We start from the raw sequence: 288,358 nt of genomic DNA, 5'->3' as shown, positions 1-288,358 counted from the left end.
CCTCTGTTTGACTACTGTGTCCTCCTCTGCATGGACACAGTATAGGGAGTCCCCGACATTGGGCGGGTTGGAGGTTGGTATTGACAGGGATTCAAAAGTCAGGAACGCCCTGCATTTGGACTATAAGACACAGTGACTTTTCCCTTCAACTTTTTTTTTGTGGGGGGGAAGGGAGTCTTATAGTCCACAAAATACAGTATGTGAATGTTAAATACAAAAGATGGGGGGGCTGCTTTTGCATATGGATATGGAGCAACAAGAACAGCAGAAAAAGTATAAATCTGATCTTAAAGCCAGGGACAATGATTTGTGCTCTGTGCTTGCACTGCCTTATGCCTTAACATCACTAAAATCAATTGAAGGGATGTTGTGTCTGTACCTGCCTGAACCACAAAAAAACAAAAAAAACAAAACAGAATGCTGAGGGGGCGTGGCCAGACAAAGCTATAAACCTTTGGAATTTTTGCACATGTGTGTCATTTATGGAGACATGATGACCTCAAAATGAGGCGTGGTTAATGAGCAGTAGTGGTGCTACACTGGGGGCACTGGCCTCCCCTAGTAGGGATGACCAATAATATGCAAATGCTTCTGAGTTGATGCAAATTTTATGCAAATATATGCAGCTTCAAAATGGACCAATCAATTTACACCTGGGTTTAAATTAATTGGTCCATTTTCAAACTGTATATACAGTATTTGCATAAAAATTTAGCATCAACTTGGAAATATTTGCATCTCATTGATCATCTCTATCCCCTAGGAATCACTGTGCCCCCCTGCTCAGTAACATACAGTTAACTGTTTTCAGGATCCAGCAGCATACACTGAACAGGATGGGGTCTGTAAAAAAACTCTCCATGTAAGCCTGAGTCTATGCAGGCGTAAACCAAGGGTCTTATCTATTTGCCATAAATCCCTCACAATCCTTGCAAGATCCTTTGTAATGTACTGTATCTGGATGACATTTATATCTGCAAAACCATCGCTCTACCACCTCCTTCTGAATGTATATTCGAACATTGTCAGTCCACCGGAATAGAGACTGAAGAAGGCTTACTAGCTGAAAGCTTACTGTTTTTCTATTAAACTAGCCAAAACGTGGTATTATCCTGATTCAAATATGCCTGTCTGTAAAATACAAGCTCTAGTCTGCAGCAATGCTTAGCTACTAAGATAAGGAATACACAGACAGTGTTTATCTTGCTCCTGTCCCTTCCCCCTTCCCTTGCTTGTATAGTGGTCAGACACAGGCTGGGGGCTGGAATTATTTGTCTGTGATCTGTCCACACAGGAGCAACTTGCTAACAAGTAAGGATTAAAGCATGCCAGCCAACTAGCCAAGTAAATCTGTAGGTAACTTTTTGGACAATCTGCTCTGCTCAAAAGTCGTGTTTGGGATGTTTATATTTGATTCCTGTTGTTGCTGAACTACTTAGCCTTAATTTTATCACCTGAGTAGGTTCACACTTGTTTTAAAAACGTATCCGTAGCTCAGTTTTTTGGTCCGGATCAAAAACGGAGCCACGGATACCAATGTTAAAAATAGCGTCCGTCTTCACATAATTTAAAAACAGATCCATGTGCGTTTCGGAGATTCCTGCTAAAAAACTGAATGGACAGTCTGGATTTGCAGGATTTTCACCGGTCCACCCTTCCCTGCTCCCCCTCCAGCTAGTTGTACCGCTTGCCGCGTCACTTCCTGCAATGTCACCCAATGAAGCACAGAGGGCGGCATAGGAGGAAGTGACGCGGCGAGCGGTGGAACGCAAGGAAGTAAGTTCCCAACTTGCTGCTAAATTGAAACTAGCTGGAGGGAGAGTGGGGAAGGGGAGACCCAGATGAGGGGGTCCCCCTCCCCACCGATGTGCACCCTGCTCCCCCTTCCTGGCTGCTACCCCCTTCAGCATGGCGGCCCCCTCCCCACCCACAGACAGGGCTGGGGATACATTTCCATGGACAGGAAATGTATGCTGTCAAACGGACAAACGTGGAATGGAAAACAAAATGTTAGAAAAACAGATCCGATCTGCAAGTGTGGACCTAGCGTACAAACATCGATTTTGATCACACAACTGGGGCCCACCAGTCAGCCATCGTGCCCCTTTGTGCCCGACCCCCAAAATTTGAAGCTGTCAATGAGATGCTTCTTATTCTGAGCTGAAGCAAATTTTATGCTACTATATGCAGTTTGGAAATAATTCCAACAATTGCAGAAGCTGCCTAAATTTACATAAAATCAGCATAACACTTGTTTTAGATTAGGATTATTAGTATCTGACCATCCAGGGCCGGGCTGAGGCCAAGGCGAGAGAGGCTCCAGCCTCAGGGGGTAGTGTAAGAGAGGGCGCACAACTCACTCAGCTATCACACCCCTATTGCATACATGTCAAAATTCAGGGTTGCTTGTAAACTACGCCAGTGCGAATCTACGCGTTGTAGTCCGCAACTACGCATAGTCCATAGACGAAGTTTAAAAACATTGCGTATGTATTTCCGCGTAGTCGTAGTACCGTTTTTCGAAGCTTCGCCCACTACGCGTAGTTGACATATGTATTGCGAAGTCAACTACATGTGCGGTAACTGCGTCTATACGGATCATTGCCCATACACAGAAATATTATTGCCCTTCTATACGTATACAATTCTGCATTGGAAGGTGGAATGTATGCATATATTAGTTCACCAATGCGCATATTTAGCGGATTATTGCGGAAATGTTTCCGCATAAGGGCATAAGCGTCCGCATACACTACGCTTCGCACTACGCGAAGCTTCCATATTTTAACGCGTAGTCTACAAAATGAAAACGTAGCGAAGCTTCTGATTTTGAAACCGTAGTTTGCGAAGAGTAATTGCATCGAAGTACGTGTAGTTCCAGCATAGCGAAGTCGGCTGACTACGACCATCCCTAGTCAAAATCCGTCCCATGGGCCAAATCTGGCCCTCAGAGTCATTCAATTTGGCCCCCAAAGGGTTTCCCCACTTTGCATTATGTTTGGCCCACTCTAGACTACCAGGGAAGCTATATTGGAGGTGAAGCCCTAGATCAACAGGGGAGCCATATGGGGGAGTTGGGGGAAAGCACTAAACACCTTTGATCTGTATTGGGGAGGGAGGAGGCCACTAAACACCAGGGAGCTGTGTAGGGGAAGGAGAACCACTTAACACCAGGGAAATGTATAAGCGAGGGAGATGGCTAGTAAACTTTGAGGTTAGACTGCGCCTTGGTCCCAGAATTCAATTTCGACTCACTTTCTATTTGAGTTTAACACCCCTGCGCTATTGTGTTTGAAGCAGAGAGAAATAAGAAAAAAAGGATACATGGCAGTGACCGCAAGCCAGATAACTAGAGATTAAGGTGTTGGGGGCCCTGGGGGGGGGGGGGGGGCCTCTTAGTCTAATAGCAATCAGTGTGTGACTGCTGGGGTGGGAGGGATGGAGGGGCGCACTTTGGTGTGTCAGCCTTGGGTGCTGGAGGACCTTGTACCGGCTCTGTGACCATCCCTGCTCATGATGAATTAGAAGCCAATTCACTAAGTAATTCCCATTCGTAAAGACATGAATTGTGGGAAAAAACCAATCTTTCCCTGCATAACCGCATGCTTGCGAGAAAAACAGATTATTTCCCTTACAGGTAAAAAATTAATCCGGTATCACATTACTCACATGGAGTTAATTTCCTCCTAATCAGGAACGAAATGGCATCTTGTTCAGAATTAGTTTTGCAACAAAAACGGCTGTTTCTCTTATTTAGCAGTCTTGACATTTAAAAATATAAATAAATAACAGGAAACTGGCAGAAAAAGCGGAAAATTGTGGAGCGTGAGAGCAAGATAGAGAGAAGGAGAAGGCACAAGATGACTGGAAAAAGATAGTGTGCGAATAAGGTGCTGGGGAGAGAGAGTGATAGAGAGAGAGAGACCACAAACTGGCAGGAAAAGAAAGAGACATTCACAATTCTCCAAAAAGGGTCGGCACCTCCAGCAGGGGCGTAACAATAGACCCTGCAAGGGATGCCTTCGCAGGGGGGCCCAGAAGCCACAGGGGGCCCGTGGGAGGAAAAGTTTGAGAGACTGACGGCTAAGGGCATGGAGAGAAAAAACTTATTCTGCTCTCGCTCCATTGTTATATTGACTGCATGTGTCCACCACACAGATAAGGACTCATACACACTTTGGAATTTGTACACCGTCCCTGCTCCCCAGGGTTCCTAAAAAACATCTGTCTCTCACTGCTGCAATGTTCTGATGACTTCATGTACTACCTTACAAACGAAGGAGTCACATTTTGAAAAAAAGTTGTAGACTTTCCCTTTTCAGCATTCACTCTGAAAGGATTCCTAGATTCTTATCACACACAGGCGAATTACCTTATGGCTCTGATTACTTTTACAACACAGTGGAGTGGAGATTGATGTCTTACTGTTGCTGCTTCATTGAGAGCTTTTTGTCTCATACTGAGTCCAAGTTCTTGTAATAACAGTATCAATCAGTGACATTCTGAATGTTTTGCCAGTAAATATTATATCTTATGTTCAGCATGTCATTGTTGTTCCTCCATATAGCATGTGCTCTCATGTAGTAAAATAATAAGGCTGTGTGTGTATGTATGTACTGGGAGCAGAGCTGCAACGAGAAACTTGTCGGCTGCAAAGGGCTGGAGGAAGCCCCGGGTAAGTAGATCTAGGGGTAGCATAGATTCCCTTTAAAGGGAACCTAAACTGAGAGGGATAAGGATTTTTTTACTTTTAAACAATACCAGTTGCTTGGCAGCCCTGCTGATCTCTTTAGCTGCAGTAGTGGATGAATCACACACCTGAAACAAGCATGCAGCTAATCCAGTCTGACCTCAGTCAGAGCACCTGATCTGCATGCTTGTTTAGGGGCTGTGGCTGAAAGTATTAAAGACACAGGATCAGCAGGAGAGTCAGGCAACCAGTATTATTTTAAAAGGAAACATTCATATCCTTCTCAGTTTAGCAGAATAACCAAACAGCTCAGGGTGACCCAAACTACTAGGAATGTATAGGGGGATAAAAGGGACCAAAAAGCCCTCCTACTAAAAAAAGCAAAGCTTGGTGTAATTTGCCTTCTTAAAATAGAAGAAAATTTAGGTTCCCTTTAAGTCTAAGGGCTTGATTCACAAAGCGGTGCTAACCCAGTTAGAGACTTTAGGCGTGATAACCATTGCACCACGCTAGTGAAAAGCCAGTTTAGGCGTGATAAGTTTAGGTGTGATAAGTTTAGGTGTGAAAAGTTTAGGCATGCTAAGTTTAGATAAGTGTAGATAGCGTGCAAAGTCCCGCACGCAAAGCAGCGCCATTAAACTCTATGCGATGTGCACCAGACTTTGCTAGCGCAAAACTTTTGATCAGCTGTGCACTGCGGTGCTAACCCAGTTGGCGCTTAAACTTATCATGCCTAAACTTACCACACCTAAACTTATCACACCTAAACTTATCACACCGAAACTTATCATGCCTAAACTTATCACACCTAAACTTATCATGCCTAAACTGAGTTTAGGCAAGATAAAGGGCTTTTCACCAGCGTGCTAACTGTTAGCACCGCTTTGTGAATCAGGCCCTAAGTATTTTTATCTGCATGGGGAAAACACATTGGTCCTCAGTTTTCCTGTTCAGAAAGCGAGGGGGGCGGGGGGGGGGGGAGCCATCAAAAGTTTCGTGGGGGGGGGGGGGGGCATCCAAAGTTTCGCACAGGGGCCCAGTGATGTCTAGTTACGCCCCTGACCTCCAGTATTCATAGCTCTTTAAAACAGCTCTTTATTGAAAAATGGTTAAAACAAAGTATAAAAAGTCCTAGCTGGGATGCAGCCACACACTTTTTATACTTTATTTTAACCATTTTTGAATGAAGAGCTATGTTTTAAAGAGCTATTAATACTGGAGGAGCCGACCCTTTTTAGAGAATTATTGGCTGTCATCTGAGAGTCACGGAAGGACGATTGGTCTGGGCAGTCCTTTTTGTTTGGTTCATGGGTGCTGATCACACTTGGACAATTTAGAGAAATTTACAAGACAGAGGTGAGAAGGAAATTACAAAGTGGTGAGGAGGGGAAGAGAGACCAGAAAATGGTGGAGAAAGACAGTGTCTAGGCCTTGACCCCACTTATTGTATTTTTTGGACTATAAGACTCACTTTTTCTCCCCAGAAGTGGAGAAAAAAGTCACTGCGTGTTATAGTCCAAATGCAGGGAGTTCCTGACTTGTGATCACATGCCAATACGAACCTTCAACCCGCAGCAATGTCGGGGACTCCCTGTACTGTGCTCATGCAGAGGAGGACAAATGGGGACAAATGGAGGACACAAAGGGGCATAGAGGAGGATACAAGGGAACACAAAGGGGCATAGAGGAGGACACAAGGGGGACACAAAGGGGCACAGAGGAAGACACAAGGAGGACAGAGGCGGACACAAGGAGGACACAGGGAGGACACAAGGAGGACAGAGGAGGACACAGGGAGACACAAGAGGTACAAAGGGGGCATAATCCACAAGATGCCCCTTCACCATGTAAGCACCAGGTTTAGTATATATTTTTCCCCTGTTTTTTGTCCTCTAAACCTATGTGCCTCTTATGGTCAGGAGCGTCTTATAGTCCGAAAAATACATACGCAGGTTCCCATCATTCCTTTAGATTGTAAGCTCACAAGGGCAGGGCCCTCTCCCCCTTTTGTGTCTTGGAATTTGTTATGCATTTTATTCATCATGTTACTTTAATCACTGTCATTACCAATTCTGTATTTTGTATTCTGTATTTTGTTTTTGTACTTTGTCACCAATGTATTTTGTATCTTGGTATACACCATTGTCTGTATTATTATGCATGTTCGTTTCTTACTTTGTACAACGCCACGGAATATGTTGGCGCTTTATGAATCAATAATAATAATCACAATGCATAACACTTGCATTGCAATTCTACACTATGCAATTGCCACCCCATTGATAATAATGTATTATTACTTAGGATTTATATAGTGCCGACATTTACCGCAGTGCTGTACAGAGTATATTGTCACTTAACTGTTCCTCAGAGGGGCTCACAATCTAAACCCTATCATAGTCCTATGTCTATGTATGTATCGTGTAGTGTATCGTAGTCTGGGCCAATTTAGGGGGAAACCAATTAACTTATCTGTATGTTTTTAGGATGTGGGAGGAAACCGGAGTGCCTGGAGGGAACCCACACAGAGATGGGGAGAACATGCAAACTCCGTGCAAAAAGTGCTCTGGCTGGGATTTGAACCTGGGACCCAGCACAGCAAGGTGAGGGTGCTAACTACTATGCCACTGTGTTGCCCACCACCCCTGTATGTAAAACATGCATGCAACCTTGCATTGCTATTCCGTTGTGAATTGCAATGCATGTATGGAAACATCAGACGGTGCAATCTATGCACTTCTGATCTCCTTGCGGAACGCATTAGTGTGCATGGCTGAAAACACCCTCAGCAACGCACAGATGGGAACGAGGCATAATAATTAGAGGATGAACAATGATCTCCTAGGAGAAAACTTTGGAGAAAAATTGAATTGAATAAGGGTCTATGATGTGAAAGGTAACCCATCATAAGTGAAGCAGATAAAAATGCTGCAGGATGAGCGCCGATAGAAATGGCGCCCCCATGGTGCTGCAATTAGCGGCAAGGAAGTTAAATCATGGCGCCCGATAAATAGCAGGCACCATAATTTATCTTCCTTGCAGCTAATCAAGGCTTTTGCTATTGCCACCTTTGGAGACGGGGTAACTAAGATAAGGCAGGGGGTTTAGGGTTAGGCAGGGGATAGTTAACTGTTTGACATTCCTGGACGTGAGTTGGACGTGAAACTCACGTCCAGGAAGCCATGTGCGCTCCTGCGCGTTCCCGCGGCCGATCGCGTTTGTTTGCCAGCGAATCAGTGAATCGGGCAACGGTGCCCGATCACTGATTCCTTTCCCCCGCAGAAAAAGCGACAGCTTCTCTCGGAAGCTGCGCTTTTTCTGCTTCTTATGTTCCCCTACGTCGCTCTAAGCGTACGTGTTGCGCTTAGAGTGACGTCACTGTAAACAAAATCATGGCTGCCAAAAAGTAAACTACATCTAAATGTTAAAAATAAAAATACACATATTTTCAAAAAAAAATACAATTTCAATCCCACCCTCCCAAAAATACCCACATAAAATGTTTAATTAAAAACAAAACAAAACATTACAATAAAAAAAAAACACAAATATTTACCTAAGGGTTTTTATTATAAGCTTGTAAATAGTGATGAATGCAAAATGGAAAAAAATTCACTTTTATTTCCAAATAAAATATTGTCGCCATACATTATGATAGGGACATAATTAAACGGTGTAATAACCGGGACAAATGGGCATATACAATACGTGGGTTTTAATTATGGAGGCATGTATTATTTTAAAACTATAATTGCCGAAAAGTCAGAAATGATTTTTTTCTGTTTTTTTCTTTTTCTTCCTTTTAAAATGCATTTACAGTAAAGTGGCTCTTAGTAAAATGTACCACCCAAAGAAAGCCTAATTGGTGGTGGAAAAAACAAGATATAGATCAGTTCATTGTGATAAGTAGTAATAAAGTTATAGGCTAATGAATGGGAGGTGAACATAGCTCGGATGCATAAAGTGAAAAACGACTGAATGCGAACTGGTTAAGGTTAGGCATTGGGAGTGGAGTGATTAGGATTAGGTATCGGGGGTGGAGTGATTAGGGTTAGGCTTCTGGGGTCGAGTGGTTAGGCACAGGTTTCCTAGGGTTAGGCATAAGTAGGGGGAGGGTTCAGTGTAAGAGTAGGCAGAGGTGTTGGTATACATTACCTGGACCTGGTGATCACATCTCCTCCACTTCCTAGTTAGTTTGCAGCTAACCTGCAGCCAGCCAATCACCATGCCGCTTCAGTCGCGGCATGGTGATTGGCTGGCTGCAGGACTCATGCAAACTAACCAGGAAGTGGAGGAGACGTGATCACCGGGAGCAGGTAATGTATGCAGATGCCGGTAATAACATCTTGTTACCAATGCTATTTAACGTTTTAGAAATGTCCTATAATATTAAATAATGTTACTAACAAGATGTCATTACCGATATCACCTTGTGCCATTTTTTTACAGCACTATTTTTGTATGTATGCATGTATTAAAAAAATAGAGTAGGAGAGGCACTAATTGTTGCAAAAAGAAGGTACCTTTAATCCACGGTGGTGAGACACATCAGGGTACACAGTGGGTGTGAGGGAGGCTTGACAGCTGTTTCGCTTTAGACAAAGCTTCCTCAGAGGCCAATAGAAAGTATGTATGTATGCATCCCCAGAGGGTGCCGATGAAGCCCATTACTTTTGCGTGGGTTTTATTTGACCAGAGCTGAGTTGGGGAAAGAAAAAAACTACAAAAAATTTCCATCTATTGTAATTATATCAGTTTGATTGAAATTTAGTCTGAGAAGATCATAACTGAAACATTAATTTTTCATTTGGTTCAATAATTAGTGACAGAGACCTCCCCCCTAGTTTAGGTGGTGACAGGTGCCCCCCAGTTTAGGTAGTGACAGGTGCCCCCCAGTTTAGGTAGTGACAGGTGCCCCGCAGTTTAGGTAGTGACAGGTGCCCCCCAGTTTAAGTAGTGACAGGTGCCCCCCAGTGTATGTAGTGACATGTGCCCCCTAGTTTAGGTAGTGACAGGTGCTCCCTATTGTATGTAGTGACAGGTGCCCCCTACTTTAGTTAGTGACAGGTGCCCCCCTGTGTATGTAGTAAGAGGGATCCCCACTCACTGTCGTCCCAGCAGCCAGCCCAGCATCAGACCTCAGAATCAGCCGGTGACCAGTGAGAGTGGGCGCACAGTACCACCGTGGACACCGTGCTGCATATGCGGAAGTGATGTCACTTCCGCATATCAGTGCAGTGTCTGCGAGGTCCTAGCCACCACACTCACTGGTCGCCAGCTGATCGGAGGTCTGACGCTGAGCAGGCTGCTGGGACTTAGGCAGCAGGGCCGGCCAGGGCAGGGAGGCAGCTGACGGCCGGGGGGTGGCATTCGCCCCATTTTGCACAACATGCGGACGCCCATGGTCCTGTAAGAGATTAGATTATGTGCCGTCCTAGGCTCTCTTCTTCTATATACACTAATAACTGCCTGCATTGGCAGGAAAATAATGTGCAGTGAATTCAATCCATCTCATCTCCCCAGTGGATATAGAACTTCCCAATATAGGTCAGGAGTTCCCTGAACAGAAGTGCGTTATCTAATTATTTCATTTTGACTTCCATACCCAAGCATAGACTTTCTGCCTAATTAACTCTGAGAGCGCTATTAGAATCAATAAAAGCGAAAAAGTCTTGAGATTTAAATAGGTTTCAGCAGATGCTCGCTCCTGCGAAACGCCACAAAACTGGTGCGCCAAAGTCCAAATATTGTGAAATGTTTTTCATGTGTTAGAATTGCTGCCAGGAATGTTATATGTACAATATGCTTCAGTGTGAGAAGAAATCGCAGCAGATTTCAGATCTAAAGTACAAACTGTGAATTAGATTGTAGACTGAGGCTCTGCCGAGAATATAGATGATATTGGCAATGCTCCCAACTCATATCTTTGCGCAATAGATGACCCTTCCTCGACCTCCTTCCAGGGGAACTTTCCACCTGGCTGCTGTGGTTCACCAATCCACACAAGAACAATGAATTCAAACAAACAGATGAGGGAAGCACTCTTGCTTGGCAATATACCTTATATTGTACACAACAGTACACAAATGTTTTTCGAGCTACTTGCTCTTCCTCAGGTGCACACCTGAGGAAGAGCGAGTAGCTCAAAAACATTTTTGTACAATATAAGGTATATTGCCAAGCAACAGTGCTTCCCTCGTTTGTTTGTTTGATCTCCCAACTCATATCGCCCAACTTTTTGGGCTAAGAAAGAGGCATACTTTAAAGGCTCGTACACATGGACCAACCAACTGCCTGTATTTCGTCTGGCTTTAGTCTGTTGGACAATTATCAGGCATGTATACGATCACAAATGACTATACGAGCTGGTGATAACAGGCAGTTTGCCCAATTCAACCGATTCAACTGTCGGATCTACTCACATGACTGTTGGGTTACATGTGTACAAGTCTATTACAAGTCTATGAATGACTTGTATTAGTTTTGAAGTCCGTCATTTTGCTTGCGTGCGTAGTGTGTAAATGAGTTAGTCGTTTGGTTGTGTGAACAAACAGGTCATGCGGTTGGTCAGGTTGTGCGGTTGGCCGTGCGCTTGTTGGACATGTGTACGCAGCTCAAGACACACCCCTGCCTCACCCCCACCACACCCCTAGTCAATGATACCAGGAAGAAATCAGAAGCAAAAGACAAAGTTTTAAAATCCAGACCACACTGGTCCTTTTTCTCATCATTTGTTTTCCTTCATTTTATTTAAAAACAAGAAATAGATTATTTTAAAGTGACACTAAAGTGAAAAAAATTATGATATAATGACTTGTATGTGTATTACAGATCATTTCTAGAACATTAGTAGCAAAGAAAATATTGTCATATTTTCTAACATTTAGAGTATATTAACCTCCTTGGCGGTATGAAAAATACCGCCAGGAGGGAGCGCAGCAGTTTTTTTAAAAAAAAAATTTTTTTAAATCATGTAGCGAGCCGAGGGCTCGCTACATGATAGCCGCTGCTGAGCGGCATCCCCCCGCCCGCTTCGATCGCCTTCGGCGATCTCCGATCAGGAAATCCCGTTCATAGAGCCATGGCGACGGGGCGGGATGACGTCACCGACGTCACTGACGTCGGGACGTCATTGGGAGTCCCGGGCCACCCCTCGGCGCTGCCTGGCACTGATTGGCCAGGCAGCGCTGGGGTCTGGGGGGGGGGGGCCGTGCCGCAGCAGATAGCGGCGATCGGGCAGGGGCCGGCGGCGATCAGAGTGCTGGCGCAGCTAGCAAAGTGCTAGCTGCGTCCAGCAAAAAAAAAATTATGAAAATCGGCCCAGCAGGGCCTGAGCGGCACCCTCCGGCGGCTTACCCCGTGTCACACACGGGGTTACCGCCAAGGAGGTTAAACACATTCTTCAGTAGAAGAAAAAAACATATATTTACATAGATCTGTACATGAGTCCTGAAAGAGGGAAAAATGAGGAAGAAAGAGGGACAGGGGATTTGGTTCTCAAAGAGGCACTGTCCCTCTGAAAAAGGGCCAGTTGGGAGCTATGTTCTATATATGCCTAATCCATGCTGCCTCTGGTCTCCTTTTCCTCCAGGCAGCTGCAGGCTGTATGCTGCCACCCTGAGGCTCCTGATGACATGACAAGCATAGGGAGCTAGAGCATCTCAGCATACAGCTCATAAAGCCGGCAGGAGGAGGAGACCAGAAGCAGAGTGGACTAGGCAAGTACAGTATACCAGTGCTTGCTGTGCTTGTTCTGCACAAGGGGGGAGGAGAGTGGAACAGCTGACTGATATGGTGGTCTCTACCTGGTCATGACATAGGGGGGGGGGCAATTATTTTGGAGCCCGTTCTGTGCCAGTTTTTGGCGCCCCATACTTTAATGCTCACTGTGTAATTTGGGTGCTGGCAAAAGTCATAGAACAAATTACAAAAATGTGGTTCTGGCAATAGCGGAATAACACGGCCAAGAGACAAATTAGGTGATAAGTAGCGGAATATATAGAGCAGAGGTGCCCACACTCTTTTGGCTTTTGAGCTACTTTAACCACTTTACCACTGCAGTAGCGTGTATCTATGCTCCCTTTAACATCCTTTCCCCACCAGGAGCGTAGATACACACACACCCCGCTGCTACCGACGCTGTCCGCGCTCCCGCTCGCTCGTGTGCACGCTCCCACGCTCATGCACGCCGCTGCCCGCTCACCCGGAGGTCAATGAAAGGGAAAAAGCGTTACCGTTCATTGATCTAAGCCCCCCGCAATGATCGGAAGCAGCGCGATCATTGTGAAAAAAAAGTTGCCCAGCCTCATTGCACTTCCTGTAAGCGTACTACCTACGCTTACAGGACGCATGCACAAAAAATTACTGTGTCCATCTTGTGGCCAAATAGTGAAACTACACCCAAAAACATTTTTCATATATAAATATATAGTTTTACATTATAAATTAACTCATTACCTCCCACACTCCCCCATTTATTTATTTTTGTAATAAAAAGAAAAAAAATGACAATTAAAAAAAAATACATAAATAGTTACCTTAGGGACTGAACTCTTTAAATATTTATGTCAAGAGGGTATACGCATCAACAGACAGCCCTGGCTGACTGAACCCATCAAACAACTGAAAAGACAGTCCAGGGCAGCAGAACGGCAGTGGAGGAAAAGCTCCAACGCAGATGACTTTGCCCACTATAAAAACACGCTGCTGCAGCTCAGGGACGCTCTCTCACTTGCAAAGCAGTCATACTTCTCTATACTTATTTCTTCACAATCCCATAACCCTAAACAACTCTTTAACACCTTCAACTCTCTTCTCCACCCCCCGCCTCCCCCTACAACCACAAGCTTGTCCGCAGAGGACTTTGCAGCATATTTTGTGAGCAAAATTGAAACGCTACAGAACAGCTTTCAAAAGCAACCCTCTTCACCGGTCCAATCACCTCTTCCTTTTTCCTCTCCTCCCGGCAGCTCTCCCACTATTAACTATCCTTCTCCACATAACCACTCACCCACTCAAACCCCCTCCCTGCTAACCATCTTCTCTGCCTTAACTGAACAGCGTCTTTCTTCACTAATCTCTAAAGCTCATCTTACTACATGCGCCTCAGACCCTATTCCCTCTCATCTTATCCCCCAGCTCTCCTCCCCCCTCATTCCTGCTTTAACAACACTGTTTAACCTTTCCATCTCAACTGGCATTTTCCCTTCTTCATTTAAACAAGCTATCATAACACCACTAATCAAAAAACCCTCCTTAGACTCTACTGCCCTTTCTAATTACCGCCCAGTCTCTCTCCTTCCCTTTGCCTCCAAACTGCTGGAACGCCACATTTACTCAGAGTTGTCTAACTTTCTCTCTGCTAATTCCCTGTTGGACCCCTTCCAGTCTGGCTTCCGCCCTCAACACTCTACGGAAACCGTTCTCACTAAGGTTGCCAATGACCTCCTAGTTGCTAAAGCCAAAGGCAGATTTTCGGTACTAATACTCCTAGATCTGTCCTCTGCCTTCGACACTGTTGATCATACCCTGCTTCTCCAGACCCTCTCAACACTGGGAATCAAGGGCCTAGCACACTCCTGGCTCAACTCTTACCTGTCTGGACGTTCTTTCATGGTCTCCTATGCCAATACCAACTCCTCTCCACGCCCACTGTCTGTGGGAGTACCACAAGGGTCCGTCCTTGGACCCCTCCTCTTTTCCATTTACACCCATGGCCTGGGACAGATAATAAGCTCTTTTGGGTTTCAATACCACCTCTATGCTGATGACACCCAAATTTATTGTTCTGCCCCAGACCTCTCCACACTACTATCTAAAGTCCACAAATGTCTATCCGCTGTATCTACATTTATGTCATCCCGCTTCCTTAAACTCAATATGAGCAAAACGGAGATTGTGATATTTCCACCTTCGCTCTCTGTTCCACCTCCCATTGTCTCAATCAATGTAGAGAACACCCCAATAGCATCAACCCCCAAAGCTCGTTGCCTAGGGGTAACTCTGGACTCTGAGCTCTCCTTTAAACCACATATTAACACTTTAACTACCTCCTGCTACTTCCATCTCAAAAACATCTCCAGAATCCGTCCCTTCCTTTCACAAGAAGCAACTAAAATGCTTGTGCATGCCCTAATCATCTCCCGTCTTGACTACTGCAACACCCTACTCTGTGGTCTACCAAAAAGCAGACTGGCTTTTCCCCTCCAATCCCTACTAAACTATGCGGCCCGTCTCATCCACCTCTCTTCTAGATCCTCTGAGGCAGCCCCTCTCTGCCAATCCCTCCATTGGTTACCAGTTGCCCAAAGGATCCAGTTTAAACTTCTCACACTTGCATACAAAGCTCTACACAAGCTGTCGCCTCTATACATTTCCTCTTTAATCTCCAGATACCTCCCCGCTCGGACCCTCCGTTCCTCACAGGAGACCCTTTTGTCCTCCAGCCTAGTCACCTCCTCTCACTCTCGCATCCAAGACTTCTCACGGGCGGTCCCTCTCCTTTGGAACTCTCTCCCTCAGCCGGTTCGTCATGCCACGAGTCTGGAAACCTTCAAACGTACTCTGAAAACACACCTGTTCAGACAAGCCTATAATTTGCTATAGGCAGCACTGAAGGCACACTGGCTCACCCACTAATCCTGGTGTTTCCTTCCCCTTTGTTTCCTCCCCACTACCCTCTAGATTGTAAGCTCGCAAGGGCAGGGACCTCCTCCTAGTGTTTCTCATACTGCTGTAATTTTAACATATGTATATGTACCAACTACATATCAACTATGTATGTATCTGTATTTATTCTATTCAATGTCATGACTGTACAGTGTCTTGTATTTCTTATGTATATTTGTTCCCCATTATTTGTTTGTACTATGTACAGCGCTACGGAAGATGTTGGCGCTATATAAATAAAAAATAATAATAATAATAATACAACTGTTACTTCATAAACTATGGGCTTGCAATTAGGGATGAAAGCAAAACTGAAAAAAATGCACCTTTATTTCCAAATAAAATATTGGTGCCAAACATTGTGATAGAGACATAATTTAAACAGTGTAATAACCGGGACAAATGGGCAAATACATTTCATGGATTTTAATTACTGTAGCATGCATTATTTAAAAACTATAATGGCCGAAAACTGAAAAATAATGATTTTTTTCCCACATTTTTTCCTATTTTCCCATTAAAACACATTTAGAATAAAATAATTCCTGGCATAATGTCCCACCTAAAGAAAGCCTAATTGGTGGTGAAAAAAACAAGATATAGTCCATTTTATTGCGATAAGTAATGATAAAGTTATAGACGAATGAATGGAATGAGTGCTGAAAGATGAAAATTGCTCTGGTGCTCCAGGGGTAAAACCCCTCAGTTGTGAAGTGGTTAAAAAATTAGTGAGTCAAAATGATCTACCTAGGTACAATTTTAGGAGCACAATTCTATATACAGAATGGAAAATGTAGTGGGGTCGGGATCTACCATGAAGTCCTTCGCGAACTACCAGTAGATCGCGATCTACCTAATGGGTGTAAGGGACGAGGCAGCTGCGGCGAACAGCACCGCCGCCGCAGCTGCTTCCACGTGGCCATCCGTCCGTGCGGTGTCTGGGACGCCGATGACATAACGTTCTCGGGTGCAGGGGGTCGCCGAAGTGCGCAGGCGCGCGCACAGACGGGACCTTTATGCGGGGAGGAGCCCGTCAGCTGACCTGCTGGTCGGCTGACGTCAGAGGAGTCCTACGGCACCCAGGATTGGCTGATTCTGGAGGGGCGTGCCTGTGAGGTCTCCTCTGCTTCTTAAAGAGAACCTGTACTGAGTAAAAATATTTAAAATAAACACATGAGGTAACTTCAAATGAACATTACATAGTTACCTTGCCATCAGTTCCTTTCAGAAGCTCACCATTTTCTTCTGACAATAATCCCTTCCAGTTCTGACAATATTTTGTCAGATCTGAAATATATCAGTTGCTGTCAGTTATAGCTGAGAGGAAAACTGATGTACCAGGTAAAGTCCATGTTTCCCTATGGCTCAAGTGGGCGATGTTACAGTTTAACTGTGTGCTGACCAGAAAGCTGTTATGGGTAATGACCATTTTCAAAATGGAGGACGGAAAATTCCCTTGACCACAGTGGACAAACAGGACGCGGGACAGGAGAAAGACACTGAGGAGTAAACTACATGGAAGGTAAGTATGACTTGTGTATGCTTATTTTGACTTTTAATTTTCAGTTCAGGTTTTCTTTAAGCCTGCGGGCTTCTTTCACTCACTGTCTGTTGTCGTGAATACATGCGTGTTAGCGCTCAGACCTTAGGCTAGATCCCTGGCGTTCATGCTAAGGATTTCACACCTAGTCTAGGATATTGTTATCTTGCTATTGTTATTTGTAGACTAGATCCCGGGTGTTGATGCCAAGGACTTCACACCTAGACTAGGATATTGCTTACTGTATTGATCTCCTGTGTATGACTCTTAGCTATTTATCTGACTCTGATCCTGCACTTTCACCTATCTGCCTACCTGTTGCTGAACCTCTGCCTGATTACCGATTACTCTCTTGTCTCACGATTCTGTACCGATACGTACCTTCCTGTTGCTGAACCTCTGCCTGATTACCGATTACTCTCTTGTCTCACGATCCTGTACCAATACTTATCTCTCTGTTGCCGAACCTTGCCTGCCTGACCATTCTACTCACTAGTGGGCCCTCACCACTGGTGAAGTGTTAACTACGCCAGCTCTGCTGGTGAAACAGTTCTGCTAGGCTGTAGTACAGCCTTAATTACCTGCTCATTATGTAATCTGTCATTGTAGTATTATTGTGTCTCTTAGGCTGCAGTACAGTCTGACTCACCCGCCCCTCGGGTGTTCATTTGCCTGCAGTACATTCTGAATCACCCGCTCCTCGGGAGATTCAGCCTCTTCAGTATTGTTTCTCCAGCTTGCTGGAGATTGTACTTCAGTGCACGGTCCGTGTACTGTTTATACCTCACCAGCCCCACTGGTGAGGTCTCATTAAACTATAAGTTACGGTTGCACCAAATCACTACACACACTCTGCTCCTTGTCTGCTATACTAGTATTATTGGTGATTCTGCAGATCACCCATAATCAGGTATTGCGTCTGTATTATTGGTGATTCTGCAGATCACCATATAATCAGACATCTGAGCTACTACACAAGACCTTTACAATGGGCACCCCTGATACAGGTAGTCCTCAGTTAACGAACAAGATAGGGACTGTCCGCTCGTTCTTAACCTGAATCTGTCCTTAAGTCGGGTCAGCCACCTTTGCCCCCGTTTTAAGTGCAGAGTAAGTGCAGCGGAAGGTAAATAGAGGACATCTCATCTGATCCTCGGCGGTAGAAGGTCCCATCGTGGTGCCTGGAAGCTGCGCAGCCCGTCCTCTCGCTCCATCCACTGTTCCCCGGCGGCTTCACATGCGTCGCATAATGATGCATTAGCAGGCGCCGCCACTAGGGGGCTTCTCCTGATTGCGTCATTATGCAACGCATAAGAAGCCGCCGGGGAACAGTGGACGGAGCGAGAGGACGGGCTGCGCAGCTTTCAGGCACCACGATGGGACCTTCTACCGCCGAGGATCAGATGAGATGTCCTCTATTTACCTTCCGCTGCGCCTACTCTGCATTTAAAACGGCGCAGAAGAGGTAGTCCCCGGCAGCGTGACTTCATTGCGACAGGGCGGAGCTATGGTCGCGGCGTTCGTATTGGTGGGTCGTTCGTAACTGTAAGTCGGGCATTCGTAAACCGGGGACTACCTGTATAGAGTATATACCCCTAGATGACTTAGCACATCTTTCAGCCATCTTTCAGCTTCTCCCTGCGCCCAAATTACACGTGGCCAAACCATACGTATGCAGAGGGCGGGCCTGCTATGATACTTTTGCTGGGGGGGAACCACTGAAGTTATGTCCCTGGTAGCAGTATCCCCCCCCCTCCCATTCCATGCAGGGGCGGCGCCAGGGGGGTGCTTGGGGGTGCTCGAGCACCCCCTAGAATTGTCCAAGCACCCCCAAAGCACCCCCTGGAGTAAACTGACTTCAGGCGTCTAAAAGACGCCAAGTCAGTTCACACAGCGGCAGCACGGAGCAGCAGGCAGGGCTACGGTAAGATGGCCGCCCGGAGCCCTGCTCTGCAGACTTCGAGTCTGCAGTGCATGGCTGCGGGCGGCCATTTTCCCGTAGCCCTGCTCTCTGCATGCAGGCAGGAAGTCTCGTCGTGACGTCGGGAAGGAAGAGGATCGTGGGCGCGCCGGCGCTGCGCGCCACAAGGAGGTCGTGACAGGAGGTCGGGAAAGAAGGTCTTCGGCTGTAGGTGAGTAAATGGGTTTTTCTTTTCTTTTTCAGGTGGTGCTTATTGGGGTCATATCTGCTACGGATTGTGCATATTGGGGTCATATCTGCTACGGATTGTGCATATTGGGGTCATATCTGCTACGGATTGTGCATATTGGGGTCATATCTGCTACGGATTGTGCATATTGGGGTCATATCTGCTACGGATTGTGCATATTGGGGTCATATCTGCTACGGATTGTGCATATTGGGGTCATATCTGCTACGGATTGTGCATATTGGGGTCATATCTGCTACGGATTGTGCATATTGGGGTCATATCTGCTACGGATTGTGCATATTGGGGTCATTTCTGCTAGCGATTGTGCATATTGGGGTCATTTCTGCTACCGATTGTGCATATTGGGGTCATATCTGCTACGGATTGTGCATATTGGGGTCATATCTGCTACGGATTGTGCATATTGGGGTCATATCTGCTACGGATTGTGCATATTGGGGTCATATCTGCTACGGATTGTGCATATTGGGGTCATATCTGCTACGGATTGTGCATATTGGGGTCATATCTGCTACGGATTGTGCATATTGGGGTCATTTCTGCTACCGATTGTGCATATCGGGGTCATTTCTGCTACCGATTGTGCATATTGGGGTCATATCTGCTACGGATTGTGCATATTGGGGTCATATCTGCTACGGATTGTGCATATTGGGGTCATATCTGCTACGGATTGTGCATATTGGGGTCATATCTGCTACGGATTGTGCATATTGGGGTCATATCTGCTACGGATTGTGCATATTGGGGTCATATCTGCTACGGATTGTGCATATTGGGGTCATTTCTGCTACCGATTGTGCATATTGGGGTCATTTCTGCTACCGATTGTGCATATTGGGGTCATATCTGCTACGGATTGTGCATATTGGGGTCATATCTGCTACCGATTGTGCATATTGGGGTCATATCTGCTACCGATTGTTCATATTGGGGTCATATCTGCTACCGATTGTGCATATTGGGGTAATATCTGCTACCGATTGTGCATATTGGGGCCATATCTGCTACCGATTGTGCATATTGGGGCCATATCTGATAACGATTGTGCATATTGGGGCCATATCTGATAACGATTGTGCATATTGGGGTCATTGGACGTGTTTTTTGTTAAAATCTGCTCACATTACGTGTATTTTCTTGAGAAAACCTGCACAATTATGTGAATTTTCTGGGGAAAGGGTCACCAAAACTTGGGCCCTCTGTCTTTGCGTTGCACTTTTAAAGGGAACCCGAGGTGAGAATAATATTGAGGCTGCCATATTTATCTCCTTTTAAGTAATACCAGCTGCCTGGGTGCCGTGTTGGTCCTCTGCCTCTAATTCTTTCAACCATAGACCCTGAACAAGCATGCAGCAGGTCAGGGGTTTCTGACAATATTGTCAGAACTGACAAGATTAGCTGCATGCTTGTTTCTGGTGTAATTCAGTTCACTACTACAGCCAAATAGATCAGCAGGGCTGCCAGGCAACTAGAATTGTTTAAAAGGAAATAAATATGGCAACCACCATATCACTCTCACCCTGGGTCCACTTTAAATTACAGTTAGCCCCGCCCTCATCCGGTCATGACCACGCCCATTTTTCGCCGCGGCGCGCGCCGCAGATTGTAGCCACACCCATTTTTTTGCCGCGGCGCGCGAAGCGTGCCGCAGGTCGTCAGCTCCCCCGGAAATTGGTCCAGCGCCTGCATAGCACCCCCTAAAAAAAAATCCTGGAGCCGCCACTGATTCCATGTGCAGCCTCCTTTTGTAAAATATTCCAAACGATCCGCACCATCCAAAATGAATATTTTATTAGCTCAATCATCATGACAAGTTAAAATCAGAAGTGGGTCTGTGCATTGCACAGACCCACTTCTGATTTTAACTTGTCATGATGATTTTTGACAAGATCCTTGTGGCTCCAGAGGTGATCACAGCACATCCTGATTTCCCATTGGTGCGGTGGGCTCTTACGATTCTACAGCCTCCTTTTGTATACAGAAACCATCTTCCTTGTGTAACACCCTTGCACAGACAGCAATCCATCTCTTTCATGTACAGCTTCCTTAATTTGAGGACCGCAGTGTTAAACCCCCCTAAACCCCCCTAAAGACCAGGCCTTTTTTTTTGTTATATAGGCCACTGCAGCTTTAAGGCCAAGCTGCAGGGCTGCACAGCTCAGCACACAAGTGATTCCCCCCTCCTTTTCTCCCCACCAACAGAGCTCTCGGTTGGTGGGGTCTGATCACTTCCCCACGTTTCTTATTTTTTATATAAATATAATTTTTTATAAAAATCCCTATTTCTTTAAATATTTTCCCTCCCTTCCTCCCTCCCACCCGCAGTCAGCCAATCACTGTGATCGGCTTCAGCGTATCACCGCCGATCGCTTCTGTGTCCCTAGTACAGCGCTACCTTAGATCGCAGTGCTGTACTATCCTAATAGACTGCGGTTTTGAGTGGCGATCACCGCTGGGAGACTGAAGGCGGAGCTCCGCCTTCCAAGCAGGAGATGCGCGCGCAGCCTGCGCTCGATCTCCTGCTAACCCCATATAAGGCCATTCACGCCAATCGGCGTGGAGCTGTCTATGGGGCTGCCGCACTGCTCACGCCAATTGGCGTGGAGCAGTCGGCGAATAGTTAAGCAGCATTTGCAGGATCACTATTTCATTTGCAGCCCCTTTTCCAAGTGCTTGCACCCCCTTTGGCAACGGCTGCCCTAGGCAATGGCTTCTGTGGCCTTTGCAGAAATCTGTTATAGCTATTTCTTCTTCTAAAATGAGGCATTTAACTACCTGAAATTAAAAATAGTGTTTCCTATCACACAATGCTCTACATAAGCTACCCCCTCCATACATTTCTACAATAATCTCCAGTCTCCACATACCATCCCTCTCTTTGTCCACCCATGAGACCCTCTTGTCGTCTAGCTTTGTTCTCCATAGCTCCCAACTGTCCCTCTTTGGGAGCCCTGTCCCTCTTTCCTCCTCATTTGTCTCTCTTTCAGGACTCTGCCCCTCTTTCTATGTAAATATATATATTTCTCTACTAAAAATGTGTTTGACTCTAAACGTTATTCCCACCCTTTAAATTGATATGTTACTAATTTTAAAATGTTAATATAAAGGAAAATGAACCAGGATAGAGGGGACCAGTGTGGTTTGAATTATAACACAACATATTTTTCTTATTACATTTTTATGGTATGCATGACTAGGAATGTGACGGAGGCGTGATCAGGGGTGTGGCAGGGGCATGGATTAAGTGTCCCTCTTTCTCATCTCAAAATATTGGGAGGTATGCCCTTCTCTCACTCCTGCATCCAGGACTTCTCAAAAGCATCACCTCTCCTGTCGAACACTCTCCCACAGCCTGTCCATTATGCTCCAAGCCTGCAAATCATCAAGCGTACTCTTAAAACACACCTTTGTAAGGGTAGCATTGGAGGCTCACTGCCTTATCCGCTAACCCCCTTGGCTTTGTTCTCTCAGTATGGGTAGCCAGGTGACCCCCCCCCCTCTTCCTTTCAGTATAGGTCGCCAGATGTCCCCCTACCCACCTTACAGTATGAACTCTCCTCTCCTTCAGTATAGGTAGTCAGATAACCCCCCCACCCCCCCACCCCAACCCTTCCACTATACAGCCAGATGATTCCCTCCTACAATACAGGTAGCCAGATGATCCACTCCACCTTTTTTGTATCTTTTAAAAACAAAATAAACCTGCAGGATTCCAAGAAAATCCTATTGAACAGAACTGTAGATACAATCTCATCAGTTTATTTTTAGTTCAGATGTGCTGTAAGGTGCGCTTGAAAGGATCGGGGTTCGATCCCTTAGCCAACAATTCAGGCCTGAATGCTGTACACATTGTTAGCCTACAGACTAGCGATGGATCCTGTTGTTATGGAGGGGGATAGAAAGGACAATGGCACGGTGCAGGATGGAGCGATTTCCAGTGGGAGGAGTAAAGAGGAGAACAATAAGCATGACATAGATTCTCAGCAGAGACAGCCTGACCAAGAACCCAGACAGGGATGTTGAACGCCAGTTCTCGAGGGCCGAGGTCCTCACATTTTCGGCACAGCTCAAATGAATTGATAGGACTGAATAAGAAAGGGTGTGGTTCATGGAGTGGAACACATCTCTCTATGGCCACAATTCACTAAGCTCTCCTGTCTTTAATAACAATTCTGTGCTGTTTTTACTGCTACCGCCATGGTGATAGAGCAGTGTTTCTCAACATTTTATTGGTATGTACCCCTTTTAAAACCCTGTACTCACCAAGTACCCCCTAGCATAGTAAACATTATCACAAGTACCCCTGGACAACTATATATTTAATCGTAGTACATGATAATTGGTTCTAAGCAATGTACAATCATTTACTATTGCTTTTAAATTAGCTAAAATACTAATTTAGGGTTTAATTAAGATTTATCATTTTCTAAAACTCTCAATTTGTTATTCTTGGTTAATTATATCAAGCCTAAGTACCCCCTGGGACCATCAAAAGTACCCCCCTGGGGTATGCGTACCACACGTTGAGAACCTAGGTGATAGAGTATGTAGTATTCACTAAGCAATTTACCTCAGAGAAACCTTAAAATAAAGTTTCTGTCTTTAGGTAAAGGAGTGATTTCTAAAGTTAAGGTTTCAATCCTTAAGACAGGATGTAAATTCACAGAAAGGAATGCAAGTGTAAAGTGTGTGAAGAGTTATCACCTGGCCTGAGCTGTCATTATGTGGAGTGTTACTACAGACTGCAATGCAAAGTGAAGCATTCTGAGTTGTGTTTTTTTTTTACTAGTTTATGCATAATGGGACTCTGTATAGAGAGAAATATACAGAGCAGGCACACATGGGAAGGGAGAGAGAGACTCCAAGCATATATCTACACAGCCAAACATACATACACACACACACACACAGCCACAGCCTCTCTCTCTCCTTCCCTTGCTATTGCGGGCCGCAACACATACAAAAATACGCGTTGCCGCATTACGCGCGCATAGATATGCGGCAACGCGTATTTTTGTACGCTTTGCGGCTAGTGTTGGGCAAACACCTGGATGTTCGGGTTCGGGAACGTTCGCCGAACATGGCCGCGATGTTCGGCATGTTCGGGCCGAACCCCGAACATCCCGCTTTTGGGGGCCCTATGGGGTCGGAAATCCACCCCCCCCCCTCCGCTAGCGCTCCCCCTTCTGCCCGCTTCCCCATACAAAAGTTTGACGAAAGTAAAATAGTACCGGTGGTGGTGGCTGGCTGCTGCAGTGGCTGGCTGGCACTATGAAGTGACTGAGGAGGAGGAGTCGGAGTAGGACGCGTTGAGGGAGGCCGGGCAGCGGGCGGTTCAGCGGTAGTACCCTTGTGGTACTTCCGCCCTTTCTCTGACCTCACGTCCTCTGCATATGGGGGTACGCGTCACGCGTACCCTCGTATGCGTCATCACGCAGAGGACGTGAGGTCAGAGAAAGGGCGGAAGTACCACAAGGGTACTACCGCTGAACCGCCCGCTGCCCGGCCTCCCTCAACGCGTCCTACTCCGACTCCTCCTCCTCAGTCACTTCATAGTGCCAGCCAGCCACTGCAGCAGCCAGCCACCACCACCGGTACTATTTTACTTTCGTCAAACTTTTGTATGGGGAAGCGGGCAGAGGGGGGAGCGCTAGCGGAGGGGGTGGGAGGAATTTCCGCCCCCCCCCCCCCCCGCGATCGGGGCATGCTCCCCCCGTATGCCTGCGACCCCATAGGGGGGCCGTATTCGGCCGAACAGGGGCCCTGTTCGGCCGGGCATTCAGCAGTTCGGGCGAACAGTTTGGCCGAACACCACCAGGTGTTCGGCCGAACTCGAACATCACCCGAACAGGGTGATGTTCTGCAGAACCCGAACAGTGGCGAACACTGTTCGCCCAACACTAGTTGCGGCCCGCAATAGCGCTAATTACGGTCGGGAATGCGGAAAAAGCTACGCGTGGCCAGTCCTGATGGGCCTGTCGGCAAAAACGAAACTAGCTGGCAGCGGGGGACCAGAGGATTAGTGAGTGACTGCGAGGGCACAGGACTGCTGCAGGGGGCTGGTAGAAGCCCCAGGTGAGTAAAACTCATTTTTTTTTCTGGCTTAAGGTTCACTTTAAGGACTGGAGTGATAAGACAATACTCTCACTGTGAAAGCTTATCACTACATGTTAATAAGGAATGCTTCTTTAGTGCATTAACACTTAAAATACTGATCGATGTGTGGTGAAAGCTTTCACTTGCCTTATTATCACACCAGCATGATCTTAGTGAATTGTGGGCTATGTCTCAGTCCATCCTAAACACTGGAATGACTATGGCCCTCGAAAACTGTCATTAAACATCTGCGCTACAACGTATGTGTGTACGTGGCTTTACTCAAGTTGCTCTTCAAAAGTTAGACTCTACTACTTTTTACTATAGCTAATCTTAGCCAAACTAATCCGGAATAGGCAGATATTTCCTCCCTAATCCCTGCTATTAATATAGAATCTTTAGACACCTTTCAACAACCCGTTGGTACCTCCTTTGTAATTCTAATATGGAGTGTGTGTGGGGGGGAAACTGCGGCAATATGAAGGTTGTGAATGACATGTACAAATTCCTATTCAGCCTAATTACAGTATATTCTTTCAGGATTGCTTGCCATCAGCACGACTGTTAATGTATCATGATAATTTCATGATTTATGGGGCCGCGGTGTCTTTGGTGTCAGTAAAATACATCAAGCATGTTGCGGGTGAGCCTCATTATACAGATGAGTCATTATGAAGATATTCCGATGAGTACGGAATTAGCTCTTCCCCGTACTCTCACCGCTTTGCTGCTTCCGCTAAGTGGTGGCTTTTGAACGCTCTGGTAAATATAGCTTTATGTCATTATTACGTGACAAAAGAAAATGGTGAACTTTCAGAGCAGCGTTTTATTGTGTTTTCCAGCTATTCGGATTGAGTAATTGCATCTGAGCTAAAAATATAACAAGGATGTAGTGTAGGCCCTGTAATATGGACTAATATTTACCTGTTTTATTGTCCCTGCTCTTCTCAAGGCCAGATTTGTACTTTTTTCGCCCCTAGGCCAACAGCTTCCCTTCCATGTGCAGCAATCCCCTCCTATTCCCTGTGCAGCCCCCTCTTCCATGTCTAACATCCATGTACAGCAGCCCCCTTCAGTTACTGTATATACAGGTCCCTTGGGCAGCAGCTGCCTATTTCCATGTGTTGCTCTTTATTTGCAACCTTTGTATTGCATTTGCTGCCTCTTCTTCCATATGCAGCAATTGCTCTTCCATGTCCTGCCGCCCCTTACCCAGCTGCCGCCCAATGCCAGGTCCTTGGTGGCCTTTCTAGGAATCCAGTCCCGGCTCTTCTGCGAAGTCCTGATGTGCCAGCCTGGAATTATACTTTTCTCCATCCCTAGGCCAAGTGCAGTAGCCCGGAGCATAACTTAAAGAGGAACTTCAGGGGAAAAAGTAAATAAATCAATACATTGCAAAATGAGAAGTTAAAAATAGAGAGAGCAAGAAATTATAGATATTCGCCATGTAATTTGTTCATATTGTTTGTTTCACAATGAGCCTGCATGGCATCATCTTTACTACTGGCATGAAAAAAAAAAGCCAAACAGACAGTACCAACTGCCCTTATCTATAACGACACTCCCTAACAATGCGATAGGCTAAAAGTTTTTTTTTTTTTTAAATTAAGATATACATAGCACAGAGGGAAATACTGGTTGCTTGGCAGCAGCAGTTGGAAACAGCCGTTATTTCCCACAAGGCTCACAGACAGGAAACTGTCAGGACCTAGGTCCTGACATCACACTGTGGGAGGGGTTTCACCATAATATCAGCCGTACAGACAACCCCCAAACTCCCTTCCCCCTAGTTCTATTCAAGAAAAGGAATAGATTTCTCAAGGGAAAAGGGGGTATCAGCTACTGATCGGGATGATCTCCAATCCCTGGTTAGAGTACCTTTTTAAATATCCCAGAGCCACCAGCAACATTCAGCTCCAGTGGCAAGGTGATTGGCTGAACGGCCCAGCTAAATTGAAGAGGAAGTAAAAAGAACCCGTCCCACTGCCGGAACAAGGTGAAGTATGAAGCTCTGCTGCTGCGCTACTCTGCATTCCAAGACCAGCCCCCCCCCCCACAATGGTGGGGTTCTCAGGGGCTATTTTCATGCCCCTGTCAGTAGCTGCCCTCCCAAATCTCTGTGCAGCCCCTTCTTCCATGTGTAACATCCCTGTATAATAACAACTCACTCTTACATATACAGTTCCCTTGGACATCAGCTTCCCTCTTCCATGTGCTGCGCCCCATTTGCAGCCTGCCTTTTGCATGTGCAGTCTGCTCCATATGCAGCAATCCCTTTTCTATATGGCCCCTTTGGACAGCAGCCTCCCAAAGCCCGGGCCTTTGTGACCTTTCTAGAAAATCTTCATTTTGACAATAATTACCGTATGTATAAATGATTATGTATAAATGACTTAGTCAGTGTTTGCCCATTGTAAAATCTTTCCTCTCCCTCATTTACATTCTGACATTTATCACATGGTGACATTTTTACTGCTGGCAGGTGATGGCACTGGAAGGAGATGCAGCTTGCTTTTTTGCCAGTTAGACCCATCTGTAAACAGCTATTTCCTACAATGCAATGAGGTTCACAGACAGGAAGCTGTCAGGACCACGGTCCTGACATCACACTGTGGGTGGGGTTTCACCACAATATCAGCCACACAGAGCCCCCTGAAGATCGGTTTGGAAAAAGGAATAGATTTCTTGTGGAAAAGGGGGTATCCGCTACTGATTGGGATGAAGTTCAATTCACGCTTTCTATTTTATGCTCAGGTGTGCAACAACTGTAGAGGGTTGGCATGGAAATGACCAGGTTTGGCAGAGGAGCCATTCTGATATACAAGTTATGGATGTGTAAAAAGTGCCACTAATAAAACTTAAATAGGATGGCAGGATCCGCACCGTCTAAAATCAAATGGTTTATTTAAACATATTAAAATCTATAACAGGCAACAATGAGTGTGAGCCGGGTCACCATGACGCACTGCGTTTCAGAAATTAGCTCTTTCCTCAGATAGCTCTGGCACACACTCTGACATTCAACTCACCACGTCTGTTATATAAAACAACAAAGGGGACCTGATGGAAGACTGTGCAAATCTCAACAATTTGCATACATACATATTCATGAGCTGTTACTATTCCTACATATTGCACATGGAAGCGGGAAAAAAGGGCGCAGGCAGCTAGTGGCCAAAAAGGGCGCCGCCATTCACTCTCATAATAAATAACGTTTAATGGGCGCCGAGCAGGAAAAAAGGGCGCCGGACATAAATAACGTTTACAAACGGCGCCCAGAGATTTTTAATGATTTATAAGTGTGCTCGTGGTGATTTACGTTTATAAAATGCACCCGTGCCGAATAACGTTTATAAAAATACTAAACATATTTATCTAATTTAACTAATTAAAACATTATTTAAAGTTTTATCCCTTACTGTTTGTAAAACATTATTATTCACAAAATAAAGCGATCAGCACGTAACGTAAATGCGTACGTTAAAAAGGGGTGCTGGGAAAAAAGGGCGCGGGGTTTTAAACGATAAACATGGATAACGTTTAAAAATATAATGTACTATATTTCGTTTAAAAATAATGTTTTCTAAAGTTATAAATCATTAAATAATGTTCATGAAATCGGCAATTGTGAAAACGTTAATCTTCCGTTTAAAAAGTGAAACGTATAATAACGTTTAAAAAAAAATTAGTAAGTAACCCTCCCTGTACCTACCCCTAACCCCTAGACCCCCGTATTGGTGCCTAAACCTAAGACCCCCCCGTATTGGTGCCTAAATCTAAGACCCCCCTGGTGGTGCCTAAACCTAAGACCCCCCTGGTGGTGCCTAAACCTAAGACCCCCCTGGTGGTGCCTAAACCTAAGACCCTCCTGGTGGTGCCTAAACCTAAGACCCCCCTGTGATAAGCATTAATAACGTTTCAAAAACATATTGTGCGGTTTTTTCGTTTAAAAATAATGTAAAAAAAAAAATTGTACTGTTTTTCGTTTAAAAATAATGTTTGAAAAAAATATTGTACTGTTTTTCGTTTAAAAATAATATTAAAAATTTATAAATCATTAAATAATGTGTAATCATGAGAAGCAGTAATAAAACATTAAGTCTCCGGGCGCCGCTTTTAAAACGTTATTTTTCTCCGGCGCCCTTTTTTCCTATCGGGCACCCATTAAACGATATTTATTATGGGAGTGAATGGCGGCGCCCGATTTGTCCACTAGCCTCCTGCGCCCTTTTTTACTGTTACCAACGTAAATTGCAATATATTTTTTGCAGCCACAATTAGTAAAACATTATTATCCACATAATAAAGGGGGGTCTTAGGTTTAGGCACCACCAGGGGGGTCTTAGGTTTAGGCACCAACAGGGGGGTCTTAGGGTTAGGCACCACCAGGGGGGTCTTAGGTTTAGGCACCACCAGGGGGGTCTTAGGTTTAGGCACCACCAGGGGGGTCTTAGGGTTAGGCATCACCAGGGGGGTCTTAGGTTTAGGCACCACCAGGGGGGTCTTAGGTTTAGGCACCACCAGGGGGGTCTTAGGTTTAGGCACCACCAGGGGGGTCTTAGGTTTAGGCACCACTAGGGGGGTCTTAGGTTTAGGCACCACCAGGGGGGTCTTAGGTTTAGGCCCCACCAGGGGGGTCTAGGGGTTAGGGATAGGTACAGGGAGGGTTCTGTGTGAGAGTAGGCTTAGGTATAATTTTAGTAAAATTTTAGTAATACTTACTAATATTTTACAACACTTATTACGAACGTAGTAATATTTATATCATTGTTATAAAGAATATTTTCAGATTTTATTATAAGAACAAACCATAAATGAAGGTTATTCACAATAATATACAATTATAACAATTAAACATATATTATTGTTTTTTTAATAAACGTAATTATAAGTTTAACTTTTGAAACAGGGAAGGTTAACGTTTTCACAATTGCCGATTTCATAAACATTATTTAATGATTTATAATTTTGTAAAACATTATTTGTAAACGAAATATAGCACACTATTTTTATAAACGCTATTAATTATTAATTAGCGTTTACTCCCCCCCCCCCCCACCCTTTTTGTCCGGGCGCCCTTTTTGTACGTACGCATTGCACATGCCCAAAGATATTCATCATCATTTAGCACATATAAATACTTATATATATATATACACTCAGGAAGTGAGAGCTAGAGCATGGAACATATATTTACACTCAGACTTACTTTCCGTGGAAAAAGATCACCGGAATTCAGTCTCTCATTGTGTAATTCTCTTGAGCACAGTGTCAGCCAATCACAAGTGGGCCGACACCGTCCGCTCAGCTCAGTCTCTCCTCCTTTAGCCGCTAGCCAATCACAGCCGCGGCTACAGCGTCCGCTCAAAGACTTGAACCATGCATACATGTTGACGCATGGTGACGTATGGAGACGCGTGGAACTGCTCACACCCCCAAACCCGCCAGCCAATAAAAACAAGAGCGGCAACGTCCGCTCTAACGCATGTAAACACAGCTGATAAGGAGCGTGTCAAAATAAATATGGCGGCAGAGGAAGGGGGATGAGAGCGACCCAAACCGCCCCACTAATAAAACTTACAAATGTTCAGCATCTCACAAAAGTGAGTACACCTCTCACATTTTTTGTGTATACTTTATATTTTTTCAGAGGACAACACTGGAAATATGACACTTTGACACAATGCAAAGTAGTCAATGTCCAGTTTGTGTAACAGTAAGGCTCGGTTTCCACTTTTTTTTTCTAAGGGAATTTCCGCAATGAAAACGCATTTCTATTAAAACCAATGATTGCGAATGGGCTAGTTACTATTTTATACACATTTCCGCATGACATTGCATGCATGAAAAAAGCTGACAGCATGATCTAGATTTTCGCATGCCGTATGCAATTTTTCACGTACAATGTGAAAAATCGAATTCAAATGCAAATTTTCATATACTTATTCTTGCCAGAACAATGGAACTTGTTATAACATGTAAATTAGGGCCATTGTGGAAATCTGAATAAAAGCACATGTAAAATACCATGCTTTTTTATTTTCATAAAAATTGCATGTGATTTCCTGATGTGAAAACTCAGTGCTATAGTGGAAATGTAGTGTAAATTTGCTGTCCCTTCAAAATAACACAGCCTAAACAAAAGTGAGTACACCCCTCGGGGAATAATGTAAAAATTCTGCCCAATTAAACATTTCCCTGTTAGTGGTACAAGGTCCAGGGTGTGACTGAGGAGCAGGTGAGCTAAATTTGGTGTTATCGCTCTCACACTCGGGCCCAGTGCACACCAAAAAGCGCTAGCGTAATCGCAAACGCTCAGCGCTTATTGAAGTGATTTTTCAGAGCGATTCTAGGCAGGTGCAGAGCATAAACTTTTCTAAACATGCCTAGCAATTTTTGGAGCATTTTGGAGTAGAGTTTTTTATATTTTGTTACCGTAGAGCTGTAACTGGACAGCTTCTGTAATAAAAAAACGCTTGGAAAATCGCTCTGATCTAGCGCTTTTCAGAGCAACTTTCCACTTTCCTTTACTTAACATTAAGGCTTAGTCGCCTCAGAAATCAGCAAAAATGCTGCAGGACCCGAGTTTGCGTTTGGAAAAAAAGCACACCACTCTCTTGTGCTCCATCCCATTCAAATACATTAGCCAAGCGCTATTCAAAGCGCTGGCGATTTTAAAAGCACTAACAAGTGCTCTTGATGTGCACCAGCCCTTAAGGTAGCCATACACTGGTCGATTTGCCATCAGATTCGACCAACAGATAGATCCTTCTCTGATCGAATCTGATCAGAGAGGGATCGTATGGCTGCCTTTACTGCAAACAGATTGTAAACCGATTTCAGACTGAAACTGTTCACAATCTGTTGTGGTGGTGCTGCTGCCGCCGCTCCCCGCCGCATACATTACCTGCTCCGCCGGCGCGACTACCCCTGGTCACCGCTGCTCCGTCTCCGCTCTGGTCTCGAGCACCCTCTACTGTTTAAACTTCCTGCCGGGCTAGAAGAAGTGAAGCATGCCGCACCCGGAGACCAGACCACCGCGGAGACGGAGCAGCGGTGACAGGGGGCAGTCGTGCCGGCGGAGCAGGTAATGTATGCGGGCTCTATTGCGTCGGTCGTCGGGTACTCGAACGCCGCTAGCGACGCGCTCCCTACCCGCGGGCGATCGACGGTAATTTTCCACACGGAGCGATCGACGGGATCGGACGAAATGGATCGAAGTTCGGCGTGTTGCGGGAACGATGTGACAGCAGATTCGATCATAGTGATCGAATCTGCTGTCGATCTGGCGGGAATCGGCCTAGTGTATGGCCAGCTTTACTCATACTTGTCACTGGAAGTTCAGTACTTTGAAGTATTCTTTATATTCATTAGAGGTAATTTACCCCCATACTTATTTCACAGTTGTCAGCCTACAGATAAATCTCTGGAGACAAATGACTGATATAGATCCAAACAACCCCATTATGTTTGCCCATTGTACAGCATCTGCAAATAAACCCAAGTGACTCATAAACCAGAGAACTGTGTTGACTTAATTAACATCAAAATTGTTCATTATCCTTGGAGCATCCTATGCCACAAAACAAGTGTCAGAATAGTTCTATCTGCAAACAGTAGTAATCTGATAACTAAAATGTATCACACGTTGCATTCTTTGAAACACTTAAAGTGGATCCGAGATAAACTTTTACTCATTGCATAATTGTGTTCTTTACATTTATAGGGCATACCTTAAGCCAAATACTTTTTTTGTTTTTGTTTTAATACTCTAATTCCCTATAAACTAAACAAGCCTCACCCACAGCTCAAAGTGCCTTGGCACTCCATGTAGCAATTGCTTATGGGAGCTCAGTCTGGGCAGGAGGAGGTTACTAGCCAGAGATTTCAGAGGCAGGGGGGGAGTAGGGGGCAGGAGAGGGGAGTGGACTTAGATCAATGAATGTGAACCATCTTTCCATTCATTGATCTCTTTGGCTAACGGGGGGGGCAACATGTGCATGCGTGCGGGAGCACGCATCAGCACTACAGCAGCCGTCTGGACGTGGCAATCACACCCAGGCAGCATAAATGGTTAATGGACAGTATAAATGTATATATGGATGTATAATCATAAGAGTTCAAATCAGGGCTTTAAGGTGTGTAAAAAAACAGACAGGTTCTGTTGAAAAACACAAAGCAGATATGCAATAGGTAGGGAAATGTTATGTAAGGTAAAGTTGTGCATTAAATTTTTAGCGCAGGCACTGAATCCATGCTGTGTACTAAGAGGCAAATAATACAAAATTTCTTCTTCGGAATAATAAAATCCCTCCTGAGGCTGTCTTGGAAAGTTTAGGAAGTTAAGTCTTTCATGTTGTGATCCCACACGATCCCCTAAGGAAGAAAGAACTTCAGTGAGTTACAGAAGCAATAAACAAAGCGCCAGAACCTGTAATAATAAAAACCTCCAATTCCTGATGCCGAAAAATAAGGGGAAATGGCCACTTCCATAGGATAGGCTGTGGGAATAGCCAGCCGGCAAGACTCTGGTGAGGAACAATTCACAGGAGAAGATTTTACCTCAGAAAATTAACAGAACCTGAGGTGAACCTTGTGTCAAAAGTTAAATACTTACCTAAGGCCTCTTTTTCCAAGGACTGTTGACAGGCAGTAAAATGCCTCTCAAACTCACAACTGCTTGCTGCTGCCTGATAACTGCTCACTGCTGCCTGGTAACTGCTCTCTGCTGCCTGGTAACCAGGGATGCTCTTAACTTCGAATTCGGATGAAATTCGAATAGGGTTATTTGAATTTCATCCTACTAATTACAGCAGCTGTGCGGGTGGCCGAGGGGGGGTTAATCTTACCCATCAGGCATCTTCTTCGCTCGTCCCTCGGCGCCTCCCACGCTGCATTCCAATCCGGCGGTCACGTGATTACATACACTTCCTCCTTCCGGGTTGAAGGAGGAAGTGTATAGTCATTGGAACGCGGCGTGGGAGGCACCGAGGAACGAGCGAAGAAGACGCCTGATGGGTAAGATTAACCCCCCCCCCTCCCTCGGCCACCCACACAGCTGCTGTAATTAGTAGGATGAAATTCGAATAACCCTATTCGAATTTTATCCGAATTCAAAGTTAAGAGCATCCCTGCTGGTAACTGCTCACTGAGCACACAGCTCAACAGTCCGTGGAAAAGAGGCCTAAGGAGAGGGAAGCCTCTGAACACTCCAATGGGAATGGATCCTCTACAGCGATAATTGCGATAAGTCCAACCAGACCACAAGCTCCCAAAGATAGACCGAGAGCCCCTATTGGTGGGCAAGTCCCAACAGAGGTTACCAGGATGCAAGTAGAAATGGTGCATCAGATTTTTTTGCCCTTGTACACTGACGCTCCCATCTGTGTATGACTGCAGTCGTACTGCGAATGTGCAACTACGGCCGGTGCCTGTCATGCATATCTCTCCATTATCCCCTGCTATCGAACACCTTTCTCTCTGTCCTCTCACACTGGTGAATTGACTCCAGAGTGTTAAAATACCTCATGAGATAAACTACCTACCTTTTTTCTCTTAGTAAATCCTCTCTGGTGAATTGACGCCATTGGCGTCAATTCACCAGAGGTTACCAACCTATTTATCTCTTGGGAGGTAATTTACCTCCTGTGATATCTCCAAATAGCAATTCTCCAGAAGTATAGGGGAAAATATTGACAGAGAGAAATGCAAGAGATAAATGTGAGATAAGTATGAGATAAATAAGTGATAGTTAGTAGTTAGTTTTTCTCCAAATCACAATTCACCAGGGAAGAAAGTGGGTGTGGCCATTCGTTATTTTTTCATCTCTTTCTCCCCTAAATGAACCTGGAGATATCGTGGTTTTCACACAGCAGCTGCTGCTGTGGAAGATGGAGCCTTTTGAGCTTACTCTGTTAGGCCTGGTGCACACCAAAAGCCGCTAGCAGATCCACAAAATGCTAGCAGATTTTGAAACGCTTTTTCTTATTTTTCTGTAGCGTTTCAGCTAGCATTTTGCGGTTTTGTGAAGCGTTTTTGGTGTAGTAGATTTCATGTATTGTTACAGTAAAGCTGTTACTGAACAGCTACTGTAACAAAAACCGCCTGGCAAACCGCTCTGAAGTGCCGTTTTTCAGAGCGGTTTGCGTTTTTCTTATACTTAACATTGAGGCAGAAATGCCTCCGCAATCCAAAATCTGCAGCAGCCGGGAGTATGCGTTTCTGCAAAACGCCTCCCGCTCTGGTGTGCACCAGCCCATTGAAATACATTACCCTGGCGGATCCGCAGCCGCAAGCGGATCGCAAAACGCAGCCGAACCGCTCTGGTGTGCACTAGGCCTAAGAGCTTGCTTCTATTATGAGGAGACGAAGGCGCAGGAGGAGGGTCTGTTTAATCGCCCCTCGTATTTTTCGTTAAGAGAACAGTTCTTGATAATTTTACTGAGACAGATGTGGTGAAGAATTTCAGACTCACTCGTGATATGATTTATGATATGATCCGGCAGTAAAAGGCGGGAATACTCTGGTCAGGTAGTGGTAAAACTCCGCCTCCTACCCACAATGCTTCACTTTCAAGCTTACAGAGAGGAAAAGTATCCCATGTAAATCATTAATACCGATTACCTAACTCTCTGCTTTCTCACACTTTCCTCATGCATATCTCTCCATTATCCCCTGCTATCGAACACTTTTCTCTCTGTCCTCTCACACTGGTGAATTGACTCCAGAGTGTTAAAATACCTCATGAGATAAACTACCTACATTTTTTCTCTTAGTAAATCCTCTCTGGTGAATTGACGCCTATGGGTTTGATCCAATAGTGAGTGCGAGACAATACTTCCAATGTGATCCAATAGGAATAAGGCCGGCCCGATTCCTATTGGAGGGTGGTTCCGGCAGCAATCAATGAACGAGGGTCTCTAACTATCACAGCGCTAATGCAGAGAACGCGAGGACGCTGTGTAAACCTATGTCATAGTATGACACAATCCCCAATCCTCCTCCTCAGGACACTTCCGCGGGCCACAAAAGTCAGCTTTGCGGGCCATAGGTTGGGCACAGCTAAGATAAAGTAATACACAGTGCCTGGGAAATCCAAAACCAGTTCTGTCTTAACCGTTACAAGTCAGGGGGAATTTGCAACAGATTAAAGACCTCTTTGGCATGTGAAAGATTAAGGTCGCTCAGGGAAGGAAAAAAAAACATAAACAAGGGACTACATCTGTTTAGATTTTAATCTATGCTGTATATTGAATTTATGCTGTTTGGACATTATTTGCTGAGAGAATACAGGACTGAGGATACCAGGGGGGAATTTATCTATTACTGGTACACGGGTGCATACAGGAGACAAACTCTCACGTCACACAAAAATCAATCTGGTTATTTTGCGTCCCCCTAGACAGCAGCGTTGCGCAGATCCAGGCGGCGGAGACGCCGTTTCATAATTGCTTTTAGCAAAATATTTAATAAACATTTTCCCCCGGAACGCGGGTGCGTGCTTCCCCAGCTGTGACCAGCGATGTTTAAATGAAAGCGATGTTCAGCGGATGCCAGGAGAGCGTGACGTGCGTGTTATTAATATGTTTAATAGATTTGTAACATGTTTAAATTTCACAAGGCAGAGATGGGATGAATGACACAGGTGACGCCAGCAGCACATCACAGCTGAAGCCAGGCATTTACATACACTTCAGGTGTATTCTTTAACCCTTTCAGGACCAGATGGTTGTGGCCCCCGTAGGGACCAGTCACCAGAGCCATCCTTGCCCTATTTCTACACTGTGATTGGCTCACAGTAACCAAGGAATCTTGAACGGCATGTGGAGCTCAGCTGTCACTAGCACAGCTGAGGAATGCGAATGGCGTGAGTACGCAATGGCGAATACTTGAAATCTACATACCGTCAGACTGACAGCCAACAACAGGATGTAAATTCCAACCAATTTGGTTCGGTAAAGGACATCTGAAGTGAGAGGTATATGGAGACTGCCATATCCATTTCCTTTTAACCACTAAAGTTCCCGCGGCCTGCTGTTAGCCCAACCTCCCCCCCCAATCAATGAATGGGAATATAATTCCCATTCATTAATCTAAGTCCGCCGCAGAAAAACGGACGGCCTCTTGTCAGAGGCCGCTGTCTTTCTGAGTGAAAAAAAAAAGTTTCCCGTCCTCATCCTAGTTCCTGGAAGCAAGATCGTTCGCTTCCAGGACTTTTTGACAGTGGCTATCTTGTGGCCAAATAGTAAAACTACACCCACATACATTTTTTAATAAATAAATACATTGTTACATTTAAAATTAGCAGTTTACCTCCCACACCAAAAATTATCCAAATGCATGTTTTAATTAAATAAAAACCAAAAACAAATAGTTATCTAAAGGTCTGAACTTTTTAAATTTGCATGTCAAGAGAGTATGTTAATGTAATTTTTTTAATTATAGTGATGGACGCAAATTGAAAAAATGCACCTTTATTTCCAAATAAAATATCGGCAAAATAAATTGTGATAGGGACATAATTTAAACGGTGTAATAACCGGGACAAATGGGCAAATAAAATACATGGGTTTTAATTACGGTAGCATGTATTCATTTAAAACTATAATGGCCAAAAACTAAGAAATAATGATTTTTTTTTTCAAATGTCTTTCTTAACCTTCCTGTTAAATTGAATTTAGAATAAAATAATTCTTGCCAAAATGTACCACCCAAATAAAGCCTAATTAGTGGCGGAAAAAACAAGATATAGCTCATTTCAGTGTGATAAGTAGTGATAAAGTTATTGGCAAATGAATGGGAGGTGAAAGTTGCTCGGATGCATAAAGTGACAACACTGTGGGCTGAAGTGGTTAATCAATACCAGTTGCCTGCCATCCTTGCTGATCTCTTTAGCTGCAGTAGTGGCTGAATCACACACCTGAAACAAGCATGTGGCAAACCCAGTCAGACTTCAGTCAAACATCTGATCTGCATGCTTGTTCAGGGTCTATGACTAAACATATTAACCCCCTTGGAGTTATGATTCTTTCTGGATTTTAGGGTCTTAAAGCGGTGCAATTGTTTTGCGTGCCTTTGGATCCTAAAATCTGGAAAAAAAAAATCATGCTGTTAAGTTCTACGGCAGCTCAGCTCTCACTCACCTCCCTGGGATCCAGCGCTGCAGTTTTCCCTCCATCCTCCGGGTGGCGCTGTAACCCTATAGCGAGATTGCTGGCTGTCGTCATGACGAAAGACGGCGACCTCACCAAGGGGAAGCAGAGCCTCAGAGGAGAGGAAGTAGAATGGCGGCCGATGTTGGGATCCCCTCGGAAGTGAGTTAAAACGCTCACTGAGCGTAATGCTCTGCACAGACCTCCCGGCGGCTTCCACGAGTTCAGCTTGGTGATACCGCTACTGGCATGTTTTTCCTATTCCGAGCTGAACTTGTGATTATCGCTAAGGAGGTTAAAAGAAGAGGATCAGCAGGATAGCCAGGCAATGTGCATTGTTTAAAAGAAAATAAATATGGCAGCCTCCATATCCCTCTCACTTTAGGTGCCCTTTAAATGGGAATGGAAAATGGGAATGGAAAATAAACTCAAGAAATAACTGTATGTGTCATAGTGATGGTATTAAGAACTTTATTGGTATCTCATAATGTTATTTAGAATTTGAAGGGAACCCGAGCTAAACCTAGGGTAAAAAAATTATATATATACTAGCTGATTGCCCGGCGTTGCCCGGGTACGTATTTGGCTGCTGTTGGCTCTGCATACTTTTTCTAACCCTAATGCACAATTACTCAATGACCAAGTTTGTGAGCTTTGCAGTCTTTGGTATCAATAATTTGCATTGAAATGAAAAAATCTGATGGGCTGTTTGTGGCTCCACACCCTTTTCTGAATTTGAACCCCAGTCACCCAATAACCAACTGTATAAGGTTTGAGGCCTGTGCCATTAACAGTTCAAGAATGGTAGCAATTAAATATCCCTCTTGAAAAGCAATAGGTGAAGTTAGATTTACTTTTGTAGGCTTCACCCACTTTTCTGAATATTAATCCCAGTCCCCCAGTGACCAACTGTGCAAAGTTTAAAAACCCTTAACAGTGTAAGAATGGCTGCAGTTTACATTTTCCAAGTGAAATTTGTATTTGTCTCCACCCACTGATGACCCAGCGTTGCCCGGGTATGTATTTGACTGGTGTTGGCTCCGGCCACTTTCTAACCCTAACGCACAAACACTCAATGACAAAGTTTGTGAGCTTTGGGGTCCTTGGCATCAATAATTTGTATATTCCCATAGAAATTAAACAAATCAGATAGGCTGTTTGTGGCTCCGCCCCTCCCCAGCATTTGAACCCCAGTCACCCAATGACCAACTGTAGCAGGTTTGAGGCATCTGCTATTAACAATGTAAAAATAGCAGCAATTTAAATGAAGAAGAGAGAACCGAGAGCCCGATATGGTGTAGTATGTCAAGGTAATTGGATAACTAGAAAGAGTATAAATTGTATACTCACAAACCAGGGTTACCTCCAGGCAACCACTGTGTAGGCAGGTGAGGAGATTAGCCTGTCCTCACTCAGGAATAAGAAGTCGCTCTCTGTAGGCTTGAAAAACAAGAAGGGGTATCCCCCTCCACCAAAGGTGGATACAATCAGTATTATGGTAGAGAACAGAGGCGCCAAAAGGATAAAAACAATATTTAAAAGTTTTAAAATTATTGCTTAGGAGGCAGTGGTGGACTCACCTCCCACAAGCAGACACAACAACTGTGTATTCACAAAAGGGACATTTATTGGTATACTCCAAATAAGGTTGCAACGCGTTTCGCAGGTCAAACCCGCTTCATCAGGCAATTACAGGAAGGAGCACACAACTGGGGGTAAGAGGCAACACATTTGTACAAATCCTGAACAGACTGCATATCAATAAACATAAATATTTGTATGATGGAATTCACTGGTGTGATTTAAATTAACGGGAAGAGGTGGCTAATTATTGTATTTTGGGGGTGGAGGGGGGGGGCGGGGAGAGGGGGGGGGGGAGAGGACGGAGGGCCGGGGGGGGGGGGAAATGGGGAAAGAATTGGAGATGGGAAATGGGAGGGGGGGGGGAAGAGGGGGGAAGGGGAAGAAGGGTGGGGGGGGGTTTGTTTTAGGGGGAAGAAAGATAGTGGTAATTTTAAGTATTACATCATAGCATTAATATTCATAAACATAATCATAAACATAATCAAACGTTAATCTCAAGCATGTGGCGAGATACTTTCATAACATACAGTAAACAGTATCATAATTCATATATATATATTTTTTACCCATACATATGTGTATTGGGAGCGGTTAGCCTATATGAAATAGTGCAAAGGAGTTCAGGGCTGGCAATAGTACATTGGGTATTTAAGAAAGACATGCAGAGTAATTTATAGAAGACACATAATGAACAAGCATCAAACAAGATTCACTTACCAGCAGTATGTCCAGATAGCACCTGGCGCCTCAGTGGCCAAGTAGTACTGAACTGCTGTTTATATAGTGTTGAACTCCTCCCCTTAGCTAATTGGAATGTGGGGCGGGCACTTAGTTACGTCATTACGCATGTGTACATGCGTATTTTGATGCGTAATGGCAGTGGCTGGATAGTGTACTGGCTAAGGGTGCTGCCTTTGACATGGGAGACCAGGGTTCAAATCCCGGCCAAGTCAAGTACCCATCCAATAAGGAATTCAAGGCAAGACTCCCCAACAATGCAGGGTGGCCCTGTGGCTGCAGCTCTTGAGTGCTTTGAGTCTGACGGGAAAAAAGCGCTATGCAAATGTTTGGATTATTATTAATGGCGGTCAAGGATTTCGTATGCGTACATGCGTATTTTGACGCGTATATGGATTGCATATTGTCAATGCGCGATGAAAAAGGGGCGCATGCGTACTAGCATGATGCCATGCGTACGGTGGCATGGAATGGGAATGTGGCGTATATTTGAACGTGTTGGAATGCGGAACCATTGCTCAAGATAAGAGAACCACTATTTAATATTAATACATTTCAGGTTACTTGATCTGACAGAATATACCATTGTGGCTGTACAATTATATGCAATTATTGTCATACGATTTGCTCTGCATTGCAACAGTACTCTCTATCTATGTAAACGCATATACATGTAAAAATGAGTAAAATTGATAATACAAATAAAAAAATATAAAAGGTTCCGACTAGCCAACTAAGACATAGAGTATGGATAAAAACATGATCACGTTGGAATACTAAGCATAATGTTCTTAACATAAATACGCTCAAAAACAATTATAAAAATGAGCTAAAAACCCAAGAGGAATATAATAGTAAATAAAATAAATAAAAAAAGATAATAAAAAAACTCGAACTTATAACACAAACCGATAAAAGAGGCGACTAAGTTAAAATAATATTGGAATGTTATGATCAGTGAATTTTTTCTAGTTGTTCGTTGAGTCCCTCCGGAATGAGAGTCCTCAGTATTTGTATCCAGAACATTTCTCTCGCTTTCAGTATTTCAAAAGCATTGTGCTGTTGTGGGTTAATGGATTCTATAAGTGTTATACGGAATAAAGTGGGGTCATTGTGATGGTGAGTGCCGAAGTGTCTCGAGACGCTGTGAAGGGGAAAGTTTTTCAGTATGTTTCTTTTGTGTTGTCCAATTCGGCTGCGTGCCGGTTGTGTGGTACGGCCCACGTACTGGAGGTGACACGGGCAGGAGATCACATATATGATATATCTTGAAGTACAGGTAATCGGGTGTTTAATTGGATAGTTTGTTTTGGTGGCATTGGAGCAGAATGAGGTGGTGATATTGATAAATGGGCAAGCTTTGCATCTAGTATTATTGCATGGAAAACAGCCCGGGGAGTGTGCGACGTTTGGAATTGAGTTGGATATTTGTGTACGAAGTTTGCTGGGTGCTAGTAAGTTGCGCAAGTTGGGGGCTCTTCTAAAGGTGATTTGAGGTTTTTGTGGGATAGATTGTCGCAGATAAGGGTCTTGTAGTAGAATATCCCACCTATTCGTTAGAATTGACCGGATCTGTGGGTGTTGGGCATTGTATCGTGTGATGAATCGGGGGCAGTCCACGCTAAGTGGCTTAGTGAGGAGCTGAGTTGGGTTGTGCGATGGAGTTGTTTTGGCTTTAAATTTCGCATCCTTGATAAGCTTTTTGGGGTATTTTCGTGCCAGAAATTTGTTAGTGAGTAAACCTGATTGTGTGTTGTAGTCTGAGATGTCTGTACAATTTCTGTATATCCTTCTAAATTGACTATATGGTGTGTTAATGGTCCAGGGGCGATGGTGAAAACTTTCAAAATGTATATAATTGTTAGCATCTACCGGTTTGAAGTATGTTTTGGTTTTTATAGTGTTAGATTCTATGAACAGTGTTAGGTCCAGGTATTCAATATTCATGGGGTCATGTTGTGAAGTGAATTGTAATCCAGCAGCATTTGAATTGAGATAATTGATAAAGAGGGGGATCCGGTCAATGTTGCCTTGCCATATCAGGATGAGGTCGTCTATGTACCGTCTATAAAAAACTATATTGTCAGTGAAGGGGTTATTAGCTTGTAATTTTTGTAGTTCCAGAAGTCCCATGGATAAATTTGCATATGATGGGGCGAACGACGAACCCATAGCTGTTCCATTGGTTTGATGGTAGATTTTGTCAGAAAAGGAAAAAATGTTGTTCTGTAGGATAAATTCTGTACATTGCACTAAGAAGGATTGTTGATCATAGGGCATAGCGGGATTAGTTGACAGAAAAATAACCCCGTTAACCCCCAAAATACAATAATTAGCCACCTCTTCCCGTTAATTTAAATCACACCAGTGAATTCCATCATACAAATATTTATGTTTATTGATATGCAGTCTGTTCAGGATTTGTACAAATGTGTTGCCTCTTACCCCCAGTTGTGTGCTCCTTCCTGTAATTGCCTGATGAAGCGGGTTTGACCTGCGAAACGCGTTGCAACCTTATTTGGAGTATACCAATAAATGTCCCTTTTGTGAATACACAGTTGTTGTGTCTGCTTGTGGGAGGTGAGTCCACCACTGCCTCCTAAGCAATAATTTTAAAACTTTTAAATATTGTTTTTATCCTTTTGGCGCCTCTGTTCTCTACCATAATACAGCAATTTAAATATTCCACTTGAAAATCAACAGGTGACTTTTGATTGGCTATTATAGGCTCCACCCACTTCCCTGCATATTAATCTCAGTCACTCAGCGACCATCTGGGCAAAGTTTGGGAACCCTGCCATAAACAGTGTAAGAAGGGCTGCAGTTTACACTTTCCCAGTGAAATTTGTTTTTGGCTTCGCCCACTTTTTGCAACCTGGACACAAAGTCACTACTCAATGCCCAAGTTAGTGAGTTTTGGGGTCCTTGGAATCAATAATTAGTATTTTCCCATGAAAAGAAACAAATCTGATTTACAGTTTGTGGCTTTGTCCCCTTTTCTGAATTTGAACCCCAGTGACCCAATGACCAACTGTACCAGATTTGAGGCTTGTGCCATTAACAGTGCAAGAATGGCAGTAATTTTAATATTCTCCTTGAAAAGTGACGTGATTTTTGATTGGCATTTTTAGGCTCCACCCACTTGTCTGTATATTAATCCCAGTCACCAGCTATGCTAAGTTTGAGAACCCTGCCATTAACAGTGAAGAAGGGCTGCAGTTTACAATTTCCCAGAAAAATCTGTTTTTAACTCCACCCACTTTTTGTAACCTGGACACAGAGTCACTATTCAATTACCAAGTTTGTGAGCTTTTGGGTTCCTGGCATCAAAATTGTGCTAATGGAGGCAGTTTATCCAGCGAAGAAATCTGGCTGTTTTTGCCTCCGCCCCTTTACTGAATTTGAACCCCAGACACTTAACGACCGACTGTAGCAGGTTTGAGGCCTCTGCTATTAACAGTGTGAGAATGGCTGTAGTTTCAATATTCTCCTTGAAAATCAATAGGTGAATTTTGATTGGCTCTTGTAGGCTCCACCTACTTTTCTGAATATTAATCCTAGTCACCCAGTGACCAACTGTGTGAAGTTTGAGAACCCTGCCAATAACAGAATGGCTGAAATCAATCCAACAAATCTGATTGGCTGTTTGTGGCTCCACCCCTTTAGTGAATTTGGACCCCAGTCACCCAATGACTGACTGTATCATGTTTGAGGCCTCTGCCACTAAGAAAAGCTGCAGTTTACATTTCCCCATGTAAAAAGTTAGTTGTTTTTGGCTCTGCCCACTATTTCTAATCTTGACATACAGTCACTTAATGACCAAGTTTATAAGCTTTGGGGTCCTTGGCATCAATAAGTTGCATCTTACCATTATTATTTTTATTGAAATTAAACAAATCTGATTGGCTGTTTTTGGCCCGCTCCCTTCAGAATTTAAACCCCAGTCTCCCAGTGACTGACTGTAGCAGATTTTAGGCCTCTGTCATTAAGAGTGCATGAATGGCAGCAATGTAAATATTCCCCTTGAAAATCAAAAGGTGCATTTTGATTGGCTTCTGTAGGCTCCACCCACTTTTCTGAATATTAGTCCCAGTCTCCCAGTGGCCAACTGTGTCACGTTTGAGAACCTTGCCAATAACAGAATGGCTGAAATCAATCCAACAAATCTGATTGGCTGTTTGTGGCCCCACCCCTTTAGTGAATTTGGACCCCAGTCACCCAATGACTGACTGTATCAGGTTTGAGGCCTCTGCCACTAACAATGTGAGAATGGTAACAATGTGAATATTCACCTTGAAAATCAATAGGTACATTTTGATTGGCTGTTGTAGGCTCCACCCACATTTCTGAATATTCTTCCCAGTCACCCAGTGGGCAATTGTGTACAGCTTGGGAACCCTGCCATGTTAAAAATTTTGTTGTTGGCACCACCCACTTTTTCTAACCTTGACATACAGTCACTCAATTATCAAGTTTATCACCTTTGGGGTCCTTGGTAGCAATACTTTGTATATTGCTATTGAAAAATAAACAAATCTGGCTGTTTGTGGCTCCACCCCCTTTCTGAATTTGGACCCTAGTCACCCAGTGACCAACTGTACCAGGTTTGATGCATCTACTTTTAACAGTATAAGAGAATGGTAGCAGATGAAATATTCCCTTTGAAAATCAAAAGGTGAATTTTTATACGCTGTTGTAGGCTCCACCCACCTTCCAAAATCTTAATCTCATTCACCCAATGACTAACTGTGCAAAGTTTGAGAACCCTGCAATTAACGGTGTAAGAATGGCTGCAGTTTATATTTTCCCAGTAAAAGTTGTTTTGGCTCTGCCCACTTTTTGTAACCTTGACACACATTCACTCAATGACCAGGTTTGTGAGCTTTCAGGTTCCTGGCATAAAAAATGTGTGAATGGAAGCAGTTTATTCACCAAGGAAATCTGATTGGCTGTATGTGGCCCCGCCCCTTTAGTGAATTTGGACCCCAGTCACCCAATGACCGACTGTAGCAAGTTTAAAGCCTCTGCCATGAAAAGTGTAAGAATAGCAGCAGTTTAAATATTCCACGTGAAAATGAATAGGCAATTTTGATTGGCTGTTGTAGGCTCCACCCATTTTCTTGAATCTTAATGCATTTACCCAGTGACCAAGTGTGCCAAGTTTGAGAACCCTGCGATTAACAGTCTAAGAATGGTTGCAGTTTACATTTTCCCATTTAAAATGAACGGCTGAAATTTGATTGGCTCCGCCCACTTTTCCTGGATTTGTAACCTCGGTCACCAAGTGACCAACTGTGCCACGTGTGGGGACTCTGGCTTGATTACTGTGAGAATGGCAGCCTTTTACATTTTTTCCATTGACTTGAATAGGAGAAATCTGATTTGCTGTTTGTAGCTCCGCCCACGTGTGCAGGGGGGACCCGAGACCCCCAGAACATATCATCCCAGGTAGTAGGAGATCTGTGTACCAAGTTTCATTCAAATCGGTCAAGCCGTTTTCGCGTGATCGAGGCACATACATACACACACACATACGTACGATTATATATATATATACTAGCTGATTGCCCGGCGTTGCCCGGGTATGTATTTGGCTGGTGTTGACTCTGCATAATTTTTCTAGCCCTAACACACAATTACTCACTGACCAAGTTTGTGAGCTTTGCGGTCTTTGGTATCAATAATTTGCATTGAAATGAAAAAATCTGATTGGCTGTTTGTGGCTCCACACCCTTTTCTGAATTTGAACCCGTCACCCAATAACCAACTGTACCAGGTTTGAGGCCTGTGCCATTAACAGTGCAAGAATGGTAGCAATTAAATATTCCCATTGAAAAGCAATAGGTGAAGTTTGATACACTTTTGTAGGCTCCACCCACTTTTCTGAATATTAATCCCAGTCACCCAGTGACCAACTGTGCAAAGTTTAAAAACCTTGCCATTAACAGTGTAAGAATAGCTGCAGTTTACATTTTCCCAGGGAAATTTGTATTTGTCTCCACCCATTGATGACCCGGCATTGCCCGTGTATGTATTTGGCTGGTGTTAGCTCCGGCCACTTTATAACCCTAACGGACAAACACTCAATTACCAAGTTTGTGAGCTTTGGGGTCCTTGGCATCAATAATTTGTATATTTCAATAGAAATTAAACAAATCAGATTGGCTGTTTGTGGCTTCACCCCCTCTCCAGCATTTGAACCCCAGTCACCCAATGACCAACTGTAGCAGGTTTGAGGCATCTGCTATTAACAGTGGAAAAATGGCAGCAATTGAAATTATCCACTTGAAAATCAACAGGTGAATTTTGATTGGCTATTATAGGTTCCACCCACTTCCCTGAATATTAATCTCAGTCACTCAGTGACCATCCGGGCAAAGTTTGGGAACCCTGCCATAAACAGTTTAAGAAGGGCTGCAGTTTACACTTTCCCAGTGAAATTTGTTTTTGGCATGACCAAGTTTGTGAGCTTTGGGGTCCTTGGCATCAATAATTTGTATTTTCCCATGAAATGAAACCAATCTGATTCACTGTTTGTGGCTCTGTCCCCTTTTCTGAATTTGATCCCCTGTGACCCAATGACCAACTGTACCAGGTCTGAGGCTTGTGCCATTAACAGTGCAAGAATGGCAGCAATTGTAATTTTCTCCTTGAAAAGCGACATGTGATTTTTGATTGGCATTTTTAGGTTCCACCCACTTTTCTGAACATTAATCCCAGTCACCCAGTAAGCAGCTATGCTAAGTTTGAGAACCCTTCCATTAACAGTGAAGAAGGGCTGCAGTTTACAATTTCCCAGAAAAATCTGTTTTAACTCCTCCCACTTTTTGTAACCTGGACACACAGTCACTACACAATGACCAAGTTTGTGAGCTTTTGGGTTCCTGGCATCAAAATTGTGGTAATGGAAGCAGTTTATCCAGTAAAGAAATCTGGCTGTTTTTGGCTCCGCCCCTTTACTGAATTTGAACCCCAGACACTTAACGACCGACTGTAGCAGGTTTGAGGCCTCTGCCATTAAACAGTGTAAGAATGGCTGCAGTTGCAATATTCCCCTTGAAAATCAAAAGGTGAATTTTGATTGGCTGCTGTAGGCTCCACCCACTTTCCTGAATATTAGTCCCAGTCACCCATTGGCCAACTGTGTCACATTTGAGAACCCTGCCAATAACAGAATGGCTGAAATCAATCTAACAAATCTGATAGGCTGTTTGTGGCTCCACCCCTTTAGTGAATTTGGACCCCAGTCACCCAATGACTGACTGTATCAGGTTTGAGGCCTCTGCCATCAACAGTGTAAGAATGGTAGCAATGTGAATAGTCCCCTTGAAAATCAATAGGTAAATTTTGATTGGCTGTTGTAGGCTCCACCCACATTTCTGAATATTCATCCCAGTCTCCCAGTGGCCAATTGTGTAAAGTTTGGGAACCCTGCCATGTTAAAAATTTAGTTGTTGGCACCGACCACTTTTTCTAACCTTGACATACAGTCATTCAATTATCAAGTTTATCAGCTTTGGGGTCCTTGGTATCAATACTTTGTATATTCCCATTGAAAAATAAACAAATCTTATTGGCTGTTTGTGGCTCCGCCACCTTTCTGAGTTTGGGCCCTAGTCACCCAGTGACTGACTGTACCAGGTTTGATGCATCTGCTTTTAACAGTATAAGGGCCTGTACACACTGCTGCGCTTTTAAAATCGCATGCGATTTTTAAATCGCAAGCCTTCATGAGAATAGGAAAAGCGCATCGCACCAGTGTGTACAGGTCTCCACGATTTTCATTATTTTTGAAAAGACCTTGCGATTGAAAAGCGCATGTGATTTGAAAAGCGCAGCGCAAGCGCAGCAGTGTGTACAGGCCCTAAGAGAATGGTAGCAGCTTAAACATTCCCTTTGAAAATCGAAAGGTGAATTTTTATTGGCTGTTGTAGGCTCCACCCACCTTCCAAAATCTTAATCTCAGTTACCCAATGACCAACTGTGCAAAGTTTGAGAACCCTGCCATTAACGATGTAAGAATGGCTGCAGTTTATATTTTCCCAGTAAAAGCTGTTTTTGGCTCTGCCCACTTTTTGTAACCTGGACACACAGTCACTCAATGACCACATTTGTGAGCTTTCAGGTTCCTGGCATCAAAAATGCGTGAATGGAAGCAGTTTATCCACCAAGGAAATCTGATTGGCTGTATGTGGCCCCACCCCTTTAGTGAATTTGGACCCCAGTCACCCAATGACGACTGAAGCAAGTTTGAAGCCTCTGCCATTAACAGTGTAAGAATGGCAGCAGTTTAAATATTCCCCTTGAAAATCAATAAGTGAATTTTGATTGGCTGTTGTAGGCTCCACCCATTTTCTTGACTCTTAATCACATTCACCCAGTGACCAACTGTGGCAAGTTTGAGAACTCTGCGATTAACATTCTAAGAATGGCTGCAGTTTACATTTTCCCATTTAAAATGAACGGCTGAAATTTGATTGGCTGTTTTATGCTCCGCCCACTTTTCCTGGATTTGTAACCTCGGTCACCAAGTGACCACCTGTGCCAAGTGTGGGGACTGTGGCTTGATTACTGTGAGAATGGCAGCCTTTTACATTTTTTCCATTGACTTGAATGGGTGAAATCTGATTTGCTGTTTGTAGCTCCGCCCAGGTGTGCAGGGGGGCCGCGAGACCCCCAGAACCTATCATCCCAGGTAGTAAGGGATCTGTGTACCAAGTTTCGTTCAAATCGGTCAAGCCGTTTGAGTGATCGCGGCACATACATACACACACACACATCCGATTTTATATATATATAGATATAATATAATATATATATATATATTTTCCAAAGAAGAGGTAAGCCTATGGACACATCCGCGCTTGTACAGTAGCACAAATCGGCTAGTGCACAAGCCTCATCAGTATCCTGCGCAGGCGCGGCCATACTCATGCAGGCACAGTACTTGTGCTTGAAGAGAAGTGTAGCCCAGATCTTTATTCCAACAAGGAATACTTCGAGAGTCTGCGCTTGGCAACTGGGAGCGGAGGACTGCCTGGGAAGTCACTAGGATCTAAAGGCTTCCCTCTCCTAAGGAAAGTATGTATTTTGTAACCCGAGGTTTGCTTTTAGGTACACTTTAAGTGGTTCAGCCTTAATTCTGCACAGCAGCCACATCAGTGTGACATAAGATCTGGTTTATTCAGCTCCCAACAAAAAGTAGTAATAAGTAGTAAAAGTAGTAATTTTCCCTGTTATCAGGAGTGTGTGCTCAGCCAGATACAAGTGTTTTGACTACTAATTACTTTTCAGGAGAGCTACACATGCATTGTAATTGTATAACACAAAAGCAAGGATTATGCACCTGTGTCTAATAGTTATGTTACCAAGCCCTTTTTAATGGGTGGGGCAAACCTGATCAGCAAATACAACAATTCAATAGTCATTTTGGACACATGCCTCCTAGGTATACAAAAAAACTTTATTGATATAAACATTAGACAAAATCCAATATAGTTAGAATGTGATGGGAAATAGAGAATGCGATGGCCCTGACATCACACTGTGGGAGGGGTTTCACCACTATATCAGTTATACAGACATTCCTGCTGATCTGTTTTAGTAAAAGTAAAGATTTCCATGGGAAATGGGGTATTGGCTACTGATTGGGATTAAAGGATATCAGAGCCAAAGGACCGGTTAATTTGACATTTGTTGTGAATGGGGTGGTTTATATAGGTACTTACTGGGCCTTCTGCTCCCTCCGTCACTCGCCATTCTCCTGCAGCAAGCCCTGTTCCGACAGGCAGACCCAGGCGTAACTTACGACCCGGACATTCTGCGCCGCGCATGCGCAGTATGTCCGTTCAGCACACTTGTTGCAGTGCTTAACGATGTCAGCATACAGATGCTTGTTCCCCAGCGTTTCTGCACATCATGTACTGCCCAGAACAGTGGAGCCCACAGGTCAGGACGCAGGAGTGGGAGGAGCGAGCATGCACCTGTACCCCGACATCATTGAAAGCTGCCACAAGGGTGCTGAACCAACATACTGCGCATGCGCGATCAGTGCACTGCTTTTGATCTCAGTTGGCAGAACTCCTTGTGCTGCAAATTCTTGGAATGCTTTCATGTCTCTCCGCTAGCAGAAAATATAGAAACTGAAAGCAGAAGTCCTTTGTTATTGTCTCACACTGCCCCCTAGTGACAAGTGGCCATAAATACGCATTAAAGCAGGACTAATTCTTAGCAAGGAAATGCAACAAATAAGAAATAAAAAAGTGCTTAATAAATAGGCCTGGAGCACTTGCAAGCCTCTAAATAAATGAGCTGCTAAAGGGTTAACTACTTTTTTTCACTGAAGGGGTCCTTTAAGGATAATAATACACCACTGAACAAGAGCCAGCCTGAGGTTGATTCAATATATTTAAAAGTATATTCACCTTTAACAAAATACAGGCAGCATGAAAAATGCGAACCGCTCTGGTCATACAGAATACAGAGTATAAAACGGAAATTAATCTTGGACACTCAATTCTTTTGCCAGTCTACAAGCGAGCGCATCTGAGCTGAACTGAATCTGCGCTACGCTCAGCAGACTGCGCCGGTACAGTTCACTGCTGGTAGATAAGTGATCGCCCAGTCTGATCTGCCTCTGCTCCATCTCCAAGTCCTCTCTGTACTTCTGCACTTGCTCACTTCTGTCAGAAGAGGGTTTTGTTGTGTGTGTGATGTTATTGTCTGTCTTACACCTCGGGGTCAATTCACTTTCAACTTCAGCAGCTGCAGCAGCCGCCACGTTTCTGAGGGCGAGCAGCTCCTCTTCCAGAGAGCGCAGCAAGTCTCTCGTAAGACTGGCGCCGCCGCTGCCCGCTCTCATTACCTTTACCACGCACGTCGGGGGAAGAATACTTCTCAGGCTGTGTAAGCACTGCAGAATGACGCCATTATTTCTGAAAGAGAAGACAGGTGCACATCACCGCCCGCCTGTGGGTGTCACAATAACACATATGACATTCAGCAACGTTTATTTTACGACTCCGCTAAAAGCTTGTGTGTTTATGGAGGAGCAATACATTCTATAACTCTCTCTATCGCCAGTCACTGCAGACAGTATGTCACTAAATTGGCAGCCTGCTACTTCATCTGGCTCTTAAAGTGGTCTGAAAGCCAACATTTCTACTTTGCTCTAAAAGATTCCTCACAGCTTGAAAGCTACTATCCCAATTTTTTTTTTTTAGCAGAACATCACTGAAATGGTTAAACAAAAGGACTTGTCCTGCTATTTAGCTTTAATCCTCATCCAAACTGTAGATAACAGTATCTTTGTTTACATTCCAATTTCGTTACAATGTGTGTAAACACCGTCTAACAAGTGGAAAGGAGCTCTCTGTGCTTCAGGCACACACACAGTTCAGAAAAGCTCATTAGAAGATGTTAATATATAATAAAAAGCAGTTTGAATAAAATGTAATGCCAGCTTTCAGGGTACATTAAACTACACTTTGGAAACAGACAATATTACTTATGCACAAAAGCAAATATGATAACTGTATGAGTAATAAAAAGTAGGTAAACACACTTTCATTGAATGTTATGTCGGAGTTTCAGACCACTTTAAAGGACACCTGACCCGAAGAAGGCTAGCTAATGTAAGCACAGAAGTAGGTTCATGCTGGATCCACATACCTCTCTGCATTGTCTGTTCCTCTCCTCGTTGCCCCCGGTCCCCGTAATCACTCCTTGAAAACTTTGACTTTTGGCTAAAGTCGAATTTTCATACAGGAAGAGGAAGGCTTGCAGTGATGTTCCCACCTATCACCCTCCCATTCCGTCCAATTACGGAGAGTGAGTGGGGCGGGAAAGAAGAAGGAATGGGAGGTTGATAGGAGAGAACATTGCGGTAAGCCCATCCCGTCCCGTGTCAAAATTTGATTTTAGCCAAAAGTCAAATTTTTCAAGAAGTGATTACATGGAGGGGAGCAAGGGAATAACTGGAGGGGAGCAAGGGAATAACTAGAGGGGAGCAGCCCCTGTGATCGCAGGGGGCCCAGAGCTGTGGGGAGCCCCCAATAACTAAGGTTCCCTTTCCTCCAGTACAGTTGACCATCCTTCAGATCAGGAGTTTTTGTGGCTACACTTGTTATGGGTGGGAAGATCATGATGGCCACACTTGTTTTATGACCCTTGTGAGATGGGCACCAGTAGTTACACCACTGAAGGAGAGGAATGCACAAAAGTATGTGGATCCAGCATGAACACACCTCCATGATTACTTTAGGTGATTTGCTTCGGGTCAGAAGTCCTAAAAACTGCAGCCAGTTGTCATTGCCGTATTAGGCGTATAAAGGCTTAAATGATTACGAATTTGCAGATGATACAAAATTGTGCAGAATCATCAACTCTCAGGAAGATAGTGTCATATTGCAACAGGATCTGGATAGGATGGCTATATGGGCACATACATGGCAGATGAAATTCAATGTTGAAAAATGTAAAGTCATGCATTTTGGACGTACTAATGGTCTAGCACCATACAAAATAAATGGGATACAGTTGGGGACATCAAACTTGGAGAAGGACTTAGGAGTACTCATCGACAAGGTAAATAATCATACTCAATGCCAAGCCGCTGCAGCTAAAAAAAATTTGGGATGCATTAAAAGGGAAATAAAAACTCGAGATGCTAGCATAATATTGCCCCTGTTTAACTCTCTAGTAAGGACACATCTGGAATATGAAATTCAGTTCTGGGCACCACATTACAAAAAAGATATTGCAGTTTTAGAGCAGGGGAGACGAGCAACAAAATTGATACGTGGGATGGAAGGTCTCACTTACCAAGAAAGGTTAGATAAACTGGGTTTATTTAGTCTAGAGAAAAGACGCCTTAGAGGAGATCTAATTAACATGTATAAATTCATCAGAGGGCAATATAATAGCTTGGCGGATGAGCTTTTTGTCCCTAGACCTTCTCAAAGGACTAGAGGACATGATCTGCGCATGGAGGAAAAAAGTTTTAGCCATTTAGGAAAGGGTTCTTTGCAGTAAGAGTGATTAAGATGTGGAATGCATTGCCACAGGAAGTCGTTATGGCAAACGCTATACCTGCATTTAAAGGGGGCTTAGATGCTTTCCTTGCGTTGAAAGACATCCATGGCTGCAATTACTAGGTAATGCCTAATGATGTTGATCCAGGGATTTTATCTGATTGCCATCTGGAGTCGGAAAGGAATTTTTCCCTTTTGGGGCTAATTGGACCATGCCTTGTAAGGGTTTTTTTCGCCTTCCTCTGGATCAACAGGGATATGTGAGGGAGCAGGCTGGAGTTGTACTTTGTACTGGTTGAACTCGATGGATGTATGTCTTTTTTCAACCAAAATAACTATGTAACTATGTAACGATGGACTTCCCCTTTTGGACTGCTAATCGGCAGGGCACTACGTCACAATTTTGTAGACTTGATATCGTTTGGGAGAAATTGAACAATTAATACATTTTCGAAATTCATACTAGGGAATATAAAATACAAAATGTGGTCCTATAAACGCCACTAATATAATAATATTGTCCTAAAAAAAGATAAAGTATACTTTATTCAATATAATATTGCATATACACAACTGTTGGTGTCATCCAATAGTCGAAAAAGGTATATCATACACGTGTGTGAGGGTCTTTGCTGATCCCCTACCTCCCCTATGTATGGAAGACTGGGAGTGGTCTAGCTATCTCACACCGTGTTTGAGATAAAAGCACATAACATCAGCTGCCATGGATAGCTATTGGGGTGACCAGGCTGCCATAAACTCATTTCAGCTCTGACAGGGGCTGACATTCTGCAGGGAAATTTTGCTATGTGGTGGGGGGTGTTGTAAATATCATTATTGACTATGCACTGTACTGTTCACTTCCTGACGAAGCCCTTTGGGGTGAAACATGTAGAAGTTGTGTCACTGTATATATTTTGCACCCTTTTTTTCCCTTAGTGGAAAAGCAATTTTATCCTGAATAAAGTATACTTTATCTTTTGTAGTACAATATTAGGGGTGCCCATAGGACCACATTTTGAATAAATTGAACAGCAAGCTCTGAAAAAACATCCTACAAGTGCTAGTCATTGGATCTGCCTGGGCTAAGGCGGCCTAACTGTGGGTGTGTCCTTGCGAGATACTATCATGGTTTACTTCTGAAAGTGTTCGAAGACCTGAGGCAAAGCTACCTGAGGTAAGAACAGAGGTATGTTCATGCTGGAGCCACATACCTCTGAGCATTGTCCGTTCCACTCCATGTTCCTCCTGATCTCTGTAATAGCCCCTTACAAAACTTGGCAAATTTTTGGGGAGGAAGAGGCAGGCTTGCAGTGATGTTTACTCCTAAGGGTAGTGAATGGGGTGGGGAATAGGGAATGGGAGGGAACATTGCTGCAAGCACGCCTCTTTCCATCTGAAAATTTGACTTTAGCCAAAAGCAGGTCTGTGGAGTTGCAATTGGAGTCGAGGAGTCGGAGCAATTTTGGGCACCTGGAGTCAGTGGTTGCATAAACTGAGGAGTCAGAGTCGGGAGTCTAATGATTTTTGTACCGACTCCACAGACCTGGTATTATACCAAGGCAGGGGTCTCAAACTCAATTTACCTGGGGGCCGCAGGAGGCAAAGTCAGGATGAGGCTGGGCCGCATAAGGGATTTCACAATCAGCAGATCTCAACCAACCCCCCACCCGCATTTCCTGGAAGGTGCAGAGCTTTCAGCTTCAGCTCTGCCCCTACTGACGTCAATCGCGGCGCATCGCCGCCTCTGCCTGCCCCTCTCACTCTTCCTTCACAGAGAGGGGCGGGGAGAGGCAGCGATCCATGCGGTGATTGACTTCAGGAGGGGCAGAGCTGAAGCTGAAAGCTCTGCCCCTTCCAGGAAATGCCGGCGGATTGCCCCCCAGGCGATTTGGGGGCTCTGCAGCCCTCGTTTAGCGGCGGGGATGCGGCGGATTACTTGGGAGCACGGAAGCGAACTATAAGGAAGCTTTTGCCGGCGCGGGCCACAAAATATTGTATCGAGGGCCGCAAATGGCCCGCGGGCCGCGAGTTTGAGACCCCTGTACTAAGGAGTCAGAGTTGAGGAGTCTGAGTCATTTTAGGTACCTGGAGTTGGGAGGTTTTATAAACTGAGGAATCGGATATTTTTTGTACCGACTCCACAGCCCTGGCCAAAAGGATCTCAAGGATCGGGGAGAACAAGGAGAGGAAGAGGATCTAACATAAACATACCTCTGTGCTTAGGTCAGGTATGCTTTAACCTCCCTGGTGGAAATCCCTAGTGTGGTATCAAAAGTGGTAACCCAAAGCAACACTCTGAAATGGGTGGGCCCATACGCAGATTGTGCAATGAGGACTTGGGGGTTCGTGAATAACACACCGCTCCGGGATACGGCAGACACATGCAACCCCTCTTTAGTCTCTCCACCTTGGCCCTCTATGTCTGGTGTTCGCACTGTAGAGAGGATCCGCCTTGGAGGAGGAGAGGTTGAAGATGGGTCGCATGTGAGACACATGCCCCGCTTTGAAGATAAGCAGCTAGTGTAGGGAAAGCATCTATCAGGAATGGAAGAGGTTAAACACTGCTGAAAGGCTGCAAGGGAAACTTCATTTGTTCCTTTCTCTCTGATCACTAGTGGGTGGTAGAAACTTTTGTTCCACCCCCAAAGCCTGTGCTTCCTATCAGCATTGGCTCAGCAGGACCTGAAGCAGACAGGAGCTGTTTCTATCGGCTCTGCTCCTGTCAGTAACAGCTTATCCCCCTCTGCTTGTGGCTTTCACAGTGTTACTGCTCTCCTATCGCCAGCCCAGGGCAGGCGGTAATCTTTCGGCTTGTTATCGCATGTTGTAACTTTTTTGAATTGACATTTACTGACATATTTCCCACTCAAGTCGGTAATTTACCGCACTGCTCGGTAATTGTAGCTTTTCATGCGGTAACAGCCTTTATGAATTGACACTTTCCTAAGTGCTCGGTAAAGTCTGCTGTTTTCAGCATTACCGCATACGGTAATGCTTTATGAATCGAGGCCATATAGTGAATATGGTGTATGAAATAAAATGGTTTATTTATTTTTTGAGTATTCCTTTATAAATTAAGTGGTGATATCCTTAGTCCTGCCAGGTGATCTCTGCGGATTGTTTCTGAGAATTCTGAAAAATAATGCCTTGTCTCCCAGAATGCTCTGGAAGGAGAGTTCTGCATAGCTAAACAGCCTAGGTTGTGACATCACTGGGGACATGGAGGCTGTCAGATTTTTCCTGTAAACAATGCCAGTTGTCTGGCAGCCCTGTTTATCTTCTGGCATAGGTAGTGTCTGAGTCAAAACCCTGGAACAAGCATATGGCTAATCCAGTAAAACCTCAGTCAGCTGAGTCTGAGTATCCGATCTGCTTCATTCTTGTTCAGAGTCTATGGCTAAAAGTATTAGAGACACAGGATGAGGAGGACTGCCAGGCAACTGGTATTGCTTAAAAGGAATTAAATATGGCAGCCCCCATATCACTCTCACCTCGGGTTCCCTTTAAGTAGTTTCTCAATGATTTAAAAGCAGGCAAGGAGCTTTGAATGCCGCCCGCTGGTGATTATTCAGCTCTGCCGGTATCGCAGATAAATTCTCCATGCAAACTACAAAGATCCTGTCTGTTTATCATACATTTCCTCTGTACTATTCCTAGAAGCAAGAGGAAACCGTCAGAGTGAAGCATCGACTTAGAATACTTCAGAGGCACAGCCGCTTCTTTCTCCAACTCCTCTGCTAAGCCGGACTCTAAGGGCCATAACAGTCATATGTGCTGCTTGTTTCACAAAGAGAACTCAAGTACTTAAAACTAGTATTTCAAAGTCCCAGTGATGAAGAATGCTTGTGCTTCTGCAGACCTATTCCTGGTCTGTAGCTATAGTGCACAACCGGGTATTGAAGCAGTGGCGAATCGGCTGGGTCAGACCGCTCCGGGTTCACTATGGAAGGGGATGACACCGGAGTCCTGTGCAGCCGCCTGTGTCCCCTGCTGGAGCAATGCAGAATATTGCGGAAAGCCGTGCAGTGTTACCTCACCTGCCGCTGCACGCCGGAGTCCAGCATTGTCCGACCACCTGTCACCCCTCAGATCTCCCCCCAGTGCTGGCATCTTCTCCTGCACTTGTGTAATCGCATGATGCAGGAAGACATGCCGTAACAGTTGAGATAACAGAGCATGGTTTCTGCTCACAATACTCTGCATTGCTAATTGCCGTACTTTGTGAAGGTAGCCCCACCCACCTATGCCTTGAACACTAACTGCCCACCTTTACCTAACACTAACCAGGGCAACCACCCCACATACACCTACCACTAACTTGCTGCTACCTACATCCAACACTAACCTTCTCCCTACCTACACCTAACACTATCTTCCCCTCTACCTACACCTAACACTAACCCCCTCTTACCTACACCTAACACTATCCTCCCCCCTAACTGCACCTAACACTATCCTCCCCCCTACCTACACCTAACACTATCCCCCTCTTACCTACACCTAACACTATCCTCCCCCCCTACATACACCTAACACTATCCTCCCCCCTACATACACCTAACACTATCCTCCCCCCTACATACACCTAACACTATCCTCCCCCCTACCTACACCTAACACTATCCTCCCCCCCTACCTACACGTAACACTATCCTCCCCCCTACATACACCTAACACTATCCTCCCCCCTACATACACCTAACACTATCCTCCCCTCTACCTAACACTATCCTCTCCTTACCTACACCTAACACTATCCTACCCCTACCTACACCTAACACTATCCTCCCCCCCTACATACACCTAACACTATCCTCCCCCCTACATACACCTAACACTATCCTCCTCTTACCTACACCTAACACTATCCTCCTCTTACCTACACTATTCTCCCCCCTACCTACACCTAACACTATCCTCCCCCCTACCTACACCTAACACTATCCTCCCCCCTACCTACACCTAACACTATCCTCCCCCCCCCCCCTACCTACACCTAACTCTATCCTCCCCCCTACCTACACCTAACACTATCCTCCTCTTACCTACACCTAACACTATCCTCCCCCGTACCTACACCTAACACTATCCTCCCCCCTACCTACACCTAACACTAACCTCCCCCCTACCTACACCTAACACTATCCTCCCCCCTACATACACCTAACACTATCCTCCCCCCTACATACACCTAACACTATCCTCCTCTTACCTACACCTAACACTATTCTCCCCCCTACCTACACCTAACACTATCCTCCCCCCCTACATACACCTAACACTATCCTCCCCCCTACATACACCTAACACTATCCTCCCCCCTACCTACACCTAACACTATTCTCCCCCGTACCTACACCTAACACTATCCTCCCCCCTACCTACACCTAACACTATTCTCCCCCTAACTACACCTAACACTATCTCTCCCCCTTACCCACACCTAACACTATTCTCCCTCCTTGCCTACACCTAACACTATCCTCCCCCCCTACATACACCTAACACTATCTCTCCCCCTTACCCACACCTAACACTATTCTCCCTCCTTGCCTACACCTAACACTATCTTTCACCTAACCTCCCCCATACCTACACCTAACACACCCTCCCCCACCTATGCCTAACAATTAAAATCCTTGCACATACACCTACCACACTAACCCCCCCCCCAACCAGAGCAGTTTGTAGGCTACACCCATTCCTCGCCAGTTTTTTGGGGTGGGGTGTCATTAAATACCCAGCGTCGGTGTTATCAAATTCGCCACTGTATTGAAGCCCATGTAAACGCAGAGCTTGTGTCCTACAGGGCATCTTTTCCAGTATGGCCATGAGAAGATCACAAGACAAATCACCTGAGGTATTTTGTGAGGCGTTTCAAATTATAACAGCTTTTCTCCTCAGAAATGCTGGAAGTTCCAATAGCCGTCCCACCTGCCCCCATTTTCCCTAATGCCGCTCAATGACCTCACAAACAGCTGTTTATTATTAACCCTACAAGCCCCAGCTGGAGATAAAATAAGCTTTACAGGACCACTATTGCGAAAAATTGTAAAATACATGTGCACACATACTTATAAGAAGTATATATACTCCAGAATAAAATGCACTATAAACTATTGTTCTATGTTGTCTCCAGTAGGCAGTAAAAAGCTTACAGATCTGACAGATTTTGGACTAGTCCATCTCCTCATGTGGGAATCCCAATATTTCCTTTATACAGATCCTCTACAGAGATTGCTTTTGTAAAGAATAAAGATATCAGCTAGCCTGCCTACTCATCTGCACACTTTTGTGACAGTTGGACTGAGCAACTGCCATTCAGTAGGTGCTTCTGAAAATAAATAAAACCCTGCGAATCCCCCCCATGAGTAGAGGGACTAGTCCAAAACCTGTCAGATTTTTACTGCTTACTGTAAAGGTGGCAACCAATTATCCAATTTCTAGCCAAAAATCGTTCAAGCGTTCAGAAAATTCGGATCGGAAGAAAAATTGTTCACTACAGCATCAACAAACCAATCTTTGCTTCCTATCACAACCAACAAAAAAATCCAAATTTTGGTTTGACCAAAATACAATCGGACGACTATTTTTTATAATCATTCGTAATCGATTGTGCCCATCAAAGGAGATTATTTACAACCAATCCGATCAGAATTTCTGATCGCTCAAACGATTTTTCACTAGAAATTGGACAGTTAGTGGCCACCTTTAGCAATAGGAACATAGGATTAAAGTAATTTAACCACTTGACGACCGCAGTGTTAAACCCCCCTAACGACCAGGCCCTTTTTTGCTGCACTGGGCTGTGCAGGCTTTTCAGCCTCCTGCACAGCTATAGAGCCCAGCGATTGGACTCGCCTCCTATTTTTGTCCCTAAGGGGACATGCCGACGGAGGGGTCCGATCACTGCTGTTTTTTTATTTTTTTGCCTCATAGAGGCTCTCTTTGGCTCCATCCCCTCCGCCTACTTGATTGAACAGGAAGGCGATCCGTCCTGTTCCGCCTCTCATAGATATCAGCCTATGAGAGGGCGGCGATCCCCGGCCAATCAGAGGCCGGGGACCGCTGATCTTGTACAGCGCTGCTGGAGACCACAGTGCTGTACGGATGTAAACAAAGGGGATTTCTTTCCCCTTTTGTTTACAAACAGCCTGTTAGTCGCGATCGGCAGCCAGCAGGCCAATCACGGAGCCCCGCTCCATGAACTGGCATGCTCCCCGCCGTTCCCTGGGAAACGGCAGCTCCAGGACTTGACGCCAATCGGCGTTAGGCGGTCCTGGGGCTGCTGCTGCGGTCACGCCCATCGGCGTGATGCGGTCATTATGTAGTTAAAGTGTATTTTACTCTGAGCGAGAAATGTACTTCTTGCACACATGCATTTTAAATGCAACACTTTTTTGGTGATAATGGTCCTTTAAAGTGTTGTATTTGTAAGTTGACTCGTTCTGATGGTGCAGGTAGAAAAAAAACCAACCTATCATTTAAAGAGATTCTGTAACAAAAATGCCCCCTGGGGGGATACTTACCTCTGGAGTGTTACCTCTCGTAACACTCCAGGATCCAACTCGCGCCTGTGCAGTAGTGCAGACCCGATTGGGCTCAACTATTTCCGCCGAAGTCCATCTAAAGAAGCCGCTACTGCGCCGGAGACAGGAAGGCAAACATTGCAGGTGCTTCTGCGCCTGCGCCACAGCAACCAGGCTTGTCGGCTGTATTTTTGGGGGCTGCCAGCGCTGGATCCTGGAGGGGGAAGAGAACGTTGGGAGTCTCCTTAGGACCCAGAGGCTTTCCCCTCCAGAGAAAAAGTACCCCCCAGAGGGTGTTTTTTTTAGCTACAGATTATCTTTAAAGTGGACCTGAACTCTTGTGCAGGACAGAAGGAAAACAGAAAGAAATGCAACCTGTATGTATTTAGAGAGTTTAGCCTGTCTAATTCCCCCTCATCAGTGTCTAATAACAAGTTGTACTTTGATTTCTCCCCGCGTCAACTGACTGCCACGGCAGATAAGCCCATCTGAAAGCACAGGCTTTTAATATGTCTGCTTTCATGAAAGCAGGAAGTAGAAACACTGGAGATTTATTTTAGGATTTGTATCAGCTGTAACAAAGAAATTAAAGGTTATTATGATGTTGCGTATCTTTTAGAGCAGAGAGGAAGTTCTGAGTTTAGGTCCGCATTAAATCCCCTCACATTTCATTGTGAGCTGTGTGCTGGACTGTACTTAAAGCGGATCCGAGATGAAAAACTAACTATAACAAGTAACTTGTCTATATATCTTATCTAAAGTTTAGATAGTTTACGCAGCAAATCTAGCTGCAAACTGCTTTAATAAAAAATGATTATTTCTTCCTGTGATACAATGACAGCGGCCATGTTGTTTGTAAACATTACACAGAGGCAGGCTTATCTGTATCTTGAGCACTCAGCCTGTGAAAAAAAACCTAATCCCCCCCCCTCTGCCTCTGAAATCTCTGGCTAGTAACACCTCCTCCTCCTCCTGACCAGACTGAGCTCCCATGAGCCCTTCCTACTGCCTTGGCTCTCTGAAAACCTGTGGGCGTGGTTTATTTAGTTTATAGGGAATTAGAGTATTAAAACAAAAACAAAAAAGTATTTGGCTTGTGGAATTCCCTATAAACAATGGTAAAGGAACACAATTATGCAATGAGTAAAAGTTCACCTCGGATCCATTTTAAGTAGAGCTCTTTGTAGAAAAGACCTATCAATAAAAAGCACATTAGAGAAAAAGGTTGGTTACCTATAGAATATGGTGAGGTTTCCTTCGCACGGAGTCTTCACATCCCACATGAAGAGAGTTCCACGCAGGGATCCAGGCTTCCCACACATCATGACTTCAGACATGAGACTCAGAGGCTCTGCTTGCATTGCATCCTGCAGCCAGGCTCTCAGTGATGTCAGTGTGCAGTCAGGTGATACGATGTGCAACCAACACTTCTGGAAGGCTGACAGAAGCGCAAAAATATCTTCCAGACTTCCCTGGCCTACATCTAAAAAGGAAGAAAATGTCCTTATTACTTTACAAAGCTGCATACAAACACATGGGAGGTAGTCACCGTTCAGAGCCTACTGGTTTTAGTGAGAATATACCGTGAGACTATACTGTGAAGAAGGGAGGGGGGGGGGGGGGACATAGCTGTAGAAATGACTTCCTTCCTATAACTGCAGGCTGGATAAGATGCGTTCTACATGCAGTTTTCCTTACAGCCAAGTAAACAAGCTACTGAGAATTAAAAATAAACTAAAGACAAACAGCTATATGCACAGATATGAACTATAAACTAAGTTTATGATTCTAGTCAGCCACATTGTACAGCTCAGGGTCAGCGATGGGCTCACCAGTAATCATGAGTGCTTACTCGTGAGGCAAATGAGCCTTAATTGCTGCAACTGAGCGGCTGGATTACGAGGGGTTAGTTACCCATGATTCCACTGTCCGCCCTGAGTTCCAAACAGCTTGCATGCGTCCTGTTGGTCGCATTGCAAGCCTGACCACGGTGCACTTCCTTCTTCCGTCTTGAAGGAGGAAGTGCGCCATGGTGAGGCTTGCAACGCACCCAATAGGACGCGTGCAAGCTGTTTGGAACTCAGGGCAGACAGTGGAATCATGGGTAACTAACCCCTTGTAATCCAGCTGTTCAGCTGGAGGCAATTAAGGCTCATTTGACTCACGAGTAAGCACTCGTGATTACTCGGGAGCCCATTGCTGTTCAAGGAAAAAGAGAGACTGTAACAACATTTTGAGCCTTATTTCTTCTATCCTATAAGTTCCTATAGCTGTTCTAATGTGGTCTGTCTTACTGCAGCCTTTCCTATTTGCACAGTGGCTGTATTATCTCTGTTATATGATATAATATTCTCTCCTCTGTTGGCTCTGTCAGGCTGAGGCAGTCAGGCTGGAATGTGCCGTGCTGCTTGTGATTGGATAGAAACTATACACACCCTCTCCAGGCCCCCTGCACACTCTGTATGACTCACACAGTGAGCTACTCTTAGCCTAACACTTGCTATGTCTTTTGTTTGTAAACATTGCATAAAACTGTTAATTACAAGCCAGGATTGCAGCAGGAAGTGGCAGAAACAGCACAGAGGGACCCAGGAGAACATAATGAATAGAATGGTATGCTTTTTAATGTAAGAATTTTACAGTACAGTTTCTCTTTAAGGACCCCACTTGTCTCTGAGACCGAAAAGCAATAACGTGTGGTCACCATCCCACCCCTAAAGGTGCCAATGCATCCAGCCATTATGGGCAGATTCGTCCAAGAGATGGATCTCTCTCTGATCGAATCTGGTTAGAGAGAGATCTGTTGGCTGCGTATTCCTGCGTAAATATTCCTGCAGTTCTTCTTTACATTGCATACAATTTAAAAATTAGCATTAAGCTAAATCTCTGAAATGCTCTAATTAGAAATTAAGGAACTTTTTCTTTCCGAAGAAGCTACCTTAACGTAAAATCACGTCCGAACATGGCAGCGAGTTACACGGATATTTTTAGGCCATACTGAGCAGCAGCAGATATTTCTATTAATATGTGTGGCAGTGGCTAACTTTTGGGTTCACTGCCGCTGTCGCAAAGAAGGCTCAGCCCATTGGCTGCTTAGTTTGTCATCTAGCAAGCTGGAAATCCTGCAAGGGTGACAGTGAATCAGTAACAATTATAGCTCTACTTTTCATTCTCTCAGCCAAGTTTGCTAGCTGAAGAAAACACTTTTTTTTTTAACGGTCAAAACTCTTAACTTGTGAAAAACAAAACAGCAAAAAACAAAAGCACAACAACAAAGCCTTTGTTTTAGCTCCAATGAATAATTCAGAAATGTTTCCCAGACCCTTTATAAATTTACCTTGACAGTGTTCAAATACATTTATCGTACGTTTTCCTTTTAAAACATCTTCAAGGCTTAGAGGAATTCTCCCACACGGTACAATCAGCTTCTCACTTCTAAGCAAGCCGTCAGGTTGATTTTTCCTCCTGGCGTGCAGCAGCAAAGCACAAGCCGCATTACTAAGCGCCAACACCGAAGACAGCTCGGTGACAGCAGTTACTGTGTGCTCCAAATCATTTTGATAGGGTGGAGGGCAGGGTCTCTGCCAGCAATTCCCTGTAAACGTGTCCTTGCTGTTGTCGTCAAGCCTTTGTCTCTTTGCTGTGGGTTCTCGGTGGCGCACAGTACCGGAATCTGGGGAAACACTGATGGCCAATTTTAGCACATTAGTCTGACACTTGGTGACTGGGGACAGGAAAGCTATTTCTTGATCCATTATAAGGGATAAGCCAAAGTCAGTCAGCGATCTGTGATAAAATAACAGAACAGTTCTGTAAGAAAAAAAAAAAGAATTTCACAGCCTAAGACCAAAACACGAGCGGTACGGATGATAAACTAAAAACCTAGCAAGTTGCACGAAAAAGACTCCGGTGGATGTTCTCGCTCTTACAAGCGCTGGACAAGAAAGTACCGTAGATAAATTGGTTTTGAGGGGAGTGCTGCTGACAGAGGAGAAAGAAAATGTGCGTGTGCTACTCACAGCTGTTAAATGTTTATGTTCTACAAAGCACAGAGAAAATAACATTGAAACCCCAATAAACTGCAAAGCAACAAAGATGGCTACCTTTGCTTATGTTCACTTATCTACAGCAAAGTCCCCGTTATATAGAAATCATAAGTCTCAAATAACCGGTACGCCTGAGGGATAACGGGGACATTGTTTTTAAGGAGTTTGCAGCCTTTTAAAGGAGTGATCCTAGCTCCTAAAAAAAACAAATCCACTTACCTGGGGCTTCCTCCAGCCCGTGGCAGCCGTCCTGTGCCCTCGCCACAGCTTCGGTGGCTCCTGGTCTTCTCCACTGGCACAGCTGACTTCGCCAGGTCGAGTTCCGGCTTCTGCGCTCCACTGCGCGGGTCATGTGGTCTCTCCGACGTCATCAGGACAGTACCAATACCGTCCTGATGACGTCAGAGAGACCACGTGACCCTCGCGGTGGAACGGAGAAGAAGCCGACCCGGCTGCACCAGCGGAGAAAACCGGGAGCCACCAGAGCTGTGGCGAGGGCACAGGACGGCCGTCACGGGCTGGAGGAAGCCCCAGGTAAGTGGATCTCTTTTTTTTTAGGAGCTTGGATGTATCCTTTAAATCAGGGGTCTCAAACTCAATTTACCTGTGGGCCGCAGGAGGCAAAGTCAGGATGAGGCTGGGCCGCATAAGGGATTTCCTGTGTCCCCGCCGCCAAACGAGGGCTGCAGAGCCCCCAGATCGCCCGGGGGGCAATCCGCCCGGCATTTCCTGGAAGGGGCAGAGCTTTCAGCTTCAGCTCTGCCCCTCCTGACGTCAATCGCGGCGGATTGCCGCCTCTGCCCGCCCCTCCCACTCTTCCTTCACAGAGAGGGGCGGGCAGAGGCGGCGATCCGTGCGGCGATTGACGTCAGGAGGGGTAGAGCTACATCTGGAAGCTTTGCCCCTCAGTGCATTCGTGGATGTTTGCCCGGGGGATTTGGGGGCTCTGCAGCCCTCGTTTAGCGGCGGGGATGCGGCGGATTACTTGGGAGCACTGAAGCAAACTATAAAGTAAAATAGGCAAAAATAGTTCGCTTCCGTGTCTCTTTTACTTTTGCCAGCGGGGGCCACAAAATATTGTATCGAGGGCCGCAAATGGCCCGCGGGCTGTGAGTTTGAGACCCCTGCTTTAAATACTGAGCGAGCCTCCAGTGATGTCTTGCAGCCTTCTTCTTGCTACTAGCGGTTTCCGTCCTGAGTGCACGGCTCCCAACGTGTCAGGTGACCCACCGGCTTCAGTGCATGGGGGAAGCCGGAAAGTCGTTAGGAAGAGGAAGGCTGCAAGACATTGCTGGAAGCTCGGTGAGTATTTGGAAGGGGGGGGGGGATGGGGGGGAAGGTTTGTGCTTTTTATGCCAGTTGCTCAGGCAACCGGCTGGGGCCAGATACCGGGGACCCTGCTGTATCTATCCAACTACTGTATTTTCCGGCGTATAAGACGACCCCCCCCCCAACGTTTCCATTTAAAATATAGAGTTTGGCATATACTCGCCGTATAAGACTACCCCTCTTCCAACACACAACAAACAAAAATTAAAAAAACACCATATACTGGTGCTATATATGAGCAGATACTGGCGCTGTACTGTATGTGGTACCCAGTATATAACAGTATATAGGCACTTGACTGGTTGGATTGGTCAACTCTCCCTCTCCCTAAGCGGATTAGTTAGCTCTACCGGTCTTAAAGCGGATTGGTCAGCTCTCCTTGTCTCCCTGTTTATCAGAGCGGTATGGAAGAATAGATCGCGCTGTGCCCATAATACACGCCACTTTCACCTGTCTGGCTCTTTACCTCCTTCTATGCCTCTCAGATCTCAGACATGTGCGCCTGCGCCGCTTCACTACAGTCCTCAGCAGCGAGATCTGAGAGGCGGTTACAGGATAAGGTGGGGCAGACAGGTGGAAGAGGCGTGTTTTATGGGCACAGCGCAATGTCTTTCTACCATACCCTGGACTTCCCAGACCTTGCAGTTTGAGCGGTGAGAGCTCCCCCCCCAGCATATGTGGCGACCACCAAATTTCAAGGGTTAAAAAGTAGTCTTATATGCCAGCAAATACAGAATCTATCTATCTATCTATCTATCTATCTATCTATCTATCTATCTATCTATCTATCTATCTATCTATCTATCTATCAGATATGCACAGTTAAACTCCCTAGCATTCAATTTCTGCTGATTTCTGTGCAAAAAGTGGTTGAATTAATTTTCCTCAAATGTTTGCCTGTAACTTACCAAAATATGTCAAGCAAGGGTCTAGCATACATGTTGAGTATAATAAAAGTTTCAAATACAAAATCATGACAAAAAATAAGTTTAACTTATTCTTCCCTTTCTACCAGGTCACCAGGAGTCGGTACAAAAAACATCCAACTCCTACTCCTCATTTTACGAAAGCCCGCGCGTTCTGCAGCTTATCCTCATTAATAGTCACTGCAGTCCTAGCTGGCCCCGCCTCCTCCACGTGCTGCTGCAGTGCTGGGGTAAGCTTTTACTATGTCTAAGAAAAGCCTACTGTGCAATGGGTGTAGTGTGTGTTTCTGATTGTGTGTGTGTGTATGCCTCTGTGTAGTGTTTTTCTGTTTTTCTCTGTGTGTGTAGTATGTGGTTCAGTGTGTGTGTTACTGTGTGTTTCTGTGTGTAGAGCTGGTACAAAAATCATCCGGCTCCAACTGACACCTCAGTTTATGAGACCTCCAACTCCGACTCCGGGTACCCAAAATTGCTCCGACTCCTTAAAGAGAATCTGTACTGTCCGACTTGTACAATAAAAAACATACCAATGTTTTGATCACGTCACTGTGATCTCCTGGATCCTGGCTTTTAATCGCTAGTTTTATGCAGTGTTTACAAACAAAAAACATGGCTGCTAACCAGGAAGTGATGTATGTATGTATGTATGCATGTGCAGTCTGAGATTAGTCACAGTTTGCATGTGACAGGCAGCAGCTCCCTTCCCTCTTAGCCTCACAAACTGCAATAAACAAAGCAAACACACAGAGCCTGCAGGGGGCGTGGAGGGGGAGTGCATAACTTCTCCCTATCACAGCATTCCTCTCTGGCTTGACAAAGCTCGACAAAGGAAAGAAGATTAGCTATATTACAGAGACAGTGCAACTAGAAAAGGCTGCAGTAAGACAGACCACATTAGAACAGGTATAGGAATTTATAGGATAGAAGAAATAAGGCTGAACATTTTGTTACTTTAACCTCCTTGGCGGTAACCCTGAACGTAGGTAAGCTGCGCAGAAGGTTTTCTCCGGCCCTGCTGGGCCGATTTGTTTAATTTTTTTTTTGCTAGCAGCGTCAGCACACCGATCGCCGCCGCCCCCAGCACGATCGCCGCTATCCGTCGCGCCGCGCGCCCCCTCAGACCCCGTGGGCTGCCTGGCCAATCAATGCCAGGCACCGCTGAGGGGTGGTTTGGGACTCCCAATGACGTACCGACGTCGGTGACATCATCCCGCCCCCCCGTCGCCATGGCGACGGGGGAAGCCCTCCAGGAAATCCCGTTCTTTGAACGGGATTTCCTGATCGGAGATCGCCCTGGGCTCGCTACATGATATAAGAAAAAAAAACTTTAAAAAAAAACTGCTGCGCTGCCTCCTGGCGGAATTTTTTATACCGCCAGGAGGGTTAAAGGGAACCTTAGCTGAGAGGGATATGAATGTTTCTTCTTAAACAATACAAGTTGCTTGGCAGTCCTGCTGATCTCTTTGGCTGCAATAGTGGCTGAATCCCACACCTGAAACAAGCATGCAGCTAATCCAGTCTGACTTCAGTCAGAGCACCTGATCTGCATGCATGTTCAGGGGATGTGGCTAAAAGTATTAGAGACACAGGATCAGCAGGAGAGTCTGGCAACTGGTATTATTTTAGGCCCAGTGCACACTGAGCGGTTTTTGGAGCGATCCGCCGGCCGCATCCGCCTCTAAAAACGCTTGTCTAATGTATTGCAATGGGATGGTGCACACCGGCGGTTTGTGGTTTTTGCCAAGCCGCAAACGCGCCTCCTGCTGCGCGTTTGCGGTTTTCGGAAGCGTTTCGTCCTCAATGTAAAGTATAGGAAAACCGCAAACCGCTCTGAAAAACGCTAAATCAGAGCGGTTTGCCAGGCATTTTTGTTACAGTAGCTGTTCAGTAACAGCTTTTACTGTAACAACATGTGTAATCTGCTACACAAAAACGCACCCAAAACCGCTAGGTATGTTTAGAAAACCTCTCTAAACATACCTAGAATCGCTCTGAAATCAGCTCCCAAAACCGCTAGCGTATTGCGGATCTGCTAGCGGTTTTGGTGTGCACTGGGCCTTAAAAGGAAAATCCATATCCTTCTCAGTTTAAGTTCCTTTTAACTGACTCTACAGCCCTTGCATGGCCATGGAGCAGGGGAGGACTGGGACCTTTTGGCCTGGGGGGGAAACACAAACCAGAGGCCCGTTATCATGGCAGCCCCAGCCCAAATGAAGTCACACACAAACCCCATGTCGTATATGCCAGTAGTCATGTGGAGCACCAATGCGGAAATACAGGCAACAGGTGCACATAATACATTTTGAGGGACAATGGCCGGGGTTTACGTCGTGTCTAACATTCGTGGTTATCGCATGCCGTGATTATCGCACCTGACAACCACATTGGCCTGAGATTTCCCAACATTTCACATTGATACATTCAACCAATTTCCACCCAAAATTTTTATCCAATTCGATAATAAACCGGTTGGTCAATTGGCCGTCAAGTCAACAGATGTATGGCCACTTTAATTCCCCAAAGATCATTCCCCCCCCCCACACTTATGTCCCCCCTTCGCCACTATCTCTACTAATCCCTCAAATATGCCTCTCTTCTACCGCGGATATCCCCTCCCCCTTTACCAGACACATCCTTACTGACCTTCCTGCTGGCACCATGTTCCCTGCCTCGCTAATGCTAATTTCCAAATTTTCGGTACCCCTCCTTCCATCACTGTTTTAACTCCAATCCCCCCGCCCCCCTTAACATCTATGCCTTTTTGGTGGTCAGTGGCAGTGCATCACTGCCTGCACACAACCCACTTTACTATAGTATGAAACCCTATAGGACACTTCCATACTCAGTACTGACAGGTGGAAAAGCCATTATGATCCGATCATAGTGAAAGAATCTGCCTGTAACAATTGATGCATGTATGGCCCGCTTTAGATTATGGTTTCTAATAAGATTGGAGAGAGGAGAGAGAAGGCAAAGCAGGTGGTTTTGGTGCGCAGCGCCAGGGCTGTGGAGTCGGTACAACAATCTTCCGACTCCAACTCCTCAGTTTATGAAACCACCGACTCCGACTCCAGGTACCCAAATTAGCTCCGATTCCGACACCTCGACTCCGACTCCTTAGTCTAATACTTACCAGGGCTGTGGATTTTGTACAAAAATCATCCGAGTCCTGACTCCGACTCCTCAGTTTATAAAATCTCCAACTCCGGGGTACCCAAAATTGATCTGACTCCGACCTCTCGACTCTGACTCCACAGTCCTGCACCAGTTACCCAGACCAGAAGCCCCATAGCAGCAATAATAAACTGCGCGGGGAGCGTAAGGGTAATTCGGGGCCCCGGTGATAGCCGTACCCCAAATTACACCTCCCTCTAAGTTGAAACGACTCGGAGGGGGAATAATATTTAACACTGCCAGGGAGTTTAGTGGCAGCAGGAAGAGCCGTCATTCGGCGCTCCGGCGCCCAACTTACCCGCAGCATACAAATACTAGGGGCTCAGACACACTATAAGCACTTTTATGAGCACTTTTTAGCCATCAGAGCTTTGTGAGAGCTTTTTAAAAGAGCTCCCATTGACTTACATTAAAATCATGGTAAAATCGTGATCACAGTAAAATCGCTCAGAAAAGCATGTGTCTGAGCCCTTATGCAGAGAAGGAGAGAAACGGTGAGGAGAGAAAAGCTGAAAGAGAAGGAAGAAGATAGTTAAATGACAAGACAATGGCCTCAATTCACTAAACTTATCTCCTGTCTTTAATAACTCTTCTAGAGATGTTACCATGGTGATAAGGCATGTAGTATTCAGGAAACATTTTACCTCAGGCAAGCCTAAAGTTAACTCTTCTGTCTTTAAATTAACTCTCCAATCCTTAAAATAACTCCAGAGTTAAAGACAGGCTGTTAATTAGCTGCATGTGAAAATAACTACAGAGGAGGTAAATTAACTACAGAGGAGGTAAATTAACTGCAGAGGAGGTAAATTAACTACATGAGAGGTAACTTAAGAATGAAGAGGTAAGATAACTCTCTCACGTGTGGAGGTAAGTTTTCTCTTGCCTTATTATCTCTAGCATGATCTTAGTGAATTGAGGCCATTGGCCTCAATTCACTAAGCTTATCTCCTGTCTTTAATAACGTTTCTCTAGTTATCACCATGGTGACGAGGCATGTAGTACTCAGGAAACATTTTACCTCAGGCAAACCTAAAGTTAACTCTTCTGTCTTTAAGTTAACTCTTCAATCCTTAAAATAACTCCAAAGTTAAAGACAGTTTGTTAATTAACTGCGTGGGAAAATAACTACAGAGGAGGTAACTTAACTACAGAGGAGGTAAATTAACTACAGAGGAGGTAACTTAAGGATTGAAGAGATAAAATAACTCTCTCACTATGTGGAGGTAAGTTTTCTCTTGCCTTATTATCTCCAGCATGATCTTAGTGAATTGAGGCCAATATGTTCTGTACAGCACTGCGGAAGATGGAGGCGCTATATAAATACTAAATAATAATAACAATAATTTGCCTCACCAGGATTGCACTTTCACTTAGCTTTCCTGTATAAGAAGAAGACACACCCAGCACTAGGGGAACAGGGAAACAAAGGTGAATGAGGGAGGGCTGGTGCACACCAAGAGTGCTTCTGAGCGATTTTCAAATCGACAGTGATTTGAAAAGCGCTTGGCTAATGTTACCCTATGAAGGTGTTCTCACAGCAGCATTGTGATTTTTTTTTTTAAATCGCAAACACGTTGCATGTAGCAATTTTTGGAGCGAATCATTCAAAAATCGCTCTGAAAATCGTTTCACAAAATAGCACTCACAAATTACTAGCAATTGCTATTGTGATTTTGGCGTTCACTAGCTCAGAGAGAGGAGGAGTGGAGAGAAATTGAGAATAGCCCGAGATGGAGCAGAGAGCTTATCTGTATTGCAGTCCCACATCACACAGAGGCTACTTGCCTATAATATGACTCCTGTCCCTGCCAGTCTCTCACACAAGTCAGAAAGCAGCCCTCCTGGAGTCCTGGGACTGTCAAAAACTTTTCAACTTGTTTAACACCTTATCAGCACATGCAGTCATTATAACATAGTGGAGAGAAAAGACAGATGTTTTCCCATGGACCCTTCAGGCAAGCTCTGCATCATGCTGAGTATATTTACCAGCTTGCCTGCCCTCTAATTGCACTTTTAATCACCTAGCCCAGTGTTTCACATTGCCTTACAACAACAAACCTGAATACACCAGACCAGTCCTAAATCACTGAATGAAAGGCAGCCTGGGGGGAGATCGTCTCCCTTCCCCCCTGGCCAGTCCGCCCCTGCCATGGAGTGGGTACAAAATCACCCTACTCCTCAGTTTATGAAACCACCGACTCCGACTCAAGAGTACATAAAAATTGCTCTGACTCCTCAGCCCTGGTGTAGAGTGTGTGTGTTTTTCTCTGTGTGTAGCATTAGTGTGCGTTTCTTTGTGTGTGTGTGTGTGTAACGTGTGTTTCTGTGTGTGTAGTGTGTTTTACTCTGTGTGTAGAATGTGTGTTTCTCTGTGTGTACTGAGTGATTTCTCAGTGTCTCCTGTCAGATGGCTCTGTGGCCCTTGGCAACAGCCCATGCTGCCCTTATCAAAAGTGCCAGCCCAGTATTTCCCTGCCCAGCTTCACCCAGCTAGATTATCCTGCCACCCAGCTTGAAAAAATGTCGGGGGAGAACACTGGACCTATGTTTATCTCATATCATAGGTCACCTCAGGCATGCTTTAAATGGCCGGAAGTAAAGATGCAGCAGAATATTTTAACAATACTTACAGGAAGGCGGAGTCTTTCAGTTTTACTCCAAACACTAAAGAGTCATCCACCACCCGATGCCACACTTTCTCCACAATGTGTTCTGGGTCTACAGAAGAAGATGAAGGCACTTCCGAGGAAGGATTAGGGAGGCCATTGTCTGTATCATCCCACAGAGGTACTAAATGTTCCTATATAGTGAAGAAATACAATATATATGAGGTAATATGTAGCTGCAAACTGACTCCGCAGTTCCCAAATGTGCACTGGAGGCTAAAAAGACAAATATAGACTCTGCTAGCCGGTATGTTTGGAAACGAAGAGTCTCCTGAGATCATTACATTTTAATTTAAAGAGAATGAACGGTGTTTAGTAAAATGAGCTGAATTCCCCACATTCTCGATGACAGAGATCTCTTCATTAAACTGTGTGCTGCGCTCGCTAATCACTTAAAGGGAACCAGAGAGGAAGCACCCTTGTGTATTTTACCATGTATATCAGTAAGAACATTAGAGAAAACACTTACCATGCTCTCTGTTTCCTCCTCACTGCTAAAAGTGTCTGTTTTCAGCAGTCACAAGAATCCCAGACTGAGCAATTAAATCTGGCTTTGCTGGGAATGATTATAGCTGAGTCATTATAGCAAAGCCACAAGGGGGCAGGCTTGGGCTTGAAATAACACCACAGAATACATACTTAGCTATAATCTTTCTGTAGCAAAGCTAGACGGAGCAGCCTGACTTCTCAGTCGAGGATTCTTATCAGACGTGATAACAGTCAGATTACACAGAGAACAATGAAACAAAGGGCAGATTAGGTGTTTACTGTCATGTTCCCACTGATTTATAAGGTAAAATACAAGAGGGTGCTTCATCTCTGGTTCTCTTTATGCTTCTGGGTCTTTCACAGTATTAGGTTTTAAAGAATGACTGATACAGAGAATTGAACTTCATCTCAATCAGTAGCCGATACCCCCTTTCCCACTGGAGATCTTTAACTTTTCTAAAATAGATCATCAGGGGGTCTGTATGGCTGATATTGTGGTGAAACCACTCCCACCGTGTGATGTCAGTACCAAGGTCCTGACAGTTTCCTGTCTGTGAGCCTTGTTGCATTGTGGGAAATATCGGCTGTTTCCAACTGCCAAGCAACCATTATCTCCCTCTGCGCATATGTATATCTATAGTAAAACAATTTTTTTAGCCTATCACATTGTTAGGGGTGTGGTTATAAATAACGGCAGTTGGTTCTGTTTTTCTTCATGTCTGTTAGTAGTAAAGATGATGACCTGCAGACTGATTGTGGATCAAACAATATGAACAAATCAATCATATGGCCAATACAAATCATTTCTTGATCCCTCATCTATTTTTAAACTTCTCACTTTGCAATGTATGGATTTATTTTTTTCCCTTTTTTTTTGCTAAAGTTCTTATTTAAAAGCACTTTTGATTATGTGAAAAGTTTTACAGTAAAGTCAGGAGTCCAAACAGGGTTGGTTCTAGATCACAGGTGTCAAACTCCAGGCCTGGAGGGCCAGATCCATGCCAGTGTTTAAGATAGACTAAGAAAGAAAGGTCTGTGTTCTCCCTGATGGACCCCACCTTTCCTGATTCAGACCCATCAATTCATTTGAGCTGTATCAAAAATGTGTGAAGACCTTGGCTCTCAAAGGACCGGTTTGACATAATTGTTCTAGATAAAATACATAAGGCCCCTGACCCCTTCGCCCTAATAATATAGTGATATTAGGTGGCCCTTTAACCACTTCACCCCAAGGAGGTTTTTACCCTAACGGACAAGAGCGATTTTCACCTTTCAGTGCTCATCCCTTTCATTTGCCAATAGCTTAATCACTACTAATCACAATGAAATGATCTATATCTTGTTTTTTTCACCACCAATTGGGCTTTTGGGGATTTCTATGCATTTTAAAGAGGAAAACAAGGAAAAAATGAAAAAATACACAATTTCTCCAATTTCGTCCTCTATATTTTTTATATAAACACTGCTACTGTACATAAAACCCACACATTTTATCTGCCTATTTGTCCTGGTTATCACAAGATTTTAATGATGTCCCTAGTACAAAGTATGGTGACAATATAGTATTTGGAAATAAAAGTGTATTTTTTTTTTGGTGGTTTTTTTCCCACTATTTTCACATGCGCGGGAGCGTGCAAGCAGCAGCAGCAGCGCATGAAGTTTTAAAAACGATCAGTTTAAAACGTTCACTTTGCATTAAAGGGACACTTAAAGGGGAACTGAAGAGAGAGGTATATGGAGGCTGTCATGTTTATTTCCTTTTAGACAATACCAGTTGCCTGGCAGCCCTGCTGATCCTCTGCCTCTAATACTATTAGCCATAGCCCCTGAACAAGCATGCAGCAGATCAGGTGTTTCAGTGGTTCAGACTTATAAGTCTGATCTGACAAGACTAGCTGCATGCTTGTTTCTGGTTTTAATCAGATACTACTGCAGAGAAATAGGCCAGCAGGGCTGCCAGGCAACTGGTATTGATTAAAAGGAAATAAACATGACAGCCTCCATATACCTCTCTCTTCAGTTCCCCTTTAAGTCAAACAAAAAAAATGAGTTTTACTCACCTGGGGCTTCCAATAGCCCGCTGCAGCTGTCCGGTGCCCTCGCCATCTCCCTCCGATCCTCCTGGCCCGGCCGGCAGCCACTTCCTGTTTTGGTGACAGGAGCTGACAGGCTGGGGACGCGAGTGATTCTTCGCGTTCCTGGCCACAATAGTGCCATCTATGCTGCTATAGCATATATCATATACCATATAGCAGCATAGAGGGTGCTAATGTGTCTGGGAACGCGAAGAATCACTCGCGTCTCCAGCCTGTCAGCTCCTGTCACCGAAACAGGAAGTGGCTGCTGGCGGGGCCAGGAGGATCGGAGGGAGACATCGAGGGCACCGGACAGCTGCAGGGGGCTATTGGAAGCCCTAGGTGAGTAAAACTCATTTTTTTGCTTGACTTAAGTGTCCCTTTAAGTGATTAAAAGGAACCCAAGGAGAGACATAAGGAGGCTGCCATATTTATTTCCTTTTAAACAATACCAGTTGCCTGGTTGCCCTGCTGATCTTTCTGGCCTTAGTGGTGTGTGAATCACACACCTAAAACAAGTAGGCAACTAACATTGTCCAAATTTTTGTCAGAAACATCTGCTGCATGCTTGTTCAGGGTCTATGGCTGAAAGTGGAAGAGACAGGCTCAGCAGGAAAGCCAGGCAATGTGCATTATTTAAAGAGACTCCGTAACAAAAATTGCATCCTGTTTTTTATCATCCTACAAGTTCCAAAAGCTATTCTAATGTGTTCTGGCTTACTGCAGCACGTTTTACTATCACCATCTCTGTAATAAATCAACTTATCTCTCTCTTGTCAGACTTGTCAGCCTGTGTCTGGAAGGCTGCCAAGTTCTTCAGTGTTGTGGTTCTGTGATGCATCTCCCCCCTCCAGGCCCCTCTCTGCACATTGCCTGTGTATTATTTAGATTAGGGCAGCTTCTCTCTTCTCTCTTATGTTTTACAAGCTGGATAAATCCTCCTCTGAGCTGGCTGGGCTTTCACATACTGAGGAATTACATACAGGCACAGCTGTCTACACTCTGCAGGAAGAAACAGCCTGACACTTCAGTGGAAGATAGCTGCAGGGGGAAAGAAACACACAAATGATCTCTTGAGATTCAAAAGGAAGGGTGTATACAGCCTGCTTGTGTATGAATGTATTTTCTATGTGTGGACATACTGTACATCAACCTACTTCCTGTTTTGGTGGCCATTTTGTTTGTTTATAAACAAACTTTTTAAAACTGTTTTAACCACTTTTAATGCGGCGAGGAGCGGCGAAATTGTGACAGAGGGTAATAGGAGATGTCCCCTAACGCACTGGTATGTTTACTTTTGTGCGATTTTAACAATACAGATTCTCTTTAAGGGAAGGAGACTTGAGGGGAAACAGCTGGGGTCTGGAGCCCTCGGCAAACTGCCCATTCTGCCTCCATGAAGGCGCTGGCCCAGAATCCAAAGCAGGGCTCCTTCACAGTGCACAACGAATGTACGGGCGCAATCTTATGCATGCGTTTCTGATGCACATCAAAGAGCATTACAATTACGCTAATTATCGGACACCATTATGTGCGGTGCGTCACCACTGTGAATGAGCACAAAGAGCAAGGTGGAGCAATTGGTTTTTTTGTTACAATAATGACAAAGGGGACCAATTACAAGATGCCTTATGTTAGAAGTACTTGGCTGGAAGAACAGTTAATAAAGAGTGTGGCTTTGTCCATGAAAAGAACATGACCGGTGACAGTTAGTTTTACCTCCTCAGCAGAGCACACAGGTGTCTCCTGGCCCCGGCACATGCGTAGTAACGCCTCACATGAGGACTGCAGCACCCGCTCCTGAACATGAAGGTGGTTTTCCATCTCTTCAAGAGAACCCAGGCTGGCCTATAGAGCAGAGGAGAGATACCGTATAAAGAGCAAGTGGTGAAACTTACAGAGCTGCAACATTCTTACATACATCAACCAGCCCTCCCTCTGCCGGGAGGCATATACAATACACACAGGGTTCCTTATAAGGGATCCCCGAGGTGACATGTGACATGATGAGATAGTCCTGTGCATGTACAGTGCCAATCATACAAATAGCTAAGCTGTGTTCCTTTTCTTCTTTTCTGCCTGAAAGAGTTAACATTTAGCGAGAGAGCACACCTGCAGGGCCATCTTCCCCTGCAATTCCTTTGGTCTCCGTTGGCTTTTGTGATTGCATTTTCCGCTAACGTTTTGCCATGATCGTTCCACGATTTTTCAGATACTGTAATTGCATTCCCATGCACATCATGTGGGCGAAAAAGGAAAGCTGTGCAATTTAAATACGTGTGGAAATTAGCGAACGTAAAGAGACCTAGAAATTGCAGAGGAAACCGGACCTGCAAGTGTGCTCCCTCCCTGAAACGCGAGCAAACCGTCATGACGAGCGTTTTCCGAGCAAGGCAACTGGCTTCAACGCGCATAGTCACAGCTACTGTGTTAGGTGCCTTAAGTATGCAAGTGATCAGTTTTTTTTCCAGTCGGACTATAGGGTAACCGTCACTGATAAGGAATTACAGTCATAAAACTCTTGCCTGGCGCAGAACAGTGTCTGAGTGCAGGGAACGGGTAACAAAAAAGGTTAATACTTCATATATTTTGGCTTCTGTGACACTGAAAGATAGTATTAGTTATATAAGGGCGTACATTACACTTTTTTTTTAGCTTATTCACAGAAAATAAATCTTTTGGTTCTAAAAAAAAAGCCATCTTTAGGAGTATAAGGATAGATTTGTTGTAAACAGCCTATGTTTAGTTTCACCTCGGGTTTCCTTTGACAAGACTGGAGAACAGTGGACGGTATTTCTTTTGTGACAGGTTGCCTGCAAGTCTCCAACCTGCACCATAGCAGAAAATGAATTTAAACACAGGAGATCAGGCCTACGCCTAGAAGAAATGTGTCAACACATGATGCGGCTGTTGATTCATTTTCAGAAGCGCGGAATAGCGTGCATTCGTTAGTTTCTATCGATCTCGTTAAAGTCTAACCTGTAATCTTGCTTCAAGAGTCTGCACCATTAGCAAATGGTTCTCCTGATATTGATTGTCGGTAATCTTATCATCTCTGCAATCAACCTGAAACAAAACACATTACATTCTCAACAGACATCTACGCGGGGAGTTCTCAAATTCACACCCTGCAAGGAACAAATGCTGATTGGAAATATATCTGTGCTCCATGAACCCTGCATACACAATGTAGGAATAAATGTATCTGTTTATCAGGGGGGGCGTAACAATAGCCCCTGTGATGCATACGTAATTGGTGAGTTGGGTGCAGGGTGAGCAGCTCAAATTCCCAGCAGTGTTAAAGCGGATCCGAGATGAAAAACTAACTATAACAAGTAACTTGTCTATATATCTTGTCTAAAGTTTAGATAGTTTACACAGCAAATCTAGCTGCAAACAGCTTTAACCACCTGAGCGGTCTGGACGAGCTGAGCTCGTCCAACACCGCCGGAGGTCGCCGCTCAGGCCCTGCTGGGCCGATTTTAATCAAATAAAAAGCAGCACACGCAGCCGGCACTTTGCCAGCCGCGTGTGCTGCCTGATCGCCGCCGCTCTGCGGCGATTCGCCGCGAGCAGCGGCGAAAGAGGGCCCCCCTAGCCGCCTGAGCCCTGCGCAGCCGGAACAAAAAGTTCCGGCCAGCGCTAAGGGCTGGATCGGAGGCGGCTGACGTCAGGACGTCGGCTGACGTCGATGACGTCACTCCGCTCGTCGCTATGGCGACGATATAAGCAAAACAAGGAAGGCCGCTCATTGCGGCCTTCCTTGTTTATTCTGGGCGCCGGAGGCGATCGGAAGATCGCCTCCGGAGCGCCCTCTAGTGGGCTTTCATGCAGCCAACTTTCAGTTGGCTGCATGAAATAGTTTTTTTTTTATTTGAAAAAAACCCTCCCGCAGCCACCCTGGCGATTTAATCAGAACGCCAGGGTGGTTAATAGAATATGATTGATTATTCCTGTGATACAATGACAGCAGCCATGTTGTTTGTAAACATTACACACAGGCAAGCTTATCTGTATCTTGAGCACTCAGCCTTTGAAAAAAACCTAATCTCCCCTCTGCCTTTGAAATCAATGGCTAGTAACACCTCCTCCTGCTCAGACTGAGCTCCCATGAGCCCTTGCTACTGCCAAGGCTCTCTGAAAACCTGTGGGCGTGGTTTATTTAGTTTATAGGGAATTAGAGTATTAAAACGAAAACAAAAAAGTATTTGGCTTGAGGAATGCCCTATAAACTATAGGAAAGGAACACAATTATGCAATGAGTAAAAGTTCACCTCGGATCCACTTTAAATACTATTCCCCCTCCAAGTCGTAGGAACTCGGAGGGAGAAGTAATTTTGGTCCGGCGATCGTCGGAACCCCAAATTACCCTTACTATACAATTAGTGCTATAGCAGCACCCAGCCTCGCCGGTGACCACCATAAAGGAGACTCTGTCTAGCCCTTCTGCAGAGTAAGCAGAGCACTCTAATATTCACCTGATCCAGCACTGAGTCCGATCTCCTCTTCCTCTCAGCATCCACTCACTCTAGGATGCAAAGTCAGCTCCCGATCACGTGACATGCTTCAGGAGCCGTGCAGCACAGAGGGAGAGGCTGCGGAGGAAAGAAGGAGACCTGATGCCGCTGGAGCAGGTAAATGCAACACTACTCTGCAAGGCGGGGAGTGGGTAGGGATGTGTGTGACTGGCTACATAGGGGGAGTGGAGGCAGAGGACCCCATGACAATTTTGCTTTTAGCACAATAATTTACCTAGGACTGAAAACACAGGTCAAGTTGTAAGTTACACCATCACTGAGGCTACTTGTGCTGTGCTTCTTCCATAACACCAAATCCAGGCACAGTCTTTGTAGAGAACCAAATAAATCTCAGTGAATCTCTGTAGGACACACAGGGCCATATGCAATTCACTTTTTCACCTGAGTTTTCTTCTAGGTCATATTTTTCAACTTGTCAATAAAATGCATTTTAAGCCCCCAGAAGGCAAGAATATGCTCAAAATAATATTAGTAGTACTTTTTTTTACCACATTTTTGGTACTTTTTTTGTTGAAAAGTACTGGACAGTTATTTAAAATCAAAGGTGAGAAATTAATATATTGGTAAGATAATAGCGCTCAACAGGTCTTTCTATATAATCCTTGGATTCAAAATAGCCTCACTAGGTTTACATCATACTCCTCACATTAAGATATATATTGAAGAATGTTTAAAACAGGGACTCAAAAGGTCCTAATATAGCAGTCCCGCTGCTCCACTCCGGGAACACCAAAGGTCCAATTGATGATGGTATTCTTCTAAAACACACACTGATATCTTTACAAAACACAACTTGATCATCAGAAAAAGTCCTAGTTCTCAGGTCCCAAATATAAACGCTGTCTGGATCAGGGAGAAAATTCTACAGCAGCCTGCTTTATCCTCATAGAGGCAATATTTATGCTCACCAAACTGAATTGCCAATCACAACAGTTGGCAGAGATCGCGTCTGGCCCAGCCTGTCAAATGATTCCAATCCTGCTGTATCTTCAGCCGTTTTCCAGACGTACATGCAAAAGAAGGGTACACTCTATGGTATAGTACGTTTGAGGACCATCACCCCAAAGTGAACCACACACAATCTGAATAAAGTGACCCAACACCTAGGTATCTTCCTCATGCACAGTCTGTAGTGGAGAAGTACTAGCCTCTTACCAAATGTTCTGGCTGATCCAGCTTGACCAGCATGCTCGCTTATTCAACAACCTTTTCCTTCACAGCATCCATATAGCAGCTTCACCTTAGGCTCAAACAAACACTGGCATAGCGTAATACTGTTTTATTTCACATAAAAAGGTTTAAAATTGCACTTACAATGTTGCAGATAAAAATGCGCATATCAGTAAAATTCCACGTGGTCTAGCGTCTCCTTCCGCGTTTTGGACTCCGCCCAACTAGTTTCGTCACTGGATGACTCATCAGGGGCATGGCCCAACTACGGAGGAGACGCTATTTATGTACACTCTACTTCCATACTCTTCATGTGTTAAGGTGCCGCCCACCTACTTGCAACAATAGGCGTAATCAGCCACTCCTCCTTTGCCCACTGCCGTCCTCCCCTTCTACTCGAACAGCCAGAAAACCGCCTACCCAGCAGCCCCATTGATTTCTCCGCACTAATGCGGATCAAGGATTCTTCACCCAATCATTTCGGACTCCATCTGGCAACTACCCAATAGCGCCATCCCACACACCACTAGGTACCACCCCCTCCCAGTTACCATGGTGTTAGAAAAAAACAGCGCAACAGCGCTTCGTAAACAAACATCTCTGATGCCCGTGTACTACCCGTGTGCACACACCAGGTTACAATGTACACTGGGCACAGTATAGCTCTCGGTTGACTTTCTGTTAGGTTAAATAGAATACATGCCCCTACATATACTTAATACTTAAATTCACTTCGCTCTTATGTCTATTTTTAGCTTTTCAATGGCTCAAATAGCCCTCTCCTACATACTGTCATTACCAGCACAGCAGGAGTAAATTATATGCAGGTTGGGGCAGTCACATCATTGCCATATACTTCATTTCTCCCATGGGGTCCTCGTGTCAAGACACCCACTCTCTTGGGTGGGCTATGCCGCCCCCCTATCTATCAGTATCAACTACTCGGCGTAATTGCCCACCAATATCCCTCCTCCATTCATACCCCATACAAACTACCCCTTATGAGACATTGCTTTAGTGCTGGTGTGCCCACCTTAACACATTCCTAACCGATATAATAATAAACAATGTACAGTGTATATTCCCCACCCCCTGATATTAATCATCAGCTATAAAGTAATTTATGTCCAGTTCTACATTCAACCCCCCAGGTTTCATAGTTTTGAGCTCATATATCCACCGCGTTTCTAACTTGGAAATCTCCCTAATTTTGTGACACCCCCTCCATTTGGTGGTTAACTTTTGTATCCCTTGAAATGTTAAAACACTTGGATCCCTAGCATGTGCCTCCTCAAAATGTTTTGAAACACTGTGCCCCTGGAAGCCCTTCAGTATGTTATTAATGTGTTCACCAACCCGTGCCTTTAATGTTCTTTTTGTTCTACCAACATACTGCAGTCCGCATGGGCACCCCAACAAGTAAACCACATGCGAACTGCAGCAGTGGATGAACTCCCGAACCTTGTGACTCTTACCAGTCACTGTGCTTGTCACAGCTCTACTTCTAATTCCTTGTGCTCTTTCACACGTGGTACAGTGCCCACATGGATAAAAGCCAACCTGGCCCCATGCATCAGTTCTATTTTTGACTTTTGGGCCTTCAATATATGTACGAACTAGCTGTCTCTGCAAATTATATGCTTTTTTGTAAATAAACTTTGGTTTAATCGGTAGTGCTGCCCCTAGAACCGGATCACTCCTCAATAGCCCCCAATGTCTCCTAAACACCTTTTCAACCTCCTTGTACTGGGAGTTGTAATTTAAAAGAATTGCATGATCATAAAAGTTGTTTCCAGGATCTTCTGTTCCTCTTTGCGTTAGGAAAAAAGGAGGAGTGGCTGATTACGCCTATTGTTGCAAGTAGGTGGGCGGCACCTTAACACATGAAGAGTATGGAAGTAGAGTGTACATAAATAGCGTCTCCTCCGTAGTTGGGCCATGCCCCTGATGAGTCATCCAGTGACGAAACGAGTTGGGCGGAGTCCAAAACGCGGAAGGAGACGCTAGACCACGTGGAATTTTACTGATATGCGCATTTTTATCTGCAACATTGTAAGTGCAATTTTAAACCTTTTTATGTGAAATAAAACAGTATTACGCTATGCCAGTGTTTGTTTGAGCCTAAGGTGAAGCTGCTATATGGATGCTGTAAAGGAAAAGGTTGTTGAATAAGCGAGCATGCTGGTCAAGCTGGATCAGCCAGAACATTTGGTAAGAGGCTAGTACTTCTCCACTACAGACTGTGCATGAGGAAGATACCTAGGTGTTGGGTCACTTTATTCAGATTGTGTGTGGTTCACTTTGGGGTGATGGTCCTCAAACGTACTATACCATAGAGTGTACCCTTCTTTTGCATGTACGTCTGGAAAACGGCTGAAGATACAGCAGGATTGGAATCATTTGACAGGCTGGGCCAGACGCGATCTCTGCCAACTGCTGTGATTGGCAATTCAGTTTGGTGAGCATAAATATTGCCTCTATGAGGATAAAGCAGGCTGCTGTAGAATTTTCTCCCTGATCCAGACAGCGTTTATATTTGGGACCTGAGAACTAGGACTTTTTCTGATGATCAAGTTGTGTTTTGTAAAGATATCAGTGTGTGTTTTAGAAGAATACCATCATCAATTGGACCTTTGGTGTTCCCGGAGTGGAGCAGCGGGACTGCTATATTAGGACCTTTTGAGTCCCTGTTTTAAACATTCTTCAATACATATCTTAATGTGAGGAGTATGATGTAAACCTAGTGAGGCTATTTTGAATCCAAGGATTATATAGAAAGACCTGTTGAGCGCTATTATCTTACCAATATATTATTTACTTAAGGGCATACACCCCTGCTGATTGAAAGCGCACCAGGCAGGCTGGTTTGTGATTTATTATTAATCTTACTGTGAGGAGCGCATTGGTCACCCCGACCCCATATTAAAGGTGAGAAATTATCTCCTGGGAGAAAACTCAGGTGAAAAAGAGAATTGCATATGGCCCACAATCTTTGAAGGATAATCTCAGTGAAAGTCTCTAAGAGCAGTGGTCATGCGCGGTGCGCTAGGAGGCGGAAGCAGCCATGTAGCTCCGCTACTTCTGACCTCCAATTGCCACAAAATGGGGGTTTTCGCCAGCATCCACTGCCAACTTACTTACAGCCACCCCTTCTGCATGTCCAGGAGAAAGAAGCTCGGCTCTTCTCAGCAGCAAAGGCCTGTCATGGCCAATCATCTAAGACTTTGTGCTGCAGTCATGCTGACACAAGATGGCCGTGGCTCCCCAGCCCGCTCACAAGACTCCTTGTCTGATGCAGGTCCGGACTGGGCCCGATCCAGCTCAGGAAGGAACAAAGGCCTCACCAAAACGGGATCTAGAGGACAGTCTCAAGCAAATGTATAACAACATGGTCGGAAAGTTCCAGTTGAAACTCCGACATGTAGAGGCCTCACTGACACAGGCGATAGCTTCTCTGGGCAGTAGAACAGATCTACTTGAAACTAAGCATGATGAATTGCAGATGTCCCACAAGGAGCTGCAAGCAGAGCAGAACCGCAAACCTCGATAACCAAAATCAGAGGAATAACCTGAAAACTACCAGGAGCTAATACTACATGTCAATAAACTTCTATAGGCACATGCCACTACTGAAACCGTTACTTGCGATAGGATTCATCAGGCACTTTAGACTCGGCCTGCTCCTGACCAGCCACCCAGAGGCATTGTTCTCTGCTTTAAGAGAACCCGAGACGGGTTTGATGAATCCTATTAGGACACAGAGGTACATTCTGCATACAATGCCCAGCCACTGTGTTTGTACAGTGTCCCCCCAGTCCCCCCCCCCCCCCCATGCTCTGCTGTCCTCCATAAAGAAAAAGCGCGGCTCTCCACCTGTGTCCCCTCCCTCCCTGCCTCCGTAAGCCGAGTGGAGGAAGTAGAGGACGGAGGAAGAGCACCATCCAAATCTATGAAGGTATTTCACCAGTCACGCCAGAAGCGTCGGAAGTTGAAAACATGTCACCTCAATGCTTTCAAGAGCTCAAATAAAATACCATTGGGGATTCCCATCAAAGCTTATTGTAGTTCATAAGGGTGTCACGCACTTGGCGCAGACACAAACATGGAGACTAGCTCTTATACAAGCTAGGCGTGCAATGTCCCTGATCTTCACCTCAGAAGATCTCTCAACAACCTTTGTCTCCCATCTGGACCCCACGAAGGTCACAAATTGCTCGGTCCTCTCTGACTTCTGCCCTCCACCATGCGGGTGACATTTGTGTTTCTACTCTCTTTTTTCAAGCCTTAAAGGAACACTATCCATTAACATATTTTTTAAAACTGGTATGGGAATAGCTTCTCTAGCTGCTCCTAAGCACTGCTGTATGTCTCCCTCTGCGTATCTGTTCTTTTCAGGTAATTAAATTCCTTTCACAACTCACTGACAGAGGGTGACAGATCAGTGGCCAGGGTGACAGACCAGTAAATCATGAGGGGAGTGGGTAATCCCTTTACCTACATCTGTTAATCCTGTGTGTACTTTAAAGAGACACTGAAGTGAGAATAAATCTCGCTTCAGTGCTTATATTCAGCAGGGGCATGTGTGCCCCTGCTAAAACGCTGCTATCCCGCGGCTAAATGGGGGTCCCTTACCCCCCAAACCCACCCCTGCAAAATCTACGACCAACTTGGTCGTAGATTTTGCTGCTGTTGAGGCAGGGCTAACAGCTGCAGCCCTGCCTCTCAGCGCCGTCTATCAGCGGCGCATCACCGCCTCTCCCCCGCCCCTCTCAGTGAAGGAAGACTGAGAGGGGCGGGGAGAGGCGGAGATACGCGCTGACAGACGCGCGTGAGGCAGGGCTGCGGCCATTAGCCCTGCCTCAATGCGGAAGAGATCCCCCGCTGCACGGAGGGGATTTGGGAGGTAAGGGACCCCCGTTTAGCTGCGGGATAGCGGCGTTTTAGCAGGGGCACACATGCCCCTGCTGAATATAAGCACTGAAGCGAGATTTATTCTCGCTTCAGTGTCTCTTTAAGCTAGTGAGACCTGTCATCTACAAAAGATTATTAAACGGCAGCTGCTTGTCTCTGTGGATGAACTATCTAGACAGGGATGGCTGTCTGAGGAGAATAATGCACTGACAAGCACAGTAAATGTGTGTTATCTGCAGCAAGTAAACATTCTGCAAATTGCGTGTGAAACCTGATACCTAGGCAGGATTTTCATACTAAAGTTTTTGTTTTTTTATTTCAACTCTGTAGTCTTCTGAGATATGCAGAGACCAGCAGTGGCTGTAGTAACATTTCTCAGGAAGTACAGACTCCCCTTTGCTAATGAAATGTTCCAATGCAGCTATAACCTACGCAAAACAAATTACAGCTTTTACCTTTGATATTTAACATTACGTTTTATCCCTGCCCTCAGATGTCGCTGTAATGGTCATTTTAATGCGCAGCTATCTTTGCGCTGTTGTCGTCGTTTGAATCTCTTGGAATGTGGTGTTGTAATGTATACAACGTTGTTCATCTAGGTACAGTAGTTAAAACATAAGGGAAGACAGCAAGTTGAGAGTTTTGAACCCAGAAAAATATGATCATCCGAGCTTAGCTTTCATACTTTAGCGATCGAACAAATGTAAACTTTTGGCCTTTACGTGCAAAAAGCACTTCAGTGCGGCATCCCACAGGATACAAACACATAACAGCTCAGAGGAGGTCATAGGAGAATAACAACTGTTAGCTGGAAATGATTACTGGACTTCCCATAGTGCCCTTTGCCACATAAGTGGACCTGTCACCGTTTTAGTGAAGGGGCACTGCTGCTTTTCAGAGAGTTCTTTTTCAATTTCATTCATTTTTTTTACTGAGAACATTTTGCAGAACAATTTACATTATCAACAGCCTTCAGTATACAGTAAATAAAAGGTTTTACAATATATGGCTCCAAGTGAAGAAAGGCATAGAAACATGGTCGTAACTATAAATCATGGGGACTCCCAGCAACTTCAATGGGGCTACAAATGTTCACACCCTTTCCCTTGCCTACCCCTGGTGACCCTCACAGCCTGGGGGTGGGGTCAGGATCGGATTTGTACTCTTTACCGCCCAAGGCCACTGTCCATAGCTGTCCCCTTCAGTATAGGTAGCCAGATGACCCCTCCCCCCCATTCAGTATGGGTAGCCAGATGACCCCTCCCCCCATCCAGTATAGGTGGCCAGATGACCCTTCCCACTCCCTCCAGTATTGGTAGCCCATTGAGCCTTCCCTCTAGTACGGACAGCCAAATGACCCTCTCCCCCACCTCCAGTATAGGTAGCAAGACAACCCTCCCCACCTCCTCCAGTTTAGATAGCCTGATAACCCCTCCTCCCTTCCCTCTAGTATTGGAAGACAGATGACCCTACCCCACTTCCTTATAGATAGCCAGGTAAGTAACCCCCCTTTCTCCAGTATAGGTAGCCAGGTGACCATTCCCCCCAGTATAGCCTGCTACCCACCCGCCCTTGATCCTGTGGATCCCTAGGCCATGGCCTATGTGGCCTTGGCTTAAATCCGGCCCTTGGTGGGGGACATCTTGCAAGGGTCATAAAACAAGTGTGGACATTGTAATCTTCACACCCATAACAAGCGTATCCACAAAAACACCTGATCTGAAGGATGGACCCCTTTATCAGAGGGAGTGAAGTAGTTTTGGGGTCCCCTTTTAGCTCTGGGCCTCCTGCAGTCTCAGGGGCTGCTCCCTTGTAGTTACACCCCTGGGCTCAAACATCTTCATCTACGTTATGCTGCAGTAAATAAGACAAGTAGATATATATTGTGTACTGACAAAGGGGGACCACTACTGTAATGGCAGGTGGGGAGACTAAACCCGGCCCCACTCGAGCTAAGAAGTCACTCTCGGTAGATCAGGAGGATAGGGGATAACACCCCTCCACCACTTGCAAAGGTAAATTGAAACAAAGACACCACGTAGAATAAATTACACCAAAAACAGTTTGAAAAATGGAAGGTGGTGGTGGACTTACTTCTCCATTAAAGGGAAGGTCCAAGCAAAATAAAAAAATGAGTTTCACTTACCTGGGGCTTCTACCAGCCCCATGCAGCCATCCTGTGCCCTTGTAGTCACTCACTGCTGCTCCAGTCCAGCGCTAGTGCAGGAACATTAACACATACATTTTTACGTGTAAGTGGTTCAATGCGTAAAAATGTACGCATTGAACCAGTAACGCGTAAAAATGTATGTGTTAATGTTCCTGCACTAGCGGGAATGCGTAAAAATGTACGCAATGCGGCCCCCGACCTCCGAGGTCGGCAAGCTGCCAGCGGGGGACTGGAGCAGCAGTGAGTGACTACGAGGGCACAGGATGACTGTATGACAGAAAGGATGCTACACGTCCCTGGAGGCTACTGTATGTTTTTGGACTATAAGACTCACTTTTTCTCTCCCAAAAGTGGGGGGAAAAAAACACGGTTATAGTCCAAATGCAGGACGTTTCCGCCTTGTGAGCGCCTGCCAATACGAACCTCCAACCCGCCGCAATGTCGGGGACTCCCTGTACTGTGTCCATGCAGAGGAGAACACATGGGGACACACAGAGGACACAGAGAAAAACAAGAGGCACAAGGGGGCAAGAGGTACAAAGGGCATAATCCACAAGATGCCCCTTGGATGCCCCAGGTTTAGTATACTGTATATTTTTCCCCTGGTTTTTGTCCTCTAAACCTAGGCGCGTCTTATGGTCAGGAGCACGTTATAGTCCAAAAAATACAGTAGCTAAGTGTTGGATATTATTTTTATAACACAGAGTGGACCAACAGCATTTGACATTCTCTGGAACCCTTGGAACTGGTCTAACATCCAGCAGGAGCTGGCCAACGAAACTGGTGTTACCTGATTACAAAGCATAGGACCCTTGATGACATAAAAACCAAGGGGACAATGAGTAAACATTAAAAAGCCTAAAAATCCACCCAAACCAAAGTCCCTGTTATCACTCAGGCATGCCGGTAAGTTGAGACCTTCAGTTGCTTGAGTTCCGGATAACGGAGACTTTGCTGTATTTATTTGTACTTTGTCCCAGCAAAATATAGGTGAACGCGCGCTGCTGTTTTGTGTCATTTGCTCTCTGAGCTGTGTAATGTGAGCGCGTGTAACTTTCTGCTGTTCTCAGAGAGGTCTCCAAGTTTCACTTTATGTAATATTTACATTGTCTGCTGAACGACACGCTTGCGTTACCAGAAGTGTTGTAACTGTGCAGCCATTACACCTGCCTGCCCGGCGCCCTGTTTCCATGTTTGTCTTTCACACTACACTAGCTACATGACACTAATGGTAATGGTAACAGGTTTACTGAAAGAGATCAGGCTTACTGCGGAGACCAAATACACGATCTCTGCAAAACGTTATGCAATCCGAGCTGCCCACAGGCCAATCTGTTAAATTGACTGGCGGAGAGGAAATATGATATTGTGCATTAACAGAGTTAGAGTGTAGCTCCACATTTTCCTGGGATAAAAGAATAAACAATCTAGACATGCTGCAAGGAGCGTAAGGCACCACAATAAAGATTTTTTTACTGCCAGTAAAGGTGGCCATACATAAAGTGACTTGGCGTCTGATCGACCATCCAATTCGATTATTATAATTGAATTGAATAAAACTTGGTGCTGCCAAGAGCATGCCCGATCGATGATGCAAACGATTTTGGCCTGAAATTGGTGGCGTGAATCGGTCGGACATGCTGCAAGATTCATGCCATTTTGGTCAGTTGGGTGCGTGTCAGACGATATCAGGACGAGCGAAGAATGCGACAAAGCCCCCAACACTGTCCCCCCTAATGCTGGGGATACACGGTACGTTTCTGTACCGTGTATCGAGCAGCTGATGCGGCCAGCTGATAATATTCAGCAGGTCCGATGATGCTGCTCAATCCCCGCCGGCGGACAATGGCAGGGAATTGAGCGGCTGATATGGAAGCGCCAGCAGGGACGAGCGGGAATCGATCTGTGCGCATGAGCGGGGACGCGGCGGGAGTCGATCCGGTGGCTTGTCGGCCGCCGGATCAACTCAGTATACCCAGGATTAGGTTCAATGTGATACCCCCCTCCTCGGTACACTATAACTGTCCACAGTCCTCCATCCATACACGAGCCCCACATGGTTGCCGGTGTGCACGTGGGCGCATGTGTGACTTCACACACACGTGCCCACGTTATTCCGGCAACAACATGTGTGTATGGATGGAAAATCCGCAGCGACGGACGTGGACAGGTGAGGTATAGTTCACTGGGGACATTGAGTATTAGGGGGGACAGCATTGAGCCAGCGTCACAAGGCCGATTCCAGGTCAATTTCAGCATGGCATTGATCGGGAATCGGCCTGTGGTGTCTGGGCAGCTGACAAATCTCTCTCTCCGATCAGATAGAGATCTGTCTCTTGGTTGATCTGCCCACACATCATCTGATGTATGGACACCTTAAAGGTTCATACACACTTGACTAAAGTTGGCTGTGGTGGCTGATAACGACCACCTCAGCCGATAATGAGGAACGTGTACACAGCTCGCCCTGACCTGCAAGCGATCTGCCCGGATCACTCACCCCCAGAGACGGTCAATTCTTTTGTCCACGCCGCTCCCCCACCCGTCATCACACATGCGCCGCTCCGTCATCCCTCCTCCCCTCCCACTAGCAACACAGCGCGTCATCAGCTACACAGCTGACACGCCTCTGAGCAGCCTGGGGTACGCGTACCACACGTTGAGAACCTATGCTCTATAGGACCCAGAGACTTCAATCTCCTTAAAGAGGAGCTGTTAGGTATAAGGTCTCAGAGAAAATAAACACATATATCAGTAGCTAAAGATTGGCTGTACTTACATTACATATGCATTTCACTGTCCACGTTTGGATTTCACAGAATTTGTATATAGTATATGCAGAGATAGATGCTCCTGACAGCTCATGGCAGGCTCCATGTTTTTCTGTCAAATGTGTCGTCATGTCCTGCCTGCTTCCTGATCACAGATAAGCTCCTACTTGAACAACACAGTGTGCAGTGAATATTAATGAGCCATGTGGCTAGGAACAATAGCTGACTCCTGCAGAGTACTCTGCCCCGAGATTTATCAGTGCTACACGCTGGACTGATTACAAGCTTCTGTAACGTCTCATTAGCAGCCGAGGGGAGGGCCCCAGAATGCTTTGCAGTTTAGTATGCGGCTTGCGTCTTTATGGGTCTATAACAGACTTGCTGATAAGCACACATCAAAGGTAACTGAGATTTTTATCTTCACTAATGGCTTTTGAGCTTCCTTCTAAACTGTTTAACACAGGAGAATAGAGGTTTAAATTAGCTTCTGCAGCCTGACAGTTACTCTTTAAATGTATTTTAACACTTCAGACTCACTTTAAAGGACAAATCTAGTGTGAAGAATATGGAGGCTACCATATTTATTTCCTGCTAAACAATACCAGTTGCCTGGTAGCCCTGCTGATCTATTTGGCTGCAATAGTGTCTGAATCACACCAGAAACAAGCTAGTGACTAATATAGTCAGATCTGACAATGATGCCAGATACACCTGATCTGCTGTATGCTTGTTCAGGGCCCATGGCTAAAAGTATTAGAGGCAGAGGATTAGCAGGGCTGCCAGGCAACTGGTATTGCTTAAAATGAAATAAATATGGCAGCCTACATATCCTTCTTGCTTCAGTTGTCCTTTAAAGGAAACATCCAAGGAAATGTAAAAAAAAAAAAAATCAACTTACTTGGGGCTTCCTCCAGCCCCTTGCAGTCAACCTGTGCCCTCACCACAGGTCCGGTCACTCCCGGTCCTCTCTGCTGCAGAAGCAGGTCGGCATCCACTGCGCCTGCGCAGGAGCTGCTCATGGTCATGCCTGCACAGTACACTCCAGATGACGTTAGCGCGATACAGAGTGGCTCTCGTGCAGGTGCAGTAGATGCTGACCTGGCGAGGTCGACATCTACACCGAAGGGGACTGGGTGTCACCGGAGCTGCGGCGAGGGCAAAGGACGGCTGCAAGAGGCTGGAGGAAGCCCCAGGTAAGTCGATCTTTTTTCATTTCCTCAGACATTCCCTTTAAGGAGGCAAGCTTATGTTTTTCAGAATTGGTGAATAGACATGAGGATTATTGCAACCAGCAGGAGGCGACCTGGATTGTTTTTATGTCCGATTTGCTCCAATGCCTGATCTGGGTTTCTTCTTCAGCCTGGTTACAAGGGTGCAAAGAAACTACAATATTTTGTGGGATTGAGGATTAAGAAATGATTGTTAACAGAACAAAAGAAAAAGAAATCCAGAAAACCCCCAAAAAATCCGCCCCAAACTGTATGTACTTAGTTTTTGCTGAAAGCATATGTCAATCAAAGAGTGTTTTAAAAGTAAAAATCCCTGCGATCGATCCGCTGGGCAGCTCTACTCACTCCCAGCTACGTCAATACCCCTTGTTCGCGCCACTCCCCCGTCCGCTGTGTGACATCATGCAGGCGCCGCTCGTCATCCCTTCAGCATCCTTCCACCCCCACCCCCCCATAGCAAAAAACAGTGCGCCGTCAGCTACACAGTTGACACGCCTGTGTGTAGCCCAGCACAGCAATGTCGCCCGACATGTCCATAGAGATCTCTAGGCAATGCTTTTATGTGCTAACATGTTGCGGTATCATGCAAAACAACGCACACGGCGCAAAAGAGGCTGATCTACTTTTTTAGCTACGTACACACACCACAAGATAAAATTGTATAAAACGACCATTCAAACAGCAAATTCAGAGCATGTTGAGAGATGTGAAGTGCACGACAGCAGAAAATGTCAAACCAGTAAGAAGCAGGATGTGGTCCCGTTGATTTCGTAGACACATTCCGTTAAACCGTCATTCGAGCTGAAAGACGAGTGGTTCATTTCTAACGATTTTTACCCCGCTGTGTGCACTTGACTCTACATCTAACCCAGGGGACTGACTGAACGTGTCCTGTATATTACATTTCAAGACTTTCTCCCTTATTTATGACAGCTTGGTCACCACCTCGCACTCTAGCATCCAGGACTTCTCATGAGTGTCCCCTGTCTTTTGGAACTCTCTACCATGGCCTGTCCGTCATGCTCCAACCCTGGAAATTTTCAAACGTACCCTTTTAGACAAGCTTATAATTTGCGATAGCTAGAATTTAACGCTCACTGCCTCCATTTCTCTACTCCCCAGTGTCTCAACCTCACTATATTCTGGATTGTAAGCTCTCAAGGGCAGGGACCTCCCATTTTTGTTTTGTTTCTGTGCAATTCATCACATTCACATCTATCAGTACTGTTGATGTTATTCAAACTACATATCAGTTGTATGTATCAGTACTTGTGTCACTGGCTGTCCTGATTGTACAGTGTGTTGAACTGCTCATGTATCTGTGCTCCCCATTGTTGTATGTTTTGCACATTGTACAACACTAAGGGCCTGTACACACTGCTGCGCTTGCGTTGCGTTTTTAAAAACGCATGCGTTTTTAAAAACGCAAGGTCTTTTGAAAAAGAATGAAAATCGTGATGACTTGTACACACTGGTGCGATGCGTTTTTAGAAAAACGCAATCGCAGTGCCTGCTGCGCTTTTTTAAACACAGCGCATGAAAAACGCATTAAAAACGCATGCGCTTGCGTTTTTGCCTGCGTTTTTCAGAAGTCAGTATCCCAGAAGACTCTGCAATCTCCTAATTCCTGTTGAAATGTAAATTAAAAAAAACCAAAGGATTCTTTAGCCAATCAGCAATTACAAGAAAAACGCAAACGCACAAAAAACGCAGGCAAAAGCGCATGCGTTTTTAAAACTACAGGCACTTTAAAAACGCATGCGCTTGCGATTTTGCTTGCGTTTTTCAGTGTGTACAGGCCCTATAGAATATGTTGGAACTCCATAAATTAAAAAAAAAAAAATAATTACAGGAAGACATGAACTTTGAATACTACAGTGTTCTCCCCAGGCTTTTATCCGGATAGTTTTGGTGAGCACCTGGCTGTCATCGGCTCACCTCCTCCTATGCTGTAAGCAGAGAAGCGCCGGTCCTGCATTCTGTCATCTCGCCCCAACCGGCTACTTTTTCATGCCACCCGACTGGAAAAAAATTCTGGGGAGAACACTGTACTACTTGAAATCACCCAGCATCCTGCTACAGCAGACTTATCCCCAAATGTCATAACTTTACACTTACTGGATAGCTGATTTCAGCGCAGTCTGTCAGTCTGAATGCTGGTTGGCCAGGAGGATTTTCTGGATCATCTTTGAAGAGCAGAAGAAGCTGATCAGACCCCCTCCCAACAAAATCATCTACGAGGGTCCTCCCAACGTGCTGCCATGTGTCGGCGGTCTGCAGGAGTAATCACATGTGCTGAATTCCTCCTCTGCTAGTTTGTCTGCTGTGTTTCATACATCCATACTGCACATATTATTAGTTAGTAAAGGTAATCAGTCCTAAGGCTGATTCACACTACAAGAGCTTTTTAAAGAGAACCAGAGGTGTTTTTTTGGGGGGCAGATGGGATACAGAGGCATGTTCTCTGCCTCATGACATGCCTGTGTTTCCCCCACCGCCGCTCTCTCCCCCCCCCCCCGAGATTAGCAACAATATTTAATCGCTATCTCAGAGGTAAACATGTGGGAGAGGGATTCTCTGTTCAAAACGCCCACCAGGGGCGTTCCTAGAGGGTTTCCAGAGCTGCCATTGGACAGCTCTCTCTCCCTGGCCACGCCCCCTGCCACTCCCACCCCTCCACCTCCCTGCATGCTGTGAATGAGAGACAGTCTCTCATTCCAGTGTCGTGATCCAGAGGTCACGAAAGTGAAAGTGGGCTGTTGCGGGCCACAGGAGCGGTGATTTTGGAGGCTGCTTGATCTACTCAGCCCCCTGAATCAGATAGTTTAGTTATTTTTCATTTCATGAGCCTATCAAAATAACCATACACAGGTCATACTTACCTCCTGTGCAGTCTACTACTCAATCTCTTTCTCCTCTCCTGCATCCTGTTTGTCCATTGTGATCAATGGAATTCTCTGTCCTCCATTTTAAAAATGGCCATTCCCACATAACAGCTTCCTGGTCAGCACACTGTTAAACTGTAATATCACCCACTTGAGCCATAGGGAAACATGGACATTACCTTGCACATTCAATTGTAACTGGCAGCAGCTGATATATAACTGACAGCAACTGGTATATTTCAGTTCTGGCAAAATATTGTCATAACTGGAAGGCATCACTGTAAGAAAAAAATGGTGAGTTTCTGAGAGCAGTGAAGTTAGTATGTAATATTTATTTGTAGGTTCATCATGTGTTTATTTTAAATAAGTTTACTCGCTTCAGGTTCCGTTTAAACGCTAGTGATTTTGAAAAGCTTTTGCTAATGCAATGCTATGGAGGATTTTTACAAAATCACATTGCTCCGGTGTGAACACACACATAGGATCACGTTAGCAAGGGTTTTTAAAATCACAAAGAGCTTAGAAAAGCTCTTGTAGTATGAACAGGCCCTAAGGCTAGGTTCACAGTGGGTGTTGTGCTTCTTGTAAAAGCAGAAATATAACAGAGCGTTATCCCTGAGTTGCATTGGAATACAGTGAAGCATACAGTCAATGAAAAGTATGCTTCACTGTTCACGCACACATTTTGCAGTAGTGCACTGCATGCAGTGCATTGTGTTGTTGCCGCCATTAGACTGCATTGCCTGCACTATGAACATCGCATAGGTGTGGCATTGCAACTTTTCGTGTTAAAGTGAACCTCCAGACTAAAAATCTATTCAGCAGAACTGAAAAGGTTTGGTGTTTCTTAGCAGTTTCACAGCATCAGAACTTTTGTTTTTCTTACCCAAGCCTCATTTTTAGCTGCACAGAAGAAAACTGCCCAGGTATTTTTCCCCTGATGCTGTGCAAAGCATGATGGGATTTCTGATGATGTTGTTCTCGTTGCCTAGCAACTGGGAGGGGTAATCGGGATACAGGACAGTTGGAACTGTGTCTCATGCTCCCGGTCACCTCCTTTCAACCAAAAAGATGGCTGCCCCCAGGAAATCACAAACATTTGCCTGTTCTTTTAAAGAGACACTGAAGCGAAAAAAAAACTATGATATTATGATTTGTATGTGTAGTACAGCTAAGAAATAAAACATTACGATCAGATATATCAGTCCAATTGTTTCCAGTACAGGAAGAGTTAAGAAACTCTAGTTGTTATCTCTATGCAAAAAAGCCATTAATCTCTACGACTTTCAAAGTAGTGGGGAGGGCTGTTATCTGACTTTTATTATCTCAACTGTAAGTGAACTAATTACTTTTTCTCTGCCAGAGGAGAGGTCATTAGTTCACAGACTGCTCTGAAAGAATCATTTTGAATGCTGAATATTGTGTAATCTGCACATATTATAGAATGATGCAATGTTAGAAAAAACACTGTATACCTGAAAATAAAAATATGAGGATATTTTCTTTGCTGCTAATCTTCTAGTAATTATTCATAGTACACAACCAATTCACTATATCATATTTTTTTCGCTTCATTGTCTCTTTAAAGCGGAATATAACCCTGCATTTCAACTTTGCTCTAAAACATTATTTACAGCATATTATATGCAACCAGCATTTTTTTTTTACTAGACCAGCATTGGAAGGGTTACACACAGAGCTTTAAAGTTCCTGGAGAGAACTGCAGACGCATTGGAAGCTTAGATAGATAAATTTAAGCAAAACAAAATGTAACAAGTGAGGAATGTTACACACTCTTTGGCTGTCCTCCAACTCCTGCACAGTCAGAGAGAGTGAGTCACATTCCACAGTTGTTACATTTTGTTTTGCTTAAATGTATCGATCTAAACTTCTGCTGCCGGAGCAGTCCTCTCCAGGAACTTTAAAGCTGTGTGTAACCCTTTCAATGCTGGTCTAGTAAAAAAAAAAAAAATGCTGGTTGCATATAATATGTTGTAAATAATGTTTTAGAGCAAAGTTGAAATGCAGGGTTATATTCCGCTTTAACAGGGTGGGTAAGAGATTATATTACCTGTCTATTTTAATTAACATAACTAATGTAACTTAATAACAGTATATTTGTTTAGGCTGAAGTTCCCCTTTAAAGTATATTGTGGGTGTTACATCCCAGAGCAACGCCCCATTGTGATCATAGCCACAGAGAATTTGTCCTGCAAGCAGGTACTCCTGGAAGTAAGGGAAGAAACATTAAGATACTTGGTACTAATCTTACCTTCCACCCATCTCTCCATATGGCACAAACGTCCCCTGAAGCAAAGGACAGGACACATAACATGTCTGCTCGGCTGGCATAGGCAACCTGTAGCATGGAAAGTCCTTCATACGGCAGCTGACAGACCCGCATCGGAATGCCATCTTGAAACCAGATCAGCTGCTTATGCGTCGCCCCTATTAGAGATGTTTTATATGTACCGTTGACGTAACATGCGGAACAAACATGGAGGTGTTGCAGTACACTCGCATAAGCATGCGGGACAAGGCAGGAGCCAGATACCTTTTTTTGATTCTCAGTATTGTACAGAACAAACTCGCGTCCATGAAAAGTCCTGTCGCAGGGGGAGGGGCCTGGCAAACATCCACCTTCCAAAATGCCATTTGTTGAACAGAAAATATAGGTTCCATCTTCAAGAGCACCAGCCCAATAAACGGCAGATACAGAGACTGGAGCCATTACGATTCCCGATGTCAAAGATGAAATATAAAATAGTTTCTCATCCTTCCGCCAGAGAACGGTTGGGCCATCGATTAAGCGCAGGTCCTCCGGCGTTTCGGTGCCCACTTTAAACTTCAAGCGCTGTTCCACCTCGTTGGAATGGTGGACCTGCAGCAGAATCAGCCTGGATGAGCCACGGGATTTCTTCTCACGCGTCTTTAGCAAAACGCATGGTAATTTTATACCGGTTCTCAAGTCCGTGACGCTCTTAGAGCATGCAAAGGCAACAGCGGACTCACCAGACGGGATGGCGTGTTGTCCGGAGGAGGTTTCGGTAAACGTTCCTGACTGAAAGGTTTTTCTTGAAAAAGCTAAAATAGTTTTTTCGCCAACTTTGGCGCTACCTTTGTGCTGAGATAACTGAAATGTAACGATCTGCCCGTTGTAGGCCAGAACTTCCTCAGCGGGTTTAACTCTTTCCATTGGCTTTGTCCTCACACCTTTACTTTGGAAGAAAATGGGCCATCTGGGATAAAAAGAAAGAAAATAAAAATTAACGTGTGGAGATTTAGTACTACATACATATATTAGCCTGCTTGTACCATGTTTCCCCGACAATAAGAAAGTGTATTATATAAATTTTTGCTCCACATGATGTGCTAGGGCTTATTTTCAGGGGAGGTCTTATTTTCCTCCTGCCCTTCCCACTGTGCCGCCTCTTCCACTGCTGGATCCACCAGTCCTCCTCTGTCCCTGTGTCCTCTTCTATCCCCTTTCTTCCTGTGTCCCCCTATGTCTTCTGCTGTCCCCATGTGTCTGAGTAGCAGTGAGTGCAGTGATTGGCCCAATAATGGAGCCATTATCTCACACGCGAGACCATTGGCTCCAATAAAAATATTAAAGAGAATCTGTATTGTTAAAATCGCACAAAAGTAAACATACCAGTGTGTTAGGGCAGTGTTTCTCAACATTTTATTGGTATGTACCCCTTTTAAAACCCAGTAATCACCAAGTACCCCCTAGCATAGTAAAAATGATCACAAGTACCCCTTGACAAATATATATTTGATTGTAGTACATGATAATTGGTTCTAAACAATTTCCAAGCATTTACTATTGCTTTTAACTAGCTAGAATGTTAACTTGGTGTTGTTTAAATAAGATTTATCATTTTCTAAATCTCTAAATTTGTTATTCTTGGTTAAGTATATCAAGCCCGAGTACCCCCTGGAACCATCAGAAGTACCCCCTGGGGTACGCGTACCACACGTTGAGAACCTAGGTGTTAGGGGACATCTTCTATTACCCTCTGTCACAATTTCGCCGCTCCTCGCCGCATTAAAAGTGGTTAAAAACAGTTTTAAAAAGTTTGTTTATAAACAAACAAAATGGCCACCAAAACAGGAAGTAGGTTGATGTACAGTATGTCCACACATAGAAAATACATCCATACACAAGCAGGCTGTATACAGCCTTCCTTTTGAATCTCAAGAGATCATTTGTGTGTTTACCTTCCCCCCTGCAGCTCTCATCCACTGAAGAGTGACAGGCTGACTGTTTCTTCCTGCAGACAGCTCTGCCCCAGTCTGTACTTCCTCAGCATGTGACGGCCCAGCTTCTTTCTCCTTTCACAGCCTAACAGAGGCAGCTCTCTTCTCTCACTGACAAGAGAGCAGAGAGGCTGCCTAATCTAAATAAACACAAACAGGAGTGTGCATAGAGGGGTCGTGGAGGGGGGCGTGCATAACAGATCAACACTGAAGAGTTGGCAGCCTTCCAGACACAGGGCGACAAATCCGACAGGGAAAGATAAGTTGATTTATTACAGAGACGGTGATAGTAGAAAGTGCTGTAGTAAGCCAGAGCACATTAGAATAGGTTTAGGAACTTGTAGGATAGTAGAAAAAAAGGATGGCATTTTTGTTACAGAGTCTCTTTAAGTTGCTAGACTTCTCCCACATAGGCTAAAGCTGCACTAGGGATACAGCACGATATGGAGCAGGGGTATATCAGAGGACATGAAAGGGGTATATCAGAGGACATGAAAACAGTGCAGCAAAGAGGAGAATGTACCAGGAGGAGGACACAGGACAGCAGAAGACACGGGGGACAGGGGAAGACTTGGAGACACATGGGGGACAGTTGAAGACACAGCGGAAGACGTGGATAAATAACTGCTTTATTACTTTTGGGGTAGGGTTTATATTTCAAACATGCTCTAAATTTCAGCTAGGGCTTATTTTCAGGAAAATAGTCATATTTCTGAGGGCTCGTTCACACTGGATTGTTCAAAGTCTCCCTGAAAGCGCTTACACCATGCTATCCTATGCGCTAGTTCAGATTAGGGCGATCCGTCTGCTTTCCCCTCAGAGGAGTGCTGCATGGACTATTTTCGGAGTGATTTTGCTACAATGGAAGGTATAGGAAAAACGCAAAGTGCTCACAAAATCGCTTTGTGCAAAGATTGCGTTTGCATTTGTAAGAAACAATACATTGCATTTACTCTTTTACGGATTATGTAGGTAGAAAAAAACAAAGTCTTATAAAAGTAATACCTTTTAATGGCTAACTGATAAAGTTAAATAATGCAAGCTTTCTGGGATCTAGTCCCCTTCTTCAGGCATATTTCCAGTAAAACACTGATGCAGGTAAATAGTAAACACAAAGATGGCAGTTGTGCTGGTTACGGTTTAGCAGTTAGATGTCAGGTGATCAGCAGGCTGGAGCAAGTGAGCTCATGCAAGCAAATATGAAATCTAGCAGGTTTCTGAAGATCATGAAGCCAAGTAAATCATGTTGCATAAGTAGTCATGAATCCCATTCCACAACTTAAACTTTTATGGATCAACGAGTTCACAAACGGAATCGCTCTGCAAAAACGCCTACAAAAACGTCCAACGAACCGAAATCGCAGGGGAAAAGACATTGCAAAAAAAAAAAAAAAAAAAAAAAAAAAGGCCAACGCGAACGCGATCAAAACCCAATGTGAATGAGGCCTGAGGGATATTTTATACTAGATGTTATTTTCTGTGTTTTGAACTCCGTTTGAGATCAGATACAAATCACGAAACCAGTGTTCTCCCCAGGATCAAGCAGGTGGACGGGCCGCCCAGGTAAAATAAATGATCACTCGGCTGCTTTCCTGGCTGTCATCACCCCGTGCCCGTCTGTCAGGACGAGCCGGGCTCTCTTGAAAAAAAAGCAAGCACGCTGTCCTGAATCCAGTGTCTATACCGTTCAGCTCTGTGCGTGAGATCTCATGCTTCCCGGCGAGCTCATGCCTTCATTGGCTCAGCGGCAGTAAGAGGCGGGGCGATAGTGCTAAGGCTAAGCTGACAGTCTGCAGAGGCGCGCGATACAGGCTGTCTCTGTGTGCCCTCCCGGTGCTGGGGCCCCTTCTCCAAACTTCGTTGACAAGGACTGATTGACGGGAGAGCAGCTGAACTGCGCAGGCGCAGTACCATATAGCTGATCGAGCTCTGCTTTCTCCACTGAGACCAAGTAGCTCTGTGCTACTCTAGAGGTTTCCCCCATTCCCCACGACAGTACAAAGCTGGGACCCTCTGAACATAATCAACAAGAGCTTATCGAATAGGTTAGCGCTTCTGTCCGTGTAACTAGCACAATTGCACAAGATGACCCATGCCAGCGCTGCAGTCTGGAGCCACTCGTGCAAAGGTCATAGTTCAGTTTTGGGGACCCACCAGCAAACCTCATAGGGAACTGTTCTCCAATCACAGCATCCTCTACACAGTGTTCCCCAACCCTGTCCTCAAGGCCCACCAACAGTGCATGTTTTGTGGAAATCCATAGAGGTATTTAAAGGAATTGTCCGGGCAAACAAAATAAAAAATGAGTTTCACTTACCTGGGGCTTCTACCAGCCCCATGCAGCCATCCTGTGCCCTCGTAGTCACTCATTGCTGCTCTGGTCCCCCTCCATCAGCTAGTTTAGTTTTTGCCGACCTCGGAGGCCGCATTGCGTACATTTTTACGCATTCCCGCTAGTGCAGGAACATTAACACATATATTTTACGCGTTAGTGGTGCAACTCGTAAATTTTTACGTGTTGCACCACTAACGCGTAAAAATGTATGTGTTAATGTTCCTGCACTAGCGGGAATGCGTAAAAATGTAAGCAATGCGGCCCCCCGACCTCCGAGGCCTGCAAAAACGAAACTAGCTGCCAGTGGGGGACTGGAGCAGCAGTAAGTGACTACGAGTGCACAGGATGGCTGCATGGGGCTGGTAGAAGCCCCAGGTAAGTGAAACTCATTTTTTTTTTCTTTGCCTGGACAATTCCTTTAACCTTTTCGGGACCGGCCACCTACCCCCCCTTAAGGACCAGGCATTTTTGGCGGGAAGGGGGTGCGCGCGTTTGGGGGGGTCAGGCGGCCGGATCCCGTGTGTGGCTGCCGGGCATTGTGTCCCCCCTTGGTGGCCTGGGCCCCCCCTTCTGCCAGCAGCCTTCACTTACCTTCCAGGCTCCAGCGATGAGCCGCACGGGACCCTCTTCTCCGGCCGGCATCTCCGCTTCATCTGACGAGCAGTTCCGGGTCGCGGCTTGATGACGTCATCAAGCCGGGACCCGGCGCTGACGTCAGATGAAGCGGAGATGCCGGCCAGAGCGGAGGGGGGCGCCGATCGTCGCTGGAACGGCAGGGAGGTGAGTGGATCCTCTTCTTTCCCCCCCTGCCGCCGCAGCTGTCAAACAGATCACTACGATCCGACGGCGATCGTAGTGATCGTGTGATCAGCAGCCATACGCGATGGCTGCTGATCACTCGGGGGAGATGTCGGCTGTCATATGACAGCTTGATCTCCCCCTCCGGGTGCGCACGATCGCGTCGGGAGCGGAAATTTCGGGCCGGCGTAGATCCTACGCCGCATCAGGCTAGAACAGCCACAAGTGCGGCGTAGGATCTCATTCACATGGTCCCGAAAAGGTTAATCAGCTCTGCTGCAACAATAATTACCTCACCTGTGCATGTTTGTGGTTTTCTGCAAAACATGCACTGTTGGTGGGCCTTGAGGACAGGGTTGGGGAACTGCGCACAGCATAAAGCGTTGTTAAAGGCCAAATAGTATGGGAGCAGTACCAGTTTTACCGCAGGGTCTGGTGGAAATGATTGGGTCTGCTCTAAAGCATAGGCGCAGTAGAACTTACCCTATCGGGCTCGGCTATTAGGACCAGAGGGCAAGCTGGTACTGCGCAGGAGCCCAGATGTAAATATTATTACTGTGTGCAGTTCTGGGGAGCTAGCGCTAGAACGAGAAGGCACAGGAGGATGAAAAGCCTCATCAGGATCCAGAGGTAAGTACCATACCTCGCAACTTTTTGTGATACGAAAAAAGGACACTTAAGCCACGCCCCCTAATCACACACCATAAAGATTTCATAAGAAAAACATGCTATTTTCATAATTCAAACCACAATGGGCACTTTCGATCGTGGACCACTAAACTTCATATTAACAATTGAAAATATATCCATTTAAAGGATATCAAGGGGAGCAGGCATATACTGTTACCTGTGCTGATGCTGAGAGGAGAACAGGGGGAACGGTGGGCATCAGCACAGGTAACAGTACATGCCTGCTCCCCCCCTTTTTATCAAAAATATTTGAACTCTGGTATCCTTTAAAGGATGGGAATAAAGTTTAGAGTCAATTAAACATTTTTCAGAAGAAAAGCACATATATTTAGGCAGATCTTGAAAAATCTTGAAAGAGGGACAAATGAGGAAGAAAAGATGGATAGCGGGATTGCATACCTCCCAACTTTTTGAGATGAGAAAAAAGGGACATTTAAGCCACGCCCCTGCCACACATACCTTAAAGTGAAGCTCCAGGCTAAAAATCTGCTCAGCAGCACTGAAAAGGTTTGGTATTTCTTTAACAGTTTCTCAGCATCAGAACTTTGTTTTTCTTACCCAAGCCTCATTTTTAGCTGCACAGAAGAAAACTGCCCGGGCATTTTTCCACTGATGCTGTGCATGATGGGATTTCTGAAGTTGTTCTCCTTCTGCTGTTTTGGTGCAAATTTGTTTTTTATTTTGAATTTGAGATTTGAAGCCTAATGTGCGCAGCTCGGAGGGGTGATCAAGACACAGGACAGTTGGAACTGTCTCATGCTCCCTGTCACCTCCTTTCAACCAAAAAGATGGCTGCCTCCATGAAATCATACACATTTGCCTGTTCTTTTAAAGCAGTAGGATTAATCATACTATGCCAGGGAAAAAAAACGCATATATAAGTAGATAAATATTTGATCTGCTTACATAACACATGTATTGTACTGTCCACGTTTTGATTTCAGTGAATGTTATATAGTAAATGAAGAGAATTCTGTTCCTGGTGGGGGCCGTGTCTTTTGCCCACAGTTTAGGCTAAATCCTGATGTCATTTCTGCCCTTTACTTTTTTTTCTTTTCTCCTCCAATCGCTGAGTTACCTCAGCCTTGCTTGTAAACGCCAGGAGGCAGCAATAGCAGCATAGGAGGCGATATTGCGGCTGGGAACGCAAAGAATTACTCGCGTTCCCATGCCTGTCGGGTCCTGACGGCAAAACCGGAAGTGGTCGCCGGCGGGGACGGGAGGATCAGAGAGACACGGCGAGGGCACCGATCGGCTGCAGGGGGCTGAGGGAAGCCCCAGGTGAGTAAAACTCTTTTTTTTTTTTTGCATGACTTGAGGTTCACTTTAATACACCCAGACCAGTTGCTGTTGAAATTTGATTTTTATGGTGACAATCCCGCTTTAAAACAGGGAGGGTAAGAGATTATATTACCTATCTATTTTAATTAACATAACTAATGTAACTTAATGACAGTATGTTTGTTTAGGCTGCAGTTCCCATATAAAGATTTCATAAGAAAAATATGTTGCTTTATAAATTAACACTAGTAATGCACGGATACCTCTTTTTAATATTCAAATGGATCCGAATTCGAATAGTCAGAAATTTGGATAAGTCCGAAGTCTCAAATTCGGACGATTCGCAAATTCGATTAGAATTCGGTATTCGGACCCATTATTCGGGGGAATTCGGAATTTCAAAAAAATGTAACTTTTTTTTCTTTAACAAAATACAGGTTCCACTGAGGTTCCATACAGCGGTCGTGAAGCCCACATTGTGTCCAACACACAACTGGGACAGCAGTTTTAAACCCAGACACCTCAATAAATTTTACTTTTTTTTTCTACAACAGCAATAACATAGCAATTTTGTTTTGGGCATAATAGATAGCAGCACCAGTGGCCTGTGCCACCCTGGCGGTTGGAGCACAGGCAGCAGGAGACAGGAGGAGAAGTGTAATGTGTGGCAGCATAGATAGTCCATGGCACCTAGTGTTGGTACCACGGCACAGTTAAACCATAACAACCGTGAGGTTCCAGGAAGCGGCCGTACTGCCGCAGTTGGGGCTTCCACACAACTCGCACAGCACAGTTTTCAACCACAGACACTTCAAAAAAAAAATTACACATTTTTTTAACAACAACATAGCAATTTTGTTTTGGGCATAACAGGTATCAGCAGCAGTGACCTGTGCCACCCTGACGGTGGGAGCACAGGCAGCAGGCGCCGGGCAATGCAGCAGCAGAAAATGTAACTTGTGCAAGCTGCATGCAGGAGATTGCTGGGTTGGGCTCAAATTCGAATTCGGGTGAATCCGGATAGTTGCTATCCGGATTTCACCCAGTTACCTGTGCAGGGTGGGTGGGGTAGTCAAGCTTACCCATCTGACGTCCTCTTCAGTCCGTCCCTCGGCGCCTCCCATGATGCGGTCCACGTGAGTAAAAACACTTCCTCCTTCAACCCAGACAGGTAAGCTTGACAACCCCCCCCCCCCCCCAGGTAATTGGATAAAATCCGGACAGCAACTATCCGGATTCACCCGAATTCGAATTTAGCCCATCCCTTGGAGATTGTACAGTACCATTGGTGCCACGGCTGAAAAAAAAATGTGAACCAGGCTTATTAACCTCCTTGGCGGCAACCCCGTGTGTGACACGGGGTAAGCCGCCGGAGGGTGCCGCTCAGGCCCTGCTGGGCCGATTTACATAATTTTTTTTCAAACACGCAGCTAGCACTTTGCTAGCTGCGTGTTTGGTCTGATCGCCGCCGCCGATGCGCCGCTACCCGCCGCGGATTCAGACCCCCCCCCCCACATACCCCTTGCGCAGCCTGGCCAATCGGCGCCAGGCTGCACTATGGGGTGGATCGGGACTCCCTGTGACGTCACAACGTCCATGACGTCGGTGACGTCACTCCGTTCGTCGCCATGGCGACGGGGGAAGCCCTCAAGGGAATCCCGTTCAGAACGGGATTCCCTTATGGGCAAGCGGTGCCGGCGGCAAGCGGGGCACACGGGGGGACGCCGCAGGGAGGGGGGGAAGCATGTAGCTAGCGCTAGGCTAGCTACATACTAAAAAAAAAAAAAAAAAAAAAAAAGGTGAAAAAAAACATCCCACGGCCACACAGCCGCGGGAGTCATACCGCCAGGGGGGTTAATTAGGAGGAGCCAGGAGGTTGTGGTGGCAAAGGGTGGTAAGGCAGGCATAGTGATTCCCAGCCACTTCATGTCCCTCTCTTGCCAACAACAGGGGCCAGGAACTCACCAACCACCCAAGCCTGGTTCATCTTGAGAAACGTAAGTCTGTCCACAGACTGGGTGGACAGATGAGAGCGCTTCTCGGTCACCACGCCACCGGCCGCACTGAAGCACCTCTCTGACAGCACGCTGGAAGGCGGGCAGGACAGCACTTCCAGGGCGTACTGTGCCAGCTCGCTCCAGATATCCAGGTGCTTGACCCAGTACTCCAAGGGGTCCACAGGGGTGTCGGTATCCAGCGCGATGAAGGACCCCATGTAGTCTGCCACCATCCGGGTCAGGCGCTGGCTCTGACTAGAGGAGGATGCTGCTGCAGGTACCTCCTCTATAGGCAGCTCTACCGGTGTGGTGTAGAGCGCCTTTGTCAGAGACAGCAGGCCTGCTCTTGGGCGCCTGCTGCTGCTGGACGCAGGCACCTGCTGCTGTGCTGGTTGGACTCTGACAGCAGGGGGGGTGGAAGGCTGGGGGAAGGCTTCCTCCAAGCGCTGAACAAGGGACCGCTGCAACTCCCTCATTCGGCGAGCAGGGTCTCCTCCTGCAGGCAGGAACTGAGGCAGCTTCCCCTTTAGCCGTGGGTCCAGCATCATGGTGATCCAGATGTCCTCCCGAGCACGCATCTGGATCACCCTTGGGTCCCTGCGCAGGCACCGCAGCATGTGAGCTGCCATGGGAAAGAGAGACGCCACACCAGACACGTCGTCGTCACCCCCAGAGACGACAGTGCTGTCCTCCTCCTCCAGTGACCCCTGAGCCTCCTCCTGCTCTCTCCACCCCCGCACCACTGCAGCTGCACTCGGCTGTGCTCCCTCATCATCAAGGTCAAGGACCTCCAACTGCAAGTCCTCCTCCTCCTCCCCCACAGAGGTGGACTGTGCAGCTGGCTGCTGCTCCTGCTGGGTGATGGCTGCCTCTCCCTCTTCCAGCAGACCAAAAAGGGCCCTGTCCAGTATGCACACCAGGGGCACCCACTCACACACCAACGCACGGTCCTGGCTGACCATGTTGGTGGCCTCCAGGAAGGGAGCTAGCACCGAGCACACCTGCTGCATGAGCCCCCAGTCACGACTGGGGATGAGGCCCGGGAAGTTGGTGGTGCCGGCCATGGTGGCATTGGACAGGTACTGGTTGACAGCCTGCCTCTGTTCAACCAGCCGCTCCAACATCGCCAGGGTGGAATTCCAGCGTGTTGGAACGTCAATGATCAGCTGGTGCCGTGGGAGTTTCAGCTCCTCCTGCACAGCTTTCAGGGATGCTGAGGCACCATCCGAGCGATGGAAATGACCCACGGTTCTCCTTGCCACTCCCAAAAGAGTGTCCATCCCCTGGTAGGTGCGCAGAAATTTCTGCACCACTAGGTTCAGGATGTGGGCCAGACAGGGGATGTGGGTGAGGTTTCCCCTGTCGATGGCGGCAACCAGGTTGGCGCCATTGTCGGACACCACCTCTCCGACTCTCAGGCCTCTGGGGGTCAGCCAATTTTTCTCCTGCTCCCTGAGGTAGTGAAGCACGTTGGCTGCCGTCAGCTTGTTCTTCCCCAGGCTGACCATCTCCAGCAATGCTTGGCAGTGGCGGGGCTTAACGCTGCTGCTTAGGCGGGGGTGTTTGGCGGCGGTTGTGTCTGAGGATGGAACCGGATTAGAAGAACCTGCTGCACTTCCCCTGACCCTGCTGCGGGGTGGCACCACCCACTGGGTTTCTGCTGCGCCCGATGCTGCTGTCCCCTCATCACCCCATTCCACCAAACTGACCCAATGCGCCGTGAAGGACAGGTAGCAGCCTGTCCCGAACCGGCTGCTCCATGAGTCCATGGTCACATGGACCCGCTCACCCACAGCATGATCCAGCCCACGTCCCACGTTGGCCACCACAAAGTGGTGCAGTGCTGGCAAGGCCGTGCGTGAAAAGTAGTGGCGGCTGGGGATTTGCCAATCTGGTGCTGCACACTGCAGGAGCGCACGCATGTCGCTCCCCTCCTGCACAAAGGAGTACGGGAGGAGCTGGGAGGACATGGCCCGCGCAAGAAAGCCGTTCAGCTGGCGGATGCGACGTCTGCCGGGAGGCTGAGCCCTGACGACGCCAAGGAAGGACTCGCTCAACAGGGTCTGGCGGCGTTTTTTACTTGCACGGAAAGCGGAGGAGGGAGCAGAGGAAGGAGTGGCAGAGGGGGTTCTGGTGCTGCTCTTCTGACCACTGCCAGCGCCACCTTCCTTCAACCTCTTGAACTCCTCATGCTCATCCAAATGCTTTTTTGACAGATGGGTAATGCAACTGGAGGTGCCAAACTTGGAGGGGTCACAACCTCTGCTCAGCCTCAGTTTGCACACATTGCAGATGGCAAACTTGCTGTCCACTGTGGGCAAAGTGAAGAACTGCCAGATTGGGGACGTGAACATTCCCCTGCGGCCTGAATGGGATGCTGCTGCTTTTTCCCCTGTGGTGGTTGGGGTTTGAGTGGTGCGGCTGGTAGTAGTGGCAGAAGATGAAGGAGCAGGCTGTGGGTCCTGCATTCCACGCCCCCTGCTGCTCCTGCCAACGTCAGTGATGCTGATCCTCCGTGCGAGACCCACCGACGCATCCTCCTTCTCCTCCTCAGAGCTGACATCCCCATCCTGTGGATCGTAGTCACAGTCCTTCACCTCGTCATCATCATACTCCCCCTCCTCAAACAACTGCTGGGATGATGACTCCTGAAACTCCCCTTCTTCTGCCATATCCAAGGACTCCCCAACAACCCCCATATCCATCTGTAACTCCTCATTGTCTAATGCGCCCATCCTCAGAATCTCACCCTCAAAGTCGCTCGTAACAGCCCTGATTGCTCTTGCTGTGCCTGGGGTGGAAAGCGAGCTCACTGAGGGTAGGCTGCCCGCTGGGGTCGACATGATGACCTCCCCAGGCACTGCTGGGCGACGGCTGCTGCTCTTCCGAACAGGAGTGTTGGTGGGGGTGGAGGTCTCTGTTGTAGAGCTGGTGGTGGCCTGCTCATCCACCATCACAGGCTCAGCGTCTTTCTCCTCCAATGTGCACCGACGACCCTGCTGAGAAATGGGCACTACACGCTGCTGCACCTCTGCAGCGTGACTCCCCCTAAGAGCTGGGCGCCTAGTGCGTCCACGGCCAGTGGCTAGCGGCGGAATCGACACTGACGCAGACCTGTCGACGGTGGCGGCAATGCTGCTCCCTCTCCCCTTGACCTTGCTTTTCATGCTGCCCCTCCCCAGGCTGCCAGTGCCTGACATAGTACAACTTTATATATGTCCAATTTAAAACAAACAAAAATTATGTAGAGGGGGGAACAAGTGAAGTGGGGTACTAGTACTTTATTCAAATGTAAGTAGCAGTAGTAGAACTTCAACTAACGGAGTGACAGCAGAGTAGCAGACACTGACGCACTAACTGTCTGTCACACTGTAACAGCACTGCAATTAAATGAAGCTAACACAGTACAAATTAGCTATATATAACTGGTAGTAGTAGACTAGTTGTAGTAGTACTAGCAGAACTTCAACTAACGGAGGGACAGGAGCACACACTGTCTATCTGTCACAACGACTCTAACAGCAGCACTGCAGCAACTATCTGTAGTAACTGAAGCTAACACAGTAGTAGTACTCTCTAACAACTAACTACACAATACCACTAGTAGTAGTAGTACAGTAATCTAATCCCTAACCTACAGGCTATATTGTAGCTAAGGCTGGCAGCAGGCTTAGCCTGTGCACACAGGCCCTAACCTAGCCTAGCCGCTGCAGTACTGAGTCTGACTGTCACTGACTAAAATCAGAATACAAGCTAGCTAACTACAAAACAATACAATACTGGTGTAGTAAAGGTGTTTAGGAGCAAAAACGCTAGGTTTAGAACGTTTGAAAAGCACTTGCTCGGCCAACAGCACTGGAGATATCTCTCAGTGAGCAGTCACAAAAGCAAGGATGAGATTTTGCAAATGGCGCCCGCCTTATATAGAGGAGTGGATGCTAGGGCCTCAGCTGGGAGCCCTCTGTCAACGGACGTCATCTCCGTGATTATTCTATTCGAATTCGGTATTCAAACTAGATATTCGGCAAATGCAAGTTTGAATGCACTCAAATTTATCCAGCTATCCGGATTCAGGCTTGAATACTGGAAAACAGGTTTCAGTATCCTGTAGTTCGAGCATCCGGAATCCATGAGCACCACTGAGTAAAACCACACGGGTCCTTTCTATCCTGGTTCAATTTCCTTCATATTAACATTTTAAAAATTGGAATATATCAATGTAAAGGATGGGAATAAAGTTTAGAGTCAAACATTTTTGTAGTAGGGAAATACTGGCCCTAGGTTTCACGGCGCCCTGAGCGAAACCTGATTTTGGTGCCCCCCCCCCAATTTGGAGTGATAGCAGAGCACAGACAATTTTTACCACGTTATAGCCGCAGTGCGCCCCCCAGCTCTAGGTGCCCCCTTGGAAGCCAGCGCCCTGAGCGACTGCTCAGGTCAAAGGCCGGCTAATATATATATTTACATAGAAAGAGGGACAAAGTTCTGAAAAAGGGACAAATGAGGAGAAAGGCGGGACAGAGGAACATGACTCCCAAAGAGGGACACTTGGGAACCATCAAGTACCCACCAGAAGCACTTTTTTTTTCTTACAGATTTTATAATGCAAAATTATACTAACTGCCCCATTCACACTTACTGATCGCAAACCGCTAGAGATTTTGCTAGCGTTTTGCTCTGGCGTTTTTTGGCGATTAACACCCCCCCAAAAACTCACCATTCACACCTGCCGATTTTTTAACGATCGCGTTTTGCGCTTCTATAGCACTGAAACGAGATTGCCGGAAAAATCGCCTGAAACTGGTGCAGGCTACGTGTTTAGCGTTTTGGGCCGATTTGCACAAATCACCCAAGTGAGAACGGGCCCATAGACTTTTACTACCCTAGCGCTTTGAAAAGCGCTAGCGTTTGAGCGTTTTGCCGAAATCGCTCAAGTGTGAATGGGCCCTAAAATCTGCCCCAGAACGCAAGCCTGCTTTCACTATGGCTGCTGCTAAACCCAACCATGAGATACTACAGCAGAAGACTAACAAAGAGTGAGCAGCATAGCAGACAATAGCAGTGTCGTTCTGTGCAGTATATACAGATATTGGGCAGGGATAGAAGCTGATCAGCGGTCACGTGACGGAGAGCTGAATCTTCCCGCCGCGCGCCGCTCTCACCTCCGCCGCCGCCCGAGTCTCTCGGTCACATGCGCTCCCGGTGACGTCACCGCAGTCGTCCGCGCGGGGATGAAAACGGGGGCGTGACGTGCCGGGAGGGGAGGAGCCCGGTGGTGACGTCAGGGAGGCCGGAAGGAGTGAGAGGAGAGAGAGAGAGCGGTGAGGAGAGAGGAGAGGATGGCAGATGTAAGTAGTCTGGGAGAGGACGGTGGGGGTCATGCTTTGTCTTTCGGCAGTGTGGACTGTCAGGGCTCAGCAGGTGTGAGGTGACAGCTGTGTGACGTCACCACTGATTGCTGCTTCCCATCAGCAGAGCCCGTTCCCTTAAAGAGACCTTCCACTGGTCATGAGAGATCAGTGCAGCACTTGTGAGCTTCTTGTATCCATGGTGACAGGTGTATTTGGAGTATGGACTGACCACATCTTCCCATGTCTGGAACTAGTGATAGCTTGACATCTTGTCTACTTGAGGTGACCCTTGTGGAAATCTAATAGAAAGTAGTTTTCCAATCAAAGTACCTTTTACAACTGAAAGGGAAGGTCCATGGAGTTGGTTAAAAAATACTAATCCACTTACCTGGGGCTTCCTCCAGCCCATGGCAGGCAGGACGTGTCCTCGACGCCGCTCTGGAGGCTCCTGGTCCTCTCCGGTGGCTCACCCGACTTAGCCAGGCTAGCTTTCAGGTTGGGCTTCTCCTTGCACTCTAATGTGCGTTTCACGCGGTCGCGCTGATGTCATTGGACATCCTATGGACTGTACAGCGCAGGCGCAGAACTACTGTGCCTGCGCAGTACAGTCCGTAGGACGTCCAATGATGTCAGCGCGACTGCGTGAGACGCACGCCGGAGCGCACAAGAGTCCAACCTGGAAGCCAGCCTGGCCAGGTCGGGTGAGCCACTGGAGAAGACCGGGAGCCTTTGGAGCGGCGTCGAGGACACGTCCTGCCTGCCATGGGCTGGAGGAAGCCCCAGGTAAGTGGATTAGTATTTTTTTTTTTAACTAACTCCGTGAACCCTCCCTTTAAAGGATACCCGAGGTGACATGTGACATGAGATAGACATGTGTATGTACAGTGCCTAGCACACAAATAACTATACTGTGTTTTTTTTTTTTTTTTTTTTCCTTTCTTTCGATGCCTGAAAGAGTTAAACATCAGGTATGCAAGTGACAGTTTCTGTCTGGGTTAGAACTGGGTCAAACTACAGCATAAACCTCATTGATGAGGAATTGCAGCCATAAGACACATTCCTGACAGTAAATGGCTTCCGAGAACAGGAAAGAGATAAAAAGGATGAACAGTTAATAGATCTCAGCTCTGGCATACTTCAGGGAAGGTGTCGTTGAGAAGCGGTCATGAAACAGTAAAAACGTAAAAAAGTAGATTTAAATATAAAATAAAACTGTGGGATAACTAAACAAAAAAAGTCAATTTTAGAAGAAGGAGGATATATATATTAACGCCATTGTTGGGTATATGAGTGCAGCCGCACAGAAAATCAGGGCTGAGTAGTTGGATCAATTTTGGGTACCTGGAGTTGGAGTTTCAATAAACTGAGGAGTCAGATGATTTTTGTACCGACGGCACAGCCCTGTGAAAATCACATAGGTCTGTGATTGATATTTGGGAAAAAAACAAATCATGCTAGTGGAGAAACCAGCACTGTGATTTCCACGTTAATAGCGGTGCTGTTGCGATCAGCAAAAAGGCTGCAGTCCACTTTTTAAAGTATAGTGTAAAAGAGCCCTTATTACACCTTATCTGAAACATAAAAGTTGATGACGGTGCTGTCATTGGAGAACCAATCACGTTAGTAGAATCTCCCCATGAAGTTTTCCACTGGGTCACCTCAAGTAGACTAGATAATTATTGAATTGTAAAGGTGCTCATCAATGATACAAATAAGGGGCCCATACACCTAACGATTTTCCCGCCGATATACAGCAGATTTGATCACTGAGATCGAATCTGCTGTGAAATCGTTGTGCAAACGCTGACAGAACGATCGATTTCTGTTCGAAATCAATTGTTCCCGTCGTTCTGTCCGTGCGGAAGATTTTGCTCGATCGCCAGCGGGTTGGGAGTGTGTCGATATCGGCGTTCGAATGCCCGACGACCGACGCAATACAGCAGCAATACGTTACCTGATCCAGCCGGCGCGTATCCCCGCTGTCACCGCTGCTCCTTCTCTGCTGGGCTCCGGCAGGCTTAAACAGTAGAGCGCCCTCTACTGTTTAAACTTCCCCGGACAGGAAGTACAGTGAAGCTGGAGCTAAGTTTGGAGAAGAGGACAGCGGAGACCGGGGGGACTCGCGCCGGCCGGATCAGGTAATGTATGCAGGGGGGGGTTAAGCGGCAGCTTCACAGATTGTGATCGTTTTCATGCTGAAATCGATTCACAATCTGTTTGCAGTAAGGCAGCCATACGATCCCTCTGTGATCAGATTCGATCAGAGAGGGATCTACCTGTTGGTCGATCTGATGGCAAATCGACCAGTGTATGACCACCTTTAGAAGTGGTAAGACTGTGCAATCAATATTGTATCGTTAATGGGCATTTCATGAAAATTGTGTTGGTAACCAGTGGCTGGATAGTGTACTGGTTAAGGGTTCCTCCGCCTTTGACATGAGAGACCAGGGTTCGAATCCTGGCTAGGGTCAGTACGTATTCAGTAAGAAGTCCTTCGGGAAGACTTCCTAACACTGCAGGGTGGCCCCTTGAGCTTATCCTTAGTGGTTGCAGCTCTTGAGCGCTTTGAGTCCAACAGGAGAAAAGCGCTATACAAATGTTAGGATTGTTATTAAAGGTTCCCAACAATGGTACAATCTTACCAAATAGATTAAACTGAGTGACTATAACTTGTATGGACACTTTAGGAAGTCCCTCATATTACATAGAAGTGGTAAGATTATATTATTAATGGCCACCTTTATACTGGTTAAAGTTGGACCAATCAGTGACAGGTGCTACCAGATTTGATTGGTGAAGACTTCTGAACCTAAACAGGATATCTTTTGATTTTGTTTGTAGGTAGAGTAGTTCTTTAGGACAGGTGTGACCGCAAACCCAGCTAATGCTAAAAAAGGATGAATCTTATAGCTACAGTTATAGTTATGCTCGAAACAATGTGATGATCCCATCTCTGATCTGGTCAGTAGATACACACCTGGCCTCCAAAAACCTCCTAACCACCCCTGCATCTCACCCTCCCATGCACGACTACAGGGCTTCACTAGAGCTGCCCCCATCCTGTGGAACTCTCTCCCACTACCCGTTATGCTTGCCCCCTCCTTCATCACCTTCAAACAAGCCCTCAAAACTCACCTCTTCAAGGAGACCTACCCCACCTCAACGCTGCCCTAACTCTCTTTGCTGAGAACCTCTCGATGCAGCCCCCCTCCTTTTGTGTCACCACCCCCTCCCTATAGATTGTAAGCGTTTGGCAGGGCCCTCTCCCCTTGTTTATCACTTGGTTGTGCACTCTACCCACAATAAAATAAACTTGTATTATTGGGACAACCACTCCAGTATATGGCATTATGTATCTTATCGCTTATTATCTGTATTGTGATGTATCTTCTTGCTTATTACCTGTACTGTGTTGTAGATCACACCTGGTATCATGGCCTGTAATCTTGTGTATTGTAAAGCATTGCGTATTATGTTGACCGGCGTAAAATTCCAATAAATAAAAATGATCCATATCCCAAACCGCAGTCACAGGGCTACGAGATGCTAAAAATTCCTGCTTGCATGCAGGTTTAATGCGAATTGCATGCAACTTGGAACTGGGCCAATCATCTGCATTTCCTGCCTATTCGGATTGACCCAGTTCTGAGGTGCATACAGCATTAAACGTTCATGAAAATAGAATTATTAGCATCTCATTAACATCTGTCGTCCCCAGTCCCATTGGAGACCTCAGCTGTGTCTTCTGGCTCCCTCTGCGGAAGCTTTATACAGAGCTGCTGTGGTCGTTGCAGAAAGTGCTTTCAGTTTGGAGAACTAGGTGAAGGGTAGTAGGGATGGCTGATGAGATGCACTTCCTATTTTTGCTTGGTTATTAGCTGCAAGGCTATGCTACTGTGATTTAATTTATGTATGCTCACTTATTTTCTAGCACTACTGAGCTTATCCATGACAAAGCCCCTACCTTTTTTTTTAGGATGGCGAAACATGTTGGTTCTTTTTGTTGGTTGGTGATGTGTGGGTTTTCTTTTTTTTTTTTTTTTTATGTACTTAGTTTAGGGGAGAGAGGTGAGTGCCCTTGTCCTTCCTGTGTGTTTCATTAGTTACTAATCTAACTTCTATCGCATCTGATTTTAATTCAGTGTTATCCCCAGGCTCTTTTAGCCGGGTGGTCCACCCAGCTAGTTTTGGCGAGCACCCGGCTGTCATCAGCCCTCCTCCTTCTCTGCTATAAGCTGAGTTGTTCAGAGAAGCACCAATTCTGCATTCTGTCATCTCGCCCAACCCGGCTACTTTTTCATGCCACCTGGCTGAAAAAACATTCTGAGGAGAACACTGTAATTGTAACTTTTTTAGTACTGTTCATTAAAGAGACTCTGTAACATCAAAAACCTCCCCTGGGGGGTACTCACCTCGTGTGTGGGAAGCCTCCGGATCCTAATGAGGCTTCTCACGCCGTCCTCTGTCCCACGGGGGTCTCGCTGCAGCCCTCCGAACAGCCGGCGACAGAGCCGACTGTAGCTTCAATATTTACCTTTGCTGGCTCCAGCGGGGGCGCTGTGGCTGCTTTCGGCACGGAAATAGACGGAAATACCCGATCTCCGTCGGGTCCGCTCTACTGCGCAGGCGCCGGAAACTTGCGCCTGCGCAGTAGAGCAGACCCGACGGCGATCGGGTATTTCCGCCTACTTCGGAGCCGACAGCCGTCAGAGCGCCTGCGCAGGAGCCGGGAAGGTAAATATTGACGTCGCCGCTGCACGGAGGGCTGCAGCGAGACCCCTGAGGGATGGAGGACGGCGTGGGAAGCCTCATTAGGATTCGGAGGCTTCCCCCACCCGAGGTGAGTACCCCCCAGGGGACGTTTTGTCGTTACAGTTCCTCTTTAAAGTAAAGTTGAATTAAATTTGTATCCACTTGAACTGGTATAGAACTGTGAATACACTTCCCACTCATATCTGACAATGAGCAGTTCAGTCCCAGGCCCATATCCTCTTCCTCTTTCACTGGATACCCGTACAGACTACAGCTGTGATCTGCAGAGGCAAAGTACTATTGCACAGATTGCAGTGATGCATACTCTACAAAAGCAAAGCAAAAATATATGGGTGACTCAGACTTCCCCATTCATTAGTAAAAGAACTGTAGCGTTTAAGTTGCGTATAAAGCTGAGTACACACGTACGATAACGATCGTTCAAAAACGAACGATAACGACAATTGGGCCAATAATCGTGCGCTCCAAATTTTCCAACGATCGTTTTTTGGGACGATAACGACCGTTATCGTTCAATCCGACCGATCCAACCCGGCGGATTTTTTCGAAAGATAATCGTTCAATCGTTGCAGTGTGTACAAAGATCGTCCGATAACGCATGTCCTTATTGCCTGTCATAACGTCACTTCCGTTTGCGCACGCATTTTTTAATCGTTCGTCATTCAGTACTTTATACTTATATCGTTCACGTGTGTACACAATCGCTCATTACGAACGTCTTTTCCGTCTAATTTGAATATCGTGTAAACGTCACGAATCGTTCGTAACGAACGATCTTTATCGTACGTCTATACGAACCCTAAGTTGTATATGTATTCTACTTGAAATTTCTTAAAGAGGAACTCCAGTAAAAATAATGTAATAAAGTGCCTAATTTTCACAATAATTATGTATAAATGATTTGGTCAGTGTTTGCCCATTGTAAAATCTTTCCTCTCCCTGACTTACATATTTTACACATGGTGACATTCCTACTGCTGGTAGGTGATGTCAGTGAAAGGAGATGCTGCTTGCTTTTTTTTGGCAGGTTTAAACAGCTGTAAACAGCTATTTCCCACAATGCAATGAGGTTCACAGACAGGAAACTGTCAGGACCATGGTCCTGAAATCACACTGTGGGAGGAGTTTCACCACAATATCAGCCATACAGACCCCCCTGATCTATTTGAGAAAAGGAAAATATTTCTCATGGGAAAGAGGGTATCTGCTACTGATTGGGATGAAGTTCAATTCTTGGTTACGGTTTAACTTTAACCACTTAACGACCGCCTAACGCCGATAGGCGTCGGCAGGTCGTTAGTGGTTTAGCATGGAAACGGCTGCTCGTTTGAGTGGCCTTTCCATGCCTGCGAGCCTCCGATCGCGGCTCGCAGGCTAATTGTAAACGCGGGGAAGAAATCCCTGCTGTTTACATCATACGGCGCTGCTGCAAGGCCGGGGATCGCCGGCATATGATAGGCAGAAGCCTGCCGGCGCAGGATGGATGTCCGTCCTGCGCCGCCCAGGGAAAGGAGGGGAGGGAGGGAAAGCCAGGGAGGGCGGAAAACTCTGCGGAGGGGGGCTTTGAGGAGCCCCCCCCCCCACTACCCTCAAACAGCCGGTGGCAATCAGACCCCCCGCCCCCAGGCGGGCGGATCGCTCAGAAGCAGCCGTATCAGTCCGCCGACAGTGCGTACACACGCCGGACTGTCGTTGGAACGCCCACCCAGCGGGAGGTGACGACGGACCCGTCGTTGCCTCCAGTCCAGCGTGTGTACGGACCTTACCTCTCTGTTTAGAAGATCAACAGCTTATTAGCCTATCTTTATGCATTGGGAGCCTCCACCCCTGTTCTAAGTGTGAAATACAGAGGAGCTGATTTGCATCTCTGAAGGGGCGGATGTAATGTTAATATGGTACAGCATATCTGCACATGTAATCCGCACACAGCTTACAGTTCTGGTGAAACAGATACAACAGTGATGACGTTTATCCACTCATACTGGCTGTGACATAACCAGACATAGAATGTGACTGCTGTTTTTACAGGGAACCTGATATGGAGGCTGACATGATTTTTTTTAATTTTTTTTAAATAATGCACATTGCCTTTTAAATAATGCACATTGCCTGGCTGTCTTACTGTTCCTCTGCCGTTAATACGTTTAGCCAAAGACCCTGAACAAGCATGCAGATCAGATGCCTGTCAAGTTTAGCTGCACGGTTGTTTCCGGTGTGCGATTTTATGCTGGGAATACACGATGAGTTTTTTCGGCAGATTTACTGCACCAATCTTTTTTTCCATCAATTTTCTGATAGTTTTTTCTGATGAGTGAATTTTCACTTCAATGAGAAAATTGTTCAGAAAAACAATCAAAATCAGATCGGACCTGTTGGAAATGATCTATCGGGCCCTCTGTCTGAAAAAACTCATGCAGTATTCCCATCTTTAGACCCTACCGAACAAATAGATCAGCAGCACAGCCAGGCAACTGGTATTGTTTAAAAGGAAATCAATATGGCTGCATCCATAGTTCTCACACCTTGGGTTCCTTTTCAGTCTGTCAACAGAAAAACAAAGTTTAAAGGGAACCCTATCTGAGAAGGGATATGGATCTTTCCTTTTAACCCCCTTGGCGGTATGAAAAATTCCGCTAGGGGGAAGCGCAGCAGTTTTTTTTTTAAATTTTAGTTTTTTTGTTTAAATCATGTAGCGAGCCCAGGGCTCGCTACATGATAGCCGCTGCTCAGCGGCACCCCCCCAATCTCTTCGATCTCCTTTCCTGGAGGGCTTCCCCCGTCGCCATGGCGACGGGGCGGGATGACGCCAGCGACGTCGGGACGTCATTGGGAGTCCCGATCCACCCCTCGGCGCTGCCTGGCACTGATTGGGGGGGGGGGGGGGGGGCACTCCGCACCGGATAGCGGCAATCGGGCGTGGGGCAGCGGCGATCGGGGTGCTGGCGCAGCTAGCAAAGTGCTAGCTGCGTCCAGCAAAAAAAAAAATTATGTAAATCGGCCCAGCAGGGCCTGAGCGGCACCCTCCGGCGGCTTACCCTGTGTCACACACGGGGTTACCGCTAAGGAGGTTAAACCATACCAGTTGCTTGGCAGCTGATCTATTTGGTTGCAGTAGTGGCTGAGTCACACACCTGAAACAAGCATGCAGCTAATCCAGTCTGACTTCAGTCAGAACACCTGATCTGCATGCTTGTTCAGGGGCTGTGGCTAAAAGTATTAGACACTCCTGGCTGTGGAAGCGTCATGCAGCCGTACAGCGCTGACTGGCTGAATTACCGGGACTCACAGCAGAAGATCCAGGTGGTGGAGGAGGACAACGAGGGACGGATTAGCCTGAAGGCGGCTGGAGGAAGCCCCAGGTATGTATAAAACTTTAACGTCATCTGTCTCAGTTTTACTTTATTACACAGTAGTACTATACTCTACATATGCACTCCCCACAGAGCTGCAGGGAATCCCCTGAGAATGCTGTGCACATTGAACACAGAGGTGTTGTCTATCACCCATAAACCTGGTTCAGATTGTGCATGAAGAATGTGTAATAGAGGAAGAATCCCCTTATTCCCCTGCAGAGTACCTGCACATCACTCTTACATGTACCCACAGTTACATTGCCTAGGGCCTGATCAGTAGCGTAGCTAAGGAGCTGTGGGCCCCGATGCAAGTTTTTCAATGGGGCCCTCAAGCACTCTATACATAACGATTGATACGGCGCACCAAAACCTGCCAATGGCAACTACAGAGTCAGAGGTGCAAGAAGGGGATGGGGAACAGCTTGTTAATGATTACCACTATTCAAAGTATCTATAGAAGGGATTATTATGAGCACAGAACCAATAGAGAGCTAATACTGCAGTTTAGGGAGGACCCTTCCGGCCCCTCTGGCCCAAGGGCCCCGATGCAGTTGCAACCTTTGCACCCCCTATTGCTACGCCCCTGGGCCTGATCCATGTTCAGATTCTGCATGAAGAATGTGTAATAGAGGAAGAAAGTATTAGGGCTCGTTTCCACTATCGCGAATCTGCATGCGTCCAACGCATGCAGATCCGCACATGTAATACAAGTGGATGGGCCTGTTTCCACTGTAGCGTTGTTGAGGTGCGTTTTTTTCAGCGTGAAAAAAACGCACAAAAGAGCCAACGATTTCGCCTGCGTCGGGAATCCGTGCGAATCGCCGCTAATGTATTTAATAGTAAAAACGCATGCGTTTGTTACATGCGTTTTTACCCGCGATTTCGCGTGCGATTTCGCACCTTTTTCAATTTTATTTAGCCCTGGCAGTGTCATGGTTAATTTCGCATGGCACCCTGCCATGCGAAATCGCATGCGAAATCGCGGGTAAAAACGCATGTGGAAACGCATCCGCATGCGTTTTTACAAGCGTCGGAATGCGGCCGAAATCGCGTCGCAACAGTGGAAACAAGCCCTAAAAGGCAGAAAACCAGCTGGCTATCCAGGTAACTGGTATTGTTTAAAAGGGAATAAATATGGCAGCCTCCATATCCCTCTCACTTCAGTTGTCTTTTAAAATTCCTAAGTGTTGGCAGTTAAGAGATGCATTTCATGTTACATACTTTCAATCAACAAGATTGTTATATGCAAATCAGAGGAGTCGGGGGAATCCTAACCTGAGGAGTCGGAGTTTACAGATGTATGACCACCTTAAGTTTTCTTATTGGCTTACGGGATCATTTTTCCACGTTCGTTTACAGTAACTTTTCGGCGCTCTAAAAATGAAAAGTACCAAAAAGCAGGTGAAAAAGTACTGTGCTCATTATTCTGAGTATTTTCTTGCTGGTCTTTTGGAAGGCATTTTATTTATAGAGTAAAAATATCACCTAGGAGGGAACTTAGAAGAAAAAGTGAGTTAGACCTGGCCCTTAGTGTTTGCTGCGCAGGAGCCGATGCCTCCATCAATACCTGGCAGTGCAGGAACCGATGTCTCAATCGATACCACGCCTTGCAGTGTCTCCCGTGGACACGCCCATTTCTGGCAGTTTCTGTGCAGTGACCCATCCAATGTAATGTCAGCGTCACAGCGGACCGCTCCGCAGGTGTCTGTGTGTTATAATGATGCACAGCCACATCATTCCCCTGAAGTGAACCAGCCCATGGAGTATTCGGGTTTAGCATGCTGTTTTCAGACACCATGCCAAATGTTTCCTCTTGGGTATTTTGTTAAGCCAGATATAGCCGTTAGGAGCTGTGCACACTGGCTTTAACCGGAGCCTTAAAACCAGAGTACCGGGAAAACTTTTGTTAACTTTCTACACACTTAACTACAGAAGATAGATATGTTACAGGGAAGGTCCAAGGAAAATGTAAACCTTTTTTTTTTTTTTTTTTTTTTTTTTAATTACCTGGGGCTTCCTTCAGCCCCTGACAGCCGTCCTGTGCCATCAGCTCCACTCCTAGGCGTTGCCCTGGGGCCCCTCCATTGCAGATGCTGACCTCGCCAGGTTGGCATCTACTGCGCAAGTGCCGCTCACGATCGAACTGACGTGTTCTGTGCAGTAGTTGTTCGCCTGCTCAGAACACTTTAGACCATGTGAGCGTGATCGTGACCTGCGCAGGCGCAGTAAATGCTTGTTGGCATCTGTAACGGAGGGGACACCGGCTGGAAGCAGAGGCTGCCAGGGACTGCAGAAAGCCCCAGGTAAGAAATCATTTTTTTTTCTCTCTTCGCATCTGTCCTTCAAGTGCGTAAAAAAATGTTGCTAAATATCTCTATTAAAACTTAAAGCAGACTTGAACTTAGAACTTACTCTCGGCTCTAAACAATATGCAACAGCATCATAACCTTTAAAGAAAAAACATTTCTTTGTTACAGCTGATACAAATCCTGCAAAAAAATCTGTAGTGTCTACATCCTGCTTTCATGGAAGCAGACATAGGGTTATCATGCTGTGTTTACAAATTATCTGCTGTGCTGCAGCAGCCACCTGACACAGCTGAGAGATCAAATTACAGTTGTGATTTGTCACAGAGGAGGGGGAATTAGACAGGCTAAACTCTAAAATACACACAGGGTGCATTTCTATCTCTTCCTTCTGTGCTGTGGGAGAGTTCAGGCCCACTTTAAATCATATCTTTACTTTTAAAGGTTTTGTACTTTTTTTTTCGCCCACACCCCTAACTAAGCTTGTGTGCCCCCTGGGATTCCCCATATCTATTTACTTTTAGGCTGGTTTCACAGTGGGACGTTAAAGTCCCACATTACAGCAGCCAGTAACGCAGCCTAACTCACAGCACTGTAAAATCAATTGTGCTGTTCACAGTGCCCACGTTGCGTTAGGGTATAACGCTGCACGTTAAATGAAAGTGCAGCATGCTGTATGTTATACCCCTATAGAACTGTGTTAGATTTTTTGCACATGCTCAGTGACTAGCCACATGGCTAATTAACCCTCTGTGCGATACATTTATATCGCCCAGGAGGTGGCGCAGCACTATTTTTTTAAATTTTTTTATTTTTTAAATCATGTAGCGAGCCCATGATACATGATAGCCGCAGCGCAGCAGCATCCCCCCACCCACTCCGATCGCCTTCGGCGATCAGAGTAAGCAGGAAATCCCGTTCAGAACGGGATTTCCTGCTGGGCTTCCTCGGTCGCCATGGCCACGGGGCGGGATGACGTCACCGACGTCATGGACGTCGTGATGTCAGAGGGAGTTCCGATCCACCCCTCAGCGCTGCCTGGCACTGATTGGCCAGGCTGCGCAAGGGGTCGGGGAGGGGGGGGGCTGCGCGGCACGGCGGGTAGCGGCGGATCGGCGACGATCGGAAGTTACACGCAGCTAGCAAAGTGCTAGCTGCGTGTAACAAAAAAAAATTCTGCAAATCGGCCCACCAGGGCCTGAGAAATCCTCCTGTGCGATATACCCCGAGCTCAGCTCGGGATTATCGCTCAGGAGGTTAATATTCACTGCACTGTGGTGACTTGGGGTGGGACTCATAGTGTTGTCCAGATCATGAACGAATCCTTCATTTGATCCGGATCTTTTTTGTGAGTCGGATCATCACAACGAAAGATTTGGTTCACAGTGGATGTCTGTCTGGAAGAAACAGGAACATACAGAATGTACAGTGCAGGGAAAGTCCTGCCCTGCTAGTCATTTCACCCAGTCTGCTTCCCTAGTAAAATGATTCAAATGATTCGGTTCAAAGATCCAGATCCTTTCAATGATCCCATTCGAATCATCCGAATCCTTAAAAAGATCCGGACTTCCTATCACTAACCTGGAGCGGCTGCTTTGAGAGCTGCATAACGTGGCTCAATCTGACGTCCAACTTCAACACCACCACGCGTTGCGTTAGGCCCGGTTCACATTAGCGGGCGCCGTCCGGAATCGCCGTGCCGGAGCCGGACCACATGCGGGACGGACGGAACGGACGCACGGCATAGCAATGAAAGCCTATGCGTGCGTTCACATGCGTCCGTTTCGTCCGGACCGGATCCGGACTCCGGCATAAGACCCAACATGCGCTATTTTTTGGTCCGGCTCCTCCGGCAGCCGTATCCGGGGCGGAGCCGGACTGCACCATCCGGCCAATACAAACCAATGAGAACCGGAGAGCGCACAACACACTGGCTAAAAATCCGGATGTTTTACCCCACTTCCTATGCGGATTGTTGCGGCGATTTTGGATGGGGACACATGGGCAAGCATTTTGGAGTGGAGCAGCAGTGACTTTTAAATGAGCTGGAGATGTTGGCAGCATGTCGGAGGTGGAGGTGAGTGCTAAACAGCGGAGGGCCTGATTCCACAGGTCCCCCTTCTGCTGACCTCCCAGACCCCAACATTTTATTTGGTTTGTACTAACTTTTGCCAAACGGATCCGGATCGCATCCTGATGAACACCTGATGCAACCTGACCGGATCCGGATCGGATCCGGATCAGAACCGTACGGTTCCGGTCCGGATCCGGTCAGGTCATCCAGTCCGTTTGGCAGAGAACTGCAAGTGTGAACCGGGCCTAAGGGTCACGTTATGCGACCTTGCCGTCCCCTAAAACGCAACGTCTTGGTGTGAAAGTAGTCTTAAGCAATACCAGTTTCCTGGCTGTCCTGCTAATGCTCTGCCTCCTCCAGGTGTCCATTGAGGTGTGTACACATATCCAGTTTGACTGGCCAATTTTACCTCCTACATCAAGCGATGAAGGGCAGATTCGACCAAGAAACAAATCTCTCTCTTAACCACCCTGGCGTTCTATTGATTGCGCCAGGGTGGCTGCGCAGCAATATTTTTTAAATTTTTTTTAAAATCATGTAACTAGCCTAGCGCCGATGCAGCTGGTAGCGGCTCATCGATGGCAATCGTCCCCAACACGCAGCTAGCAAAGTGCTAGCTGCGTGTTTTAAAAAAAAATTATGAAAATCGGCCCACCAGGGCCAGAGCAATCCAGCGCGGCGGTCGTGAACGAGCTGAGCTCATCCATACCGCTAAGCTGGTTAACTGAATCTGATCAGAGAGAGATCTGTCAGCTGCCCATACACCGCAGGCCAATTCCCGATCAATGTCATGCTGAAATTGACCTGGAATCTGCCTTGCGACACCCCATCTGCCGCCTCGACGCTGTCCACGTAATGTAAATGTCCCCCTGTGCAAAGTGCAATTGATATGTTACCTGTCCACGGCCTCCGCATGTCCACCGCAGGCTCCGGGATTCTCCATACACCCGCGTCACGTGGTTGCCTAGTAACGTGGGCGTGTGTGGCGCCAGACATCACATATGTGCGCCGTTACTCAGCAACCACGTGGGGCGCGTGTGTATGCAGAACGGACTAATCCCAGAAGCAGCGGGGGACTAACGGACAGGTAACATATCAATTGTACTTTGCATAGAGGGACATTTACATTAGTGAGGGGCAGCGCCGCAGATTTTGTCACTTGCAGGAGCAGAGTTGCACACCAACCATTGTTGTGAGGTGCTGGACAAGATTATCCATAGGCGATAATCCACAAGTCCGCACACTCAAAGAAGTGCGATGTGAACAGAGGCGCTTAACTTGAATCCTTGTGCAGATTGTTTGATACTCCTCCCTATATTGCCTGATGAAGCGGGGTTGAACCTGCGAAACGCGTTGCATTTATTTTTGGAGTTCCTAATAAATGTGTTTGACTGTCTGAATCGCAGTCGTTGTCGTGTCTGCTTGAGCGAGGTAAGACCACCACTTCCTCCTTCAATTTTGCCATTTTAAATTGGTTTTTAAGCTCATTTAATCTAATCTTATACTTTTGGCGCCTCTGTTCATTGTATACAATGTGATTTTGTTCACATGGTACACCTAGTATTCATTCTGGTTACCAACGACCGTTTCGGGGCCACGGAGGGTCCCCTTTGTCAAGGCATTTTTGTTGTATCGTCCTGAAATTGCATCCCATCACTGCCGCGCACGCGATCCAGCAGGTCACTCTTACATGTTGCAGCATGCGTGATCGACTAAGCGACCAATTTCAGGTCTGAAATTGGTCGCATTGTCAGTGGGGCATGCACTTGGCGGCAGCGATTTTCATCCGATTTGATTATAATAATCAAATCGCTTGGTCGATCAGCAGCAAAGTCGCCTGATGTATGGCCACCTTAAAGTGGACCCAAATTAAAAATACAAGATTTCAGAAATAAAATCTATTTTCTAAATTATAATAAATAGCAGCCTTTTTTCAGCTGCATGATGACAAATATAAAATATTTTACATTTATTGGAGGAACCCCTCCCTTCCTTTCAAATTGCCGGGATTTTTCCGGCAAACTGGTGGAGTAGATGGTGTTTGGCAATGGAGGAATTGCTAATGGCTGCCCCCAGTATAACCCTAGCTATGAAAAGAGAAGGGTGAAAAGCATGCACTGAAATGCTCATAGGTGTGAAGGAGTGTTTACTTATCTTTGTATGTGTCAGAGTGCTGCAACTAAATATTTTTAATAAAAAAAATGTTTGATTTGGGTCCGCTTTAAGTGAGCTCTCATACTCCATGTAAGTGGTTACATTGAGCAATCAAGATTGCATGTGTATACCACGCTTTAGCTGCTGCTAATGCCCCCAGTAAAAAGATCATGTAAAGCTTGAATCTCGCGTAAATTTCTCCCTCTTTGTAACTTGCGCTATTTGTTTTTCACATTAGCAATATCTGGAAGTGACCTGTGAAAAGCAGGACTATACGTTTATCTAATCTAGGTAGTGTTTGTATGCATTGAATTGATTCTCATGTGCAATAACATTACACACAGGGAGAAAGTCCAGGCATTGAAGTGATTGTGGACTGTACAGGAAGTGAGACTGTGTACAGGAAGTGACACCGTACAACCTCAGGGCAGAGTTCTTCAAAGTGCTCCCGCCATAAACCTCTGAGGTCAGGAGAAATTCTTAAAGTGCCCATACATCAGAAGATTGTGGGCAGATTCGACAAAGAGACAAATTTACCTCTATTAGAATCTGATTAGAGAAAAATTTGTCTGTGTCGAAGCTGCCCATACACTACGGACTGATACCCGTTCGATTTCAGCATGAAATCATCAGGGAATCGGCTGATCCCGCCGCGTCCGCCCCGCCACTACCCCCCAGTGTGTTTATACAGTACCTATCCTGTGTCAGCCTTCAACGCGGTGTCTGTAACCTCCGGACGGCTCTCCGTACACACCACTGGCGCATAGCGTATGTACCAGGAGTCGGAGTTGGTGGTTTCATAAACTGAGGAGTCTGATGATTTTTGTACCAACTCCATAGCCCTGGCTCTAAAATCTTCCGCAGTGCTGTACAGAATATTGTCTTGTCACTGGCTGTCCTCAGAGGGGCTCGCAATGTAATCCTAACACAGTCATATGTCCATCGTAGTCTACGGCACTTTAGGGGGAAGCCAATTAAAGCGGACCTCAGAACTTCCTCCCTGCAACAGCATAATAACCTTTAAAGAGAACCTGTACTGAGTAAAAATATTTAAAATAAACAAACACATGAGGTAACTTCAAATGAGCATTACATAGTTACCTTGCCATCAGTTCCTCTCAGAAGCTCACCATTTTCTTCTGACAATGATCCCTTCCAGTTCTGACAATATTTTGTCAGATCTGAAATATATCAGTTGCTGTCAGTAAAATATCAGTTGCTGTCAGTTATAGCTGAGAGGAAAACTGATGTACCAGGTAATGTCCATGTTTCCCTATGGCTCAAGTGGGTGATGTTACAGTTTAACTGTGTGCTGACCAGAAAGCTGTTATGGGTAATGGCCATTTTCAAAATGGAGGACGGAAAATTCCCTTGATCACAGTAAACAAACAGGACGCGGGACAGGAGAAAGACACTGAGGAGTAGACTACATGGGAGATAAGTATGACTTGTGTATGCTTATTTTGACTTTTAATTTTCAGTTCAGGTTTTCTTTAAAGAAAAACATTTCTTTTGTTACAGCTGATACAAATCCTGCAATAAATCTGCAGTGTGTCTACTTCATGCTTTCATGAAGCAGACGTAGGGCTAACATCCTGTGTTTACAAATTGGCTGCTCTGCCAAGGCAGCCAGCTGACACAGCTGATAGATCAAATTACAACTTGTGATTAGACACAGATGAGAGGGAATTAGACAGGCTAAACTCTCTGAATACACACAGGGTGCATTTATTTCTGTTTTCCTTCTGTCCTGTGCAAGAGTTCAGGTTCACTGTAACCTATCGATATGTTTTGAGATGTGTAGGGAAGACCAGCCAGATGATTGATTCAGCCACAACTCTGCAGCGTCTGCCTTTTATCTGTTGGGGTCTCTGCAAGGCGGGCATGACTCCATGTATGTGCGGCCTTCTGCACTCACATTATATGGAATAGGGGTGTAAAGCTTTAAAGAGAAACCGTAACCAAGAATTGAACTTCATCCTAATCAGTAGCTGATACCTCCTTTCCCATAAGAAATCTTTTCCTTTTCACAAACGGATCATCAGGGGGCTGTGTATGGCTAATATTGTGGTGAAACCCCTCCCACAGTGTGATGTCAGGACCATGGTTCTGACATCACACTGTGGGAGCCTTGTTGCATTGTGGGAAATAACAGCTTTTTATTAACTGCCAAATAAGCAAGCAGCAGCTACTTCCAGTGACCTCACCTGCCAGCAGTGAAAATGACGCCATGTGATAAATGTCAGAATGTAAATCAGGGAGAGGAAATATTTTACAATGGGCAAACACTGACTAAATCATTTATACATAATTTTTGTAAAAATGAAGCACTTTTGTTCATCACGTTAGTTTCACTGGAGTTCCTTTTTAAATTCGCATTTTTGCATTAGATCCTGCAGACAAGGGACGGCTTTATAACCTGCCATGGATCACTTGGTTTGAATCTAAATGTAAATGACCTTCACTTGTTGAATATCCGCCATGCCGCACGGCCCTGCCTGGAGTTTTGAAGTTAATCTGGTCGCCATGGTAATTAAGCAGTGCCCACATTCTCTGCCAGCTTTAGTTGGCTTTCTGTCTCCATTATTAGAGGTTGCGCTGGGTTTGTAGTTTATTACATAAAGAAAATAAACGAAGAGAATGCCGCGTCGTTCACCCCAAACTAAAAGTACACTGCGGACGCTGGAAATGCGGTCCCTGCGGGGGGGGGGGGGGGGGACACAGCAGGGCCTAATATACTAAGGTTCCCCTAAGGCTGGAGATCACCAGCGATAGCTGGACCTGCACACTTATCCTAGATGTATGAAAAAGGTATGGCTTACATGGCAAATGTTTGCTATCCTCCCTTAGCATCTGTACTGTGCCTTGACAAAGGGGACCCGTCGAGGCCCCGAAAGGATCAGGTGATGTTTGGTGATGGAACGATATATCGGCAGTATCTGATCATCCTGGAATTCTTAGGGCCCTTTTCCATTATCGCAAATTCGCATGCGGTTTTCGCATGCAAATTCGCATAGCAATACAAGTGAATGGGACTGTTTCCACTTGTCAGGATTCCTTTGCGTTTTTCTGTGCAGAAAAAATCGCATGGCAGAGCCATCAGAATTCGCATATCGCATACCGCTATGCGAATCGCATACAATGTATTTAATAGGAAATTCGCATGAGGTTTGGGTATGCGAATTTTCATGCGAATTTGCATGGAAATTCGCATAGAAACAATGGAAAAGCACACCAGCACTGCCATGGTTAAATTTGCATACATCGTCATCCATGCAAATTCTCATGAAAATTCGCATAGACCCGCATGCGAAATTCGCATCCGCATGCAAATTTTTACCACGGCGATTCGCACCGCACAAGTGGAAATCCAGCCTAAAGGACCACTATCGCGAAAAAAGTAGGCAGCAGATCCGACAGGTTTTGGACCAGTCCATCTCCTCATGGGGGATTCTCAGGGTTTTCTTTGTTTTTAACAGCATTTCCTGAACCGCAGTAGTAAGATGCCAGCCTCCCTACTCACTTGCACACTATTTTCTCAGTTCGGCTTTTCAACTGCTGGTTAGGAAATGCTGTTGAAAACAAAGAAAACCCTGAGAATCCCCCATGAGGAGATGGACTGGCCCAAAACCTGTTGGTTCTGTAAGATTTTAACTGCCTACTTTTTTCGTGATCGTGGTCCTTCAAAGTACCCCTAAACCAACATTTGTTTTTTTTTGATTATTATTATTTTTATTTTTTTTTTCTGATAACATTTTACCTCCTCACTCTCCAGCACCCCCAGTGGCCCCCGCACTGCTCAGCCGCAATACTCAACTGAGCATAACATCGATTATGGTCGGGGAGGAAGTGGCAGTTCTTCTCCTCTCCACCCATTCCTAGGAACGCTTATGGTTCCTGATACTGCACACAGAGCACAGATGAGCTGTGACGTGTGGCTCTCCTGTGCTCAATGTGTGCCGATGTAATGTCTGATTGCGCTGCCCGGAAGCTCCCCTCCACACTGAGTAGCACGAATGCTCAGTGTGAAGTTAATTATGCTGCTGATGGTAAAATAATATCTCCGCTTCCACACATCATACACTCACCAAATTTTCAGGGTAGGGAGAGGATCCCCCGAACGACCTCTGTCAAATTGCAGCCCCCGAGCCCCGCTGGTTCAGGAGATAGATTAGAGAAACCTATCTCGGGAACCAGTGGGTCTCTGGGGCTGCAATTTGGCATAGAGGTAGTTCGGGGGGTCCCCTCCCTACCCTGAAAATTTGGGGAGTGTAGGATGTGAAGAAGCAGAGCTATTTAGTATTTTACCATCAGCAGCATAATTAAATAGGAACTGTGGCTGCACAGTCTCCTACTGAGCATGCGGGGCAGCGCAAATCCAAAGGCAGCGTAATCCGACACAGCACCGTATCAGGAATTATAAGCAAACATGTAAGGAGGCGTTCCTAGGGACTTGCAGAGAGGAGGAGGCCTGCCACTTCCTCCCTGCCCATCGCTGAGCAGTATGGTGGGAGGGGATGGTTTGGAGGGTGAGGATGGTGCTGAAATAGAAAAAAAATTGGTTCAGGGACACTTTAAAAGTAACCGAGGTGAGTGGGATATGGAGGCTGCCATATTGATTTCCTTTTAAACAATACCAGTTGCCTGGCAGCCCTGCTGGTCTATTTGGCTGCAGCTGTCTGAATCACACCAGAAACAAGCATGCAGCTAATCTTGTCAGATCTGACAATGTCAGAAACACCTGATCTGCTGCATGCTTGTTCAGGGTCTGTGGCTAAAAGTATTAGAGGATCAGCAGGATGGCCAGGCAACTGGTATTGCTTAAAAGGAAATAAATATTGCAGGCTCCATAGCCCTTTTGCTACAGTTGTCCTTTAAAGCATGCCTAAAGTGATGATGCGGACATAGTTATTTCCTTTTAAACAATGCAAGTTGCCTGGCTATCTTGCTGTTCCTCTGCGTCTAATACTTTTAGCCACAGACCCTGAACAGATCAGATGATTCTGACTAACGTCTGACTAGATTAGCCACATTTCAGGTGTGTGATTCAGAGACTACGGCAGCCAAAACGATCAGCATGACTGCCAGGCAACTGGTATTGTTTAAAAGTAAATGTATATATCTTCCTCCATATCCAGTAGAACGAAGTCTTTCCTGCACAAAGAAAAAAAGCAACAACTGTACTCGCACTAGATTTCCAAATTATCTATCTATGACAGATCTTCACAGGTGACAAAATATCTGGTGTGCTTTTGTAGCTTTTCCATAGTTGTAGAAATGCTAAAAGTCAGTCCACACAGGTATGAGATGGAAAAGAATTTAGCTGTGATAAGGTATTTGGCGACGGATGTGTTTTCATGTAGATATTCCCTAGTGTGATCTATGCAAGAAGCTACCGTGGTGCTATGGTAACAGGCAGCTGTGTTTTGAACTACTGGCTGTGTGGCAGTCTTGATAATTTGTTCCCCTGAGTATTGAAAGTTCGGATTCATTCTGGCAGATTTTAGAGTTGAGGTCCGCTCTCATGAAGTCAGTGGGAACGTTAAAAAAAAAAAAAAAAAAAAAAAAAATCAGCCAGATACTTAAAGCAGATCTGAGATGAAAAACTAACTATAGCAAGTAACTTGTCTATATATGTTATCTAAAGTTTAGATGGTTTACACAGCATATCAAGCTGCAAACAGCTTCAACAGTTTATGATGAATGAATCCTGTAATACAATTAGAGCGGCCATGTTCTGTTTGTCATCATTACACAGGTAAACTGCAAATGCGTCTCCACCCCTCAGCCTGTGAAAAATTCACTCCCCCCTCCCCTCTGCCTCTGAAATCTCTGGCTATTAACCTCCTACTGCCCAGATTGAGCTCCCATAAGCCCTTGCTACATGGGTCTGAGTCAGTGTTGCCAACTCATCCCTTTAATTACTGACACATCTAAGTTATACAGGTTCTGGGGCTATTTGCACATAATCTGCCTTAACTGCATCTACCTAGCCACAAAACCTGCATAATTCATATGTGTCAGTAATTAAAGGGATGAGTTGGCAACACTGGTCTGAGTGCCTTGGTGTTTTGGAGAAGCTGTGGGCGAGGATTGTTTAGTTTATAGGGAATTAGAGTATTAAAACAAAACAAAAAAAGTATTCGGCTTGAGGAATGCCCTATAACCTATATGGAAGGAACACAATTATGCAATGAGTAAAAGTTCATCTCGGATCCACTTTAAAGGGAACCTTAACTGTGGGCGGAAAAAAAAATGTACTTACCTGAGGCTTTCCCAAGCCTCCTGCAGCCGTCCTGTGCCCGCGCCGGTCCTTCGGTGCCCTCCGGTCTCCCTACGCGGCTAAGTTTCGTTTTCGGCCGACTGCCAGTCGTCCTCCGGCCAAGCGTCTTCTTCTTCCGCATTCACCGTCGTAAAGCGCGTCCGAATGACGCAAGACGCGTCATGTGGATGCGCTTTACGGTTCTTTACGACGGGGAATGCGGAAGAAGAGGACGCTTGGCTGGAGGACGACTGGCAGTCGGCCGAAAATGAAACTTAGCCGCGGAGGGAGACCGGAGGGCACCGAAGGACCGGCGCGGGCACAGGACGGCTGCAGGAGGCTTGGGAAAGCCTCAGGTAAGTGAATTTTTTTTTTTTGCCCACAGTTAAGGTTCCCTTTAAAGAGGAACTCCAGCCTAAACAAACATACTGTCATTAAGTTACATTAGTTATGTTAATTAAAATAGATAGGTAATATAATCTCTTACCCACCCTGTTTTAAAAGAACAGACAAATGTTTGATTTCATGATGGCAGCCATCTTTTTGGTTGAAAGAAGGTAACAGGGAGCATGAGACACAGTTCCAACTGTCCTGTGTCCTGATCACCTCTCTCAGTTGCTAGGCAATGTGAATAACAACATAGGAAATCCCATCATGCTCTGCACAGCATCAGTGAAAAATGCCCGGGCTTTTTTCCTTTGATGGGTGGAGCTTAGATAAAACTGCAGCTAAAAATGATGCTTTGGTAAGAAAAACAAAGTTCTGATGCTGTGAAACTGTTAAAGAAACATCAAGCCTTTTCAGTTCTGCTGAGTAGATTTTTAGTCTGGAGGTTCACTTTGAGGAGAGGGAAGGCTTTGGGTCCTATAGAGCCTTCCCTCTCCTCTCACGGTCCCCTCGTTGCAGCGGCAGCTGCCCCGTTTGAATCCTCTGCTGTGGGGGACGCCGGAGGTCTGTGGAAGCTGGAGCGCTCCTGAAGACAAGCAGCTCCATACTGCGAGTGCGGGAGAGAGGGCGCAGGCGCAGTACGGAGCCGCCTGTCTTCTGAAGCACTCGGGCTCCCAAAGACTTCCAAAACCCCTATTAAGCAGCAGAAAGCAGTATTTAAGCAATTTGATCGAATACTGCTACAGGGGAGCCAGCGTTGCAAAGAGGGATGTGGGAGAGGAGCGGGAAGCCTCTACAGGACCCAGAGTCTTCCCTCTCCTTAGCTAAGTATCTGGTTTATTTTTCTTTATACAGCTCCCTATTCACTTTAAGGCCCTTTTACACTTGCCTTGCAAATGTGCTTTGCATTACCCTGTTTTACTGCGTAAACACAACGACAATGCAAGGCCATGGGGCCTAGCACACTTGTCGTGTTGCGCTTGAAGTTCCTGATCGGCCGCCAACCTGCAAAAAAAGCCAGCAGTGCGTTACCATCAGACTTCCACAGCAACGCAGCGGCAGCAGAATGCATGCAAGTCAGTGGGCAACGCAGAAAATGTAAATTTGTTTGCGGTGCGATGTGCAAGTGCGGAAACGACGTGAAGACTATGGGAAATCCGGGAATCCCAGTGATGTACTTCCTGTCCAGCAGGGGGTATGTCATGTGACGAGGGACTTATTGGGGGGGCTGTCACCGCTATGCAAATGACCCTGTCGGCACCCTCTGGTGTAGGGTGTAATGTGAATTCACAAAACCTGTAAAAATAGTTACACTAAAGGCATGTACACACGCCATACTTCTGCAAACGGCGGGTCCGCCAGACCCTTACGCTGGGCGGACGTTCTGCCGACAGTAGCACGTGTGTACACGCTGTCGGGCAGACTGATAAGGCGGTTTCTGAACGTTCCTCTGAGCGTTACTGCGCTGGCCTGGCTATGCGTGTCCTACAGTGATGACACAAAAGCCTGGTTATAAATCTCGGCTCTTCCTGTTCAGTGTGCCAGCATCTATTAAGGAGCCCTTGGGCAAGACTCTCTAACACTGCTACTGCCTATAGAGCACGCCCTAGTGGCTACAGCTCTGGCGCTTTAAGTCCGCCAGGTGAAAAGCGTGAAATAAATGTTCTTTGTCTTGTCTCTTATTGTTTAAAGTATACCTGAGACAGCAATGTTAAAGTGGATCCGAGATGAACTTTTACTCGTTGCATAATTGTTCCTCAAGCCAAATACTTTTTTGTTTTAAAGGGATACTGTAGGGGGGTCGGGGGAAAATGAGTGGAAGTTACCCGGGGCTTCTAATGGTCACCTGCAGGCATCCTGTGCCCGCGCAGCCACTCACCAATGCTCCGGCCCCGTGTCCTCGCTTCCCCTGATGTCACCAGGAGCACACGGCGCAGGCACAGACAATACTGGGCCTGCGCAGTACACTCCTGGTGAAGTCAGCGGGAGCGAGGACATGGCAACGCAGGCGCATCGGTTTTCAGACTTTAAAGTCTGAAATTCCAGAAGTGAACAAGAGGCGGGGCCGGAGCATTAGGGAGAGGCTGCGTGGGCACAGGATGTCTGCTGGGGACCATTAGAAGCCCCGGGTAACTTCAACTGATTTTCCCCGACCCCCTACAGTGTCCCTTTTAAAGGGGAACTGAAGTAAGAGGTATAAGGAGGCTGTCAAATTTATTTCCTTTTAATCAATACCAGTTGCCTGGCAGCCCTGCTGGTCTATTTCTCTGCAGTAGTATCTGAATAACACCAGAAACAAGCATGCAGCTAGTCTTGTCAGATCTGACTTTAAAGTCTGAAACACCTGATCTGCTGCATGCTTGTTCAGGGGCTATGGCTAATAGTATTAGAGGCAGAGGATCAGCAGGGCTGCCAGGCAACTGGTATTGCTTAAAAGGAAATAAACATGGCATCCATATACCTCTTTCTTCAGTTCCCCTTTAACACTCTAATTCCCTATAAACTAAACAAGCCACACTCACAGGTTTTCAGAGAGCCAAGGTATTTTCAGACAGTAGCAAGGGCTCATGGGAGCTCAGTCTGGGCAGGAGGAGGTTACTAGCCATTGATTTCAGAGGCAGAGGGGAGGAGGGAGGAGGAGGAGGGATTAGGTTTTTTTGCTCAAGATGCAGATAAGCCTGCCCCTGTGTAATGTTTACAAACATGGCTGCTGTCATTGTATCACAGGAAGATATGATCATATTCTATTGAACCTGTTTGCAGCTAGATTTGCTGTGTAAACTATCTAAACTTTAGATAAGATATATATATATATATATATATATATATATATATATATATATATATATATATATATATATATATATATATATATATATATATATATATATATATAATGTGTGTCACTTGTTATAGTTAGTTTTTCATCTCTGATCCGCTTTAAAAGCTTTTCTATTTATCTCTGGTTCCTTTAGCCATTTTTAGGCTGTGGGCTCCACTCGCCATCCTGAGATCCACTGCCCGTTCTTTGTCCAATCCTACCTATGTTGTGCTGTACTGTGCATGCCTGGTCGCACGTGCGCCCACATCGCACTCCTGGCCACTGGAGCGTTCTGTGCCTGCGCTGTAGCGTGCAGGCGCAGCACAGCGCAACTGGGGTAGACTGAACAAAGATATCAGGCGGGTCAGCCAGCTGGCGGAGGATCAGAGCGGCTCGGGGGAAGGGGAAGGGAGCACACGGCCTAAAGGGGCAGAAGGTAAGTATTAATGCTTTTAACATTCTTGTTCCCTTTTTAAAAGGAAACCAATATGGCAGCCTCTGTATGCCTCTCACTTTGTGTCCTTCAACATAGCTAATTTCTTTGCAGATATGTCGCACTGTGAAAGACCTTGTTTCCTGCTCATGATAAGACAATTCTGTACATTACGACGCTACGCCGGGTTCAGAGTGAACAGAATTGTGCAGAGCTGCCTTTATTTCATATTCCACTTGTTTGGTCAATGCCCTCCATTGTTAGTCCAGCGTTCCATTGTACATCCGGTGGCCCTGGTCTGGCAGCTGCTGGAGTACACCATTGTGAAGCCCTTCTCCCATGGGCACTGCCTGAGACTTTCTAGCATGGACACATTGTTAAGCAAAGTGTGACTCTGTATAGAGAACTCTTGTCTCTCTGGTGGTAAATGTCATACATTCCACTTGCGAATGTCAAACACACAAGTGATCCTATTGCCTTGCAGAGCATAAGAGGTGCTTAAGCCACACTTCAAGTAAAAACATTTGTTGCATTCTCCCCAGCCCTCAAGTGTCAGTGCTTGTTCATACTTTTATTATAGGACTCAAAGTGCCAATTTACTTATACCTAAGTGAGCTTGAAATGCCTCATGTTGAGGTCCTAATTAGTAATGTAGTTTATCCGTATTTATAATTTGTTTTGGCCTACTAGGTTAACTGGACTCGCCATATGAAATTCACTCTAAAGAGGCCCTTACACTGGTCAATCAGAAATCGATTCTTTCAAATCTATTGACCGATTTTTGGCCAATTTCGATGAATTTGATCTATCTGACAGGATGGAAGATCTAGGTCGATCCAGCTGCTGGTAGCAGATCCATAGCCCATAGAGTTGCATTGGATCTAATGGTCCAATAATGCGTTTAAATAGATTTCAAATAGATTTTATTATTATTATTATTATTTAGTATGTATATAGCGCCGACATATTACGCAGCGCTGTACAGTGTGTGTATATATATATATATATATATATATATATATATATATATATATATATATATATATATATATATATATATATATATATATATATATATATATATATATATATATATATATATATATATATATATATATATATATATATATATATTGTCTTGTCACTAACTGTCCCTCAAAGGAGCTCACAATCTAATCCCTACCATTGCCATATGTCTATATTATGTAGTGTAAGTCTAGGGCCAATTTTTAGGGGGCAGCCAATTAACTTATCCGTATGTTTTTGGAATGTGGGAGGAAACCGGAGTGCCCGGAGGAAACCCACGCAGACACGGAGAGAACATACAAACTCTTTGCAGATAGTGCCCTGGCTGGGATTCGAACCAGGGACCCAGCGCTGCAAGGCGAGAGCGCTAACCACTAAGCCACCGTGCTGCCCACATTTTGAAATCTATTGGAAATCTGCTCCTAGTGTGTGGCACACATCAGATAGATTCCTGTCCTGTACGGCCACCTTAACTTGTGACAGGGGTAGCAGATTTTGAAGAAAGTATACGCACACTCCCATCGTGCTCCCATGGCCGGTAGCTGTCTGCTTCTGCGTGGGAAGATTTGTGGCTGGACTGCGCATGCCACGACTGGCCAACTTTTCGGGGCCAGTTTCTGAGGATCCAGGAGTCGGGGGAGAGAGTGACAAGCCTGGAGGGGGCTGGAGGAATCCCCAACTACAGGGGGTTGGACAAAATAATGGAAACGCCTAACATTTTGGCATCTTAATCTTTGAACATGTTTTAAGCAATCAAAATTTGACATATGTTACTTTTTTTTTGTTTATTATTTTGTTATTTGATATGTTTAACTAAAATTGTTTTTTTACAGATATTTAAACCTAAGTTGGTTACATTTTTTTTAAAAATGACAGATCTCTTAGATCAGGGGTCAGGAACCTTTTTTGTTGAAAGAGCCATAAACGCCACATATTTAAAAATGTATTTCTGTGAGAGCCATACCATATATTTCAAACTGTGACAGTGTGCATGCGCAGCAGAGGGCTCACGCCCCTGTTGCCATGGTGATGTGTATACAGTTGATCCTCTCGGCAGCGGAAGTGTCAGACACGTCTTCAGCTTCTCTTGGGTTTCAGCAACATCAGCAATTTCCCCGAGAGCCAGACAGGAGAAATACTGACTAACAGCTTGTACAATTAGCTACCTGACTTGGGGGTTGATTCACTGTGTAGGACTAGATCCCCACACTTTGGCCCAATAGGCTGCCTGTCATGTGACAGGCTGGTTATTGGGCCAATCAAAGTGCAGGGATTTCATCCTACAAAGTCACTGGACCTGACAGGATCCAGCGTGGGACTTTGAACATTTTACTTGCGCTGCCACACTAAGCTGTGCTGATTGGTCAGTGTAGCTTAGTGAATCAACCCCTACTGATTTGTCTGTGAGCCATATGTAGCCATCAATAGAGCCACATCTGGCTCCCGAGCCATAGGTTCCCTACCCCTGTCTTAGACTTTCAAAGAGGCCAGATTGTTGGTGCTCGTATGGCAGGCGCTACTGTAACAGAAACTGCCCGAATGCTTGGCATTTCAAGAGGTACTGTCTCAAAAGTAATGACTGCCTTTGAAAGAGAAGGAAAAACGTCCTCAGCAAAGCACAGTTGTGGCCGAAAGTCGAAGTTGTCTGAGAGAGACCGTCAGACTCTAAATCGAATTGTTAGAAAAGCTTGCAAGACCACAGCTCCTAAAATCACCGCAGAACTGAATGAACACCTACAGAACCCAGTTTCCACAAAAACTGTTTGTCGGGAGCTGCACAAATCTGGATTCCATGGAGGAACTGCAATTAGAAAACCTCTGCTCTCGAAAGACAAATGTTTCAAAGCGTTTAGAGTGGTGTAGAAACCACCAGAATTAGGCCCTCGAGCAGTGGAAAAATTTGATTTTTCTGATGAATCGTTTACCTTATTTCCAACCTCCGGCCGAGTGTACGTTTTATAGACAGCTGAAAGAAGCATTTCATCCAGACTGCCTTCTCCCAACCGTAAAACATGGCGAGGGTTCTGTGATGATATGGGGTGCTATTTCTTGGAAATCCACCGGGCCAATGATTTCCCTTCATGGAGAAATTAACACCCGAGCCTATTTAGGAATTTTGGGCAACCAAGTTCCATTCTATGGTTCAAGAACTGTTTCGGGAGGGGAATGCCATCTTTTAAGATAATGCCCCAATCCATACAGCTAGAATTCTTAAAGGGAATATCCAGGCAAAATAAAAAAATGAGTTTCACTTACCTGGGGCTTCTACCAGCCCCCTGCAGCCATCCTGTGCCCTCATAGTCAATCACTGCTGCTCCTGTCCCCCGCTGTCAGCTTGCCGACCTCGGAGGTCGGCAGGCCGCTTGCGTGCATTTTTACACATTTCCGCTAGTGCAGGAACAGTAACACATACATGTTTACGCGTTAGTGGTTCCATGCGTAAATTTTTACGCATGGAACCACTAACGCGTAAAAATGTATGTGTTACTGTTCCTGCACTACCGAAAATGCGTAAAAATGTACGCAAGTGGCCCGCCGACCTCCGAGGTCGGCAAGCTGACAGCGGGGGACTGGAGCAGCAGTGATTGACCACAAGAGCACTGGATGGCTGTAGGGGGCTGGTAGAAGCCCCAGGTAAGTGAAACTCATTTTTTTATTTTGCCTGGATATTCCCTTTTAATGAATGGCACAAGGAACATTCTAATGAAGTTGAGCATATCATCTGCCCTTCACAATCCCCAGACCTCAACATTATTGAGCATTTATGGTCGTTATTAGAGATTCAAGTAAGAAGTCGATTTTCGCCTCCATCGTCTCTAAAAGATCTGGAGGGTGTTTTTAACTGAAGAATGGGCTAAAATTCCTTTGGAAACAATTCACAATTTGTATGAATCAATACCTCGGAGAATTGAGGCTGTAATTGCCACAAAAGGTGGACCTACACCATATTAAAATATATTTTGTTGATTTTCAAGGTGTTTCCATTATTTTGTCCAACCCCTGTATGCATCCATTCCCCCCCATCTCAGGAACACTGCCGAATCCTGCCTTTCGAATCCTTAACGACCCCTGATGTCAGTGTGACCGGTCACTTTGCTATTTTATCCCCCTTATCGCCCCCCGACCAGCCGTCGTCCTGCCGCCCTCCCTTCATAGAAACCGCATACATCGCTAGCCTCAAGGCTAGAGATATGTCTGTACAGCATCGTACCCTTAATTGGTGCCCGAGGGATTGTTTTCCAATCCCGATGCGCGACCATTACCAGATGTGTGTACGCAGCTTTAGAGAGCGTGCTATAAGTAGCCCCAGCTCCCCTCAGCAGCCTTTGCGAGTCGTACAGGAGAGGAACGCTTTACAAATGTTATTTCATTCCATATTGCTGTAAGGCGCTTTGCTTATTACCAACCGTATTTTGCCTCTGAGAGACAATTAATGTTACTACTGTTAAATCCATCTTCAGTAACCTACATTAAAGTGACAAGCTGTCAGCAACTTTCCTCACAGGCGAGTGGCAACTGTTACTGTTGTTCTCATAGTGCACTCTGTGATATGTACACTGCTGGGCACAGGACTTTAAAAGGAACCCAAAACGAGTAAAATTATTTAAAATAAACACATGATATACCTGCAAATAAATATTATAATAATAATAATTCCTATATTTTTGTAGCGCTTTTCTCCTGTCTGACTCAAAGAGCTTGCGAGGCAGCCACTAGAGCGCACTCAGTGGGCAGTAGCAGTGTTAGGGAGTCTTGCTCAAGAACTTACTGAATAGGTGCTGGCTTACTGAATAGAGCTGAGATTTGAATCTAGGTCTCCTACGTCAGAGGTAGAGCCCTTAACCATTACTCTATCCAGCCACTAATATTACATACTTACCTCACCGTCCGTTTCTCCTAGAAGCTCACCATTTTCTTCTAACAATGATTCCTTACAGTTCTGACAAGATTTTGTCAGAACTGAAATATATCAGCCGCTGTCAGTTATATATCAGTCACTGTCAGTTACTGTATATATCAGTTGCTGTCAGTTATAACTGAAAGGACAACTGATGAACAAGGTAATGTCCATAAATATAGTGTAGTATGTACTGGTAATATGGGATGAAGTTGATAGAGTAAATACAAATATACTCACAAAGCAGGGTTACCTCAAAGGCAACCACTGTGAGGAGATTAGACCTGACCCCACTCAGGATTAAGAAGTCGCTCTCCGTAGATTAGGAAAAAAGGGGATGACACCCCTCCACCAAGGGTGGACTTAGAACAATGTAACAGGGATACTGAGGCGCCAAAAGAATAAAAATGTCTAAAAAGTTTAAAATTTGTGGAGGCAGTGGTGGACTTACCTCCTCCAAACAGACACAAGATATGCCAACAAAGTTTAGCAGAAAACATTTATTTACATACTCCAGGGGAAAATGCAACGCGTTTCGCAGGTATGACCCCGCTTCATCAGGCAATAGGTAGGAGTAGGTACAGTGCAAGTCTGTAGCTGGGCCAGGCGCCTCTGAGGAAACGCGTTGCATTTTCCCCTGGAGTATGTAAATAAATTTGTTCTGCTAAACTTTATCATATCTTGTCTGTTTGGAGGAAATAATTCCACCACTGCCTCCATGAATGTTACACTTTTTAGACCTTTTTTATTCTTCTGGTGCCTCTGTATCCCGGTTACAAGGTAATGTCCATGTTTACTTATGGTTCAAGTTGGAAATATTACAGTTTAACAGTGTGCTGACCAGGAAGCTGTTATGGGGAAATGGCCATTTTCAAAATGGAGGACGGAGAATTCCATTGATCACAGGAGGCAGGAGAGGAGGAAGAGATTGAGGAGTAGACTACCCGGGAAGTATGACATGTTTGTTTATTTTGACTTTTAATTTTCAGTTCAGGTTTGCTTTAAGCCTCTCTGCCTTCTCCAGAGACGGTATCAGCTGCTGAATCCGGCCGTAAAAATCCCAAATATATATGCAGTATAGCCAGCTTAGCTGTACAGGGAGATAGGGCAATGCAGAATGATGAAGCTGTGTCTTGCCATCACTCTGTATTGTCACCATATGACAGTTCAAGGACACTGGAGCAGAAACTGGAGGCCCTGGGGACATCCTTCTGAGAGTATATTCACAGACCTGCCTGTCACATTCCCTGCAACTCTTCCACATTCCATGTAAAGTCTTCATAGTGGGAACCCTGCCAAACTCACTCTGCAAAAAGAGAATGTTATTTAGTTTACTGTACCGTTATATTGCTATACCATCCCTACATAATCCTCTCTGCAACATTCAGTGTTAGCCTAAATCATGTACTGCTAAAGAGAAACCAAGAATAGGACTTCATCCCAATCAGTAGCTGATACCCCCTTTCCCATGAGAAATCTTTTCCTTTTCACAAATGGATCATCAGGGGTCTCTGTATGGCTGATATTGTGGTGAAAACCCTCCCACAGTGTGATGTCAGGACCATGTTACTGACATCACACTGTGGGGGCCTTGTTGCATTGTGGGAAATAACAGCTGTTTCCAACTGCCAAAAATGCAAGCAGCATCTCCTACCACTGACATCACCTGCCAGCAGTAAAAACGTTACCATGTGATAAATGTCAGAATGTAAATCAGGGAGAGGAAAGATTTTACAATAGGCAAACACTGAATAAATCATTTATACATAATTATTGTACAAATGAAGCACTAAATGGAGTTAAATAATAATTTTCAGTTTTTGTTTTTTTATTATTGTTCTTGAATTGTGATTTTGTTTTTTGTTTTTTTATTCAAGTGTAAAGGACAACTGAAGCGAGAGAGGTACATGGAGGCTGCCATACTTATATCCTTTTAAGCAATACCAGTTTCTTGGCTATCCTGCTTATCCTTTGTCTGTATTAAGGTGGTCACACACCATACATTTTTTTAAATATCTGTTCAATTTAAGAATTGCAATCAATTTTTCTGACTGATTGTTATGCTGGGAATACACGTTAAGTTTTTACTTTAGATAGATGGGTTCGATAGATAAATTCCAACCTGTCGGATCTGGTCGATACTACTTTCGTTTCGATTCTCCTCATTCAAGTGAATGTAATTGATAAGAAAAGATAAGGAATCGGGAGTAGAATCTATCGAAAGTGAAAACGACGGCAAAAACGCATCGTGTATTCCCAGCATAACATTTAAAAAATATGACCAATGTACCACACACCTATGTTTAATTTTTACCCAATTATGATAAAAATGATTGGAAACTCTGACAAAATTGCTAGGGCATGTATATTAATAAATTGACAATCCAACACACACCATACAATCTTTAGAAAGATTGAAGAAAAATATCTGGCATTCTGGATCGATACAAATCGAAGAAACCGGGAAATGAAAAAAAAAAAGCTTTAGATTTCTTCGGGAGATCTGATCGTTTTTATCGAATTGCTGTAAAATCGGATCATTTTGTTGTATTGTGTGTGGCCACCTTTAGCCATAGACCCTGAACAAGCATGCAGATCAGATGTTTCTGAATCAAGTCCAACTGGATAATCCGCATGCTTGTTTCAGGTGTGTGATTCATACACTACTGCAGCCAAGTCAATCAGCAGGGCTGCCAGGCAACTGTTATTTTAAAGAAAATAAATATGGCAGCCTCCATATCACTCTCACTTCAAATGCACCTTGATAAATAAAACTTGCAGAAAGACTTGAAGGGTACCTGATCCAAGATAAAAAAAAAACAAACAAACAAGACAAATAACATTTATATTGTGCATCTTCCTGGCAGACCTTGGCTAATGTCTCCTCACTGAACAGGAAGCTAGCACCATGGAAAGAACTAGACAGCACCAACTGCCATTATTCATAACTACACCCCCAACAATGCAACAGGCTAACATGTTGTTTTCTTCAGAGCTGTGGAGTCTGTACAAAAGTCATCTGACTCTGACGCCTCATTGTATGAAACCACCGACTCCAGGTACCCAAAATTGCTCCGACTCCTTGACTCCCAACTCCGTAGTCTCATTTTTACAAAGGCTATGGATTTGGTTGAAAAAAATCATCCGACTCCTCAGTTTACTGAAACCCCAGACTCCAGGTAACTAAAATTACTCCGACTCCACAGCCTGGTTTTCTTTACACATGTACAAATACACATAGGGAGATATTGGTTGCTTGGCAGTTGGAAACAGCTGTTGTTTCACAGACAGGAAACTGTCAGGCTCTAGGTCCTGATATCACTTATGGGTGGGGTTTAACCACAATATCAGTCATACAGACCCCCCCCCCTGATCTATTCGAGAAAAGGTAAAGATTCCTCATGGGAAAGGGGGTATCAGCCACTGATTGGGATGAAGATCAATTCTTGCTTCCTCTTTAAAGGGGAACTGAAGTGAGAGGGATATGGAGGCTGCCATATTTATTTCCTTTTAAACAATACCAGTTGCCTGGCAGCCCTGCTGGTCTATTTCTCTGCAGTCTCTGAATAACACCAGAAACAAGCATGCAGCTAGTCTTGTCAGATCTGACTTTGAAGTCAGAAACACCTGATCTGCTGCATGCTTGTTCAGGGGCTATGGCTAATAGTATTAGAGGTAGAGGATCAGCAGGGCTGCCAGGCAACTGATATTGCTTAAAAGGAAATAAACATGGCAGCCTCCATATACCTCTCTCTTCAGTTCCCCTTTAACGTGCACGCATATCTAAATACAAGAGGTAAATACAGCCATAAGGGCATACAAATAGGTTACAGAAGATTTTGAGTCAATCTAGTACAGCTCTTTTGGAGAGATAAATGTGTTCTGTGCCCTTAAGCCAGGATCCCATGTGTGTTTATTGCCTATAGGCACCAGTAATACCTGGCTCAATTTTCAAACCAGCGCTGGAATAATGACCGTCTAGCACAGTACAGAAATTTCCGGGGAATCAAGAGGGATTCTCGCGTACACGGGAGAACTCGTTTATAGAAACACACTTCCTGTGACCGGACCACAAGGAACAAGGTTTCACTCCTTAATTTAAAAGCCTACAGGCCATCCAAACAGAGCAGTCAATGTATTCTGTAGGTGTATTTCTCCTGAACAAGGCAATGATTCCAAGCTGCTAATCTGTTCTCTGTCTGTCACTTTCTCTGGCAGAGTCCTACTTCTAATTTGCAGTATGGATTTACTGAGATAAAAGTGTGCAGTGCTGAACAAATGGCATCATATAAGTAGCCAAATGCTCCTAAAAGTCCACTTTTGGAATCTTATATGCTGCTGGCTTGCTCCATTCACTGATGTTCTACAGTAATATAAACGACACACGAGGTAAAAATAAACGAATGAAATAAACAATTGTACAGCGCTGCGTAATATGTTGGCGCTTTATAAATACAATAAATAATAATTGTATCTATCCTCCTCCTCCTAAAAATGTTTTTTTTTTTTTAAGTTATTCCACAGTTTTATTTTATATTTAAATCTACTTTTTAAGATTTTACAGTTTTATGGTTTTTGCTCAATGACACATTCATTGAAGTATGCCAGAGCTAAAATCTATGAACTATTGATCCTTTTTATCTCCTTCCTGCTCTCAGAAACTATTTTCTGCTTGGAAAGTGTTTTATAGTTATTTCTTATCAGTGAGGGTCACACTGTAGTCTGACCTAGTCCTGACTCATACAGGAACTGCCACTTGCATACCTGATGTTTAACTCTTTCCGGCAGAGAAAGAAAAAACAGGAACACAGCCTAGTTATTTGTGTGCTTGGAACTGTACATACACACGTCACCATCATCATGTCACATGTCACCTCGGGTATCCTTTAAAGAGGAACATTAGTGAAAATAATGTAAAGAATAAAACTGCCTATTTTTTTTACAAAATGTATTTTTAAACTGTTTAGTCAGGGTTCGCCCATTGTAAAATGAGAGGAACTGAAGGTTCGTCCTTAAAGTGGACCTGAACTCTTGCACAGGACAGAAGTAAAACATAGATAAATGCATCCTGTATGTATTTAGATAGTTTAGCCTGTTTAAAGATACTCAGAGACGAGTCTTAAGCTAGTTTTTTACTTACCCGGGGCTTCCTCCAGCCCCGTAAGAACAGATGCGTCCCTCGCCGTTCTACTGCTCTCTCCCGTTCAGCCCGTGGTGAGCCCCGGTAACGGGCTCAGTCAAAGCCAGTCAGGGTCTTCTGCGCATGCGCGGACCTATTGTGCAAACGCAGTAGACCTGGAGTGACATTACTGAGCCTGTTACCGGGGCTCACCGCGGCTGAACGAGAGATCGCCGGAGAACGGCGAGGGACGCAGCCGTGCTTATGGGGCTGGAGGAAGCCCCGGGTAAGTAAAAAAACTAGCTTAAGACTCGTCTCTGAGTCTCTCTAAAGGACACAAATGAGGGGGAATGAAAGGGTACATCCAGGCAAATTAAAAAAACAAAAATTCCACTTACCTGGGGCTTCCTCTAGCCCCCTGGCATCTGTCCTGTGCCCTCGCCGCAGCTCCAGTGGCTCCCGGTCTTAGATGCTGACCATGCCAGGTCGGCTTCCGGCTCACGTGGTCACGCTGACGTCATCAAGATTGTACTGCGCAGGCACAGTAGTTCTTTGCCTGCGCAGTACAGTCCTGTTGACGTCAGCGATGTCAGCACGACCACATGAGCAGAAGAAGTGGCGGTGGAGTACAGAAGCAGCCGACCTGGTGAGGTCAGCATCTGCAACGGAGGAGACCAGGAGCCACCGGACCTGCGGTGAGAGCACAGGGTGGCTGCCAGGGGCTGGAGGACGCCCCAGGTAAGTGGATTTTTGTTTTTTAATTTGCCTGGACGTATCCTTTAATTCCCCCTCATTTGTATCTAATCACAAGTTATAATTTGATCTCCCACTGTGTCACATGACTGCCATGGCTGAGATGGCAGATAAGCTCATTTGAAAGCACAGGATCTTAATATGTCTGCTTCCATGAAAGCACAAAGTAGACATACTGCAGATTTCTTTTAGGATTTGTATCAGCTGTAACAAAGAAATGTTTTTGTTTAAAGGTTATTATACTGTTGTGTATCCTCTAAAGCAGAGAGGACGTTCTGAGTTCAGGTCCACTTTAACCTAAATTTGTATATAAAATAAAATGAAATGACTTGCTACCTCTGCCCCCAGTGTCCCTCTCTAAGCCACGTCTGTCCTTTTACTCCTCTGTGCCTCCAGAGCCAGCCTGCTTCTATACCACCTCTATTGCCTTGTCTCCTCTATGCCACCTCTTCCCCGTTCCTCCTCTGTGCTTTTAGTGTCCCCCTGTGCTACCATAGACCGCCTCTGTGCCACCTCTCTCCCCTGTTTTCCCTCTGTGCCTCCAGTGTGCCTGTGTGCTCCCTACTGACCCATTCGCCTCCTCCCATCCCTCTGTGAACTCTCTGTGCCTCCCTGTGCCTCTCCATTCTTCTTCCTGTGCCTCTTTTTACCCCCCCCCCCCCCCCCCATGTGCCCTGTTCTCCCCTCCGACAATGTCCCACGCTGCTTTGGGAGGCTCTTCACGGTCACATCGTTTGTATTGGTGGGTCATTCATAAGTCGAACGTTCCTAGTGTATACTGGATAGAGTACTGGTTAAAGGGGAACTGATTAAGGGGTATACGGAGGCTGCCATATTTATTTCCTTTGAACCAATACCAGTTTCCTATTTCTATTCTAGTCTATTTCTCTGCAGTAGTATCTGAATAACACCAGAATCAAGCATGCAGCTAGTCTTGTCAGATCTGACTTCAAAGTCTGAAACACCTGATCTGCTGCATGCTTGTTCAGGGGCTATGGCGAATAGTATTAGAGGCAGAGGATCATCAGGGCTGCCAGGCAACTGGTATTGATTAAAAGGAAATAAATATGGCAGCCTCCGTATACCCCTTAATCAGTTCCCCTTTAAGGGCTCTGCCTCTGGCACAGGAGACCAGGGTTGGAATCTCGTCTCTGTTCAGTAAGCAGCACCTATTAAATAAGGAGACCTTGGGTTAGACTCCCTAACACTGCTGCTGCCTATAGAGCGTGCCCTAGTGGCTACAGCTCTGGGGCTTTGAGTCCCCCAAGAGAAAAGCGCGATTATAAATGTTATTTGTCTTGTCTAAAATGTGCACTACCTGTACAGTATATTGAAATACTTGTTCAGTAAGTATAACCAAAAGAACATATGTTTTCTGTAGGAAAAAGAGAAGCTGATTCAAGAAACAAGAAAAAGATTTACCCAAGAATATTTACAAGGTCTGTACATTATGTTTTGTCTAGGCTTATAAGGTCTGCACTGATAGAATTATATTATGCTTTGTGTAGAACAGGGGTCTCAAACTCAATTTACCTGGGGGCCGCAGGAGGCAAAGTCAGGATGAGTCTGGGCCGCATAAGGGAGTTCGCTTCAGTGCTCCCATTACAAGTAATCCACCGCGTCCCCGCTGCAAAACGAGGGCTGCAGAGCCCCCAAATCGCCCGGGGGGGGCAATCCGCAGGCATTTCCTGGAAGGGGCAGAGCTTCAGCTCTGCCCCTCCTGACGTCAGTCGCGGCCGATCGCCGCCTCTGCCTGCCCTTCTTCTCACTCTTCCTTCATAGAGAGGGGCGGGGAGAGGCCGCGATCCATGCAGAGATTGACGTCAGGAGGGGCAGAGCTACAGCTGGAAGCTCTGCGCCTCAGCGAAGTCATGGATGTTTGCCATGGGGATTTGGGATCTGCAGCCCTCGTTTAGCGTCGGGATGCAGCGGATTAGTTGGGAGCACTGAAGCGAAAGGTAAAATAGGCAAATAATAGTTCGCTTCCGTGTCTCTTTTGCTGGCGCGGGCCACAAAATATTGTATCGAGGGCCGCAAATGGCCCTCGGGCCGCGGGTTTGAGACCCCTGGTCTAGAATATGACGACATAAGAGATTTAAATAGTATGTTGATGAAAGAAATCTGCTCAAACCCAAACGTAAGTCTAAAGTTAACTCAAGGTGAAAATATACTGATGAGATAAACAATTGTATTTATCCTCCTATTCCTAAAAATGGGAGGGCTGTGGAGTTGGAGTCGAGAAGTTGGAGTCGGTGATTTCATAAACTCGGGAGTCGGGAGTTGGATGATTTTTGTACAACATCCACAGCCCTGCCAAGTATTAGACTAAGGAGTCGATGAGTCAGAGCCATTTTGAGTACCTGGAATTGGAGTTGGGAGGTTTCATAAACTGAGCAGTCGGAAGATTTTTGTGTTGACTCCACAGCCCTGAAAATGTTTTTTTTTTGTTTTGTTTTTGTTTTTGTTTTTAGATTTCGCATGGTTTTATTTTATATTTAAGCATTTACAAAGTAGATTGAATGTTTTGTTGTCTCTGCTGCTTAGTGACAGCCTACTAAAGGACAACTGCAGTGAGCGGTATTTGGAGGCTGCCATATGTATCTCCTTTTGAACAATATGAGTTGCCTAGCTATGCTACTGATCTTCTGCCTCCAGTTCTTTTAGCCGCATACCCTGAACAAGCATGCAGCAGATCAGGTGTTGTTGTCAGATCTGACAAGATTCGCTGCATGCTTGTTTTTGGTATTACTCAGACACTACTGCAGCCAAATAGACCAGCAGGGCTTCTAGGCAACTGGCTTTGCTTAAAAGGACATAAAAATGGCAGCCTCCATATAACCCTCACTTTAGGTGTCCTTTGTGTCCCTAAATCAAAATACATGAACTATTGTCCTTTTTCTATCTCCCTCTGCTCTCCAGAAGATGTATTCTGCAACTAGGAATTAAATGGCTGTGATTTGTTTATCAGTGATGTTTTCTATATTCCCGACAAGGTACAGGCAGAAGCTGTCACTTCCATGCCTAGAAATTAACTCTTTCAGGCAGAAAAATAAAACAAGTAAAACAGCCTGGTTATTAATGTGTTTTGCACTCTGCATCTTTTTTTTTTTTTCATCATGTCATATGTTGCCTCAGGTACACTTTAAAGAGAACCAGAGAGGAAGCACCCTCATATATTTTATTACATTTATCAGTGGGAACATGACAGTAAACACCTACCCTGCTTTTTAGTTTCATTCTTATCTGCTTAATTAGTCTATTATCAGCTGTGATAAGAATTCCCGACTGGCTCAGTCTAGGTTTGACCTGGAATAATTACAGCTGAGTCACTCTTCTGTGGAGTCTTTTCAAGCCCAAGCCTTCCCCCTCCTGGCTCAGATTTCCTGCTTTGCATACTGAGAGCTTTAATGACATGGGAGGGGCTGCTCCTGCTGAGAGAGAATCTCTGAAACCGACAAGTGTGGCTGCAATATGATCCCTGTGTGCTCTGTGTGCACTCTGTCTGCATAGATAATGACTGCAGTTTCATTCCTATGAGAGACACTTCCTACAGGCAGCTGCACATCATACCAAAATGAAAGCACACAGATGAAAGGCTGCAGCAGCCTTTCTCATATAGCCTAGATAGCAGCCTAGTCTCATATAGCCTAGACAGCACATCCAGAACAACTCATAACCTGGAAGCAGAAGGGATATGAGCCGGCGGCCATATTTGATTTTTCCTGGAGCAATAATGGATAAAAAACACAAAAAAAACACACAAGAGCTACCAAATTATCAGGCACAGCATTTATTCTTTACAAGCTATCGACTGATTTATTTTGTGTGAAACGTTCATCTCTGGTTCCCTTTAACCACCCTGGCGTTCTGATTAAATCGCCAGGGTGGCTGCGGGAGGGTTTTTTTTAAATAAAAAAAAAACTATTTCATGTAGCCAACTGAAAGTTGGCTGCATGAAAGCCCACTAGAGGGCGCTCCGGAGGCGTTCTTCCGATCGCCTCCGGCGGCCAGAAGTAACACGGAAGGCTGCAATGAGCGGCCCTCCGTGTTTCGCTTCCCTCGTCGCCATGGCGACGAGCGGAGTGACGTCATGGACGTCAGCCGACGTCCTGACGTCAGCCGCCTCCGATCCAGCCCTTAGCGCTGGCCGGAACTGTTTGTTCCGGCTACGCTGGGCTCGGGCGGCTGGGGGGACCCTCTTTCGCCGCTGCACGCGGCGGATCGCCGCGCTGCAGCGGCGATCAGGCAGCACACGCGGCTGGCAAAGTGCCGGCTGCGTGTGCTGCTTTTTATTTGGTGGAAATCGGCCCAGCAGGGCCTGAGCGGCAGCCTCTGGCGGTGTTGGACGAGCTGAGCTCGTCCAGACCGCTCAGCAGGTTAAGGCAAGGCATGGTGCTCACGCGTATTGGAGCTGTAGTGGCTGCTTAGTCATAGTATGTATAACGATTTATGTATTGTTCTGTGCGTAGGTCCGGTTACAGTGCAGTATCACATGCTATGTACAATCCAAAAGTAGAAAGAAGCCGCAAGAGTCTTTGGACCTTTGGCATAGTTTTTATATTTGGAATTGCAATTTTGCTTGGGCATGTTTTCGCCTTTCTCGTTCAGTGGATATTTTTCCTCTAGGCTAAATACAATATGTGCATTGTTGTTTCCTCCTTGGTAAGTCGCTGTACTGCACGGGTCAGTGTGCTTCTCACGTCACCCCAGAACATCCAGGTCCTACGCTTGTGTCTCCAATGGATTTCCTATTCATCCACACACTGATCTCCCTTCTGCTTGGATCACTCTGTAGCCTCTTGCTGTCAGATTTATCTCACGGTTGTGCTTTTCCACTTCTGACTAAGCTTATTTACCCAAACATTACAAGTGACAGTGTTTATATACTGTGAGCAAAGGAATTGTGACCTAGAGGAATACAAAGGATGCTTTTGTTTCCCCTCATGTAAAGTGTGACAAAGGTCTTAAAGTGAACCAGAGATGAAGCGCCCTCATGTATTTTACCATAAATATCAGTGGGAACATTAGAGAAAACAACTACCCTGCTCTCTGCTTCATCCTTCACTGCTCAGCCTGCTTGTTATCAGCTCTAATAAAATCCCCGACTGAGCATTCAGTCTGTTTTTGCTCAGGAATCATTATAGCTGAGTCATTATAGCAGAGCCAGAAGGGGGCAGGCTTGGGCTTGAAAAGACTTCAGAGAAGACAGACTCAGCTATAATGGTTCCTGAGCAAAGCCAGACTGAATGCTCAGTGGGGAATTCTATCAGGGCTGATAAGAAGCAGGCTAAGCAGTGAAGAATGAAACAGAGAGCAGGGTAGGTGTTCCCATTGAAATATACAGTTTAGTAAAATAGTTTATAAATAAGGAACACGCGCTAGTGATAATGATTTAATCTATAAAATTCTCATGTACATAGATAAAATGCTAAAAAAACCACACCTATAACAAAACACTCATGCCTTTCATACTATTCACAATCATACCATAAATTCATCAGGTGTATCAAAAACCTCTTCCTAACAACCTGAGCTAATTAAGATCTACACCTAGACTCTAGATTGCTTATTGGCAGTCCTTAATAGCATATGATTCCTGGAGCATAGAAAAAAGGCTTTTTTCTTTTCTTTCTTTCCAGCAACTATTCCAAAAATAGATCGTATATTAAGATCCTATTCATGAGAAGAGTTGATCAATTTTGTGCAATAAACAGGTGTCAGTTCCAACAGTGCATCACTCAGCCTCAGTGAATTCAGCCCGTTTGATATGTGCTGTCAGTTTTTCACACAGGCATCTTTTAAGACTTTATAAGTCACACTGCATAGATCAGCCTCAGTGGATTCAGCCCGTTTCATATGTGCTAACAGTCTCGTTTACAAACGCTTTTTCAAGCGTGACTTTACAGCAAACTATGTTCAATCAGAGTACCTCTATGTCTTAGAAGCTCCTCTCCCCGATCTTCAAGCTATAGACTCAGCCGGGTACTTCAGAGCTCCCTTTTCCGTTCAGCTCTCAGCGATGCTTGGTCGCATACGTCACTTCCTGCTGACAAGTTCAGCGTGACGCCCGCTGTCTGTTCCAGCAAGCCGTAAGCTGCTCTTTCTGGTGACGTCACCTTAAAGCAATAGGATCCTTTGATGTGCAAATGGTCGCTAAGCGCTATTGCGGCCAGTTTAGTTCCTAAATGCTCCAGAAACGGTTTGTTCAGTTACAAGAGAACCTCTACGCGTTTCAGCTATAATACGTTAGCCTTCTTCAGGAAGGCTAACGTATTATAGCTGAAACGCGTAGAGGTTCTCTTGTAACTGAACAAACCGTTTCTGGAGCATTTAGGAACTAAACTGGCCGCAATAGCGCTTAGCGACCATTTGCACATCAAAGGATCCTATTGCTTTAAGGTGACGTCACCAGAAAGAGCAGCTTACGGCTTGCTGGAACAGACAGCGGGCGTCACGCTGAACTTGTCAGCAGGAAGTGACGTATGCGACCAAGCATCGCTGAGAGCTGAACGGAAAAGGGAGCTCTGAAGTACCCGGCTGAGTCTATAGCTTGAAGATCGGGGAGAGGAGCTTCTAAGACATAGAGGTACTCTGATTGAACATAGTTTGCTGTAAAGTCACGCTTGAAAAAGCGTTTGTAAACGAGACTGTTAGCACATATGAAACGGGCTGAATCCACTGAGGCTGATCTATGCAGTGTGACTTATAAAGTCTTAAAAGATGCCTGTGTGAAAAACTGACAGCACATATCAAACGGGCTGAATTCACTGAGGCTGAGTGATGCACTGTTGGAACTGACACCTGTTTATTGCACAAAATTGATCAACTCTTCTCATGAATAGGATCTTAATATACGATCTATTTTTGGAATAGTTGCTGGAAAGAAAGAAAAGAAAAAAGCCTTTTTTCTATGCTCCAGGAATCATATGCTATTAAGGACTGCCAATAAGCAATCTAGAGTCTAGGTGTAGATCTTAATTAGCTCAGGTTGTTAGGAAGAGGTTTTTGATACACCTGATGAATTTATGGTATGATTGTGAATAGTATGAAAGGCATGAGTGTTTTGTTATAGGTGTGGTTTTTTTAGCATTTTATCTATGTACATGAGAATTTTATAGATTAAATCATTATCACTAGCGCGTGTTCCTTATTTATAAACTGTTTATAGTTGATTTTTGAGGGTCTTGGGATTCCCTCTTTGGAACTTGCAGCTTAGGTGCTCTAGTCTCCTTAGCGCCAACTTCTGCTAATAAAGTTAGTATAGTAAAATGCATTAGGATGCTTCATCTCTCTGGTTCACTTTTTAAAGAGAATCTGAGTCAGATCAGCAATGTAATGAAAAATATATTATCAGAATCAGCAGGACCTGCTGATTTATATGCCCTGCTTTGTGCCACTCTATGCCACTCCTGCAGCCCACCAGGTCCCTGCAAATATTCCTTACTGAACAGCCAAAATAGTTGCGACCCCAGAAGCACTTCCGGGTCATTTAACATTCACGAGACTAGTGCATGTGAGGGCCTGAGCTCTGGGCATGCTCAGTAGGTCCTCTTCTGCACTTTTTTTCTATGCCTTTAGCCTGCTGTGTGTGAGCGAGCACGAAGAGGTGGGGAGAGGTGCGGAAGGGGCGTTCCTGATGCAGGAGTGGGCGTATTCAGCAGTCCCTCTCCTGCAAAGGACGCCTTTTCCTGTATAAGCTGCCAACAAGTTCCTTGTCCTCAAATTCAGAGGGCTCGTGCAGCTGCCAGGGGTGACGCAGAACGGAGAAAGAAGGACACAGAGGTATGTAATAGACTCACTAACATGGCTCTGTGTCCTAATTATTATGCAAATTCTGCCCTGGGAACACTTTAAGGTTTGTACTCGCCTGTGATGTATATTGCTCGTCTGGACCTGGACCACTTGGGTAACATCACTGCGCCGGCCTGTACAGACATGTGTCAGCTGTGTAGCTGATGATGCGTACTGTTTCTATGCAGGGGGTAGAGGGACGACCGAGTGGTGCATGCGCAATGTTAGGAGGCGGGTGGGGGTGTGGCATCTTCAAAGGACTTGGTCAGGTAAGTTGATCCGCTGTGCGGATGGCTCACGGGTTGAAGGTTGCTGAACAAACGCATGATTATCTGCTGGGGCGGTCATTAGCAGATTATTGCATGCATATTCCTGCCTGTTGAGCACAGTACATTGTGATCTAACTTAGACACTGTCTGTGCTCGCTTTCTGAAGCATTTACAATAAAAAATGACTCCCAATTATTGACTGAATTAAGATTCAATGCTATAGTATGACTTGAGTATGACCATTTTTGAAATGGTAAACTTCTGATATAGGAAACCACTTTGCCCAGTCCCTTGGAGTTTACTATAAGGGGATTCTACCATATAAGAAAGAAAACTGGAGTTCCCAGTAGCTATTTGTCCACAGATTTACAGTAAAAAAAATTGAAGCTGTCAAGAAAATAACTACCATTCCTACTGTGAAACATGGTGAGGTTCAGTTATGTTTTGGGTCTCCTTTGTTATATCCGGCGCATACATGTAATTAAGGCACCGTGAAATTTGGGCACAGGGCAAAGCCGGGAAAGGGATGGCATTAGTTTCTATTATCCCTCCGTGGACTCAGCAGCAAGATGTAATTCAGCTGCCAGCTATTGCTGATGGCTTAATTGCACAGTTTTTATAGTAATTTGGGCTCCGTCTTTTGACGGTGCGCAAATTACTTTCTGAGTGTCACTCTAGCCATAATTCACACTACGGCCTATGGCGGCTCATGGTGTTCCCAGATGTCCTGTGCCGGTTTTTGCCAGTCTCGGTATCTGGCATCGGATGCTTTCGGTCTGTGCAGGGAATGCTGGAATCTCAAGATTATCAAGAGATTCTGGAGGACAACCTATTGTCCAGCATCATAAAGCACCACCTAGTCACAGTTCTTGGAATCTCCCACAAGTTGACCTATAACACAGCTAAAAGCACCAGAGACAAAACATTGACTATTGTTGGCCTTCTGTGAGCTTTGGTTTCAATTCTATTGAGCATCTAAAGAAAAAAAAAGTTACATTTTTAGTCGGGAGATGGCACCCTTCAGTCCAGACACAACTAGAGCAGTTTACTAGTAGGTCAGATTACCTGTTTACAAGTCTCACTGAGAGCTATAGGAATCACTTGTATACAGCGATTTCCTCTTAAAGGACATCCAAAGTGAAAATAAACTGATGAGCTAAACAATTATATATTTACAACTTGTCCTAAAATTGACCTTTTAAAGAGACTCCGTAACAAAAATTGCATCCTGTTTTTTATCATCCTACAAGTTCCAAAAGCTATTCTAATGTGTTCTGGCTTACTGCAGCACGTTCTACTATCACCATCTCTGTAATAAATCAACTTATCTCTCTCTTGTCAGACTTGTCAGCCTGTGTCTGGAAGGCTGCCAAGTTCTTCAGTGTTGTGGTTCTGTGATGCATCTCCCCCCTCCTGGCCCCTCTCTGCACACTGCCTGTGGGTTATTAAGATTAGAGCAGCTTCTCTCATCTTTTACAAGCTGGATAAATCGTCCTCTGAGCTGGCTGGGCTTTCACATACTGAGGAATTACAAACAAGGGCAAAGCTGTTTGCAGAAAGAAAAGAGCAGCCTGAAACTTCAGTGCATGAGAGATGCAGGGGGAAAGAAACACACAAATGATCTCTTGAGATTCAAAAGGAAGGCTGTATACAGCCTGCTTGTGTATGGATGTATTTTCTATGTGTGGACATACTGTACATCAACCTACTTCCTGTTTTGGTGGCCATTTTGTTTGTTTACAAACTTTTTAAAACTGTTTTTAACAACTTTTAATGCGGCGAGGAGTGGCGAAATTGTGACAGAGGGTAATTGTGACAGAGGGTAATCGCTCTGATTTTGAGCGATTTTAACAATACAGATTCTCTTTAAGATATTCCACGTTTTTTTTTTTAATTTCAATCTACTTTTTAAGTTGTTACTGTTTCATTGTCTCTGCTCAATGACACATTCATTGAAGTATGCCAGAGCTAAAACCTTTGAACTATTGACCCTTTGTATTGCTTTCCTGTTCTCATAGGCCATTTACTGACAGGAAAGTGTTTTATGGCTCTAATTCCTCATCAGTGAGGGTTATGCTATAGTCCGACCCAAACAGAAACCATCACTTGCATACCTGACTTTTAACTCTTTCAGACAAAGAAAGAGAAAAAGGATTGCAGAATAGATGTGTGTTTGGCACAGTACATACCCATGTCTATCTCATTCCGTCACGTCACCTTGGATGTCCTTTAATATCATGCCGCAAAATACTATATTAAGTGAAGGGTCTAATAATTTTTTGTACATGACATTTTCATGTGTTACTTTTGAAAAATTCTGTTCGATGGAAATGTTAAAGTATATCTGAAGTGAAATGATGAGGTAAACGTGTTCAAATAGTACTAAGCATTTTTAGAACCTGCATTTGTTCACTTTTTTCATTTTCTACACTGCAAGGGTTAACAAACCAGGGTCTTATGTTTTTAGATGAGGCGGTCAATAGCAGTCATGGCTTTTTAGTTTGTTGAACAAGCAATCCTCATAATATCAGAGTGTTGAAAATCTCAATGCTAATTAATTTTTTTTGTTGCAAACTGAATGAACCAGATTTTGCGTCTGACATGGCTGCTGTGTACACATCAGAGGTCCCTAAAAGTGCACCTGAGACAAAAGTCATCTCGGGTTGTATACTCGCCTTCCTCCAGCTCCCTTGAAGCCACTCGGTCCCTCACAGTCTCCTCAGGTTGCTCCTGTCCCCCACTGAATGGCCTGGTCTCAGTCGCGCTTTTTCTTGCATGCCTGGCTGCGTGCTCTCCCCGTGAGCGTTCTGCGCCTGTTCAGTAGTCACCCGGGCCAAGTGAGCACAACAGGGGTGACCGTGCAGCCAGGCCGCGCATGCTCCATGAAGTGCGACTGGGACAGAGTACTGGGCCATCCAGCAGGGGACAGGAGCAACCTGGGGAGACGGCAAGGGGCCGAGGGCCTCAAGGGGGCTGTAGGAAGCCCCAGGTGAGCATAAAACCTGAAGCTACTTTTGTCTCAGATGCACTTAAAGAGACTCAGGGATGAGTCTTCCTGCCTCTTTTTACGTACCCGGGCATTCCTTCAGCCCCATAAGCATGGCTGTGTCCCTCGCCATTCTCCTATGATCTCCCATTCAGTCGCTGTGAACCCCGGTAAGCCGCTCAGTGACGTCAGCGGCGGACCTTCTGAGCCGCGTACTAGGGGTTGATTGCGGCTGAACGAAAGATTCCCGGAGGACTGCGAGGGATACATCCGTGCTTATGGGGCTAGAGGAAGCCTCGGGTAAGTCAAAAAGAAAAACGGCCAGATAATTCATCTCGGAGTCTCTTTAAAGTTAATATAATTGACCCTTGTAATGAAAAGTAGTTTAGTTGTTTTACCCAATGACAAAGTGCCTGAACTTGAGGAACCAGAAATGTTCCTCCTGAGACACAAGGAATGTTCTATCAACTATCACTACTACACATATCTCTACTTTATTTTATTGAGGTTTGTTTTAAAGGCTGTCTTTATTATTCTTAAGCCCCCCCCCCCATGTGTCTCCAACACATTTTGCCCCCAACATGAATTTAAGGCAGGACGGTTATGTTGCCTCCATCTCCTTCGTAGAGGACCTCTTTCCTATGGGAGATGATGAACAAATTTTGATGCCTCAGATAAAAATTGCTCTTTAGAGGGAATGCTGACCATAACCTCTACATTGTGACACTTTATTTTAACAACTGTTGATCAATTTGTGCCTTTGATGGCGTGTGAAGCCGTTATGCCCCACAGACATGGCTTGTGTGCTTCTGCGAAGATGATAGCAGGTCAACAGGCTGTGATCTTGGCAATCTTACAGTAATTATGTGTGTTAAAGTTCTTTCTTTCAAGAGGCTTTCTGTGCTACACGGCCCTCCGGAAGTTTCCTCCAGTGTTCATCCAAGGACAGATTTAGCTTCAGATATGATGTCCAAATGTTTGCTGATGAGTTTCGGGGAACATTGCAACTCCCAAGCTATAAACATGTGGTTTTATATGTTTCTGTTTTGGCCAAGTGTAATAAACGTACTGGCTTATGAATTAATGTTGGGAAAACTACATATAAGGTAATGTTAGGACATCGTGACTCAGTATGAACCATTTGCTTGCTGGGGTCTGAAAAGGTATTTATTGATGAGCTATAAGAACAGTTTATTCAATTAGGGCTCTTATATTTTTCTGGAAGTGGTTGAAACAGGGAAAAAAGGAAGCAGGAGCCCCTTACGGGGGCGCCAAAAATTGCCTGCTGTGCCGCAAATCGCGGCTTTTATAATGGCCGTGATATGAGGAAGTCGAAGTAAATCTCAACGGCTGATAGCATCATGGAGGCTGCGGAAATGCAAATTGCGGGCTACATTTTGTGGCTTTGCGGTGGGGAGCTGGTTTAAGGTTTAGGAGGGGGGTAGAGTTTGGGCGCCATGGGGGGGGGGGGGGGGGTTAGGGTTGGGCACGAGGAGGTTAGGCACTACCAGGGTGGGTCCTAGGGTTAGGCACCACCAGAGGCTCCTATGGTTAGGTACCACCAGGGGGTTCCTAGGGTTAGGCTCCACCAGATGCTCCTATGGATATGTACCACCATAGGGTCCTAGAGTTAGGCACCACCAGAGGGGGTCCTAGGGTTAGGCACCACCAGAGGGGGTCCTATGGTTAGGCACCACCATAGGGTCCTAGAGTTAGGCACCACCAGAGGGGGTCCTATGGTTAGGCACCACCAGAGGGGGTCCTATGGTTAGGCACCACCAGAGGGGGTCCTATGGTTAGGCACCACCAGAGGGGGTCCTATGGTTAGGCACCACCAGAGGGGGTCCTATGGTTAGGCACCACCAGAGGGGGTCCTATGGTTAGGCACCACCAGAGGGGGTCCTATGGTTAGGCACCACCAGAGGGGGTCCTATGGTTAGGCACCACCAGAGGGGGTCCTATGGTTAGGCACCACCATAGGGTCCTAGAGTTAGGCACCACCAGAGGGGGTCCTATGGTTAGGCACCACCAGAGGGGGTCCTATGGTTAGGCACCACCAGAGGGGTCCTATGGTTAGGCACCACCAGAGGGGGTCCTATGGTTAGGCACCACCTGGAGGGGTTAGGCATCTGTAGAGGTAGGGTTCTGTGTGAGAGCAGGTTTATGTTTAGCCATTGAAAAATATTGGTAAACATTATCAAAATGTTACTATCGTAATCCAGCAGTAGAATATCGCTAATTGTAGCAATATTTTACTAGCGGTAATCACCTGCGCCTTTTTTCCCAGGCACCTTTTTTGTTCATGTATATAGAAGTGGTTATGTAGGTTCATCAGTAGAAGACATGTCAGCAATCAAACCCCTTTTTTCTATAGAGTGGGGCAAAATAGAAACCCCCTACCAATGTCGTTTAATGTGGCAACCAATTGGACTCATCTTTTCACATGCCATGCAGGGGCGCCTCTAGCCTTCTTGTCACTCCAGGCAAGAAATCCTGTGGCGCCCCCCCCCCCCCCCCATAAAAAATAAAACAAAAATCATATACATTATAGAACACTTCACACATGATATAAGCCATCAGAGAGGGATAACTATGAAATGGGGCCCTAGGCAAGATAACACTTTGCCCTCCACTGATGGTCACCTGGCTTATTTAGTTAGATTTGGTGGGGGCTAGCAACCACCAGGCCCCTAAACTCTCTCTAGACCCTAGGCAGCTGCCGAAGTTTTCCTTGTGGATGATCAGCATTGTATGCCATACAGCACATGCTGCCAGTATGCACCTCAAATAAATACAACACGCACACTACAAGTTCCAATGTCAGTCACATTGCAAGATTGGATTATCAAGCAAGACATTCTTCCTTTCAGAATAATTTTTCACAAACATGATATGCAGATATGTTACCACCTGTTAGGATAGGACTGGAGTGGGTATATCATGACATTGAAGGGCTGATATGGTAAGGTGGTTTAAGGCCCAGTGCACACCGAGCGGTTTTAGCAGCGATCCGCCAACCGCATCTGTCTGTGAAAACGCTTGGCTAATGTATTTCAATGGGATGGTGCACACCAGCGGTTTGAGGTTTTTAGCAAACGTGCCTCCTGCTGCACATTTGCGGTTTGCAGAAGCGATTCTGCCTCAATATAAAGTATAGGAAAAATGCAAACCGCTCTGAAAAACGCTAGATCAGAGCGGTTTTCCAGGTGTTTTTGTTACAGAAGCTGTTCAGTAACAGCTTTTACTGTAACAAGATTTGTAATCTGCTTCACAAAAACGCTCGGCATGTTTAGAAAATGTCTCTAAACATGCCTAGAATCGCTCTGAAATCTGCTTCAAAAACCGCTAGCGTTTTGAGGATCTGCTAGCGGTTTTGGTGTGCACTGGGCCTAATAGTTTGATTCATAATCCATTCTGGAGATAAGCACAGTGTGTTTGTAGTGTAAGTGATACAAGAGAAGAGAAGGAGAATGGAGGGAGGAAGGGTAGTAGAGGGTCAGAATTGATGACATGGATGAGCAGATATCTATGAGTAGAATAGAGACTCAGTGGGTAGCACTACTGCATTTTAGTGCTGAGTCCTAGGCTTGAACATTGGCCAGGGCAAAATCTGCATGGAGTGTCTGTCTTCAGACACTTCAGACATTTCCTGCATCCTAAAAATCATACTAATAAGTCAACTGGTTTACCCCAAAACAATCCTATATTGAAAATATTAGACTATAACTGTGGTAGGGATTAGATTGTGAGCTCCTCTGAGGACAGGCAGTGACATGACTATGTACTCTGTAAAGTGCTTCAGGAGATGTCAGTGCTATATAAATAAATAATAATAATATGGTAGGACATTATACTATGACTATGGTAGGGTTAGATTGTGAGCTCCTCTGAAGACAGTCAGTGACATGATTACGTACTCTGTAAAGTGCTGCAGGAGATGTCAGTGCTATATAAATACATAATAATAATATGGTAGGACATTATACTATAACTACAGTAGGATTAGACTGTGAGCTCCTCTGAGGACAGTCAGTGACATGACTGTACTCTGTAAAGTGCTGCAGAATATGTCAGTGCTATATGAATGCATAATAATAATATGGTAGGACATTAGACTATGACTATGGTTGGATTAGATTGTGAGCTCCTCTGGGGACAGTCAATGACATGACTATGTACTCTGTAAAGTACTGCAGAAGATGTCAGTGCTATATAAATATATGATAATAATATGGTTGGACATTACAGTTTGACTATGGTAGGGATGAAATTGTAAGCTCCAGTGAGCAGTCAGTGACATGACTATGTACTCTGTAAAGTGCTGAAGATGTCAGTGCTACATAAATACACAATAATAGTTCCAAATGCTACTGGCTCCCCTGAAGAGTACTCAGACTAGTGTACATAGTTGTGCACATTGTTCCCCAAGTAGCAGTTGTTTGGTCAGAGAGACAATGGGAGAGGGAGCATGAGCAGAGGGTGAGGGCGAGCAAAGTTAAGCTCCACACTCACCACAGTGACTGCAACAACACAGGAAGATGGATCCAGCAAGGTGTCCCTCATGACAAGCGTCCAGCGATTCATCTTCCTGCCAGCGGGTATGCGAGATGTCACGTGACATTACAGGACGGGCGCGAACGAGAAGTCAAGCGACCACAGTACTTTACAGGGTGTCGTCAAGGATCTTAAAGATCCGATCCTCAGTGACGGTCATTTTTCACCACACAACGCTAAGCGATGTCACGACATCGTGTAAATGACTACTTGTCGCTCAAAAAAAAAATTGATGGACATCGGGAAAATCGTTGTAAAAATCGTGAGGTGGTACATAGCATTAGAGAGAGGGCAAACAGACAGCATTAATGGAAATACATTATTATGCCAGCTTCAATTACAAGTAGTGATGGATGTAATTACACACATTGCTTACATGTCCATTATCCTTGTTTGAGCTTTAGATGCTGCCCTCCTATTCACTCGCTCACAATGAAAGACAAAACCTGCAACCCCCACTGTGTCCTTTACACACTTAAAACACTGTCCTTGTGAATTCAGGGAGAAGTGCAGGCTGTGTGTCCCAATGGGGAGAGCATCATATTATCCTACCACTCCATAGCTAGTCATGGCGATTGTCCTGACATCTAGACATGCCAGACATTCTAGCAGAGCACAGGGCTGTCTGCAGAGATTACTGTTTGTTTGTCTCACTTGCTCTGCAGACTCAGTAACATTTGGGGGTAGGGCGCTGTCACCTCTGTACACTGAATAGTGAGGGACTGTCTCAAATCTTTCTATGAATCCTTATTAGATGCATTCCTAAATACACTTGTGAGAGTAGAAAACTTTCACTACATACTCCTTAAATGTCAGTCAGTCAGTCAGGCTCAGGGTGGACTCATGGAGGGGCAGAGAACAGCTATAAACCAGACACCTTCTTCTTAGGGAGTTACTATAAATCTGAACTCTGAATGATTCTTTATCAGTGACTTAGCAGAAGGCTATTTGTGAAGAGAGCAGAGTAACCAAGCAGCTCAGGGTGACCCAAGCTACTCGGAATGTATAGGGGGATAAAAGGAACCAAAATGCCCTCCTACTAAAAAAGCAAAGCTTGGTGTAATTTGCCTTCTTAAAACAGAAGGAAATCTATTTCTCTCCAGTCCCTTACAACGGACTTTCAGGACAGGAATTTTTATTTCCCCTTGGACTGACAGTAATTTATTGCACCTTCCCCATCAAAGCCGCTCCAAGCCGCTGCCTGGATGGTCAGTAAATTAAGGCGCCCCTGATGCCATGCCTCACTAAAGATTAGCGATGGTCAATGTTCATTATTCCAAATTGATGCAAATTTTATGCAGATATATGCATCTTGGAAGTAAACCAATTTGCATAAAATTTGAATAGAACATCTGTGATGCTAGAGGCACCCAACATTTAAAGGACAACTGTAATGAGAGGGATATGGAGGCTGCCATATTTATTTCCTTTTAAGCAATACCAGTTGCTTGGCTGTCCTGCTGATCCTCTGCCTCTAATTCTTTTACCCATAGCCCCTGAACAAGCATGTGGCATATCAAGTGTTTCTGACATTATTGTCCTATTTGACAGGATTAGCTGCATGCTTGTTTCTGGTGTTTTTCAAACACTTCTGCAGCCAAATAGACGAGCAGGGCTGCCAGGCAACTGGTATTGTATAAAAGGAAATAAATATGGCAAATTTCCTATACCTATCACTTCAGTTTTTTGCTAGTAGGACTGGGAAAAGAACACAAGGAAACCGGGAGCCCAATCTGGTGTAGTATCGTCTGGTGATGTGGAATAGAATAAAACAGTACTGTATAGTGGTATACTCACAAGTGTGGGTTGCCACCAGATGCAACCACTCACTCTTGAGGGCATGTGGAGAAGTACCGCCTCCACTCGGCCTTTCAGATGTAAGAAGTGAGTGATGGGTCGCTGCTCCAAAAAAGTTTTGTGTCTCACCAGTTTTTATTGTGTGACACTGACCCTTACTAGTGTAGGGTATAAGAGATAAGGTAGTGGCCCAAATTAAAAAGCCCGAATTCTGTCTATATATAAAAAAAGGCAAGACCACTCACAAGGAGTATCTAAATAAAAAGGTTTAGAACAGATTTTTATTTTATAGCATAAGCACTGTGACAACGCGTTTCTCGGCAACCGCCGCTTCCTCAGGTCAAGTAAGTTCCAAATGTCCAGTGTCCGGGTCTGTAGAGCACTGGGTGTCCCAGGCACTGGTCTTGATCCAAATGTCCAGTGTCCGGGTCTGTAGAGCGCTGGGTGTCCCAGGCACTGGTCTTGATCCAATGTCCAGTGTCCGGGTCTGTAGAGCGCTGGGTGTCCCAGGCACTGGTCTTGCCTTTTTTTTATATATATAGACAGAATTCGGTCATTTTAATCTGGGCACCTCCGAGCCCTACCTTAACACTTCAGTTGTCCTTTAAAAAAAGTAAAAATAAAGAAGATGTGACGAATCCTCGAATCCGAAAAGATTCTCAAATCTTTAGAATCTACTGAATCCTGTACATAAGAATTGTGTGATGCGTGTAAGTCTAACTACTATTACACGGATCACACAATTCTTATGTACAGAACTTGTTAGATATGAGATTCAAAAGATTGAAGAATCTTTTTGGATTTCAGGAAATTTGGAATTTGTCCCATTTTTTTTCCCTCCAAATTCTAAATGTTTTATACACCCTTTTATCTCCTATCTTAAAAAAAAAAAAAAAAAAAAAAAAAGTTAAGCATTGGTTGTGCTTTATAGAAGACAACATGTTTCGTGCTTCCAGACCACTTCTTCAGGTCAATAGAATTTGTCTCGCAGGGGACAGCATAAGCACCTTTCCAAATATATGAATACATTTTGGAATTCTTGCCACCTTGTTGACCATCCCTAGTAAAGATTGGTTGGATTATATGGATGCCGCCATGTTACAGCTACATGTTTGCCTCAGTGGCCAGATCACAAGTGTAATAAATCATTGTTTCACCCTCAGACGGTTCCTGCAAGTATGACAGCCGTGATGTGGACAGACTTCAGAGAGATGATATCTGGGTGGAGAGCTATCTGCTGTGGAGACATAACGTAATCGATGAAGCTCTGAAGATGATTGATGAAAGCTTTAGATGGAGGAAGGAGATGACCGTTAATGGTAAGACACTTGACAATTTTTAATCTTCAGGTTTACTGATGTGTTCTACAGAGAAGGAAAAACATTGTAAAAAATAAAATACTGGACACTAGTTAAAGGGGTTCTTTCGCGAAAAAAGTAGGCAGTTAAAAAATGTGACAGATGACAGGTTTTGGGCCAGTCCATCTTTGTAAGGGGGATTCTCAGGGCTTTCTTTGTTTTCAACAGCATTTCCTGAACAACAGTTGCAAAGTCTAACTGACATAATAGTGTGCAAGTGATTAGGGAGGCCGGCTGGTATCTTGCTATTTTGGCAGTTAAACTGCTGTTCAGGAAATGCTGTTGAAAACAAAGAAAGCCCTGAGAATCCCCCTTAAAAAGATGGACTGGCCCAAAACCTGTCATCTGTCACATTTTTTAACTGCCTACTTTTTTCGTGAAAGAACCCCTTTAAAGGGTGACTTTTCTCTTTGTAACCAACAGTTCCGTAGTGAGGATGGCCCATCCAGAGCCGGAACAAGGTCTTCCAGCACCCAAGGCTGAGACACCAAAGTGCGCCCTCCATCCCTCCCACCCCGGCCGCCACACACTGATTGCTATTAGACTAAGAGGCGCCACAGGGCCCACAACCTCCCCAACACCTTAATATCTAGTTATATGGCTTGCAGTCACTGCTATGTATCCCCCTTTCTTATTTATTTCTGCTTCAAGCACAATTAGGAATGACAGCTTAATGAATTCTGCGCCCCCTCCTACACTGCGCCCTGAGGCTGGAGCCTCTCCAGCCTATGCCTCGGCCCGGCCCTGGGCCCATTGAGAACAGAGTGCAGGCTAATTAATCACTTTTTTTTTTTTTTGTAATATAATGTTTGCCTAGAAGGTATTTTTCTCTTTCTGCCCCTAAAGCCAGACACACATCCAGAACTGGTGGTGTATAGCAAGTGTTTAGCTTATACATGTTACAGAGCCACACCTATCCAACACGCATATACAGCCTGTTTGGGACTTCCTATATCGCGTAACTCACACTCTTTACTGTGTCATTATCCACGGACACAGTTATGTATAGCACTGTCTGATATGTCTACTGGTTCAGCTGCTCCTTGATTTAAAAACATAAATAAAAGTTTTATATTTTTGTGCGTTTAGGGTCCTGCCAACCCCCCACCTCGAGTACTAGTGTAGTTGTAAGTATAAAGATTTACAAAATAGATTGAATGTTTTATTGTCTTTGATCAATGGCAGGTTAATTGCAAATCGCCCACGATCAGCGGCATTTGCGTCAGTGAGATCCCTGCCATTAGTTAGTATAGTAACCGCTTAACGACCGCCTAACGCCGATAGGCGTCGGCAGGTTGAAGTGGTGTTTCCATGGAGGCCGTTCCATGTCAGTTCACGGAGGCTGTCTCCGTGAACAGCCTGCGAGCCTCCGATCGCGGCTCGCAGGCTAATTGTAAACTCCCCCCATCCCCCCCCCCCCCCCCGCTCGGCCACACAGAGCGGCGGCGATCAGGCCCCCCCAGCAGGACATCCCCCTAGTGGGGAAAAAAGGGGGGAAGTCTGATCGCCCTGCCACAATCATGATCTGTGCTGTGGGCTGGAGAGCCCACTCAGCACAGAACAGCCAAAAATAGCGTGGTTCTTAAGTGGTTAAAACACATTGGCGATTAGCGGGAATCGCCAGCTAATCACCTCGGTGAGAGCGGGCACTTACAGCTTGCAGAACTCCTGAAACAAATCTGCAGTGTGTCTACTTCCTGCTTTCATGTGTCTGCGGAAGACTGCGGAATTTCTGTACTGACAATGCTGAGAAATCAAATTACACTTGTGATTACTTAGAAATGAGGGGGAATCAGACCGGCTCTTCTTCTCTCTAAAAACACACAGGGTGCTCTATTTTCCTTGTGTCCTGTGCAAGAGTTCAGGTTCACTTTCAGGGGGAAAACAGGGCAGGATGTGAAGCAGTTAATAAAGGGGTGCATTGCATTCTGTAACAGTGCTGAGAAGCACTGATCTATTGATTTATATGACATCAGGGCTTCTGTACAGACAAAAGCAAGCCTGAGTGCTCCCACGGGTCCAGTGAACCGGAGCCTGGAGTGGAACTTTAATAACACATCGGTAATTAGCGAGGCTCCTTCATAGTGGCCGAGGCTGGTGAGTGTAGCTGAGAGGAGAGCTCTTCATTCCATCCTATGGGTCATGCAGAGCCTCTTCACCTCCTTCAATCCCAGGAGTGTTGGGTCGACAAAGCCTTTGATCTTTTCCACATTAAAGCACATTTGTTCTCATATTAGAGGAAAGAATTATTCAGTGGACAGTTTGTTCCTATGCTTAAGAGAGTCTGAAATCCTCTAACATAATTATCACATACTTTCTGTATCTTCACTGGTACCCCCCCCTCCTCCTCCTCATGTCCCACAGTATAAGCTTTTATTTCTCTACGACCCACTTGGTCGGAGAATATGCTCCCAGATGTGGGCATTTGGGTAGCACACTGTTGCTGTGGTAGTAACCTTTTTACTCAGGTTTCCTATTATTAAAGGGACTCAAAGCACCTCTTATGGGCATGCCTTTAAGACAGACGACTCCCAACAAAGTCATGCTATGACCCCCTCTGGAGGAGCCTCTTGCAATGGCCATGCGTGTCACTTCCTCTTCCTGCTTCCTTCAGTGATGCACTTCTCTAACAGAGAAGACAGGGGTGACCCGGAAGTTATAACCTAGCCAAGATGGCAGCTGCGATTTTTAAATTGAAATCGAACGAAAACTATTTGGTGTAGAACGGCGATTCAGGCATCGAATGAAAGAGATCACAAGCTACAGAAAGGTATGCATCTTTGAAGTACTTTGTAGTACTGGTCGGAGTCTTAAAGGCATACCCATGAGAGGTGCCCGGAGTCCCTTTAAAGCAGGATTGTCAGCCATAAAATCACATTCCATTTACCAACTGCTCTGTGCTTATTATGCAGTGTACAGCCTGACCCTGCAGTGCAAGCATTCCAATATAATCATAAATGGTTCTGTTGTAATACATATTTTTATTTAATGCCAGCCTGGCTTTATTTGGTACATTTCCAAGGAGAGGAAAGCCTGTTATAATTATTATTATTATTATTATTATTATTATTATTTAGTATTTATATAGTGCCGTCATCTTATGCAGCACTGTACATAGTATATTGTCTTGTCACTTAACTGTCCCTCAGAGGGGCTTACAATCTAAAACCTACCATAGGGCTATGTCTATGTATGTATCGTGTAGTGTATGTATCATAGTCTAGGGCCAATTTTAGGGGAAAGCCAATGAACATATCTGTATGTTTCTGAGATGTGGGAGGAAACTGGAGTGCCTGAAGGAAACCCACACAGACACAGGGAGAACACACAAACTCCTTGCAGATGTTTACCTGGCTGGGATTCGAACCGAGGACCTAGCGATGCAAGGCTAGAGCGCTAACCACTATGCCACTCTGCTGCCCTATCTCCCCTCTCACATTTCCGATCCTCACTGATTGGCTGAGGGCAGTTCAGTGTGACACAAGGCTGAGAAGGGAAATACAGCTCACCCCTCTAGAGAAGCTGCTGAAATATGATCTGTGCGGTGCTTACATGTGTTTACAAAACAAGCTAGATATGACTGTGCAGTTTCTTGGATAAAAAAAGAGTTATGGAGGAAATGACATCAGGATTGGCTTCAGTCTGAGGCAGTAAAGATGGAAATGCCTGAAACCGGTTTCTCTTTATTAAAGTAAACCTGAGATGACTTAAAACATTTTTTTATACATACCTGGGGCATCCTCCAGCCCCCTTCAGGCTGATCGGTTCCTCGCCGTCCTCCGCTCCCTGGATCCGCCGCTATGGGTCCCGGTAATTATTATTATTATTATTGATTTATAAAGCGCCAACATATTCTGTGGCGCTGTACAAAGTAAGAAATGAACATGGGGTACATAATACAGACAATGGTGTACACTAATATACAAGATACATAAATGGTGACAAAATACAAAGAATGATACAAAATACAGAATACAGAATTGGTAATGATAGTGATAAAAGTAACATGATTAATAAAATGTATAATGGTTACCAAGACACAAAAGAGGCAGAGAGCCCTGCTCTTGCGAGCTTACAATCTAAAGGGAATGGGGGGGAAACAGGAGGAGGGGTCGTATGCAACAAATATATAGAGGCAGTGTGTTTTAGGATTCCTAGTAGGAGTGCAATTTGGCCTTAGGACAAAGGGAAATGGGCTAAGGTAGCGCATATGCTTGTTGGAACAAATGAGTTTGTTTAAAGAGGAACTGTAACATCAAACTGTCCCCTGGGGAGTACTCACCTCGGGTGGGGAAAGCCTCAGGATCCTAATGAGGCTTTGCACGCCGTCCTCCGTCCCTCGGGGGTCTCGCTGCAGCCCTCCGTACAGCGGCGTCGTAAATATTTACCTTCCCGGCTCCTGTGCAGGCGCTCTGGTGGCTGTTGGCTCCGAAGTAGGCGGAAGTACCCGATCGTCATCTGGTCTGCTCTACTGTGCAGGCTCAAGTCTCCGGCGCCTGCGCAGTAGAGCGGACCCGACGAAGATCGGGTATTTCCGTCTAGTTCCGAGCTGAAAGCAGCCACAGCGCCCCCGCTGGAGCCAGCAAAGGTAAATATTGAAATTACAGTCGGGTCTGTCGCCGGCTGTTCAGAGGGCTGCAGCGAGACCCCCGTGGGACAGAGGACGGCGTGGGAAGCCTCATTAGGATCCGGAGGCTTCCCCCACCCGAGGTGAGTACCCCCCAGGGGATCTTTTTGATGTTACAGAGTCTCTTTAAAGGTAACAAAGGTTGGTGAGTGACAGATGTGTTGTGGGAGGGCATTCCAGAGGAGGGGCGAAGCGTGTGTGAAATCTTGGAAACGTGATTGTGAGGAGGTGATTCTAGAGGAGGACAACAGAAGATCATGTGCAGATCTGAGATTGCGATTGGGTTTGTATCTGGAAATTAGTGAGGATATGTACCGGGGAGAGAGACTGTGGAGAGCTTTGTAGATTAGGGTTAGGAGTTTGAACTGGATCCTCTGGATAATTGGCAGCCAGTGAAGAGCTTGACAAAGAGGGGCAGCAGAGGAAGATCGAGAAGAGAGATGAATGAGACGAGCAGCTGAGTTCAGTACAGACTGGAGCGGGGCCAGTCTGTTAGAAGGTAGTCCACAAAGTAGTACATTGCAGTCGTCCAGATGAGATATTAGAAGAGTAATTTAGCCAGTTGGAGCATAGTGCACATGCCCTGCTATGCCAGGCCTACTGTGCAGAACGCTTCCGACTACTGGCACCGACTGACGGAATTACCAGGACCCATAGCGGAGGCTGAGTGGAAGGACAGCAGAGGACAGGGTGGGAGCGATCAGCCTGGAGGGGGCTGGAGGAAGCCCCAGGTATGTATACATTTCTTCTTTCAACTCATCTTAGGTACACTTAAACTATATAATATTCACTCAAATCAAAACGTGGACAGTACAATACGTCTGTTACATGAGTAGAACAAGTATTTATCTACTTATGTATGTGGGTTTTTTCCTGGGATAGCATGGTTGTCTCTGCTGCTTTAACCTCTTGCCGACCAGGGTTTTTTTCAGTGATCGGTGCTGCGTGGGCTCTACAGCCCGCAGCACCGATCAGGAGTGCAGCAGGGCGATCAGACTACCCCCCTTTTTTCCCCACTAGGGGGATGTCCTGCTGGGGGGGTCTGATCGCCGCCGGCTGCATTTGCTTAGCGGAGGGGGCTCTTCAAAGCCCTTCTCCGCCGTCTCGCCCGCTCCCTCCCTCTCCCTCCCCCAGTGAGCTGCGCAGGACGGATTTCCATCCTGCGCATTGAAGGATAGGCTTCAGCCTATCATATGCCGGCGATCCCCGGCCAATCAGCCAAGCAGCAGCGCCGTATGATGTAAACAGCGGGGATTTCTTCCCCGCCTGTTTACATTTTGCCGGCGAGCCGCGATCGGCGGCTCTCCGGCTGTTCACGGAGACACCCTCCGTGAACTGACATGGAAAGGCCGCTCGATCGAGTAGCCGTTTCCATGGTAACCCGCAGACGGCCAGTTTACGCCAATCGGCGTTAGCTGGTCGTCAAGAGGTTAAGTTCTGTATTCTCTGGTGAATAACTATTCCATATACTTTTTTTTTTTTTTCCAGTGTGGTGTTGTTGTATAATAGTACATGGATCATCAATATTCATTAATGTATTTGCTTAATATTAATGATCTCATTACTATAAATTATTATTGTGCTCGATCTTAACTATTATGCTTTTAGATGATTGTGCTTAATAAGGAGTTATTGTGATGCAATGCTTTGTTTTCTTATTAAGTATTCCAATGCTTGATTTTGATCACAGCCGCCTTGTGATATTAATGATGCCTGTTGCGCTATGTGGCAATCCCTTACTGAAACCTTATACTGTATTCAGTCATTTTACAGTGGCAGAAATGAGGCTGGTGCCTCCTCAGTGATGACCCCGAGAGATAAGTTAGACGTCTTACCAGCACACACAGCCATCTGGCTTAATCATATTCAACTTAATACATCCACTTGTATTATTACCATAAAGCAGAAGGTATTTGTGATTACTCAGGTTGGAGCGAGCATATGAGGGCTCCCACAATGCATCACTGCTGAATATGCAAATCTAGTTTTTTTTCAGGGACAACAAAGGGACAGTTTGCAAGTTCATCAATGATGCATTGTGGGACACCTCGTATGCTCACTTTCACCTGTATAATCGCCATTACGTTCTGTTTTAACTTTTTGAACACCGTGGGCTTACATCCCCCCTAGTGACCAGGCCATTTTTTTCTATTTAGGCCACTGCAGCTTTAAGGCCTTGCTGCAGGGCCATACAACTCACCACACAAGTGATTCCACCCCCACCCCTTTTTCTGCCCACCAACAGAAATCTTGCCCACAAACAGAGATTTCTGTTGGTGGGCTTTGATGCTCCTGAAATGTTTATTTTTTTTATAATTTTTTTTTTTAAATAAATCTAGCAATTTTTTTTTATTTTGTTTCCCCTCCCTCCCTCCCCCGCCAGCCAATCAACACGATCCGCTGTCATAGACATCAGCCTATGAGAGCTGATCGCCCTCCTGTCTCCCGGGGGGACAGCCGTGTCACACAGCTGGATCGCAGCGCTATACAATATAAATGGACGGCAGTTTCACCGTCTAACAGTCTCCTAGTGGCAATTGCCGCTGGGAGACTGATGAGAGTGGAGCATCAGCGCGTGCGATCTCCTGTAAATCCCCACCCCAGGACTTGACGCCAATTGGCGTTAGGCGGACCTGGGGCTGCCGCCACGATCACGCCCATTGGCGTGACACGGTCGTACGGCAGTTAAAGAGGGAATGTCGGCCACAAAATCAAATTCCATTTACCCACTGCTCTGTGTTTAACCACTTGATGACCACAGTCCTAACCCCCCCTAAAGACCACTGTGCAGGCTTTTCAGCCTCCTGCATAGCCCAGCGTAGGAGCCCAGTGATCAGACTCGCAGTTCAGTGAGCTGCTGAAATCTGATCTATGCTGTGCTCTGCTCACAGGTTTGAAAAGTAAGCTAGCTATGACAGTGCAGTTTCTAGTAGAAAAAAAGGGAGGAAATTGCATCAGGATTGGCTTCAGTCAGAGGGAATCAAGATAGCAAATGCCAGGAACAGAATTTTTATTTACTATAAAAAAAAAATTCACTGAAATCAAAACGTGGACAGTACAATACATGTGTTATGTAAGTAGTTGGCTACTTATATATGTGTTTTGTTTTTTAATGGGATAGTATAGCTGTCCCTGCTGCTTTAAGAAGGCACATTTCTGCTTTGTATGTAGATCTGTTAATTTTGTAACTGCTCTGTACAGTGCTGGGGAAGACGTCAGCGATATATTTACACTAATAACACGTGTTGCTTTTTTTTTTTTTTTTTTTTACTATTTAAGTATCATTTACTTTGATACTGACTACTGAAATATTAATTAGTTCCTTTTTAAAGTGCAGAAAGCTTCTTGTATATGTGTGGCCAGAATTGGTCCCCTGGGTTTATCTCCTGCCAGGGTTATTTTCCACATCGGACCTTCTCTGAGCACTCCTTTCCTCCCAAAGACTATTGCCATGCTTCTGACTGTAATAATAATAGCCCTGCTGGGAGAGCCTGCATGGCTGTGATAGTGACATAGGGATGACGACTGTGATCCTTTGTTGCCTGTAAGCTGCTGCGTATGCCGGTGCCATTTATGCTTACAAAATAAACTCCTAAGATCTATGAGAGGACTCTGGACCTTGTGCTCACAGGTCTCCTCTATAAATCTCGGGCTGTGAACTTCTGAACCTCCAGTGATGGGATTTGGTCATGCTTGTCTGACACTGAACCTCTCATATTAATGTGCTTCGCAGGTGGTGATGTTTTTTTTTTTTTCTGTATTTTCAGACCTGAGTGAATCCACTGTTGCCAGGTGGTGTTTCGAGGCTGGAGCGACCTTTCTCCATGGCTATGACAAAGAAGGCAATAAGCTGTGTAAGTGTGCAGTGCCACTGTGCGGTGTGACTGTTCTCAATGTATGAAGGACCTTTAAGAGAAACTGTAGTAAAAATAATCGAATGAATAAAATTCCTTTTTTTTCTTTTTCAATATTCATTTATACATTTACTGTATTTTTGGACTATAAGATGCTCTGCGCTATAAGGCACACCCAGATTTAGAGGGAAAAAACCAGGGGGAAAAATATACTAAACCTGGTGGTCCAGAGGGGTCTTGTAGATGTTCTCCCCCCAATTATGTCGTCATCCTGGCCCCCTTGTGTCCTCCTCCTGTCTCCCTTGGTGTCCTCCTCCTGTCTCTCTTGGTGTCCTCCTCCTGTCTCTCTTGGTGTCCTCCCCCTGTCTCCCATGGTGTCCTCCTCCTGTCCCCCTTGGTGTCCTCCTCCTGTCCCCCCTGGTGTCCTCCTCCTGTCCCCCTTGGTGTCCTCCTCCTGTCCCCTTTGGTGTCCTCCTCCTGTCTCCTTTGGTGTCGTCCTCCTGTCTCCCTTGGTGTCCTCCTCCTGTCTCCCTTGGTGTCGACCTCCTGTCTCCCTTGGTGTCGTCCTCCTGTCTCCCTTGGTGTCGTCCTCCTGTCTCCCTTGGTGTCGTCCTCCTGTCTCCCTTGGTGTCGTCCTCCTGTCTCCCTTGGTGTCCTCCCCCTGTCTCCCTTGGTGTCCTCCCCCTGTCTCCCTTGGTGTCGTCCTCCTGTCTCTCTTGGTGTCCTCCTCCTGTCTCTCTTGGTGTCCTCCTCCTGTCTCTCTTGGTGTCCTCCTCCTGTCTCTCTTGGTGTCCTCCCCTGTCTCTCTTGGTGTCCTCCCCTGTCTCTCTTGGTGTCCTCCCCCTGTCTCCCATGGTGTCCTCCTCCTGCCCCCCTTGGTGTCCTCCTCCTGTCCCCCTTGGTGTCCTCCTGTCCCCCTTGGTGTCCTCCTGTCCCCCTTGGTGTCCTCCTCCTGTCTCCCTTGGTGTCGTCCTCCTGTCTCCCTTGGTGTCGTCCTCCTGTCTCCCTTGGTGTCGTCCTCCTGTCTCCCTTGGTGTCGTCCTCCTGTCTCCCTTGGTGTCGTCCTCCTGTCTCCCTTGGTGTCGTCCTCCCGTCTCCCTTGGTGTCGTCCTCCCGTCTCCCTTGGTGTCGTCCTCCCGTCTCCCTTGGTGTCCTCCTCCCATCTCCCTTGGTGTCCTCCTCCCGTCTCCCTTGGTGTCCTCCTCCCGTCTCCCTTGGTGTCCTCCTCCTGTCTCCCTTGGTGTCCTCCTCCTGTCTCCCTTGGTGTCCTCCTCCTGTCCCCTTGGTGTCCTCCTCCTGTCTCCCTTGGTGTCCTCCTCCTGTCTCCCTTGGTGTCCTCCTCCTGGCCCCCTTGGTGTCCTCCTCCTGGCCCCCTTGGTGTCCTCCTCCTGGCCCCCTTGGTGTCCTCCTCCTGGCCCCCTTGGTGTCCTCCTCCTGGCCCCCTTGGTGTCCTCCTCCTGGCCCCCTTGGTGTCCTCCTCCTGGCCCCCTTGGTGTCCTCCTCCTTTCCCCCTTGGTGTCCTCCTCCTTTCCCCCTTGGTGTCCTCCTCCTCTCCCCCTTGGTGTCCTCCTCCTTTCCCCCTTGGTGTCCTCCTCCTCTCCCCCTTGGTGTCCTCCTCCTCTCCCCCTTGGTGTCCTCCTCCTTTCCCCCTTGGTGTCCTCCTCAATTCCCCCTTGGTGTCCTCCTCCTCTCCCCCTTGGTGTCCTCCTCCTCTCCCCCTTGGTGTCCTCCTCCTCTCCCCCTTGGTGTCCTCCTCCTCTCCCCCTTGGTGTCCTCCTCCTCTCCCCCTTGGTGTCCTTCTCCTCTCCCCCTTGGTGTCCTTCTCCTCTCCCCCTTGGTGTCCTCCTCCTCTCCCCCTTGGTGTCCTCCTCCTTTCCCCCTTGATGTCCTCCTCCTCTCCCTCTTGGTGTCCACTTAAAGCAAACCTGACACGAGGAAACTAGATCACTAGGTTTGATACATGCCTAAGCGGAGGGAAGACTCTGGGTACTAGGGCTGAACGATAAATCGTTTTTCGATCGAAATCGCGATCACGGAAATGACGATTCCGTGATCGCCATGGCAACGATTTTTACCTCCTCTGCATTCAGGCCAGCAGTCCACTCTCCCGCTCTGTTTAGCAGCAGTTTGCGGCGGCTCAGCACCAGCGTTCGTCACTCGTTTTCCGAGTGCAGCTGGCTCACTCTCTCCCCTAACTTCCGCCGAGTCTGTAGCCAATCAGTGCAGAGGGCGGCAAACAGTCGCCTCCCACAGGCTCTCTCACTCATGCGGCTCACTCCTCCCAACATCTCCGGAGCATTAGCTGGGCGGGCGGGAGACCATGTCCACAAGGCTGTCAATCACCTTGTATTACGAGTGGCTGACTCCGCCCACCTCCGCTCTCACACTCTGTCCCAGCGTCTCACTCCTCGCTCCCACCCAGACCTCCACATCATAAGCTGGGGAGGTGGCAGGCTGAGTCTTCTGATTGCTGACAATCACCTTTTGTGATTTGTGTCACTTTTATTAAGTGGTGTGATGAGCAGCAGACTGGCTCTCACTAGGCAACTCCCTCCTCCCCAGTGCTTACACATCATTTGCTGGGCGGGCGGCAGACTCCGCCCACATGTCAATCAAACTAACATGGGCAGCAGACTCCGCCCAAACTCCTGTCATTCAAGCCTCCGCTACGCTGCACAGTGTGTCAGCGTGATAATGATGATGACTGCTGTGTGACTGACTGGTGTTCTTTCTGCATTCTGCAGGGCTGCAGTGGGGACACTGTGAAACTAAGGTGCTATTCCTTAGTTGTTCCTTAGTTACTGTGCACATTGTTAAATTAGTGATAAAGCTTGATTTGAAGAAAATCGTGAATTGAATCGAAATCGCAATTTCTGACAGAAATCGTGTAATTCAATCTTTTCCTAAAATCGTTCAGGCCTACTGGGTACCATAGAGTCTTTTTGGTCCTTAGGCCGCCCTCTCCTTCCTGCGCCGTACCCAGCGGAAGCTATTTAGCCTGCCAGGTTGAATTGCTTTTCGGTACACCTCTGGCAGTCTTTGGAACTACCTGTGTCCCTGATGAGTGAACCCGGAGTCACATGTGCGCAGTACAGATGTTCTCCTCTTCTACCGTACTATTCGGGTGCGAGTAGTTCTGTAGGCTGTGTGAGGAGTACTGAAGAGCTATCCAAACTAGCAAGTGGAATAGCTTTCACCGAGGACGGCTCATGCTATTCGACAGAAGACCAGGAGAGCTCTGTGGTATCCAGAGCCTAGTTGGGTGTGGTGCCTGTTGTCATCGAGCTTCTGTAGCCTTACCACTAGATATCTTCATAGCTATGCAGTGCAGCAGGGGTGTCCAAACTTTTCAGGCCAAGGGTTATATCGGCGTTCTTGAGCGTGCTCAGGGGCAGAACTGGCAAAATAAAACACAATTTTTGCTGATTGCCGTTAGGTACATTAGGCCTCTGACATTTTGTCAAATAAAACCTTTCCACGGGTAATAACCTATATATCTGTGTATAGCACAGTGACAGCTGCTAATCAGTGACTGTTACTGCTGCTGCTATAGTGGCAGCTGCTACTGCTACAGTGGTGGCTGATAGGCAGAGGGGCTACACAAGGTGGCCCCTGCATGCGGCACCACAGCTACGGCCTCCGGGCCGCTTGGAATGAACAACTGTTGAGAGCTTTAGGGGCCACCAGCAAAGGCTTGGTGGGCCGCATTTGCCCCTACACCCCCACCGCCCCACCTCCCAGGGCCAGACTTTGCACATGCCTTCAAGAGACCCAGAGATCAATAAAAAGACTGTTTTTTTTACTTACCCGTGGCTTCTTCTAGCCCCATAAGCATGGATGCGTCCTTCACCGTCATCACGCGTGCCTCCTGCGGTCCGCCCAGAATCCACTGTGTAGCCACAACGAAACCCCTAGTAGACAGCTCAGTCTGAGTGAGTGACGTAAGCCGGGGCCAAATGCGCTTGCGCAGAAGGTCCGTGCATGCGCAGAAGGCCCCCTGCTGACGTCACACAGCTGATTACCAGAGCAGATTGCAGCTTAAGAGAGGACGCATCTGTGCTTCTGCGGCTGGAGGAAGCCCCGAGTACGTAAAAAAAACCAGTCTTTTTACTCATCTCTGGGTCACTTTCACTACACACTACAGGGTCGCCGTGCTTACCAAGATTATGTGTTCTTCATATACACAGTTAAGATGAATATTTACATTTATTTTTTGTTAGTGTTTACGAGTAAACTAGAAATATTTTTTTTTTTTTTTTTGCTAGAGGCTATGACCTTTTTTTATGAAGCACAGTAACAATGTGCTGAACGATCGCCTCTCTGTAAGCCATTTGCTGCAATTGTCCATCTTCGCTTAGCCCTGTTCGTGACCCCAAGAGACATCTGAAGATGAAGGTCCTCCTAATTACGAGCTTCTCAGGGTTCACCTTCTTGCCGTTCTCTCTTTGTGCTGCATGTCGTGATTGGAAAACACAGGGTACCAAGGGAGATGGGTTACTGCATCAGAACAAAGCTTTATGTGTTGCGTCCAGATCCTAAGGCTCTGGCGGTGTAATCAGCGGCTCTGCTTCAGAGAAGCTTTATGCCGTTTCATTTGCATGCAGCCTTCAGAAGTGTCTCATGCTTATGTTCCACTTTGTGCAAAGCAGAGACTGTGTGTGATGTTTCCTCACAGCATTGTTCTGCTTTGGAATACACAATAGTCTTGTGACCAGGCCTCGCCTCACAGACTAAGGGACTCCTTGTTGTGCAGCAGTCACTCAAGTGAAAACTTCCTCTGTGTTCTGCTCAGAAAAAATGCTTTGCAAATTTCACTCTGACAGCTATAACGTCCACTTTGTGTTCTCTAGATTTACAGTTCCCCAACCCTGTCCTCAAGGCCCACCAACAGTACATGTTTTGTGGAAAACCACAAACACTCACAGGGAAGGTAATTAGTGTCTCAGCAGAGCTGATTACCTACCTCTGTGGATTTCTACAAAACATGCAGTCTTGGTGGGCCTTGAGGACAGGGTTGGGGAACACTGCAAAATTCCCCTTTTTTATTACTGGTAGAACTATTTCATTATTATTTCACTAAGCAAACCGTTTTTGAGAGAACTTTCTCTACATTGAATTGAATTATCAGATTGACTTGTAATTAACTAATTGCTGTGCAAGCAAATTGTGTGCAGCTAGGAATTTTGGCCAGTCAAAATCCTCGGAAAGGGAATTTGATTGCCCTGGATTAAATTCAAGCTCCATTCAGTTTGCATACCTATTTCATGAGCTGGAGTTCTCTGCATCTCGTTGGCCATCTCTGATAGTCGGCATTGCATGTGTTTTTTTTTTTTTGTCTGTAAGTCACATAGTTAAAACCGCTGCCGTGATCTGGACAACTGTTGATCCAATTTTGGGTTCCTAGGTGCCCAAAGCACAGTGACTGGCATAGAGAGCAGGACTGCGTAGTTGAGATCAGAGCTATTTTGGGTACCTGGAGTCTGTGGTTTCGTAAACTAAGGAGCTGGATGATTTTTGTACCGAATCCACAGCCCTGGACCATCAAGGTTGGGCTTCACTCTCTAGCCTTCATGGTCCAGTCTCACAGAAGAACTACTGTTTAACTTCTGTAGCAGATATTACTGAAAAGAATGTAAAGCTGGCAACAAAGAAAGGTGTCCGTATACACCGTAGCCACATACCAGTTTGAGTTCCCATACTGACCCATGCCTTCCACCAAAAGCACCCGCAGTGGGCAAGTGAGCGTCAGAACTGGGGCATGGAGCAATAGAAGAAGGCAACCTGGTCTTGTTTTCCCCAGAAGTTAGTCTGATCAAGCATCTGCGGAATGCGCTGGAAAAAGAAAGTTTGAGCTTAAATTTCAGGCTTGAAGTAATTATACCATTTATTACACATTGTTTCCTAACATTTTTTTTATTATTGTATTGTATTTCCAGTTTGGCTCAGGGTAAAACTTCATGTCCGAGATGCCAAAACAAGCGATGAGAAGAAGAAGTGTGTGGCGTTTTGGTTAGAGCGTTATGCCAAGCGAGAGCCGGAGAAGTACCTGTCCGTTGTATTTGACATGACCGAGTGTGGACTTGGCAATGTAGTAAGTGACCTTCTGCTGTGTTCTTTTGTCCTAAGGGCCTGAGCCCACTTAACGCAGCTGTGTCTGCTTCTGTCCACTTTTCAGCATCTGTAACATTGATGTGTTGCTGAATAGTGGACACAACTGCGTCAGTGGGCTCAGGCCTTAAAGAGTCATTACTATAAAGGTTTCAAGAAAATGTTTTTGATGTGGAGTGCTTCTTTTTAATTGCTTGATTTTTTTTTTTACATGAATGTTTGACCTACAGGCCCCTCTTCTAATGGCTTGCCTATCTACCTTACTTAAATGACTGTCCATTTAAAATGGATGCCCTGAAAAATATACTCTTTTCCTATATTTACCTCACCAGGTTATATAGCAGTGCTGTGGAGTCGGAGCAATTTTGGGTACCTGGAGTGGGAGTTGAAGTCGGCCATTTCATAAACTGAGGAGTCGGATGATTTTTGTACCCACTCCATTGCCCTGTTATATACAGTAACACTGACATTTTTCTATAGGGACATTGAATCACAGACAGTGTTGCTGGTGAAATTTCGCGAATGTTATTTTTGCATCGAAAATGCCATTTATGATTTCGAGAAAATATTTGCAAAAATAACGAATAACGAAATACATTTTTCTTTCCTATGTGAAAATTTGCGAAAGCGCAAAAATGATATTTTTACTGTGAAAATTGGCGAAAGGTTCAAAAAGCTTATTTTATCACAAAAATTTCCAAAGACAGAAAATCACAAGCGTATTAGAGAATGACTTTCAATGGCATTTTCGCTCGAAAGTCGAATTTGACATCATTTTTGCGAATATTAATGCGAAAAGAATAGCAGCATTTCCGCTCATCTGAAATCACAGATGTTGCTCTTTCTACTCATGAGGAGGTCAGGATGGAATTTCCGTTCATACCTGCATATTTTTTTTTTTTGGGGGGGAGGGGTGTGAAAGCCATTATGTTTCAGGACTTGGTGTGATACGACTCTATAGAAGATTCTCAACCAGCGAAAGGGTTACATTTAGTGTGAGGCGGGCTTGGATTTACCTCTCAGGAGCCTATAGGCTCAAATGTCCTGGCACCCTAGACTCCGCCCTCCATGAGCCTACAAACACCCGCTGAACAGCACCGCAAGTGTGCTGACTGACCCATCTGTCACTTCCACTTTACTTCCTTTGCCTGTCACAGCTGGCTACAGGTGCTCCTTAGTATTGGGTAGCCAGAAGTATCCACAATATTAAGTAGCTAGACATGCCCCCAATTATTAGGCAGCCAGAGGAACCTCAGTATTAAGTAGCTAGAGGTGCCCCAAACTGAAGGGAGAACTCGTCAGTGGAAGGCTGAGAGCAGAGTGAGTAACATCTCATTTACACTCATCATCAAGACTCTGCATAGGGAAGGAGGGAGGGAGACGCTCGGGGAGGGGAGTGAGCCGCCTTTCCATCACCAGGCGTCTGTAGGCATGTGCCTACACTGCCTTATGGTAAATCCGGCCCTGGTGGGAGGAGTATCTGTAATAGACAACATTCCCAACTCCAATCAATTTATGGAGTGGGGGGGTTTCATATATTTCTAGGATGGTTTCTTTGTGGACTGAGACGTTAAATTGGCTGTAAAGGCGACAGTTGGGCGGAGTAACTTTAGGCATGGAATAAAGAGGACATCAAGCTCTTTAGTTGTGCATTGATTGCAGTAGGAGTGGCCTCTGCCAGGCTTCTACCAATGTTTAACCCTTTCACCAAGTTAAAACTGGTACACATTTTTGCAGTTTCCCATCAGAACAACGAGTTGATTTGATCATTTGTGACATGTCCAATTTGCTCCCAATCGAGAGTGGGATCAATTTTCAAATCAGTATTGCACAAAATGAGCTGCAACCCACTAGAGTGTTTTTTGAGCGTTTTGGGATCGCTTTCAATCGTTAGCTATTTTCGTAAACGCTCTGCCAATGTAAATGGAAGGAACAGATTCCACTGGAGCGATTGCGATTAAGCAAATCAAAATTGCAGGACATGCAGCAGTTTGGGAGCATTTCTATTCTAATGTATTGTAATGTATTGTATAGGAGCAGGGAAATCGCTCCCAAAATCGCTTGCAAAGCGCTATCACGAATCTCTAGTGATTGCGATAGCGCTTTGCTTTTTTTGTATGGTCCCAGGCTTTACTGCCTCTATAGTGCATTTACTGCTACCTGCAGTGCTACTCCTCTTACGTGTTTGAAGATTTATGCATTCTGGGGTTACTGTATATACTCGCATATAAGCCGACCCGCATATAAGTCGAGGTACCCACTCTTCCCTCAGAAACCAGGAAAAAGTGACTGACTCGCGTATCAGACCACTCCCCGGTATAGCTTCCTCCACAGAAGTCAGATGTGCCCCCAGTACAAGTCATCCCCCCCTCCTCATACCCAGATGTGACCCAAGGATGATACAGCTGTGTCTCAAGAAGCCACTAGATGGCATCATAGATATGAGACACAGAGAATGCTGCAAAGGAAGAATCCCCAATCATTGCACTACTGACATGTTACTTGCACAATCCGCTCCACAAGCCAGGGGACACAGGTAGTCTTGAGCAGCACACTCTGCACCCTAGGTAAGGAAAAAGTGACTGGGTCTCCACCTGGCTTTTATGCAAAAATAGCTTAAATGTATTTATACCATAGCACACTCTGCACACCATGTTGCAGGGGACACTGGCAGCAGGGAGCCAGCTGGCAAGCGCAGGATCACTAGTGCACAATCCTTACACTCCTCCGCTAGTAACAAAACCTGCTCCACCAATCGTTCTCCTCCACTGACTCGCATATAAGCCGAGGGGGAGACGAGGACTTTTCAGCACATATTTTTTTTTTGTGCTTAAAAATTAGGCTTATATGTGAGTGTATAAGGTATATTAACATTTTCTGTGGAAACCTACTGACGCCAGTGTACTCTTCTGACTCTTCTATATCATGCTTGCACTGGAAAGAGGCAGCATTAGGATTCTATGTGGAATGGGCCTGTAGTGTTTACCTTCCTCTGACATCCTCCTCGCTGCCTCATTTGTGGCTCTCGCTGTTTCCCAGACTCCCTAGTTTGAATAAAGTGACAGATGTCAGTTCTGAGAGAGTAAAAAAATCCCGAGAAGATGCCTGTAGAAAACGACAGCTCATCGCTTTGTATTTGTGTGTGTCAATCTAAGAGGTGAGCTATGAAGGTGACATGAGGTGTATACACTCTCAAAGTATAACCAAGTAAGAAAAGAGCTCTTTATGTAACCTGACAGCTCTCTCATCTGTCACAGCACTTTTTACTTGTCACTTGCATGGGGGGGGTGATGGAAGAGGTGCCCACATGTGACAAAAGGTATATACACTGAAAAAGTAAGCGATGCCTTACCTAAATTCAGGACTTATATTGCTTCTTTGACAACCTGTTTCGTGAGATAGATCCCACTTCGTCGTGTCATTGTACAGTGGCTTAGTAAATTTTGAAGCGGTTGTCATCAATTTAGGTCAACTACCGCTTACTTTTTAGTTTTTATTGTTTTTACACTTTTTATCACCCCCCCTCCTTTACATTGTGTGTCCTCACTTACGCCCAGTGCACACCAAAACCGCTAGCAGATCCTCAAAACGCTATAGGTTTTTGGAGCGGATTTCAGAGCGATTCTAGGCATGTTTTAGAGACGTTTTCTAAACATGCCTAGCGTTTTTGGAGCGTTTTTGTGTAGCAGATTAATAATATTGTTACAGTAAAGCTGTTACTGAACAGCTTCTGTAACAAAAACGCCTGGAAAACTGCTCTGATCTAACATTTTCCAGAGCAGTTTGCGTTTTTCCTATACTTCACATTGAGGCAGAAACGTTTCTGCAAACCGCGAACGTGCAGCAGGATGCACGTTTGCGGTTTGCTAAAAACCTCAAACCGCTGGTGTGCACCATCCCACTGACATTAGCCAAGCGTTTTCACACGCGGATGCAGTTGGCGGATCACTGCTAAAACCGCTCGGTGTGCACTGGGTCAAAGTGGGTATCCATAAGCTGATCTCAGTACTGTTGGACATCATTTTAAGAGAGAGCGCATATCCATAGAGAGTCCTGGGGCGTTTTTCACACACACAATTGGTGGTTGCTCTATCAGCAGCCCAGGTTTGTGAAACATTTTCTACACACACATAAGAACCATTACTGTTGAATATTGTTCACAAATCTGTCTAAACCTGTGTTAGTAATAGTGAGCACTTCTCCATTGCTGAGATAATCCATCTCGCCTCACGGGTGTGGCATATCAAGGTGCTGATTAGACCGCATGAATATTGCACAGGTGTGCCTTGTTAGACTGGCCACAATAAAAGGCCACTCTTAAAATGTACAGTTTAATCCCACGTTACACCTCAGTCGATAGGCACCCTAGTGAGGGTATCCGTGTGCTACACTGATATGGCGCTGTAGTCCAGCAGCACCCAAAGCGTAAGTAGAAAAGATCAGCAGCACCACGTAGATGTATTTAAGCTCTTTATTGCATAAAGATAAAGCCCAGGGACAGCGACAGACGCTGTTTCGGAGGCAAACTCCTTCCTCAAGCTGTATAGACTCACTCCTTTTTACGCTGAGTGTACCATAATGGATAACCACCCTTATAAATAAATCATTGTATTAGATTTAAAAAATACAATAGCAATAAAGAAGCCCACACATCAAAAAACAGCAACTCCCAGCATACTGAAAGTGTAACCCACAAGGGAAACACACATAGCTGGACTCGGCAGTCAGCACACCGCCAACGCGGCATAGCAGACCGCACAAAAATATGTAAGGGCACAATAGATCAATGAATCCTCAATTTGAATATAAAGGTTTAATTGGAAATGTAAATGGAGGTCTATAGCGTAGAATTGCATATTTACAATGTATGAATACCAAAGACAAGCATGTTATTACCTTGTAATGTCCCTTAATCCTTTCAATAAAAACTTTTTAAAGAAATGCTACTATAACCATCTCTGTAATAAATCAATGTATCTTTCCCCTGTCAGACTTGTCGGCCTGTGTCTGGAAGGCTGCCAAGTTCTTCAGTGTTGAACTGTTCCTCTATGCACACTCCAGTGTGTGTTTTATTTACATAAGCCAGCAGCTTCTCTGCTATCTTATCAGTGATAGAAGAGCGCTGGATAAAAATCCTCCTCTGGAGGCTGTGAAAGGAGCTGGTCTGTCACATACTGAGGAATTAACGACATAGGTAGAGCTGTCTGCAGGAAGCCTGTAATGTTCAGTGCATGAGAGAAGCTGGGGACAGAAGGTAAACACACACAAGTGATCTCTTGAGATTCAGAAGTAAGGCTGTATACAGCCTGCTTGTGTATGGACGTATTTTCTATGTGTGGACATGCTGTACATCAACCTACTTCCTGTTTTGGTGGCCATTTTGTTTGTTTATAAACAAACTTTTTAAAACTGTTTTTGACTACTTTTAATGCGGCGGGGAGTGGTGAAATTGTGACAGAGGGTAATAGGAGATGTCCCCTAACGCACTGGTATGTTTACTTTTGTGCGATTTTAACAATACAGATTCTCTTTAAGTCTTCATCAATGGTACCCATGATGTATGCATCATCAATAACGGACCTAATACATGAACAAATCCTCCGGATGGGGTCACCACTTAATTTCTTATAGACTAAAGTATGGTCAAGCTGCAACAAAATCTCCTCTCTATAATAACTAGTGTCCATGACCACCACTGCTCCCCCCCTTATCCGCTGCCCGAACAGTGATATCAGAGTTCCTCTGTATAGAAGCCAGCGCATCCCTTTCAGAACGGCATAAATTTGATTTAAACTTCAAATGACCATTGTTAAAGTCCCGCTCCATTGCCTTAATTCCATCCATCAATTTAGAAGCAAAAATATCAATAGTAGAGTGGCTGGGTGGAACAAAGGAACTCTTATTCGTAAGCTGGTAGTCCCTTAGTGAAAAGAGTCCTTCCCTTTCAATCCGTTGTCGAGGTAAAAAAAAGTTAGTGGAGAAGAAGGCCTTCAATTTAATGCTCCGCAAGAAGCGATAGCATTCCTGTTCCATGAGGAAAAAATCCGGAGGGTTGGTGGGGCAGAAACCCAAACCATGATTAAGGCTATGCCGCGTTGGCGGTGTGCTGACTGCCGAGTCCAGCTATGTGTGTTTCCCTTGTGGGTTACACTTTCAGTATGCTGGGAGTTGCTGTTTTTTGATGAGTGGGCTTCTTTATTGCTGTTGTATTTTTTACATCTAATACAATGATTTATTTATAAGGGTGGTTATCCATTATGGTACACTCAGCGTAAAAAGGAGTGAGTCTATACAGCTTGAGGAAGGAGTTTGCCTCCGAGACAGCGTCTGTCGCCGTCCCTGGGCTTTATCTTTATGCAATAAAGAGCTTAAATACATCTACGTGGTGCTGCTGATCTCTTCTACTTACAGTTTAATCCCACAGCACAATGCCACAGATGTAGCAATGTTTAACCACTAGCCGACCGCTCCACGCCAATCGGCGTGAACGCGACGGCAGCCCCAGGACCGATCCACGCCCATTGGCATGAATTGCTGTCTATGGGGCTGGCAGGAGATTGCGCGTAGCGATGCGCGTTTCAGTCTCTCAGTGGCGATCGCCGCTCGGAGACTGTTAGATGGCAAAACCACCGTCTAATAACTAAGTACAGTGCTGCGATCTAAGGCAGCGATGTAATGGGGACAGCCGTGTGACACGGCTCTCCCCCTGGGACACAGGAGCGATCCGCTGTGATAGGCTGGCTCTGGGATGGAGGGAGGGGGGAAAACAAAAATAAATAAAAAAATAAGGAAATGTACTAAAATATAAGAAAATAAATATTTATAAAAAATGAATAAACAACCCTGGGGCGATCTGAACCCACCAACAAATCTCTGTTGGTGGGGAGAAAAAGGGGGGGGGGGGAGTTGGTGTGATCACCTGTGTGCTGAGTTGTTTTTCACTTAAAGCTGCAGTGGCCTAATTAGGGAAAAATGGCTTGGTCTTTAGGGGGTTTAACACCATGGTTCTCAAGTGGTTAAGGGCTCTTGTCATCGTGTGGGTGAGTGGTTTGTTGTAAAACCACAAAAAGAAAAAAGAAAGCCATCTCCGGCATAGCAAATAATAAAGATTAAACACAACATTCTGGTCTCAAGTGGAAAAATCGCAATTTTATTGCAAGCTAGGGTACATAAGAACAATTAAAAACCTCTAAAATCTCCCGGATATCACCAATTATAATCGGTGTCACCCGCTCTTGATGTAAATCCATATCCACATAATATATGGTGATTCTCACATGGCAAAGTCAGACACAATAGTGACTAAAAAAAAGTGTGAATCGCACTACTGCAATTTCATAATTGAACAAATAAAGTGCCTTGTGCTGTAAACAATAAGAAGTTACTTAACTGTGTGCATGCCCGCACCATCCACACAAAGGATAGCGGGTGCGCGCATTCACACATGCGTACAAAGCAACCAATATGTGCAAAACTGCAAAATAAATATTCAATACAAAAAACAAAAAGTGCTCAAATATCAATCAAAATGAGTGTGTGCATGCCCCCCCCCCCCCCCCCCGAAATCTGTGGGTATGCCCATACACACACACGCCCACATAAACTGCAGCACAAATGTACACCAACTCTGTACAGTAAATCCAATCAGCGCACACACCTATAAACAATACTTCAGTGTCTAAAAAGTAAACACCTGTCTAAAGGTGCGTACACATATGCGACTATAGTCGTTTGAAACGATTGTTCCCCGATCCTTTCAAACGACGATTGTTTGGAAAAAAGCAGCCAACGACCATGAAGTCTAATGACGGACGAACTAGATCGTTCAAAACGAATGATCTAGCTTGGCGGATTTTTCCCAACGACGATCGTTTGCAAAAGTAGTACATTGTTGGAAACGATCATTCGTACTAGGCTTGACATGCGCATTTCACTATTTCTCCATGGAACTTTTCATTTTTATGCGCAGGCGCAATAGTTACTTTTACGTGATGTAATGTTCGCTCTAACTATCTGATCGTTACACACCTTTTAAAACTAACTTTACTTAGGTCGTTCTTTCATCAATTAAAAGTTCGTTCGTCGTTGACAACGAACGATCGTTGTCGCATGTGTGTACATAGCTTAAGTCTCTGTGAAAGAAAAGAGTGTCTGCTTACCAGGGGTAGATGGAAGAGCGGGGAGCCCAGGAGAACGCCTAGTGGCGAGTGGTTTGTTGACATCAAGTGGCCCATGGTGGTGGTGGTGGGGTTGGTATGAGCAGGCATATGTTATGGACAACGAACACAGGTGCAATTTATTGATGGCATATTGACTGCGCAGAAATACAGTGATGAGATCTTGAGGCCTATGCTTGTGCCTTTCATCCACAACCATCACCTCATGTTGCAGCATGATAATGCGCAGCTCCATATCGCAAGGATCTGCACACAATTCCTGGAAGCTGAAAACATCCCAGAACTTGCATGACCAGCCTACTCACCAGACATGTCACCCATTGAGCATGTTTGGAATGCTTTGGATCGGTGTATATGACAGCGTGTTCCACAATGCAAGTTTCACAGACCGGTAACAACCATGGTCCTGACATCACACTGTGGGCAGGGTTTCACCACAGTATCAGCCATACAGACCCCCCTGATGCACTATTAGTGCATGTTCACACGGTCGATTGGCGGCGTCCTCTGGCCTTCTGTTCTGCGTCGTCCCGTTCGGGGGAGGCACTGGGCTTTCTGCAGGCGATCGTTGGCGTCTCGACGTGATCAGCGTTTTTCGTCCCTGCAAGGGGACATGAAGGTGCAGCGGTGGATCGACCCCAGAAGCCGTATGAAGCTTCTAGGGTCGCCTGAAACGATGTGGTAAATCTGGATCGGAACGCCGCATTTGCGCAATCGACGGTAACCACACTATGTTAAACACTCCCGTTCACTTGAATGGGAACGTTTAACCGACGAGTCTCGGACGCTTGGGGGTTAAAACCGCCAAGCATCCATGTAAACCGGACCTTAGAGAAAAGGTGAAGCTATCTCGTGGGAAAGGGGGTTTCAGCTACTGATTGTTGAAGTTGAATCCTTGATTACAGTTCCTCTTTAAATCTGGTGACGCTAACATCCTTCCTCCGCTCCTACTGAATAACCAGAGGTGCTTTTATGATAAATGCAATGCTGCACGTCAACGTGTACAATTTTAGATCTCACGCGTCCTTTATACACCTGCTAAAACTTGGCACTATGCTTATGAAGAGTGCTGATTATTGAATTGGGTTGCTGCCACCGCTGAAGCACTGTGCCAGTTTGTGAATGGTTTCTGGATGCACCGAGACATTTATTTACCTTAACTGTGCCTGTGCATTCATTAATCCACCAGTGCGCCTGATGCATTCTGGGATATAGTTAATATGTGATCTGATCTTTACTGGTAGTGTGAGTATGTCTGCATACCACTAATCTGCTGGCCACAGTATGAAGGTTAAATACATTGCACTCAGAGATATGGGATTCATTCATCTTGAAGACTGCTTGGTGAAGATATACAAATAATATGTTACGGGAATTCCACACCTGGGCATATCTAGTTGAATTAAAGGTTTCTATTCAGAGTACCTACACCTGTATGCAGCATACATACCTTTCACAATTTAATAATGCAAAAATACAACACTGAGTGGCCAAACAATTCCAGACCAGTCCAACAGTGATGTAACAATGCAGAGTTGTTTATATAAGGAATGCTCCGCTTTGGATGACGTAGTTATCATGGCAGTTAAAGAGAATCTGTATTGTTAAAATCGCACAAAACTAAACATACCAGTGCGTTAGGGGACATCTCCTATTACCCTCTGTCACAATTTCGCCGCTCCCCGCCGCATTAAAAGTGGTTAAAAACCGTTTTAAAAAGTTTGTTTATAAACAAACAAAATGGCCACCAAAACAGGAAGTAGGTTGATGTACAGTATGTCCACACATAGAAAATACATCCATACTCAAGCAGGCTGTATACAGCTTTCCTTTTGAATCTCAAGAGATCATTTGTGTGTTTCTTTCCCCCTGCTGCTCTCACCCACTGAAGAGTTACAGGCTGATTGTTTCTTCCTGCAGACAGCTCTGCCTGTGTCTGTAATGCCTCAGCATGTGACTCCTTTCACAACAGAGGATTTAGCCAGCTTGTAAAAGAAAAGAGAGCAGGGAAACACACACACACACACACACACACACACACACACACACACACACACACACACACACACGTGCATAGAGGGGCCTGGAGGGGGGTGTGCATAGCAGATCAACACTGAAGAGTTGGCAGCCTTCCAGACACAGGGCAACAAGTCCGACAGGGGCAAGATACATTGATTTATTACAGAGACGGTGATAGTAGAAAGTGCTGCAGTAAGCCAGAGCACATTAGAATAGGTTTAGGAACTTGTAGGATGGTAGAAAACAGGATTACATTTTTGTTACAGAGTCTCTTTAATGTCAAATTGAGTAAGACCAAAGACTTAAAGAGAATCTGTATTGTTAAAATCGCACAAAAGTAAACATACCAGTGCGTTAGGGGACATCTCCTATTCCCCGCTGTCACAATTTCGCCGCTCCCCGCCGCATTAAAAGTGGTTAAAAACAGTTTTAAAAAGTTTGTTTATAAACAAACAAAATGGCCACCAAAACAGGAAGTAGGTTGATGTACAGCATGTCCACACATAGAAAATACATCCATACACAAGCAGGCTGTATACGCCCTTCCTTTTGAATCTCAACAGATCATTTGTGTGTTTCTTTCCCCCTGCATCTCTCATGCACTGAAGTTTCAGGCTGCTCTTTTCTTCCTGCAAACAGCTTTGCCCTTGTCTGTAATTCCTCACTATGTGAAAGCCCAGCCAGCTCAGAGGACGATTAATCCAGCTTATAAGAGAGAAGAGAGAAGCTACCCTAATCTAAATAATACACAGGCAGTGTGCATAGAGGGGCCTGGAAGGGGGAGTTCCTAGCAGAACCACAACACTGAAGAACTTGGCAGCCTTCCAGACACAGGCTGACAAGTCTGACAGGGGAAAGATACATTGATTTATTACAGAGACTGTGGTAGTACAAAGTGCTGCAATAAGCCAGAACACATTAGAATAGCTTTTGGAACTTGTAGGATGATAAAAAACAGGATGCAATTTTTGTTACGGAGTCTCTTTAAAGGATCATCACCGATCCACTCCACAAATTCAATTGAATTTGTGGAGTGGATCGGTGATGATCGGTATAGGCAGAGGGAGGCCTTGATGTCCCTGCAGGCGCTGTTTGACCCAGTCTCACAGTGGGTCAATTTGTTGCGGTGAGTGTTCCATCTTGAGGGTGTGGTGGTGGTACACACTGTAGAAGATATATACTGTATACATCACTTCTGCGAGTTAAGGATCAAAGTGGACTTGCAGATTAGCTGATCCTCAAATCTTTGTGGACTCCTTATGTGCGCTGTTTTAATATATATAATTGCACTTTTTGAATTGGATAGCGCACCACCGAGTATTTTACACCCTTGCATTAGCGCAGTGTTTTGTATGTGTATGTGTATGTACAGTGCCTAGCACACAAATAACTATGCTGTGTTCCTTTTTTTATTTCTCTGCCTGAAGGAGTTAAATATAAGGTATGCAAGTGGCTGACTCAGTCCTGACTCAGACAGGAAGTGACTACAGTGTGAACCTCACTGATAAGAAATTCCAACTATAAAACACTTTTCTAGCAGAAAATGGCTTCTGAGAGCAAGAAAGCGGTAAAAAGGGGGAATTTCTTATTAGTGAGGGTCACACTGTAGTCACTTCCTGTCTGAGTCAGGACTGAGTCAGCCACTTACATACCTGATATTTAACTCTTTCAGGCAGAGAAAGAAAAAAAGGAACACAGCATAGTTATCTGTGTGTTAGGCACTGTACATACACATGACTATCTCATTATGTTACATTTCAGTTCGGGTATCCTTTAAAGGAACACTATTGATTAATTTTTTTTTAAATTGAGATAGGATTTTTTTAGGAAGTGCTGCTAAGTACTAGTGTATACATTTGAATGCTTTTTTCTTTTTACTGTTATCAAATTACTTTCGCACTTTACTGACACCAAATCTGACAGACCTCACACTACCTCTGTTAACCCTGTGTGTGAGAGAAAGCTCTCACTGCAGCTGACTGTGTCTCTGACTGAGCTGTCTTCACGATAGCAGAGGAAATGTATCTTTTGCACGACATAAACATTTGTTATTGTGTGTGAAACCTGACACCAGAAGCTTTTCATATATAACTCTGCAGTCTGAGATGCAAAAAACAGTGTGATATTGAAACAGAGATTCACCTTTGCAAATGAAACATTCCAAAATCTACACACAATGAATGAAAGCTTTTGCCTCTGGTATTTTACATGAAAAGTAGGAAAATGTTTACACAGCTACATAAACATTATTTTTTACATTGTCATTTAAGAACACTTGGTTTGATAGTGTTCCTTTAAGTGACTTTGAATGAGGGGTGATCGTTGGTCCAGGAAGGGCTGGTGCTAGCATCTCTAAAACTATGCCTCTTTTAGGATTGTATCGCCCAATAGTATCTCGGGTGTTTAGAGGGTGGCAGTTGAGAAAAAAAATTATAGCAATAAGGACTATTCTGGTCAAAAAAGGCTGGTGAACGAGAGAGGTGAAAGGCGAGTAGCACAAATAGTCAGCAGCAACAGAAGGTCAACAACACGACAAATTACAGCTGAATTCAATGCAGGTGCATCACAAAGACTATCCCAACACACAACAAGACGGACTTTGCAAAGGATGGGCTTTAGCAGCAGGAGACCATCGAGAGTACCTTTGGTATCACAGAAAAATAGGAAGAGAAGCCTGTTGTGGGCACAGGAACAATGGAAATGCACCTTGCCACCGTGCTCGATTGGACATCAATCAGAGTTTAACCTGCTTCCATGGCCAGCTCAGTCCCCTGACCTCAATCCTATTTAGCATTTGTGGGACGAAGTCGAAAGATCGCTTCAAAGCTTGGAACTGCCACCATCCAATCTGACCCAACTTAGAGCTGCCATTATGTCAGCATGGGCCAACATTGCTCAGCAACGGTGGCAGCATCTTGATGTAGAAGTATGAACAGAGGCGCCAAAATAGGATAAAAGCGTCTAGAAACAGTTTAAAAGGGGGACGTTGGTGGACTTGCCTCCCTCGGAGAAAAAAAGACTTAAATTTGTTATTGTTAGTACACAAAAATAACATATATTTGTAGCTCCAGTTTGCAACGCGTATCGTGGGCACAGTCCAGTTCAAGCAATAAACAGAGAAAAGCTAGTAACAGTCTGAACTGCAGTCAAGCGCCTCTGAGGCACTTAAGTGTCTATTTCCACAAGGATATTACATTTCACATGCGTTTTTCGCCATATGTGAATTTTCAAGTTTTTTTTTTTTTTTTTGCGAATTTTAATGTGAATTTTCATATGTGTCTAACAATCCTTACATGAGAAACAAATGCATGGTGCTGAAAGCTGCAGCATGCCATCCATATTTTTTCTGCATCACACCGCATGCGAAAATTATCATTCAATGGAAATTACTCCATTTACATTAATTGGTTACGTTTTTAATGGGAAAATTTGCAAATTCGCACTTAGTGGAAACAGGCCCTTAGTGTATATTGCTTCTGTAGTCTCTGTGTTTTTTATTTTTCAAAGTGTACAGTCACCTCCATCTCCATCTAGTACAGTAAGTATCAACCATGAAGTGAGTTTTCTCACTTAGCTGTACCTTGAGGGCCCATTCACACTTAAAGTGAACCAGAGACAAAGCACCCTCATGTATTTTACCATATATATCAGTGGGAACATTACAGAAAACACCTACCCTGCTCTCTGCTTTATCCTTCACTGCTCAGCCTGCTTGTTATCAGCCCTGATAAAATCCCCCACTGAGCATTCAGCCTGGCTTTGCTCAGGAATCATTATAGCTGAGTCTGTCTTCTCTGATGTCTTTTCATGCCCGCCCCCTCCGGACTCTGCTATAATGACTCAGCTATAATGATTCCTGAGCAAAGCCAGACTGAATGCTTAGTCAGGGATTTTATCAGGGCTGGTAACAAGCAGGCTGAGCAGTAAAACATAAAACAGAGAGCAGGGTAGGTGTTTTCTCTAATGTACCCACTGATATATATGGCAAAATACATGAGGGTGCTTCACCTCTGGTTCACTTTAAGCAATTAGAGGGTGATTCCTGCTAATCGCCAAAACGTTGTCGCTTTTTAAAGCGCTAGTACTGTGTTATCCTATGGCAGTGTTCTCACTGCTGCAATTGGCACCGATCACGGGAGTTTTGCAATTAGCGCCAATCGCAAACTTTTTACCTGCAGCATTTTCCGGGTGATTCTGGAGCGATCCCGATGCAGTGCTTATAAAGTGCTGACCGCGATCGTTCTGGATTCGCGGAAGTGTCCAGTGATTTTTTTACTGTGCTAATCGCTAAACGCGCTCCCATTTGGCCTTGAATCAGGTGCGACTCCGCTGGCTGCATGCTTGTTGCAGGTGTGCGAATGAAACACAACTAAAGCCAAAGCTCAGCATAGCAGCCAGGCAACTGGCATTGTTTATAAAGGAATAAAGATGGCAGTCTCCATATTACTCTCACTTTAGGTTCCCTTCAATCACAGTCATACATTGTGGGAGATAGGTCCGTTTTTTTAATGAGAACATTTCAGTGTCTCTTCCAATTCAGTTTTCTGCCGGAACTTTTCCTTCCTTATCATTTTCAGACAACAGTCCAGTGTTTTTACATGGAAGGGCTCTCCTCTCCCTGTATTTGTAAGTGTCTGCACATAACAGGAAGTCCTCCCCAGATACCATCCTTTGTATTAGGGATGCAAGAATTTCTTCTGGGCATATTTATACATCTGGAGCTGATAGGGTGAACATTGCAGTACAAGGTACAGTATGCGTGTATTAGAATGTTTGCCAAAATCCTTGAAATGTAAATAGCTGACCTGGAGAAGGTTGTGTTTGTTCTCAACGGAGATTTGACTTTAAAAGAGGCGGTGTAGGAAGCAGGGCTGTAGTGCCATTTTTAGATAACTCCTTGATATGCTGAAAATGCTTTATATTTCTAAATCCAAAATTATTCGTTTTTCATTGACTTATATACTTTGGTTTTTAAAGGAAACCTCAGCTCTAAAAATAAACAAAATTGGTACTTACCTTGGGATTTCTCCAGCCCACCGTAGTTCGGGAGGTCCCCCGACGTCCTCCTGGCTCCTCTCCCGGTCCCTCCACCGCATACCGCACTGGCGACACCCGGGCCGGGTGTTGGGCTCCCACTTCCTTAATGGTGACGCTCTTCGTCATCACGCCGGCCGCTGCGCGTCATCACGGCGGCCAGCGTGACAGTACCATTAAACCATGCAGGCGCAGTACTGTCATGCCAGCCGGCGTGATGACGAAGAGCGTCACCGTTAAGGAAGTGGTGCGGTATGTGGCGGCCCTGGGTAAGTACCAATTTTGTTTATTTTTAGAGCTCTGAGTCCCTTTAAAGTAATCCTGAAGTGGGAAAAAAAGGATAATAAATTGTATGTATAGTACAGCTAAGAAATAGAACATTACTAGCAAAGAGAAGAGTCTCATAGTTTTATTTTCAGTTCTATAGCCTTTATTAATAACCTTGCATCAGACTGTCACAGTAACCACACTCAGTCTTATAAGCTATAAAACAAAGCAGAAATAATGACCCTTTGAACTTTCTTGCAGTAAAACCTTATCTCAAGCTGCCTCTCACTGTTTCTTGGCTGATTAAAGAGACACTGAAGCGAAAAAAAATATATGATATAATGAATTGTATGTGTAGTACGGATAATTACTAGAACATTAGTAACAAAGAAAATATTCTCATATTTTTATATATGATAGGAGGGAAGTGACGCGGGCGGGTAGCGCCGATGCGGAGGAGGCGGGGGAGCGGCGCTGACAGACAGCGCATAGGTAAACATTGTGCTGGCGACACGCTGCGTGTCGCCAGCACTGTGGGGGTATAGCGGTGCGCAGGGGGATCCTGGAGGCATAGCATGGGGCAACGGAGGCTGTTCTTAGTGTGCACAACCAGCCTCTGTGCCCCAGTAACATAATTAAATCCCACCTCGGGTTCTCTTTAAGTGCTTCAGAAACCGGAGGGTCGAAGAGCTCACTCAAAGAAGCTTTTTTTTTTTTTTTTTTTTTGCATATATAACTTAAGTTTTTTTTTTTTTTTTAACTTCCTGTGCTGGAAAACAATATGAGACTCTTTTCTTTGCTACTAATGTTCTATTTCTTAGCCGTACTACACATACAATGCATTAAATCATACGTTTATTTTTGCTTCAGCTTTCCTTTAAAGAGTGGGTTTTTCAAATCCTATCAGGACACAGAGGCATGTTCTGTATACAACAACCAGCCTCTGTGTCCTTCCATTGTGCCTCCAGTTCCCCCCCATTGGGCTCAGCTGTCCCCCATTAAAAAAAAAGCGCCAGGCTAGCGACACACAGATTGTCGCTATCCTGCTATTTACCTCAGTCTGCCGGTCACCGCAGTTCCCCCGCCTCCTCTGTTACACGGCTCCCCGCCGGTGTGGGAAGGGACACAGACAGGGAAGCCGCCCTATACAGGAGGCGGGGGAGCAGCGGTGACTGACCGGCTGAGGTAAATAGCAGGATTGTCTCTAGCCTGGCGCTTCTTTTAATGGGGGCCAGCAGAGCCCAAGGGGCGGGGGGGGGGGGGGGGACTGGAAGCACACTGAAAGGACACAGAGGCTGCTCATTGTATACAGAACATGCCTCTGGGTCCTAATATGATTTGATAAACGCACCTCAGGTTCTCTGTAAGGGGAGTTGTAAAGACAAGACTGCAGACTCAGATAACAGCTACACACTCTCGGCAGATCAGTGAAAAGGCTTTGTTCAGCTTATTTTTTTATAAGCATAATTCATTCCAGAAACAGGCTTGTAATCAAAAAATTAGTCTTCTATCAAAGTCAACTTCCCCATAAGAATTAATGGAAAATCAGTGGATTCGTGTCACACACAAAAAAAATTAACACAAAGTACTCTACTGTATAAAGTAAAAAAAATCACACAATAAAAATGCCTGTGACATTTTTGTCAAGTAAAACATTTTCAGGGGAAATATCCATATACTGAGTTCAGTTAGCACAGTGGCAGTTGCTAATCAGTGGCTGTTACTAATGCTGGCACAACGGTAGCTGCTAATCAGTGGCTGTTACTGCTGCTGGCACAGTGGCAGCTGCTAATCAGTGGCTGTTACTGCTGCTAACACAGTGACAGCTGCTAATCAGTGGCTGTTACTGCTGCTAACACAGTGACAGCTGCTAATCAGTGGCTGTTACTGCTGCTAACACAGTGACAGCTGCTAATCAGTGGCGGTTACTGCTGCTAGCGCAGTGGCAGCTGCTAATCAGTGGCGGTTACTTCTGCTGGCATAGTGGCAGCTGCTAATCTGTGGCTGTTACTGCTGCTGGCACAGTGGTAGCTGCTAATCAGTGGCTGTTACTGCTGCTGGCATAGTGGTAGCTGCTAATCAGTGGCGGTTACTTCTGCTGGCATAGTGGCAGCTGCTAATCAGTGGCTGTTACTGCTGCTGGCACAGTAGCAGCTGCTAATCGGTGGCTGTTACTGCTGCTGGCACAATGGCAGCTGCTAATCGGTGGCTGTTACTGCTGCTGGCACAATGGCAGCGGCTAATCGGGGGTTGTTACTGCTGCTTGCACAGTGGCAGCTGCTAATCGGTGATGGTTACTTCTGCTGGCATAGTGGCAGCTGCTAATCAGTGGCTGTTACTGCTGCTGGCATAGTGGCAGCTGCTAATCAGTTGCTGTTACTGCTGCCGGCAGCTGCTAATCAGTAGCTGTTACTGCTGCTGGCACAGTGGCAGCTGCTAAACAGTGGTGGTTACTTCTGCTGGCACAGTGGCAGCTGCTAATCAGTGGCTGTTCCTGCTGCTGGCACAGTGGCAACTGCTAATCAGTGGTGGTAACTTCTGCTGGCATAGTGGCAGCTGCTAATCAGTGGCTGTTACTGCTGCTGGCAGCTGCTAATCAATGGATGTTACTACTGCTGGCACAGTGGCAGCTGCTAATCAGTGGCTGTTACTGCTACAGTGATGACTGATATCCTGCAGGTGAACAAATGAGGAAGCAGAGCGGTGGCCCCTGCATGCGGCACTGCAGCTATGGCCTGTGGGCCACTTGGAATTAACAACTGTACAGAGCTTTTGAGGCCACCAGAAAAGGCTTGGTGGGCTGCATTTGGCTCCAGGGCTGGACTTTAGACATGCCTGGTGTAGGAAGACTTTCACTATAACTAACGGAATCATTGTTATCTGTTGGCTCTCCCAAATTTTTTTGTGCAACCCCCACCTCCTCAACTAGAAGTCAGAAATGTTGGTCTGACTCAGGTACAAGTCGACCCCTATGCTTTTATTTAGTGAGATTTATAGTCAAGTTTAAACAGTACAGTGTTCTCTCCAGAATTTTTTTCCAGCCGGGTGGCATTAAAATGGACATGGCGAGGAAAGGAACAGCGCTACTTAAAAACAGATTACATCCTTATGACTATCTGCTTGAGAGTGCAAGCCCCACTAGTGGGATAAAATACACACCCAGCATTCAAATAAAATGCACCTGACTACCACTGAAGGATGTTGGTTTCCGTAGACAGGTGCATTTTATTTGAATGCTGGGTGTGTATTTTATCCCACTAGTGGGGCTTGCACTCTCAAGTAGGTAGTCATAAGGATGCAATCTGTTTTTAAGTAGCGCTGTTCCTTTCCTCTCCATGTACATTTTAATGCCACCCGGCTTTCCTTTCCTCGCCATGTACAAATGTAAGTAACTTTGGTCAGCTGTTCCTATGTAATAGCATTGCTTATTGATGTTTATGCAGAGGTTCTGTTTGGTTTCAAGGTGCGTTTGTAGTTTCTTGGGGGGCTCAGCGCACCTCTGATTGGTGGCCACTCGTAGCTGGGTGGGGCAGGATGAGAGAGAATGCAGGGCAGGAGCTTCTGTGTGCAACTCTGCTTGCAGCATAGGAGGTGAGCTGATAACAGCCGGGTGCTCACCAAAACTAGCCGGGTGGAGCACCCGGCTAAAAGAGTCTGGGGAGAACACTGCGCTGGTGTCAATCCAGATTTGGAATAATATTTTTTTTTTTTTTAAACCTTTAACAAAATATACACTTTGACACATGGACACTCTTAATGGAAATGAAAAGCTTCCGTGTCTCTTGATATTGTGCTTTCATACCGCTTCCCTTTGAGGGAATGGCCTTCTGGTTAGATCTGGTTTGTTCTCTTCTTGCATACAATATTTTAAGGAATAAAAAAATGCCCTTTATGTAGGAACCAAAAAGAGGGCAAGAAGGGCCAACATTTGTCTTTTTGAGAAACTGTTATTGTAATTGTTTTTGTAATCTGTACCCATGCAACCCCCGTCCCCCCTGTTCCTTCCAGTGATTTCCCCTGCAAAGTAATGAGTAAACCCAATATCCCATGTAAAAGGAGATAAAAGGAAGGTATGAATGTAATCAAGCGTGACTTTTCTGAACGGTTTGAAGTACCGTGTCCCATCTACCCCGCCCCTTGCTCATGAAAGCTCCTGTTTGCTCATTGCTAATGCATATTACAGCAGTTGCGGAAGTAGGGCAATAAAACCTTTAACATTTAAATGTAAAAAGAAGAGGTAGAATGGAATTTTTTTTAGCAATGAGCCACATTGTTAGGATGCATTTTAATGTGCTATTGCATACAAAATTTGAGGGAGTAAAAAAAAAAATTGCCCTTTATGTAGGAACCAAAAAGAAAACAAGAGGGGCCAATTCAAAAACCTTTTTTTTTTGGTCTTTTTGAGAAACTCTTATTGTAATTTGTACCCATGCAAACCCCCATCCCCATTCCTCCCAGTGATAGCCCCTGCATAGTAATAAGTAAACCCAATACCGCATGTAAAGGGAGATAAAACATTGTTTCCGTTGCAGGCGGTTTCATTAAGGAAGGTTGTTCTTCAGATAATGTGAATTTGCATGCGGAGCCCTCCTGGGTTTTCTAGTTTGCAGAGATAAAGTGATTTTTTTTCCTTTCCCTCCTCCTTCTTCTGCTACTATTTGAAGTGGAAGTAATATATTTATAATAAGGACAGTGCCTCAAGGACATGCTTCCTGTAGAGTTGGTAGAATGTTTTACGTTGCGTGTGTGTGTATGACAATGAATTATGATCAGTCGGATGTTATCATCTGGCTTTGTTTTATCATTATGTAATATGACACGAGCAAACAGCTAAAAGGGCACACCGTGGACAAAATGATAAAAACAATAGGAGACAGGTTTTAGGAATGGAGAGAAAGAGGGAGAGAGTACTGCGGAATAATGGTTATCCCATTCGCGTACCTTTCAGCTAAGCAAAGCTTGTAGATACTTCTGTAGATTCTGTAGATATGTATTTTTACAGCACCCCACGGCCATGCAATGAAAGTCTATGGTGACTTCCATATTGTGACTTTACGAGGCGACGTAAGTGACATTTTCACTGCATCCCCGATACAGGTGAAGAACTACGTCACCGAGCGGCTTCTGCGTCCAGTTGCGCCGATTTGTGTCACCCCGGAAGTCTATGCGTCTATGGCGATGCATAGGTGTTTTTTTTTTTTTTTTTTTTAAATTACAGAAGCCACGTCACGGTGCTTGCCATCACTTTCTGCTTTGGGTACGTGGAAGCGTATTGTTAAAATATGCCTTCGCATACCCGAAGCAGGAAGTGATGGCAAGCGGGAGCGTCACTTCCTGCTTTGCCGGTGGCGAGACGGGGAACACCGCGCAATAGCTTGTTTTTGACGGTGTGATGCGGTGCACCTGGCGCGACGCACCACATCGCTAACGCTGGTTTATGGTCTGAAACCAGCCTATTGCTGTTACTTCCTCTTTAAAGTGAACCTGTAAGGAAAAAAAGTGCCCTTATGGAACACGTACCTCAGGAGGGGAAAGCCTCTGGATCATAATGAGGCTTCCCCCACTACTCTTCATCCTCAGGGATCCAGCACTGACCGCCCCAAAAATTGGTGCATGCAGGCGTAATAAAGGCTCAGCGCTCACCAATATTTACCAGTACAGTGCAGTACAAGCTTTCCCTCTAGCGGACATTGCTGTGCGCATCCGGGTCCACTTTACTGCGCAGGCGAGAGTCTCCTGCACAGAATGGTGAATATTGCCGCATGCTGTTCGGGGGCTGCCGATGCTGGATCCCCGAGGCTGAGGAGGATGGGAGAGCTTCACTAGAATCCAGAGGCTCCGCCCTCACGAGTTATGTAGCCCGTAGGGGCACTTTCTTAATTACAGGTGTTTTTTATTCTGGACTGCAGGAAAAAAATATCATGTTTTCGCCTGTCACTTCTACATGGCTGTGACATCACTAGAAGCAAATCATCCCATGCGGTCAGTAGAGTTCACAGAGAAGGGCTGGGTGTGAAATGTAAGAGAAGATATCCAATAGCTGAGTTTTCTGAGGGTGGGGGAGGGAGGTTGAGGCATGTTTGCACTAAACATGATGAGGAGAAGCTTTCTGCTGTATAGTCTATCAGAAGATTCCACAGTCCTTCACACTTTATTCTGGCTCCTGTGGATGGTGTATGAAACAGCACACACCGCTTTATTCCTTTATAAGTTTTTCGTAAATAATGCTATTTTAACAAATCCACACTGGGGTTTGATGTTCTCCCTAAGAGAGGAGCTCAGGTAAGAGTAAGGCCCCGTTCACATTACAAACGCGAACGGGCACGCACGCGGAACGCAACACGTACGAACGCACGCCATCCGCATTTGTGTGCGTTGCGTGGCTGATCCCATCACTGAAAAGTGAATGGGACAGCCATGCGTTTTTACAAAAAATGCGTGCAGCATGCGTTCCCGGACTGCACAGGTCCGGAACGCATGCAGTGTGAACATCAGACATTGCACTCTATGCAATGTCCGATGTGCGTGTCGGCCACCTGCACGCGTTTCCAAAACGCGGCTGGAAACGCGTGCAGTGTGAACGGGGCCTAAAAGGCTGATTCAGTCAGTCCAAAAATGTCCTCTAGGAACTGTGATGGACAAAAAAACTAAGGTATTTAAGTTTTGTGCTGTAAGAAGACTTGTTTTGTTTTCTGTTGTTTTGGCTTGGGACAAACAGTAGGTTTACTCCCAGTAGAGAGGATTCACACATTGAAGTTGAAGTCAGCTGCTCATCCAGCATCAAGGTTTTAGTTTGTTTGGTGGTTTTTTTTTTCCTACAAATATTGTAAACAGCACAAATAAAGCACCACACAGGTAACTCAAGTGTCACCAGACTTTATTTGCCTGTCCCAGAAGGCGTAAGCACTGGTTACTCCAATTACCTATCCCACTGTGTTTCAACTACATATTTTTCCCTGTATGTTCTAAACAGACATTAGTGCATGTTTTAATGGAAGGAAAGTCCATATTCTCTGACCCCAAAAATAGTACTCACTGGTGCTGGATCAAGTCAGCCAGGCCACAGGACAGGAAGGAGATCTGCAAAGTCGGGGAAGCGAGACGGCTAATTTTGGCGCAGAGCTTTGCTGATGATTTGGGTGCCGCCATAGGCCGTAATGTGACTAAAGTGGGCATTGGCCATTGCCGGAGCTCGAATTACAAAGAAAAGAGATAATTCGGCCACCGGTAAGGGCTGGTGCCCGAAATAAGTGTTCCCCCCCCCCCCACGCCACCCCAGACTTTCAGCAGGCGCAGAGTCTTTTGGCTTCAACCTGCGCTGAGATTTGGTCACTGCGATTTTAAAGAGAAACCATGACCAAGGATTGAACTTCATCCCAATCAGTAGCTGATACCCCCTTTTACATGAGAAATCTTTTCCTTTTCTCTATCTGTTCATCAGGAGGCTCTGTATGGCTGATAATTGTGTTGAAACCCCTCCCACAGTTTGATAGTTTCCAGTCTGTAAACCTTATTGCATTGTGGGAAATAACAGCTGTTTACAGCTGGGTCCAACTGCTGAAAAAAAGCAAGCAGCATCTCCTTCCACTGACACCTGCCAAGAGTGAAAATATCGCCATGTAATGTCAGATTGTAATGTAAGGGAGAGGAAAGATTTTACAATGGGCAAACAATGACTAAATCATTTATATATAATTATTGTAAAAATGAAGCACTTTTTGTTCATTACGTCATTTTCACTGCAGTTCCTTTTTAAATATATTCCAGTGAAGTACTAAAAGCCAGTAATTTTTTTTTTAAAGGACTACTGCAGGGGGGTTGGGGGGAAAAGGAGTTGAACTTACCCGGGGCTTCTAATGGTCCCCCGCAGACATCCTGTGCCCATGCAGCCACTCACCGATGCTCCGGCCCCGCCTCCAGTTCACTTCTGTAATTTCAGTCTTTAAAGTCAGAAAACCACTGCGCCTGCGTTGCCGTGTCCTCGCTCCCGCTGATGTCACCAGGAGCGTACTGTGCAGGTACAGACCATACTGGGCCTGCGCAGTACACTCCTGGTGACATCAGCGGGAGCGAGGACACGGCAACGCAGGCGCAGTGGTTTTCTGACTTTAAAGACTGAAATTACAGAAGTGAACTGGAGGCGGGGCCGGAGCATCGGTGAGTGGCTGCGCCAACACAGGATGTCTGCGGGGGACCATTAGAAGCCCCGGGTAAGTTCAGCTCATTTTCACCCAAACCCCCTACAGTGTCCCTTTAAAGCAGTGGTCCTCAAACTAAGGCCCGCGGGCCGAATGCGGCCCCTGAGGCTTTTTTACCGGCCCCCACAAGAAAATGTATTACATATAGATGCGGTCAGCTAAATCTTGAAATATTCGTGGTCCACATATAGAATAGCAGTGTTGGCACCACCCATCCACATGGAAGCCAGAAAGCAGTAATTTCTCTGGTCCCCAATCAAATTTCACATCAGGTGACACTGCTGTCCAATTGGACTGCAGGGTGTCACCTGGGTATGCTTCACTGTCTGGCCCACAAAGGCCTCTATTCATAAAACATTTGTGGAGCAAAAATTTGTGGCGGATGACCGCATCAGTATTTTAGACTTCTGGGTGGTCATTCATAAAAATGTTTCCAGCTGCGATAGCAGTGCGGAGATTTCCCGCTGTAGGCTGGCGGTAGGCTTGCGGAAACACAAAAGCTGGCAGAGTCCCTCCGTGCGCTGCTCTCTCTGCTGCTGCTTGGGAGGTCTGTCCCATTAACTTGTATGTATTCCGCACGCTTCTCGCTACATCCGAGGAAGCGGTATTTCCCGTCCGCATATCGCTTCCTCTAATCTTTATGAATGGGCATTTTGTTACTTTTTCTAGATAAATCTATAAAATCACTGCACAAGGTGGAAATTTTTCGCTCTGCTGGCGAATTGTAACTTTTCATGCGGAAACAGCTTTTATGAATGCACACTTTGCTAAATGGTCTGGAAAGTCAGCTGTTTTGAGCGGTAAACTGGCGGTAATGTTTTATGAATAGAGGCCAAAGACTTCTACATCATTTTCTGTATACTCCGGCCCCCCAGCAGTCTGAAGTATGTTGACCCGGCCCTCGACCCAAAACGTTTGGGGACCCCTGCTTTAAAGTCTACACCAAACGATGTTTAGGTTTTTTTCGTTTGTTTGGTTTGGTTTTTTTTTTAGATCTTCCTTTTAACTATACTCTACTGAAAGAATTGAAGCTGTTTGTTCAAATGTTCTTTACATTTCTGACTGCTGTGTAGACTAGTGTTTTCAAGGTGCCTCATTTGTTTATGATTTATTTTTACCAGAATTGTATTTCTGTCTTTCTGTCCATTTGTTACAATTGTTGAAAAGCTCTTTTAGTCTCCTGATGTACTTTTTTGTTCATTCGAGCAGCACATTTTTGCTTGAGTGAGTCTGATGATTTCTTGAGGTGTGCTTATTGCCCTCTGTGTTTTATTCTAGACTATAATGTTTATAAGCCTTTTACAAATTGTAAGGATGTTTCCAAACTGAATCTGAAAGGTGTTCTTTTTCTCTACAAAACTTCCTTCTATGTAGACTCCCTAACAATAATGTTTCTACCCGTTTGTTTTAGGATATGGACTTTGTGCGCTTTGTAATCAGCTGTTTCAAGGTCTATTATCCACGATATCTGTGTAAGTATTTTCTTACTTTTAGGCAGAGAGAAAACTTTCCAACCAATACCAAATATGTGATCAGTAAGGCATGCAGTCAGGAATTGGGGATAAGCTTTTTGCCCTTGAAGTTTGCATGTTTGTGAAATTATACTGGACTTTCTCAGCGTACAAATCTTTCTGAAAATTCTAAACCGACGTTTGTCTTCTTAAAACAGAAGGTATTTGCGATTATTCAGGTTGTATTGAGCATATGAGGTCTCCCACAATGCACCACTGCTGAATATGCAGATTATACCTTTGTTGTCCCTGAAAGCTAAACACACCTCCAGAACTGCTGGAGTGCAATAATGTGTCAGCTTGTTAACTTCTGTTTTGTATATCATCTTGGTCTGTTTCAGGCCATTACTCACTCCTAGGAGTTCTGGTTCACCATGAGCTTGCTGGGTAATCTGTAACTCTGGGTGTTGCAAGTCTACCCCATAGAGCCACATGAATCCATGCCATGCACTGATGAGGATAAACCAGTCCGAAACAGTCTGTATGCATGTTGGATTAGTTTGGCTCTGTACAATCAACAAGCTGACACATCATTGGATTCCAGCGGTTCTGGAGGTGTGTTTAGCGATCAGGGACTATAAAGATGATTGGCGTATTCAGCAGTGGTGCATTGTGGGACACCTCGGAGCTCACTCCAACCTGAATAATTGCACATACCTTCTGTTTTAAGAAGACAAACCTCTGTTTTGCATAACATTTTAGTAAGGATGCTTTTTGGTCTCTTCCAACTCCTTATACCCTCCTAGGAGTTCTGGTTCACCATGAGCTTGCTGGGCAATCTGTAACTCATTCTGAAAATGAAAGCTCTCTTTGTGTTTTTTCATACCCAATTTGCATTTGGCAAAAATTAGTTTTCACATACATTCACGCATCTTCTCATCCATGAGAAAATGTGACACAAGAATTGTGGCGAAACGAAATGGCTAACGGCTTGGGATCCGCTGCAAGTGTAAACCGGCTATAAAGTCAATTTCTGGGTAGAATTTCTCTTCAAATGAAACCTGGAATCAAGGCAGCCATTTTGATTCTGTTTAGAATGAAATGCCAGTTGTATTGCATATTCCCTTCAGTTCAACTTTTCACACTGCCGGCATTAATGTTTAATATTATTATTACGTCACCTTACTTACCTTGCTTGGATGCACTTAAATGGGTCAGAAACTAGACAGGCTAAACCCATAGGGCCCCGTTCACACTGCACGCATTTCCAGGCGCGTTTTGGAAATGCGTGCGGGTGGCCCGACACGCACGACATCAGACAGTGCATAGAGTGCACTGTCTGATGTTCACACTGCATGCGTTCCGGACCTGTGCGGTCCGGGAAAGCATGCTGCACGCATTTTTTGTTAAAAGGCGTGTCTATCCCATTCACTTTTCAGTGATGGGATCAGCCACGCAACGCACACAAACGCAGATGGCGTTCGTTCGCATGCGTTGCGTTCCGCACGCATGGCCATCCACGTTTGTGATGTGAACGGGGCCTAAAAGTGGCTGGATGTCCGTATTTTAGAGAAGACCTGAACAGACTCTGGACTTTTAAAGTACACCTGAATTTAATAATAAAAAAAAGTTATTTACCTCAGTAGTGAAAAGCCTCTGGATCAGGCTTTCTCAACCAGGGTTTCCTGGGGCCCCAGGGTTCCCTGAATACTCTGCAGGGGTTCCTTGGCATTTTTCCCCATCGTTGGGGTTGAGGGAGTTATGATAAGTGAGCACACTATAAGAGGGGGTACTGTAAAAAGAACCACTACATTGGGTGTCAGAATGATAATGGGCACATTAATAAAAAGCATTACAATTTGTAATAAAGGGCACTGTAATAAGGGGTAGTGGCATAAACGGCCACATCAACTTTTACAGACCATGCCAGGGGTTCCTTGAGATCCCCCAAAAATACTTGCAGGGGTTCCTTGAGAACCAACAAGCATTTGCAGCTTTTCTCCACGGTAAAAATGTTGAGAGAGGCTGCTCTGGATGGTCCAGGAGGGTTGTGAACTTTATGAACTTCAGAGTTTTGTTTTGGGGTTTTTTTTTTTGGGGGGGGGGGGGGGGGCTTTTTGTAGATGTGCCCTTGGGTGATCAGATCATTAACCCTTTAGCAGCCAATTTGGTTAGTCTTGCAAGTGCTCCTGACCAATTTATTTTAGCACCTTTTATTTATATATTTGTTACAATTCCCTGCTTCTAATTAGTACTGCTACAATGTGTATTTATGGCCACTTGTCACTAGGGGGCAGTGTTAGACAACAACAGAGGACTTCTGCTTTCAGTTTCTATATTTTCTGCTAGTAGAGAGAGATCAAAGCATTCCAAGAACTTACAGCGCAGCGAGTTCTGCCGACCTGAGGTCAAAAGCAGTGAACTTGTCTCAAATGATATAACTATGTAAGCTGCTAATGGGTTATTGATGTCCATCTGTACTGTATTTGGATTCCAAGTAGCAAGTTCCCTCTGACCTCGGAGTCCAAAGCTTTGAGAAGCAAGAACGCTCTCACATACTGTATGCGCACCACATAATCTCCAAGCTGAACGTTCTTTATTTGCTTAGCATCCATCAGCCTGACATTTTTCCATTTCTTTTTAGATGTTTTCATAGAAATGCATTTCTTTGAATTGTTAGTTTATTCATTATTTGCCTTTTGTACTTTTACAGCAAAAATTGTAATCTTCGAAATGCCTTGGATAATGAACGGTGAGTACACTCTGTTTTTTCACGTCGCTTTGTTTCCATGTTAAAGACTTAGTTGAATAGTAACCTGAGGTTGAGCTTTAAAGACCACTAAATAACTATTGGCTTTTCAGGGAAAGTGCTTTATAAATGGATTTGCTACTGCCGCGGGTATCCTGAGCACGTTTGCTGTGAACTTTGTCTTCTTGTCAAAGAACACTTTCTGCTAAACTTTCTTTTGTGTCGGGTTTATTAAAGAATCCCCAATGATAGAGGTAACTCTGCTAGGCCGATTTCTATTTTCAGGGCCAAATAGTTTCTTCAGTTGAACTCCTTTTTTTTATTGAATTGTGAAGAGGAAAAAAGTTATTAAAGAGGAACTTTAGCGAAAAGTAGAAAAAATAAACCAATACATTGCGTGAGAAGTTAAATAGAAGAGAGATCAAGAAATGATTGATACTCGCCATGTAATTTGTTCACATTGTTCGATCCACAATCAGCCTGCAGGTCATCATCTTTACCCACAGCAAATCAGAAAAAAATCAGCACCAACTGCCATCCTCTATAACCACACCCACTAACAATGCGATAGGCTAAAAGGTGGGGTTTTTTCATGCGCCGAGGGAGATATAGATTGATTGGAAGTTGGAAACAGCTGTTATTTTTCACAGTGCAACAAGGTTCACAGACAGGAAACTGTCAGGACCATGGTCATGACATCACACTGTGGGAGGGCTTTCACCACAATATCAGCCATACAGTGCTCCCTGATGATCTATTCAAGAAAAAGTAAACATTTGTTATGGGAAAAGAGGCATTGGCTACTGATTGGGATGAGGTTCAATCCTTGTTCACAGTTCCTCTTTAACCACTTAACGACCAGCTAACGGCGATAGGCGGCGGCTGGTCGTTTGTGGTTTTACATGCGTTCCATGTCAGTTCACGGAGGGTGTCTCCGTGAACAGCCTGCGAGCCTCCGATCACGGCTCGCAGGCTAACTGTAAACACGCGGGGAAGCAATCACCGCTGTTTACATCAATACGGCACGCAGCAGTGCCGTAAAGGAGATCGGCAATCCCCAGCCTCTGATGGGGATCGCTGCCTTCTGATAGGCTAATGCCTATTGGAGGCGGTACAGGACAGATCGCCGTCCTGTGCCGCCCAGATCCCCCCCCCCCCCCCCCCCGCTCGGCCACACGGAACGGCAGTGATCAGACACCCCCCCCCCCCCCCCCCCAGCAGGTCATTCCCCTAGTGGGGAAAAAAGGGGGGAAGTCTGATCGCCCTGCCTTTAACACGATCTGTGCTGCGGGCTGGAGAGCCCACGCAGCACAGATCTGAGCGAAACAGCCCGGTCCTTAAGTGGTTAAAGAGAGTCTGAAGCGAGAATAAATCTCGCTTCAGACCTCATAGATAGCAGGGGCACGTGTGCCCCTGCTAAACCGCTGCTATCCCGCGGCTTAACGGGGGTCCCTCACCTCACAAATCTCCTCCGAGCAGCCGGGGATCTCTTCCTGGTTGGGGCAGGAACCGCCGCAGCCCTGCCCCACGCGCGTCTGTCAGCGCGTATCTCCGCCTCTCCTCCGCCCCTCTCAGTCTTCCTTCACTGAGAGGGGCGGGGAGAGGCGGCGATGCACCGCTGATAGACGCGACTGGAGGCAGGGCTGCAGACGTTAGCCCTGCCTCCAGGAGCGACCAAGTCTGCGACCAAGTGTCACAGTGCGGGGTTTGGGGGTGAAGGGACCCCCGTTTAGTGGCGCTATAGCGGCGGTTTAGCAGGGGCACACGTGCCCCTGCTAACCATGAGCTCTGAAGCGAGAATTATTCTCGCTTCAGAGTCTCTTTAAAGGGAACCTGAAGGGAGAAGTATGTGGAGGCTGCCACATTTATTTCCCTTTTAAACAATACCAGCTACCTGGCAGCCTGGCTGATCTATTTGGGTACAGTAGGTGTCTGAATCACACCAGAAACAAGCATGCAGCTAATCTTGTCAGATCTGACAATAATGTCAGGAACACCTGATCTGCTGCTTGCTTGTTCAGGGTCTATGGCTAAAAGAATTTGAGGCAGAGGATCAGCAGGACAGCCAGATAACTGGTATTGCTTAAAAGGAGAAAGAAATGGCAGCCTCCATTTCCCTCTCACTTCAGGTTCCCTTTAAGTTTCTGCAGAAAAACATATCCTCGGCAAGTGTAATGGAATTTTCGGAAAGATGTGTTAGAATGTAAATGACAGCTGTGCAGAGACCACATCAGAGCAATAATAGAGATTCATTGATTATTTTTGGTAGATGCATAGATCAGTATAAGCTGAGATGCCCATAACCCTGATAGGCCAAAGCAGCTACCAAAAAGATCTTTCATTTGCTCAGCAAATAATGTTTCCTAGCTGAAGGCCTGATCTCCCGGTGATAATCACTCTGACTCCCGCCTCTAATGCTGGGAATACACGTTTCGTTTTTGCCTTCGTTTTAGCCTTCGATTCGTTCGGTAAACGAATCGAGTGTTGAAAACGTATGTGAAAATAGTCATAATCTCATTATAGTTTCGATTAATAGACCCCAAAAACGAACGACTAGTGATCGAACATGTTTGATATTATCTCTCTTTATCCATCTAATCGAGCCATTGGTAGGCTTGATGGCTGTTCAGATCGATTATATATTCGTTTATGCTAGTCCGTCCCTGTAAAAAGGGATTTTCGTTTCGTTTCTTTGCAGCCTTTGATCATTGGAAAAACGAAACCATCAGAATCGGAAATAAAAACGAAACCGTGGGTGGTGATATTAACCGTATGATCGATTATTTCGGGATCGAGAAGGACAAAAGGCACAATCGAAACGAAGGTTTAAACGAAGGCAAAAACGAATCGTGTATTCCCAGCATTACACACTAGATCAGAGGTGCCTACACTTTGGCTTGTGAGCTACTTTGAAAACTAAGCAAGTCAAAATGATCTACCTATGTGCAATTTTAGGAGCACACTTGTATATACAGAATGGAAAATGTAGTGGGGTCGGGATCTACCAAGAAGTCCTTCATGATCTACCCGTAGATCGCGATCTACCTAATGGTCACCCCTGCACTGGATGAAACTCTGCCGAGACTGCAGAAAATTACCTCCTCTGTCACAAATCTAGTGTGTGTACAGCAACCTCCAATGCGATCTGATTCCTTGGCCAGCGATTTAGCCCAGGGGAATTTGGGGGAACACTGACTGAGAGCATTGTTCTCGCTGCGCACTCTGTCGGTGACTCAAGTGCCAATCCATGACCAATCATCTGCAGAGCAAGGGTGCCTACACCCATCCAATTTCGATTAACTATTGATTGGCCAATTTTACCACTTCCATGTAACATGAGAGATTACCTACACAATTTATTCAAAGAATTCAGAATCTGTTGGCCCTTAATCACCCTTATTTAAAGAGAAACCGTAACCAAGAATTGAACTTCATCCCAATCAGTAGCTGATGTCCCTTTTTACATGAGAAATCTATTCCTTTTCACAAACTGATCATCAGGGGGCTGTGTATGGCTGATATTGTGGTGAAACCCCTCCGTCAGTGTGATGTCATGACTATGACCATGATCCTGACAGTTTCCTGTCTGAACTTCGTTGCATTGTGGGAAATAGCTGTTTACAGCTGTATCCAACTGCCAAAAAAGCACACAGCAGCTACTTCCACTGACATCACCTGCCAGCATTAAAAATGTCACCATGTGATAAATGTACTGAGCACACTGGCTATAGAGGGCAATAGTGCTAACATATATTCTTGTAGGGCTTCATATTCTTTAGGTTGTGATCACATGATTATGCCTACAGGAAGCTGGTGAGTCTGATGCTTTTTAGGAGAACAATGGACGCACCTGCAGCAGTGACAACCTGTAGGCATAATCATGTGACCACAACCCAGGGAAAATGACTTTAACTTTATACCAAAGATTACTTGTAGAAAGCAATATATAGTATATGCTATGGGAAGTGAAAGGCATTCCTTTTTAGTCACATTATTTGTGGTGACTATAGTCTCACTTAAAGAATTCTTGAACTCGATGTGTGCCTGGTTTTACTGTCTAAATCTTCATCTTTTTGGAAGATAAAAGTTTGCTTTTTTTATTCCTTATCTGTGAAACAATAAAAACTTAAATGTTTCTCATAAACTAATACTTTCCCTTTCATTTTTCTCAATAGCTGCCTTTAAAATTGTGAAGAGTTGGCTCGGCCCAGAAGCCATAAGCATGCTGAAATTTGTAAACCGCAATGAGATTCAAGACTACATTAGTGCCGAATACTTACCTCCACACATGGGGGGGACGGTAAGTCTAACAGCGAAATCTGCTTCTCTTATTACAGACCTTCCAAACTTATAGGGACACTATTGATTGACTCAGCTATGAGGGGAGGGGGGATTCCCTCACAGTGTATATGTTAACCCTGTGTGTGCAGAGAGCTCAGTCAGAGACAGGCAGAGCTTTCTCTCACAGAGAGCAGAGGAAATGTATCTTATGTGCAACATAAACATCTGTGATTGTGTGTGTGAAACCTGATATATGAAACAAAACCCTGTCAGGTAATCTGCTTCAATATTACACTGTTCTTAGCGTGTCAGGATGCAGTGATTCTTACAGATTTATACCTCTGCAAAGGAGACATTCCAAACGTAGCTAAAAACTACACACAATGAATTACAGCTTTTGCCTCTGATATTTAACATGAAAAGTAAGAAATGTTTACACAGCTACTTAGACATTATTTGTACATTGTCATTTTACAACATGGTTTGATAGAGTTCCTTTAAAGCGGAACTGTAAATACATTTTAAGTACACTGTTTCACTTACCTGGGGCTTCTGCAAGCCCCCAGCAGCCGCCCTGTCCCGCACCGGTCCTACCCGAGCCGCCGTTCTCCCACCGCCAGCTACTTTCGGCATCGCCGCCGGGTCACTGCGCCTGCGCAGCTCTGGCCACGCGTATCCTTTCTACGCTTCCCCTGCTATTGCAGAGGGGAATGCGATGAAAAGATACGCTTGGCAGGGCTGCGCTGCTGTCGACTTAGAAGTGTACAGCACGGAACGGAGCTGGCGGTGAGAGAATTGCGGCTCGGGCAGGACCGGCACGGGACAGGACAGCTGCAGGGGGCTTGCAGAAGCCCCAGGTAAGTGAAACAGTGTGCTTAAAATGTATTTACAGTTCCGCTTTAAAGAGAGTCAGACATGAATAAACCTAATAGACTTATGCATACCTGGGGCTTCCTCCAGCCCTATCCAGGTCCCATAACTTCGGCCAGTCGACACAAGCGGAGTGCTCTCCCACTGCTGGGCAGGAAGTACGCCCATGGGTTTCCCTTCGGTCCGCCCGTGCACACTGTGCTGCACCGCGCTCCTGTCATGCACACTTACTGCGTCGGTGACACCCTGCAGACTTTGTGTTGGCATTGTGGCGGTTTGGATACCTCTGGACCATTGCGTGAAGTGTGTAAGTCTCCATAGACTTGCATGGACCTTGTGGCGGAGATGCAGCAAGGTAGTGTGCAAGGGCTGTGATGAATAATGCATTGTGCTTGTATTACCGATTTTTCTTTTGATCTTAAGTGTCTAAAATAAAATCTCATTAGTGCCAATGTTTACATTACAAAACCGCACTTAAGTTGAGATGTATGCTAATGAGTTTGCAACTCATCACATTATTCAAGCAGGCATCATAGTAGGATGCCTCTAATAGATTAGTATAAGCACAGTGTAACAGTTTATACTATACACACTGAGGGTGACATCCCTGTATCTTAAAAACAGTATAAAATAAATAATGCAAATATTATGCATTATTATTATGATAAATATTATACTTTTATTATTATGATAAATATTATGCATTATTACAGTAGAATCTTGTTCTAGTAAACTCTGACATAGAAAACCTCTGGATATAGTAAACTCAGTCCTCCAGAAAATGCATCTGTATAAACAATGTATGACCAATTCTGATATAGTAAACTCTGATATAGTAATCCTCTGGCTATAGTAAACTCAGTCCTCAGGTCCCTGCAAATGTCTGTATACAGTGTATTACCAATACATTTTCCTGGTCCCTTGGAGTTTACTATAAAGGGAATCTACTGTATTATACATATTATGCATTATTATTATGATAGATATTATGCATTATTATTATGATAAATATTATGCATTATTTATAAAGGTGTCGCTTTCAAGCCTATCCACACTTATATGCGTACAGACACACACAACTGTGTCGTGGAGCGTGACGTGACATCATTTCCTGAATGACAGGAATTGCCAGCTTCTCTTAATACATTTTTAATTCATTAAGACACTGTGTGCACTCACTCGTATATTAACTGTTGAATTTAGGCAGTTGCGTAACTGTTCCATTGTGAAATACTAGGACAGTAAGCAAACAAGCTATGCAAATAAAATTCATTATTCATTTAAAGAGGAACTTTAGTGAAAAGGGGGGGGGGATAAATCAATTCATTGCAAAGTGAGAAGTTAAAAAATAAAAGAGAAATCAAGAAATGATTGATATTCGCCTGTAATTTGTTTATATGTTTGATCCACAATGAGCATGCACGTCATCATCATTACTACTGGCAGACATGAAAATACCAGACAGCACCGACAACCATTATCTATAACCACACCCCCTAACAATGCGATAGGCTAAAGGTTATTTTTATCAATTAGGATAGATGATAAATAAGTCATTTATGAGAAGTTTTATGAATAGGGCCCATAGAGTTCCCTGGTGTCTAGTGGGCTCCCTTCCCACCATCATACTGTATTCTCTAGTGTCTAGTGCTCTCCCCTCCCTCCCCATACTACTTTCCCTAGTGTCTAGTGATCTCTTCTCCCTCATACAGCATTCCCTAGTGTCTAGTGCTCTCCCTTCCCTTCCCCATACTGCCTTTCATACTGTCTAGTGATCTCCCCTCCCTCCTCCTTACTGCATTCCCTAGTGTTTAGTGATCTCCCCTCCCTCCTCCATACTGCCTTCCCTGATGTCTAGTACCTGTTTAGAGGCCCAGGCACCGTCCATTTCTGGACATTGCTACATGCTTTAATCTTGAGAGATTCAGTGTGTGCCTGCCCCCTTGTAGTCTGTGTAGCAGTATGATGCCATCCGAATGGGTAACGTTGAGTTTGATCCTTCATCTGCTTTGTTTTAGGACCCTTTTAAGTACAGTTATCCCCCATTACCCGATGATGATTTCCAAACGCCGATGTGTGAAAATGGTCCTATAACCAGCGAGGATGAACTGGAGAGTAAAGAGGAGAGCGAGTCAGGAGACGTGAGGGATGCAATGGAGTCCTGTATCTCTGAGGACAGCGCAGTCCGCCTCAGGAAGGTAAACAGATGTTGAAAATGTGTGAGGTGGGACCACAGGCTGTTGTGAAATGTATTACTTCAAACTTTTTATGAAAGTTCTGCAAGTCACCTAAGTGCCTCAGTGTCACAGGTTTGGGTTCAAGCTTTTTGGAGAGAAAGCCACCCCCTATACTAGTCACAGAAAAATGTATCCAGTCACTTCCTTAGAATAAGTGTGTTCTACAGAAATAAGCCATGAAACTAAAATACATTTCAGACAATGACATCTCTAGAATTAGTAATGGATTTGCATCTTTTTTGCACTATCGACATTTTTGTTTACACATAGTTCCTAATGTGCTGCAGAATATGACCTTTGAGGACAGTGGGCACAAAAGTTGGCCTCCAGGAGATCGGTGTGAGGTTATTCCATTTAATCTACTACATCATTGTTCTGGTAGAGTTAAGTAAACTGGTTGTCCTGGAACAACTCTAGCCTGCTTAGGACACTGGAGGCTGGAATCATTGAGCTGTGCAGACTTAAGACATCAGCCTCTGCTTCCTACATGCAGAGGTAATCCCCTAGGTAAGATTACTCATGACCTGTGCCGGTAAAGCTGTTTCCTGATGACGCATGACCGTAAAAAATAACCAAGCCCTATAGCTGTTTATGCTCTTCTCAGATGAAATCACCAACCTGCTGCACTAAGTGGACCTCTGGGATTTCCAGTCTACAGAAGTCAAAGTCCATCTCTTCTGGGGGTCAAGTGAAAAGGGGAAATATTTATATTTTATATTCCTTTGACTCCTTGAAGTAGAACCAGCATGTTTTAGGTTGTTACAAAAGACCTCAGTTCTCTCCTGGGCTGAGAACCTAAGTTCTTCCATCCTTCGTAAGTGATCTGTTTCTTGAAACCGATTCAAGTGAATTATGGTCTGGTGTTATTCTTGGAGCAGATATGTCCATTCATGTAATACCTATACCGACTACCTGTACGTGGTTTATTGCAAGCTTTTGAAACATTAAGTTTCTTCTTCAGTCATGATACAGAACTATATCAGAATTGCAAGCCAAAAGCAGCTCACAGAAGCACCAGACCAATAATTATGAGAAAATATCAAAAAAGGACTTTATTGATCAATTCTAGAACATGTATATGTTACGGCCAGAACCCGAAGTTTGGCCACTTCTAGTTCTGGCCGGCCACTTCGGGTTCTGGCCGGCCAATGTGCGAAGTGGCCGCTGCGCTGCGGCCAATGTGAGAAATGGATTGATTCCTGTGACATTAAGGTATCTTCTGGCCGCAGCGCAGCGGCCAAACGTATAACAACTTGGTTAATTTAATGCAAATAAGTCGGCGGCAATGTAAGAATTCAAGCTGCCGGCTTTTGGTCTGCCTCTCTCTCTCTCCCCCCCCCCCCCCCCCCCCCTCGTCTCTCTCCTCCTTCTCTTATGGACAGCCGGCGGGGACATGCAAGTCCACGAGAGTCGTACGTCACACCAGGAAAGCAGAGCCGGGAGGCTGCAGACATTGCTTCTGCCAGCGCCCGCTCTGCAAGAACGGCAGGGAAGCCTGCCGCGACGAACGACTCTGGAGGGGACACGCGTGTCCCCGCCGGCTGCCCATAGGAGAGCGAGAGAGGCGGGGGAGGAGAGAGGCAAAGAAAAAGCCGGCGACTTGAATTGTTACATTGCCGCCGGCTTAATTGCATTAAATTAACTAAGTTGTTATACGTTTGGCCGTTGCGCTGCGGCCAGAAGATACCTTAATGTCACAGGAATCAATCCATTTCTCACATTGGCCACAGCGCAGTGGCCACTTCGCACATTGGCCGGCCAGAACCCGAAGTGGCCGGCCAGAACTAGAAGTGGCCAAACTTCGGGTTCTGGCCGTAACATATACAAACAATTAAAATATCCATCAAATGGTGGGCCCTTGGGGGAAACCGGGTAAATACAATCAGAAAAATACATCTTTAATTTATACCTAATATAACATAGCAAAGAACATCCAGATAAAACCTGCAAAGACACAGGATCAGAACCAGTTCTGTATTATACCTGAAGTAGAAACTTACCGTAACTTTTCAAAAGCCTGCAAAAAAGCAGTCATTAAAATTATTACAGAAATTTGCCTTAAAGAGATCACCGAGGCGGCATACTGGAATCCTAATAGAACCCAGAGGCGTGTCATGTGCACAATGACATACCTATAGGTCACTGTATCGCCACTGCTAGCCCCCTTAAAAGATCGCCAGGCTATCGACAATCTGCTTGTTGCTAGGTGGCTATATTTATGTGAGGCTTGTCAATCCGCCTCGTAGCATCTCCCCCTCGATAATACGTTAGTTGAAATCTAAGTCCGGCAGGTGGCTGCGCGGCTCTGACAGGACGTAGATTTCCACTAGCCCGCCGCGCGCTACCGCACATCTCGATGCTTTGCACCTGCCACAGTTCACTCACCCTGCCAGCTATATGACTGCTGAGCTCTGTGATCCGGTCAGGAGCCATTTTTCATTGGCTCCCGGCTGCCTAATCACTGTGAACCAATCACATTCGCTCAAATTGATGGACAGGGTCAGGAACCAATGAAATTGGCTTCTGACTAGCACACAGAGCTCTGCTGTCACAGCAAAGGCAGAGAGGGGGCCTGCAGCGATGGGAGAGTGGCGGGATTCAGGAGGCGCCGTTTTGTGGTACCATTAGTCTTTGGACTTTAAGGGGCAAGAGACTGCTGGTACGCAAGGGGTTAAAAAGGGTTGCAACATCCAAAAATTGGCAAAAAATACTACCCCGAATGTATATGGAAACAGTGTTTTTTTTTTTCTAAAATAGGTCCCTACAGTATATGCCCACCAATTATTTTTTTATTTTTTTTACCTGGTCTGAGTGCCTTTGCCTAACTACAGGGAATTGTGCAGTGCCTGCAGGTTGTGCATAGTTTTTTTTTTTTTTTGGTTTTTAGCTACTGTAAGAAGCTTATCTCAGCATGCAAAGAACAGGAAGCTTCCTATTTCAGATAAGATAAGGGCACTGTGATCCAAAGGTAATTAAATGCCATCTGAAGAGTTTACACAGTGATGTAAGCCTGTTGTTTATGTGATGTTTTCTGTGGGAGGGGCAGTAAACTGTGGTAGTAGGGAGGGAAATTTAACACCTAGGGGTTGGGGGAAAAAGGAAAGAACAGAAGTGATGTCACTTTTGGCATCACAGAGAAACAGTAAAGATGAAAACCAGCATAAATATTTTCTTTTTTACATATCACATTTCTCCTAAATCTGACAGTAAACACTATAAACAAAGGAAAGGCAAGCTAAATAAGTAATTTATTATAGGATGATTACTGGTAGTCTTTTCCATTAATATGGCGCTTCATCTTACTTTAAGCCGGCCATACACTAGCCGATTACCCGCCGATCTACAGCAGATTCGATCACTGGGATCGAATCTGCTGTCACATCGTTCAGGCTAAACGCTAAATTTCGATCTATTCCGTTCCGAAATAGATTGATCCCGTCGATCGCTCAGTGCGGGAAATTACTGCCGATCGGTCGCAGGCAGGGAGCGCGTCGCTAGCGGCGTACGACCGACGCAGGTATACGTTACCTGAAGCTGGCTCTGGGCATCTTCTCCGCATCACCTCCCGGCTTGCATCTTCTCCGCATCACCTTCCGCATCACGGCATCCGTGTATAACTTCCTGTGTCACTGCAGTGACAGCGGAAGTACAAATAGAGGGCGCTCTATTTGAACTTCCGCTGTCACTGGCGTGACAGAAAGTTAAACGCGGACGCCGTGATGCGGAGAAGATGCCCGGGACCAGGCTTCAGGTAATGTATGCGGGGGGGGAGGGGGGGGACAGGCGACCGCTGGCAGCTCAGCAGATGGTGAATCGGTTTCAGGCTGAAATCGATTCACAATCTGTTTGCAGTAAAGGCAGCCATACGATCCCTCTCTGATCAGATTTAATCAGAGAGGGATCTATCTGTTGGTCGAATCTGATGGCAAATTGATCAGTGTATGGCTACCTTAAATGTTCAACACAAATATTTTAACAACCGCTTACATCAGATGAGTTTTGGCAATGTATGCTTTAGAGGTTGTTTTCAAGCTTTTCAATCCTAGAGGAGTCCTTTCATCTTATGCAGGAAATGTCTATTTAAATACACCTCCTTAATCCTCTAAATACTGTGTACAAATGCAAATCTTTATAGGACTTAAAAGAAAGCTTTTTTTTTTCAAAAATAATCTAAAATAGAGACCTTCTCATAATGCACTGAAATCCTGCTACAAACGTAATCTTCTTCTGTCTAGTAACAGATTGTGGGAATATTACTTATGTGTGTTTAAATCTTTAACTTACTTTTCTGTAGTAAAATAACTTACTGAATGGTAATATCCCATCGTTACAGCGGACCTGAACTCAGAACTTCCTCTCTGCTCTAAAGGATAAGCAGCAGCATAATAACCTTTAAAGGAAAACATTTCTTTGTTACAGCTAATACAAATCCTGCAATAACTCTGCAGTGTGTCTACTTCCTGCTTTCATGGAAGCAGACATAGGGTTAACATCCTGTGTTTACAAATGAGCTTCTCTGCCAAACAGGGCTGTGAAGTCAGTCGAGGAGTTGGAGTTGGAGCAATTTTGGGTACCTGGAGTCTGAGTCGGTGGTTTCAATAAACTGGGGAGTCGGAGCCGGATGATTTTTGAACCAAATCCATAGCCTTTGTAAAAATTAGACAAAGGAGTTGGAGTCGAGGAGTCGGAGTTGAGGAGTCGGAGCAATTTTGGGTACCTGCAGTCAGTCGTGGTTTCATAAATGGAGGCGTCGGAAGTTGGATGATTTTTGTACCAACTCCACAGCCCTGCTGCCAAAGCAGTCAGCTGACAACTATGAGATCAAGTTACAGTGGTGATTAGGCACAGGTGAGTGAGAATTAGACAGGCTAAACTCTCTAAGTACATACAGGGTGTATTTCTCTGTTTTCCTTCTGTCCTGTGCAAGAGTTCAGGTCCACTTTAATAGTAGAGTCCACGAGATTCAGTTTGTAACAGAGCAGGTTTGTTTTAGGAGTCAATAATCCTACTCATGAGTTTTACTGTCCATTGCAGGATACAGGATGATAAGAATATTCAATGTACGTTGTTTCTACATAGGGATGCTCATTGAGATGCAAATCGTTTCACCTTGTATTTTCATGTTAACGTTATGGAGCTTAACCCTCGACCTATAAAAATTGGCAGGAAGCTTTTCTGATTGGTCCAATTTCAAGCTGCACACGATTTTGCGTATGGAGGGGGAAGGACAGCCAACGGCATGGCGCACAATGGAGGGGGCGGGGTGAAAACAATGCCCTCAATTTGTACACAGCTGAGACGACACACCAGGTTGGGAGACTCATAGGGGAGGGGATCGGGGGGCGTTGCACACGCGCTACATTCTTTGCAGAGGTGACCCTGCGTGTCCGCTTTGCAGAGAACCATCGCAGGAGTGTCAAACTCCAATACAAAGTGGGCCGAAATTAAACACTGGGACCAAGTCACTGGCCAACCTCAATATCTACTGGGTACCTTCCTCCCTTATAAAGTTCCCAGGTGTCTAATGGTCCCTTCTACAACCCCTATACAGTTCCCTGGTATCTAGAGGTCCCCACCCTCCCTTATACAGTTCCCTGGTGTCTAAAGGCCCCACCCTCCCTTTTGCAGTTCTCTGGTGACTAGAGCCCCCCACCCTCCCTTATACAGTTCCCTGGTGTCTAGTGGCCCCCACCCTCCCTTATACAGTTCCCTGGTGTTTAGTGGCCTTCCCTCTCCTATACAGTTCCCTGCTGTCTAGAAGCCCCCTCCCTCCCCTACACACTTACCTGTTGTCCAGAGGCCCCCTCGCCCCCCTACACAGTTCCCTGGTGTCTAGAGGCCCCCACCCTCCCCTATACAGTTCCCTGGTGTCTAGAGGCTCCCACCCTCCCTTATACAGTTCCCTGTTGTCTAGAGGCCCCCTCGCTCCCCTACACAGTTCCCTGGTGTCTAGAGGCCCCCACCCTCCCTTATACAGTTCCCTAGTGCTTAGAGCTTTGTCCCACCTCCCCCAAATGGCTTTCCTTGGTCTTCTATGGCTTCACCTCCAATATGGCTTCCCTGGTGGTCTAGAGTGGGCCAAACATAATGCAAAGTGGGGGACAAATTGAATGGCTCAGAGGGCCAGATTTGGCCCGTGGGCTGAAGTTTGACATTCTAGTGTGTGTCCAAGGTATGTTCTTCTCAAGTGAGGGGGCTTCAGTGAGGTGCTTCAGTTTCCTTTACTTTCTAAAAAAATTCTGGCAGGTTAATTGTCTTCTCCGCATAGTATTCCTAAAATGTGCTGAAGACATTCAATTTTGAACCACCAGGAGGGAGGGTGAGTGATGTGGATTGCCCAGAGCTCTCTGTAAAGTCATGCGTAATGTGTTGGTACACAACCAAAAAACATGAAAATTTAAATGGACAATTTTGGTCTGTGCAGAATGCTGATTTAGGGCCCGTTTCCACTATCGCGAATACGCATGCGTTGCCCGCATGCGGATTCGCACAGCCAATACAAGTGGATGGGCCTGTTTCCACTTGTCAGTTTTGCTGTACGTTTTTCTGTGCAGCATTTTTCTGCATGGCAGAGCCCTCAGAATTCGCTTGCGTGTGGAATGCAGGCGAATCGCATGCAATGTATTGAATAGGGAAATCGCATGCGTTTTCCCCATGCGTTTTTTGCCACGAATTCGCATGCGATTTTGCATAGGTACCCATGTTAATTTACACAGGCAGTGACATGGTTAAAATCGCATTACCCTAACCTATGCAAAAACGCATGCGGAATCGCACCCGCATGCGATTTCGCCTCGGGTGATTCGCCGACGATTCCGCAATGCAATAGTGGAAACGGGCCCTTATGTGCAAAGAAATTGATCAGAGAAAGTAACCAAAGAGGAATGTTGCCAGTTTAACTGCACTGCATACGCCTTTTTTTCCATACCTTTTAAAAATGAATGTGCTGGGGCACTTTATATGCTGACAACGGGCTTGATTCACAAAACGGTGCTGTTAGCATGGGTATTCGCGCGTTTTATCGCATTTTCGCGCGATAACACGAATATATCGCCTAAACGCGACCATTAACGCATAAAAAATGTGCGTTAACGCGCAATGTGAATTTTTGCACGCAAAAAACGTTATCATGCGAAATTTTGCGCAAACCACTTTTCACAGCGTGCTAACAGTTAGCACCGGTTTGTGAATGAAGCCCAACATCTTTTTGAGAAAAGCAAGTCCTTTTGTAGAGTTGTACAAAGAACATAATGTGCGCCTCCTGATGTGCAAAACTGTCCTCTCCATTGTTGCCGAAACTTCTAATATATTAAAGTGTCTCGTTCATTTGATTACTGTTTGTTTTGAAAATATAGATATTTTTTTTATGCCAAACATCATCACAGTCTAAAAGGTTCTCTTATTAAAGCGGACCTGAGCTCAGAACTTCCCCTCTGCTCTAAAGGATAAACAACAGCGTAATAACATTTAAAGAAAAACATTTATTTGTTACAGCTGATACAAATCCTGCAATAAATCTGCAGTGTGTCTTCCTCCTGCTTTCATGGAAGCAGACATATTGTAAACATCCTGTGTTTACCAATTAGCTGCTCTGCCAGGACAGAGGGCATTCTTGAGCTGCCACAGCTAAGAGACCAATTTCCATTTGTGATTAGTCACAGATGAGGCGGAATTAGACAGGCTAAGCTCTTTAAATACATACAGGGTGCATTTCTCAATGTTCACCTTCAGACCCACTTTAAAGTGGACCCGAGATAAACCTTTACTCATTGCATAATTGTGTTCCTTTCCTATTGTTTATAGGGCATTCCTCAAGCCAAATACTTTTTTTGTTTTAGTTTTAACTTTTAATTCCCTATAAACTACACAAGCCTCGCCCAAAACTTTTCAGAGTGCCTTGGCATTTTCAGACAGTAGAAAGGGCTTATGGGAGCTCAGTCTGGGCAGGAGGAGGAGGAGGTGTTACTAGCCAGAGATTTCAGAAGCAGAGGGGAGGAGGGGGAATTAGGATTTCACAGACTGAGGGCTGGAGATGCAGAGCAGCTTGCCTGTGTGTAATGTTTACAAACAGAACATGGCTGCTGTCATTGTATCACAGGAAGAAATAATCATATTCTGTTGAAGCTGTTTGCAGCTAGATATGCTGTGTAAACTATCTAAACTTTAGATAAGATATATAGACAAGTTACTTGTTATAGTTGGTTTTTCATCTCGGATCTACTTAGGGCTTTCTACAGGCATTGTTACTTTACATGCCGGATCACGATTTACAAGCTCAAATATATAGCGTTTTCTTACAAGAACACTTTATATCGGCAGCTGTTCATTAAGCTGAACACAACCTAATGTACAAATAAATAAATACAAGCATTGAAAGGATGTAGACTATTTAATCATTTTTAATCACTTTCTTTTTAATTCTTTCATTAACCTTTCTGCGGTGCTTTCTGGATTACTGAACACAAATCAACTAATACACCATTATTAAAATCTCATATCCAATCCTCTTGTGTAAATCTACTTATTTGCTGTTTGCACATGTGGCTACGTTTAGCAGTGTGTTTATCGTACAACACACGGAAATCTCTTTGTTATCTGGTGATTATCTAACTTAATAAACAGACCTGTTTATGTTCTAATTCGGTGATTTGGATCAAATCTTTGTTGGACTAATTGTTTAAAGTGACATTCCACACTTGTTGGTAACAAATCTTTGCACCATAATAGAATTTGCAAACTGGTTTCAAATTTAAGTATGTGTTACCTGCAGAGATGGCCACATGTAGAGCTTAGTCTTACTGCCAGCACAGTGAGTAGTGGGGGGTGTAACCATTTTTTGAATGGTGCAGGTGATACTTGTCCAGAGATGCAATGCTTTCTGCTCCATGCAGGCAATTATACAGTGAGAATTAAAATGTAGTCATTTCTTTCTTTGTAAAAAAAAATGCTATCTGGCTGTAAAATAAAATACAAAGATTTATATTTTTTTGATATCCTTAAATTACAAAATTACTAGAGTGCTACTGATGCCTGTTAATACAATTTTAACAAATGTGGAATGTCATGTTATCTACTGTTAAAGATCAACTCCAGACAAATGGATAAGAACATCCTTTAATTCCTATATCTACATTTGCATAGTAGTACGTTGCTAGCAAGGTAACTTATTGGTAGTCATTCTATAGGTCCGTACACACGCCGGACTTTAGGCAACGACGGGTCCGTCGTTGCCTCCCGCTGGGTGGGCGTGCCAGCGACAGTCCGGCGTGTGTACGCTCTGTCGTCAGACTGATACGGCTGTTTCTGAGCGATCCGCCTAAAGTCCGGCGTGTGTACGGACCTTAAATTTCCCATTCAGCTAATTACATAAATTGGGCTCTATAGTTGATTACTTTACATCATCTAAAGGCGAGCCTGACGTTTCTGACATCACAGATGCAACTGAACTTTCCTCCCATGTCACAAAACATACTGATAAATCAATTGTTTCCTCCCCTGATACAATGCATTACGCAATTATTGTGGTAGGATTAGATTGTGAGCTCCTCTGAGGACAGTCAGAGACATGACTATGTATTCTGTAAAGTGCTGCAGAAGATGTCGGTGCTATATAAATACATATTCATAATATGGTAGACATTAGACTATGACTATGGTAGGATTAGATTGTGAGCTCCTCTGAGTACTCTGTAAAGGGCTGCAGAAGTTGCCACAGCCATATAAGTGCATCATAATAATAAAGTGAACCTCCAGACTAAAAATCTATTCAGCAGCACTGAAAAGGCTTGGTGTTTGCGTTTCACAGCATCAGAACTTTGTTTTTCTTACCCAAGCCTCATTTTTAGCTGCACAGAAGGAAACTGCCTGGGCATGTTTCCCCTGATGCTGTGCAAAGCATGATGGAATTTCTGATGATGTTTTTCTCTTTCTGAATTTTTGGCGCAAATATGTTTTTCTTAATTTTGAATTTGAGATTTGAAACCTAGCGTGGCCCAGCTGGGAGAGGTGATCAGGACACAGGACAGTTGGAACTGTGCCTCATGCTCCTAGTCACCTCCTTCCAACCAAAAAGATGGCTGCCCCCAGGAAAAAGATGGCTGCCCCCATGAAATCACAAACCTTTGCCTGTTATTTTAAAACAGGGTGGGTAAGAGATTATATTACCTATCTATTTTAACATAACTAATGTCACTTAATGACAGTATGTTTGTTTAGGCTAAAGTTCCGATTTAAAAATGTTAAGTTAAAGGCTTTCTGAACTGAAAAGGATACGGGGACTGCCATATTAATTTTATTTTAAACCATACCAGTTGCCTGGCAGTATTGCTGATCTGATTGGCTGCAGTCATGTCTGAATCACACACCTGATACAAGCATGCAGCTAATTCAGACAGACTTCAGTCAGAGACATCTGATCTTCATGCTTGTTCAGGGTCTATGGGTAAGAGTATTGGAGGCAGAGAATCAGCAGGACAGCCAAGTAATCTGTATTGTTTAAAAGGAAACAAATATGGCAGCTTCCATATACCTCTTACTTCAGATGTGCTTTAAAATTACAGTGGGCGTTTCTGCTTTGAAATATTATAAGCAGGAGAGGGAGATAATTGGGTGGGCTCATTGGAGGGGGGGGGGGGGGGGCAGAGCTCTGTGGGAACTGCTAGTCTAGTTTGGTTTACTAGTGGTTTAAAATGGTCAGTAAGACGCTGATACTCCTGCCTGGCCTATGATTTTAGGTATCATTAGGTTATCCACAACATTTTCCACCAGTTGTGTTTTTAGCGGTTTGTCTGGAGTTGCTCTTTATTCTGTTTTTCGGTGGAATCAGAACGTGTTTATGAGGTGATTCAGCTGCATCTGACTTTGGATAATCTCTCCTTGCGCTCTCCCTCCCTCTGAGATGAGGGACAAGTTCATTCTGAAGTTTCTGCTTGAGACGCTGATGCCTTCAAGAGGTCGGGAAGACTGGTGAAACGCAAAAGGAGGTGAAACAGCGGGAACGCTCTGCTTGATTCGCACTTTCCTCCCTGGTATAAGCTGCTACGCCTAACACTGACCCCCAGCGCTGCCTTGTTTCGTCTCTTCTCTGCCTCTTCGTCTTTACTTCTTAACCAGCATTGGACAATGGGAAGTAGTCCTTCTGTGGACCAAACTGTAAGTCTACAGAAAACTTATTTTAATGTTTCATTCTTTTGTCAGTTTTTTTTTTCCTTGCTTTTCAGGAGCTACGGAGTCCCTCTCATCAGCAATTTTTCTTGTTGTTACAGCCGGAGAGCATCAGACCGGCCGGTGGTGCAGCTGTCTGCCTGCAAAATCAGAAACCGCACGGCCAGAAGCGTCACAAGGACGGCATGTGAGGATAAATTGTCACGGTAATGACTCAACTTGAAAATCTATTCACACAGTTCACACAGCAGCAGGGAAAGTTTCAGCTAATCTCACAATTCACTGTCTGGCCTTTAGAGAACTTGGAGAGAGAAAGCAGAAGTGGCTCAGGGAGGCTTTAGAGTTCAGATACTGAAGGTCACTAGAATTGATTATCTACATTAAAAAAAAGCAGGAAGTTGCCACCCACTTCCCCATGTGATGCAATAAAGTCTTCACCTTCCAGTGGGTTAAAGTGACACTGAAGCAAAAAAAAAATGATATAGTGAATTGTATGTGTAGTACAGATAATTGATAGAACATTAGTAGCAAAGAAACGAGTCTCATTTTTATTTTTAGTTACATAGCTTTTTTTATAACCTTGCATCCTTCTCTAATATTTGCAGTTTACAAACATCACTCTGTATTAAAACCGCTTCCAGGCCGCGTCGGTTGAAATCTACGTCCTGCAGGTGGCTGTGCGGCTCTGACAGGACGTAGATTTAACCTTTCCCATCACGCGCTACTGCCAGTCTTGCTGCTCTGCACCCGCCAAGTTCACTCGCCCTGCCGTCTATAGCTCTGTGAGCAGGTCAGGAGCCGCTTTCATTGGCTCACTGTGAGCCAATCACTTTGGCTCACATTGATGGACAGGATCAGGAGCCAATGAAAGCAGCTCCTGACCAGTGCAGAGCTCTACCGTCATACAGACTGCTGAGAGAGGGGCCTGCGGCGGTCAAGAACGGCGGGTATGTGCGTGATTCGTCAGTAAGCGCTGTTTTGTGGTACCAGCAGTCTCTGGTCTTTAAGGGGCCAGAGACTGCTGGTAAGCAAGGGGTTAAACTACGAAACGGAGCAGAGCTAATGACCCTTTGAACTGCCCTGCAGTAAAACCTTATCTAAAGCTGCCTCTTACGGTCTCTTTGATGTCAAAGTGCTTCAGAAATTAGGACTGTCTTAAGTTGGGTCAGAGTACTTAGAGAAGCTCTTTTGCATAGATAACTGAAATTTAGCTCTTCCTGTACTGGAAACAATATGAGACTCTTTCCTTTGCCACTAATATTCTATTTCTTAGCTGTACTACACATACAATTCATTATAGCATAAATGTATTTTCTCTTCAGGTTCCCTTTAAACAATACCAGTTGCCAAAGAGGAAAATAATTCCAACTGGCATGCAAATGTAATGTAAATTGTGGGCTGCTTGGATCTGGACCAATCAAAATTGTCCGAATGGGAAGTGATTTTCATTGACCCAGATCCAGGTTGTATACAGTTTGTACGCAAGTTTGAATTACTAGCAACCCATTATCCACCTCAGCTTGTCAGCAGTGTCCATCCTGATAAATGCCGGGCAGGTCCAAAGGCTGAAACAAAAACCTATTCTGAGGGGTTTTCTGTTGAAGGCCTCTGAGAGACACATTTCTGGGTAATATCTCCATTTCTGAAAGGATCACTGAAGATACATTTTACATTCAAAAAAGGTAGTATTTGTGCATTGTGATTACAGGTTAATCTCAAAAGATTAGAATATCGTGCAAAAATTTAATTTATTTCTGTAACTCAACTTAGAGAATCTGTATTGTTAAAATTGCATAAAAGTAAACATACCAGTGTGTTAGGGGACATCTCCTATTACCCTCTGTCACAATTTCATTAAAAGTAGTCAAAAACAGTTTTAAAAAGTTTGTTTATAAACAAACAAAATGGCCACCAAAACCGGAAGTAGGTTGATGTACAGTATGTCCACACATAGAAAATACATCCATACACAAGCAGGCTGTATACACCCTTCCTTTTGAATCTCAAGAGATCATTTGTATGTTTATCTTCTTCCCCCTGAAGTGTTTCTTCCTGCAGACAGCTCTGCCCGGTGTCTGTAATTTCTCAGTAATGTATGTGACAGCCCAGTCAGCTCCTTTGACAGCCTAAGAGAGGACGATTTATCCAGCTTGTAAAATCAGGTCTCTTCTCTCACTGATAAGAGAGCAGAGAAGCTGCCTAATCTAAATAACACACACAGGAGTGTGCATAGAGGGGGCCTGGAGGGGGGCGTGCATAACAGATCAACAACACTGAAGAGTTGGCAGCCTTCCAGACACAGGGCGACAAATCCGACAGGAGAGAGATGAGTTGATTTATTACAGAGACGGTGATAGTACAAAGTGCTGCAGTAAGCCAGAGCACATTAGAATAGGTTTAGGAACTTGTAGGATAGTAGAAAAAAGGATGACATTTTTGTTACAGTCTTTAAAGTGAACCTGAAGCCAAATTAAAATAAAAGAACAGATATTCACCTAAGGAGAGGGAAGGTGTCTATCCTTAAGAGCCTTCCCATTCCTTTCATAAGTTCCGTAATCATTGAAATGATAACAAATAAAGGCTTGGGATATCTCGCTTTGCATGTAATGAGTCTATTTCATATATTAGATTCACCCTTTTAAAAGGGTTCTCTGGTACCTATAAAAAAACTAAAACTGACACATATCTGGGGCTTCTATCGGCCCCTGCAGCTGTAATGTCCCGCGTCGTCCTCCGATGCTCCGTTCTCCGCCACTGGTAATCTGCTAATTATTTGTCTAACTAGATGAATAGCGTCATCGGGAGCTTACTGCGCATGCGCAGTACAAGAAAACTTTGTACTGCGCCTGCGCAGTAAGCTCCCAATGAAGCGGGAGCGAGCGTGCAGCCATGGCCGCGCAGCCGCAGTTCTATTCGTCTAGTTAGACGAATAATTAGCAGATTACCGGCGGCGGGGAACGAGCATCGGAAGAGGTCGGCGTGGGGCATTACAGCCGCAGGGAGCTGATAGAATCCCCAGGTAAGTGTCAGTTTTAGCATTTTATAGGTACTGGAGAACATAGCCGGCCTTTGATATGAGCGACTGGAGCGGTCGCTCAGGGCGCCAGCTTCCAAGGGGGCGCCTATAGCTGGCTACCTTTACTGAGGGCTCCAACACCTGGCTACCTATACTGGAGGCACCTACGCCTGGCTACCTATGGGGGGGGATGGAGACCTTCAACTGACTTCCTATACTGGGGGCACCTATGCTTGGCAACCTATATTGAGAGCACCTACACTTGAGATCCTATACGGGGTCACCTATACCTGGCTACCTATCTATACTGAGTCTGAGGGCATTTGGGGGGGGTAGCTGCACTGCGGCTATAACGCGTGGTGCAAATTGTCGGTGCTGTGCTATAATTCTAAATCGGGGGGGGGGGGGGGGGGAGCTAACTGTCCCACTGATTGTTTTTAATAATACACCTGAAAGGTTCTAGCCTTCATTTTTAAGTGTATTCAGGATAATGCACTCCCTCCATCCATTCGTGGTCATTAATAGTATTTTTTCTTTTATACATATGTGATGTGTGATGTGTCACAATGTCAAAAAGGTTGGGAACCGCTGTTCTAGGAGACATCTCAGGAGAAAAGGGGAATTGCATATGGGCCTCAGTGCGTGTGTGTGAGTGCGTGTGTATATGCACGTGGGAAGAGGATGAAGGGGGGGGGGGCACAAAAATCAGTTTTCGCTCAGGGCGCTGTGAAACCTAAGGCCGGCCCTGCTGGAGAACCCCTTTAAGTTGAATTACTGAAATAAATTAACTTTAGCTCGATATTCTAATTTTTCGAGTTTCACCTGTATTAAACTTGGCTTTAAAGTGCACAAAGGTGAAAAATGATATACAAATTTTGATGGTATATGACCTCTTCAGACACTCCAGCCTCTTTGTTGCATCTGGCCACACCTCCATCTGGGCACTGTAGCCACCATTCTCTTAGCTCCGCACTGTCCATTCCTCTTGTACCGTGGTCTTGCACAACTGTGCACAGCAGCCATGAAGCGCCTGAGCATGCGCAGTTTGGAAACGATCAACTGTGCATGCCCAAGATGCTCCCGGTGGCCGTTGCTACACATAGCAGGGTGGGGCAGAAGCGCATACAGAGAGGGCGCGCGGATGGGTAGTGCATACACCCTGGAGATCCCACCAAAGTTCTGAATGGAGACTACAACTTCAAGAAGGAAGGGAGCCTGGATACAATAAGGAGCCTGCAGCTTGTCTGATGACCTTATATATCATCGGGCTGTAGCTTGCCCAGCCCTGTCATACACCTAAGCAATTTTTTTCAGTTTGCAATCATTTTTTTTTCTTCCTTCGTCCTCCAGGACGGCTTCCTCCTGAGAGAAGACTGATCCCTTCCCTAATGGAAACACAGGCAATACATTTGAATAAGGTGCAAAGGCCCACCCTGTCTTCAATCATCAGTTTTTTGTTTCCTACACCCAATAGATGCAGGCTTTGTAGGAGCCATGTAAAGGTTATGTGTGGACAGGGGAGCCTGTGGGCACCTGTGTCTGATTTACATGGTTTTTCTTTCCTGGCACAGGGGACTAGCATTGTCTTGCAGCCTGGACCGAGCCATGGCGCGGGGGATTACCTGCATAAGCTCCGTTTGATCCACTAGTGCATGGTGGTGCTGGCGTGGGTCCCAGTGCCTCTGCCCCTGGCGTCCCTGTATTCAGCATGATGTAGGCAGGAAGGAGAAGAATCTTGGCGGCAGCTGACCCATCAGGACAGAGGGCCAGATTTATCAAAGCCTTACCAAAAGTTTTTTTCTTCATAAACAGTTCTAACCAGCAGGGGGAACAGTTCTGCATGATAATAAGAAAATCATTAATTCCTAGTTAATAGTGGCAGTTTAGCGTGGATTTCTAGAGCTGCACTACAGCTAAGAAAAGTTCAAATCCATTCTTAAACTGCCACAGATTAAGAAGTGCTTAATAATAGCAGTTCTACAGATTGAGCAGTGTAGCCTAGACATGATTTTGGTGGTTTCATAAACTGAGTCAGTCGGATAATTTTTGTACCGACTCCACAGCCCTGCTCCTCCCACTGCTGAACTCCTCACCCAGGTGTCCTGTGAAGCTGTTCTGTGCTTAACCCTTCCAGTGCTGGGCATTGATGCAATACAACAGATGTATTGGTTACCTCAGCAACACCTTCTTCCCTCACACATTGCACTGCCTGAGAGACCTTCATAACTCCTCCTATTCCTAACAGTTTAAGAAGGAAACTGCACTATTTAGTGATTTACTAAGGTGTCTGAGACAGTTCTGCACGGATTTCTAAAAACCTACAAATATTTTGTCTCAGACACTCTTGATAAATGTCCCCCACAGTTCGGTCAGCAGGAAGTTCATCTGACTGATGTCAATGGAAGGTAGCTTTTAAGCGGTGCGTTTGCACAGCCGTGAGGGATGCCAAAAGAGTCAGTCTGCAAGGCATGGAGCAGCCCACAGATTCTGCCAAACAGCCTATGGAAGCTTCAGAGCAGACTGTAACAGCTTCACAGGTACCGTCGTCTCTCCTTCAGTTTATATAACAAACCAGTGCGGGAGAGTTAGTAAGGCCTATTTTTGCCTGTGACTGCTTTTGTTTTTTAAGCTTCCAAGCATGTTTCAAAGACTAAAGGTGGCCAAACACTGGTCGATTTGCCATCAGATCGACCAACAGATAGAATCGATTTTAGCATGAAATCGATTTACCATCTGTGAAGCTGCCGCCGCCACCCCTGCATACATTACCTGATCCGGCCGGCGTGAGTCCCCCGGTCTCCGCTGTCTTCTTCTCCGCGCTCGGCTCCAGCTTCACTGTACTTCCTGTTCGGGGAAGTTTAAACAGTAGAGGGCACTCTCTACTGTTTAAACTTCCCCAGACAGGAAGAAGTGAAGCCTGCCAGAGCCCAGCGGAGAAGGAACAGCAGGGATACGCGCCGGCCGGATCAGTTAATGTAGTGCCGCTAGCGTCGGTCATCGGACATTCGAACGCCGCTATCGACACACTCCCGACCCGCCGGCAATCGAGCAAAATCTTCCGCATGGACGGATTGACGGGAACGATCGATTTCGGACGGAAAACGATCGTTCGGTCAGCGTTTGCGCAACGATTTCACAGAAGATTCAATCACAGTGATCAAATCTGCTGTATATCAGCGGGAAAATCGTTAAGTGTATGGATGGGCTCCTTAATAAGTGTGCTAGATGTGACTCAAGGCTTCCTGCAGATTATACTAGATCCACTTATGAAAGATGTATTGCAAAATCTAAGGCACAGTCACAGGGAACTGACACCAATAAAGCCATGTTGCACCTGATGAAAACTATGAAAAATTAACTTTTGTCCACCTTTGCAGCGTTTAGTGGGTTTCCAAGTCCAGTCCAGGCACTGCCTGTGGATCAGGTCCAGCTACAGCCACAGGTTCTCCCTCAGACTAGTCCACAGAATATACCACATAGTCTGCCTGAAGTTTCAGAGTCAGGATCACACACAACCCCTGTCCAAACATTGGCATGGATCTGGCCCTCCAGGCCTGGAGTTCGACAGCTGTGCTCTAGATGGATAAGAGATCTGATGGTATGGGCATGTCTGCAATCGGGCATAGATACCCCTTCCAACATAAATGCAAGTTTCAGCAGGTCAGTTGCAACATAAATGCAAGTTTCAGCAGGTCAGTTGTAAATTCTTGAGCAGAATGGCCTAGAGCATCACTTGAACAGATCTGTAGGGCAGATACATGGTCAGGTCATGCAAGGTTTATCAAACACTATGGAGTGAATATCTTGGCCAGCCAGGACCAGGCATTCTGGGGGAAGGTACTTCATTCGGTCATGATTTCTCACTGGTCTCAGGAGGAAGTTGTCCTGGAGGACATTGGGAGAAGAGCCCATATACTTACTGGTAGTAGGGTTTCGACAAGTCCTCCAGGATGGCTACCTTATAACCCTACCCAATGTTTAAAGTGTACCAGAGACAAAACATACTTACCTTTTTATACATACCTGGGGCTTACTCCAGCCCCATGGGCATGGATCGCTCCCACGCCGCCATCCTCCGCTGCCCGCAGCTCTGGTACCGGGTCCCATAACTTCCTCCAGTCGCGGACAGTCTGCGCAAGAGAAGTGCGCCCTCGGCTGCTGGAGAGATACATAAATAGCACACTTCGATTGCGTCAGACTGGCCACGACTGTTACGGAACCCGTTACTGAAGCTGCGGGCAGTGGAGAACGGTGGCGTGGTAGCGTTCCATGTTCATGGTACTGGAGGAAGCCCCAGGTATGTATAAAAAGGTAAGTATGTCTCGGCTCTAGTTTCCTTTAAATGTTTATATCATATGTTAAATATCTGGTTGTAGGTTTTTCTTTTGTATAAACGATGATTGAGGACGGGTGGGCCTTTGTACCTTCCATTATTCAGATTCATTGCCTGTGTTTCCATTAGGAAAATTATCAGTCTTCTCTCAGGAAGAAAAATGTATTGTAATTTATTGTAATTGTTGAATTGAAAATGAATATAAAAAAAGTATCGTGTTGCCACCTTTACACAGATTGGCCCATATTCTATTAACTTGTCTTCTGAGTTCTCTCCAATGAGATATTTTCAAACTTTACCAATGAAATCGCTTTAAAGTGTACCTGTGATGAAAGACATTTCAGGGGGCTTCCTTAAGCCCCGTTGAGGCTTCTCGGTCTCTCACAGTCTCACGGGTGGCTCCTGTCCCCCGTAGTACGGCCCGGTTGCCTGGCCAAGTCACGAACGTTGCAAGTGTCCGGCCTCACGCTCCCGGCGACGGGGGAGTCTGTGTGATGAAGTCTGACTCCGCCAGGCTCCCGGGCTCTACTGCCGGGCATATGAACCACCCGGGGAGACGGTGAGGAAACAAGCGGCCTGAAGGGGTCTTGAAAAGAACCCGAGGTGAGTTCTTAGAATCCTATAGCCGACAGAGGTTGGGTCTGCATATAATGCCCAGCCTCTGTTGCCATACAGCGTCCCCCCCCCCTGCGCTCTGCTGTCCCCATAAATCAAACGTCGTGCTTGCGCCATCGCTAGCCAGCTGTTTACCTCTGGATGTGTCAGTCTCGCCGCTCCCCAGCCTCTGTCGCCGCTCCCCGCCTGCGTCCCTTCCCGCTGATTGGAGGGAAGGGAGGCAGGTGGGGAGCGGAGATGTAGAGGAGGCGGGGAAGCGCTGCGAGACTGACACATCCAGAGGTAAACAGCTGGCTAGCGACACGCTTTGTGTTGCTAGCACGCCGTTTGATTTATGGGGACAGCAGAGCGCAGGGGGGAGTGGGGGCCTAGGGGGGACGCTGTATAGCAACAGAGGCTGGGCATTATATGCAGACCCAACCTCTGTGTGCTATTAGGATTCTTAGAGCCCACCTCGGGTTCTAGGTAAGTACAGTCTTTTATGTCTTTTATCTCAGGTTCACTTTAAAGTTCCCACGAAGCAAGACAATTCAAAATTAGATAATTGGATAAGGACCAATCTCCGTTGCTTTCTCGATGTTGAGGACATGCAGCCAATGTAACAGCAGTTAGTATACTTCTTCCAACAAGTATGCTTCTTGGAAGAACACCTGTAAGGAAAAAAGTGCTCCTTGGCGGTACTTACCTCGGGATTGGGAAACCTCTGCACCCTAATGAGGCTTCCCCCGTCCTTGGCCAGCCTGATCCTCTGCTGGGACCCCCCGGACAAAAAGAGACAAAAGCTATCTCCTTTGCTGTCACGTGGAGACGCAGTAGCGGCTTCCCACTCAAGCTCTGGCAGAAATAGCCAAACCAGATCAGGTCCACCCTACTGCGCAGGCGCAAGGTGTCTACGCCTTCACAGTAGAGCATACCCGATCCGGCTTGGCTATTTCCGCCGGAGCTCGAGTGACAAGCCGCTGGTGTGCATGCGTGCACACCCACAAGGAGATCTTTGGGGGTCCCAGCGCTGGATCCCCTCTACTGCAGAGGATAAGATAAGCACCTCTTTAGGATCCAGAGGCTTCTCCCTCCTGAGATAAGTACCCCTGTGGGGTACTTTATTTTCACTACCGGTTCACTTTAATAGTTGAGCTATCCATTGCTTTCCCGAAGGAGGCAACTCTTCATGCAATACGCAAACTCCCAATCTAACACAAACAATTGCCTGGGGGTGGAAACAGTCTCCTCCTCCTGGTTTTGGCCATTCCATTTCGCACTTTTATTTCAGCCCAATGATCTTTCTAGTAATTGCATTTAGAACCCTAATTTTCAAGCCTAGCTTTGATGTGGCTTTTAGAGACGCAGCGTGTCGTGCTTACTCAGGTCTTAAATTGCATTTTTCTCCTTGAGTGGTTTACTTAGAGCCCCGGTATCGGTTGCAGCGTATTTTCTGCCGCTGTGACATTAAGTTCCAAATACACCAAAGGCTGCTTTCTGGTTTCATTGTGGCTGATGGTGAGCGGGTCACAGACTTCAGGATCCATCAGCTGAACGCGGCTCGTGTCATTTGTAAATTGAACAATAGAAAGGTTAAACTTACATTTTCCCTACTGTGTACAAAAAAATGTAAATTTAACTTTTCTATTGTGTAAAATACCTGGAAGGGTGTGCACGGCCCACACTGCACTCCTTCCTCTACTTTAATGGCTAGCTGCTCCCAGGTCAAACGGACGTTTGCATGTCGTTTTCTGGTTGCTTAAAATAGAGATTAGGGTCCCTTCCAATAGGATGACTTCACTGTGGTGGAGGAGTCTAGTACGCAATTTTTTGCAAGCAAACTGTTTTGGAAGCTAACCTCCTCAATTAGGGCTCTTTCACATCAGAGCTGGCGTTGGAGAACGCTCAAAGCATACATTTTGTTGTATTGACTAACATTGTAACGCATAAAGCTAGAGTCGGCTGAAAAACTGCGCCTGGGTGCGTCGTAAGGCAACGCACAAAAACGCAGTGTTATATGTGAAAGCTAAAATGAAAGTCTATGGACTTTCATTTTACCTTGGGTAATGCAAACTTTACCCGTTGCATTGAAACGCAGAAAATCTGCCCTAATGTGAAAGAACCCTTAGTGTAAATTGTAGCACCTGCTTTGGATTTAGTTGGGTGCATTTATGCCTGTAAGAGGCTCTGTATGGCTTCTTGCTGTGAAGTCATTTGAATGCAGCCTGGGTTTTGATGGGCTGCCATTTCTCCCAACCATTTGGAATGATCGCACAGCACCCGTCAATTTACTCTGCTTCATTTAATGTTCTCACATGACATGCTGCAGCTCAGCACAATAGCACATTGGCTGGCTGTGAGTCTGGCACAAACAAACTGCTCACCCTCAGCCACTCCATTCCTCCTCAGTCAGGACAGCAGTACCATCTCCTCCCTTCTGCTGGGCAAGTCAAATGAAACACTGCTGCTCTCCTGCCTCCCACCTCCTCACTCACTGTCAGACTCCTCACACAGCACAACAAGCTTGTTTTCCCCAATGATGACCTCTTCACCTCGCTCTCCTCTCGCTTCTCCTCCTACGGTGACTGCATCCTGTTAGTGTAACCACAGTACAAAAATGCTGCCCCTGTGATCTCTGCTCCTGATACAAATGTTTCACCTTGCTTCATGAGAGAATCGGCCCTGCCAACAGCATTCTGCACAAATAGTGCGCTCATTACCTGATGCATTCATCCTATAGCATAAAAGTCTCCAGGCACACAGGAAAGGTGCCCATTAATGGTTTAGTTTTTAGTGAATCGTATTTTCAATCGGGTTATTCAGATCTTTATTATATAAAAATGTAAACGAAAAGCAGTGCCGGCCCAAATGGTGATAGCAACTAGGTAAATCAGCCCAGTCCCAGAGCTCTAAAGAAAAGGTGCAAATGGAAGGAAGTTTAACCCGCACTTTGGGCTAAAGCAATTAGCCCTTCTCTCTTACCACTCTGTGCAGTCAGTCCGAAAGGAAGAAGATCTGTGTCCACTTCCCATGGGTGACGCTCACTTAATCCTAAGTGGTATGAAGACCTCTCTGTTAAGTGGGCTGGATATCCCACAAACAGGATTTTAATTATAATCCGCAGCACCACTTCCAAGAAACGAGGCAAACGGCAGCGGCTGTGTGTCCGGTTCAGCATGCGTCTCTGCACCAATCACTCCCTCAGCTTCCGCAAATGTCACCAGGGGAGGCGGGCACGGGGGGATGCACACCACCAAATACACTTACAGGATAGTCTTTTGTTCATTAAGCATATCAATATAAAAGCAGCGGGTCACAGATTTGTCTGCTTTGATCGATATGCCTAATAAACAAGAGACTATCCTGTAATTTTATTCGCCATTTGTGCCTTCCATTATTCTACACTGCAATAAGAAATTACGGTATTTAGCCCCGCCCTCCCAGTAATGCTTAGCCTAGGCTGTTTAGAGATGTAGAATTCTCTCTGTGTATCTAAGCAGAGGTGTTTGGACCGCTGTCTGTCTAGTAAAATTGCTTGATCATTTCAACAGGAAGCTACAAAGTCAAGCCAGCCTGGCACTTTCAGCATATTTTAAAAATTGCTGACTTGGTATGTACAAAAATGTGTATGTTGCAAATGTATGCAAATTTGCTATTACATGCATTAAAGAGGACATTTATTGAAAAAATACAATTGTTGTTGCAAGGCTAGGTGGGTGGGAGGGTTTAATCACTCACTTGCTCACCTGTAATTTATTAATGTCAGAAACCCCGCCCCTTCCATCCGCAAAAACAGTCACGGACATTTTTCCAAAGTTTTCAGAAGTTCTGTGGCCACCCCCACAAACTTGGCAGCCACCAGTTAGGCTGCTGAGCCGGGGATGGGCTCAGGTACACAGGTGGGGGTGGCCACAGCTTAGGAAGATTTTAGAAAGAAGATGCCAGAGCGGCTTTGCCGAGAAGGAGGGGAGGGGCGGAGTTTCTGACATCTATAAATTACGTGGAAGAGCAGGTGAGTGATTAACCACCCGCTGACCCGTGCAGCAGTAATATAGAGAGCAATACATTACAGGTTCTCTCTTTTTTCACCAATGGTTCTCTTTATAAACTGAACTAAACTATCATTGCTAAAGCAAAGTTCTATTTGCACAGTGGATACACCTTCAGGAGTAAAAACGAATCTAAATCGAGGCTTATCCACCTGCCTCCCAAACTTTGTCTACAGCGGCTAGTACTAGTGTATAAATGTAGCCCGTGTGTGCATTTATACATTACCTGTCCTGTGCTGCCCACCGCACCGAGCCCATCTGTCTTCGGATGTCACAAACGCCACGTGCTAAACGCCGGCAGCATGTATCGTGCTAGTGGAAGAGCATAGTGGTTAGCACTCTCGCCTTACAGCACTGGGTCCGCAGTTGAAATCCCAGCGCACTATCTGCACAGAGTTTATATGCTCTCCCCGTGTCTGTGTGAGTTTCCTCTGGGGCACTCCGGTTTCCTCCCACATCCCAAAAACATACAGATAAGTTAATTGGCTTCCCCCTATATTGGCCCTAGACTACGATACATGCACTACACAATACATACATAGACATATGACTATGGTAGTATTAGATCATGCTTTCTCAACCAGGGTTCCTTGAGGACTCTGCAGGGGTTCCCTGGCATTTTCCTCCATCGTGGGGGAAATATAATAGAGCACACAATAATAGGTGGTACTGTAACAAGAAGCACTAAATTGGTGACTCAGGAGGCAGTATAATGAGTGGCAGTGTAATGGGGGGAGTGAAATAAACAGCTACACATACTTTTAAAGACCATGCCTCCTGCAAAATAAATGCAAGGGTTCCTCGAGATCAAAAAAATGTTTGCAGGGGTTCCTTGCGATCCAAAAGTTATTTGCAGGGTTCCTCCAGGGTAGAAAGGTTGAGAAAGGCTGTATTAGAGTGTGAGCTCCTTCAAGGACAGTCAGTGACATGACTATGTACTCTGTATAGCGCTGCGGAAGATGTCAGTGCGTTACGGTGCAGCAAAATCCATTATACCACACTGGTACATGTCAGTGCTATATAAATACTAATTATGTAGGTAGAAAAAAACAGTCTTGTAATACCTTTTAATGGCTAACTGATAAAGTTAAAAGATGCAAGCTTTCTGAGATCTCATCCCCTTCTTCAGGCATATTTCCAGATGTTAGCTGAAGTAAAACACTGATGCAGGTAAATAGTACCTAAATAAATAAATTTAAATAATAAATTTACCTGCATCAGTGTTTTACTTCAGCTAACATCTGGAATTCTGCCTGAAGAAGGGGGCGAGATCCCAGAAAGCTTGCATCATTTAACTCTATCAGCTAGCCATGAAAAGGTATTACTTTTTGCAAGACTTTTTTTTTTTTTCTACCTACATAATTTGTTCGGTTAACCTGTTACAGAAATGTTTTTTGCTAATATAAATACTAATAAACTATCATAAAATGTCCCTTTGTTAGCCCCACCCATTTATCCATCAAATGGGCTTATTGGATAATATTTCTTATTTGGAGACAGCTTGCCGTAATATATTTTCCTACTGTACTATTTGAATAATACATGTTTTTTTTTTATTATTTACAGAACAAAGAATTTTCTGCCTTCTTGGATCCAAAGCCAGAACCTGCTTTATCTTTTTCTAAATTGCTTCATTTGGTGATTCTGATCATAAAACTTCTCCTCAGGAGAGACCCGGCTTACTAATGACCTTTTCTCACCTTATTTATCGATATAATCCTCCCATATAGTACCTAACAAACAAAGTGACCAAAGCAAGAGGAGAAAAATACAAAAGTCTTATAATAAAACGAATTTTTATTTGCTATATGTTGGGAATGTGTAATGGTGGCCACTAATGATCCAATCTTTTGTGTCCAATCTCACCAAATCTATGTACTTGACATGACAAGCCGCAGATTATTATTATTATTATTATTTAGTATTTATATAGCGCCGACATATTACGCAGCGCTGTACAGTGTATATATATATATATATATATATATATATATATATATATCTTGTCACGAACTGTCCCTCAAAGGAGCTCACAATCTAATCCCTACCATTGCCATATGTCTATATTATGTAGTGTAAGTACTGTAGTCTAGGGCCAATTTTAGGGGGAGCCAATTAACTTATCCGTATGTTTTTGGAATGTGGGAGGAAACCGGAGTGCCCGGAGGAAACCCACGCAGACACGGAGAGAACATACAAACTCTTTGCAGATAGTGCCCTGGCTGGGATTCAAACCGGGGACCCAGCGCTGCAAGGCAGGAGAGCTAACCACTACGCCACCATGCTGCAGATCATTTATATCGCGCTTTTCTCCTGATAGACTCAAAGCACCAGAGCTGCAGCCACTAGGGCGCGCTCTATACGCAGTAGCAGCATTGGTGAGACTTGCCCAAGGTCTCCTTACTGAATAGGTGCAGGCTTATTGAACAGGAAGAGCTGAGATTCGACCCCTGGTCACCTGTGTCAGAGGCAGAGCCCTTTTAAAGAGGAATTGTAGTGAAAACAACATAATGAATACAATTGTTTACAATACTCCTTTATAGATTACGAAGTCAGTGTTTGGCCATTCTAAAATATTTCCTCTCTCTGATTGACTTTCTGAAAACTATTACTGGTGGAGACATCTTTAGTTTAGTGAGCTCTGCGGAATGTTCGTTACTGAGAGTTCTATCCACAGAGGGAGATATTGCTTGCCTGACAGGAAAAAGCTGTTATTTACCACAATGCAATGAGGTTCACAGACAGACAGGAAACAGAAACTGTCCAGACCATGGTCATGACATCAAGTTGTGGGAGGGGTTTCACCACAATATCAGCCACTCAGATTCCTCTGATTCTCTATTCCAGAAAAGGTAAAGATTTCTCAAGGGAAAGGGGATATCCGCTACTGATTGGGATGAAGTTCAATCATTGCTTAAAGTTCCTCTGTCTGTTAACCAGTACAGTATCCAGACAGAATGGTAAACTGAGTGAATAGATTAAATGGATACTTTGTGTACCCGAGATGACATGTGACATGGTGAGATAGACATGTGCATATACAGTGACCAGCATACAGACACCTATGCGGTGCTCATTTTCTTTTTTCCCTGCCTGAAAGAGTTATAATTTGCTATGGAACTGACAGTTTCTCTCCAGTCAGGACTCAGTCTGGACTCACTGATAACAGATTACAGCTATAAAACACTTTCCTAAACAGATACCTGGGCTTTTTACTGTGAGAGGAAAAGATAAAAAGGTCAATAGTTCATGTATTTTCACTCTGGGACTCCTGAGACACTGCAATTGAGCAGAGACCATGAAACGTTAAATCTGCTTTGTAAATGTTTATGCATAAAATAAAACCTTGAGATATCTAAAAGTCATTTTTAGGAGTAGAAGGACAGATTCAATTGTTTATCTCATTAGTTTATTTTCATCTCTGGTTCACTTTAAGATGGTCCCTTATATTGCATAGAAATGGTAAAATTGGGCAAAAAAAATTGGATGATGAATGGGCACCTTTTAGAGAACGTGAGCTTTGAAACAAAACAGATGAATGAGTCAGGTCTAATGCTTGAATAATCGTGCAATATAGTGTAAGTCCTTCATCTGTAATGAGTATTTTTGTGTCTTTCTACTACTTTTGATTTTTAATGTATTTTAGCAGCAGTTAAAAGATAATGGCACCTTCGAAGCAAATTGCATCAAATAGGCTCTTACTGGAATGAAAGTACATCCATATTTCATTTTATTAGTACAGTCTTTGTTCTTACGCTTTTTTTACTGTGTTTTCGGATGCTGTTTTGGGCTCCTCCACGCTTCTCCACATTGCTCTGCCAGTTTCTGAGGTCTATTATAGGCCCTCTAGTGCAGTGTTTGCCAACCCTGTCCTCAAGTACCACGAATTGTGTATGTTTTGTGGAAATCCACAAAGGTAGTTAAAGAGAACCCGAGATGGATCTTCGAGGGGCAGATGAGACACACAGGCATGTCCACTGCCTAATGACATGGCTCTGTGTCCTCCAACCGCCGCTCTCTGCCTCCCCCCCTCCCACCAACACCACTGTGCTATAGCCCCCCCATAAACTCAAAGATGTACACAGGGGAGAGAAATTCCCTGTTCAAAACGCCCACCAGGGGCATTCCTGCAGGGTTTCCTGTGCTGCCATTGGGCAGCTCTCTCTCTTTGGCCGCGCCTCCTGCTGCTCCCCGCCTCCCTGCTCGCTATGAGAGACACAAAGTCTCTCAGTGCAGCGTTGTGACCCAGAGGTCACAAAAGTGAAAGTGGGCCCATTGCAGCTTACGGGAGCGGCGGTGAGTGGCAGTTTTTCGGCTACCCTATCTGCTCAGCCCCGCAGATCGGGTAGCCTACTTCTTTTTTTTTTTTCTTCATTTTTTGAGCCCACCTCGGGCTCTCTTTAACCTCCCTGGCTGTATGATTATTTCTGAATTTTACGGTCTAAAAGGGGTGCAATTTTTTCACACGCATTCAGCAGTGTGATCTGTGACCGCACCTGCACTTACTCGCCTACCTGAGATCCAGCGCTGCAATTCTCGCTCCATCCTCCGGGTGGCACTGTACATCTATAGTGAGATCACCTTGTGTCGTCATGACAACAAACGGATTTCACCCAAGGGATCCAGAGACTCACAGGACTGGAAGAAGAATGGCTGCCAGTGTTGAAACGCCGCCACGCTGCACTGTCTCTGCATACCTCCCAGCGGCTACCCTGAGTCACACTCTGTATTGCCGCTCCTGGCTTCTTTTTTGCATACCAAGCCTGACTCGGTGTTACTGCCAGGGAGGATAAAGAGAACCTGAGGCAAACCTAACTGGTAAAAATGAGATGCATTCCTAAGAAGAGGGAAGCCTTTGGATCCTGCAGAGACTTCCCTCGTCGTCCTGGAGACCACCGCTGGTGCCTGGCACCCTCTTGAAGAATATGCCCGTGCTCCTCTTCATGCACGAGCATGCTGCACAGTCACACCTTAGCAGTAGCCACTTATGGACGAGCGGAGCCGGCTTACTGAGTAGACTCGATCGTATACACACAGGTGCAGGGCGGCCGCACTTGTGCATTAAAAGAAGCAATGCCACATAACCACCTAAAAGCTCTTATCTGGTGTGTTCCGGAGGTCCGCATGGATGGGGCAAGGAGGATGAGGCTCCCCTCTTCTTGGGTAAGTATCTTATTTTTCTATATTACCTTGCTTCAAGTTCGAGCACAATTTAATCAGCACTGCTGAGACTCTAATAACCTTACAGTTCCCTGCAAAATGTACTGTTGGTGGGCTTTGAGGACAGGGTTGGGAAGACCTGCTCTAGTGGACATAGAGGAGGAGACCACTCCAGCAAACAATGGATCTGCCCAGCAACAGCATCATATTAAGGCTACACTCACCTCCAGGATTGCATGCACAAAGTAACTCTAGAGGATATATATTGTTTATTCTACTGCTTAATGCAAGAACTGTGTTTTCTGTTCTCCTCAATCTGTTTGCATCTGTTACCTTACGCACAATACTAAGTCACAATGCTCTGGCTGCGTTGGACTCTAATGGCCCATACTCACGGGCAACTGTTTGGCCTGTCGCCAGCACACGTGAGCGTGTGCGCGACTGGCCGGTGACAGCTCGTCGCCAGGTCCCTCCGCATACACACGGTGGAGGGACCTGGCAACTGATGCGGCGGAAGCTGTCGCTGTTGCTCCTCCCCCCCCCCCCCCCCCCATTGGAAGCCCAATGCATTTGTTATCTTGTTGCTGTTGCTAATCCGCGTACTCACGCGGACTAGCGACAGTTCCGGTGGAGTTGCGGCGGCGACTGTTGCCAGGCGATTGAGCGGTTCAATCGCCCGGCGACATCAGCGACGGTTCGGGATGCGCGCCCGTGCTATGCCGCATACTCACCGGCGACCTGTCGCTGCAACACGCGCGCGCCGCGTGTTGCGGCGACATTTGTAGCCCGTGAGTATGGTCCACACAGGAACTAGATGTTTACAGATTTCCTGCTCTATCATTGGTCATTTAGAAAACCAATGAGAATGTAATCAACCAAGGTTCAGTAATTGCCTGGGAGTTTTATCTGAACTGCTTTGTTCAGCTGTGAGCGCTACAAGGACTGAATATGTAGAAGTCCAGCACTCAGTTCTTAGTTAATGGATAACAACACTGAAGGTGCCAGTACCTTTTATGGCAGAATTATAAGGGGGGAAAAACTTTATTAGATCCTTATAGATCTAATAAAATTTCTAATATTTGCTTTTGACGCTAGACCATAATAGATTTTCCTGCTTCATATGGCATAGCATGTACCCTTGGATAATCACTCAGCCACTGATTAAGCTTTTTTTTACTGCGTACTCCATGCTCTCCTTGTTACCTCGAAAGGGCAGAGTTTTCTCCCCTGTTGTTTCTTGGAATTCCTGTTTAGTTTGTTAGATAACTGTCTGTATTAGTTACTTTCACTTTTTTGATGTTTACTAAATGTATTATTATACATCTGTCTGTGGGGAAATTAGGTGATACTCTCCATGGAAGGCTCCCTCTAGCCGTGTTTTCTGCTCTTTTGTCTTTCACAGATCATTTGTCCCCTGCTGTACTGTCACCACTAGTCCGATCACTTAGGGTGCCCATACATCACTAGATATTGCAGCCATCAGATTTGATTTATTTTATTAAATCAGAAGAGAATTGTTGCTGCAGCATGGCCACTGGATTGATCTTTTGATCGATTACTGTCCAAAATCAGTCAAATAGATTGATCGGGAACGGCAGAAAAATCTCAGTTGTCAGGACTTGATTGGGTGCGTTTGGGTGGTAATGGCAATCGATATCGCGACGATCCGACGTACCCTTGGCAGATTTCCACCCCCCAACCACCCAGCTCAGTGCTTTAAAGTTTCAACTCCTTCTTGGCCTCCCCCAGTGTCCGCCGTCACCGCAAGCACCTGCTCCACTTTATGCTGGCGCACGTGTGAAGTCACATGATGTGCCGAGTCATGTGGTACTAACAATCTTAGTTACACCAAACACCAGCTGAAATCTATTGGAAATCACTGTGCAGTCTGTAGCAGGTAATAGATCCCTCTCTGATCAGAATCAATCAGTGAGGAATCTATCTAATGGTACAGCTTTACAGTACTCGTCAGTCAAATTCACCCCTCATACATCACTTTATTGCTAAGGACACTCCCCACTTACCAGGGTTTGGCCTAGATGGATGGACTGACTCTATCTCCACAGACCTCACTGTATCAGACAGAGAACAATTATATTGCGCTTTTCTCCTGGCGGACTCAAAGCGCCGGAGCTGTAGCCACTAGGGGCACACTCGATAGACAGTAGCAGTGTTAGGGAGTCTTGCCCAAAGATCCCTTACTAAATAGTTGCCGACTTACTGAACAGGAAGTGCCGAGATTCAAACCCTGGTCTCCTGTGTCAGAGGCGGATCCCTAAACCAGTACTCTATCCAGCCAGGTCAACCTTGCATGTAGTTTGTATGCTCTGCCTGTGTCTGCGTGGGTTTCCTCGGGGCACTCCAGTTTCCTCCCACATCCCATAAACATACAGATAAGTTAATTGGCTTCCCCGTAAATTGGCCCTAGACTATAATACATACACTACACGATACATACATAGACATAGGATTATGGCAAGGATTAGACTGTGAGCCCCTCTGAGGGACAGTGAAGTGACAAGACAATATACACTGTACAGCGCTGCAGAAGATGTCGGCACTATATAAATAATAATACAATGAATTGGGGGCCAGAGAGCGCCCCTTTTAGAGTGGGGAGTATCACCTTTTATCCCCACAGATTAGTTTTCACTGAGATGGACTTTGTTAATTATCATAACTGGCTCTTAAGAAATGTTATACACGAATAGGTGTCTTCTACTCTTTTGTTTTGTCACCTGTATATTTCTAGAACAGAGTAGTCATGTTTACATAAACCTTTAGGTCTGGGTGTAGAATTCATCCCTAATGTGATCTGTGCACGTGTTGTGGCTAGGGGCCATGTGCACCACAGAGAGCTGCTATCCTCTGGCCATGTATGAAGTGTGTGCCTGTAGAGTGTAATACATTCCTCTTCTAGCTAACAATGAGTTCCTCTAACATGCTCTAGCTTGTACTAGTGACATTGGAAGAGGGAAACCTGATGCTGCTGGCTGTTAGTAGTATTGCCCATGGTCACATGAGCGTGCAGAGAAGCATGTGATCAGATTTGATGTCATCACTTTTAAAGTGGACCTCCGGTGTAAAGAAAAATCCCACACTGCCAGTACAGGCAGCAGAAGTTATAACAGAGTAGCAGGGAAAAATGTCTAAAATCTGACCACTTGTGCCATAATATCCAGTTTTTGTTGGTAAGTCACGCCCACTTTCAGGAAAAATGCCTTTGGAAAGACTGCTAATGCTGGGAATACACGGTTCGTTTCTGGCGCTCGATTCTCTTCCGCTCGTTTTTCTTAACTTTTTCCATTAACTTTTATCAGAAATCGAGCGGCGAAAGGATCGAAAGGGAGATCGGACATGTTGGAAATTATCTATTGAACCATCTAATCACCTCAAAAACAAACCGTGTATTTCCAGCATAAGAGAATGTGTCATCTGTGGCTGAGAGGAATCTCAAAGTCTGGCCTGAGTGGTGTTCTGCTTCTACCTGTGCCACTAAGCCAGCCTATCACAGAGAGAAGAGGGTAAAAGAGTGGGTGGGAGGAGCCTCATAGTGTGGCCTGTGAGGTATTCTGCTTCTGCCTGTGCCACTGAGGCAGCCTATTGCAGAGAGGAGAATAGCAGAATAGAGTGGGTGGGAGGAGCCTCATAGTGTGGCCTGAGGAGTACTCTACTTCTACCTGTGCCACTAAGCCAGCCTATCACAGAGAGGAGAGGGGAAGAGAGTGGGTAGGAGGAGCCTCATAGTGTGGCCTGAGGAGTACTCTACTTCTACCTGTGCCACTGAGCCAGCCTATCACAGAGAGGAGAGGGGAAGAGAGTGGTTGGGAGGGGCCTCAGTGTGGCCTGAGAGGTACTCTGCTTCTACCTGTGCCACTGAGCCAGCCTATCACAGAGAGGAGAGGGGAAGATAGTGGGTGGAGCCTCATAGTGTGCCCTGAGGGGTACTCTGCTTCTACCTGTGCCACTGAGCCAGCCTATCACAGAGAGGAGAGGGGAAAAGAGTGGGTGGGAGGAGCCTCATAGCCTGGCCTGAAAGGTACTCTGCTTCTACCTGTGCCACTGAGCCAGCCTATCACAGAGCAGAGTGGGTGGGAGGAGCCTCATAGAGTGGCCTGAGAGGTACTCTGCTTCTACCTGTGCCACTGAGCCAGCCTATCTCAGAGCAGAGAGGGTTGGAGGAGCCTCATAGTGTGGCCTGAGAGGTACTCTGCTTCTACCTGTGCTACTGAGCCAACATGACACCGCCGCAGGGGCTTCAAACTTGAAGCTGCAAAGTGACCCTGTACAAGATTGGGACTAGCCCCCTGACTGTAATGCCAGCTACACAACACACACCAAATACCCCATCCTGCGGCAAACTCCATTTACGAATCTCCTTAGAAGGAAGTTAGTTTAATATATTTTGATAAATAGGTGATTAGTTTCCTTTTAAGGCTTATCAATACCATTTAAAGTGGGATAAAACTCTGACATAACATTCAATAAAAATGTGTTTTCCTACTTATTATGACCCATACAGTTGTCATATTTGCTTTTGTGCACAAGTAATATTGTCTGTTTACAAATTCCCAAAGTACAGTTTACTTGTGCTGAAAGCTGCCATTGCATTTTATTGCATAGCTGCTGTATTTATAGATTAAAATGTACCTAGTGATCACTTCTGAGCAACACACATGCTTGAAGCAGAGAGAGCTCAGCTTCAACTGTGTGCTAATGTTTACTAAATGTATCTGACAAAGAAATGTAAACAAAAGATAATGTAATCCCCTCTTCAGATGCGGCCAGAAGCTATCCACTGAAGCAACAAAGTGTTGAATGTTGTTTTGCTACAACATTTTTTTTGTGGTAGTAGATTTTATGCTGTAAATAAACTTTTAGAGCAAAGAAGAAATGCTGAGTTGCATGCTATCAGACATTGCAGATCTCAGGATATCCCAGTATGTTTCCTTTTGCTGCTGAGCTGCCACAATCTTTACCCTTCTCTGCTTACCAGCCAAGAACAAATACAAGCTAATGATTAACTGACAAATTGTTAAAATTCTGTTGCCAATAAAAATATGTATATTTCACATTCAGCGTTCGTCTCTCATTATGTTCCTGATTTTTATGAAGAATTCATTAAATATACTACAAAAGAAGAACTAAAAATAAACATGCTATAGAAAAATCATTTTAATTTATGCTCAAACCCCTTATGAATATCTGTACCAGCTCGCAGTGTAGGGGAGATGAATGGAGACGTTTTTTCCATTTACTCTCAAGCTTTGAATAATAGAATGTCAGATATTTAATTTATAATACTATTAATGCACTCTCATGTATTTAACCGTTCACTGTTATTGTATTCCCTTTGCTCCATGCAACACACTGGAAGTCTTCTGTACTAGCAAAAAAGGGCAAGTGTGGTAACCCAGACCAACCATTTAAAAAATCCCTCGCGTATATCCTCGATGGCGGTCAAGTCTCGGAGAACTCGTGAATAATCATGTTATTTGTTTGATCAGCTGATAGATTTGCAAAGCTCTGATTTGCTGTAATCACTTCTTTCTTTAGCACATGATCATGACTAGGGATGATCAATGAGATGCAAATAATGTTGAGTTGATGTAGCATTATGCAAATTTTGTATGCAGCTTGCAAATGAACCAATCGGATCCTGCTGAGATAAAATTCAAATGGGCCATTTTCAAGCTGTATAAATTTGCATAAACTCAAAGTGATTTGCATCTCCCTGACCATCCCTAGTCATGACTAAAAAACCAGTGACCAAACGGATCACATGCTTCTCTGTGAGTTCTTCTAGACATGACCCTCACTTATCCTAGGCTATCAGTCGAGAAATGTAGATGTGACTCGCAATAGAAAAGTCTAGGGGTCATCTTACATGGGAGTCGCTCTTACATTTCTCATACTTCTAGTTGGGATGTGGGTCAGTTAGGGGCAAACCCAGGATTTTCAAGGGGGGATTCCTGAAAGGTCTCCCTCAGCCACGCACAATACAGTATGATAATATGGTAGGACATCATGCTAGGCACACACAATGCAATTTCCCGTCCAACTGACCGGATCTGATGATTATTTCTGACACTCCCGATCGACAACAGGATGGATCAGGAGCAGTTTGGATACAGATAATAATGAGGACAGCCGATATTGCTAATGAAGGGGAAAGTGAAGCATTCACACAGCAGGGCACAGGCACATGAGCTGTGCTCATACCTGACTTTAAGTTCCACAGAGCTGCTCCATGCTCTGTACACATAATGCTGCTCCATGCTCTGTACACACGCTGCTGTTCCATGCTCTGTACACACGCTGCTGTTCCATGCTCTGTACACACGCTGCTGCTCCATGCTCTGTACACATAATGCTGCTCCACGCTCTGTACACACGCTGCTGCTCCACGCTCTGTACACACGCTGCTGCTCCACGCTCTGTACACACGCTGCTGCTCCATGCTCTGTACACACAATGCTGCTCCATGCTCTGTACACACGCTGCTGTTCCATGCTCTGTACACACGCTGCTGCTCCACGCTCTGTACACACGCTGCTGCTCCATGCTCTGTACACACAATGCTGCTCCATGCTCTGTACACACGCTGCTGCTCCATGCTCTATACACATAATGCTGCTCCATGCTCTGTACACACGCTGCTGTTCCATGCTCTGTACACACGCTGCTGCTCCACGCTCTGTACACACGCTGCTGCTCCACGCTCTGTACACACGCTGCTGCTCCACGCTCTGTACACACGCTGCTGCTCCATGCTCTGTACACGCTGCTGCTCCATGCTCTGTACACACAATGCTGCTCCATGCTCTGTACACACGCTGCTGCTCCATGCTCTGTACACACGCTGCTGCTCCATGCTCTGTACACACGCTGCTGTTCCATGCTCTGTACACACGCTGCTGCTCCACGCTCTGTACACACGCTGCTGCTCCATGCTCTGTACACACAATGCTGCTCCATGCTCTGTACACACGCTGCTGCTCCATGCTCTATACACATAATGCTGCTCCATGCTCTGTACACACGCTGCTGTTCCATGCTCTGTACACACGCTGCTGCTCCACGCTCTGTACACACGCTGCTGCTCCACGCTCTGTACACACGCTGCTGCTCCACGCTCTGTACACACGCTGCTGCTCCACGCTCTGTACACGCTGCTGCTCCATGCTCTGTACACACAATGCTGCTCCATGCTCTGTACACACGCTGCTGCTCCATGCTCTGTACACACGCTGCTGCTCCATGCTCTGTACACACGCTGCTGCTCCACGCTCTGTACACACGCTGCTGCTCCACGCTCTGTACGCACGCGCTGCTGCACCACGCTCTGTACACACCCTGCTTCGCGCTCTGTACACGCTGCTGCTCCACGCTCTGTACACACGCTGCTGCTCCACGCTCTGTACACACGCTGCTGCTCCACGCTCTGTACACACGCTGCTGCTCCACGCTCTGTACACACACGCTGCTGCTCCACGCTCTGTACACACGCTGCTGCTCCATGCTCTGTACACACACTGCTTCTCCGTGCTCTGTACACACGCTGCGTCTTTATCTAAAGTCAACTGTAGCAGGGAAATAAAGGGGGCGGGGCTCATAGTGCAGGCAGCATGGTGCTGTGAGCTGCAGGATACCTGCAGATATTCTCGTGTCTCAACTTGTGGCTGTCCACAGACACTGCACCGGCCCTGGTCTGAGGGGGGATTCTGGGCAGCTGTAATCCCCCTGCGTTTGCCTATTGGTCAGAGCTTTATGTGTCCGACACATTGATCGCCGCCGGCCTCATCCACTGTGGGTGCATTTTTGATAATCCTCTGGGGGTGCCATCACCGGATCTAACCCGCCATGGCATCACCGCCATGGGGATAAAAATGGCGGACAAAATCAGATCCCCCTCTAGCACCACCCAGGGCTTTGTAATAATGAAATTATGCTGGTGTGCACGCAAGATACATCGTCTGACCCGGCTCACAGTCACTGGAAAAAAAATGAATGGGGGTGATCAGGAAGAAGAATTGAGAAGGTTTAAATTTGCATGCACCTCAGAAATATTAGCACTGGCCAACACTACCCATTATAGTTTTCTGCAGCGGTTAACGTCTCCTGTTCCCTGCAGAGCTTAACAAGCTTAGACTGTACTGGTAAGTACGTACTGTATTTTTTGTAGTATAAGATTCACTTTTTCTCCCCCAAAAGTGGGGAAAAAAGTCACTGTCTTCTAGTCCAAATGCAGGGAGTTCCTGACTTGTGAATGCCTTCCAAAATGAGCCTCCAACCCATCACAATGTTGGGGACTCCCTGTACTGTGCCCATGCAGAGGAGGACACAGGGACACAATGGGGCATAGAGGAAGACACAATGGGGCATAGAGTAGGACAGAGGAGGACACGGAGACACACGAGGTGCAAGGGGGGGCTTGAGGTACAAAGAAGGCATAAGCCAGAAGATGCCCCAGTTTTAGTATATAATATATTTTTTTCCCCCTTTTTTTTGTCCTCTAAACCCAGGTGCGTCTTATGGTCAGGAGGGTCTTATAGTCTGACAAATACGGTAAGTAATTGCCTTCTTGAAATCCTCTGCAATGCTGCACTTCCAGCCCCCCTACTCACTTACCTTTACTGTGACTAGCATGATGGTACCATATCACATGACGCAACAATCACATGATCATTGTGGCAGAGGACAATGCAGGAGTCTGGAAATGCAGTGACTGAAGAGGATTCGAGGAAGGCTACAATTTACTCACCAGGGCATTCTAGAACTAAAGTCAATAAAGCAAGTGTATGGCATTATGAATCAGAGCCTGATTTTAAAGCAGCAAATTTCCCCCTCTGCTCCAATAGATTAGCAAAACTATCACAAGTTCTCAGACCAAACTTTGGGTTAATAGGTTTACTTTCATTTTCTGCTCGGAGCAATATTCATGTACCTGTACTGAGATCTCCAGGCTGTTGTTTGACTGTTTTATCTCTGACTCCAAGAGATGAAGATTTTTTCTTTTAGTGAAGAGCTTCTGAGCGCAAGGTAAACTGTTACAAAGTTTTATATTTCAGGAAAAGAGCAGTGAAGTACTTACAGACTGAACTGAATATGACATTATCATGTAAGATGGCTGTTTTCACCTTAGCTTCTGTGACTTGGGATAGGCAGTCAATGGTAGATAGGATAATTACATAGTCGATATAGAACTGGAAGACAGGTTTTCATTACTTTTATGACATAGTGTAGTTTTGCTCTAATTTTCTGCCACCGCAGTCCTCACTTTTTAGCCAAGCCCTTTTTAGCTTTTTTTTCCCACTTGACAGTAATGTAATATTATGCAAACACATTCATTTTACAACATTTAGCAGGTTTAAGAACACCTTATGTGTTTGTCTATTAGTCATAAGTGTTATCTACGTAGTGATGTTGAATGGTAAACATATGTGAATTTTTACACTATATTTGCTCTTTTAAACACTTGTTATCACAAGGAAAAAAAAAACAAAAAACAGAAAAACTTATAAATGTATTCAAATTTACAATTAAAGAAATGTGATCTCCTTTTCAACAATATTGCCAATAATGACCTAATAAATATGTGGCCTAATAAATATTGTTTATTTATTATAATGTTGATGATGATAGTCCATTGTTGCATTTCAAGTGTTCGTGTATCTGTACATTAGGGATCAGTGAGCAGTTTAGCAGAAAGCGAAACTGTACCTGTCTGTGTGCAAGCGGGGGGGGAGGGGGACCGGGGCAGAGAGACTTGCCTTAGGTACGGTAAGGATGACCAGATCGGGGCAGAGAGACTTGCCTTAGGTACGGTAAGGATGACTAAGCACAGCTTTGTGAAAAACAAGACTGTACCCGCCAGAGTGCAATCGGGCCATAGAGTTAACTTACCTGTCTCGCCTCCGCGCTCCAGCCTCCCGACACTTCTGCCTTCACAACTGAAACTTCTTCTATGGAAGTGGAAGTATCGGGCAGATGGAGCACAGTGACTAGAGATGGCGAGACAGGTAAGTTAACTTTCTGTTCGGGACCCACAGGCAGGTATAGTTTAGTTTTCAAAAACTGTGTTCGGTCATCCTTACCATATGTAAATGTGGTTAAATGTAAAGTATTTTACCACAGGAAGTTATGATGGAAATTTGTATACTTGTGGCCTGGATGCTCTCCTTACCTTGAAGGGTATCTACAGTTGTAATAGCTCGATGTGGGAATACGATACCTTGGTCCAGTAAGAAAGGCGTCTCAACCCCTGTGGCTTTTCTTTGCTCTGAATTGTGTATGTGGCCCAAAAAGTTTATTTTGATGGGCAAGTCCTTTATTTTTTATTTTATATATTTTTTTTATACCTTATACCAGTGATGGCTAACCTTGGCACTCCAGCTGTGACAAAACTACAAATCCCATCATGCCTCTGCCTCCCCGAGTTATGCTTAAAGCTGTTAGAGTATTGTAATGCCTTATGGGACTTGTAGTTCCACCACAACTGGAGTGCCAAGGTTAGCCATTACTGCCTTATACCTACTTCAGAATTAGATTAAAAAAAGGTTTGTACATGGAATCGTTGGTAGCACAGACAGGCTCAGTAATAGTGCAAAGTTGACAGACAGTGGTGGAATAATAAATATATTACCGGAAGAACCAATACCCGTTTTAACTTGCCCTATTTTAAAATGTCCACGTTCTTGTTAAAGGTCTGCCTTATACATTGTAATTCCATGAAATATTCTCTCTTCCGTGTCGCAGCTGAACTCCATAGAAGATCATATGAAACACGAGGACACTGAAAAGGCCGACACGAAGCCGAAAAACAACAGGAGGACGTCAACCGTTTTTAAAGGACCTTTACTACACATTAGGTATGGCAAAAGATCACAGCTTGCTTAGAAAGTTTAGCTTCCTGACATTTGTGCCTGTGAAGATTGTGAAATGAGTTTCTTAAACTGCTGACATCAAGCATGTTCCAGCTTCAAAAAAAAAAAAGTATCTTCTGGCTTCTGCTGATGCCTTGTTTGAGCACCAAAGTCACATCATGCATTTCATCATTTTCCTCTCTCAAGTAGAATCCCAAAACGTTTGACTCACTTTAATTTCCTGTCCTTGTAAACGAGATTTGGGAAAGTGTTGCAATGAGCTATTGTGTAACATATGTCCTTTGTCATCAAAATATATCTATGCCTCTTTTTCTGTGAACTTCTCATTCACGACCTATTTATTGTTAGTCCCGCAGATGAATTGCATTTTGGATCGAAAGAAAGCGGAGAAAGAAAATGCATTATTGTTCTAAATAATGTGACCAAAAACACAGTGGCTTTTAAGGTAAAACTGCAATGAATTTGACATGAAACCAGACCGCCAACCCCTGATAACTGCATTTGTCAAGCTTAACTGCTTACAAGAGGCTTGAAAGAAAAACACAGGGACACCGAGAACCCAATATAGTGTAGTATGTTTGGATCAAGGAGGGAGGATGAAAGAGATAAGTGTAAAATACTCACAAACCAAGGTTACCCCTCAGGCAACCACTGTAACAGCAGGTGGGGAGAATAAGCCTGTCCCCACTCAGGATTAAGATGTCGCTCTCTGTAGATGGGGAGAAACGAAGAACGGTTTCCGCCCTTCCACCAAGGGTGGACTGAAATTGGATGCAGGTGAACAGAGGCGCCAATAATATAAAACAATCAGATAAAAGGTTTAAAACATGGAGGTGGCCGAGGTGGACTCCTAGCCACTCCAAAGGACTCTACAACCGACACCTTTTTAAGGTATAACACAAAAGAAACAATTTATTATTACACTCCACAATATTGCAACGCGTTTCGTGGGCGTGACCCCACTTCCTCAGGCAGTTCAGTTAGGAGTATAGAGCAGTTGCCGTCCGGGTCTGTACTGCTTAGCCCTTTTCCTAGACCACCAATTTGGTCTAATCACACCTTGGGGCTATTCGCAGGTCACCCCCGACCTTCACAACCCTGACGCCAATATGTGGATGCCTTCTTAGTATCTGCAAGTAGCTTTCACAAATTACTTTAATAACCTCCACATAAAAAAAACTGATCATAGCATAATACTGATCATAGCATAATACTGGTTTCGGGCCTTGCATAGAAAAAGTTCTCTTCTTGGAAACCGTCCTCCCTTATCCTGATGCATGTTCCGATTTATCTCCTGTGCACTTGTGGACTGTGACGTTTGCATTGTTCTATAGGTGAGGACGACAGCCCCAGACAAGTACAGAGTGAAGCCCAGCAACAGTAGCTGTGAACCCGGCTCCACTGTGGACATTGTGGTCTCTCTCCATGCAGGTGATTAGTCTGCAGAGAATTGTGTCTGTACGCTTAGAAGCAATGTGTGCATATCTGACTCTTTTCTTCCCAATCACAGCTACCCCCCTGAGCCTAGGCCACACCTTCAGCTCTGGGCCGCCCAACCACACATCAAGGAGGCCAAAATTGGTTGCTTACCTATGGTGCCTATACACACCGATTTATCCCATTCGATTCCTGGTAGAGGCAAACACTCTGAATTTGCAGGGAATCGATTCCTTCCATGGCCCTCCTTCCCACCCTCCCCCAAATGTCCCTTTATTCGACTTTTGATCAGTTTCAACTGAAAATCAATCAGAAGTATTGAACAGGACAGAAAATCTATATTGATTGGGGGAGGCGGGGCATGAGCAGTAGTTGATCGACAGCTGTTAGCGTGCTGCAATTTATTCTACTTTCAATAGCAGGTTGGCATCTGTTAAATATTGATGCCCAGTGTGTATTGGGAATCGGCTCCTCCATGAATCGATTTTAGATCAGCCAATCATGGGACTCCTACTCAGATACAGCTGAGCTGTGACACAGAGTGCCTACGTGGAACTAGCTGGGGCTGATTTTTAGCTTAGTTAAAGTGGACCTGAACTCTTGAACAGGACAGAAGGAAAACGTAGAGAAATGCACCCTGTATGTATTTAGAGAGTTTAGCGTGTTTAATTACTCCTCATTTGTGTCTAATCACTAGTTGTAATTTGATCCCTCCCCTGTGTCACATGACTGCCTATGGCAGATAAGCCCATTTGAAAGCACAGGCTGTAAACAATACGTCTGCTTCCATGAATCCGGAAATAGAACAGTGCAGATTTATTTTAGGATTTGTATCAGATGTAACAAATAATGTTTTTTTTGTTTAAAGGTTTTTCTGTTGTTGTGCATCTTTTAGAGCAGAGAGGCGTTCTGCGTTCAGGTCCACTTTAAAGGGAACCTAAAAGTGAGAGGCCTATGGAGGCTGCCACCTTCATTCTCTAATAATGCCAGTTGCCTGAGTTTAATGCAGATGCTCTGCCTCTAATACTAGAAGTCATTCGCCCAGAAAGAGCCTGCAGATCAGATGCTTTGTCTCTGGAGTGACTCCACAGGCTGCATGCTTGTTGCAAGTGTGTGATTCAAAAACAACTAATGCCAAAAGCTCAGCATGACAGCCAGACAACTGGCATTGCTTACAAGGCAATGAATATGGCAGCCCCTACATTCCTTTCACTTCAGGTTCCCTTTAAACAGTCTGAAGTCAATTTAAAAATGGCTTTTTACCTTTTATTTAGGCATGTTTGCCCCTGTTAAAACGCTGCTATCCCACGGCAGAACAAGGGTTTTTTACCCCCCAAATCCACACTGCGGGCAGCGCTTCCGTGAGAGGCAGAGCTTGTGGCTGCAGCTCTGCCTCTACACGCGTCTATCAGCGCGGACCGCCGCCCCTCCTCCGCCCCTCTCAGTCTTCCTTCACTGAGAGGGCGGGGACAGGCGGAGATACGCGCTGATTGACGCGCATGGAGGCAGAGCTGAAGCCGAAAGCTCTGCCTCCCTGGGCAGCAAAATCAACTACCAAAAAAGTCATGGATTTTGCATAGGGGATTTGGGGGGTAAAAAATCCTCGTTCTGCCGCGGGATAGCGGTGTTTTAACAGGTGCAAACATGCCTAACATAAATAAAAGGTAAAAAGCCGTTTTGTAAGTGGCTTCAGAGTCTCTTTAAAGAGGAACTTTAATAAAGAGGGGGAAAAAAATTAATCAATATACAGGTAGTCCCCGGTTAACAAACGAGATAGGGACTGTAGGTTCGTTCTTGACCTGAATCTGTTCTTAAGTTGGAACATTGTGCCATCTCTGTCCCCTGTACCTCCTCTGTGCCCCCCTGTGCCTCCAGTGTCCCCCTCTGTGTCACCTCTGCCCTCTGTACCTCCTTTATACAAGTTTATATGGAAACACAGAATCCATGGAAACACAGAATCCATGCTGTTCATATCGGCGGGTCGTTCGTAAGTCGGGCATTTGTAAGTTGGGGACTACCTGTATTGCAAAGTGAGAAGTTAGAAGAGAGATCAAGAAATGGTTGATATTCGCCATGTAATTTGTTCATATTGTTTGATCCACATTCAGCCTGCAGGTCATCATCTTTACTACTGGCAGACATGAAAAACAAAACAGACAGCACCAACTGTCATTATCTATAACCACAACCCCAACCCCCATCGCACTGATAGCCTAAAAGTTTGGGTTTTATTTTAATAGAAATACAGTACATATGCACAGAGGGAGATACTGTATGTGTGGCTATTATTATTATTATTATTGATTTATAAAGCGCCAACATATTCTGTGGCAACAACGTATGAAACAAGCATTGGGTACATAATAATACAAACAATGGTGCACCCATATACAAAATACAGAGTTGGTACAAAATACAGAATCAATTCAGAATCGGTAATAACAGTGACAGAATTAATATGAATAAGTGTGTAACCAAATCAAAAACACAAAAGGGTGAGGGAGCTCTGCCCTTGTGAGCTTACAATCTAAAGGAATAGGGGTTACAATCTAAAGAAATGGGCAGTTGGAAAACAATGCAGCAAGGGTCACAGACCGGAAACTGTCAGGGCCATGGTCATGACATCACACTGTGGGAGGGGTTTCACCACAATATCAGCCATACAGAGCCCCCTGATGATCCGTTTGTGAAAAGGAAAAGATTTCTCATGGGAAAGGGGGGATCAGCTACTGATTGGGATGAAGTTCAATTCTTGGTTACATTTCCTCTTTAATGTTGAGGTTTAGCCGGAGGGCAGCGAGTTGCAGAAGATGAACCTATGTGTGAAAATTAACAGCATTCAGCACGTAGGACGTGTTAATTTGTAGAAGCAGCTGGTGAAACCAGTGTTATTAACTTAACATTTTAAAAGTCAATTCATTAATAAGGTTCTAAAGGTAGAACTAATGGGAAAAAAATGAAAAAATGTCTTGGCTGCAAACAATTAGGAGTTTTATTTGCTGAATGCACAGTAGCCAGTTTCTGCAGTACCACGTTGCCACCTACGGGCGTAAGCATGTTTACAAGACTTCTGGTATATGTGGAGCAACGCATGCAGCCACTTTTTCCATATGCCGAACAAGCACATTCTGATATCATTCGGTGTTTCTATGATATTTGCTCATTAAAAATGTCAATGGTCAATGAGATGCTATTAACCCACTTTAGCAGCTAATTTACTTGAGGCTTGCAAGTGCTCCAGGCCAATTTATTTTAGCAATTTGTTTTTCTTTCTTATTTGGTACATTTCCTTTCTTCTAATTAGTACTGCTGTAATGTGTATTTATGGCCACTTGTCACTAGGGGGCAGTGTGAGACAATAACAGAGGACTTCTGCTTTCACGTTCTATATTTTCTGCTAGCAGAGAGATGTCAAAGCGTTCCAAGAATTTGCAGCACGAGCTCTGCCAACTGAGGTCAACAGCAGTGGACTTCTCTCAAGCGAGATGACTGTATTGAAACTGCTAATGGGTTTATTCTGCTGTATTTTATTAGCATCTCCTTGAGCATCCCTGGTCTTAATTACTGCCTCAGCGATTTGGGGGCTGGGGGCTCAAAATTGTAAACTTTCTACCTTCTAAATTTTCTTTCCTTCCCAATTTAACAATGAACACTACATAGTTAATGGCTCTATATAAATCATCATTAATAATACAGCGATAACCCCTGGGTCGCGTAGCTCATTACCTAGGGCAGGCTTTCTCAACCAGTGTTCCCTGGAACCCCAGGGTTCCTTGAGTACTCTAGAGGGGTTCCTTGGCATTTTACCCCATCGTGGGGGGAAGTATAATAGAGCACATTATAATAGGGAGTACTGTAAAAATAAGTATTTAATTGTACTAAATGAGTGGCACTGTAATAGGAGGCTGTGACATAAGCAACCACACCAGCTTTTAAAGACCATGCCTCCTGCAAAATAAATGCAGGGGTTCCTCGAGATCAAAAAATTGTTTGCAGGGGTTCCTTGAGATTCCAAAGTTATTTGCAGGGTTCCTCCAGGGTACAAAGGTTGAGAAAGGCTGGCCTAGGGGCTTAAAGATCAATTTACAAAAATACTTTTGTTGTACCGATTGGCGCATTCTATGTGTTTTGCAATTTTATAACTCAAACAAAATTTCCCTGTGACAAGAACTCATTCTCCCTCCCATCCCCCAGTTCCACACTAGCAGGGCCAGACGCTCAGGAGGCACCAGTCTATGGGCAGAGAGCTCTGAGGGGGCGCCTATGTGTCTTACGAGCGTCCCTGCATGGCCATATGTGGTGCGCAGCGTGCTTCACTCGTCAGATCCCCAGCCGCAGGGATCCCACTTCAGCCTCTGAAACAGACCAGCAGGGCTGCCGGGCAACTGGTATTGTTTATAAGGAAATAAATATGGCTGCCTCCATATCCCTCTCACCTCGCTTAAAGTGGGATCCCTGTGGCCACAGTGCTGACAGGTGGGAGAAGCACGCTCCGCTCTGCATATGGGTGATGCTACCTAATACTTCGGGGCACATCAGGCTATGTATACTGGGAGGGTGGCTGCCTAAGGCTCCCTGCACAATGCAAATCCGATTTTCCCTGAATGCTATCAACAGAAAAACTCAGAAAAAAACGCAGCACGCAGTAACGATTAAAAATCGGAATCTCATGCAGTGTGCAGGGGGCCTAATACTGGGAGCACATCAATAGCAGGCTATCTATACTGAGGGGGGGCACTAATACTGGGGGCACATCAGGCTATCTATATTGGGGAGGGGCACTAATACTGGGGGCACATCAGGCTATCTATATTGGGGAGGGGCACATCAGGCTACCTATGCTGGGGCAGGGATTTACTTAGGGGCACTTCAGGGTATCTATACTTGGGGGCACATCAGGACTCCAAGTATAGATACTGGGAAGGGGGATACCTAATACTGGAGGTAACATTGGTCTACTTATACTGGGGAGGCTGCCTAATACAGGGGGGGGGGGGGGCACATCTGGCTATCTATACCTAATACTGGGGGCACATCAGGCTATCTATACTCAATACTGGGGGCACATCAGACTATACTGGGGAGGGGGATACCTAATACTGTAGGCACACTTTGCAATCTTCACCTCTAGTACTGGGGAACCTTGTCCCAGCCCTGCATTCTGGGTATAAGTTCTGTCTTATTTCTGGTGGATTGGAAGAAAAGTACAATTGCGTTATTCACAGCATTGTGCCTATACAGTATAATTTGTTGCTGCCAGTGAAGCTTTGCCAAACAATTATCAACATGAACTGGGGCATAAAATAGGAAAATACTCCTTCTTGTTGTTAACCAGTTATGAATTGTCCATAGCGAGCGCTTCACACCCTGTCTTATTGTACGAGGATACACAAAGACTGGTCCTCTTTTGTATACAAAAGATTGAAAACTGCCTCCACTTCAGAGCGTTTCATCACAAGCTCCAGCCTGCGCGTTCTCACCACTTTCCTCATCTACGTTAGATAGCGCGAGGAAGGCTCAGGACCTTGTCACGACGTGCTGTGCTTGTGATTGATTGCGCCGCACGCACAAAGAGCATCGCTTCACTTAGACAGATTTCCCGGAGAACTGTGCTCTACATCCATAATGATGTGGCATAAATATATGCAGAGGGAAATGTATTCTGCCTGCAATCTCCATATGTTCTCCTTCTTTATAAATTGTTTTTTTTCTTCTTTACTTTCAAAAGCATCCGTGGCATCACTTCAAGATCGCTTCTTGGTGATGGCGGGAGAGATGGAGCAGTCGGCGGGCATAGGGGCACAGGAGTTGGCACAGTTCTGGAAGGAAGTGCCCAGAAATAAAATCATGGAGCACAGGTAATGGTGGCTGATGCTGTTTTGTTTAAAGCTGACCCGAACTCTTGCACAGCACACAATGAAAAATGTTCATTCCACATATAAATGCTGTAGAAATCCACTGCACTGAGCTGTGTGTGTTTAGCTATATCAGAGTATAATTAGCCACATCAGTAGTTGTGGTTGAGAGTCCTGCAGCTGGAAAAGACTGAGGCTTAACTCTTTATGTGCACTGTTAATCCAGTTAAAACTGGAGGGAGGGGGTGGGTCACCTCAGCTGGCTGGAGGGTCACAGAAATATGGCGTGGGCACAGGATGACTCTAGGGGCTGCAAGAGTCCCCAGGTAAGTTAAACTGCTTTTTTTTCTGAAGTAACCCTTAAAGCTTACCATCTTAAAGAGAATCTGTATTGTTAAAATCGCACAAAAGTAAACATACCAGTGCGTTAGGGGACATCTCCTATTACCCTCTGTCACAATTTCGCCGCTCCTCGCCGCATTAAAAGTGGTTAAAAACAGTTTTAAAAAGTTTGTTTATAAACAAACAAAATGGCCACCAAAACAGGAAGTAGATTGATGTACAGTATGTCCACACATAGAAAATACATCCATACACAAGCAGGCTATATACAGCCATCCTTTTGAATCTCAAGAGATCATTTGTGTGTTTCTTTCCCCCTGCAGTTATCTTCCACTGAAGTGTCAGGCTATTTCTTCCCGCAGAGTGCAGACAGCTCTGCCTGTATGTAATTCCTCAGTATGTGAAAGCCCAGCCAGCTCAGAGGAGGATTTATCCAGCTTGTAAAAGATAATAGAACAGAGAAAAGCTGCACTAATCTAAATATCACACAGGCAGTGTGCAGAGAGGGGCCTTGATGGGGGAGTTCATAGCAGAACCACAACACTGAAGAACTTGGCAGCCTTCCAGACACAGGCTGACAAGTCTGACAAGAGAGAGATAAGTTGATTTATTACAGAGATGGTGATAGTAGAACGTGCTGCAGTAAGCCAGAACACATTAGAATAGCTTTTGGAACTTGTAGGATGATAAAAAACAGGATGCAATTTTTGTTACGGAGTCTCTTTAAAGGATGTAATGGAGGAAGAGAGGTTGGATGAGCTGAATGCGATTTGGATCTATGTGCTTTGGTTGGAGAGTGTCAAACTGATTCAGAGAGTGAGCTCCAGAGGAGGGGAGAGGCATGTGAGAAATCCTGTATGCGAAGGTGGGAAGAGGTAGATGTGAGGGGTAGAATGCTTTGTGACTGAACAAGCAAACAGAAACCTGGACAAAACCCCCAATGTAATATCATGACTGAAGCAATGGTATTCCGGGTGATTATAATGGAGGAGGTGCTACAGTTGTTATTTGGGGGGAAGGGGGAGCAGAGGTTATATAAAATTAAAGTTATTTCTGAGCCTGGGCTTTAATGCATTCTTCTAAACAGGATTTGCTGATTGTTGTGCGAGTTAAAAGATGCGAGGCATCAGGAAAAGAAGGTTGTGTTATTAAACATTAATTACTTTGGCATTTGGAGTGTATGAATGCTAAAGGTTCAAAAAGTGCACCGACTTGCGAGGTTTAATGAGCTACCAACTTTGCAGTCGAACACTAATTAATTAAATTCGAACTCGGTTCCCTATTCTGAGATAATGAATAGAACAATAAGATGCAGTTACCGCACTGCTTGCCTGTTAGTCGGCTTTGTTCAGTTAATTAATATCCACTCAGAAGTTCATAGTCAAAAGCGGTTGTTTGTGAAGCTGTACGTGGAGGAACATGGGCTACACGTGGCTTTAAAGGACACCTGAAGTGAGAGGAACACGGAGGCTGCCCTGTTTATTTTCTTTTACATGATACCTTTGCACTACAAAAAAAATCCAAAAATGACGCCTGCTGTGTGGGGAGTAGTGTAGAGTCTTACCACACCTCCCTTGTACCAGCGTCAGTCTCTGGTTTTCTGCAAAGAGTCCCGTTCTGAAGTTCCAGTGGACGGGGTCGGCACATGCTTACTATGTATGCGGGAGTACGCACACACTCCCGCAGGAAGACATACCCGGCGCACATGTGCCCTGGACTTCAGGTCGCTTTTTCTTTTTAGCACTAAGGTATAGTTTAACCCCCTTGCCGTTCCAATTATGTCGGCAAGGGGGCGGCACAGCACTTTTTTTTTATTCATGTAGCTAGCCTAGCGCTAGCTACATGATAGCCACTGACAAGCGGCATCCCCCCACCTACACCGATCGCTGTCGGCGATCTTTGCAAGCAGGAAATTCCGTTCAGAACGGGATTTCCTGCTCGGCTTCCCCCGTCGCCATGGTGACGTCAGAGGGAATCCCGATCCACCACTCAGCGCTGATTGGCCAGGCTGTGCAAGGGATCTGGAGGGGGGGCGGAGCGGCGGCGATCGAGATGCACGCATGCGTGCATTAAAAAAAAAATTGTGAAAATCGGCCAAGTGGGGCCTGGGAAATCCTCCTGCGCAGGTTACCCCGAGCTGAGCTCGGGATAACCGGCAAGGAGGTTAAGCAATACCACGTTTAGCCATAGCCTGTGAACAAGCATGCAGCAGATCAGGTGTTTCTGACACTATTGTCAGATCTGATAAGATTAGCTGCATGCTTGTTTCTGATGTGATTCAGATGCTACTGCAACCAAATACACTGAGTGGTCAAAAACTTTGAGACACCCTCGAATAACGAGTTGGTCCACTTTTAATTTAAGGGACAATGGACATATCTGGCCTGATTGAGGAGCGTGGCTACAGCACAGATTTACGGGAAGTATTGAAAGTCCTGGTATACGCACGCTCCACGTCATGTGGACTATATCTCCATTCTAAACAACATTGTGCCAATTGTCTACATTTGTCCACAAAGTCCTCCAACACCGAATAGCTCTGGCACAAGCATAGGATCTGACCAGATGGAATATCCCGTATTGTGTTGTGCGGGTGAAAGCTTGCTGCATGTAACAATTCATTCGTGGACATCTCTTTACGATATAGCATGGTATGAACGGGCCAATCAAAATGCACAAATCCCAAAAAAAAGTTTCATTTTTGTAAAAATTTAGGGTAAATTTAAGATTTCCATTATTATGATTAATGACTGACACAAACTCTCTAAGATCTTCAGGAGAGCCTGTCCAAAAGAATAGGATATCGTCGATGTACCTGTGCCACTATACAATGTGGCACATGTACTGAATCAATAAGTTGTCTGAAAGAGTAAAGCGTTCCCACTCCCCCATTTAGAGGTTTGCCAGCGACGGGGCACATGTAGTGCCCATTGCTGTGCCCTGCACCTGGAGGTAGTGTGCCCCACCGAACAAAAAAACACTTCAGCTTACTGCACAGGCACAGCCATACTCGTGCATGCGCAGTTATGCCACACTCAGACACAGCGGGGAGCCCAGGCACAGAAACATGTCCAACAAATTCTAATCGGATATGTTTAGAGGGTCTGATCGCAGCAATGTTGGGGTTGAGGAAAGGATGGGAAGTCTCTGGGCTATGCAGAGGCTTTCCATTACCTAGGTAAGTATCTAATCCCCCCCCCCCCTTCCCCGCTTGGGTTCACTTTAAAGGAATAGTGAAGCAGGGTGGCAGGAAGAGAAATCGGATTCACCAGGGCTTTCTTCTAGATCCCAGCAGTCTATCCGATTCCTCGCTGTAGTTTTTATTCTCTCTAGGTTGCTGCTAGCACCTCCTAAAGATCCAAGTGTCAGAGGTTACTGCACTGGCCTGTCCCTTCTCCTCCCCCATCGCGCATGCTCATTCTACAAAGACTTGAACTGCGCATGCGCAGAACATTCCCAGACACTGGAGGGTGGTCCAGGAGGCGCGCGGACAGCCTCACACATAGGCAGTAGCTGGACCTTTTAGAGGAAGCGGTACCCCGGAGGGAATTGGAACTTCTGCAAGTGACCTGATAGACTGCTGGGGCTGGAAGTAGCCCCACATAAGTTAATCTGATTCCCCTCGTGCTTTATACACTGTGTGCAGACAGAATATCTGGCTCGCGTGCCGGCAACAGGAACACATGTTGCTCTAGCAAATATTTCTTATTTTTTTCTTTCGCTCTTCATTTATCTTAATTAAGCTTTGTCTTGTCATCTAGGTTAAGATGCCACGTTGTGGAAACTAGCAAGCCGTCCACATTACTACTAAAGGGAAATGCGCAAGACAGGACCTCTTCGGGAAATGATGACCTTCTGTTTAAGGTAGGCACAAGATGTCCTGCTTCCAGCCACATTCCAGGACGTAAAAGTGTCCCCAATCCCCCACCATCTGTAAAGCAGGATAGTGGTAGGAGTGATAAACATTTCTGCATTTAGATAATTTTTATAAATATTAAATGCTGTAGTCGGATATCCCCATTGACTTGAGCAGACTGCCAAGCTCCCCCTCACACTTTGCAAGAGCCTGACTGTCCAGATGCCCTCACCCCTATGGTCACATCATAGCACGTAATAGGAGTTGAGAGTAAGTGGCACCTCTCAGGAGCGTACGAGAGGAATCGGCGCTGGAGACTTGGGCCCAGGATACAGCCGGTACATGGCTGATCCTGCTGCTGCACAAGTCCCGGCCGTGTTATTCCCCCTCTAGGCCGCCATGGATGGTGGGGAATGAAATAATTCAACTCCCAGCTATTGTTGGAAGCTGAATGATTGTGTTTTAAAAGTAACTTCAGCTCCGTCTTGTGATGGCGCCGAAGTTACTCCCTGTGCGCCGTTATAGCCGTAATTCCTATTGCGGCCTATGGTGGCGCCGGCTGCGCCCAAGTCTCCTGCTCTGGATTCACTGTGTTCACTCTCAGGATACACTACAAGAGGAAGGGGGAGTGCCACACCCTCTCCTGTGGAAAACAGTAGGCGGGAGGGTGAGTGACAGCACAGGCCATGACCACTTCAGGATGTTGCCGATAGTTAATTCATGAAAAGTGCATAATTTGTACAGTTTGAGCGGACATACCGGGATGGATGGATGGATGGTGCGTGAAGAGGAAAGCCTGACAGTCGTTTCACATCACTCAGCAATCTTTCTGAGGCTGTTGTGCAAATCGGCCGCCAGGCTTCCCTCTTCACCCACCATCCATCCATACCGGTATATTCACCCAAGCCGGATGATGTGATTGCTTAATTCTGTTGTTACCTGCATCCTCCATTGTACTTCTCCTATCCCAGAGCGCACTGCCTGAAAGGGAACCTGAGGCGAGTAAAATTATTGAAAATAAACACACGTAGTAGCTGCAAATGAATATTACATACTTACCTCACCGTCGGTTCCTCTCAGAGGCTCACCATTTTCTTCTTACAGTGATCCCTTCCAGTCCTGACAAGATTTTTGTCAGAACTGAAATATACCAGTTGCTGTCAGTTATATATCAGCAGCTGTCAGTTACAACTGAATGTTCAAGGTAATGTACGTGTTTCCCTATGGCTCAAGTGGGTGATATTACAGTTTAACACTGTGCTGACCAGGAAGCGGTTATGGGGTAACGGCCATCCTAAAATGGAGGATGGAGAATTCCATTGATCACAGTGGACAAATGGGACGCAGGAGAGGAGAAAGAGATTGATGAGTAGACTACACAGGAGGTAAGTATGACCTGTGTATGGTTATTTTGACTTTTTTTTTTAGTTCAGCTCTTGAAGCAAGCCTGCCAGTTTACATCTCTACTCTCACCACTGCTCCTTGCTCTACTGGTAGTCCTGACTGCATCTTTCTTGATGATCCATTTTAGTATGTATTACGGGACGCAACAGGATGCTGAAATGTATGAAGTGGATTGTGAACTAGAGCTTTAATTAAACTGGATCCTTATAGTGGGCAGCACAAGTAGTGCACAGAGTACATGACTGGAGAAATTTGCCTCTTCCGGCCATGTGCCGTAGTCACGGTTGTCCAGAACTCAACCAACCAGCACAAATCGCCGGCAGTACTCACAGTGGTAAAGGCCAACTTCTTAGGTGGTTTGTGGACTCTGCTGTGCTTAAAGAGACACTGAAGCGAAACGTCTGATTTAATGATTTGTATGTTTAGTACAGCTAAGAAATAAAATATTAGGAGCAGAGACATAAGTCTAATATTGTTTCCAGTGCAGGAAGACTTAAAGAGAATCTGTATTGTTAAAATCGCACAAAAGTAAACATACCAGTGTGTTAGGGGACATCTACTATTCCCCTCTGACACAATTTCGCCGCTCCTCACCGCATTAAAAGGGGTTAAAAACCGTTTTTAAAAGTTTGTTTATAAACAAACAAAATGGCCACCAAAACAGGAAGTAGGTTGATGTACAGTATGTCCACACATAGAAAATACATCCATACACAAGCAGGCTGTATACAGCCTTCCTTTTGAATCTCAAGAGATCATTTGTGTGTTTCTTTCCCCCTGTTCTCATGCACTGAAGTTTCAGGCTGCTCGTTTCTTCCTGCAAACAGCTTTGCCCTTGTCTGTAATTCTTCAGTATGTGAAAGCCCAGCCAGCTCAGAGGACAATTTATCCAGCTTGTAAAAGATAAGAGAGAAGCTGCCCTAATCTAAATAATACACAGGCAGTGTGCATAGAGGGGCCTGGAAGGGGGAGTTCATAGCAGAACCACAACACTGAAGAACTTGGCAGCCTTCCAGACACAGGCTGACAAGTCTGACAAGAGAGAGATAAATTGATTTATTACAGAGATGGTGATAGTAGAACCTGCTGCAGTAAGCCAGAACACATTAGAATAGCTTTTTGAACTTGTAGGATGATAAAAAACAGGATGCAATTTTTGTTACGGAGTCACTTTAAAGAGAATCTGTATTGTTAAAATCACACAAAAGTAAACATACCAGTGTGTTAGGGGACATCTCCTATTACCTTCTGTCACAATTTTGCCGCTCCCCGCCGCATTAAAAGTAGTGAAAAACCGTTTTAAAAAGTTTGTTTATAAACAAACAAAATGGCCACCAAAACAGGAAGTAGATTGATGTACAATATGTCCACACATAGAAAATACATCCATACACAAGCAGGCTGTAAACAGCCTTCCTTTTGAATCTCAAAAGATCATTTGTGTGTTTACTTTCTGTCCCCTTCTTCTCTCATGCACTGAACATTACAGGCTTCCTGCAGACAGCTCTGCCTGTGCCTGTGTTTGTAATTCCTCAGTATGTGTCAGCCAGCTACTTTCACAGCCTAACAGAGGAGGATTTTTATCCAGCTCTCTTCTATCACTGATAAGATAGCAGAGAAGCTGCTGGCTTATGTAAATAAAACACACACTGGAGTGTGCATAGAGGAACAGACCAGCACGGAAGAGTTGGCAGCCTTCCAGACACAGGCCGACAAGTCTGACAGGGGAAAGATACATTGATTTATTACAGAGACCGTGATAGTACAAAGTGCTGCAGTGAGCCAGAACAGATTAGAATAGGTTTAGGAACTTGTAGGATGGTAGAAAAAACGTTGTCATTTTTGTTACAGAGTCACTTTAAGAAACTCCAGTTGTTATCTATGCAAAAGAGCCACTGAGCTCCACGACTTTCAAAGTCGCAGAGAACTGTCTTCTGAAGCTTATTATCACAAGTGTCAGTCGCTGTATTGTTTTTTTCCCTGCAGAGGACAGTTAAAAAGTTCACTAGCCTGCTCTGTATAATCCATTTAGAATGCTGAGTAGTGTGTAAACTGAAAATATTAGAGAATTAAGCAAGTTATTAAAAAAAAAAAAAACACTACATAACTGAAAATAAAAATGAGAATATTTTTTTTGCTACTAATGTTCTAATAATTATCCGTACTGCACAACCAATTCATTATATTATTATTTTTTTTCCTCACTGAAGTGTCTCTTTAAACACTGTCTTCCACAGCTCCCCCAAGGTTAATATACTTTCAACTACTGTATTCGAACATTTAATACAGAGTTCATGGTGTGTATATAGAGTGGGGTAAAGTACCGTATGAGCTAGGCCTGTTTTGAACATTGGGTCTGAAGCAACCAGAAAGCACAATTATGTGACATTGGCCGATCGCCGTCTGTGCCGGATAACCGAGACAGTATTTACTTAGGCTTTCCTAGCTACAGAACCGCCTATATCACAGTTCTCTCTTCTGTTCTCCTTTCAGTTAAATCAAGTTCTGGACACAAACCGAAGACTGGAGGAGCAGATCAGGCACTGCGTCTGGTACCAGCACATCATCGCCTTATTATTGTCCGTTCTACTGGCCATCATCACTGCCGCCATCTACTCACTGAAGGACACAAACCGATAGACCTGCGACTGGGAACACTGCATCGTGTGCTTCAGTGGGTTGGCCTACAGAATGTATAGAACTCTCAGCTGACCAAAGTGGCCTTTACTATACAGTGTGTGAGCTAACGATGGTGTAACGTGAATGACCCATGTTCCGGAATATCAGAGACCCCTCTGAAAGTGGAGCGCTTTATAAGCCAACTTGTGTCTGGATATAGATAGGAATATACTAGTTCAGCAGCGTTGTCTCGACTTATCCGTCCTTTTTATTTTTAGAGTTTTCGAACTCTTCGCTGCTCCCCGTAAAGCCAATAAGTTGCATTTATAAATAACCTATAACTGCTGTTTGTTGCCAAATGCAAGAAGTTGTAGAACCTTTTATGGGAAGATATTCCAAGTGCAACACTGGAACGTTGGTAACCATAGTCTCCTATATGAAAGGGTATTTTCTGCCTGTAGGAATGCTTCAATGAAATGGAAGGTCTATTGATTAACATGCGAGTACGTGAGCCAAACCTCGGGACAAAAGTGAAATACTTATCTTAAAAGAGGGAAGCCTCTGAATCGTCCAGAGGCTTCACACTCCGTTGTCTGTTTCTGAGTATGGACAACCCCCCCCTCCCATAGGAATCCAACAAGCTCCTGTCAGATTCCCCCGATCTCGTTAGTGCTCCTCTTCAAGCACGCGCTTGGCTGTACTGTGCCTGCATGAGCACGTGCACGTCTGTGCTGTAAGCCAGTGCCACTATGTGCAGGAGGGTTCTGGGTGGCGGCAGAGGACAGCCTGAAAGGCTTCCCTCTCCTTACTTGAGTTTTTAACTTTTGACCCGAGGTTCACCTCAGGCTCTTTAACCTGTAAGTCTACCTGAGACGACAAAAGTAAAAGATTTGATACTTACCCAGGACTTCCTCCAGCCCCATAAGCACCGCTGAGTCCCTCGCTGTCCTCCCGAGTACCTCTGTTCTCCAGCTATCAGTCCTGGTAATCTACTTCAGTCACGACAGTCGGTGTCTTCTGCTCATACGTGGCCCTTCAGCGCATGCGCAGAAGAGTGCGACTGGAGTGGCTGACCAGTTACCGGGACCACTAGCAGGAGAAAGGAGGCACTCGCGAGGACAGTGAGGGACTCAGACGTGCTTATGGAACTGGAGGAAGCCCCGGGGGAAGTATCAAATCGTCTCCGGTTTTCTTTAAAGAGGAACTTTAACCAAGGATTGATCTTCTTCCCAATCAATAGCCGATACCTCTTTTCCCATGATAAATCTTTACCTTTTCTTTAATAGATGATCTGGGGGGTCTGTATGACTGATATTTTTGTAAAAACCCTCCCACAGTGTGATGTCATGACCTTGGTCCTGACAGTTTCCTGTCTATGAACCTTGTTGCATTGCGGGAAACTGTCAAGCAAGCCATATCTCTCTCTGTGCATAGAACTCTCACGAAATGAACATTCTGTACAGATCACCTGGCAGAACTAAAGATGTCACCACTAGTGATACATTTCAGAATGAGGAAAGATTTTACAGTGGGCAAACACTGACTAAATAATTTATACATGCATATTGTAAAAAAATAAGCAATTTTATTCATTCCTTCAATTTCACTACCGTTCCTCTTTCAGTCGGGTACAGTACAGTTTGTATAATTGCATTTCATAGAATACAATTACAAAAAATTGTATTTTTTTCAAAATTTTATATTGCAAAACATTTCTTTTATTTGCAGTATACAAAGTTCTGAAGTTACTACAACAGAATAAAAGGCCAGCCATTCACAGCCATAGACCTACACGTGTTGGTGCTACTCATTAAACCCATTGGAAGTTGGTGCCCTTCGAAACCCTTTGGGGTAAACCCTCAGAAGATAAAGGGCAATTAAGTCATAGTTTGGAACTGGGCCAATTAGAATGGACAGGAGGTACATCTGATTTGTCCGTTGCCAAGCTGCGTTAAATTTGCATATGCAAAACGGAATTATCAGCATCTTTATTGGCCACATCTGCTCAATATGTAGATCTGATATTAGGTACGTTCGCACACTGCAATGGCCAAGTCAGTATTACGATATAAACACAACTGCAGCTATAGAATGACACATCCTGTCAGGGAATCTGAGAGCTGTGGGTTACCCTCAAATGAGATTCGGTATTTTCTGGAATAGGAATCCATAAACTCTCACTGATATATGTACAAGAAACCAGGGCTGTGGAGTCAGTGCAAAAATCATCCCACTCCTCACTTTGTGTAACCTCCAACTCCAAGTAGCGTACGAGAGAGAACGGCGCCAGACACTTGGGCGCAGGATACAGCCGGTATATGGCTGATCCTGCTGCCGCACAAGTCCGGGCCGTGTTAATTACTATTCCCCCTCCAGGCCGACATGGATGGTGGGGAATGAAATAATTCGGCTTCCAGCAATTGCTGGAAGCCGAATTATTGTTTTAAAAGCAACTTCAGCTCCGTCTTCTGACGGCGCTGAAGTTACTCCCTGTGCCTGCGATAGCCGTAGTTCCTATTACGGCCTATGGTGGCGCCGGCTGCGCCCAAGTCTCCTGCGCTGCTGCGCCCAAGTGTCCAGCGCTGGATTTACCGTGTTTGCTCCAAGTACCCAAAAGTTCTCAGACTCCTCGACTCCCGTTTCCACAAGCCTTGCACGGGTATGGAGTGAATACAAAAATAATCTGACTCCAACTCCTCAGTTTATGTAACCTCTGATTCCAGGTACCCAGAGGCGTATCTAGAGGGGTGCAGGCATGGCTCATGCCATGGGCGCCACACCAACATGGACGTCATGCCTGCTCCTGTGCTGGGCCTCCATGCCTGCTCCTGTGTTGGGCCTCCATGCCTGCTCCTGTGTTGGGCCTCCATGCCTGCTCCTGTGTTGCGCCGCTATGCCTGCCCCTGTGCTTCACCGCCATCCCTGCCCCCAGGCCCCCTCGTCACTCAGACCTCAACTCCGATTAGTTCTGTTATGCGGAGAACATGGTTACTTAATTTTTGTATATAAGGCACACTTGGCTTAATGTTAGAATAGAGTACAGAGAGGGAATAAGAAGAGATATTTCCAAAAAAGTAACTTTAGCAATATGCCAAGCCAAAAAACATAGGCAACTTTAACACATGCAGGCAATAAGTGTTGTTGTTTTTAGGGGGAAGGGGGGCTCTAAATGGGGGGGGCGCAATTTCAGTGTTTGCCATAGGCTCTATATTACCCAGATACGCCCCTGCAGGTACCCGAAAATTGCTCTGACTCCAACTCCACAGTCCTGCAATAAACTACTGCAAGAAACCACAGAGGAAGGTTACAGAAGCCATGGGTAGGGTGAGCTGCACTCAGCTGCTTATCTGATTATTCCAGATATGAAAGTTGGTAAATGTTGTTTATAAAGAAAGTTAAAACGTGATCATAGCTAATATGTTTGTTGACTATGTAATCTATGTAATTAGCAGAGTATAAGATACTGTGAATGTTTGTTTTCTGAATACAGTTGCTTTATTTGCAATATCATTTCCTGGATGCACAGATCAAGTGTTTAGGTGACTTTATTATAATGATGTCCTACGATCTGGATACAATCTATGGTGCAGAGCTACAGAACCAAGCCACGTCCAAAACCCAACTGCAGTAGAGACGAGCTGGGACAATGCATGGATTAATGATGGTGTAGTCCTGCCATGCCTCTTATGCTATTGACCTCTTGCTACTGGGCTTGTCTTGTAGACCTATATCTATAGGTTCAGACAGGTAGGCTACTGTGGTGCTTAAACTTTTTTTTGGTTGATGTAAATTTAGTATTAGGGATGACAATGCTTAGGAGAACACACGGAGAAGCATGTGATCAGTTTGATCAGATGATAGATTTGTAAGGCTCTGATTTGCTGATCATGATCATGTGTTAAACCAGGAAGGCATCACAGCAAATCAGAACCTTACAAATCTATCAGCTGATCAAACCGATCACATGCTTCTCCGTGAGTTCTAAGCATGGTCATCCCTGTTCAGCATGAAATATTTATAAGACTTAAGGTTGCCTACACCAGTTTTATAGAATCTTATTCATAACTCAGTGTATTTTTCCCTACATCCCATTTCAATTAATGTAGTTTGTGGTAAGGTCTCTGAGACTTAAAGGCCCCTTTGACGCTAGGGCGTGGCATCACGGTACTCACTTTTGCACCTCTCCCATCACAGTAGCCATTAGTCGCTATAAGGCAGGCCACGGTAACTGCAGTGTGACGCAATGTGAGGGAAGCGCTTTGATCAACGCGGTGTGTTGCCAAGCAGTGCCACACAAGCACACGACTGCATTGGAGTCAATGGCATCGCAACGATCTTTATAGATCGTAACGGTGCACAGGCGCGTAGAGGCAAAGCCGCGTGATGCACTTCCTGTCTGGAAGTGTGTATGTGACAGTGGTTAGACGCAAGTGACATCTAACGTTTGTGGGCGCGGCGTGTCGATTTCCCTATCGGCTCTATCTGCCGCAGGGATAAATCTGCATGCAATAGTGCGCAGGCGGTAGGCTTTTCTGCCACTCGCTAACCGCACCACACCATGTGTGAAACTAGCTACATATGGCCAATATTAATCAACAAAAACTGTATAAATATGTCATTTGTTTGTGATAAAACCGATAGAGCTGTAAGACAGACATATCCAAACACATATACTCCTTGTGGTGCGAGTCTACATCGCATGGTTATGCCCTGTGCAAAGGCATGCTGGGAGTGATGTCATCAAAGGAGGAAGGAGGATCTGCCCAGTCTGCCTCATTGTAGTACTATTGTGTTTGTATAGTTGGAAAAGTTCTTGCAAACGGAAGGAAAAAACGTTTTTAGTCTCACAAAGGGTGGTCCACCACATTCAGACTTGACACTCAACAGATGCTATGGAGACTAATGATCGGAGGAGGACGGTGCAGGACATTACAGCTACAGGGGGCTGATAGAAGCCCCAGGTAAGTGTTTATGTTTATTACAGGACTTCACAGAAACCCTTTAAGTTCTATTTGTCAATAAGGGAATAATGATGTATGTCAGAATGCGCTGTTTAGCCTAAGCTGACGTATTGCTTCTTTGTTTTTCCCAACAAGTAATTTATTAACAATTCAAATTTGCACATACAAAAATTGTGTAACTTCTGTGAACTATTTGGAGCACAGTGTTTTAGGAGTATGGGGAATAGGTAAATGTATGGGGGAAGGTGAGCAAATTATTGGGTACAAGTTATTGGGGGGACTTAAAGCGGAATATAACCCTGCATTTCAACTTTGCTCTAAAACATTATTTACAGCATATTATATGCAAAAAGCATTTTTTTTTACTAGACCAGCATTGGAAGGGTTAAACACAGAGGTTTTAAGTTCCGTGCAGACATTCAGATAGTTACATTCTATTTAGTTAGTGTGTAACTGTTTATCAATAGATACATCTCTTTGGCTGTCCTCCAAGCTCCTTCTCAGTGAGAGAGATGAGTCACAATAAACACATATTTGTAAACAAAAAGTATCTAACTCAAGTTCGGATTCGTCTGCAGAAATCTCTAGGGACTTTAAAGCCCTGTGTAACCCTTCCAATGCTGGTCTAGTAAAAAAAAAATGCTGGTTGCATATAATATACTGTAAATAATGTTTTAGAGCAAAGTTGAAATGCAGGGTTATATTCCGCTTTAAGGTGCATACACACATCAGACTATAGTCTTTGGAAAATGAAAGATCACAGACCAATCTTACCACCCTTCATGTAGTATGAGAGCCATACTCTACACAGTCTATTCTATTGAGCTGAACTCCACATCAGATCTTTTGCAAATACAGATCTTTTGTGTCTGTACAGCATCTGTGTGTGCAGCATCTTGCAAAGATTTTTTTCTGATGTGGAGTTCAGCTCCATAGAATAGACTGTGTAGAGTATGGCTCTCATACTACATGAAGGGTGGTAAGATTGGTCTGTGATCTTTCATTTTCCAAAGACTATAGTCTGATGTGTGTATGCACCTTTAGGGTTGCAATTGGGAGTAAGAACTTCTTAGATCTGTATTAAGGTGACCACACATGATACAATATAATGATCCGATTTTACAGTAATTCGATAAATATAATCAAATCAATGGTGGAAATTTTTCTTCAGTTTTTCTAAAAATTATATGGTGTGTATGGATTGTCCATTTATTAATATACACACCCTAGTAATTTTCTGAGAGTTTCCAATCATTTTTATCATAATTGGGGAAACATTGAACATAGGTGTGTGGTACATTGGTCATGATTTTTGAAATGTTAGTCAGAAAAATTGATTGCAATTCTTGAATTGAACAGATATTTAAAAAAATATCTTTTTTAAAAATTGTATGGTGTGTGGTCACCTTAAGGCTGGATAGTGTACTGGCTAAGGGCTCCGCCTCTGACACAGAAGACCTGGATTCGAATCTCGACTCTTGCCTGTTCAGTAAGCCGGCACTGATTCAGTAAGGAGTTCCTTGGGCAAGTCTCCCTAACACTGCGGCTGCCTACTGAGTGCGCTCTAGTGCCTATACAAATATAGGAATTATTATTATTCATTTGGATATTTTAGGAAAGAGGGTAAGGAAGTTTTCTTTATTTATATATGCTGGAAGGGGTCTATGCTTTAGTTATTAATGTCAGAACCAGTTCAGTAGATCTGTCTTTCAGATGTCATAGCGTCTAACCTTAAAGCGAACCTAAACTCAGAACTTCCTCTCTGCTCTAAAAGATAAGCATCAGCATAATAACCTTTACACAAAAACATATCCTTGTTACAGCTTATAGAGCTCCTCCAGAGATGCAGCATTGTAGTTACTTCCTGGTTTGCTGGGAGCGCATAAAGGATTAAAGCGGACCTGAACTCAGAATGTTCTTTCTGCTCTAAAATATACGTAACAGCATAATAACCTTTAAACAAAACATTTCTTTGTTAAGCTGATGCAGGTCCTAAAAGGAATCATCACTGTTTCTACTTGCTGATTCATGGAAGCAGACATGTTGTTAACAGCCTGTGCTTTCAAATGACTTCTCTGCCATGGCAGTCATGTGACACAGGGGAGAGATCAAATTACAACTTGTGATTAAAAAGGAGGGTGAAGTAGACAGGCTAAACTCTAAATACATTCAGGGAGACTCCGCTTTTTTAATACATATGTCATGAGGGCATATCACTGTTATTTTAGTAAATAAGGGCTTGTAATTGTTGACCAAATACAAAAAAATACACCCTTATTTCCAAATAATATGTTGTCCCCATACATTGAACTAGGTACATAAGTTAAATGTTGTGAAAGCTGGGACTAACAGGCAAATAAAATGTGTGGATTTTATTTATGGTAGCATTGCTTATTTTAAAACAATAGGGGATGGAATTGGAGAAAGTGTATTTTTTCATGTTTTTTCCCTATAAAATGCATGAAAAATAGTCATTTCTGAAAACAAGTAACGACCACAAAAAGCCTAATTCGTGGCAAATAAAAACAAGGTATAGATTATTTTGTTGTGATAAAGTTATTGGCAAATGAATGGGGGGAGCGCTTTAAGGTGAAAATTTCTCTATTCCATAAGGGGTAAAAGCGCTTAGTGGTGAACTAGTTAAACCTATCCCCGACATGGGGACTGTCGCTTATTATTCCTGTCATTAGAATTCTCCTAGCCGCGGAGCCTGATTTCCGAATTCTTGTGTATGTGCGGTGTAATTTATGCACATACGTCAGAGCAGTGCTGAGACTGTAATCTTAGCATGCAGCAGCGTTTAGCAATTTCCCAATCTCCACTTGGGACCACCCTCTGCTTCTAGCCTAATTAAAGATAAGATCAGCAATTACCGTTAGCGGCTCCCAGTACACTGCGCCGGGACTGCTGCCTCCTGCTCCGGACATTGGTATTAATTATACACTTTTTGGGGGTTTATACTTACCAGGAGAACGTTTATTACAAGCGGATCTCTAACTCAGCCCACGCTTCCATTACTATCTGTCAATTATTTTTTCATATTACACTGTAATCATGTCAGTTTGCAAATGAGATACGGAGGCAATGACAGCAGGTTAGCTAAACCAGCGTAAAAAAACAGGAAAACAAGTACTCTAGTTGTCTAGGAGATCATTGGCAGCAGTTGCAGTTTAAAGTGAATGGGAACCGGTTAGAAATGAACCAGATACTTACCTTAATATACTCGCGTATAAGCCTAATTTTCCAGCCCCAAAAAAGTGTTGAAAAGTTACCCCCTTGGCTTATATGCGAGTCAGTGGAGCAGGTTTTGTTACTGGCAGAGGATGTAGGGATGGGCTGAATATCACATTTTGGGTTTGTGAATTTCAAATCCGAATCTCCGCAGAAGTTCACGAATCTAGCAAATCTGCGAATCTCCATAGACTTCAATAGACGGGAGAATTTTAATACCTACCAAGACAGTATTTGGCCACAAAAGTGATGGAAAAGTTGTTTCAAGGGGCCTAACACCTGGACAGGGGCATGCCAGAGGGGGATCCATAGCAAAAGCCCCACCAAAAATTATGGAGTTGACGCAGAGTTTTTTTTTAATCGCTAAAGGGCAGAAATAAAGTGCTTTAAAACATCCGATATGTGTACATGTCGATCAGGTAGTGTAAGGGTTACGCCAGCTTCACACAGACGAAACGTCGTGTTTAACGCACCGCAGTCCGCAAGCAACTATAAAGACCTTTAGTGATTACGTCAGGTGAGCATATCTTTGTTTTTACCAGTTGACACCTCCAGGACATACAGTGCTGGCCATAATTATTCATACCCCTGGCAAACTTTGACTTAAAGTTACTTTTATTCAACCAGCAAGTAATTTTTTTGAAGGGAAATGACATAGGTATCTCCCAAAAGATAATAAGACCATGTACAAGAGGCATTATTGTTGGAAAAAAACAAAACATTTCTCAGCTATTATTCATACCCTTCTCAATAATCAATAGAAAAGCCTTTATTGGCCATTACTGCAATCAAACGCTTCCTATAATTGCAGACCAGCTTACTGGATGTCTCCACAGGTATTTTTGCCCATTCATCTTTAGCAATGAGCTCCAAATCTTTTAGGTTGGAGGTTCTGGCCTACACGCTGATCTTTTGCTCCCTCCACATATTCTCAATTGGAATAAAAATGGAAAACCGAGAGCCCAATATAGTGTAGTATGTCAGGAATATTGGAAAATGATAAAGTGAGAACAATTATACTCACAAACATGGGTTACCGTCCAGGTAACCACTATAAAGGCAGGTGAGGAGATAAAGCCTGTCCTCACTCAGGGCTAAGAAGTCGCTCTCTGTAGATCAGGAAAAGGAGGTAGCACTCCCATCCACCAGGAGTGGACGCAATGTATTTATGTATTGGACAGAGGCGCCAGCAGGATAAAAATTCATAAAAATTTTAAAATTGCTTGGAGGAAGTGGTGGGCTTGCCTCCCAAAAGCAGACAAGACGTCCTGTTATTATATAAGTAAACACATTTATTATACGATACCCCAAAAAGGAATTGCAACGCGTTTCGCGGGTCTAGCCCGCTTCATCAGGCAAACAAGGGGTTAACAGGGTATCTGTAGTAGCAGGAGTAGCGCCTCACTACTCCTGCTACTACAGATACCCTGTTAACCCCTTGTTTGCCTGATGAAGCGGGCTAGACCCGCGAAACGCGTTGCAATTCCTTTTTGGGGTATCGTATAATAAATGTGTTTACTTATATAATAACAGGACGTCTTTTCTGCTTTTGGGAGGCAAGCCCACCACTTCCTCCAAGCAATTTTAAAATTTTTATGAATTTTTATCCTGCTAGCGCCTCTGTCCAATACATAAATATTCTTAATTGGATTCAAGTCAGGACTCTGGCTGGGCCACTCCAAAACGTTAACATTGTTGTCTGCTAACCATTTCTTTACCACTTTTGCTGAGTGTTTTGTGTCATTGTCAGGCTGAAATGTCCAATGGTCCCAAAGGCCAAGTTTCTCAGCAGACAGCCTGATATTGTCATTGAGAATCCTCATCTATTACTCATTTTTCTTGGTGCGTTTACTATAATTAGGTTCCCTGGTCCATTGGCTGAAAAACACCCTCAAAGCATTAGGTTCCCACCACCATGTTTGACAGTGGGGATGGTGTTTTTTGTGTTGAAGGCTTCACCTTTTTTACCCCAAAGGAAGGAAACAGCATTGTGACACAACAATTACATTTTTGTTTCATCTGACCATAACACAGAAGGCCAGAAGTCTTCTTCTTTGTCCAGATGAGCATTTGCATAGTACAAACAAGCTATTGTGTGCCTTATCTGGAGAAGTGGCATCCTCCTTGGTCTGCGTCCGTGGAACCCAGCAGTGTAGTGTCCGTTGGATTGTCTGCCTTGAGACATTATCACCAGCAGAGCCCAGATTCACCAGGATGGCCTTCGTGGTACTCCTTGGATTCTTTTTCACCTTTCTCACTATGCTCCTGGCCAGCACAGATGTCACTTTTGGCTTCGGACCACATCCTCTGAGATTTTCCATGGTGCGGAACATCCTGTATTTTTTTTTTACAAAACTTTTCGCTGTAGCCACTGGAACTTGAAAACATTTAGAAATGGCCTTTTAGCCCTTTCCTGACTTGTGAGCAGCCACAATGCGCAGCCGCAGGTCCTCATTGAGCTCCTTTGTCTTAGCCATTACTGTCCACAAACCAACCGCACAGAGCTGCTGTTTTTCACCTGTTGAGTTGATTAAAACAGCTGTCCCCAATTAATCAGGGTAATTAGGATGCTTTAGAACAGCTTGGAGTATTTGGAATGGAACAGAACTTTGGATTTTCCCACAGACTGTGACAGTTTGTGAAGGGTATGAATCATTTTGGACTAGACACTTTTTGCTCAAATGTAAATAAAAGCTGAGAAATGTTTTTTTTCTCCCACAATGCCTCTTGTACATCATCTTATTATCTTTTGTGATACAACTATGTCTTTTCAGAATCTCTTGGGCCATGCCGAACTTCCTCAGTTGGCGGAGGAAGAAGAGTCTCTGCTGCCATCCAGCGGAAAGCCCAGCAGAGACTCTTCTTCCTCCGCCAACTGAGGAAGTTCGGCATGGCCCAAGAGATTCTGAAAAGTTTCTACTTCTCCACCATTGAGTCAATCCTCTGCTCCTCCCTTTTAGTCTGGTACGCCGGCACCACCGCCACCGACAGGCATAAACTACAGAGAGTGATCAGGTCAGCTGAGAGGATCATTGGGAGTCCCCTCCCCCCACTTGACCACCTATATAACACAAGACTGCGCTCTAGGGCGTTGAGGATTGCCAATGATCCCTCCCACCCAGGCTACCACTACTTTAGCCCGCTCCCCCTAGGCCGGAGGCTTCGAACCATCTCCACCAGGACTGCCAGACACAGCAACTCTTTCTTTCCATCAGCGGTCAGCCTCCTGAACTCACTCCACATACTTCCATCAGAGAACTCCCACAAATAGCTAAGGCCACGCCTCGGCCAGTCAGCTGGCCCGGATCGCACGGATCACTCTGGACTAATCAAACTAATCTGAACCATTAGTCGCCAGTAACGTAATTTAATTTCATTCCATATCATAGTCTCTGAAATTGCTCTGCGCGTAATGAACTAGCCACTGTGGCCCCCTATGGTTAATTGCACTCTATGTCTCTGTATGTCTCCTGCTGTCTATGTATTCCCTACTCCTAAGCTTTGTATTGTGCCAAACCCAATTCCAAGCATGACCCAGTTATGCCTGGCGAAATAAATGATTCTGATTCTGATTTCCCATCAAAAAATACTTGCTGCTTGAATAAAAGTAACTTAAAGTCACAATTTGCCGGGGTATGAAAAATTATGGGCAGCACTGTATTACTAGATAAATACTTGCTCTACTTGCATAACATATCTATTGCACTTTCCACATTTTGATTTCAGTGAGTTTTAAATAGTAAATAAAGAGAATTCTGTTTCTGTCAGTTTCCATTTTACAATCCCTGTGTCTGAAGCCAATCCTGATGTCATTTCCTCCCTCTTACTCTCTTTCCTCTCCTCTGTCTGATTTGTGTATGCATTGCCTGCCCTCCTCCCTGTCTTTAGACACTCCCACGCAGCAGATGAGAAATAGTAGGGATGTTACTAGCAGTGGTAAGTAAATACTGAGCTGTAAATCTGTCTATCTCACCCTTCTACCAGCTAGCACGTTTTTGTAGATCTGGTCATTTGGGCGCATAGCTCGGCAAGTGTCCAACACGTTTTTGTAGATCTGGTCATTTGGGCGCATAGCTCGGCAAGTGTCCAACACCACTCAAATCATTGTGTGACTTTGCAGACCTGGTTTATTTGTATGGATCGGATTTCAGCTGAGTCACTTTCTCATCTTCTCAGCACAAGAAATATTGACCAATCAGAGAGGAAAAGAGGGAGGGGAAAACGGGAGAGAAAGAAACTTCAGCCAATCAGGCTGCATTAGTTATGTCTGAGGGGAAAAGTGGAGGAAAGTAAAGGAGGAGAAAAAAAAACAGCATGCACTGCAACTTCTCTATTGCGGCAGATGTACCAAATAAGAGCCAGGGGTCCTGATATTCTATTGAGAAGAAAATTGAGAGATTTTTAACTTTTGGATTGCCTGGTTAGCATCATTATTATTATTTGTTTACCATATAAAAATAGAGAATTGATTTTATGCCCAACAGTTACTCTTTAAAATACTGAATGAAATACCACATGAGGTAAAAAAAAAAAAAAAAAAACACTTTGTGAACTATCATGCCTCTTTTGATAATTCTTAAACTTTTACAGCATGCATTGAAAATCTTTTTGTTATTGCATGAGGTAAATCACCTCGCATGCAGTTTTTATAGTGTATTGAGCCCATAGACAGGTGGGCTGTGGTCTACAGAGAGCACTGTTCAGGCTGATAAGGCCGATTCCAATCCCACATCGGCAAGTAATGCTGACACTGGTGAGATAGAAGGCTGAGGAGGGCAGCGAAACTTGGCAGAAGCCACAGCACTCCTGTATGGAAGCATGAAATTTGGACGTCTGATAAATATCGTTTTCAACATTAGAACATTATAGTTTTTGAAATATGTTATCGTTTTGAAACTTGCAACATTATAGAGTTTGAAATATTATATCATTTACTGTCCATGCATAGCCCCCAACTGTCCCTCTTTTGGAGGGATAGTCCCTCTTTAGGAGCCCTGTCCCTCTTTCTTCTCTTAATTTGTTCCTCTTTCAGGACTTTGTCCCTCTTTCTATGTAAATATACATATTTCTCTACTAAAAAATGTGATCGACTCTAAACTTTATTCCCATCCTTTAAACTGATATATTACTAATTTTAAAATGTTACTATGAAGGAAAATGAACCACAATAGAAAGGACTATTGTGGTTTGAATTATAAAACATCATATTTTTATTATGAAATCTTTATGGTATGCATGACTAGGGACGTGATCAGGGGTGTGGCTTAAATGTCCCTTTTTCTCACCTCAAAAAGTTGAGAGGTATGTTTAAGGTATGTTTACATGTACAAATTTTACGTTCTCAAATATTTTATCGTTTGTATGTTAATTTTATGTTTGGAAGGGTGTTTGTGTAGGGGGATGGTTAGGTATCAGGAAGGGTGTTTGTGGAGGGGGGTTGGGGGGCAGATTCGGTAAGGCGTCAGAGGGGAGGGTTCTGTGTGAGAGTAGGGTTAGGTTGAGCTGTAGTAAAATGTTGGTAAGCTTTTGTACTGTTTTACTACAGTTATTAACAATGTTCATTCTGCAATATTATTATGATAATATACACCATTCACACTTTAAAAACGAAGACTATCAGTAGATATTAATGCTATTTTTTAATGAAGCCCTTTTTCCTGCACACCTCCTGTATAACGTATTCAGAGTTCTGAAAGGGGGAAGTGTCTGTGAATGATAAGCGGCCAGTAAGCTCTGACGTAGTTGTCCACAGAGGAGGAAAGTCACTAATGGATTATAATGACATGTTTGAAGAGCGAAGGATCGGGGGGGGGGGGGGTTGCCTGGCATATGAACAGGCTGCGGCAGCATTCCAGCATTCCACTTCCAAGATGCATAAATTACCATTTTATTGATCATCTCTAATTGCATGTCAGTCACTTGAGTGTCAAGTTCCCTTAAAGGACCCTTATTGTGAAAAATTGTAACATTTAAAAATACACTTTAAGGGAACCTAAACTGAGAAGGATATGGATTTTTCCTCTTAAAATAATACCAGTTGCCTGACTCTCCTGCTGACAGGGCCGGATTTACCATAAGGCACTGTAGGCACATGCCTACAGACGCCTGATGATGGAAAGGCGGCTCACTCCCCTCCCTGAGTGCCTCCCTTCGCTCCTTTCCTATACAGAGCCCTGAGCGGAGTGTAAATAAGAGGTCACTCATCCAGGTTTCGGCATTCCACTGACCAGAACTCCCTTCAGTTGGGGGCACATCTAGCTACTTAATACTGAGGGTACCTCTGGCTACCTAATACTAAGGGGCACCTGTAGCTACATATGACAGGCAAGGGAAGTAAGGGAGAAATGACAGCGGGGCCAGATCTCACACTTGCGGTGCAGTTCAGTTGGTGTTTGTAGGTTTATGGAGGGCGGAGTCTGGGGTGCCAGGACATCTGTGCCTATAGGCTCCTGTGAGGTAAATCCGGGCCTGCCTGCTGATCCTGTCTCTAATACTTTTAGCCACAGCCACTCAACAAGCATGCAGATCGGGTGCTCTGACTGAACTCAGACTGGATTAACTGCATGCTTGTTTCAGGTGTGTGATTCAGCCAGTACTTTGGTCAATTAGATCAGCAGGACTGACAAGCAACTGGTATTGTTTAAAAGGAAACATCCATATCCCTCTCAGTTAAGGTTCCCTTTAAAGTAGTCATCAGGGAAAATTTAATAAAATAAGTGCTACTTACCCGGAGCTTCCTCCTGCCCCAAGCTCCCAGCATGTCCCTCGCCGCTGCTCTCCCCGCAGCCGTTCGCCGCAGCTCCGTCCCGGTCCCCGGCGATGATGTCAGGGCGACTTCCAGGCCTGTACTGCGCCTGCGCGAGCGGCGCTGTCAATCACCGCCACGTGGGCCGCAGTGGACTGCTGGCAGAGGTGTGGCGAGGGACATGCTGGGAGCTTGGGGCTGGAGGAAGCCCCCGGTAAATAGCACTTATTTTATTAAATTTTCCCTGATGACTCCTTTAAAGACATACAAATAAGAAGCATGTTTCTTCCAGAGTAAAATAAGCTATGCATTACTTTTCTCCTATGTTGCTGTCACTTACAGTAGGTAGTGGAAATCTGACGAAACTGGACTAGTCCATCTCCTCAAGAGGGATACTCAGCATTTTATAAGCAGAAGACACTGACCCATTGGCAATCCTTCAGAGGCTGCAGGCGGGACCCAGGAGAAGACCAGAGCTGTGGCGAGGGACTCATGGTTTCTAGGGGCTGAAAGAAGCCCCAGGTAAGAAATACTACATTTATTTTGTGACCTTGGAAATCCTTTACACAGTGCCCTCTATAAGTGCGCACTTTGTTCAGTAAATGTATTGCATGCTATGTGTTACTCTGACGGGACCCGCAGCATCGTACCGGATGTGAACATGCTATGTGTTACTCTGACGGGACCAGCAGCACCGTACCGGATGTGAACATGCTATGTGTTACTCTGACGGGACCAGCAGCACCGTACCGGATGTGAACATGCTATGTGTTACTCTGACGGGACCAGCAGCATCGTACCGGATGTGAACATGCTATGTGTTACTCTGACGGGACCCGCAGCATCGTACCGGATGTGAACATGCTATGTGTTACTCTGACGGGACCAGCAGCACCGTACCGGATGTGAACATGCTATGTGTTACTCTGACGGGACCAGCAGCACCGTACCGGATGTGAACATGCTATGTGTTACTCTGACGGGACCAGCAGCATCGTACCGGATGTGAACATGCTATGTGTTACTCTGACGGGACCAGCAGCATCGTACCGGACGTGAACATGCTATGTGTTACTCTGACGGGACCAGCAGCATCGTACCGGATGTGAACATGCTATGTGTTACTGTGACGGGACCAGCAGCATCGTACCGGATGTGAACATGCTATGTGTTACTCTGACGGGACCAGCAGCATCGTACCGGATGTGAACATGCTATGTGTTACTCTGACGGGACCAGCAGCATCGTACCGGATGTGAACATGCTATGTGTTACTGTGACGGGACCAGCAGCATCGTACCGGATGTGAACATGCTATGTGTTACTCTGACGGGACCAGCAGCATCGTACCGGATGTGAACACGCTATGTGTTACTCTGACGGGACCAGCAGCATCGTACCGGATGTGAACATGCTATGTGTTACTCTGACGGGACCAGCAGCATCGTACCGGATGTGAACATGCTATGTGTTACTCTGACGGGACCAGCAGCATCGTACCGGATGTGAACATGCTATGTGTTACTCTGACGGGACCCGCAGCACCATACCGGATGTGAACATGCTATGTGTTACTCTGACGGGACCCCCAGCACCGTACCGGATGTGAACATGCTATGTGTTACTCTGACGGGACCCGCAGCACCATACCGGATGTGAACATGCTATGTGTTACTCTGACGGGACCCCCAGCACCGTACCGGATGTGAACATGCTATGTGTTACTCTGACGGGGCCCGCAGCACCGTACCGGATGTGAACATGCTATGTGTTACTCTGACGGGCCCCGCAGCATCGTACCGGATGTAACTGTGCTACAGAAATATAATTGCATCGAGTTGTGATGATATCATCATTTGCATTACATGGACAGAGCCTTTTCCTGATACAGCTTGTATTAACTGCCAGGGTATTAACAATGTCAGCCGAGAGGCGGAGGAGGGGAACTTGTTCTAACCTCTGGAGATAAGAGGACCCATTGGACCTAATGGCCCTCTGAACTGCACAGATGTGAGCGCAGTCTGTGAAGACATAACTGACCAGTCCACACACCAGCCATGCAATCTTCTTTCTCAGTGTCCTTTTCTCTATAACGCTAGCAGCTTTTCTCATCACGTGACCTGCCCAGTGGCATAGTAATAGGGGATGCCGAGGTTGCGACCGCACCGGGGCCCTTGGCCTTACCATAGTCACAGTCTAATGTCCTATCATATTATCAATATGTATTTATATAGCACTGACATCTCCTGCAGCACATTACAGAGTACATAGTCATGTCACTGACTGTCCTCAGAGGAGCTCACAGTCTAATCCTACCATAGTCATAGTCTAATGTCCTACCATATTATTATGTATTTATATAGCTCTGACATCTTCTGCAGCACTTTACACAGTACATTGTCATGTCACTAACTGTCCAC

The 288,358-nt window shown here is 45.1% G+C and overlaps 2 protein-coding genes and 1 long non-coding RNA gene across 7 annotated transcripts; 2 read left to right on the top strand and 1 right to left on the bottom strand.

The window, feature by feature from the left end:
• Positions 1–50,093: 50,093 nt before the first annotated feature.
• Positions 50,094–112,205, bottom strand: FANCB (FA complementation group B). 5 transcript variants are annotated; one of them, XM_068270706.1, is made up of 10 exons: positions 112,113–112,182; positions 99,811–99,989; positions 97,859–98,825; positions 94,820–94,975; positions 78,892–78,978; positions 77,632–77,760; positions 73,313–73,482; positions 64,545–65,017; positions 62,441–62,690; positions 50,094–51,578 (listed from the first exon to the last, which is right to left on the bottom strand). In XM_068270706.1, the coding sequence occupies exons 3-10, from the start codon at positions 98,780–98,782 to the stop codon at positions 51,143–51,145; spliced, it is 2,625 nt and encodes an 874-aa protein (XP_068126807.1). In that variant the 5' UTR covers positions 98,783–98,825; positions 99,811–99,989; positions 112,113–112,182; the 3' UTR covers positions 50,094–51,142. The 5 variants fall into 5 exon arrangements, with proteins under 5 accessions (XP_068126807.1, XP_068126808.1, XP_068126805.1 ...); XM_068270707.1 differs by lacking the exon at positions 112,113–112,182 and adding an exon at positions 104,132–105,971 and having other exon boundaries at positions 99,811–99,960; XM_068270704.1 differs by lacking the exon at positions 99,811–99,989 and having other exon boundaries at positions 112,113–112,205.
• On the top strand, positions 112,128–274,528 carry MOSPD2 (motile sperm domain containing 2). Its single transcript, XM_068270709.1, has 15 exons — positions 112,128–112,298; positions 149,042–149,099; positions 166,221–166,376; positions 174,810–174,896; positions 180,833–180,987; positions 206,111–206,171; positions 208,864–208,902; positions 213,075–213,199; positions 216,069–216,248; positions 255,361–255,473; positions 255,837–255,933; positions 256,823–256,919; positions 262,654–262,783; positions 266,884–266,986; positions 270,876–274,528. Exons 1-15 carry the CDS (start codon positions 112,290–112,292, stop codon positions 271,020–271,022), a joined length of 1,557 nt encoding a protein of 518 aa, XP_068126810.1. The 5' UTR covers positions 112,128–112,289; the 3' UTR covers positions 271,023–274,528.
• On the top strand, positions 227,116–227,656 carry LOC137547283 (uncharacterized). The gene is made up of 2 exons (XR_011026548.1): positions 227,116–227,438; positions 227,552–227,656. It is a non-coding gene; the product is annotated as an uncharacterized lncRNA (long non-coding RNA).
• Positions 274,529–288,358: the final 13,830 nt, after the last annotated feature.

This window comes from Hyperolius riggenbachi, chromosome 2 (assembly GCF_040937935.1).
Source record: "Hyperolius riggenbachi isolate aHypRig1 chromosome 2, aHypRig1.pri, whole genome shotgun sequence".
NCBI lineage: Eukaryota > Metazoa > Chordata > Amphibia > Anura > Hyperoliidae > Hyperolius > Hyperolius riggenbachi.
This window is presented reverse-complemented; position numbering and strand designations above follow the sequence as displayed.

Bases quoted from the DNA above. Each gene is read 5' to 3' on its own strand.
- FANCB (XM_068270704.1), bottom strand. From the start codon at position 98,782: ATGGAAAGAGTTAAACCCGCTGAGGAAGTTCTGGCCTACAACGGGCAG. The intron at 94,976-97,858 runs GTAAGATTAGTA...TTACTCCTGCAG, and splicing joins TATGGAGAGATGGGTGGAAG to ACCGCCGACACATGGCAGCA. The intron at 78,979-94,819 runs GTAAGTGTAAAG...GTTTTGTTTCAG, and splicing joins GCGCTGAAATCAGCTATCCA to GTTGATTGCAGAGATGATAA.
- MOSPD2 (XM_068270709.1), top strand. The intron at 180,988-206,110 runs GTAAGTGACCTT...CGTTTGTTTTAG, and splicing joins AGTGTGGACTTGGCAATGTA to GATATGGACTTTGTGCGCTT. The intron at 216,249-255,360 runs GTAAACAGATGT...TCCGTGTCGCAG, and splicing joins GCGCAGTCCGCCTCAGGAAG to CTGAACTCCATAGAAGATCA.